Here is a 288358-nt window from a genome sequence, read left to right on the forward strand (position 1 = left end):
GATGTTTTTGGCTTTTCGCTTGGCAACACGGACTTTCAACTCCTCCAAAGGTTTTCTATAGGGTTGAGCTCTGGAGACTGGCTAGGCCACTCCAGGACCTTGAAATGCTTCTTACGAAGCCACTCCTTCGTTGCCCTGGCGGTGTGCTTTGGATCATTGTCATGTTGAAAGACCCATCCACGTTTCATCTTCAATGCCCTTGCTGATGGAAGGAGGTTTGCACTCAAAATCTCACGATACATGACCCCATTCATTCTTTCATGTACCCGGATCAGTCGTCCTGGCCCCTTTGCAGTGAAACAGCCCCAAAGCATGATGTTTCCACCACCATGCTTTACAGTAAGTATGGTGTTTGATGGATGCAACTCAGTATTCTTTTTCCTCCAAACACGACAAGTTGTGTTTCTACCAAACAGTTCCAGTTTGGTTTCATCAGACCATAGGACATTCTCCCAAAACTCCTCTGGATCATCCAAATGCTCTCTAGCAAACTTCAGACGGGCCCGGACATGTACTGGCTTAAGCAGTGGGACACGTCTGGCACTGCAGGATCTGAGTCCATGGTGGCGTAGTGTGTTACTTATGGTAGGCCTTGTTACATTGGTCCCAGCTCTCTGCAGTTCATTCACTAGGTCCCCCCGCGTGGTTCTGGGATTTTTGCTCACCGTTCTTGTGATCATTCTGACCCCATGGGGTGGGATTTTGCGTGGAGCCCCAGATCGAGGGAGATTATCAGTGGTCTTGTATGTCTTCCATTTTCTAATTATTGCTCTCACTGTTGATTTCTTCACTCCAAGCTGGTTGGCTATTGCAGATTCAGTCTTCCCAGCCTGGTGCAGGGCTACAATTTTGTTTCTGGTGTCCTTTGACAGCTCTTTGGTCTTCACCATAGTGGAGTTTGGAGTCAGACTGTTTGAGGGTGTGCACAGGTGTCTTTTTATACTGATAACAAGTTTAAACAGGTGCCATTACTACAGGTAATGAGTGGAGGAAAGAGGAGACTCTTAAAGAAGAAGTTACAGGTCTGTGAGAGCCAGAAATCTTGATTGTTTGTTTCTGACCAAATACTTATTTTCCACCATAATATGCAAATAAAATGTTAAAAAAACAGACAATGTGATTTTCTGGATTTTTTTTTCTCAGTTTGTCTCCCATAGTTGAGGTCTACCTATGATGTAAATTACAGACGCCTCTCATCTTTTTAAGTGGTGGAACTTGCACTATTGCTGACTGACTAAATACTTTTTTGCCCCACTGTATGTGCCCCCTCCAGTGATGTCTGTGCTCCCCCACTGATGTCTGTGCTCCCCCAGTGATGAATGTGCCCCCTCCAGTGATGTCTGTGCCCCCCAGTGAAGTCTGTGCTCCCCCAGTGATGTATGTGCCCCCTCCAGTGATGTCTGTGCTCCCCCAGTGATGTCTGTGCTCCCCCAGTGATGAATGTGCCCCCTCCAGTGATGTCTGTGCCCCCCAGTGAAGTCTGTGCTCCCTCCAGTGATGTCTGTGCCCCTCCAGTGATGTCTGTGCCCCTCCAGAGATGTCTGTGCCCCTCCAGTGATGTCTGTGCCCCCTCCAGTGATGTCTGTGCCCCCTCCAGTGATGTCTGTGCTCCCCCAGTGATGTCTGTGCCCCCTCCAGTGATGTCTGTGCTCCCCCAGTGATGTCTGTGCTCCCCCAGCCCCAGTGATGAATGTGCCCCCTCCAGTGAAGTCTGTGCTCCCCCAGTGATGTCTGTGCTCCCCCAGTGATGAATGTGCCCCCTCCAGTGATGTCTGTGCCCCCCAGTGAAGTCTGTGCTCCCCCAGTGATGTCTGTGCCCCCTCCAGTGATGTCTGTGCCCCTCCAGAGATGTCTGTGCCCCTCCAGTGATGTCTGTGCCCCCTCCAGTGATGTCTGTGCTCCCCCAGTGATGTCTGTGCCCCTCCAGTGATGTCTGTGCCCCTCCAGTGATGTCTGTGCCCCCTCCAGTGATGTCTGTGCTCCCCCAGTGATGTCTGTGCCCCTCCAGTGATGTCTGTGCTCCCTCCAGTGATGTCTGTGCTCCCCCAGTGATGTCTGTGCCCCCCAGTGATGTCTGTGCCCCCTCCAGTGATGTCTGTGCCCCTCCAGTGATGTCTGTGCTCCCCCAGTGATGTCTGTGCTCCCCCAGTGATGTCTGTGCCCCCTCCAGTGATGTCTGTGCTCCTCCATTGATCTCTGTGCCCCCTCCCGTGAGGTTTGTGCCCCGTCCAGTGATGCCAGTGCCCCCTCCAGTGAGGTTTGTGCCCCTTCCAGTGATGTCTGTGCCCCTTCCAGTGATATCTGTGCCCCCAGTGATGTCTGTGCCCCCTCCAATGATGTCTGTGCTCCTTCCAGTGATTTATATGCCCCCCAGTGATGTCTGTGCCCCCTCCAGTGATGTCTGTGCCCCCCAGTGATGTCTGTGCCCCCAGTGATGTCTGTGCCCCTCCAGTGGTGTCTGCACCCCCAGTGATGTCTGCACCCCCTCCAGTGATTTATGTGCCCCCTCCAGTGATGTCTGTGCCCCCCCCCCCCCCGTGATGCCTGTGCCCCCCCCCAGTGATATCTTTGCCCCTCCAGTGGTGTCTGTGCCCCTCCAGTGGTGTCTGTGCCCCCCAGTGATGCCTGTGCCCCCCAGTGATATCTTTGCCCCTCCAGTGGTGTCTGTGCCCCCTCCAGTGATGCCTGTGCCCCTCCAGTGGTGTCTGTGCCCCCCAGTGATGCCTGTGCCCCCCAGTGATGTCTGTGCCCCCCAGTGATATCTTTGCCCCTCCAGTGGTGTCTGTGCCCCCTCCAGTGGTGTCTGTGCCCCCTCCGATGATGTCTGTGCCCCCCAGTGATGCCTGTGCCCCCTCCTCCCTCTCACCATGCTGTCAGTGTTATCAGCCTCCCTCCTCCTCCCGTCTCCTCCCCCCGAGCAGCCGGGTTTGTTCTCTGCTCAGTCTGCGGGCACCGAGTACCGGGGAGCGGGAGGCGGCGGCGCTGGTGAGTACCGGGCTGGAGAATGGAGGCTGCTGGCACTGACCATTGTTCTGCTGAGCGGCGGCGGTGCCAGGAGAGGAGCGGGCACCAGAGCGGGAGCCCCGGGATGCGGCGGGTGACGGTGTGAGCAGAGCCCCGAACCCGGGGGATCAGGGCCCGGAGATGGCGGAGACTGCGGCTGCTGCAGCCCCCAATATACTGATATATTATGTCCTGTGTGTGAGGCGGGGGCATCAGATGTGGTCCTGTGTGTGAGGCGGGGGCATCAGATGTGGTCCTGTGTGTGAGGCGGGGGCATCAGATGTGATCCTGTGTGTGAGGAGGGGGCATCAGATGTGGTCCTGTGTGTGAGGAGGGGGCATCAGATGTGGTCCTGTGTGTGAGGCGGGGGGGGGCATCAGATGTGGTCCTGTGTGTGAGGAGGGGGCATCAGATGTGGTCCTGTGTGTGAGGCGGGGGCATCAGATGTGGTCCTGTGTGTGAGGAGGGGGCATCAGATGTGGTCCTGTGTGTGAGGCGGGGGCATCAGATGTGGTCCTGTGTGTGAGGAGGGGGCATTAGATGTGATCCTGTGTGTGAGGCGGGGGCATCAGATGTGGTCCTGTGTGTGAGGCGGGGGGGGGCATCAGATGTGGTCCTGTGTGTGAGGAGGGGGCATCAGATGTGGTCCTGTGTGTGAGGCGGGGGCATTAGATGTGGTCCTGTGTGTGAGGCGGGGGCATCAGATGTGGTCCTGTGTGTGAGGAGGGGGGGGGCATCAGATGTGGTCCTGTGTGTGAGGAGGGGGCATCAGATGTGGTCCTGTGTGTGAGGCGGGGGCATTAGATGTGGTCCTGTGTGTGAGGCGGGGGCATCAGATGTGGTCCTGTGTGTGAGGAGGGGGCATTAGATGTGATCCTGTGTGTGAGGCGGGGGCATCAGATGTGGTCCTGTGTGTGAGGAGGGGGCATTAGATGTGGTCCTGTGTGTGAGGAGGGGGCATTAGATGTGGTCCTGTGTGTGAGGAGGGGGCATCAGATGTGGTCCTGTGTGTGAGGCGGGGGGGGGCATCAGATGTGGTCCTGTGTGTGAGGCGGGGGGGGGCATCAGATGTGGTCCTGTGTGTGAGGAGGGGGCATCAGATGTGGTCCTGTGTGTGAGGCGGGGGCATTAGATGTGGTCCTGTGTGTGAGGCGGGGGCATCAGATGTGGTCCTGTGTGTGAGGCGGGGGGGGGCATCAGATGTGGTCCTGTGTGTGAGGAGGGGGCATCAGATGTGGTCCTGTGTGTGAGGCGGGGGCATCAGATGTGATCCTGTGTGTGAGGAGGGGGCATCAGATGTGGTCCTGTGTGTGAGGCGGGGGGGGGCATCAGATGTGGTCCTGTGTGTGAGGCGGGGGGGGGCATCAGATGTGGTCCTGTGTGTGAGGAGGGGGCATCAGATGTGGTCCTGTGTGTGAGGCGGGGGCATCAGATGTGATCCTGTGTGTGAGGAGGGGGCATCAGATGTGGTCCTGTGTGTGAGGCGGGGGGGGGCATCAGATGTGGTCCTGTGTGTGAGGCGGGGGGGGGCATCAGATGTGGTCCTGTGTGTGAGGAGGGGGCATCAGATGTGGTCCTGTGTGTGAGGCGGGGGCATTAGATGTGGTCCTGTGTGTGAGGCGGGGGCATCAGATGTGGTCCTGTGTGTGAGGAGGGGGGGGGCATCAGATGTGGTCCTGTGTGTGAGGAGGGGGCATCAGATGTGGTCCTGTGTGTGAGGCGGGGGCATTAGATGTGGTCCTGTGTGTGAGGCGGGGGCATCAGATGTGGTCCTGTGTGTGAGGAGGGGGCATTAGATGTGATCCTGTGTGTGAGGCGGGGGCATCAGATGTGGTCCTGTGTGTGAGGAGGGGGCATTAGATGTGGTCCTGTGTGTGAGGAGGGGGCATTAGATGTGGTCCTGTGTGTGAGGAGGGGGCATCAGATGTGGTCCTGTGTGTGAGGAGGGGGCATCAGATGTGGTCCTGTGTGTGAGGCGGGGGGCATTAGATGTGGTCCTTTGTGTGAGGGGGGGCATTAGATGTGGTCCTGTGTGTGAGGCGGGGGGCTTCATGTGCATTATGCCATATACAGTCAGTCAGCAATAGTGCAAGTTCCACCACTTAAAAAGATGAGAGGCGTCTGTAATTTACATCATAGGTAGACCTCAACTATGGGAGACAAACTGAGAAAAAAAAATCCAGAAAATCACATTGTCTGTTTTTTTAACATTTTATTTGCATATTATGGTGGAAAATAAGTATTTGGTCAGAAACAAAATTTCATCTCAATACTTTGTAATATATCCTTTGTTGGCAATGACAGAGGTCAAACGTTTTCTGTAAGTCTTCACAAGGTTGCCACACACTGTTGTTGGTATGTTGGCCCATTCCTCCATGCAGATCTCCTCTAGAGCAGTGATGTTTTTGGCTTTTCGCTTGGCAACACGGACTTTCAACTCCCTCCAAAGGTTTTCTATAGGGTTGAGATCTGGAGACTGGCTAGGCCACTCCAGGACCTTGAAATGCTTCTTACGAAGCCACTCCTTCGTTGCCCTGGCGGTGTGCGTTGGATCATTGTCATGTTGAAAGACCCAGCCACGTTTCATCTTCAATGCCCTTGCTGATGGAAGGAGGTTTGCACTCAAAATCTCACGATACATGGCCCCATTCATTCTTTCATGTACCCGGATCAGTCGTCCTGGCCCCTTTGCAGAGAAACAGCCCCAAAGCATGATGTTTCCACCACCATGCTTTACAGTAGGTATGGTGTTTGATGGATGCAACTCAGTATTATTTTTCCTCCAAACACGACAAGTTGTGTTTCTACCAAACAGTTCCAGTTTGGTTTCATCAGACCATAGGACATTCTCCCAAAACTCCTCTGGATCATCCAAATGCTCTCTAGCAAACTTCAGACGGGCCCGGACATGTACTGGCTTAAGCAGTGGGACACGTCTGGCACTGCAGGATCTGAGTCCATGGTGGCGTAGTGTGTTACTTATGGTAGGCCTTGTTACATTGGTCCCAGCTCTCTGCAGTTCATTCACTAGGTCCCTCCGCGTGGTTCTGGGATTTTTGCTCACCGTTCTTGTGATCATTCTGACCCCACGGGGTGGGATTTTGCGTGGAGTCCCAGATCGAGGGAGATTATCAGTGGTCTTGTATGTCTTCCATTTTCTAATTATTGCTCCCACTGTTGATTTCTTCACTCCAAGCTGGTTGGCTATTGCAGATTCAGTCTTCCCAGCCTGGTGCAGGGCTACAATTTTGTTTCTGGTGTCCTTTGACAGCTCTTTGGTCTTCACCATAGTGGAGTTTGGAGTCAGACTGTTTGAGGGTGTGCACAGGTGTCTTTTTATACTGATAACAAGTTTAAACAGGTGCCATTACTACAGGTAATGAGTGGAGGAAAGAGGAGACTCTTAAAGAAGAAGTTACAGGTCTGTGAGAGCCAGAAATCCTGATTGTTTGTTTCTGACCAAATACTTATTTTCCAGCATAATATGCAAAAAAAATGATAAAAAAACAGACAATGTGATTTTCTGGATTTTTTTTTCTCAGTTTGTCTCCCATAGTTGAGGTCTACCTATGATGTAAATTACAGACGCCTCTCATCTTTTTAAGTGGTGGAACTTGCACTATTGCTGACTGACTAAATACTTTTTGTGCCCCACTGTATATATATATATATATATATATAATATATATATATATATATATATATGTTCTGTGTACCTCTGTGCATTACGTATGCGCTATATCCTTGTATTACAGAAATTTGTGCATGATCTCTAGTTATTATCTAAGTGTATTATGTGTCTGTAGATGTATTTATCACATATGTCCGTATTTTATATGCTGTGTAATGTACATATATGTGTACTGTATTAGATGGGATGCCATGTCTCGTTTGCAGAGCCCCTGATGTGCCTAAACAGTGGAAACCCCCCAAAAGTGACACCATTTTGCAAAGTAGACCCCTAAGAAACTTATCTAGATGTGTGGTGAGCACTTTGAACCCCCAAGTGCTTCACAGAAGTTTATAATGTAGAGCCGAAAAAAAAAACAAAATCTTATTTTTATCACAAAAATGATTTTTCGCCCCCAATTTTTTATTTTCCCAAGGGTAACAGGAGAAATTGAACCTCAAACGTTGTTGTGCAACTTGTCCTGAGTCTGCTGATACCCCATATGTGGGAGAAAACTACTGTTTGGGCGCATGGTATAGCTCGGAAGTATAACTCCAACACACCCCTAACCCTAATCCCAACCCTAACCATACCCCTAACCCTGACACACCCCTAACCCAACCGTAAACGTAACCCAACCCTAACCCCAACCCTAACTTAAGCCCCAACCCTAACCCTAATGGGAAATTGGAAATAAATACATTTTTATTTTATTATTTTTCCCTAACTAAGGCGGTGATAATGGGGGGTTTGATTTACTATTTATAGCGGTTTTTATGGCGTGTTTTTATTTCAGGTTTTTATGATTGGCAGCCGTCACACACTAAAAGATGTTTTTTATTGCAAAACATATTATTTACATTACTACAGAGCTATAATTTTTCCATATTTTGGTCCACAGAGTCATGTGAGGTCTTGTTTTTTACGGGACGAGTTGACGTTTTTATTGGTACCATTTTCAGGCATGTGACATTTTTTGATCCCTTTTTATTCCGATTTTTGTTAGGCAGAATTAACAAAAACCAACAATTTGTGAATTTCTTTGGGGGGGGGGGGGAAGGCGTTTATACCGTTCCTGCAGTTTTATTCTTCGGGTCAGTGCAATTACAGCGATACCTCATTTATATCATTTTTTTACGTTTTGGCGCTTTTATACAATAAAAACTATTTTATAGAAAAAATAATTATTTTTGCATCGCTTTATTCTGAAGGCTATAACTTTTTTATTTTTTCGCTGATGATGCTGTATGGCGGCTCGTTTTTTGCGGGACAGGATGACGTTTTCAGCGGTGCAATGTTTATTTATATCCGTCTTTTTGATCGCGTGTTATTCCACTTTTTGTTTGGCGGTATGATAATAAAGCGTTGTTTTTTGCCTAGTGTTTTTTTCTTTCTTTTTTTTACGGTGTTCACTGAAGGGGTTAACTAGTGGGACAGTTTTATAGGTTGGGTCGTTATGGACGCGGCGATACTAAATATGTGTACTTTTATTGTTTTTTTTAAATTTACATAAAGGAATGTATTTATTGGAACAATATTTTTTTATTTATTTATTTAGGTTTTTTGTTTTTTTACACATGTAAAAAAATTTTTAACTTTGTCCCAGTGTGGGACATCATAGTATAGTGACAGATCGCTGACCTGACACTTTGCACAGCACTGTGTCAGATGAGCGATCTGACAGGCACTGCAGGAGGCTTGCCGGCGCCTGCTCTGAGCAGGCGCTTTCAAGCCAACTCCCTGCAGGACCTGGAAGGAGCCCCGCGGCCATCTTGGATCCGGGGCCTGCAGGAAGGAGGATGGAGGGTCTCACGGAAGCACGCATGGAGCCCCCTCCCTGCGCGATGCTTCCCTATGCCGCCGGAACGCTGCGATCATGTTTGATCGCAGTGTTCCAGGGGTTAATGTGCCAGGAGCGGTCCGTGACCACTCCTGGCACATAGTGCCAGATGTCAGCTGTGATAATCAGCTGACACCCGGCCGCGCTCCCCCTGTGAACGCGGCTGATCGCGTTAGTACCTTTTGAGCTAGTACAGCCATGAGTCTTCTTGGGAATGATGCCACAAGTTTTCACCCCTGGATTTGGGGATCCTCGGCCATTCTTCCTTGCAGATCCTCTCCAGTTCATCAGGTTGGATGGTGAACGTTGGTGGACGCCATTTTCAGGTCTCTCCAGAGATGCTCCATTGGGTTTAGGTCAGGGCTCTGGCTGGGCCGGTCAGGAATGGTCACAGAGTTGTTCTGAAGCCGCTCCTTTGTTATTTTAGCTGTGTGCTTAGGGTCATTGTCTTGTTGGAAGATGAACCTTCGGCCAAGTCTGAGGCCCAGAGCACTCTGGAAGAGGTTTTCATCCAGGATATCTCTGTACTTGGCCGCATTCATGTTTCCTTCAATGACAACCAGTCGTCCTGTCCCTGCAGCTGAAAAACAGCCCCATAGCATGATGCTGCCTCCACCATGCTTCACTGTGGGGATTGTATTGGGCAGGTGATAAGCAGTGCCTGGTTTTCTCCACACATAGCGCTTAGAATTATCACCAAAAAGTTCTATCTTCATCTCATCAGACCAGAGAATCTTATTTCTCATAGTCTGGGAGTCCTTCATGTGTTTTTAGCAAACTCTATGCGGCTTTCATATGTCTGCCACTGGGGAGATGCTTTATCACTCTGTGATAAAGGCCCGACCAGTACATGGAATATACCCATGGTATCCAAGGTAATAAGGTTATGTAGTGTAGCCATTGTTTGCAGTGTTCACTATATTCAGTGTATCTTTATACAGAACACCCAATATGTGAAGTGTATACAGTGTATCCAGAGTGCCAAATACAATGTCATGTAAAAGTTTGGGCACCCCTGGTCAAAATGACTGTTATTGTGAACAATTTAGCAAGTTGAAGATTAAGTGATCTCTAAAAGGCCTAAAGTTGCAAACGACACATTTCCTTTCTATTTTAGGTAAAAATATATATTTTCATCCTTTACATTTTAAAAATTAGAAAAAGGAAAATTAACTGATGCAAAAGTTTGGGCACCTTGCATGGTAAGTATCTATGACCATAAAGTTATCTAAAAGACATATAAACATAGTTATAGGGGTTTTCCCATCATATAAAGTTCAGTAACCAGTGGGTTCTAGAATCATATACAACCAGAGTCAGGGTACAAAGTACTCAGAGTATAAAATGTAACATTTTTATTAAGGATTAAATATAAAAAAGACATGAACCAGAGAGTAAGTGGAACACGGAAGAGGATTCAACAGGGGATACAATCACGTAGATAAACGTGGGAGGGGGTTTCACAAAAAGTAACGGGTAGCAAGGTAGTCTATATCAGACAAAGCAAGGAACACTGATGAATTCCCAGGATTCATGTAAGAATTTGCATGTAAGGCATGATACCATATAGCCTAGTACAGACTAATAGGACAGTACAGTGACACAAATCAGGCTGTCTATATGTACAGGAGCTTCTCACAACATTAGAATATCATCAAAAGTGAATCTCCTATATTATATGGAGTCATTACACACAGAGTGATCTATTTCACCTGTTTATTTCTGTTAATGATGATTATGGCTTACAGCCAATGAAAACCCAGAAGTCATTATCTCAGTAAATTATAATACTTTATAATAGCAACTTGAAAAATTAGTGTAAAATCCTACTTGGTCGCGGCTCATTTTGCTTGAATTATTGCATCAATGCGGCGTGGCATGGAGGCGATCAGCCTGTGGCGCTGCTGAGAGGTTATGGAAGCCCAGGTTGCTTTGATAGCAGCCTTCAGCTCGTCTGCATTGTTGGGTCTGGTGTCTCATCTTCCTCTTGACAATACTCCGTAGATTCTCTATGGGGTTAAGGTCAGGCGAGTTTGCTGCCAATCAAGCCCAGTGATACTGCTGTTTGTACACCAGGTATTGGTACTTTTGGCAGTGTGGACAGGGGCCAAGTCCTGCTGTAGAATGACATTTCCATCTCCAAAAAGCTTGTCGGCAGAGGGAAACATGAAGTGCTCTAAAATGTCCTGATAGACGGCTGCGCTGACTTTGGTCTTAATAAAACACAGTGGACCTACACCAGCAGATGACATGGCTCCGATATCCAGTGTGTCATGTATGTAGTGTATCCAGTGTGTCATGTATGTAGTGTATCCAGTGTGTCATGTATGTAGTGTATCCAGTGTGTCATGTATGTAGTGTATCCAGTGTGTCATGTATATAGTGTATCCAGTGTGTCATGTATGTAGTGTATCCAGTGTGTCATGTATGTAGTGTATCCAGTGTGTCATGTATATAGTGTATCCAGTGTGTCATGTATGTAGTGTATCCAGTGTGTCATGTATGTAGTGTATCCAGTGTGTCCTGTATGTAGTGTATCCGGTGTGTCCTGTGTGTCCTGTATGTAGTGTATCCAGTGTGTCCGGATACACTACATACAGGTGTGTCCTGTATGTAGTGTATCCAGTGTGTCCTGTATGTAGTGTATCCAGTGTGTCCTGTATGTAGTGTATCCGGTGTGTCCTGTATGTAGTGTATCCGGTGTGTCCTGTATGTAGTGTATCCGGTGTGTCCTGTATGTAGTGTATCCGGTGTGTCCTGTATGTAGTGTATCCGGTGTGTCCTGTATGTAGTGTATCCAGTGTGTCCTGTATGTATATCCGGTGTATCATGTATGTAGTGTATCCAGTGTGTCCTGTATGTAGTGTATCCAGTGTGTCCTGTATGTAGTGTATCCAGTGTGTCCTGTATGTAGTGTATCCAGTGTGTGTAGCCAGCTTTTCCCTCTCCTACTGTATCCTCACCCACCCCCTGCAGACTGTGAGCCCTCGCGGGCAGGGTCCTCCCTCCTTATGTACTCGTGTGCCTTGTTATCTGCTCATGTTTAATGTATTTGTCTATATTTGCCCCGTATTCACATGTAAAGCGCCATGGAATAAATGGCGCTATAAAAATGTATAATAATAATAAAATATGTAGTGTATCCAGTGTGTCCTGTATGTAGTGTATCCGGTGTGTCCTGTATGTAGTGTATCCAGTGTGTCCTGTATGTAGTGTATCCAGTGTGTCCGGATACACTACATACAGGTGTGTCCTGTATGTAGTGTATCCAGTGTGTCCTGTATGTAGTGTATCCAGTGTGTCCTGTATGTATATCCGGTGTATCATGTATGTAGTGTATCCAGTGTGTCCTGTATGTAGTGTATCCAGTGTGTCCTGTATGTAGTGTATCCAGTGTGTCCGGATACACTACATACAGGTGTGTCCTGTATGTAGTGTATCCAGTGTGTCCTGTATGTAGTGTATCCAGTGTGTCCTGTATGTAGTGTATCCAGTGTGTCCTGTATGTATATCCGGTGTATCATGTATGTAGTGTATCCAGTGTGTCCTGTATGTAGTGTATCCAGTGTGTCCTGTATGTAGTGTATCCAGTGTGTCCTGTATGTAGTGTATCCAGTGTGTCCTGTATGTAGTGTATCCGGTGTGTCCTGTATGTAGTGTATCCGGTGTGTCCTGTATGTAGTGTATCCAGTGTGTCCTGTATGTAGTGTATCCAGTGTGTCCGGATACACTACATACAGGTGTGTCCTGTATGTAGTGTATCCAGTGTGTCCTGTATGTAGTGTATCCAGTGTGTCCTGTATGTATATCCGGTGTATCATGTATGTAGTGTATCCGGTGTGTCATGTATGTAGTGTATCCAGTGTGTCCTGTATGTAGTGTATCCAGTGTGTCATGTATGTAGTGTATCCGGTGTGTCCTGTATGTAGTGTATCCAGTGTGTCCTGTATGTAGTGTATCCAGTGTGTCATGTATGTAGTGTATCCAGTGTGTCCTGTATGTAGTGTATCCAGTGTGTCATGTATGTAGTGTATCCGGTGTGTCCTGTATGTAGTGTATCCGGTGTGTCCTGTATGTAGTGTATCCGGTGTGTCATGTATGTAGTGTATCCGGTGTGTCCTGTATGTAGTGTATCCGGTGTGTCCTGTATGTAGTGTATCCGGTGTGTCCTGTATGTAGTGTATCCGGTGTGTCCTGTATGTAGTGTATCCGGTGTGTCCTGTATGTAGTGTATCCGGTACACGCATTGTATGTTGTGTAATGAAGCTTTGCTGTGTTGGACGCAGCGTAGAATGACAGCAGTAATGGTAATGGCGCCTCCACCCATCCTGTTCCTGCCAGTGACCCTGAGCTCAGATCTTCTCTTGTGGATCGCTATGAGCAGATGCAGTGCACCCTCATTCCCAGGCTCCAGATACTGGAATATTGTGGCTCTTCTGCGTCCTCGTATCATTTATGCTGAGGTCTCTTCTCTTAGATTCTTGGGGATTTCTTGAGTATTAAATCAACCATACACATCAGAGGAGTTCGCCTTTCTACGGGAATAGAGAAGGATCGGGCTGCTGGATATCAATATGCTCAATCCTTTATTCTCGATGGAGATAAACAATAACCAGGGGTATCTAAATGGGAAAAATGGGCTGAAAGGGATATCAGTGTCTAGTGGAGAACAGAAAAATATTTAGAATTGAGAGTCCTCAGTGGTTGATACCTTGTAATGGCGAACTGAAAAGATGGTAACAGATTGCAGCTTTCGAGACTACACAGGTCTCTCCATCAGGTATAGACTAATACAAATTCTGAAGAATCACATATTTATACACAACACTGCACAGAAATAATGTCATAGATAAGACAGGTGACGTGAAGCAGAGCTACCATTATGTGAGTGATAAACAGTTGTGTCCATAAATATTGGAATAGTTCATAGATAAGGAGTGTGAATGTTTTATTGTCCTCAGATTGGGGTCTGGTTCTGTGTTGTGATGCCCCCACACGGTCTGAGGAGCAAATTCTTTAATTGATGTAAAAAGACATAAAGCCATGTGACACATTCATTCCTGCACTGAGAGTGTCAAAGGTCGTCATCAGTTTATATTCCCAGACTCTTCTGGCTCTCTGAGATTTTAATACAAGTAATTTCATGTCCATAATGTTATGATCCGGGAGACAGAAATGTATTGCCACAGGTAGATCCATTCTTTTTTCTCTTATTGTGTGGCGATGAGAGTTCATCCTTGTCCTCAGTTTTTGCCCGGTCTCCCCCACATACAGATCCCCAGTTGGACATTTAGTATAAATAATTAGGTACACCACATTAGAAGTGACGCAGCTGAAAGTACCTGGGATCTTGTAGCCCTGATGTGAGTTGGGGATCTTTATCTTGTCCGTGGTCATTATAAATGGACAGGTTTTACATTTTTTCTGGTTGCAAGGAAAGGTTCCTGCAGCTGTTGGAGAGGACAGGGAGCTCCTGACAATGATGCTTCTTACATTTGGGGGCTGCCTAAAACACAGTAATGGGGGGTCGGGAAAAATGGATTGTAAGCGGCATCTTTTTGTAGTAAAGGTTGTAATTTCCGTGCAGCTCCCCTTAGCACCTCCAGATTTGAATTGTAGGTGACGACTAGAGGCAGCCGATTATTTTCTTCTTTAGCTTTGGAATGTAGCTGCGTTTATATGATACCTGTGTGTATATGATAACTGCGTGTATATGATACCTGCGTGTATATGATACCTGCGTGTATACGATACCTGCGTGTATATGATACCTGCGTGTATATGATACCTGCGTGTATACGATACCTGCGTGTATACGATACCTGCGTGTATACGATACCTGCGTGTATACGATACCTGCGTGTATACGATAACTGCGTGTATATGATACATGCGTGTATATGATACCTGCATGTATATGATACCTGCGTGTATATGATAACTGCGTGTATATGATACATGCGTGTATATAATACCTGCGTGTATATAATACCTGCGTGTATATGATAACTGCGTGTATATAATACCTGCGTGTATATGATAACTGCGTGTATATGATACCTGCGTGTATATGATACCTGCGTGTATATGATAACTGCGTGTATATAATACCTGCGTGTATATAATACCTGCGTGTATACGATACCTGCGTGTATACGATACCTGCGTGTATACGATACCTGCGTGTATACGATACCTGCGTGTATACGATACCTGCGTGTATACGATACCTGCGTGTATACGATACCTGCGTGTATACGATACCTGCGTGTATACGATACCTGCGTGTATACGATACCTGCGTGTATACGATACCTGCGTGTATACGATACCTGCGTGTATACGATACCTGCGTGTATACGATACCTGCGTGTATACGATAACTGCGTGTATACGATACCTGCGTGTATACGATACCTGCGTGTATACGATACCTGCGTGTATACGATACCTGCGTGTATATGATACCTGCGTGTATATGATACCTGCGTGTATATGATACCTGCGTGTATACGATACCTGCGTGTATATGATAACTGCGTGTATATGATAACTGCGTGTATATGATACCTGCGTGTATATGATACCTGCGTGTATATAATACCTGCGTGTATATAATACCTGCGTGTATATGATACCTGCGTGTATATGATAACTGCGTGTATACGATACCTGCGTGTATATGATACCTGCGTGTATATGATACCTGCGTGTATATGATACCTGCGTGTATATGATACCTGCGTGTATATGATAACTGCGTGTATATGATAACTGCGTGTATATGATACCTGCGTGTATATAATACCTGCGTGTATATGATACCTGCGTGTATACGATACCTGCGTGTATACGATACCTCCGTGTATTTGATACTTGGCACATGAAAGAGCCGAATCCATTTTTCGATGAGAGAAAAATAATTAGGTCCCAGCTGGAAAAGTCCTGTAGATGAATAAAGCTGCAATGAACAGGTGGACATTGGAGGAGTGTTGTGTCCTGGGATCCAGCATGGTGGGTGAGAGGTTGTCGGCTCCGTCCCTTATGATGACATCACTGATATAATGTGATCAGACCACCCCAGTGATGAGTGAGCGCACATGACATCACGCAGTCCCTGCAGGTGTTGCAGCTGTCGAACAGCCGTGAGACATGCAGCCAATGAGACTCAAATATTAGAGCGCCCCAAAGAAGCTGTATTAGCCCTCGAGCATGCTCAGATAACACCTCGCTCATCACTAGGCCACACCCTTATATGACAATGGCACATGTTTTGGGGATCACATTCACTTGTGCCCGCAGTTCCCCCTTTGTTAGCTACAAGATTTTGATGTTTGTCATGATATTTTCTTGTGGACTTTTCCGGCTTTTGAACTTTATTAACTATCAGAACAGGAAGTTTTCGCTTTCCTGGAGGAAGGAGACTATTTCGCCGCCCCTTATACAACATCTTAAGTTTCTGAGCACTCGACATTCTTCAGATATTTGTCATTTCCTGATATTACTGGAGAGGGTTTTATAACTGGGGCATTATTGTGTCTGCCGGGGCGAGGGTCTTGTTCCTGGAGCCGCATACAGGTGCAACATTGTGACTGATAAGGCTACTTTCACACTAGCGTCGGAATCTCCCCGTCGCAATGCGTTGGGCCGAGATTACGACGCGTTTAACGCACTGTGTTCTGCCTTCCTCCACGTAGGATGCTGTGTGGATTCCAACATACGGCTAAACCTTCATCCACATCCCAGTAAACAGACTGTGTTGATGCTTAAGTCTTATTTATTAGGGTGATGATAACCAAAACTATAACGTTGAACAACAATGGTGGACAGTATTCATAGTAGATGATCAAATAGTGAATGATGTTGATGTACAAGGTGGATGTTCAGTGAATAATCATAGTGAATGACTGATCATAGTGGATGACTGGTGAAAAACTGTAAAGAATAACAGCATTTCAGTATATGCACATACAGGGTGCAATCACATAAATAACTGGGACATAACAGCAAGAATTATACAGAGTGCATTTACACAGTAATTCTAACAGCACTGCCCTATTCTATAACAGAATGCATCTATCTAAATGCAGAGTACACATTAACCTAACTGCAAGCTGCAAAGCACATCTGCCTAACTATATCTGACTATAGGAGCTGCATAAGGCTTAAATACTAACACAAACATAAGATGCATTAAACCTTTATAAACGTACCGAGATCCGTTAGGACAGGGGTAAGAAAGTAAGCGAGACAGGAGCACGTGTGCCTCTCTGCAGATCTGAGGAAAAATGGCTACTGAAGCTTGTCTTCACAAGAAGAATGTGGGCAGAACTAACCCATAAGACATTGCTCTTAGGAGGGAAAGGTTGGTAAACAACATGAAAAGTAGGCAACTGATGACCTCCAGTGGCCACAACTTGAATAACATGATAATTAACTCTCTGCACATTAAGATGGGCAGAACACTCCCCGCTTGGCGTCAACAGATGCCACAATTAGGTTCTTTTGGGGAAAATAATAATACAAGCTCAGTAACGGGTCTGAGGAACAGTTTGTTTTCTCCAAGCTTGCACACTCTGACCTCTACTTTCCGCACTTTCCCATCTTTACTGGGCAGGGTCTTAATGACTAGGCCGAGTGGCCACTCGTTCCGATGTGACTGACTGTCTTTGACGAGTACAACATCGCCAGATTGAATGTTTGGGCGATCTTTCTGCCACTTTGTCCTGCTTTGCAGAGTGGAAAGATACTGTTTCCTCCATCTATTCCAGAAGACGTTGGACACGCTTTGTACCTGCCTCCATTGTCGTCTGTAGAGGTCTTTGTCATTGAATTCTCCGAGTGGAGCTTTCGGGACACAGGTTTTCTGTGTGAGTAACATTGCAGGAGTAAGGATGGATGGATCTCCGGAATCACTAGAAAGTGATGTCAGTGGCCTGGCATTCATGATGGCTGAGACCTCTGCCAAGAACGTGGATAAACTCTCTTGTGTAAGTCTGGTGTTAGCTTGCAAGAAGATAGAGTCTAATATTCTGCGTGCTATCCCTATCATCCTTTCCCACGCACCTCCCATGTGCGAAGAGTGTGGTGGATTGAAGGTCCAGGTACATCCTTGCTCACCTAGATACCTTTCCACATTATCGATGTCCAGATTGGAAGGGATTTGGAGTTCTCTTGCTGCTCCGACGAAATTCGTACCTCGGTCAGAACGAATATGCTTCACAGGTCCTCTGATTGCGATGAAGCGTCGAAGTGCGTTTATAAAACTTGATGTGTCCATCGATTCGATTACTTCGATATGGAATTGCTTACCTGAGGAGGTGGTGATGGCGAACTCAGTCGAGGGGTTCAAGAGAGGCCTGGATGTCTTCCTGGAGCAGAACAATATTGTATCATACAATTATTAGGTTCTGTAGAAGGACGTAGATCTGGGTATTTATTATGATGGAATATAGGCTGAACTGGATGGACAAATGTCTTTTTTCGGCCTTACTAACTATGTTACTATGTTACTATGATATGAACGGCTCTGACGGACAGACACGTGAATAGAACCGCCCAACACTTTGCTTCCGTAAGTATTTTTCTAGTCCGTCGTGTAGCCACAGACCAAGGACCGAATACATCTAGTCCAACGTTGGTGAAGGGAGGTTCAGAACTGAGTCTGTCGGGTGGAAGATTGGCCATCTTCGGATTTTGGAATGTGCCCCGGAGTTTGCGACACGTAACACAGTCAAAGATGAGTTTGCTCACTCTTCTCTTAGCTCCAACTATCCATAGTCCAGCTGCCCTTAGGTTTCCTTCAGTGAACAAACGGCCTTGGTGTCTCACCAAGACATGATGGTGTTGAATCAGCAGGGTCGTTACGTGATGATGTCCAGGAATTATCACCGGGTGCTTCTCTGAAACTTCTACCTCAGCTTCTTGAAGACGACCACCGACTCTCAGCAGCCCTTCTTGATCGACAATCGGATCGAGCTTCCTCAGCCCACTGACCTCAGGAATGGGTTGTCCCTTGTTAAGGTTGTCTATTTCTCTGCCATAGGTATCTCTTTGTATGGCACGAAGTATTATAACCTTGGCTCTTTCCAGGTCGGGAGCAGTAAACGCAAGCCTGCAGTGATGCCAACCTTTACAACGTCTCTGGCTATCAGGTAGTGCTGACTTGTATGACTGGGTTACATGAAATAGACAAGCTAAAGCTCGAACAAGTGACTTCCATGTGGAGAACCTGCTGAACCGGTGAGATTCGAGGTGGCAGCTTGAAATCTCTGTATGTAGAGCAGACACTTGAGGTCGGATCTCTTTGTCTGTGTCTGGACCCACTAGTTCGAAAGTTTCAGGCCTGCTGATCTGGGACATCGAACGGTACAAAGAGGTAGGACCTGTGAACCATGAAGTGTCCTTCAGATGACTGGGTGCAACGGATCTAGTCGCGTGGTCCGCAGGATTGTGATGAGTAGGTACGTAGTGCCACTGATTAGGGTCGGTGGATCTTCTTATCCGAAGTACCCGGTTGCTGACGTAGACGTAGAAGCGTCGTGTCTCGTTACAGATGTACCCCAGTACCACCTTGCTATCGGTGTAGAACTCTGCATCCCCGATCTTCAGGCCCATCGCATCCGAGACCAGCTCGGCCAACTCAACTGCGAGGACAGCAGCACAGAGTTCCAGTCTGGGTATCGTGTGTTCACGAAGTGGCGCCAATTTCGTCCGGCTCATAACGAACCCGATATGGCATTGTCCGCTTACGTCTGTGGATTTGAGGTACGCTACTGCTGCAATCGCTTTGACTGATGCATCACAGAAAATACAAAGTGTTTGCGTTTTGACCTCTGTGGATGGCACAGGAGCATACGGTCGTTTCACACGAAGGTTGGTCAGGGCTTCAAGAGACTTCCTCCACTCTGCCCACAGGTCAGCCTTTCCCGCTGGAAGTGGATCATCCCAATCAGTAGTGTCTTGGGTGAAGTCCCTGAGCATCAGCTTTCCTTGGATGGTTACTGGAGCTACGAACCCCAAGGGGTCGTATAAACTATTCACGAAGGAAAGAACTCCTCTGCGCGTGAAGGGTTTCTCATCCTTGCTGATCTGAAAGGTGAAGGTATCTGTCTTCAGGTCCCACAGCAATCCAAGGCTCCGCTGCATAGGAAGGGGGTCGATGCTGAGGTCTAAATCCTTTAGATCGCTGGAATAGTCTTCAGAGGGAAAGGCTTCCATCAACTCTCGGCTGTTGGAAGAAATCTTGTGTAACCTTAGGTTAGACTGAGCGAGCATGTCACGAGTCCTCTTTAGTAGACTGATTGCGGCCTCACTTGTCGGTGTGGACTTCAAACAGTCATCCACGTAAAAATCCTTTTCCACAAAGGACCTGATGTCCGAGCCATACTCTTCTTCACCCTTTTTGGCAGAATGTCGGAGGCCGTAGATTGCGACCGCTGGGGAAGGACTGTTCCCAAAGATGTGTACCCGCATCCGGTACTCTGCGATGTCTTCGTCTGGGTTGTTGTCACGGTACCAGAAGAACCTCAGGTAGTTTCTGTGTTCCTCTTTGACGAGAAAACAGTGGAACATCTGTTGTATGTCGGCCATAAATGCCACTGAATTTCTACGGAAACAGAGTAATACTTCCAGAAGTCTGTTGTTGAGGTCTGGGCCCGACAGTAAGACATCATTCAATGACACGTCTTCGCATTTGGCACTTGAGTCGAATACCACTCTAATTTGACCTGGCTTCTTAGGATGGTACACTCCGAAGATGGGCAGGTACCAACACTCCTCTCCGTGTTGAAGTGCAGGTGCAATCTCTGCGTGGTTGTTCTGGAATATCTTTCCCATGAAGGTAAAGAAATGTTCCTTCGTCTCAGGTGACTTCTGAAGCTTGTGTCTTAGGGAGATGAATCTGCTGTAGACCAATTCCTTGTTGTTGGGTAGGCGTCTCCTCTGAGGTCGAAATGGTAGAGGTGCGACCCAACTATTCGCCGTATCCTTGACTATTTGTTCGTCCATGATGTCCAGGAATATCTTGTCTTCTATAGACATCGCTACCTTGTTGTCTTCCTTCGTCCTGTGGAAGACTGTACATCCTATGTGGTCTTGTTCACCTTCACAGGCGTGGTCTTCGTTGATAGGAACTGAGAAAGGGCAAGGTAGGGGAGTGCTGCTCGGTAGTTCCTTTACCAACAGACTATTGTGACACGGCTGGAAGAGAGATGGACGTCCATTTTCTAGTGTGCTGGTAAGCATACTGTTGACTGAGACCGGCTTGTGTGCTCCTCCTAGACAGACATCTCCTACAATGACCCATCCAAGGTCTTGCCTCTGCGCGTATGGAGCATTCAGTGAGCCGTTGATATATTCTCTAGTCTTGTGGACTCGTAGTATATCTCTTCCCAGAAGTAAAGCTATTGGCGCTTCTGGTTCCAACTTAGGTATCAGGTGGGCTATACGCTTCAGGTAGGGGTGATACGTTGCCACCTCTGGTGAAGGTATCTCAGACCTGTTGTCAGGAATCTGGTTGCACTCCAGGATGGTCGGTAGTGACAGACAGGTCTGGCCATCCATGGACTCCACTTTGTATCCGGTTGCTTTCCTCCCCGCCGTCTCGACGGTACCTGAACATGTCCTAAGGGAGTAGGGAGAACTGGGGCCTACAATGCTGAAGTTGTCAAAGAAGATGGACCTGGCTAAAGACCTATTACTTTGGTCATCTAGGATTGCATATATCTTGAGCGCTTTGTCTCTGTGGCCTGTTGGATAGACTCGGACAAGGCAGATTTTTGAGCAGGATCTTCCTCCCTTGAGTCCCTTACAGATCTCCGTACATTGAGAGGTGACCGCAGGGGTGTCTTCATCGGTGTTCTTCTGTTTCTCATCGTGCTCCTCTGCTTGTGACAACACTCCTGGAGGTGGTCCAGGATGCAAGGCTGTATTGTGATCCGTGCTGCTGCATTCTGCACATTTCACGCTAGCTCCACAGTTCCTGGCGAAGTGAGAGGTCGTAGCACAGCATTTGAAGCAGATGTTGTTTTCCTTGAGGAAACCTTTGCGATCCTCTAAAGTCTTCTCCCTGAAGGCTCTGCACTTTAGTAGAGGATGTGGTTTCCTGTGTAGAGGACACTGCTTACTGACATCCTGAGGTTTGCTCTCTTCCGTAGGGGGCTTAGTTGTCTTGTGTGGAGGACCTGTGGAATCAATATCAGTTTTATGGACTGCCACGGGTGTCTTACTGGGTTTGACACCAGGGGTAGTGGAACATGACAGAGTGAAATCAAAACTAGGGTCATTTCTGATCTTGGCTTGCTGGGTGACAAACTCAACAAATACAGTAAAAGGAGGGAATGGTACGTTATGAATTTGTTTATACCGTGAACCATGTATAATCCACCTTTCTTGAAGATTGTAAGGAAGTTTTTGTACTATTGGATTGACACCCCTAGCAGTGTCTAAGAATGCCAATCCAGCCAAGTGACCTTCCTTCTGGGCGACCTGTAACTCTATCAATAAATCACTCAATTCTCTAAGTCTTTGATAACCCTTGGGCCCTATCTTAGGGAAATCATCAATTCTTTTGAATAAAGCATTCTCTATTACTTCTACGGACCCATAGCATTCGTCAAGTCTTTCCCACACTTTACGTAAACCTATGTGTGGGTATTCTATGTTAATGTCTCTTAGTCTTTTAGCATGCTCGACCGATTCAGTTCCAAGCCACTTTACCAGGAGATCTAACTCCTCACTACTAGAAAGGTCCAGTCCCTGAATGGCGTTCTGGAACGAAGCTCGCCATGACCTGTAGTTTTCGGCTTTGTCAGTGAACTTTACAAGTCCTTCTGTTACCAGTTCTCGGCGGGCAAAGAACTTTGCCAATTCTATGGTGGCTTGATCAGTGTTGGTACGAGCCGGTATGTTATAGCCATGTCTAGTGTGTGGTGCATCACCATACCTGTGAGACGCTCTTGGCTTCGGACAGTCTGCATAGTACCTTTCTGGTGAAGAAGATGTCTCTTTAAGGTGAGGTGGGAGCTGTACCTTCTTCTCAGTGGAACGATAGCTGTGGCCGACTCCTCTGTGTTGGACGTCTTCTTGTTTGTAGTAGCGAAGTTCGGGGTTAGATCGATGATAATCGGCGTAGGCTGATCGTTGTAGTCTGTCGAGGGTGTTGTCCATGCTGGAGTGTCGATGAATGTACTCTGCGACGCGCTGAGCTGGATCTTGCTGCTCTAGATCTGTTCCAAGAACGTTGCTGCGTCCCTCATAATCAGGATCCTTCATGGCTTCCAAGTACTCTGCCTTAGCTATTGCAGCTGCTGCCTCTTTGTCTACCATAAGTCCTTCTAGAGACACTTGCAGGCGCGCACCTTCTGCTTCTTGCTCTGCCCGCAAACGTGCATTTTCTGCTTCATGCTCTGCCCGCAAACGTGCGGTTTCGGCTTGCAGGCGTGCAGTTTGTTCTGTCTGCAAACGCACCTTTTCTGCTTCTTGCTCTGCTTGTCTCAGCTTTAGATGCATTTCTTTCTCGGCAAAGGAGGACCTCGCTTTAGCTGCTTCAGCACGAGCGACAGCAGCCAGCTCTGCTAATGATGACCTGTTAGAGCTTGCTCGTGAACTCGTCTTGAGTGAGGATGTGCTGTTTCGAGACATTGTGCGCTTAGCTGCGTACTGCTGAGTGTTTTGGCGGGAAACTGAGTCTAGGTGCGGTGAGCTTCCGCGTGGCGGGAATGATGTAGCTCCTCTTGGCGGGCTGCAGTATAGTCCCGCGGCTGTATGGCGGCTGCTGTGATACCCGAATGCGGAGCAGTGTGGGTGTTAGCGGTTCCGTACAGTCTGAACAACTACAGCCTGCGACCGGCTATCAGTTTCACTGAAGGCAGCTAATCTGATCTTACTTTACAATCACCGCCTGCGACTGGCGGTCTCGTTTTTCACTGTTCTGCCTTCCTCCACGTAGGATGCTGTGTGGATTCCAACATACGGCTAAACCTTCATCCACATCCCAGTAAACAGACTGTGTTGATGCTTAAGTCTTATTTATTAGGGTGATGATAACCAAAACTATAACGTTGAACAACAATGGTGGACAGTATTCATAGTAGATGATCAAATAGTGAATGATGTTGATGTACAAGGTGGATGTTCAGTGAATAATCATAGTGAATGACTGATCATAGTGGATGACTGGTGAAAAACTGTAAAGAATAACAGCATTTCAGTATATGCACATACAGGGTGCAATCACATAAATAACTGGGACATAACAGCAAGAATTATACAGAGTGCATTTACACAGTAATTCTAACAGCACTGCCCTATTCTATACAAGAATGCATCTATCTAAATGCAGAGTACACATTAACCTAACTGCAAGCTGCAAAGCACATCTGCCTAACTATATCTGACTATAGGAGCTGCATAAGGCTTAAATACTAACACAAACATAAGATGCATTAAACCTTTATAAACGTACCGAGATCCGTTAGGACAGGGGTAAGAAAGTAAGCGAGACAGGAGCACGTGTGCCTCTCTGCAGATCTGAGGAAAAATGGCTACTGAAGCTTGTCTTCACAAGAAGAATGTGGGCGGAACTAACCCATAAGACATTGCTCTTAGGAGGGAAAGGTTGGTAAACAACATGAAAAGTAGGCAACTGATGACCTCCAGTGGCCACAACTTGAATAACATGATAATTAACTCTCTGCACATTAAGATGGGCAGAACACACTGCACAACGGAGGCAGCGGATGCATTTTTCCGGCGCATCCGCTGCCCCATTGTGAGGTGCGGGGAGGTGGGGGCGGAAAAAGCGGTCCGTCAGAAGCAAAAACCGTTACATGTAGCGTTTTTTGCTCCCGACGGTCAGCAAAAGCACGATGCATCCGTCGCACAACGAATGTCTATGGGGAAAAAACGCATCCTGCAAGCACTTTTGCAGGATGCGTTTTTTCTGCAAAGCGATGCATTGTGACGGATTGCAGAAAACGCTAGTGTGAAAGTAGCCTTAATGGCAGTGTCTTGTTCTGTCACCTCGCAGCATTCCTCACCCTGGAAGTAACCAATTGTTCATCCTGAGCCCCCTGATTCATGAATAGCATATCAGGACGGCATGGAGGACTGACACTGTAAAGAGGGCAGTAAGCTGTATAGTGCAGATATCTGGGCCATGAGGTCGGATGGGTGACCACCCCATGGGCAGTGCAGTAACCGCCATTAGCACTCATGCACATGGACACGTATTGGCCGATATTGTACCCATGTGATGGCAGCACCCTGACCCTCCACCAGGCTGCGCTGTGTCCTGGCAGGAGCTGCCCCTTATCAGCTGCCAGTGTTTACCTGGCACATTAATAATGACGGTATAATGGCAGATATCTCCAGCGCTGCAGCCCTTATCTTCACATACAGGATGGGTTCTGTCAATATTTCAGCTTTGGGTGAGATTGATACAAAGTTTTCTCATAAATATTTATGGTTTTTACATAAAGGAATTTCAGTTATTTGTAAATAATTCTTCATTCTGTATCTTTCCAATTCATCATGGGGGGTTTGGGGTTACATAATGTTTCTTTATTGTTGTCTTGTGATATTTGTTGTTGTTCTTTGTGCTAAATTATTTGAAATGGCACACATCGTTCATGAATTTTGGGCAAAATCACCAGTGCTCTTTATTTTTCTTTTATGTTTTTTTTTTCTAGTGTTTTACAGCAGAAAGTGTCATGATCCCTTAAAGTGCTGCACAAAAGAAGAGACTGGAGTGCAAAGGCCGGAAACCGAGTCTACAGGGCTGTGGGTGCAACCGACGCAAGAAGGGGTACAGTATTCATTATTTGTCTCCATGATGTCTCTCCTGACATGACACTTGTCGCAGCTGAGGGTTTGTAACAGTGTTCTCAGTCTAGATCTTATGTCAGCTCTAGTCCCGCAGTTCAGAGTGATGCCGTTTACCATCCGCATTTTTCCATTACATAACAATTAAATCAACATTTGTGTCGGATCTGCCACGTGATGGACACCAGCCCCATAGAGCACAACGGGGCTCGCTGCGTTTGTCTCTTTTTGGCTCTATGACAGAGGGGCCTGAGAAAGAGATAACACATGATCCTGCCTGCAACCATTCTGTCTGAGGCTATGTGCACATGTAGATGGAATCTCTGCGGATTTTTCCGCACCTGTTTTGAGAAATCCACAGGTAGAAAGCACTGCATTGTACCTGCAGATTTTATACGATTTTTGTGCTGATTCCACCTGCGGTTTTACACCTGCGGATTCCTATTATGGAGCAGGTGTAAACTGCTGCGGAATCCGCACAAAGAATTGACATGCTGCGGAATAAACAACGTAGCGTTTCCGTGCATTTTTTTCCGCAGCATGTGCACTGCGGATTTTGTTTTCCATAGGTTTACATTGTACTGTAAACTCAGGGAAAACTGCTGTGAATCTGCAGCAAAATCCGCAGCGTGTGCACAGAGCCTGAAGGTGAATTTGTTCTCCTGGCAGTTTTACCTCTAGGCTGGATGCAATTATAACAAACCCTCAGCTGTGAAGAGTACTTGGTCTGTATTAGTAAGGCTACTTTCACACATCAGGTTTTTGCTGTCAGGCTCAATCCGGCTAAATTTAAAAAAAAAAAGGATCCGGCGAATGTTGCTGCCGGACCCGTTTTTTTCCCCATAGACTTGTATTAGTGCTGGATTGCGCCGGATGATATTGCATTTAGTCCGGTTTTCGCCGGATCCGGCAAATCTGCTGTTTCCAATTTCTGGAAAAAGCGTTCATAGCAACTTTTTTTTGTCTCCGGCGAAAAAGCTGGAAGTGCCCAATCCAGCGCTGTTTGCTAGAATTGGAGCCTATGGGAGCCGGAAGGTGCCAGATCTGGAAAATGACGGATTCCGGCGCCAAATTCCGTTTTTTTAAACTGAGCATGCTCCAATTTTTTTTTAATCCAATTATCTGGATATGCTAGTTGGATCCGTCGCATCAGTTTTTCACAATCTGCGCTGGATCCGTTTTTTTCCAACATTCGCCAGATTGTGCTTGATGCAAAAAACCTGATGTGTGAAAGTAGCCTAAGGACTATGAATTTGATTAGATGACAGCGCCTGCTGAGAGTTGTAGTTGTCACTGAGACGCCATCAGATGGATGATGTGGATTGTGGATCGAGTCGTTCCTGGAATTTCTGTCCATAACTTGGAATCAGTGAAGTTGACACTTTCCTCCCTCGGAGATCGTAAACAGATGATTTCGCTGTGATCCCGGCCGGTTGCTGGCCGCGGAGTCCTGATCGGCCGGGCACCACTTGTGGATCACATTGTGATTTTATTCCTTTGACGTTGGAAATTGTTGCAGCCGGAAACGTCTTTCATGCTGTATAAAAAGCGCAGTGGTGGCGGCTGATCTGCGCCTTCAGAAAGAGCTTTATTCTGGGGGGTTTTTTATATGTAGAATTTGGCTGACGTTCAGACAGAAGTTCAAAATAGACACAAAACTATCGGATACGGTAATAATGAGCGCAAATTCCTGGCAGGCGGAACAGAAAAGGAGATGACAGCGTAAACTCTGTGCCTGCACATGGCGGAGTCGGCTGGGCGTAATAAATGTTGGGGGAGAAGCACTGATAAACTGCTGGTGCCGCTTATATCTGGAGGAACTGCAGATCAGATAGGGCGACATTCAGTGTGTCTGCCCACAGTCTGAATAGCGGTTCTTTAAGTGACACTATTAGGCGACGTTCACAAGTCCAGTAATCATCAATAGAACGGATCCAGCACCAATCAGTGAGTTCCACAGACACAACTTTATTGTCTGTCTAAAAAAACTGATTTCAGCTGGATCCGTCTTGTTAACATTGAAGTCTATGGAAAACAAATCCGTTCATTAGCCATCAGTTTTCTTTTAATTTGTAAAAGATCCGTTATTTCCTAACTGGATAAGTTTCAAATGGGAGAAAAACGTATGGATAATTAACAAATCGGTTCAGTTCATGTGTAAACTTTCCACAAAAGTTGGGGTGTTGTGGAGAGACCTGTGGAGGGGCTGGGGTGGTGTGGAGTCACCTGTGGAGGGGCTGGGGTGGTGTGGAGCCATCTGTGGAGGGGCTGGGGTGGTGTGGAGCCATCTGTGGAGGGGCTGGGGTGGTGTGGAGCCATCTGTGGAGGGGCTGGGGTGGTGTGGAGCCATCTGTGGAGGGGCTGGGGTGGTGTGGAGCCATCTGTGGAGGGGCTGGGGTGGTGTGGAGTCACCTGTGGAGGGGCTGGGGTGGTGTGGAGCCATCTGTGGAGGGGCTGGGGTGGTGTGGAGTCACCTGTGGAGGGGCTGGGGTGGTGTGGAGCCATCTGTGGAGGGGCTGGGGTGGTGTGGAGTCACCTGTGGAGGGGCTGGGGTGGTGTGGAGCCATCTGTGGAGGGGCTGGGGTGGTGTGGAGACACCTGTGGAAGGGCTGGGGTGTTGTGGAGCCACCTGTGGAGGGGCTGGGGTGGTGTGGAGCCATCTGTGGAGGGGCTGGGGTGGTGTGGAGTCACCTGTGGAGGGGCTGGGGTGGTGTGGAGTCACCTGTGGAAGGGGCTGGGGTGGTGTGGAGTCACCTGTGGAGGGGCTGGGGTGGTGTGGAGCCATCTGTGGAGGGGCTGGGGTGGTGTGGAGTCACCTGTGGAGGGGCTGGGGTGGTGTGGAGTCACCTGTGGAAGGGCTGGGGTGGTGTGGAGTCACCTGTGGAGGGGCTGGGGTGGTGTGGAGCCATCTGTGGAGGGGCTGGGGTGGTGTGGAGTCACCTGTGGAGGGGCTGGGGTGGTGTGGAGCCATCTGTGGAGGGGCTGGGGTGGTGTGGAGACACCTGTGGAAGGGCTGGGGTGTTGTGGAGCCACCTGTGGAGGGGCTGGGGTGGTGTGGAGCCATCTGTGGAGGGGCTGGGGTGGTGTGGAGTCACCTGTGGAGGGGCTGGGGTGGTGTGGAGTCACCTGTGGAAGGGGCTGGGGTGGTGTGGAGTCACCTGTGGAGGGGCTGGGGTGGTGTGGAGCCATCTGTGGAGGGGCTGGGGTGGTGTGGAGTCACCTGTGGAGGGGCTGGGGTGGTGTGGAGTCACCTGTGGAAGGGCTGGGGTGGTGTGGAGTCACCTGTGGAGGGGCTGGGGTGGTGTGGAGCCATCTGTGGAGGGGCTGGGGTGGTGTGGAGTCACCTGTGGAGGGGCTGGGGTGGTGTGGAGACACCTGTGGAAGGGCTGGGGTGTTGTGGAGACACCTGTGGAAGGGCTGGGGTGGTGTGGAGTCACCTGTGGAAGGGCTGGGGTGGTGTGGAGTCACCTGTGGAGGGGCTGGGGTGGTTTGTCTCATCCTGTGGAAGGGCTGGGGTGGTGTGGAGTCACCTGTGGAGGGGCTGGGGTGGTTTGTCTCATCCTGTGGAAGGGCTGGGGTAGTGTGGAGCTACCTGTGGAGGGGCTGGGGTGGTGTGGAGTCACCTGTGGAAGGGGCTGGGGTGGTGTGGAGCCACCTGTGGAGGGTCTGGGGTGGTTTGTCTCATCCTGTGGAAGGGCTGGTGTTGTTTGTCTCCTGTGGAAGGGCTGGGGTGGTTTGGAGCTGCCTGTGGAGGGGCTGGGGTGGTTTGCTGCATCCTGTGGAGGAGTTGGGGTGGTTTGGAGCCACCTGTGGAGGGGCTGGGGTGGTTTGGAGCCGCCTGTGGAGGAGTTGGGGTGGTTTGGAGCCGCCTGTGAAGGGGCTGGGGTGGTTTGGAGCTGCCTGTGGAGGGGCTGGGGTGCTTTGCTGCCTCCTGTGGAGGAGTTGGGGTGGTTTGGAGCCACCTGTGGAGGGGCTGGGGTGGTTTGGAGCCGCCAGTGGAGGAGTTGGGGTGGTTTGGAGCCGCCTGTGGAGGGGCTGGGGTGCTTTGCTGCCTCCTGTGGAGGAGTTGGGGTGGTTTGGAGCCACCTGTGGAGGGGCTGGGGTGGTTTGTCTCCTCCTGTGTAAGGGCTGGGGTGGTTTGGAGCCGCCTGTGGAGTGACTGGGGTGGTGTGGAGCCACCTGTGGAGGGGCTGGGGTGGTTTGGTGCCACCTGTGGAGGGGCTGGGGTGGTGTGGAGCCGCCTGTGGAGGGGCTGGGGTGATGTGGAACCAGCTGTGGAAAGGGCTGGGGTGGTGTGGAGCCACATGTGGAGTGACTGGGGTGGTGTGGAGTCACGTGTGGAGGGGCTGAGGTGGTGTGGAGCGGCTGGGGTGGTGTGGAGCCACCTGTGGAGGGGCTGGGGTGGTTTGTCTCCTCCTATGGAGGGGCTGGGGTGGTTTGGAGCTGCCTGTGGAGGGGCTGGGGTGGTTTGGAGCCACCTGTGGAGGGGCTGGGGTGGTTTGGAGCCGCCTGTGGAGGGGCTGGGGTGGTTTGGATCCGCCTTTAGAGGGGCTGGGGTGGTTTGGAGCCGCCTGTGGAGGGGCTGGGGTGGTTTGTCTCCTGTGGAGGGCCTGGGGTGGTTTGTCTCCTCCTGTGGAGGGCCTGGGGTGGTTTGTCTCCTCCTGTGGAGGGGCTGGGGTGGTTTGTCTCCTCCTGTGGAGGGGCTGGGGTGGTTTGGAGCCGCCTGTGGAGGGGCTGGGGTGGTTTGGAGCCGCCTGTGGAGGGGTTGGGGTGGTTTGTCTCCTGTGGAGGGGCTGGGGTGGTTTGGAGCCGCCTGTGGAGGGGCTGGGGTGGTTTGGAGCCGCCTGTGGAGGGGCTGGGGTGGTTTGCCGCCTTCTGTGGAGGGGCTGGGGTGGTTTGCCGCCTTCTGTGGAGGGGCTGGGGTGGTTTGGAGCCGCCTGTGGAGGGGCTGGGGTGGTTTGGAGCCGCCTGTGGAGGGGCTGGGGTGGTTTGCCGCCTTCTGTGGAGGGGCTGGGGTGGTTTGCCGCCTTCTGTGGAGGGGCTGGGGTGGTTTGGAGCCGCCTGTGGAGGGGCTGGGGTGTTTTGTCTCCTGTGGAGGGCCTGGGGTGGTTTGTCTCCTCCTGTGGAGGGGCTGGGGTGGTTTGTCTCCTCCTGTGGAGGGGCTGGGGTGGTTTGGAGCCGCCTGTGGAGGGGCTGGGGTGGTTTGGAGCCGCCTGTGGAGGGCCTGGGGTGGTTTGTCTCCTCCTGTGGAGGGGCTGGGGTGGTTTGGAGCCGCCTGTGGAGGGGCTGGGGTGGTTTGGAGCCGCCTGTGGAGGGGTTGGGGTGGTTTGTCTCCTCCTGTGGAGGGGCTGGGGTGGTTTGTCTCCTGTGGAGGGGCTGGGGTGGTTTGGAGCCGCCTGTGGAGGGGCTGGGGTGTTTTGTCTCCTGTGGAGGGCCTGGGGTGGTTTGTCTCCTCCTGTGGAGGGGCTGGGGTGGTTTGTCTCCTGTGGAGGGCCTGGGGTGGTGTGGAGCCGCCTGTGGAGGGGCTGGGGTGGCACAGTCTGGGATGGCTCTGCAGATGCCTTTTTTCCATGCACACTTGTACCATTATTATAGTCTCTCTTTGCACTGGGCTCCTGACATTTGGGGTTAGCAGCAGCACATTGCAGCCGCCAGGCGATTCTTGCACGGAGCATCTGCTCTCCTTGGTTGACTCCAGCACAATGTGTGGTGGCCGCAGATCTGGAGATGACATCATGAACATCTGGATGACATGACAAAGGGAGAGGCCGGCGAGATTGCCAGCGCTGATCTGTGAGCCCTGAAGACAGGATTATAATGCACCAGGTTATGTGGGATTAAGCCTCCTGTGATTGATCGCTGCACTGATGGGGGTTATTGTTCTGTTCCACAGCTCAGAGGCAAACTAGTCACAGAGGATCCAGCATTATATCTGACTCTGGATCATTATTTTGCAGATGTGAAAATTTTTCCCATCGAACATTTATCTCATGGACCATAGGGTATGTTTCCACATTCAGGAAGCGCTGCGTTTTTGACGATGCGTTGAGCCGCAGCGTCAAAAACGCAGCGTCCAGATGTTACAGCATAGTGGAGGGGATTTCATGAAATCCCGTCTCCACTATGCATTAAAAGACACATGCGGCAGACCCGCGAAAACGGACATACATAAGAACGCAGCATGTCCTTACATTACTGAAACAATGCAAGGACAGCGCAGGTGACCCGCCAGTGACCTCAGGTGCAGATTTGGTCAGGATTTTACCTGCATAAAATCCTGACCAAATCCTGATGCAATCCTGAACGTGGACTCATACCCTTAGATAGGGTCCACGGACAATGCTCTGCCCCATCTCCACAGTACAAGTCCCCAGGGCTCATCTATGTGTACATGTGACCGGTATACAGAGAGGGTCTAGGGCCGCCCATAGACAACTACTGTATGTCCTCCACATCCTCCAGAGCCCCTGACCTCTTCCTCAGATTCCTCTGTCCTCCTCCAGATTCCTCTATCCTCTTCTTCCTCCAGACTCCTCTGTCCTCTTCTTCCTCCAGACCCCTATATCCTCCTTCTCCAGACCCCATGTCCTCCTCAGACTCCTCTGTCCTCTTCTTCCTCCAGACCCCTATATCCTCCTTCTCCAGACCCCTATGTCCTCCTCAGACTCCTCTGTCCTCATCCTCCTTCAGACTCATTAGTCCTCGTCCTTCAGACTCCTTTGTCCTGGTCCGCTAGACTCCTTTGTCCTCCTCGGACTCTTCTGTCCTTCTCCTCTTTCCAGACTCAATTGACCTCCTCCAGACTCCTCTGTCCTCCTCAGACTCCTCTATTCTTCCTCCAGACTCATTTGACCTCCTACAGACACCTCTGTCTTCCACCTCCTCCAGACGCCTCTGTCCTCCACCTCCTCCAGATTCCTCTGTCCTTCCTCCTCAGACCCGTCTGGCCTCCTCCTCCAGACTCCTCTGTCCTCCACCTCCCCTAGACTCCTCTGTTCTTTCCCCTCTTCTTTCAGACTTCTCTGGCCTCCTCCAGACTCCTTGATCTGCTCCTCCAGACTCTTATGTCTTCCTCCTCCATACCCCTCCTGCCTTTCTCCTCCAGAATGCTCTGTTTTTCTTCTAAACTCCTCTGTCTTCCTTCCACCTCCAGACTTCTCTGTTCTCCTCCTCCAGAACCCTATATCCTCCTTCCTCTTCATCCACAGTCATTTACTCATTTGACCTCCTCCTCCAGATGTCTCTGTCCTCCACCTCCTCAAAAATGTGTCTGACAGGATATCAGGACTCTTCAGAGCTTCAGATGACTACCCATTCCTGCTAATACATGTGGGGACAAATGACACTGCTAGAAATGAACTAGAAACCATCTGCAGTGACTTTGAAGACTTAGGCAAGAAAGTGAAGGAACTGGGAGTGCACATGGTCTTCTCATCTGTCCTGCCAGTGGATGGACATGGAACAAGAAGGCGGAACAAGATTCTACAGGTGAACAACTGGCTACATCGATGGAGTCGTCGGGAAAGATTTGGAGTGAATTGCCTATATGATGAACTACTTGCTAGAGATGGGCTGCACCTTAACAAGACTGGAAAACGAATTTAGAAGTCTTCTTGCTACACTCATCAGGAGAGCTCTAAACTAGAACATTGTGGGGACGGAAGCAAAAGGCTAGAGAAAGCCATAGAGCAGACAAATACTATGGAGAACTCTGCTTTTTGATGTGGAATTAAAAACAAAGAAAAAAATCTGAATAATAAAAATATTTGATAAAGTGAAACCGATCACAAACTAAGATGTGTCTAAACAAATGGGCAATAAACAAGGAGAATTTAAGTTGGTAACACAGGAAGAAATATATTATGTCATAGGCATTACTGAAACTTGGTGGGATGATACACATGATAAGAATACAAGGCTAGAATGATACAACTTGTTTATTAGAAACAGGATTAACACGAAGGTAGGAGATGTTGCATTGTATGTTAGGAAAACGTGTATCTCCACAGAGATCCAAGCTTCAGAGACTGGTAGCTCTATAGCAACTGTTTGGGTAAGAATTGAAGGAGAGAAGAACAGAAAGGAGACTATTGTAGGTGTTTACTATAGGCTACCTGGACAGACTGAAGATGTGGATGAACTATTTTTACATCAGACGTTTCTGTTCTCAAGAAAGTACAAAATAGTAATCCTAGGTGATTTTAACTCTCCAGATATTTTGTATGGCAATCTCTCTCAGGTAAAAGTACTTGGTCCAGAAAATTCTTGTCTTCCCTTGCTGACAACTTTATTTTTCAAAAAGTAGAAGAGAGAACAAGAAGATCTGCAATCTTGTATGTAATCCTTGTAAAATGGGGAAATGTCTGAGGAGGTAAGAGTTGCTGGACCCTAGGAGGCATTTACCAGGCTGTCACAGAATTTTGAATTACAGGTGGAGGAAGATTAGCGAGGACTCAGACTTCAAGTTGGATTTGAGAAAGGCAGATTTTCAGGGACTCTGAAAGAGGATCAAAGAGATCCAATGGCTGAATGTCCTTAAGGACAGAAATGTCCAAGAAGGATGGGAGATTTTGAAAAATGAGATTTTCAAAACACAGTTGTTAGCAATCCCTAAATGAGTGAAGAATATGACGCATTTAAGGAAACCAGGGTGGATGAACACAGAACTTAAACACGTTCTAAAAAGGAAGAAATATATGTATGTCAAATGGAAAGAGGGGGCATATCTAAAGAAGAATACAATGCTGACTGCAGGGAATGCAGGGGAAGAGTTAGAAGAGCTAAAGCCAGTAATGAAGGGAGGCTTATAAGTGATGTGAAAAGCAGTAAGAAAGGATTTGGGCGTATGTCGCAAGTAACAGAAAAGTCAAAAATGCTATAGGATTGTAACAGGATGAAAAGGGTGAAGTAGTAAAAGATGATGTTGCGCAGCCAAGTTTTAAATTCCTATTTTGCATCTGTGTTCTCTAAGAAAGCAAATGTAACATCAACTGATCCTGACGGTGCCATTGAAGGAATAAAACAATCTTCATTATCCATAAACAAAGAGATAGTGAGGGAACACTTAGCTAATTTACATGAATTTAAATTTCCTGGTCCTGATGAATTACATATCCTAGGGTACTGAAAGAGTTAGAGGAAATTGCAGAACCACTAGCGAGAATCTTTGAAAATCCTGGAGAACAGGATATTGGAGAAGGACAAATTTTGTCCCTATCTTCAAAAAAGGAAAGAAGATGGAGCCAGGAAACGACAGGCCAGTGAACCTTACTTCTATACCAGGAAAGATCTTTGAACAAATTATTAAACAGCATGTATGTAAGTTCTTGGATAAGAATACAGTAAGTTACCAGAGCCAGCATGGGTTTGTAGCAAACAAGTCATGCCAGATGTTATGAAAGGCAATTCAGTACCAAAATGGACATAGCGGTCAGAGCACATACAGTGATCTGACAATAACTCAAAATCATAGAACGAGCTCTGAGACGTGGGAACTCTGCAGACCGCAATCCCTAATCCTCTCCAAACAACACTAGAGGCAGCCGTGGATTGCGCCTAACTCTGCCTATGCAACTCGGCACAGCCTGAGAAACTAACTAGCCTGAAGATAGAAAATAAGCCTACCTTGCCTCAGAGAAATACCCCAAAGGAAAAGGCAGCCCCCCACATATAATGACTGTGAGTAAGATGAAAAGACAAACGTAGGGATGAAATAGATTCAGCAAAGTGAGGCCCGACTTTCTTAACAGAGCGAGGATAGGAAAGATAACTTTGCGGTCTACACAAAACCCTAAAGAATACCACGCAAAGGGGGCAAAAAGACCCTCCGTACCGAACTAACGGCACGGAGGTACACCCTTTGCGTCCCAGAGCTTCCAGCAAAACAATTAGACAAGCTGGACAGAAAAAATAGCAAACAAATAGCAAAGAAGAACTTAGCTATGCAGACCAGCAGGCCACAGGAAAGATCCAGGGAAAAACAAGTCCAACACTAGAACATTGACTGGAGGCCAGGATCAAAGCATTAGGTGGAGTTAAGTAGAGCAGTACCTAACGACCTCACCACATCACCTGAGGTAGGAAACTCAGAAGCCTCAATACCATTTTCCTCCACCAACAGAAGCTCACAGAGAGAATCAGCCGAAGTACCACTTGTGACCACAGGAGGGAGCTCTGCCACAGAATTCACAACAGTACCCCCTTCTTGAGGAGGGGTCACCGAACCCTCACCAGAGCCCCCAGGCCGACCAGGATGAGCCACATGAAAGGCACGAACAAGATCGGGAGCATGAACATCAGAGGCAAAGACCCAGGAATTATCTTCCTGAGCATAACCCTTCCACTTAACCAGATACTGGAGTTTCCGTCTTGAAACACGAGAATCCAAAATCTTCTCCACAATATACTCCAACTCCCCCTCCACCAAAACCGGGGCAGGAGGGTCAACAGATGGAACCATAGGTGCCACGTATCTCCGCAACAATGACCTATGGAATACATTATGTATGGAAAAGGAATCTGGAAGGGTCAGACGAAAAGACACAGGATTAAGAACCTCAGAAATCCTATACGGACCAATGAAACGAGGTTTAAACTTAGGAGAGGAAACCTTCATAGGAATATGACAAGAAGATAACCAAACCAGATCCCCAACACGAAGTCGGGGACCCACTCAGCGTCTGCGATTAGCAAAACGTTGAGCCCTCTCCTGGGACAAGGTCAAATTGTCCACTACATGAGTCCAAATCTGCTGCAACCTGTCCACCACAGTATCCACACCAGGACAGTCCGAAGACTCAACCTGTCCTGAAGAGAAACGAGGATGGAACCCAGAGTTGCAGAAAAATGGCGAAACCAAGGTAGCCGAGCTGGCCCGGTTATTAAGGGCGAACTCAGCCAAAGGCAAAAAGGACACCCAGTCATCCTGATCAGCAGAAACAAAACATCTCAGATATGTTTCCAAGGTCTGATTGGTTCGTTCGGTCTGGCCATTAGTCTGAGGATGGAAAGCCGAGGAAAAAGACAAGTCAATGCCCATCCTACCACAAAAGGCTCGCCAAAACCTCGAAACGAACTGGGAACCTCTGTCAGAAACGATATTCTCTGGAATACCATGTAAACGAACCACATGCTGGAAGAACAATGGCACCAAATCAGAGGAGGAAGGCAATTTAGACAAGGGTACCAGATGGACCATCTTAGAAAAGCGATCACAGACCACCCAAATGACTGACATCTTTTGAGAAACGGGAAGATCTGAAATAAAATCCATAGAGATATGTGTCCAAGGTCTCTTCGGGACCGGCAAGGGCAAAAGCAACCCACTGGCACGAGAACAGCAGGGCTTAGCCCGAGCACAAATCCCACAGGACGGCACAAAAGTACGCACATCCCGTGACAGAGATGGCCACCAAAAGGATCTAGCCACTAACTCTCTGGTACCAAAGATTCCAGGATGACCAGCCAACACCGAACAATGAACCTCAGAGATAACTTTATTCGTCCACCTATCAGGGACAAACAGTTTCTCCGCTGGACAACGATCAGGTTTATTAGCCTGAAATTTTTGCAGCACCCGCCGCAAATCAGGGGAGATGGCAGACACAATTACTCCCTCCTTGAGGATACCCGCCGGCTCAGACAAACCCGGAGAGTCGGGCACAAAACTCCTAGACAGAGCATCCGCCTTCACATTTTTAGAGCCCGGAAGGTACGAAATCACAAAGTCAAAACGCGCAAAAAACAGCGACCAACGAGCCTGTCTAGGATTCAACCGCTTGGCAGACTCGAGATAAGTCAAGTTCTTATGATCAGTCAATACCACCACGCGATGCTTAGCTCCTTCAAGCCAATGACGCCACTCCTCGAATGCCCACTTCATGGCCAGCAACTCTCGGTTGCCCACATCATAATTTCGCTCAGCAGGCGAAAACTTCCTGGAAAAAAAAGCACATGGTTTCATCACTGAGCAATCAGAACCTCTCTGCGACAAAACAGCCCCTGCTCCAATCTCAGAAGCATCAACCTCGACCTGGAACGGAAGAGAAACATCTGGTTGACACAACACAGGGGCAGAAGAAAAACGACGCTTCAACTCTTGAAAAGCTTCCACAGCAGCAGAAGACCAATTGACCACATCAGCACCCTTCTTGGTCAAATCGGTCAATGGTTTGGCAATACTAGAAAAATTGCAGATGAAGCGACGATAAAAATTAGCAAAGCCCAGGAACTTTTGCAGACTTTTCAGAGACGTCGGCTGAGTCCAATCATGGATGGCTTGGACCTTAACAGGATCCATCTCGATAGTAGAAGGGGAAAAGATGAACCCCAAAAATGAAACCTTCTGCACACCAAAGAGACACTTTGATCCCTTCACAAACAAAGAATTAGCACGCAGGACCTGAAAAACCGTTCTGACCTGCTTCACATGAGACTCCCAATCATCCGAGAAGATCAAAATGTCATCCAAGTATACAATCAGGAATTTATCCAGGTACTCTCGGAAGATGTCATGCATAAAGGACTGAAACACTGATGGAGCATTGGCAAGTCCGAATGGCATCACTAGATACTCAAAATGGCCCTCGGGCGTATTAAATGCAGTTTTCCATTCATCGCCTTGCTTAATTCGCACCAGATTATACGCACCACGAAGATCTATCTTGGTGAACCAACTAGCCCCCTTAATCCGAGCAAACAGATCAGATAACAATGGCAAGGGATACTGAAATTTAACCGTGATCTTATTAAGGCGGTAATCTATAAAAGGTCTCAGCGAACCATCCTTCTTGGCCACAAAAAAAAACCCTGCTCCCAATGGCGATGACGACGGGCGAATATGACCCTTCTCCAGGGATTCCTTCACATAACTGCGCATAGCGGTGTGCTCAGGCACGGATAAATTAAACAGTCGACCTTTTGGGAATTTACTACCAGGAATCAAATTGATAGCACAATCACAATCCCTATGCGGAGGTAGGGCATCGGACTTGGGCTCATCAAATACATCCCGGTAATCAGACAAGAACTCTGGAACCTCAGAAGGGGTGGATGACAAAATTGACAGAAATGGAACATCACCATGTACCCCCTGACAACCCCAGCTGGACACCGACATGGATTTCCAATCTAATACTGGATTATGGACTTGTAGCCATGGCAACCCCAACACGACCACATCATGCAGATTATGCAACACCAGAAAGCGAATAACCTCCTGATGTGCAGGAGCCATGCACATGGTCAGCTGGGTCCAGTACTGAGGCTTATTCTTGGCCAAAGGCGTGGCATCAATTCCTCTCAATGGAATAGGATACTGCAAGGGCTCTAAGAGAAACCCACAACGCTTAGCATAATCCAAATCCATCAAATTCAGGGCAGCGCCTGAATCCACAAATGCCATGACAGAATACGATGACAAAGAGCAGATCAAGGTAACGGACAGAAGGAATTTTGACTGTACCGTACCAATGGTGGCAGACCTAGCGAACCGCTTAGAGCGCTTAGGACAATCAGAGATAGCATGAGTGGAATCACCACAGTAGAAACACAGCCCATTCAGACGTCTGTGTTCTTGCCGTTCAACTCTGGTCAAAGTCCTATCGCACTGCATAGGCTTAGGTAATACCGCCAAATGGTGCACAGATTTACACTCACGCAAGCGTCGACCGATCTGAATGGCCAAAGACATAGATTCATTCAGACCAGCAGGCATAGGAAATCCCACCATGACATCCTTAAGGGCTTCAGAGAGACCCTTTCTGAAGATTGCTGCGAGCGCAGCTTCATTCCATTGAGTGAGTACGGACCACTTTCTAAATTTCTGACAATATAGCTCTATCTCATCCTGACCCTGACAAAGAGCCAGCAAATTTTTCTCTGCCTGATCCACTGAATTAGGCTCATCGTACAGCAATCCGAGCGCCAGGAAAAATGCATCAATATTACTTAATGCAGGATCTCCTGGCGCAAGGGAAAATGCCCAGTCTTGAGAGTCGCCACGCAAAAAAGAAATAATAATTCTCACTTGTTGAGCTGGGTCACCAGAGGAGTGAGGTTTCAAGGCCAGAAACAGTTTGCAATTATTTTTGAAATTCACAAACTTGACTCTATCACCATAAAACAAATCAGGAATAGGAATTCTTGGTTCAAATATAGGCTTCTGAACCACCAAATCTTGAATCTTTTGTACATTTATAACGAGATTATCCATTGAAGAGCACAGACCCTGAATGTCCATGTCCACACCTGTGTCCTGAACCACCCAAATGTCTAGGGGAAAAAAAGGCAAAACACAGTGCAAAGAAAAAAAATGGTCTCAGAACTTCTTTTTTCCCTCTATTGAGAATCATTAGTACTTTGGGCTTCCTGTACTGTTATGAAAGGCAATTCAGTAACACAATGTACATAGCGGTCAGAGCACATACAGTGATCTGACAATAACTCAAAATCATAGAACGAGCTCTGAGACGTGGGAACTCTGCAGACCGCAATCCCTAATCCTCTCCAAACAACACTAGAGGCAGCCGTGGATTGCGCCTAACTCTGCCTATGCAACTCGGCACAGCCTGAGAAACTAACTAGCCTGAAGATAGAAAATAAGCCTACCTTGCCTCAGAGAAATACCCCAAAGGAAAAGGCAGCCCCCCACATATAATGACTGTGAGTAAGATGAAAAGACAAACGTAGGGATGAAATAGATTCAGCAAAGTGAGGCCCGACTTTCTTAACAGAGCGAGGATAGGAAAGATAACTTTGCGGTCTACACAAAACCCTAAAGAATACCACGCAAAGGTGGCAAAAAGACCCTCCGTACCGAACTAACGGCACGGAGGTACACCCTTTGCGTCCCAGAGCTTCCAGCAAAACAATTAGACAAGCTGGACAGAAAAAATAGCAAACAAATAGCAAAGAAGAACTTAGCTATGCAGAGCAGCAGGCCACAGGAAAGATCCAGGGAAAAACAAGTCCAACACTGGAACATTGACAGGAAGCCAGGATCAAAGCATTAGGTGGAGTTAAGTAGAGCAGTACCTAACGACCTCACCACATCACCTGAGGTAGGAAACTCAGAAGCCGCAATACCACTTTCCTCCACCAACAGAAGCTCACAGAGAGAATCAGCCGAAGTACCACTTGTGACCACAGGAGGGAGCTCTGCCACAGAATTCACAACAGCCAGACTAATCTAATTTCCTCCTATGATGGAATCACTGACTGGGTGGATCAGGGAAATGCGGTAAATATAGTATATCATGACAAAGCCTTTGACAAAGTATTTCATAACATGCTTAATAATAATAATCTTTTTTTTTTATATAGCATAACATATTACGCAGCGCTTTACAGTTTGCACACATTATCATCATTGTCCCCGATGGGGCTCACAATCTAGAATCCCTATCAGTATGTTTTTGGAAAAATTAGTATGGGATTGACAAAGCTACGGTTAGGTGGATTAATAACTGGCTCTGTAATCGTACTCAAAGAGTGGTAATAAATAGTTACACATCCATTTGGAAGAATGTCTCAATTGGAGTACCACAAGACTCTGTCTTGGGCCCTGTGTTGTTCAACATCTTTATCAATGATTTGGATGAAGGAATTGAGGGTCAACTGATTACATTTGCTGATGACACAAAGCTAGGAGGGACAGCTAACAGTAGAAAAGAGAGAGATAGGATTCAAAACAATCTAAAGGAACTGTGGGCAGCAACTAACAGAATATATTTTAAAAGGGAGAAAAGTCCTACTTCTGGGCAAGAAAAATGAAAAGGCATATACAGAATGGGAGGAATAGAACTAAGCAACAGCATGTGTGAAAAAGAATTGGGTATACTAATAGATCACAAGCTGCATATGAGTAAACAGTGTGATACAGAAGCAAAAAAGGCAAACACAATTCTGGGTAGCATGAACAAAAGCATATAGTCTAGATCATGTGCAGTAATTCTCCCCCTCTACTCCTTGGCCAGGCCTCCTCTGGAATACTGTGTTCAGTTCTGGGCTCCACATTATTGAAAAGACATCAACAAACTAGAGCAAGTTCAGAGAAGATCTACCAGGATGGTGAGTGGACTGCAAAGTATGTCCTACGAGGAACGGTTAAAGGATTTGGGAATATTTCGCTTGCAAAAAAGAAGACTGAGAGGAGACTTAACAGGTGTCTACATATATCTGAAGGGCTGTCACAGTGTAGCGGGATCATCATTATTCTCATCTGCACATGGAAACACGATAAGCAATGGGATGAAGCTGAAAGGGAGAAGATACTAGATTAGATATTAGAAAATACTTTTTGACAGTGAGGGTGATCAATGAGTAGAACAGGCGGCCACGAGAGGTGGTGAGTTCTCCTTCAATGGAAGTCTTCAAACAGAGGCTGGACAGACATCTTTCTCAGATGGTTTAGTGACTCCTGCATTGAGCAGGGGGTTGGACACGAGGACCCTGGAGTTCCCTTCCGACTCTAACATTCTATGATTCCTCCAGACTCCACTGTCCGCCACCTCCTCCAGAATCCTCTATTATTCTTCCTCAGACTCCTCTGTCCTCTCTCCTCCAGACTCCTCTGTCTTCCTTTCTCCATATTCCTTTGTCCTCTTTTCTCCAGACTCATCTGTCCTTTTTCCAGACACCTCTGAACTCCTTTTTCCATACACCTCTATCCTCCTTTTTCCAGACTCCTCTGTCCTCCTTCAGATTCCTCTATCCTCCTTTCTCCAGACTCCTCTGTCCTCCTAACTCCTCTGTCCTCCTTTCTCCTGGCTCCTCTGTCCTCCTTTCTCCTGGCTCCTCTGTCCTCCTCCAGACTCCTCTGTCATCCCACCTCCAGACTCCTGTCCTCCTTTCTCCATATTCCTTTGTCTTCCTTTCTTCAGACTGCTCTGTCCTCTTTTCTCCAGACTGCTCTGTCCTCTTTTCTCCAGACTCATCTGTCTTCCTTTTTACTGACTCCTCAGTCCTCCTTTCTCCTGACTCCTCTGCCCTCCTCCAGACCCCTCTGTCCTCTTTTCTCCAGGCTCCTTTGTCCTCCTTTCTCCAGACTCCTCTGTTCTCCCTCCTCCAGACTCCTCTGTCCTCCCTCTTCCAGACTCCTATGTCCTCCTCCTCCAGACTCCTCTGACCTCCCTCCTCCAGACTCCTCTGTCCTCCCTCCTCCAGACTCCTCTGTCCTCCTTTCTCCAAACTCCTCTGTCCTCCTTTCTCCAGACTCCTCTGTGCTCCCTCCTCTAGACTCCTCTGTCCTCCCTCCTCCAGACTCCTCTGTCCTCCTTTCTCCAGACTCCTCTGTCCTCCCTCCTCCAGACTCCTCTGTCCTCCAGACTCCTCTGTCCTCCTTTCTTCAGACTCCTCTGTCCTCCCTCCTCTAGACTCCTCTGTCCTCCTTCTTCCAGACTCCTCTGTCCTCCTTCCTCCAGACTCCTCTGTCCTCCTTCCTCCAGACTTCTCTGTCCTCCTTCCTCCAGACTCCTCTGTCCTCCTTTCTCCTCTGTCCTCCTTTCTCCTAACTCCTCTGTCCTCCTTTCTCCAGACTCCTCTGTCCTCCTTTCTCCAGACTCCTCTGTCCTCCTCCAGACTCCTCTGTCCTCCTTCCTCCAGACTCCTCTGTCCTCCTTCCTCCAGACTTCTCTGTCCTCCTTCCTCCAGACTCCTCTGTCCTCCTTTCTCCTCTGTCCTCCTTTCTCCAGACTCCTCTGTCCTCCTTTCTCCAGACTCCTCTGTCCTCCTTTCTCCTGACTCCTCTGTCCTCCTTTCTCCTGACTCCTCTGTCCTCCTTTCTCCTGACTCCTCTGTCCTCTTCCTCCAGACTCCTCTGTCCTCCTCCTCCAGACTTCTCTGTCCTCCTTCCTCCAGACTCCTCTGTCCTCCTTCCTCCAGACTTCTCTGTCCTCCTTCCTCCAGACTCCTCTGTCCTCCTTTCTCCTCTGTCCTCCTTTCTCCAGACTCCTCTGTCCTCCTTTCTCCAGACTCCTCTGTCCTCCTTTCTCCTGACTCCTCTGTCCTCCTTTCTCCTGACTCCTCTGTCCTCCTTTCTCCTGACTCCTCTGTCCTCCTTCCTCCAGACTCCTCTGTCCTCCTTTCTCCTCTGTCCTCCTTCCTCCAGACTCCTCTGTCCTCCTTTCTCCTCTGTCCTCCTTCCTCCAGACTCTTCTGTCCTCCTTCCTCCAGACTTCTCTGTCCTCCTTCCTCCAGACTCCTCTGTCCTCCTTTCTCCTGACTCCTCTGTCCTCCTTTCTCCTGACTCCTCTGTCCTCCTTTCTCCTGACTCCTCTGTCCTCCTTCCTCCAGACTCCTCTGTCCTCCTTTCTCCTGACTCCTCTGTCCTCCTTTCTCCTCTGTCCTCCTTCCTCCAGACTCCTCTGTCCTCCTCCTCCAGACTCCTCTGTCCTCCTTTCTCCTGACTCCTCTGTCCTCCTCCAGACTCCTCTGTCCTCCTTTCTCCTGACTCCTCTGTCCTCCTCCAGACTCCTCTGTCCTCCTCCTCCAGACTCCTCTGTCCTCCTTTCTCCAGACTCCTCTGTCCTCCTCCTCCAGACTCCTCTGTCCTCTTCCTCCAGACTCCTCTGTCCTCCTTTCTCCAGACTCCTCTGTCCTCTTCCTCCAGACTCCTCTGTCCTCCTTTCTCCAGACTCCTCTGTCCTCTTCCTCCAGACTCCTCTGTCCTCCTGTCTCCAGACTCCTCTGTCCTCCTCCTCCAGACTCCTCTGTCCTCCTTCCTCCAGACTCCTCTGTCCTCCTCCTCCAGACTCCTCTGTCCTCCTTTCTCCTGACTCCTCTGTCCTCCTTCCTCCAGACTCCTCTGTCCTCCTTTCTCCAGACTCCTCTGTCCTCCTCCAGACTCCTCTGTCCTCCTTTCTCCAGACTCCTCTGTCCTCTTCCTCCAGGCTCCTCTGTCCTCCTTTCTCCAGACTCCTCTGTCCTCTTCCTCCAGGCTCCTCTGTCCTCCTTTCTCCAGACTCCTCTGTCCTCCTCCAGGCTCCTCTGTCCTCTTCCTCCAGGCTCCTCTGTCCTCCTTTCTCCAGACTCCTCTGTCCTCCTCCAGGCTCCTCTGTCCTCTTCCTCCAGACTCCTCTGTCCTCCTTTCTCCAGACTCCTCTGTCCTCTTCCTCCAGACTCCTCTGTCCTCCTTTCTCCAGACTCCTCTGTCCTCTTCCTCCAGACTCCTCTGTCCTCCTTTCTCCAGACTCCTCTGTCCTCCTCCAGACTCCTCTGTCCTCCTTCCTCCAGACTCCTCTGTCCTCCTCCTCCAGACTCCTCTGTCCTCCTTTCTCCTGACTCCTCTGTCCTCCTTCCTCCAGACTCCTCTGTCCTCCTTTCTCCAGACTCCTCTGTCCTCCTCCAGACTCCTCTGTCCTCCTTTCTCCAGACTCCTCTGTCCTCTTCCTCCAGACTCCTCTGTCCTCCTTTCTCCAGACTCCTCTGTCCTCTTCCTCCAGGCTCCTCTGTCCTCCTTTCTCCAGACTCCTCTGTCCTCCTCCAGGCTCCTCTGTCCTCTTCCTCCAGGCTCCTCTGTCCTCCTTTCTCCAGACTCCTCTGTCCTCCTTTCTCCAGACTCCTCTGTCCTCCTTTCTCCAGGCTCCTCTGTCCTCCTTTCTCCAGACTCCTCTGTCCTCTTCCTCCAGACTCCTGTCCTCTTCCTCCAGACTCCTCTGTCCTCCTCCTCCAGACTCCTCTGTCCTCCTTCCTCCAGACTCCTCTGTCCTCCTCCTCCAGACTCCTCTGTCCTCCTTCCTCCAGACTCCTCTGTCCTCTTCCTCCAGACTCCTCTGTCCTCCTTCCTCAGACTCCTCTGTCCTCCTCCTCCAGACTCCTCTGTCCTCCTCCTCCAGACTCCTCTGTCCTCCAGACTCCTCTGTCCTCCTTTCTCCAGACTCCTCTGTCCTCCTTTCTCCAGACTCCTCTGTCCTCCTTTCTCCAGACTCCTCTGTCCTCCTCCAGACTCCTCTGTCCTCCTCCAGACTCCTCTGTCCTCCTCCTCCAGACTCCTCTGTCCTCCAGACTCCTCTGTCCTCTTCCTCCAGACTCCTCTGTCCTCCTCCTCCAGACTCCTCTGTCCTCCTTCCTCCAGACTCCTCTGTCCTCCTCCTCCAGACTCCTCTGTCCTCCTTCCTCCAGACTCCTCTGTCCTCTTCCTCCAGACTCCTCTGTCCTCCTTCCTCAGACTCCTCTGTCCTCCTCCTCCAGACTCCTCTGTCCTCCTCCTCCAGACTCCTCTGTCCTCCAGACTCCTCTGTCCTCCTTTCTCCAGACTCCTCTGTCCTCCTTTCTCCAGACTCCTCTGTCCTCCTTTCTCCAGACTCCTCTGTCCTCCTTTCTCCAGACTCCTCTGTCCTCCTCCAGACTCCTCTGTCCTATAGACTCCTCTGTCCTCCTCCAGACTCCTCTGTCCTCCTCCTCCAGACTCCTCTGTCCTCCAGACTCCTCTGTCCTCCTCCAGACTCCTCTGTCCTCCTCCAGACTCCTCTGTCCTCCTCCTCCAGACTCCTCTGTCCTCCAGACTCCTCTGTCCTCCTTTCTCCAGACTCCTCTGTCCTCCTCCAGACTCCTCTGTCCTCCTCCAGACTCCTGTGTCCTCTCTTCCCCCCTCATCTTCTGCTAGTACACGAGGATTAGGCATTGCACTACAGCACCTGAACCTTCCATCCTCTGATATCATCTGTCAGGAGGTTCCCTGCTGGTCCTGCTGACTATAATCTGATGTTGTTTGGGCAGCTTTCATGGCCCTCAGACAGTGTTTTGCTTTCTCATTACTCTGCCATGTCTGTGTGTAAAATCCCTCTTATCTAGTCTCCAGTACAACTGAGCTGCTGATAATGAGATAATGACATTCAGTCTCACACCCGATGTCAGACCAGATACTACAATAGGTTGTTTGTTGTGCTGACCTCTGGTGGCTAAAACAGGAAATGCAATATTGCATAATAAAAAACATTAATTACAGTTACCACAAAAATGTTTTTAAATTTACTTTTTTTTATGCCAGATGTTTGTTATAGAGACATTGCAGCATTCAATTCATAGTAAAACCATTGACTGTAGGTGTATATATTATACCCATAGTTTATGTACATTGAGGCTCTACTACACAGTTTATTATTATTATTATTATTATTATAGCGCCATTTATTCCATGGCGCTTTACATGTAAGGAGGGGTATACATAATAAAAACAGGTACATAATCTTAAACAATACAAGTCACAACTGGTACAGGAGGAGAGAGGACCCTGCCCGCGAGGGCTCACAATCTACAGGGGATGGGTGAGGATACAGGAGGAGAGAGGACCCTGCCCGCGAGGACTCACAATCTACAAGGGATGGGTGAGAATACAGGAGGAGAGAGGACCCTGCCCGCGAGGACTCACAATCTACAAGGGATGGGTGAGGATACAGGAGGAGAGAGGACCCTGCCCGCGAGGGCTCACAATCTACAGGGGATGGGTGAGGATACAGGAGGAGAGAGGACCCTGCCCGCGAGGACTCACAATCTACAAGGGATGAGTGAGGATACAGGAGGAGAGAGGACCCTGCCCGCGAGGACTCACAATCTACAAGGGATGGGTGAGGATACAGGAGGAGAGAGGACCCTGCCTACGAGGGCTCACAATCTACAAGGGATGGGTGAGGATACAGGAGGAGAGAGGACCCTGCCCGCGAAGGCTCACACTCTACAAGGGATGGGTGAGGATACAGGAGGAGAGAGGACCCTGCCCGCGAGGGCTCACAATCTACAAGGGATGGGTGAGGATACAGGAGGAGAGAGGACCCTGCCCTCGAGGGCTCACAATCTACAAGGGATGGGTGAGGATACAGGAGGAGAGAGGACCCTGCCCGCGAGGGCTCACAATCTACAAGGGATGGGTGAGGATACAGGAGGAGAGAGGACCCTGCCCGCGAGGGCTCACAATCTACAAGGGATGGGTGAGGATACAGGAGGAGAGAGGACCCTGCCCTCGAGGGCTCACAATCTACAAGGGATGGGTGAGGATACAGGAGGAATGAGGACCCTGCCCGCGAGGGCTCACAATCTACAAGCGATGGTGAGGATACAGGAGGAGAGAGGACCCTGCCCGCGAAGGCTCACAATCTACAAGGGATGGGTGAGGATACAGTAGGTGAGGATAGAGCTGGTCCTGCAGCGGTTTGGTCGATCGGTGGTTACTGCAGGTTGTAGGCTTGTCGGAAGAGGTGGGTCTTCAGGTTCTTTTTGAAGGTTTCGATGGTAGGCGAGAGTCTGATGTGTTGTGGTAGAGAGTTCCAGAGTAGGGGTGATACGCGAGAGAAATCTTGTATACGATTGTGGTAAGAGGAGATAAGAGGGGAGTAGAGAAGGAGATCTTGTGAGGATCGGAGGTTGCGTGTAGGTAAGTACCGGGAGACGAGGTCACAGATGTATGGAGGAGACAGGTTGTGGATGGCTTTGTTCATCATGGTTAGGGTTTTGTAGTGGAGTCTCTGGGTAGTGGGGAGCCAGTGAAGGGATTGACAGAGGGGAGAGGCCGGGGAATAGCGGGGGGACAGGTGGATTAGTCGGGCAGCAGAATTTAGAATAGATTGGAGGGGTGCGAGAGTGTTAGCGGGGAGGCCACAGAGCAGGAGGTTACAGTAGTCGAGGCGGGAGATGATGAGGGCATGGACTAGGGTTTTTGCAGATTCTTGGTTGAGGAATGAACGGATTCGTGAAATATTTTTGAGTTGAAGGCGGCAGGAAGTGGAAAGGGCTTGGATATGTGGTTTGAAGGAGAGATCAGTGTCAAGGATTACCCCGAGGCAGCGAGCTTGTGGGACTGGGGAGAGTGGGCAGCCATTTACAGTAATGGATAGGTTCGTTGGGGGGGTCGCGTGAGATGGGGGAAAGATGATGAGTTCTGTTTTGTCCATGTTGAGTTTTAGAAATCTAGCGGAGAAGAAGGATGAAATAGTGGACAGACATTGAGGGATTCTGGTTAGTAGGGAGGTGATATCTGGTCCAGAGATGTAGATCTGTGTGTCATCAGCATAGAGGTGATACTGAAAGCCATGAGATTCTATGAGCTGTCCCAGGCCAAAGGTGTAAATGGAGAAGAGCAGGGGCCCTAGGACTGAACCTTGCGGGACTCCGACAGATAGGGGGCGAGGTGAGGAGGTGGTGTGTGAGTGGGAGATGCTGAATGTCCGGTCTGTTAGGTATGATGAGATCCAGGATAGGGCCAAGTCTGCGATGCCAAGAGATGAGAGGGTCTGTAGTAATAGGGAATGGTCCACTGTGTCAAAGGCAGAGGACAGGTCCAGGAGGAGGAGGACAGAGTAGTGTCGCTTGGTGACCTTAGTTAGGGCTGTTTCAGTGGATTGGTGTGACCGGAAGCCAGTTCATTGTATGCTTAGCTGTATATATGCTAGCTGTACAAATGTTTCCCCATAGGGGTTTTATACATAGGATGCAATTAGAAGGCATACAGAGAATCCACTTTTGTAAAGTCCAAGGACTTTTAGGATGCCTTAAATATTTAGGATTATTTAATAAAATTTTGGACTCCATGTAGACCCCATGGCAGTTCCTTGGATAGATGAGAATACTTATAGCTCATACTTGTAGATACTTTTTATCTCATTCCTCCTGCAGCCTTCTCTTTTCTCATCATCACTATATGGAGAAATGTCATCTTGGCGTACTCAGAGCCCAACATTGCCATCAGATCATAAATGAGAGATGGCTGTAGTCTATTACTGTGCAGGAATGAACTCAAAATGTGAATGTCAGAATTAGCTGGAAGCGAGTCTTGAGTGCGATTAAACACATCTTTAGGTTTTAATCAAGGTGTCTTACAGAGCTACAGAATAGAGGGGCAGGAGCTGAAAATCCCACCCAGGTTCTTACCAAGATGGTACACCTGCAGAACCCGCTGCAGACTATCCTCAGATGATGCTCAGCGCACATTTCACCCATTAGTTTTGCATGTCTCCATCTTCCTTACTGCTGATTGACAGCGCCGCCTTGTCTGAACTGAGCGCTATCTCCATAGAGCTCAGGCAAACCAGTGCTGTCAATCATCAGTGAAGGAGGCGGGCACATGCAGAACTAGTGGGCGGGGCAGTGCTCTAAGCCTCCTGGCCACGCCCCGGGTGCACTGATTAATCTTCAGTTTGTGCAGAACAGAGGCAGCGATTAGATCACTGAATGTGGGATTTATAGAGGGGCTGTAAAAGGCGGCATGCTGAGTTTATTAAGTCTAAGTTCACATTAGTGTTGCGCCGCTGTTGCGTCGGCGACGCAGCGGCGACGCAGCGGCGACGCGCCCCTATGTTTAACATAGGGGACGCGTGCGTCTTTTTGGTTGCGTTTTTCGCCACGTGCGTCGTTTCCGACGCTGACGTCGGACGCACGAAAACGCTACAAGTTGCATTTTCTGTGCGTCCGATTTTGGTCAAAAACGACGCACGCGTCGCAAAACGCGCGCGTTTGCGCGCGTTTTTCGATGCGTCGCGCGTTGCGTCGCCGACGCAGGGCGGCGCAATGCTAGTGTGAACGTACCCTAAGTCAGTTACGGCTGACACACTCCCTTTAAAGGATAATTCCCTCTATTTTATGATTACAAGATTTCCAAGACTCGGATCATGGGACGTGACTCACATCTGGGCGTCAGTATCTCATGATCCAAGAAGTGAACAAATTTCATTACTGTTCAATGTCTTGTGATTAATGATACCAGACAAGAAATCATAATGGTGGGGGCAGATAATTACCAAGTGGAGCTGGTATCCATTACTAATAAAGTCGCTGCAGCTGTGGTCACATCAGGCCTTCTACTCCACTCACATCCAGAGCTGCAGCAAGTCTGCCAGTCTCTTGTTAGCTGTCAAGCAGCAGTGCTTACTGCCCCCTGCTGGTTGACTGTGCACAGCGTTGATTTCCTTTATTGCTTTTCTATACAGGTTATTTATCCCGTAGCGCAGAGCAATATTATAGGATTTTAGCAAAGCTGATGGGGTTACGACTCTCACCTCAGTTATCACAGATTTCATCCGTGTGCAGAATTGTGAATACAGCTCCGGGTGGGGCTGTACAATTAAGATACGCGGTAACACAACATTAGGGCAGGATGACGAAGGCAAAGGGGAAGATCCCTTTAAATATCTCTTACTGAATGTGCAGAACGTGAATCTAATTATGTGTAACCAGCAGCAGATTATGGGAAGTTTATAAAGCAGATTTTTCTAAATGGAACAAAACTTGTGGTATAAAGTGAGAGAATAGTTCAATCTGCACGGAAGTCACTATTCTGCCTGTAATGTAAAAAGAAAAACATGTCGTCTTCAGAATTAGTCATTTCCATCTTGAGAAAAATAATGGTTCATAGTAATACCTCCCAGAAGAAAGAGGGAGAAACAACATAATGTCCTCAGTATAAAGAATGATAGGATACAACTACTATAAGGCTGCCGTCACACGATCAGTATGTGGTCAGTATTTTACATCAGTATTTGTAGCCAAAACCAGGAGTGGGTGATAAATGCAGAAGTGGTGCATATGTTTCTATTATACTTTTCCTCTAATTGTTCCACTCCTGGTTTTGGCTACAAATACTGATGTAAAATACTGACCAAATACTGCTAGTGTGACGGCAGCCTAATACTGCCCCTATGTACAAGAATATAACTACTATAATACTGTCTCCTATATACAAGAATATAACTACTATAATACTGCTCCTATGTACAAGAATATAACTACTATAATGCTGCTCCTATGTACAAGAATATAACTACTCTAATACTGTCCCCTATATACAAGAATATAACTAATATAATACTGCCCCCTATATACAAGAATATAACTACTATAATACTGCCCCTATGTACAAGAATATAACTAATATAATACTGCCCCCTATATACAAGAATATAACTACTATAATACTGCCCCTATGTACAAGAATATAACTACTATAATACTGTCCCCTATATACAAGAATATAACTAATATAATACTGCCCCCTATATACAAGAATATAACTACTATAATACTGCCCCTATGTACAAGAATATAACTACTATAATACTGCCCCTATGTACAAGAATATAACTACTATAATACTGCTCCTATGTACAAGAATATAACTACTATAATACTTCCCCTATGTACAAGAATATAACTACTATAATACTGCTCCTATGTACAAGAATATAACTACTATAACACTGCCCCTATGTACAAGAATATAACTACTATAATACTGCCCCTATGTACAAGAATATAACTACTATAATACTGCCCCTATGTACAAGAATATAACTACTATAATACTGCCCCTATGTACAAGAATATAACTACTATAATACTGCCCCTATGTACAAGAATATAACTACTATAATACTGCTCCTATGTACAAGAATATAACTACTATAATACTGCCCCTATGTACAAGAATATAACTACTATAATACTGTCCCTATGTACAATATAACTACTATAATACTGCCCCTATGTACAAGAATATAACTACACATCCAAAAACGCGAAAAAAAGCTATAGCCTTAAAATACAAACGTTTTATTTCAATCAATAGTTAAAATCAACATATTAAATAAGACAAAAGGATAAGAAGTTGCGAAGACACTGTGCAAACTATGTACGGACCATCCTATGGGTAAATGGCGCTATTGGGCTTATGTGAAAAAAGGAACATATAGGTATTCAGAAAAAAGGTAAATCTACGGTGTATATACTTTTCATGAGCTGCCTAAAACCTAGGCATGACATAATTCTGAAGAATACAACTACTATAATACTGCTCCTATGTACAAGAATATAACTACTATAATACTGCCCCCTATGTACAAGAATATAACTACTATAATACTGCTCCTATGTACAAGACTATAACTACTATAATACTGCTCCTATGTACAAGAATATAACTACTATAATACTGTTCCTATGTACAAGAATATAACTACTATAATACGGCTCCTATGTACAAGAATATAACTACTATAATACTGCCCCTATGTACAAGAATATAACAACTATATCAATAGTAAAAGAATAAAAACTGAAAATGTAGGCCCCTTAAAAAATAGTGAGGAAAGAATGGTTGTAGATGACGAGGAAAAAGCTAACATATTAAACACCTTCTTCTCCACGGTATTCACGGTGGAAAATGAAATGCTAGGTGAAATCCCAAGAAACAATGAAAACCCTATATTAAGGGTCACCAATCTAACCCAAGAAGAGGTGCGAAACCGGCTAAATAAGATCAAAATAGATAAATCTCCGGGTCCGGATGGCATACACCCACGAGTACTAAGAGAACTAAGTAATGTAATAGATAAACCATTATTTCTTATTTTTAGTGACTCTATAGCGACAGGGTCTGTTCCGCAGGACTGGCGCATAGCAAATGTGGTGCCAATATTCAAAAAGGGCTCTAAAAGTGAACCTGGAAATTATAGGCCAGTAAGTCTAACCTCTATTGTTGGTAAAATATTTGAAGGGTTTCTGAGGGATGTTATTCTGGATTATCTCAATGAGAATAACTGTTTAACTCCATATCAGCATGGGTTTATGAGAAATCGCTCCTGTCAAACCAATCTAATCAGTTTTTATGAAGAGGTAAGCTATAGGCTGGACCACGGTGAGTCATTGGACGTGGTATATCTCGATTTTTCCAAAGCGTTTGATACCGTGCCGCACAAGAGGTTGGTACACAAAATGAGATTGCTTGGTCTGGGGGGAAATGTGTGTAAATGGGTTAGTAACTGGCTTAGTGATAGAAAGCAGAGGGTGGTTATAAATGGTATAGTCTCTAACTGGGTCGCTGTGACCAGTGGGGTACCGCAGGGGTCAGTATTGGGACCTGTTCTCTTCAACATATTCATTAATGATCTGGTAGAAGGTTTACACAGTAAAATATCGATATTTGCAGATGATACAAAACTATGTAAAGCAGTTAATACAAGAGAAGATAGTATTCTGCTACAGATGGATCTGGATAAGTTGGAAACTTGGGCTGAAAGGTGGCAGATGAGGTTTAACAATGATAAATGTAAGGTTATACACATGGGAAGAGGGAATCAATATCACCATTACACACTGAACGGGAAACCACTGGGTAAATCTGACAGGGAGAAGGACTTGGGGATCCTAGTTAATGATAAACTTACCTGGAGCAGCCAGTGCCAGGCAGCAGCTGCCAAGGCAAACAGGATCATGGGCTGCATTAAAAGAGGTCTGGATACACATGATGAGAGCATTATACTGCCTCTGTACAAATCCCTAGTTAGACCGCACATGGAGTACTGTGTACAGTTTTGGGCACCGGTGCTCAGGAAGGATATAATGGAACTAGAGAGAGTACAAAGGAGGGCAACAAAATTAATAAAGGGGATGGGAGAACTACAATACCCAGATAGATTAGCGAAATTAGGATTATTTAGTCTAGAAAAAAGACGACTGAGGGGCGATCTAATAACCATGTATAAGTATATAAGGGGACAATACAAATATCTCGCTGAGGATCTGTTTATACCAAGGAAGGTGACGGGCACAAGGGGGCATTCTTTGCGTCTGGAGGAGAGAAGGTTTTTCCACAAACATAGAAGAGGATTCTTTACTGTTAGGGCAGTGAGAATCTGGAATTGCTTGCCTGAGGAGGTGGTGATGACGAACTCAGTCGAGGGGTTCAAGAGAGGCCTGGATGTCTTCCTGGAGCAGAACAATATTGTATCATACAATTATTAGGTTCTGTAGAAGGACGTAGATCTGGGGATTTATTATGATGGAATATAGGCTGAACTGGATGGACAAATGTCTTTTTTCGGCCTTACTAACTATGTTACTATGTTACTATAATACTGCTCCTATGTACAAGAATATAACTACTATAATACTGCTCCTATGTACAAGAATATAACTACTATAATACTGCCCCTATGTACAATAATATAACTACTATAATACTGCCCCTATGTACAAGAATATAACTACTATAATACTGCCCCTATGTACAATAATATAACTACTATAATACTGCCCCTATGTACAATAATATAACTACTATAATACTGCCCCTATGTACAATAATATAACTACTATAATACTGCCCCTATGTACAATAATATAACTACTATAATACTGCCCCTATGTGCAAGAATATAACTACTATAGTACTGCTCCTATGTACAAGAATATAACTACTATAATACTGCCCCTATGTACAAGAATATAACTACTATAATACTGCCTCTATGTACAAGAATATAACTACTATAATGCTGCTCCTATGTACAAGAATATAACTACTATAATACTGCTCCTATGTACAAGAATATAACTACTATAATACTGCCCCTATATACAAGAATATAACTACTATAATACTGCCTCTATGTGCAAGAATATAACTAGTATAATACTGCCTCTATGTACAAGAATATAACTACTATAATACTGCTCCTATATACAAGAATATAACTACTATAATACTGCCCCTATGTGCAAGAATATAACTACTATAATACTGCTCCTATATACAAGAATATAACTACTATAATACTGCCCCTATGTGCAAGAATATAACTACTATAATACTGCTCCTATGTACAAGAATATAACTACTATAATACCGCCCCTATGTACAAGAATATAACTACTATAATACTGCTCCTATATACAAGAATATAACTACTATAATACTGCCCCTATGTGCAAGAATATAACTACTATAATACTGCTCCTATGTACAAGAATATAACTACTATAATACTGCTCCATGTACAAGAATATAACTACCATAATACTGCCCCTATATACAAGAATATAACTACTATAATACTGCTCCTATATACAAGAATATAAGTACTATAATACTGCTCCTATGTACAAGAATATAACTACTATAATACTGCTCCTATATACAAGAATATAAGTACTATAATACTGCTCCTATGTACAAGAATATATCTACTATAATACTGCCCCTATGTACAAGAATATAACTACTATAATACTGCTCCTATGTACAAGAATATAACTACTATAATACCGCCCCTATGTACAAGAATATAACTACTATAATACCGCCCCTATGTACAAGAATATAACTACTATAATACTGCCCCTATATACAAGAATATAACTACTATAATACTGCTCCTATATACAAGAATATAAGTACTATAATACTGCTCCTATGTACAAGAATATAACTACTATAATACTGCTCCTATATACAAGAATGTAACTACTATAATACTGCCCCTATGTACAAGAATATAACTACTATACTACTGCTCCTATGTACAAGAATATAACTACTATAATACCGCCCCTATGTACAAGAATATAACTACTATAATACCGCCCCTATGTACAAGAATATAACTACTATAATACTGCCCCTATATACAAGAATATAACTACTATAATACTGCTCCTATGTACAAGAATATAACTACTATAATACTGCTCCTATGTACAAGAATATAACTACTATAATACCGCCCCTATGTACAAGAATATAACTACTATAATACTGCCACCCTTTGCACCCACAGACGTTATACATTATTATCCTCCACATAGAAAGAGAATGAATGGCACCAGGTGTCTGGCCAAATCAAGTGATATAGAGTTAGATCTGTATTGACCTGTAAAAATGGTTATTTTCCACTGCTGGGAATCTGGTGCTCTGCATCATTTAACAATAAATGCGTCCAAGCAATTTAGAAAAGAAGATGCGGCACTCACCCAGTGGCAGTGAAGAAAATGTCCTTTTTATTTCTCCATCCAACGGGTACAGACATTTTACTTGGAGGTGGCGGGTGTATGTGAGGGAGCGGGGAGAGAGGAGCGGACGGCGGCTGTTTTGCGTGTATAGCGATTCTCCAGGTCCGCTCCTCTCCCACCGCTCCCTCACATACACCCGCCACCTCCAAGTAAAATGTCTGTACCCGTTGGATGGAGAAATAAAAAGGACATTTTCTTCACTGCCACTGGGTGAGTGCCGCATCTTCTTTTCTACATTGCTTGGACGCATTTATTGTTCTTCCTCTGAGCGGTGTCCGGGGTCATGTCAGCCGTCCCCTCTGGGCCTTGTCAGCAGTTCTCGATGATATTTGCCGTCTCTGTGAGTATTTTGCCTTGTGTCAGTGTGGACATAATATTTACTCTCCGGCTCCTTGTGTCAGGTGAGGAGGGATGTGATGTTTGCTGGGATCTAGATTGTGAGCCCCCATCGGGGACAGTGATGATAAGGTGTGCAAACTGTAAAGTGCTGCGGAATATGTTAGCGCTATATAAAAATAAAAGATTAGATTATTATTATCTGCGGCTCTTCTATGCCCAGTAGAAATGTCGTGAATTATCAGGGTGACAACTTGCAGCGTGATTGCTCTATAGTGTTCTCTGAGATGAGGCGACTTCTTGCGCTAAGTTCTCACGGTGTATATATATATATATATATATATATATATATATATATACAGTACCGTATATATATATATATATGTGCCTATTACAGTATATATATATATATATATATATGTGCCTATTACAGTTTGTTCTCTTGCTATAGTTGTGTTTAATTTGAAGATTTTCTTGCAGATGGATGAGATTTTGAAAATCTGCAGGCAAAAAGCTCAGGAAATCATAAGTAGTGTCATCCATAGCGTTTAAAAAAAAAAGAGGAAAAATACAAACAAACATAAAAAGCGCATAAATAGTGCAAGAAAGCGAAATGAGCGACCGTAATTGATGCAGAAATGATGGTGAAAATGTGCAGCGTGAAAAACTCCCAAAGTCCGCACACTCAGGGGGGGAACAACTGGGGACATTGGCACTAAAACGCCGTGAATTTCCAAATATAAATCAGATGTAAATATCTGGATTATAACATCACGCGCCCACAGTGAAGAACAGAGCAGGAGAACAATGGACATCAAGATAGGCGCAACGTAAAGAAGAAAATGGTACAAAACAGAAAAAAAACAACAGGAAAATCTAGACAAAGAAATAATAGGTGCAGATGTAATAATGGCTGCGGCAGCACAGACCCCGATTCATTGTGTTTCTCTCCCATCAGGTAGAGCCGTGGTGGAAACATCTGTGACCTGTTCTATGTACAACTCTGAAGCCCGGAATGTTCTAGAAACCCCGGATCATTGCCACCACCATCTTGAGCTGTTGAACGATTCCTTCTTCCAGGCTGAGGATTCTTACCCATCGCTCCACCTGGGCAATGGGACAAATGTCTGCACAGTCAATAATCCAGAACCTGGAGCCATCGCAGCGTTATAACCACGGTGCTATAAAGTATCCAGCATTGTAATACTGGAGCAGGAGAGAAGGGACTGGAGAGAAGGGACTGGAGGGAAGGGACTGGAGGGAAGGGACTGGAGGGAAGGGACTGGAGAGAAGGGACTGGAGAGAGCCGCTGCTTCTTCTGGACCAGAACCTTCAGGTAAGGTGCCAATGGGGCCCGCTCTTCTCTTTGGATAAGGCCCGGTTGTTGCAATGATTCCTCCAGAATTTGGGGATCTGCGGTCTCCTAGTGCTGGGATTGCCAGCTGTAATTTGGGAAAACTTGGTGGTAAGTGGTCTGTTTACCTGCAGCGCCTCCGCTGGGGAATAGAGGTAGCACAAGGTGGCCATTGCACAGAATAGGTGTGTGATGCAGGACAGGTGGGGTCCTCTGGAGCGGGGACGCTCTTGTAGCCCCCCGTTCCCCATTTTTGATGCTCGAGCCTCGTTTTACTACTTCCATCTCCTGCACAGGATCCTGCCATAGACTGGAGATCCGTCCACATGTTGGAGGGCAGGATGTCCAGCAGATTCCTACAAGCTGCCGCCTGGGAATCACATCACAAGGTCTGCGCTGCTCATCATGCGGGACAGCGCCGCCATGATCATGTAGAAAAGAAACAAGACAATATTCCGTGATGGGACCTGTCATCATCATTACACCTGTGAGGTCACAGCCCATTGAGACAAACTTTATTTTATCTTCCATATGCAAATCAGATTGCAAGTGCAGAGTGGGCGTGTCGGTGCAGTCTATGGCTCCTCTCCGCCTCCCCAGCGCCGCTCTTTGCTAGTTGATTGACGGAGCCTCTTCTACGTCACCTCCTCCTGCACAATATGAGAGTATAGGAGCTTCTTCACGAGCAGATGATTGGAGGACGGACGATTGGCGGGATGTTCATTCCAGATGATTGTTCTGTGCAAACATAGTAACATAGTAACATAGTAACATAGTTAGTAAGGCCGAAAAAAGACATTTGTCCATCCAGTTCAGCCTATATTCCGTCATAATAAATCCCCAGATGTACGTCCTTTTACAGAACCTAATAATTGTATGATACAATATTGTTCTGCTCCAGGAAGACATCCAGGCCTCTCTTGAACCCCTCGACTGAGTTCGCCATCACCACCTCCTCAGGCAAGCAATTCCAGATTCTCACTGCCCTAACAGTAAAGAATCCTCTTCTATGTTGGTGGAAAAACCTTCTCTCCTCCAGACGCAAAGAATGCCCCCTTGTGCCCGTCACCTTCCTTGGTATAAACAGATCCTCAGCGAGATATTTGTATTGTCCCCTTATATACTTATACATGGTTATTAGATCGCCCCTCAGTCGTCTTTTTTCTAGACTAAATAATCCTAATTTCGCTAATCTATCTGGGTATTGTAGTTCTCCCATCCCCTTTATTAATTTTGTTGCCCTCCTTTGTACTCTTTCTAGTTCCATTATATCCTTCCTGAGCACCGGTGCCCAAAACTGGACACAGTACTCCATGTGCGGTCTAACTAGGGATTTGTACAGAGGCAGTATAATGCTCTCATCATGTGTATCCAGACCTCTTTTAATGCAGCCCATGATCCTGTTTGCCTTGGCAGCTGCTGCCTGGCACTGGCTGCTCCAGGTAAGTTTATCATTAACTAGGATCCCCAAGTCCTTCTCCCTGTCAGATTTACCCAGTGGTTTCCCGTTCAGTGTGTAATGGTGATATTGATTCCCTCTTCCCATGTGTATAACCTTACATTTATCATTGTTAAACCTCATCTGCCACCTTTCAGCCCAAGTTTCCAACTTATCCAGATCCATCTGTAGCAGAATACTATCTTCTCTTGTATTAACTGCTTTACATAGTTTTGTATCATCTGCAAATATCGATATTTTACTGTGTAAACCTTCTACCAGATCATTAATGAATATGTTGAAGAGAACAGGTCCCAATACTGACCCCTGCGGTACCCCACTGGTCACAGCGACCCAGTTAGAGACTATACCATTTATAACCACCCTCTGCTTTCTATTTCTAACATGGCGCAGTCATCCGGCGAACAGACCGTTTACAGGAGAAAAAAAATCACCACTATCGTCAGCGCATGGATGCGTGTGCACAGGACGCGTGCGGACGATCACATCAGTGAGTGCGCTTCTTCCCCCTACTCTGGCATCCTAAGGAAACTGGGCAGGAAACCAACCACTTGTGTGTGGCGGACCGGGGCTTGGTGATGGCGCCCCGACAGGTGGAAATCGGCACATCTGAGCGCACTACTGGTACGACACCAGCACGGCACATCATGGGGCAGAGCCCGGTTGGGCGGCACCATGGACCCTCGGCCTACAGTCGAGTGACGACACCCGGCGCAGCTCGTGCTTCATTGTCCATCGTTCCTTTCCATCCATATTGTCCTGTGGTCCCAGGGTGTCGTCACAGGAGAGTATTTAGGCAGTTTCTTTGAGGAACCCCTCCATGACGGTCACTTTTGGAGTTTGTGGGGTTGGTTTCTGGCCGGGCCCACAGGGCACTCGCCCCTATAATCCTGGGACACAAGTGCAGTCCATTATTTATGTAGATTGACATACGAAGAAGAAGGAAATATCCTGTGCCCATGTGATAGATGATGGGAGTGATCGTCCATGTGGTGCAGATGTTGGGAGTGATCGTCCATGTGGTGCAGATGTTGGGAGTGATCGTCCATGTGATAGATGATGGGAGTGATCGTCCATGTGGTGCAGATGTTGGGAGTGATCGTCCATGTGATAGATGATGGGAGTGATCGTCCATGTGGTGCAGATGTTGGGAGTGATCGTCCATGTGATAGATGATGGGAGTGATCGTCCATGTGGTGCAGATGTTGGGAGTGATCGTCCATGTGATAGATGATGGGAGTGATCATCTATGTGATAGATGATGGGAGTGATCGTCCATGTGGTGCAGATGATGGGAGTGATCGTCCATGTGGTGCAGATGTTGGGAGTGATCGTCCATGTGGTGCAGATGATGGGAGTGATCGTCCATGTGGTGCAGATGTTGGGAGTGATCGTCCATGTGATAGATGTTGGGAGTGATCGTCCATGTGGTGCAGATGATGGGAGTGATCGTCCATGTGGTGCAGATGTTGGGAGTGATCGTCCATGTGGTGCAGATGATGGGAGTGATCGTCCATGTGATAGATGTTGGGAGTGATCGTCCATGTGGTGCAGATGTTGGGAGTGATCATCCATGTGGTGCAGATGTTGGGAGTGATCGTCCATGTGGTGCAGATGTTGGGAGTGATCGTCCATGTGATAGATGATGGGAGTGATCATCTATGTGATAGATGATGGGAGTGATCGTCCATGTGATAGATGTTGGGAGTGATCGTCCATGTGGTGCAGATGTTGGGAGTGATCGTCCATGTGATAGATGTTGGGAGTGATCATCCATGTGGTGCAGATGTTGGGAGTGATCATCCATGTGGTGCAGATGTTGGGAGTGATCGTCCATGTGGTGCAGATGTTGGGAGTGATCGTCCATGTGATAGATGATGGGAGTGATCATCTATGTGATAGATGATGGGAGTGATCGTCCATGTGATAGATGTTGGGAGTGATCGTCCATGTGGTGCAGATGTTGGGAGTGATCGTCCATGTGGTGCAGATGATGGGAGTGATCGTCCATGTGGTGCAGATGTTGGGAGTGATCGTCCATGTGGTGCAGATGTTGGGAGTGATCATCCATGTGGTGCAGATGTTGGGAGTGATCATCCATGTGGTGCAGATGATGGGAGTGATCGTCCATGTGGTGCAGATGTTGGGAGTGATCGTCCATGTGGTGCAGATGTTGGGAGTGATCATCCATGTGGTGCAGATGTTGGGAGTGATCGTCCATGTGGTGCAGATGTTGGGAGTGATCGTCCATGTGGTGCAGATGTTGGGAGTGATCGTCCATGTGATAGAAGTTGGGAGTGATCGTCCATGTGGTGCAGATGTTGGGAGTGATCATCCATGTGGTGCAGATGTTGGGAGTGATCATCCATGTGGTGCAGATGATGGGAGTGATCGTCCATGTGGTGCAGATGATGGGAGTGATCGTCCATGTGGTGCAGATGTTGGGAGTGATCGTCCATGTGGTGCAGATGTTGGGAGTGATCGTCCATGTGGTGCAGATGTTGGGAGTGATCATCCATGTAATAGATGATGGGAGTGATCATCCATGTGATAGATGTTGGGAGTGATCATCCATGTGATAGATGATGGGAGTGATCATCCATGTGATAGATGTTGGGAGTGATCATCCATGTGGTGCAGATGTTGGGAGTGATCGTCCATGTGGTGCAGATGTTGGGAGTGATCGTCCATGTGGTGCAGATGATGGGAGTGATCGTCCATGTGGTGCAGATGATGGGAGTGATCGTCCATGTGGTGCAGATGTTGGGAGTGATCGTCCATGTGGTGCAGATGATGGGAGTGATCGTCCATGTGATAGATGATGGGAGTGATCGTCCATGTGGTGCAGATGATGGGAGTGATCGTCCATGTGGTGCAGATGTTGGGAGTGATCGTCCATGTGGTGCAGATGATGGGAGTGATCGTCCATGTGGTGCAGATGATGGGAGTGATCGTCCATGTGGTGCAGATGATGGGAGTGATCGTCCATGTGGTGCAGATGTTGGGAGTGATCGTCCATGTGGTGCAGATGATGGGAGTGATCGTCCATGTGGTGCAGATGTTGGGAGTGATCGTCCATGTGGTGCAGATGTTGGGAGTGATCATCCATGTGGTGCAGATGTTGGGAGTGATCGTCCATGTGGTGCAGATGTTGGGAGTGATCGTCCATGTGGTGCAGATGTTGGGAGTGATCGTCCATGTGGTGCAGATGATGGGAGTGATCGTCCATGTGGTGCAGATGTTGGGAGTGATCGTCCATGTGGTGCAGATGATGGGAGTGATCGTCCATGTGATAGATGTTGGGAGTGATCGTCCATGTGGTGCAGATGTTGGGAGTGATCGTCCATGTGATAGATGATGGGAGTGATCGTCCATGTGGTGCAGATGTTGGGAGTGATTGTCCATGTGGTGCAGATGTTGGGAGTGATCGTCCATGTGATAGATGATGGGAGTGATCGTCCATGTGGTGCAGATGTTGGGAGTGATCGTCCATGTGGTGCAGATGTTGGGAGTGATCGTCCATGTGATAGATGATGGGAGTGATCGTCCATGTGGTGCAGATGTTGGGAGTGATCGTCCATGTGGTGCAGATGATGGGAGTGATCGTCCATGTGATAGATGTTGGGAGTGATCGTCCATGTGGTGCAGATGATGGGAGTGATCGTCCATGTGGTGCAGATGATGGGAGTGATCGTCCATGTGGTGCAGATGATGGGAGTGATCGTCCATGTGGTGCAGATGATGGGAGTGATCGTCCATGTGGTGCAGATGATGGGAGTGATCGTCCATGTGGTGCAGATGTTGGGAGTGATCGTCCATGTGGTGCAGATGTTGGGAGTGATCGTCCATGTGATAGATGATGGGAGTGATCGTCCATGTGGTGCAGATGTTGGGAGTGATCGTCCATGTGGTGCAGATGTTGGTAGTGATCGTCCATGTGATAGATGTTGGGAGTGATCGTCCATGTGGTGCAGATGTTGGGAGTGATCGTCCATGTGGTGCAGATGATGGGAGTGATCGTCCATGTGATAGATGTTGGGAGTGATCGTCCATGTGGTGCAGATGATGGGAGTGATCGTCCATGTGGTGCAGATGATGGGAGTGATCGTCCATGTGGTGCAGATGATGGGAGTGATCGTCCATGTGGTGCAGATGATGGGAGTGATCGTCCATGTGGTGCAGATGATGGGAGTGATCGTCCATGTGGTGCAGATGTTGGGAGTGATCGTCCATGTGGTGCAGATGATGGGAGTGATCGTCCATGTGGTGCAGATATTGGGAGTGATCGTCCATGTGGTGCAGATGATGGGAGTGATCGTCCATGTGGTGCCGTGCAGATGTTGGGAGTGATTGTCCATGTGGTGCAGATGTTGGGAGTGATCGTCCATGTGGTGCAAATGTTGGGAGTGATTGTCCATGTGGTGCAGATGATGGGAGTGATCGTCCATGTGGTGCCGTGCAGATGTTGGGAGTGATCGTCCATGTGGTGCAGATGTTGGGAGTGATCGTCCATGTGGTGCAGATGTTGGGAGTGATCGTCCATGTGGTGCAGATGTTGGGAGTGATCGTCCATGTGGTGCAGATGATGGGAGTGATCGTCCATGTGATAGATGATGGGAGTGATCGTCCATGTGGTGCAGATGTTGGGAGTGATCGTCCATGTGATAGATGATGGGAGTGATCGTCCATGTGGTGCAGATGTTGGGAGTGATTGTCCATGTGATAGATGATGGGAGTGATCGTCCATGTGGTGCAGATGTTGGGAGTGATCGTCCATGTGATAGATGATGGGAGTGATCGTCCATGTGGTGCAGATGATGGGAGTGATCGTCCATGTGGTGCAGATGATGGGAGTGATCGTCCATGTGGTGCAGATGTTGGGAGTGATCGTCCATGTGGTGCAGATGATGGGAGTGATCGTCCATGTGGTGCAGATGATGGGAGTGATCGTCCATGTGGTGCAGATGTTGGGAGTGATCGTCCATGTGATAGATGTTGGGAGTGATCGTCCATGTGGTGCAGATGTTGGGAGTGATCGTCCATGTGGTGCAGATGTTGGGAGTGATCGTCCATGTGGTGCAGATGTTGGGAGTGATCGTCCATGTGGTGCAGATGTTGGGAGTGATCGTCCATGTGGTGCAGATGATGGGAGTGATCGTCCATGTGGTGCAGATGTTGGGAGTGATCGTCCATGTGGTGCAGATGATGGGAGTGATCGTCCATGTGGTGCAGATGTTGGGAGTGATTGTCCATGTGGTGCAGATGTTGGGAGTGATCGTCCATGTGGTGCAGATGTTGGGAGTGATCGTCCATGTGGTGCAGATGATGGGAGTGATCGTCCATGTGGTGCAGATGTTGGGAGTGATCGTCCATGTGATAGATGTTGGGAGTGATCGTCCATGTGGTGCAGATGTTGGGAGTGATCGTCCATGTGGTGCAGATGATGGGAGTGATCGTCCATGTGGTGCAGATGTTGGGAGTGATCGTCCATGTGGTGCAGATGTTGGGAGTGATCGTCCATGTGGTGCAGATGATGGGAGTGATCGTCCATGTGATAGATGATGGGAGTGATCGTCCATGTGGTGCAGATGATGGGAGTGATCGTCCATGTGGTGCAGATGATGGGAGTGATCGTCCATGTGGTGCAGATGATGGGAGTGATCGTCCATGTGGTGCAGATGATGGGAGTGATCGTCCATGTGGTGCAGATGATGGGAGTGATCGTCCATGTGGTGCAGATGTTGGGAGTGATCGTCCATGTGGTGCAGATGATGGGAGTGATCGTCCATGTGGTGCAGATGATGGGAGTGATCGTCCATGTGGTGCAGATGTTGGGAGTGATCGTCCATGTGGTGCAGATGATGGGAGTGATCGTCCATGTGGTGCAGATGTTGGGAGTGATCGTCCATGTGGTGCAGATGTTGGGAGTGATCGTCCATGTGGTGCAGATGATGGGAGTGATCGTCCATGTGATAGATGATGGGAGTGATCGTCCATGTGGTGCAGATGATGGGAGTGATCGTCCATGTGGTGCAGATGATGGGAGTGATCGTCCATGTGGTGCAGATGATGGGAGTGATTGTCCATGTGGTGCAGATGATGGGAGTGATCGTCCATGTGGTGCAGATGATGGGAGTGATCGTCCATGTGGTGCAGATGTTGGGAGTGATCGTCCATGTGGTGCAGATGTTGGGAGTGATCGTCCATGTGGTGCAGATGATGGGAGTGATCGTCCATGTGGTGCAGATGATGGGAGTGATCGTCCATGTGGTGCAGATGATGGGAGTGATCGTCCATGTGGTGCAGATGATGGGAGTGATCGTCCATGTGGTGCAGATGATGGGAGTGATCGTCCATGTGGTGCCGTGCAGATGTTGGGAGTGATCGTCCATGTGGTGCAGATTTTGGGAGTGATCGTCCATGTGGTGCAGATGTTGGGAGTGATCGTCCATGTGGTGCAGATGTTGGGAGTGATCGTCCATGTGGTGCAGATGATGGGAGTGATCGTCCATGTGGTGCAGATGATGGGAGTGATTGTCCATGTGGTGCAGATGATGGGAGTGATCGTCCATGTGGTGCCGTGCAGATGTTGGGAGTGATCGTCCATGTGGTGCAGATGTTGGGAGTGATCGTCCATGTGGTGCAGATGATGGGAGTGATCGTCCATGTGGTGCAGATGTTGGGAGTGATCGTCCATGTGGTGCAGATGTTGGGAGTGATCATCCATGTGGTGCAGATGTTGGGAGTGATCGTCCATGTGATAGATGATGGGAGTGATCGTCCATGTGGTGCAGATGTTGGGAGTGATCGTCCATGTGGTGCAGATGTTGGGAGTGATCGTCCATGTGATAGATGATGGGAGTGATCGTCCATGTGGTGCAGATGTTGGGAGTGATCGTCCATGTGGTGCAGATGTTGGGAGTGATCGTCCATGTGATAGATGATGGGAGTGATCGTCCATGTGGTGCAGATGTTGGGAGTGATCGTCCATGTGGTGCAGATGTTGGGAGTGATCGTCCATGTGATAGATGATGGGAGTGATCGTCCATGTGGTGCAGATGTTGGGAGTGATCGTCCATGTGGTGCAGATGATGGGAGTGATCGTCCATGTGATAGATGTTGGTAGTGATCGTCCATGTGGTGCAGATGATGGGAGTGATCGTCCATGTGGTGCAGATGATGGGAGTGATCGTCCATGTGGTGCAGATGATGGGAGTGATCGTCCATGTGGTGCAGATGATGGGAGTGATCGTCCATGTGGTGCAGATGATGGGAGTGATCGTCCATGTGGTGCAGATGTTGGGAGTGATCGTCCATGTGGTGCAGATGTTGGGAGTGATCGTCCATGTGATAGATAATGGGAGTGATCGTCCATGTGGTGCAGATGTTGGGAGTGATCGTCCATGTGGTGCAGATGTTGGTAGTGATCGTCCATGTGATAGATGTTGGGAGTGATCGTCCATGTGGTGCAGATGTTGGGAGTGATCGTCCATGTGGTGCAGATGATGGGAGTGATCGTCCATGTGGTGCAGATGTTGGGAGTGATCGTCCATGTGGTGCAGATGATGGGAGTGATCGTCCATGTGATAGATGATGGGAGTGATCGTCCATGTGGTGCAGATGTTGGGAGTGATCGTCCATGTGATAGATGATGGGAGTGATCGTCCATGTGGTGCAGATGTTGGGAGTGATTGTCCATGTGATAGATGATGGGAGTGATCGTCCATGTGGTGCAGATGTTGGGAGTGATCGTCCATGTGATAGATGATGGGAGTGATCGTCCATGTGGTGCAGATGATGGGAGTGATCGTCCATGTGGTGCTGATGATGGGAGTGATCGTCCATGTGGTGCAGATGTTGGGAGTGATCGTCCATGTGGTGCAGATGATGGGAGTGATCGTCCATGTGGTGCAGATGATGGGAGTGATCGTCCATGTGGTGCAGATGTTGGGAGTGATCGTCCATGTGATAGATGTTGGGAGTGATCGTCCATGTGGTGCAGATGTTGGGAGTGATCGTCCATGTGGTGCAGATGATGGGAGTGATCGTCCATGTGGTGCAGATGTTGGGAGTGATTGTCCATGTGGTGCAGATGTTGGGAGTGATCGTCCATGTGGTGCAGATGTTGGGAGTGATCGTCCATGTGGTGCAGATGATGGGAGTGATCGTCCATGTGGTGCAGATGTTGGGAGTGATCGTCCATGTGATAGATGTTGGGAGTGATCGTCCATGTGGTGCAGATGTTGGGAGTGATCGTCCATGTGGTGCAGATGATGGGAGTGATCGTCCATGTGGTGCAGATGTTGGGAGTGATCGTCCATGTGGTGCAGATGATGGGAGTGATCGTCCATGTGGTGCAGATGTTGGGAGTGATCGTCCATGTGATAGATGTTGGGAGTGATCGTCCATGTGGTGCAGATGATGGGAGTGATCGTCCATGTGGTGCAGATGATGGGAGTGATCGTCCATGTGGTGCAGATGATGGGAGTGATCGTCCATGTGGTGCAGATGATGGGAGTGATCGTCCATGTGGTGCAGATGTTGGGAGTGATCGTCCATGTGGTGCAGATGATGGGAGTGATCGTCCATGTGGTGCAGATGATGGGAGTGATCGTCCATGTGGTGCAGATGTTGGGAGTGATCGTCCATGTGGTGCAGATGATGGGAGTGATCGTCCATGTGGTGCAGATGTTGGGAGTGATCGTCCATGTGGTGCAGATGTTGGGAGTGATCGTCCATGTGGTGCAGATGATGGGAGTGATCGTCCATGTGATAGATGATGGGAGTGATCGTCCATGTGGTGCAGATGATGGGAGTGATCGTCCATGTGGTGCAGATGATGGGAGTGATCGTCCATGTGGTGCAGATGATGGGAGTGATCGTCCATGTGGTGCAGATGATGGGAGTGATCGTCCATGTGGTGCAGATGATGGGAGTGATCGTCCATGTGGTGCAGATGTTGGGAGTGATCGTCCATGTGGTGCAGATGTTGGGAGTGATCGTCCATGTGGTGCAGATGATGGGAGTGATCGTCCATGTGGTGCAGATGATGGGAGTGATCGTCCATGTGGTGCAGATGATGGGAGTGATCGTCCATGTGGTGCAGATGATGGGAGTGATCGTCCATGTGGTGCAGATGATGGGAGTGATCGTCCATGTGGTGCCGTGCAGATGTTGGGAGTGATCGTCCATGTGGTGCAGATTTTGGGAGTGATCGTCCATGTGGTGCAGATGTTGGGAGTGATCGTCCATGTGGTGCAGATGTTGGGAGTGATCGTCCATGTGGTGCAGATGATGGGAGTGATCGTCCATGTGGTGCAGATGATGGGAGTGATTGTCCATGTGGTGCAGATGATGGGAGTGATCGTCCATGTGGTGCCGTGCAGATGTTGGGAGTGATCGTCCATGTGGTGCAGATGTTGGGAGTGATCGTCCATGTGGTGCAGATGATGGGAGTGATCGTCCATGTGGTGCAGATGTTGGGAGTGATCGTCCATGTGGTGCAGATGTTGGGAGTGATCGTCCATGTGGTGCAGATGTTGGGAGTGATCGTCCATGTGGTGCAGATGATGGGAGTGATCGTCCATGTGGTGCAGATGTTGGGAGTGATCGTCCATGTGGTGCAGATGATGGGAGTGATCGTCCATGTGATAGATGTTGGGAGTGATCGTCCATGTGGTGCAGATGTTGGGAGTGATCGTCCATGTGATAGATGATGGGAGTGATCGTCCATGTGGTGCAGATGTTGGGAGTGATCGTCCATGTGGTGCAGATGTTGGGAGTGATCGTCCATGTGATAGATGATGGGAGTGATCGTCCATGTGGTGCAGATGTTGGGAGTGATCGTCCATGTGGTGCAGATGTTGGGAGTGATCGTCCATGTGATAGATGATGGGAGTGATCGTCCATGTGGTGCAGATGATGGGAGTGATCGTCCATGTGGTGCAGATGATGGGAGTGATCGTCCATGTGGTGCAGATGTTGGGAGTGATCGTCCATGTGGTGCAGATGTTGGGAGTGATCGTCCATGTGATAGATAATGGGAGTGATCGTCCATGTGGTGCAGATGTTGGGAGTGATCGTCCATGTGCAGATGTTGGTAGTGATCGTCCATGTGATAGATGTTGGGAGTGATCGTCCATGTGGTGCAGATGTTGGGAGTGATCGTCCATGTGGTGCAGATGATGGGAGTGATCGTCCATGTGATAGATGTTGGGAGTGATCGTCCATGTGGTGCAGATGATGGGAGTGATCGTCCATGTGGTGCAGATGATGGGAGTGATCGTCCATGTGGTGCAGATGTTGGGAGTGATCGTCCATGTGGTGCAGATGTTGGGAGTGATTGTCCATGTGGTGCAGATGATGGGAGTGATCGTCCATGTGGTGCCGTGCAGATGTTGGGAGTGATCGTCCATGTGGTGCAGATGTTGGGAGTGATCGTCCATGTGGTGCAGATGTTGGGAGTGATCGTCCATGTGGTGCAGATGTTGGGAGTGATCGTCCATGTGGTGCAGATGATGGGAGTGATCGTCCATGTGATAGATGATGGGAGTGATCGTCCATGTGGTGCAGATGTTGGGAGTGATCGTCCATGTGATAGATGATGGGAGTGATCGTCCATGTGGTGCAGATGTTGGGAGTGATTGTCCATGTGATAGATGATGGGAGTGATCGTCCATGTGGTGCAGATGTTGGGAGTGATCGTCCATGTGATAGATGATGGGAGTGATCGTCCATGTGGTGCAGATGATGGGAGTGATCGTCCATGTGGTGCAGATGATGGGAGTGATCGTCCATGTGGTGCAGATGTTGGGAGTGATCGTCCATGTGGTGGAGATGATGGGAGTGATCGTCCATGTGGTGCAGATGATGGGAGTGATCGTCCATGTGGTGCAGATGTTGGGAGTGATCGTCCATGTGGTGCAGATGTTGGGAGTGATCGTCCATGTGGTGCAGATGTTGGGAGTGATCGTCCATGTGGTGCAGATGATGGGAGTGATCATCCATGTGGTGCAGATGTTGGGAGTGATCGTCCATGTGATAGATGTTGGGAGTGATCGTCCATGTGGTGCAGATGATGGGAGTGATCGTCCATGTGGTGCAGATGTTGGGAGTGATCGTCCATGTGGTGCAGATGTTGGGAGTGATCGTCCATGTGGTGCAGATGATGGGAGTGATCGTCCATGTGATAGATGATGGGAGTGATCGTCCATGTGGTGCAGATGATGGGAGTGATCGTCCATGTGGTGCAGATGATGGGAGTGATCGTCCATGAGGTGCAGATGATGGGAGTGATCGTCCATGTGGTACAGATGATGGGAGTGATCGTCCATGTGGTGCAGATGATGGGAGTGATCGTCCATGTGGTGCAGATGTTGGGAGTGATCGTCCATGTGGTGCAGATGATGGGAGTGATCGTCCATGTGGTGCAGATGATGGGAGTGATCGTCCATGTGGTGCAGATGTTGGGAGTGATCGTCCATGTGGTGCAGATGATGGGAGTGATCGTCCATGTGGTGCAGATGATGGGAGTGATCGTCCATGTGGTGCAGATGTTGGTAGTGATCGTCCATGTGGTGCAGATGTTGGGAGTGATCGTCCATGTGGTGCAGATGTTGGGAGTGATCGTCCATGTGGTGCAGATGATGGGAGTGATCGTCCATGTGATAGATGATGGGAGTGATCGTCCATGTGGTGCAGATGATGGGAGTGATCGTCCATGTGGTGCAGATGATGGGAGTGATCGTCCATGTGGTGCAGATGATGGGAGTGATCGTCCATGTGGTGCAGATGATGGGAGTGATCGTCCATGTGGTGCAGATGATGGGAGTGATCGTTCATGTGGTGCAGATGTTGGGAGTGATCGTCCATGTGGTGCAGATGTTGGGAGTGATCGTCCATGTGGTGCAGATGATGGGAGTGATCGTCCATGTGGTGCAGATGATGGGAGTGATCGTCCATGTGGTGCAGATGATGGGAGTGATCGTCCATGTGGTGCAGATGATGGGAGTGATCGTCCATGTGGTGCAGATGATGGGAGTGATTGTCCATGTGGTGCAGATGATGGGAGTGATCGTCCATGTGGTGCCGTGCAGATGTTGGGAGTGATCGTCCATGTGGTGCAGATGTTGGGAGTGATCGTCCATGTGGTGCAGATGTTGGGAGTGATCGTCCATGTGGTGCAGATGTTGGGAGTGATCGTCCATGTGATAGATGTTGGGAGTGATCGTCCATGTGATAGATGATGGGAGTGATCGTCCATGTGATAGATGTTGGGAGTGATCGTCCATGTGGTGCAGATGTTGGGAGTGATCGTCCATGTGGTGCAGATGATGGGAGTGATCGTCCATGTGGTGCAGATGTTGGGAGTGATCGTCCATGTGGTGCAGATGTTGGGAGTGATCGTCCATGTGATAGATGTTGGGAGTGATCGTCCATGTGGTGCAGATGTTGGGAGTGATCGTCCATGTGGTGCAGATGATGGGAGTGATCGTCCATGTGGTGCAGATGATGGGAGTGATCGTCCATGTGGTGCAGATGATGGGAGTGATCGTCCATGTGGTGCAGATGATGGGAGTGATCGTCCATGTGGTGCAGATGATGGGAGTGATCGTCCATGTGATAGATGATGGGAGTGATCGTCCATGTGATAGATGTTGGGAGTGATCGTCCATGTGGTGCAGATGTTGGGAGTGATCGTCCATGTGGTGCAGATGATGGGAGTGATCGTCCATGTGGTGCAGATGATGGGAGTGATCGTCCATGTGGTGCAGATGATGGGAGTGATCGTCCATGTGGTGCAGATGTTGGGAGTGATCGTCCATGTGGTGCAGATGTTGGGAGTGATCGTCCATGTGGTGCAGATGTTGGGAGTGATCGTCCATGTGGTGCAGATGTTGGGAGTGATCGTCCATGTGGTGCAGATGATGGGAGTGATCGTCCATGTGGTGCAGATGATGGGAGTGATCGTCCATGTGGTGCAGATGTTGGGAGTGATCGTCCATGTGGTGCAGATGTTGGGAGTGATCGTCCATGTGGTGCAGATGATGGGAGTGATCGTCCATGTGGTGCAGATGTTGGGAGTGATCGTCCATGTGATAGATGATGGGAGTGATCGTCCATGTGGTGCAGATGTTGGGAGTGATCGTCCATGTGGTGCAGATGTTGGGAGTGATCGTCCATGTGGTGCAGATGATGGGAGTGATTGTCCATGTGGTGCAGATGATGGGAGTGATCGTCCATGTGGTGCCGTGCAGATGTTGGGAGTGATCGTCCATGTGGTGCAGATGTTGGGAGTGATCGTCCATGTGGTGCAGATGTTGGGAGTGATCGTCCATGTGGTGCAGATGTTGGGAGTGATCGTCCATGTGGTGCAGATGATGGGAGTGATCGTCCATGTGATAGATGATGGGAGTGATCGTCCATGTGGTGCAGATGATGGGAGTGATCGTCCATGTGGTGCAGATGTTGGGAGTGATCGTCCATGTGATAGATGATGGGAGTGATCGTCCATGTGGTGCAGATGATGGGAGTGATCGTCCATGTGGTGCAGATGATGGGAGTGATCGTCCATGTGGTGCAGATGATGGGAGTGATCGTCCATGTGATAGATGATGGGAGTGATCGTCCATGTGGTGCAGATGATGGGAGTGATCGTCCATGTGGTGCAGATGTTGGGAGTGATCGTCCATGTGATAGATGATGGGAGTGATCGTCCATGTGGTGCAGATGATGGGAGTGATCGTCCATGTGATAGATGATGGGAGTGATCGTCCATGTGGTGCAGATGTTGGGAGTGATCGTCCATGTGGTGCAGATGATGGGAGTGATCGTCCATGTGGTGCAGATGATGGGAGTGATCGTCCATGTGATAGATGATGGGAGTGATCGTCCATGTGGTGCAGATGTTGGGAGTGATCGTCCATGTGGTGCAGATGATGGGAGTGATCGTCCATGTGGTGCAGATGATGGGAGTGATCGTCCATGTGGTGCAGATGTTGGGAGTGATCGTCCATGTGATAGATGATGGGAGTGATCGTCCATGTGGTGCAGATGTTGGGAGTGATCGTCCATGTGGTGCAGATGATGGGAGTGATCGTCCATGTGGTGCAGATGATGGGAGTGATCGTCCATGTGGTGCAGATGATGGGAGTGATCGTCCATGTGGTGCAGATGTTGGGAGTGATCGTCTATGTGGTGCAGATGTTGGGAGTGATCGTCCATGTGGTGCAGATGATGGGAGTGATCGTCCATGTGGTGCAGATGATGGGAGTGATCGTCCATGTGGTGCAGATGATGGGAGTGATCGTCCATGTGGTGCAGATGATGGGAGTGATCGTCCATGTGGTGCAGATGATGGGAGTGATCGTCCATGTGGTGCAGATGTTGGGAGTGATCGTCTATGTGGTGCAGATGTTGGGAGTGATCGTCCATGTGGTGCAGATGATGGGAGTGATCGTCCATGTGGTGCAGATGTTGGGAGTGATCGTCCATGTGGTGCAGATGTTGGGAGTGATCGTCCATGTGGTGCAGATGTTGGGAGTGATCGTCCATGTGGTGCAGATGATGGGAGTGATCGTCCATGTGGTGCAGATGATGGGAGTGATCGTCCATGTGGTGCAGATGTTGGGAGTGATCGTCCATGTGATAGATGATGGGAGTGATCGTCCATGTGGTGCAGATGTTGGGAGTGATCGTCCATGTGGTGCAGATGATGGGAGTGATCGTCCATGTGGTGCAGATGATGGGAGTGATCGTCCATGTGGTGCAGATGATGGGAGTGATCGTCCATGTGGTGCAGATGTTGGGAGTGATCGTCCATGTGGTGCAGATGTTGGGAGTGATCGTCCATGTGGTGCAGATGATGGGAGTGATCGTCCATGTGGTGCAGATGTTGGGAGTGATCGTCCATGTGGTGCAGATGATGGGAGTGATCGTCCATGTGGTGCAGATGTTGGGAGTGATCGTCCATGTGGTGCAGATGATGGGAGTGATCGTCCATGTGGTGCAGATGTTGGGAGTGATCGTCCATGTGATAGATGATGGGAGTGATCGTCCATGTGATAGATGATGGGAGTGATCGTCCATGTGGTGCAGATGTTGGGAGTGATCGTCCATGTGGTGCAGATGATGGGAGTGATCGTCCATGTGGTGCAGATGTTGGGAGTGATCGTCCATGTGATAGATGATGGGAGTGATCGTCCATGTGGTGCAGATGATGGGAGTGATCGTCCATGTGGTGCAGATGATGGGAGTGATCGTCCATGTGGTGCAGATGTTGGGAGTGATCGTCCATGTGGTGCAGATGTTGGGAGTGATCGTCCATGTGGTGCAGATGTTGGGAGTGATCGTCCATGTGATAGATGATGGGAGTGATCGTCCATGTGGTGCAGATGATGGGAGTGATCGTCCATGTGGTGCAGATGTTGGGAGTGATCGTCCATGTGGTGCAGATGTTGGGAGTGATCGTCCATGTGATAGATGATGGGAGTGATCGTCCATGTGGTGCAGATGATGGGAGTGATCGTCCATGTGGTGCAGATGATGGGAGTGATCGTCCATGTGGTGCAGATGTTGGGAGTGATCGTCCATGTGGTGCAGATGTTGGGAGTGATCGTCCATGTGACAGATGATGGGAGTGATCGTCCATGTGGTGCAGATGATGGGAGTGATCGTCCATGTGGTGCAGATGATGGGAGTGATCGTCCATGTGGTGCAGATGTTGGGAGTGATCGTCCATGTGGTGCAGATGTTGGGAGTGATCGTCCATGTGGTGCAGATGATGGGAGTGATCGTCCATGTGGTGCAGATGTTGGGAGTGATCGTCCATGTGATAGATGATGGGAGTGATCGTCCATGTGGTGCAGATGATGGGAGTGATCGTCCATGTGGTGCAGATGTTGGGAGTGATCGTCCATGTGGTGCAGATGTTGGGAGTGATCGTCCATGTGGTGCAGATGTTGGGAGTGATCGTCCATGTGATAGATGTTGGGAGTGATCGTCCATGTGATAGATGATGGGAGTGATCGTCCATGTGGTGCAGATGTTGGGAGTGATCGTCCATGTGGTGCAGATGTTGGGAGTGATCGTCCATGTGGTGCAGATGTTGGGAGTGATCGTCCATGTGGTGCAGATGATGGGAGTGATCGTCCTTGTGGTGCAGATGTTGGGAGTGATCGTCCATGTGGTGCAGATGTTGGGAGTGATCGTCCATGTGGTGCAGATGTTGGGAGTGATCATCCATGTGGTGCAGATGATGGGAGTGATCGTCCATGTGAGAGATGATGGGAGTGATCGTCCATGTGGTGCAGATGTTGGGAGTGATCGTCCATGTGGTGCAGATGTTGGGAGTGATCGTCCATGTGGTGCAGATGTTGGGAGTGATCGTCCATGTGGTGCAGATGTTGGGAGTGATCGTCCATGTGGTGCAGATGTTGGGAGTGATCGTCCATGTGGTGCAGATGATGGGAGTGATCGTCCATGTGGTGCAGATGTTGGGAGTGATCGTCCATGTGGTGCAGATGTTGGGAGTGATCGTCCATGTGGTGCAGATGTTGGGAGTGATCGTCCATGTGGTGCAGATGATGGGAGTGATCGTCCATGTGGTGCAGATGTTGGGAGTGATCGTCCATGTGGTGCAGATGATGGGAGTGATCGTCCATGTGGTGCAGATGTTGGGAGTGATCGTCCATGTGGTGCAGATGTTGGGAGTGATCGTCCATGTGGTGCAGATGATGGGAGTGATCGTCCATGTGGTGCAGATGTTGGGAGTGATCGTCCATGTGGTGCAGATGTTGGGAGTGATCGTCCATGTGGTGCAGATGTTGGGAGTGATCATCCATGTGGTGCAGATGATGGGAGTGATCGTCCATGTGATAGATGATGGGAGTGATCGTCCATGTGATAGATGTTGGGAGTGATCGTCCATGTGGTGCAGATGTTGGGAGTGATCGTCCATGTGGTGCAGATGATGGGAGTGATCGTCCATGTGGTGCAGATGTTGGGAGTGATCGTCCATGTGGTGCAGATGTTGGGAGTGATCGTCCATGTGGTGCAGATGTTGGGAGTGATCATCCATGTGGTGCAGATGATGGGAGTGATCGTCCATGTGATAGATGATGGGAGTGATCGTCCATGTGATAGATGTTGGGAGTGATCGTCCATGTGGTGCAGATGATGGGAGTGATCGTCCATGTGGTGCAGATGATGGGAGTGATCGTCCATGTGGTGCAGATGATGGGAGTGATCGTCCATGTGATAGATGATGGGAGTGATCGTCCATGTGATAGATGATGGGAGTGATCGTCCATGTGGTGCAGATGTTGGGAGTGATCGTCCATGTGATAGATGTTGGGAGTGATCGTCCATGTGGTAGATGATGGGAGTGATCGTCCATGTGGTGCAGATGTTGGGAGTGATCGTCCATGTGGTGCAGATGTTGGGAGTGATTGTCCATGTGGTGCAGATGATGGGAGTGATCGTCCATGTGGTGCCGTGCAGATGTTGGGAGTGATCGTCCATGTGGTGCAGATGTTGGGAGTGATCGTCCATGTGGTGCAGATGTTGGGAGTGATCGTCCATGTGGTGCAGATGTTGGGAGTGATCGTCCATGTGGTGCAGATGTTGGGAGTGATCGTCCATGTGGTGCAGATGTTGGGAGTGATCGTCCATGTGGTGCAGATGTTGGGAGTGATCGTCCATGTGATAGATGATGGGAGTGATCGTCCATGTGGTGCAGATGATGGGAGTGATCGTCCATGTGGTGCAGATGTTGGGAGTGATCGTCCATGTGATAGATGATGGGAGTGATCGTCCATGTGGTGCAGATGATGGGAGTGATCGTCCATGTGATAGATGATGGGAGTGATCGTCCATGTGGTGCAGATGTTGGGAGTGATCGTCCATGTGGTGCAGATGATGGGAGTGATCGTCCATGTGGTGCAGATGATGGGAGTGATCGTCCATGTGGTGCAGATGTTGGGAGTGATCGTCCATGTGATAGATGATGGGAGTGATCGTCCATGTGGTGCAGATGTTGGGAGTGATCGTCCATGTGGTGCAGATGATGGGAGTGATCGTCCATGTGGTGCAGATGATGGGAGTGATCGTCCATGTGGTGCAGATGATGGGAGTGATCGTCCATGTGGTGCAGATGTTGGGAGTGATCGTCTATGTGGTGCAGATGTTGGGAGTGATCGTCCATGTGGTGCAGATGATGGGAGTGATCGTCCATGTGGTGCAGATGTTGGGAGTGATCGTCCATGTGGTGCAGATGATGGGAGTGATCGTCCATGTGGTGCAGATGTTGGGAGTGATCGTCCATGTGGTGCAGATGTTGGGAGTGATCGTCCATGTGGTGCAGATGTTGGGAGTGATCGTCCATGTGGTGCAGATGATGGGAGTGATCGTCCATGTGGTGCAGATGATGGGAGTGATCGTCCATGTGGTGCAGATGTTGGGAGTGATCGTCCATGTGATAGATGATGGGAGTGATCGTCCATGTGGTGCAGATGTTGGGAGTGATCGTCCATGTGGTGCAGATGATGGGAGTGATCGTCCATGTGGTGCAGATGATGGGAGTGATCGTCCATGTGGTGCAGATGATGGGAGTGATCGTCCATGTGGTGCAGATGTTGGGAGTGATCGTCCATGTGGTGCAGATGTTGGGAGTGATCGTCCATGTGGTGCAGATGATGGGAGTGATCGTCCATGTGGTGCAGATGTTGGGAGTGATCGTCCATGTGGTGCAGATGATGGGAGTGATCGTCCATGTGGTGCAGATGTTGGGAGTGATCGTCCATGTGGTGCAGATGATGGGAGTGATCGTCCATGTGGTGCAGATGTTGGGAGTGATCGTCCATGTGATAGATGATGGGAGTGATCGTCCATGTGATAGATGATGGGAGTGATCGTCCATGTGGTGCAGATGTTGGGAGTGATCGTCCATGTGGTGCAGATGATGGGAGTGATCGTCCATGTGGTGCAGATGTTGGGAGTGATCGTCCATGTGATAGATGATGGGAGTGATCGTCCATGTGGTGCAGATGATGGGAGTGATCGTCCATGTGGTGCAGATGATGGGAGTGATCGTCCATGTGGTGCAGATGTTGGGAGTGATCGTCCATGTGGTGCAGATGTTGGGAGTGATCGTCCATGTGGTGCAGATGTTGGGAGTGATCGTCCATGTGATAGATGATGGGAGTGATCGTCCATGTGGTGCAGATGATGGGAGTGATCGTCCATGTGGTGCAGATGTTGGGAGTGATCGTCCATGTGGTGCAGATGTTGGGAGTGATCGTCCATGTGATAGATGATGGGAGTGATCGTCCATGTGGTGCAGATGATGGGAGTGATCGTCCATGTGGTGCAGATGATGGGAGTGATCGTCCATGTGGTGCAGATGTTGGGAGTGATCGTCCATGTGGTGCAGATGTTGGGAGTGATCGTCCATGTGACAGATGATGGGAGTGATCGTCCATGTGGTGCAGATGATGGGAGTGATCGTCCATGTGGTGCAGATGATGGGAGTGATCGTCCATGTGGTGCAGATGTTGGGAGTGATCGTCCATGTGGTGCAGATGTTGGGAGTGATCGTCCATGTGGTGCAGATGATGGGAGTGATCGTCCATGTGGTGCAGATGTTGGGAGTGATCGTCCATGTGATAGATGATGGGAGTGATCGTCCATGTGGTGCAGATGATGGGAGTGATCGTCCATGTGGTGCAGATGTTGGGAGTGATCGTCCATGTGGTGCAGATGTTGGGAGTGATCGTCCATGTGGTGCAGATGTTGGGAGTGATCGTCCATGTGATAGATGTTGGGAGTGATCGTCCATGTGATAGATGATGGGAGTGATCGTCCATGTGGTGCAGATGTTGGGAGTGATCGTCCATGTGGTGCAGATGTTGGGAGTGATCGTCCATGTGGTGCAGATGTTGGGAGTGATCGTCCATGTGGTGCAGATGATGGGAGTGATCGTCCTTGTGGTGCAGATGTTGGGAGTGATCGTCCATGTGGTGCAGATGTTGGGAGTGATCGTCCATGTGGTGCAGATGTTGGGAGTGATCATCCATGTGGTGCAGATGATGGGAGTGATCGTCCATGTGAGAGATGATGGGAGTGATCGTCCATGTGGTGCAGATGTTGGGAGTGATCGTCCATGTGGTGCAGATGTTGGGAGTGATCGTCCATGTGGTGCAGATGTTGGGAGTGATCGTCCATGTGGTGCAGATGTTGGGAGTGATCGTCCATGTGGTGCAGATGTTGGGAGTGATCGTCCATGTGGTGCAGATGATGGGAGTGATCGTCCATGTGGTGCAGATGTTGGGAGTGATCGTCCATGTGGTGCAGATGTTGGGAGTGATCGTCCATGTGGTGCAGATGTTGGGAGTGATCGTCCATGTGGTGCAGATGATGGGAGTGATCGTCCATGTGGTGCAGATGTTGGGAGTGATCGTCCATGTGGTGCAGATGATGGGAGTGATCGTCCATGTGGTGCAGATGTTGGGAGTGATCGTCCATGTGGTGCAGATGTTGGGAGTGATCGTCCATGTGGTGCAGATGATGGGAGTGATCGTCCATGTGGTGCAGATGTTGGGAGTGATCGTCCATGTGGTGCAGATGTTGGGAGTGATCGTCCATGTGGTGCAGATGTTGGGAGTGATCATCCATGTGGTGCAGATGATGGGAGTGATCGTCCATGTGATAGATGATGGGAGTGATCGTCCATGTGGTGCAGATGTTGGGAGTGATCGTCCATGTGATAGATGATGGGAGTGATCGTCCATGTGGTGCAGATGATGGGAGTGATCGTCCATGTGGTGCAGATGATGGGAGTGATCGTCCATGTGGTGCAGATGTTGGGAGTGATCGTCCATGTGGTGCAGATGTTGGGAGTGATCGTCCATGTGGTGCAGATGTTGGGAGTGATCGTCCATGTGATAGATGATGGGAGTGATCGTCCATGTGGTGCAGATGATGGGAGTGATCGTCCATGTGGTGCAGATGTTGGGAGTGATCGTCCATGTGGTGCAGATGTTGGGAGTGATCGTCCATGTGATAGATGATGGGAGTGATCGTCCATGTGGTGCAGATGATGGGAGTGATCGTCCATGTGGTGCAGATGATGGGAGTGATCGTCCATGTGGTGCAGATGTTGGGAGTGATCGTCCATGTGGTGCAGATGTTGGGAGTGATCGTCCATGTGACAGATGATGGGAGTGATCGTCCATGTGGTGCAGATGATGGGAGTGATCGTCCATGTGGTGCAGATGATGGGAGTGATCGTCCATGTGGTGCAGATGTTGGGAGTGATCGTCCATGTGGTGCAGATGTTGGGAGTGATCGTCCATGTGGTGCAGATGATGGGAGTGATCGTCCATGTGGTGCAGATGTTGGGAGTGATCGTCCATGTGATAGATGATGGGAGTGATCGTCCATGTGGTGCAGATGATGGGAGTGATCGTCCATGTGGTGCAGATGTTGGGAGTGATCGTCCATGTGGTGCAGATGTTGGGAGTGATCGTCCATGTGGTGCAGATGTTGGGAGTGATCGTCCATGTGATAGATGTTGGGAGTGATCGTCCATGTGATAGATGATGGGAGTGATCGTCCATGTGGTGCAGATGTTGGGAGTGATCGTCCATGTGGTGCAGATGTTGGGAGTGATCGTCCATGTGGTGCAGATGTTGGGAGTGATCGTCCATGTGGTGCAGATGATGGGAGTGATCGTCCTTGTGGTGCAGATGTTGGGAGTGATCGTCCATGTGGTGCAGATGTTGGGAGTGATCGTCCATGTGGTGCAGATGTTGGGAGTGATCATCCATGTGGTGCAGATGATGGGAGTGATCGTCCATGTGAGAGATGATGGGAGTGATCGTCCATGTGGTGCAGATGTTGGGAGTGATCGTCCATGTGGTGCAGATGTTGGGAGTGATCGTCCATGTGGTGCAGATGTTGGGAGTGATCGTCCATGTGGTGCAGATGTTGGGAGTGATCGTCCATGTGGTGCAGATGTTGGGAGTGATCGTCCATGTGGTGCAGATGATGGGAGTGATCGTCCATGTGGTGCAGATGTTGGGAGTGATCGTCCATGTGGTGCAGATGTTGGGAGTGATCGTCCATGTGGTGCAGATGTTGGGAGTGATCGTCCATGTGGTGCAGATGATGGGAGTGATCGTCCATGTGGTGCAGATGTTGGGAGTGATCGTCCATGTGGTGCAGATGATGGGAGTGATCGTCCATGTGGTGCAGATGTTGGGAGTGATCGTCCATGTGGTGCAGATGTTGGGAGTGATCGTCCATGTGGTGCAGATGATGGGAGTGATCGTCCATGTGGTGCAGATGTTGGGAGTGATCGTCCATGTGGTGCAGATGTTGGGAGTGATCGTCCATGTGGTGCAGATGTTGGGAGTGATCATCCATGTGGTGCAGATGATGGGAGTGATCGTCCATGTGATAGATGATGGGAGTGATCGTCCATGTGATAGATGTTGGGAGTGATCGTCCATGTGGTGCAGATGTTGGGAGTGATCGTCCATGTGGTGCAGATGATGGGAGTGATCGTCCATGTGGTGCAGATGTTGGGAGTGATCGTCCATGTGGTGCAGATGTTGGGAGTGATCGTCCATGTGGTGCAGATGTTGGGAGTGATCATCCATGTGGTGCAGATGATGGGAGTGATCGTCCATGTGATAGATGATGGGAGTGATCGTCCATGTGATAGATGTTGGGAGTGATCGTCCATGTGGTGCAGATGATGGGAGTGATCGTCCATGTGGTGCAGATGATGGGAGTGATCGTCCATGTGGTGCAGATGATGGGAGTGATCGTCCATGTGATAGATGATGGGAGTGATCGTCCATGTGATAGATGATGGGAGTGATCGTCCATGTGGTGCAGATGTTGGGAGTGATCGTCCATGTGATAGATGTTGGGAGTGATCGTCCATGTGGTAGATGATGGGAGTGATCGTCCATGTGGTGCAGATGTTGGGAGTGATCGTCCATGTGGTGCAGATGTTGGGAGTGATTGTCCATGTGGTGCAGATGATGGGAGTGATCGTCCATGTGGTGCCGTGCAGATGTTGGGAGTGATCGTCCATGTGGTGCAGATGTTGGGAGTGATCGTCCATGTGGTGCAGATGTTGGGAGTGATCGTCCATGTGGTGCAGATGTTGGGAGTGATCGTCCATGTGGTGCAGATGTTGGGAGTGATCGTCCATGTGGTGCAGATGTTGGGAGTGATCGTCCATGTGGTGCAGATGTTGGGAGTGATCGTCCATGTGATAGATGATGGGAGTGATCGTCCATGTGGTGCAGATGATGGGAGTGATCGTCCATGTGGTGCAGATGTTGGGAGTGATCGTCCATGTGGTGCAGATGATGGGAGTGATCGTCCATGTGGTGCAGATGTTGGGAGTGATCGTCCATGTGGTGCAGATGTTGGGAGTGATCGTCCATGTGGTGCAGATGTTGGGAGTGATCGTCCATGTGACAGATGTTGGGAGTGATCGTCCATGTGGTGCAGATGTTGGGAGTGATCGTCCATGTGGTGTAGATGTTGGGAGTGATCGTCCATTTGATGGATGATGGGAGTGATCGTCCATGTGGTGCAGATGTTGGGAGTGATCGTCCATGTGATAGATGTTGGGAGTGATCGTCCATGTGGTGCAGATGTTGGGAGTGATCGTCCATGTGGTGTAGATGTTGGGAGTGATCGTCCATGTGATGGATGATGGGAGTGATCGTCCATGTGGTGTAGATGTTGGGAGTGATCGTCCATGTGATGGATGATGGGAGTGATCGTCCATGTGGTGCAGATGATGGGAGTGATCGTCCATGTGATAGATGTTGGGAGTGATCGTCCATGTGGTGCAGATGTTGGGAGTGATCGTCCATGTGGTGTAGATGTTGGGAGTGATCGTCCATGTGATGGATGATGGGAGTGATCGTCCATGTGGTGTAGATGTTGGGAGTGATCGTCCATTTGATGGATGATGGGAGTGATCGTCCATGTGGTGCAGATGTTGGGAGTGATCGTCCATGTGATAGATGTTGGGAGTGATCGTCCATGTGGTGCAGATGTTGGGAGTGATCGTCCATGTGGTGTAGATGTTGGGAGTGATCGTCCATGTGATGGATGATGGGAGTGATCGTCCATGTGGTGTAGATGTTGGGAGTGATCGTCCATGTGATAGATGTTGGGAGTGATCGTCCATGTGGTGCAGATGTTGGGAGTGATCGTCCATGTGGTGCAGATGTTGGGAGTGATCGTCCATGTGGTGCAGATGTTGGGAGTGATCGTCCATGTGATAGATGATGGGAGTGATCGTCCATGTGGTGCAGATGATGGGAGTGATCGTCCATGTGGTGCAGATGTTGGGAGTGATCGTCCATGTGGTGCAGATGTTGGGAGTGATCGTCCATGTGATAGATGATGGGAGTGATCGTCCATGTGGTGCAGATGATGGGAGTGATCGTCCATGTGGTGCAGATGATGGGAGTGATCGTCCATGTGGTGCAGATGTTGGGAGTGATCGTCCATGTGGTGCAGATGTTGGGAGTGATCGTCCATGTGACAGATGATGGGAGTGATCGTCCATGTGGTGCAGATGATGGGAGTGATCGTCCATGTGGTGCAGATGATGGGAGTGATCGTCCATGTGGTGCAGATGTTGGGAGTGATCGTCCATGTGGTGCAGATGTTGGGAGTGATCGTCCATGTGGTGCAGATGATGGGAGTGATCGTCCATGTGGTGCAGATGTTGGGAGTGATCGTCCATGTGATAGATGATGGGAGTGATCGTCCATGTGGTGCAGATGATGGGAGTGATCGTCCATGTGGTGCAGATGTTGGGAGTGATCGTCCATGTGGTGCAGATGTTGGGAGTGATCGTCCATGTGGTGCAGATGTTGGGAGTGATCGTCCATGTGATAGATGTTGGGAGTGATCGTCCATGTGATAGATGATGGGAGTGATCGTCCATGTGGTGCAGATGTTGGGAGTGATCGTCCATGTGGTGCAGATGTTGGGAGTGATCGTCCATGTGGTGCAGATGTTGGGAGTGATCGTCCATGTGGTGCAGATGATGGGAGTGATCGTCCTTGTGGTGCAGATGTTGGGAGTGATCGTCCATGTGGTGCAGATGTTGGGAGTGATCGTCCATGTGGTGCAGATGTTGGGAGTGATCATCCATGTGGTGCAGATGATGGGAGTGATCGTCCATGTGAGAGATGATGGGAGTGATCGTCCATGTGGTGCAGATGTTGGGAGTGATCGTCCATGTGGTGCAGATGTTGGGAGTGATCGTCCATGTGGTGCAGATGTTGGGAGTGATCGTCCATGTGGTGCAGATGTTGGGAGTGATCGTCCATGTGGTGCAGATGTTGGGAGTGATCGTCCATGTGGTGCAGATGATGGGAGTGATCGTCCATGTGGTGCAGATGTTGGGAGTGATCGTCCATGTGGTGCAGATGTTGGGAGTGATCGTCCATGTGGTGCAGATGTTGGGAGTGATCGTCCATGTGGTGCAGATGATGGGAGTGATCGTCCATGTGGTGCAGATGTTGGGAGTGATCGTCCATGTGGTGCAGATGATGGGAGTGATCGTCCATGTGGTGCAGATGTTGGGAGTGATCGTCCATGTGGTGCAGATGTTGGGAGTGATCGTCCATGTGGTGCAGATGATGGGAGTGATCGTCCATGTGGTGCAGATGTTGGGAGTGATCGTCCATGTGGTGCAGATGTTGGGAGTGATCGTCCATGTGGTGCAGATGTTGGGAGTGATCGTCCATGTGGTGCAGATGATGGGAGTGATCGTCCATGTGACAGATGATGGGAGTGATCATCCATGTGGTGCAGATGATGGGAGTGATCGTCCATGTGATAGATGATGGGAGTGATCGTCCATGTGATAGATGTTGGGAGTGATCGTCCATGTGGTGCAGATGTTGGGAGTGATCGTCCATGTGGTGCAGATGATGGGAGTGATCGTCCATGTGGTGCAGATGTTGGGAGTGATCGTCCATGTGGTGCAGATGTTGGGAGTGATCGTCCATGTGGTGCAGATGTTGGGAGTGATCATCCATGTGGTGCAGATGATGGGAGTGATCGTCCATGTGATAGATGATGGGAGTGATCGTCCATGTGATAGATGTTGGGAGTGATCGTCCATGTGGTGCAGATGATGGGAGTGATCGTCCATGTGGTGCAGATGATGGGAGTGATCGTCCATGTGGTGCAGATGATGGGAGTGATCGTCCATGTGATAGATGATGGGAGTGATCGTCCATGTGATAGATGATGGGAGTGATCGTCCATGTGGTGCAGATGTTGGGAGTGATCGTCCATGTGATAGATGTTGGGAGTGATCGTCCATGTGGTAGATGATGGGAGTGATCGTCCATGTGGTGCAGATGTTGGGAGTGATCGTCCATGTGGTGCAGATGTTGGGAGTGATTGTCCATGTGGTGCAGATGATGGGAGTGATCGTCCATGTGGTGCCGTGCAGATGTTGGGAGTGATCGTCCATGTGGTGCAGATGTTGGGAGTGATCGTCCATGTGGTGCAGATGTTGGGAGTGATCGTCCATGTGGTGCAGATGTTGGGAGTGATCGTCCATGTGGTGCAGATGTTGGGAGTGATCGTCCATGTGGTGCAGATGTTGGGAGTGATCGTCCATGTGGTGCAGATGTTGGGAGTGATCGTCCATGTGATAGATGATGGGAGTGATCGTCCATGTGGTGCAGATGATGGGAGTGATCGTCCATGTGGTGCAGATGTTGGGAGTGATCGTCCATGTGGTGCAGATGATGGGAGTGATCGTCCATGTGGTGCAGATGTTGGGAGTGATCGTCCATGTGGTGCAGATGTTGGGAGTGATCGTCCATGTGGTGCAGATGTTGGGAGTGATCGTCCATGTGACAGATGTTGGGAGTGATCGTCCATGTGGTGCAGATGTTGGGAGTGATCGTCCATGTGATAGATGATGGGAGTGATCGTCCATGTGGTGCAGATGTTGGGAGTGATCGTCCATGTGGTGTAGATGTTGGGAGTGATCGTCCATGTGATGGATGATGGGAGTGATCGTCCATGTGGTGCAGATGTTGGGAGTGATCGTCCATGTGATAGATGTTGGGAGTGATCGTCCATGTGGTGCAGATGTTGGGAGTGATCGTCCATGTGGTGTAGATGTTGGGAGTGATCGTCCATGTGATGGATGATGGGAGTGATCGTCCATGTGGTGTAGATGTTGGGAGTGATCGTCCATGTGATGGATGATGGGAGTGATCGTCCATGTGGTGCAGATGATGGGAGTGATCGTCCATGTGATAGATGTTGGGAGTGATCGTCCATGTGGTGCAGATGATGGGAGTGATCGTCCATGTGACAGATGATGGGAGTGATCGTCCATGTGGTGCAGATGTTGGGAGTGATCGTCCATGTGATGGATGATGGGAGTGATCGTCCATGTGGTGCAGATGATGGGAGTGATCGTCCATGTGATAGATGTTGGGAGTGATCGTCCATGTGATAGATGATGGGAGTGATCGTCCATGTGGTGCAGATGATGGGAGTGATCGTCCATGTGGTGCAGATGTTGGGAGTGATCGTCCATGTGGTGCAGATGATGGGAGTGATCGTCCATGTGATAGATGATGGGAGTGATCGTCCATGTGGTGCAGATGTTGGGAGTGATCGTCCATGTGATAGATGTTGGGAGTGATCGTCCATGTGGTGCAGATGTTGGGAGTGATCGTCCATGTGGTGCAGATGATGGGAGTTATCGTCCATGTGGTGCAGATGATGGGAGTGATCGTCCATGTGATAGATGTTGGGAGTGATCGTCCATGTGGTGCAGATGTTGGGAGTGATCGTCCATGTGGTGCAGATGTTGGGAGTGATCGTCCATGTGGTGCAGATGTTGGGAGTGATCGTCCATGTGGTGCAGATGTTGGGAGTGATCGTCCATGTGGTGCAGATGATGGGAGTGATCGTCCATGTGACAGATGTTGGGAGTGATCGTCCATGTGACAGATGTTGGGAGTGATCGTCCATGTGATAGATGATGGGAGTGATCGTCCATGTGGTGCAGATGTTGGGAGTGATCGTCCATGTGGTGCAGATGTTGGGAGTGATCGTCCATGTGATAGATGTTGGGAGTGATCGTCCATGTGGTGCAGATGTTGGGAGTGATCGTCCATGTGGTGCAGATGTTGGGAGTGATCGTCCATGTGATAGATGATGGGAGTGATCGTCCATGTGGTGCAGATGATGGGAATGATCGTCCATGTGATAGATGTTGAGAGTGATCGTCCATGTGGTGCAGATGATGGGAGTGATCGTCCATGTGGTGCAGATGATGGGAGTGATCGTCCATGTGGTGCAGATGTTGGGAGTGATCGTCCATGTGATAGATGTTGAGAGTGATCGTCCATGTGGTGCAGATGATGGCAGTGATCGTCCATGTGGTGCAGATGTTGGGAGTGATCGTCCATGTGGTGCAGATGATGGGAGTTATCGTCCATGTGATAGATGATGGGAGTTATCGTCCATGTGGTGCAGATGTTGGGAGTGATCGTCCATGTGGTGCAGATGTTGGGAGTGATCGTCCATGTGGTGCAGATGTTGGGAGTGATCGTCCATGTGGTGCAGATGATGGGAGTTATCGTCCATGTGGTGCAGATGTTGGGAGTGATCGTCCATGTGGTGCAGATGTTGGGAGTGATCGTCCATGTGATAGATGATGGGAGTGATCGTCCATGTGGTGCAGATGATGGGAATGATCGTCCATGTGATAGATGTTGAGAGTGATCGTCCATGTGGTGCAGATGATGGGAGTGATCGTCCATGTGGTGCAGATGATGGGAGTGATCGTCCATGTGGTGCAGATGTTGGGAGTGATCGTCCATGTGATAGATGATGGGAGTGATTGTCCATGTGGTGCAGATGATGGGAGTGATCGTCCATGTGGTGCAGATGATGGGAGTGATCGTCCATGTGGTGCAGATGTTGGGAGTGATCGTCCATGTGATAGATGATGGGAGTGATCGTCCATGTGGTGCAGATGATGGGAATGATCGTCCATGTGATAGATGTTGAGAGTGATCGTCCATGTGGTGCAGATGATGGGAGTGATCGTCCATGTGGTGCAGATGATGGGAGTGATCGTCCATGTGGTGCAGATGTTGGGAGTGATCGTCCATGTGATAGATGTTGGGAGTGATCGTCCATGTGGTGCAGATGTTGGGAGTGATCGTCCATGTGGTGCAGATGTTGGGAGTGATCGTCCATGTGATAGATGATGGGAGTGATCGTCCATGTGGTGCAGATGATGGGAATGATCGTCCATGTGATAGATGTTGAGAGTGATCGTCCATGTGGTGCAGATGATGGGAGTGATCGTCCATGTGGTGCAGATGATGGGAGTGATCGTCCATGTGGTGCAGATGTTGGGAGTGATCGTCCATGTGATAGATGTTGAGAGTGATCGTCCATGTGGTGCAGATGATGGCAGTGATCGTCCATGTGGTGCAGATGTTGGGAGTGATCGTCCATGTGGTGCAGATGATGGGAGTTATCGTCCATGTGATAGATGATGGGAGTGATCGTCCATGTGGTGCAGATGTTGGGAGTGATCGTCCATGTGGTGCAGATGTTGGGAGTGATCGTCCATGTGGTGCAGATGTTGGGAGTGATCGTCCATGTGGTGCAGATGATGGGAGTTATCGTCCATGTGGTGCAGATGTTGGGAGTGATCGTCCATGTGGTGCAGATGTTGGGAGTGATCGTCCATGTGGTGCAGATGATGGCAGTGATCGTCCATGTGGTGCAGATGATGGGAGTGATCGTCCATGTGATAGATGATGGGAGTGATCGTCCATGTGGTGCAGATGATGGCAGTGATCGTCCATGTGGTGCAGATGTTGGGAGTGATCGTCCATGTGATAGATGATGGGAGTGATCGTCCATGTGGTGCAGATGATGGGAGTGATCGTCCATGTGGTGCAGATGATGGCAGTGATCGTCCATGTGGTGCAGATGATGGGAGTGATCGTCCATGTGATAGATGATGGGAGTGATCGTCCATGTGGTGCAGATGATGGCAGTGATCGTCCATGTGGTGCAGATGTTGGGAGTGATCGTCCATGTGATAGATGATGGGAGTGATCGTCCATGTGGTGCAGATGTTGGGAGTGATCGTCCATGTGGTGCAGATGTTGGGAGTGATCGTCCATGTGACAGATGATGGGAGTGATCGTCCATGTGATAGATGTTGGGAGTGATCGTCCATGTGGTGCAGATGATGGCAGTGATCGTCCATGTGGTGCAGATGTTGGGAGTGATCGTCCATGTGGTGCAGATGTTGGGAGTGATCGTCCATGTGACAGATGATGGGAGTGATCGTCCATGTGATAGATGATGGGAGTGATCGTCCATGTGGTGCAGATGATGGCAGTGATCGTCCATGTGGTGCAGATGTTGGGAGTGATCGTCCATGTGATAGATGATGGGAGTGATCGTCCATGTGGTGCAGATGTTGGGAGTGATCGTCCATGTGGTGCAGATGTTGGGAGTGATCGTCCATGTGACAGATGATGGGAGTGATCGTCCATGTGATAGATGTTGGGAGTGATCGTCCATGTGGTGCAGATGTTGGGAGTGATCGTCCATGTGGTGCAGATGTTGGGAGTGATCGTCCATGTGGTGCAGATGTTGGGGTTCCTCCTGTGTACCCCCTTATGGGGCCCAGGTATAATCTGCAGTCTGGCGGCCTGTGCCAGCGCCGTCTCTCCCACGCAGCGGCTGCCATAACATTCAGCCCAAGTGAGGAAGTGACACCGACGGAAACTTTCCAAACTGTCTGCACTTTAATCGGCTGAAATACAAGTCACCGCCTAGGAGCGGCCATAACCGGCAGAATGATGCCGTCTGCAACTGGGAAATGGGATTGATACCGAGCTGTCAGGGATGGAGAACTACAAAGCCCAGGAGAGGTACCTCCAACCTCAGTGCAGTCCTCCATTCTCTGCAGTTAGCAGTGCTGCCAGCAGGTGGCGGTGCCTGATGCTCCACTGGTGGCTCCGCCGCCTCATTATGGATCCGTCCTCGTTATGTGTCTGATGCATGGATTTACAATTAATTATAGACATGACGCTCCTAGAACCTGGGCCTCTAATTAATGCAATTAACACTCGTAAAAATATTTTGTTTATGAGTAAAAGTAAAAAACAACGGTGAAAAAGTATTTATGGCAGCAATTAGGAAGGAAGGCTGCGATCATCATCTCTGATCATCAACGACCTACTGGGCTTGGTCCAGAAATTCCAGTGCTGTTCGATCCTTATTAATACAGAAACCAGATCCTGTGCGATCCTTATTAATACAGAAACCAGATCCTGTGCGATCCTTATTAATACAGAAACCAGATCCTGTGCAATCCTTATTAATACAGAAACCAGATCCTGTGCAATCCTTATTAATACAGAAACCAGATCCTGTGCGATCCTTATTAATACAGAAACCAGATCCTGTGCAATCCTTATTAATACAGAAACCAGATCCTGTGCAATCCTTATTAATACAGAAACCAGATCCTGTGCGATCCTTATTAATACAGAAACCAGATCCTGTGCAATCCTTATTAATACAGAAACCAGATCCTGTGCAATCCTTATTAATACAGAAACCAGATCCTGTGCGATCCTTATTAATACAGAAACCAGATCCTGTGCGATCCTTATTAATACAGAAACCAGATCCTGTGCAATCCTTATTAATACAGAAACCAGATCCTGTGCAATCCTTATTAATACAGAAACCAGATCCTGTGCGATCCTTATTAATACAGAAACCAGATCCAGTGCGATCCTTATTAATACAGAAACCAGATCCTGTGCAATCCTTATTAATACAGAAACCAGATCCTGTGCAATCCTTATTAATACAGAAACCAGATCCTGTGCAATCCTTATTAATACAGAAACCAGATCCTGTGCGATCCTTATTAATACAGAAACCAGATCCTGTGCGATCCTTATTAATACAGAAACCAGATCCTGTGCGATCCTTATTAATACAGAAACCAGATCCTGTGCGACCCTTATTAATACAGAAACCAGATCCTGTGTGATCCTTATTAATACAGAAACCAGATCCTGTGCAATCCTTATTAATACAGAAACCAGATCCTGTGCGATCCTTATTAATACAGAAACCAGATCCTGTGCGACCCTTATTAATACAGAAACCAGATCCTGTGTGATCCTTATTAATACAGAAACCAGATCCTGTGCAATCCTTATTAATACAGAAACCAGATCCTGTGTGATCCTTATTAATACAGAAACCAGATCCTGTGCAATCCTTATTAATACAGAAACCAGATCCTGTGCGATCCTTATTAGTACAGAAACCAGATCCTGTGCAATCCTTATTAATACAGAAACCAGATCCTGTGCAATCCTTATTAATACAGAAACCAGATCCTGTGCAATCCTTATTAATACAGAAACCAGATCCTGTGCGATCCTTATTAATACAGAAACCAGATCCTGTGCAATCCTTATTAATACAGAAACCAGATCCTGTGCGATCCTTATTAATACAGAAACCAGATCCTGTGCAATCCTTATTAATACAGAAACCAGATCCTGTGCGACCCTTATTAATACAGAAACCAGATCCTGTGCAATCCTTATTAATACAGAAACCAGATCCTGTGCGACCCTTATTAATACAGAAACCAGATCCTGTGCAATCCTTATTAATACAGAAACCAGATCCTGTGCGATCCTTATTAATACAGAAACCAGATCCTGTGCAATCCTTATTAATACAGAAACCAGATCCTGTGCGACCCTTATTAATACAGAAACCAGATCCTGTGCAATCCTTATTAATACAGAAACCAGATCCTGTGCAATCCTTATTAATACAGAAACCAGATCCTGTGCGACCCTTATTAATACAGAAACCAGATCCTGTGCAATCCTTATTAATACAGAAACCAGATCCTGTGCGATCCTTATTAATACAGAAACCAGATCCTGTGCAATCCTTATTAATACAGAAACCAGATCCTGTGCGACCCTTATTAATACAGAAACCAGATCCTGTGCAATCCTTATTAATACAGAAACCAGATCCTGTGCAATCCTTATTAATACAGAAACCAGATCCTGTGCGACCCTTATTAATACAGAAACCAGATCCTGTGCAATCCTTATTAATACAGAAACCAGATCCTGTGCGATCCTTATTAATACAGAAACCAGATCCTGTGCGATCCTTATTAATACAGAAACCAGATCCTGTGCGATCCTTATTAATACAGAAACCAGATCCTGTGCAATCCTTATTAATACAGAAACCAGATTCTGTGCGATCCTTATTAATACAGAAACCAGATCCTGTGCAACCCTTATTAATACAGAAACCAGATCCTGTGATACCCTTATTAATACAGAAACCAGATCCTGTGCGATCCTTATCAATACAGAAACCAGATCCTGTGCAATCCTTATTAATACAGAAACCAGATCCTGTGCGATCCTTATTAATACAGAAACCAGATCCTGTGCGATCCTTATTAATACAGAAACCAGATCCTGTGCGATCCTTATTAATACAGAAACCAGATCCTGTGCGATCCTTATCAATACAGAAACCAGATCCTGTGCGACCCTTATTAATACAGAAACCAGATCCTGTGCGACCCTTATTAATACAGAAACCAGATCCTGTACGATCCTTATCAATACAGAAACCAGATCCTGTGCGACCCTTATTAATACAGAAACCAGATCCTGTGCGACCCTTATTAATACAGAAACCAGATCCTGTGCGATCCTTATTAATACAGAAACCAGATCCTGTGCGACCCTTATTAATACAGAAACCAGATCCTGTGCGACCCTTATTAATACAGAAACCAGATCCTGTGCGATCCTTATCAATACAGAAACCAGATCCTGTGCGATCCTTATCAATACAGAAACCAGATCCTGTGCGATCCTTATTAATACAGAAACCAGATCCTGTGCGACCCTTATTAATACAGAAACCAGATCCTGTGCGATCCTTATCAATACAGAAACCAGATCCTGTGCGACCCTTATTAATACAGAAACCAGATCCTGTGCGACCCTTATTAATACAGAAACCAGATCCTGTGCGATCCTTATTAATACAGAAACCAGATCCTGTGCGACCCTTATTAATACAGAAACCAGATCCTGTGCGATCCTGAGCTCGAATCTGACAACTAAATGTGGGACAAGGATCTTATTGGTTGGGTTATTACAGTACAAGATAAGGGGCAACAGCCGCGCCCCTCCATGCTGAAAACATCACTGACAGGGACCACCCAACCGTGCCCCCATGTACTGTAGTGCCATCATATATTGTGCCCCCATGTACTGTAGTGCCCCCATATACTGTAGTGCCATCATATATTGTGCCCCCATGTACTGTAGTGCCATCATATATTGTGCCCCCATGTACTGTAGTGCCATCATATATTGTGCTCCCATGTACTGTAGTGCCCCCATATACTGTAGTACCATCATATATTGTGCCACCATACAGTGTTGGGCCCCCATGTACTGTAGCGCCCCCATGCATTATGCCGTCATACAGTGTAGTGCCCCATGTATTTTAGTGCCCCCATACAGTGTAGAGCCCCCATATACTGTAGTGCCATCATACATTATACCGTCATCGTCATACGGTGTAGTGCCCCATGTATTGTAGTGCCCCCATACAGTGTAGAGCCCCCATATACTGTAGTGCCATCATACATTATGCCGTCATCGTCATACGGTGTATTGCCCCATGTATTGTAGAGCCCCCATATACTGTAGTGGAATCATATATTGTGCCGCTATACAGTGTAGTGCCATCATATATTGTGCCGCCATACAGTGTAGTGCCATCATATATTGTGCCGCCATACAGTGTAGTGCCCCCATATACTGTAGTAGCATCATATATTGTGCCCCCATATAGTGTAGAGCCCCCATATACTGTAGTGCCATCATATATTGTGCCCCCATACAGTGTAGAGCCCCCATATACTGTAGTGCCATCATATATTGTGCCCTCATACAGTGTAGTGCCCCATGTATTATAGTGCCGTCATACAGTGTAGTGCCCCCATATACTGTAGCGCCACCATACATTGCGCCATTCCCAGGCTGCGCTCGTCCTCGCCCGTCTCCTTGTGGGGTCATTATGGTAATTGTGGAGCTGATTATGACATTATGATCTGGTGCTTCTTTATATTGTAATAATTGTGGGTTATAAAAATTCCTGATTATAATGAGAGCAGACGCCCTGGTCACGGGATTCGCCCGCAGTCTGAGGTCTCTGGGGCCCGAGTCCCTCGGCCAAGGGGGGCCTGGTTGGCAGATGATTCCATCATGGCGCATCCTGTTAAAGGGCCGGTGCTACAGCTTCTGTCTCCACTGTCCAGGCTGTAGAATGTCTAAAGGCGTCACCTGCTTCCCAACAGACAACAACTCTCATCACGTCTGACATCTGCCAGCTCTTTGTCTGTACATGCTGGGAGATGTAGTTTCAGAGCAGGTGTAGGGTACCGACCTGTGATCTGGAGACTCATCATTGTATCCCCTGTTATGAACAGGTAATTCAGAACCACAATGGACATAGAAGTACAGAGCACACAAAGTGACCTGACAAATACCAAAAACAAGGACGAGCTCTGAGACGTGGGAACTCTGCTGACCGCAATCTCTAATCCTAACACACCACACTAGAGGTAGCCGTGGATTGCGCCTAACGCTCCCTATGCAACTCGGCACAGCCTGAGAAACTAACTAGCCCTGAAGATAGAAAAATAAGCCTACCTTGCCTCAGAGAAATTCCCCAAAGGAAAAGGCAGCCCCCAACATATAATGACTGTGAGCAAAGATGAAAACACAAACACAGAGATGAAATAGATTTAGCAAAGTGAGGCCCGACTTACTGAATAGACCGAGGATAGGAAAGATAGCTTTGCAGTCAACACAAAAACCTACAAACAACCACGCAGAGGGGCAAAAAGACCCTCCGCACCGACTAACGGTACGGAGGTGCTCCCTCTGCGTCTCAGAGCTTCCAGCAAGCAAGAAAAACCAATAAAGCAAGCTGGACAGAAAAAATAGCAAGCAAAAAATAACACAAGCAAAACTTAGCTTATGCAGGATAGACAGGCCACAGGAACGATCCAGGAGGAAGCAAGACCAATACTAGAACATTGACTGGAGGCCAGGATCAAAGCACCAGGTGGAGTTAAATAGAGCAGCACCTAACGACTTAACCTCATCACCTGAGGAAGGAAACTCAGAAGCCGCAGTACCACTCTCGACCACAGGAGGGAGCTTGGCCACAGAATTCACAACAGTACCCCTCCCCCTTGAGGAGGGGTCACCGAACCCTCACCAGAGCCCCCAGGCCGACCAGGATGAGCCACATGAAAAGCACGAACCAGATCGGCAGCATGGACATCAGAGGCAAAGACCCAGGAATTATCCTCCTGACCATAACCCTTCCACTTAACCAGATACTGGAGTTTCCGTCTCGAAACACGAGAATCCAAAATCTTCTCCACTATATACTCCAATTCCCGTTCAACCAAAGCCGGAGCAGGAGGATCAATAGATGGAACCACAGGTGCCACGTATCTCCGCAACAATGACCTATGGAACACGTTATGGATGGAAAAAGAAGCTGGAAGAGTCAAACGAAAAGACACAGGATTAAGAACCTCAGAAATCCTATATGGACCAATGAAACGAGGCTTAAATTTAGGAGAGGAAACCTTCATAGGAATATAACGAGATGACAACCAAACCAAATCCCCAACACGAAGACGGGGACCCAAACACCGCGGGCGGTTAGCAAAACGTTGAGCCTTCTCCTGGGACAAAGTCAGATTGTCCACTACATGAGTCCAAATCTGCTGCAACCTGTCCACCACAGTATCCACACCAGGACAGTCCGAAGACTCAACCTGCCCTGAAGAGAAATGAGGGTGGAACCCAGAATTGCAGAAAAACGGCGAAACCAAAGTAGCCGAGTGTTACGACCGCCGCACATACTTACCTGGCTTCTCTCATCCCTCGGCGCACTAGCGATCCTGTCCCGCGCCGCTCTGCTTCCTCCTTCGCCGACTCACGGCGTCCGGTCTCACTGCGCATGCGCGGTCGCGTCTCCTCCATCGCAGAGCCTTCTGGGAGGTTGCGACCCGGTGGCTCCGCCCCAACATGGCGGCGCCCATCGGGTATTTCTTCCCGGCGTCTTCCTAGGTAAGACGCCTTTGCTTTGTAGGTGCACTGTCTGCCGTCAGTGTCCCTATGTCCTAGGCTCCCTTATTCCGATATCTTTTCCCTGCTCAGTGTTCGCTTTGTTTCAGTTCCGTGTTCCTGCAGTGTCCTGCCAAGTTCCGTGTTCCTGCTGTGTCCTGCCAAGTTCCGTGTTCCTGCTGTGTCCTGCCAAGTTCCGTGTTCCTGCTGTGTCCTGCCTAGTTCCGTGTTCCTGCTGTGTCCTGCCAAGTTCCGTCTTCCTGCTGTGTGTCCTATCCAGTTCCGTGTTCCTGCCGTCTCCTGCCAAGTCCTGTGGTCCTGCCGTGTTCTACATCGTCTGTGTTCCTGTCATCTTCAGTTAAGTCCTGTTTTCCTTTTATGCCCCGCCACTCTAATAGCTCTGTAGTCTCCATCTATCTTGGGTCGTCCCTTTGGCTCTAGCTGTTGTGTCTCCATTCCCCCGAGGTCCTGCTCCTAACGCTCCCTGTATAGGGGGTGGTTCCATCTGGTCCGCTCGACCCCGGGGGCTCTAGAGTCACGACCCAGAGGGTCCACTCTCGGATTTCTGTCCGAATCCCTACAGTAAGCAAAGGCCATGGACCCCGCTGGGGCCTCTGCTGCACAAAAAGAGCTACTCTTTTTGCGGGAGAATCAGTCCCGTATAATGTCCTTTTTGAAATCTATGGATTCTCGCTTGTCTTCGCTCCTGCCCTCTGATCCTGGCAACGCTGCTCTACTCGTTGGCGTACAGCAAGAGTTAGCTCAGCAGCGTGACACCCAGGCCCATATTCTTAGTTATTTGTCTTCAATAGACGATCGGCTGCTTTCTATCCAGACAGCCACTTCTACATCTGCTCCTGCTTCCCACCCTCCACCCCGCTTGGCTAAACCGCCTCGATACAATGGGGATCCTAAATCCTGCCGTGGATTTTTAAACCAATGCCGTCTTCACTTTGAGCTTCTGCCCCAGCATTACCCAACGGATCGGTCCAAGGTTGCTTTTTTGATTTCCCATCTGGAGGGTGACGCCTTGGCATGGGTTAATCCACTCTGGGAGCGAGACGATCCCCTAGTCTCCCGGTTGTCTGAATTTTTGGAGACTTTCCGTCTTGTTTTTGACGAACCTGGACGTCTGGCCTCTACTACTGAAGCTCTATTTTCTCTCCATCAGGGATCGCTATCCGTAGGCCAGTACGCTATTCAGTTCCGCACCCTCTCCTCTGATTTGGGCTGGAACAATGAGGCGTTGGTGGGTGCTTTCTGGCGGGGCCTCTCTGGGCGCATAAAAGATGAGTTAGCTGGTCGGGACACCCCTACAGTTTTGGAGGAATTAATTTCCTTAGCTACCCGTATTGACCTTCGGTTCCAGGAACGCACCCGCGAGCGGAGATCTCTTCGTCCTTCTCCTGCCACCCGAAAGCCACTCAGCCCACAGCCCAGAATTTCTTCTCAGGCGTCCGCACCAGAACCTATGCAGGTGGACCGTCTTAAGATGTCCGAACAACGTCGTAAAGAGAGGCGCACTCAGGGGTTATGTTTTTACTGCGGGAGTGCTGCTCATTTATTGCGCTCTTGCCCTGAACGTCCGGAAAACTCCTCCGCCTAGGTCAGGTAAGAGAGGCCTCCCTAGGTGTGTGTGATCCCTCTCAACCCCTTACTTTGTCCGTTCTTTTGCATGTTGCGGGCAAGGGCATTTCTTTGGATGCGTATGTGGATTCGGGCGCAGCAGGGAATTTTATCAGGTTGGAAGAGGTTTTGAAATTCTCCGTTCCAGTCAAAACCTTAGAGGCTCCTGTGATTCTTGCATCTGTGGATGGTAAACCTTTACAGGAGACTATTACTCAAGTAACACTTGAGGTCGAACTTCAAGTTGGGGCTCTGCACAAGGAGAGAATTGCATTTTATGTTTTAGCAGGCCTGTCTCATCCTATGCTCTTAGGTCTTCCTTGGTTACGGAACCACGAGCCCATTTTAGATTGGCGCAATGGCAATATCTTGCGCTGGGGTGAGTTTTGTCGGGAACGTTGTCTGCTGCCGGTGCGTCCTGTGGGGTTTTCCTCTAATTCTTCTCCTTCCTCTTCTCTTCCCGCCTTACCCTGTGTCTACAGCGCTTTTTCTGATGTCTTCAACAAAAAGGAGGCTGAGGGTCTTCCGCCTCACCGTCTCTATGATTGTCCCATAGATCTCGTGCCTGGAACTAACCCGCCCAGGGGCAGAATCTATCCTCTCTCTCCTGCTGAGACTCAAGCTATGTCTGAGTACATTCAAGAAAATCTTGCTAAAGGATTCATTCGCAAGTCTTCTTCTCCGGCCGGAGCAGGGGTTTTTTTCGTGAAGAAGAAAGACGGTTCTCTCCGTCCCTGCATTGATTATCGAGGCCTAAACAACATCACGGTGAAGAACAAATATCCTCTGCCACTCATTCCGGAACTCTTTGATCGTCTTCGGGGTGCGCAAATTTTTACCAAATTAGATTTACGTGGCGCATACAATTTGGTTCGTATTCGTGCAGGCGATGAGTGGAAGACTGCCTTCAATACTCGTGACGGTCACTACGAATACTTGGTTATGCCGTTTGGTCTCTGTAACGCCCCCGCGGTTTTCCAGGAATTTGTGAACGATGTATTTCGGGATCTTCTCTACTCCTCAGTCGTAGTTTACCTTGACGACATTCTCATCTTTTCTCCGGATCTCTCCACTCACAGGCGAGATGTCCGTCGTGTTCTGCAAAGGCTAAGAGAGAATCATCTGTTCGCTAAGATTGAGAAGTGCGTCTTTGAACAATCTTCCCTTCCCTTCCTTGGATATATTGTCTCAAGATCTGGCTTAGAGATGGATCCAGAGAAGGTTTCTGCTGTCCTGAATTGGCCTCGTCCTCTTGGAACAAAAGCCATCCAACGTTTTCTTGGCTTTGCCAATTACTATAGACAATTTATTCCTCATTTTTCTTCCTTGACCAAGCCTATCTCTGCCCTAGTTCGCAAGGGAGTCAACTCCAGTCTTTGGACCCCTGAGGCTGAAGAGTCCTTTCTGTCCCTTAAACAAAGTTTCGCCACGGCCCCTGTGCTTCATCGTCCTGATGCTAATAGATCGTTTGTCCTTGAGGTCGACGCATCCTCTATTGGAGCTGGAGCTGTACTTCTGCAAAAATCTTCGTCCGGACGTTTGGTGACCTGTGTTTTTTTTTCTAAAACCTTTTCCGCCCCTGAGCGTAACTACTCTATAGGGGACAAAGAACTATTGGCTATCAAGCTAGCCTTGGAAGAATGGCGTTATCTTCTTGAGGGGTCTCTTCATCCATTCACCATTTACACAGACCACAAGAATCTGGCCTATATTCACTCTGCCCAAAGACTAAATCCACGACAAGCCAGATGGTCTTTATTCTTCGGACGATTTGAATTTGAACTTCATTTCCGACCCGGAAATAAGAATGTCAAAGCAGATGCTCTTTCGAGATCCTTTCAGCCTCAGGACATTGAGGATTCTCCAGCTCACATCATTGATCCTGCGAAGATCATCACTCTTGCTCCGCTTAGAGTGATTTCAACTCCTCCTGGCAAGACTCTTGTGGCTAATCAAGACAAGGAGAGAGTATTACGTTGGGGTCACTCCTCCAAAATTGCAGGACACGTGGGAGTCAAGAAGACACTTTCTCTAATCTCTCGGCACTACTGGTGGCCATCTCTCCGACAAGACGTCACCAAATTCATCGCCTCTTGCCCTTCTTGTGCCAAGAACAAAGTCCCTAGGCAGCTTCCTTCCGGTCTCCTGCATCCTCTGCCGGTGCCTTCCGTCCCTTGGAGTCATATAGCTATGGACTTCATCACTGATCTACCGTGTTCCTCGAATTGCTCTGTCATCTTAGTTGTTGTAGATCGGTTCTCTAAGATGTCTCACTTCATCCCATTGCCTGGTCTGCCTTCCGCTCCAGAGTTGGCAAAGATCTTTTTCCACCAAGTCTTCCGTCTTCATGGTTTTCCACATCATATCGTCTCAGACCGTGGAGTACAATTTACCTCACGTTTTTGGAGGGCTCTCTGCAGTCTGTTAAAGGTTAACTTGGATTTCTCTTCCGCCTATCACCCTCAGTCCAACGGACAAGTGGAGCGAGTTAATCAAGTTCTAACTACATATCTGCGACATTTCTCCAACGCACACCAAGATGACTGGGTCTCTCTTCTCCCCTGGGCTGAATTCTCATATAACAATCTTCCCAGCGAGTCTTCCTCCAAAACTCCTTTTTTTGTAGTCTTTGGTCAACATCCGAACATTCCTCTTCCTGTTTCTCTTTCCTCGGGGGTACCGGCAGCGGATTTCTTGTCCCGGGAATTCTCTACGATTTGGAATGAGACCAAAGTGGCTCTTGAGAGAGCTAGCCTCAATATGAAAAAGTTTGCTGACAAGAAGCGTTTGGATGCTCCGTCATATTCTCCGGGTGATAAAGTTTGGCTCTCCTCTCGCTATATCAAGCTTAAAATTCCCTCTTGCAAACTGGGTCCTCGCTATATTGGTCTTTTTCCTATCTTGAGTCGCATTAATGATGTCTCTTATAAGTTGAAGCTACCTGCCTCTTTGCGCATTCCTAATGCCTTCCATGTGTCTCTTCTCAAACCCGCAGTCTTTAATCATTTTCACTCCGCTACCTCTCCCTCTCCTCAGCTCTGTACTTCTGATGGAATCTTTAATGTTAAAGATATTCTGGCTAAAAAGGTAGTTAGGGGTAAGACTTATTTTTTGATTGATTGGGAGGGATTTGGTCCTGAGGAGAGGTCCTGGGAGCCTCGAGGGAACATCAATGCTCCCCTTATCATGAAGAGATTCCTTTCTAGCCTTAAAAAGAGGGGGACTAAGGAGGGGGGTACTGTTACGTCCGCCGCACATACTTACCCGGCTTCTCTCATCCCTCGGCGCACTAGCGATCCTGTCCCGCGCCGCTCTGCTTCCTCCTTCGCCGGCTCACGGCGTCCGGTCTCACTGCGCATGCGCGGTCGCGTCTCCTCCATCGCAGAGCCTTCTGGGAGGTCGCGACCCGGTGGCTCCGCCCCAACATGGCGGCGCCCATCGGGTATTTCTTCCCGGCGTCTTCCTAGGTAAGACGCCTTTGCTTTGTAGGTGCACTGTCTGCCGTCAGTGTCCCTATGTCCTAGGCTCCCTTATTCCGATATCTTTTCCCTGCTCAGTGTTCGCTTTGTTTCAGTTCCGTGTTCCTGCTGTGTCCTGCCAAGTTCCGTGTTCCTGCTGTGTCCTGCCAAGTTCCGTGTTCCTGCTGTGTCCTGCCAAGTTCCGTGTTCCTGCTGTGTCCTGCCTAGTTCCGTGTTCCTGCTGTGTCCTGCCAAGTTCCGTGTTCCTGCTGTGTCCTGCCTAGTTCCGTGTTCCTGCTGTGTCCTGCCAAGTTCCGTGTTCCTGCTGTGTCCTGCCTAGTTCCGTGTTCCTGCTGTGTCCTGCCAAGTTCCGTCTTCCTGCTGTGTGTCCTATCCAGTTCCGTGTTCCTGCCATCTCCTGCCAAGTCCTGTGGTCCTGCCGTGTTCTACATCGTCTGTGTTCCTGTCATCTTCAGTTAAGTCCTGTTTTCCTTTTATGCCCCGCCACTCTAATAGCTCTGTAGTCTCCATCTATCTTGGGTCGTCCCTTTGGCTCTAGCTGTTGTGTCTCCATTCCCCCGAGGTCCTGCTCCTAACGCTCCCTGTATAGGGGGTGGTTCCATCTGGTCCGCTCGACCCCGGGGGCTCTAGAGTCACGACCCAGAGGGTCCACTCTCGGATTTCTGTCCGAATCCCTACACCGAGCTGGCCCGATTATTAAGGGCGAACTCAGCCAAAGGCAAAAAGGACACACAATCATCCTGATCAGCAGAAACAAAACATCTCAGATATGTTTCCAAGGTCTGATTGGTTCGTTCAGTCTGGCCATTTGTCTGAGGATGGAAAGCCGAGGAAAAAGACAAATCAATGCCCATCCTAGCACAAAAGGCTCGCCAAAACCTCGAAACAAACTGGGAACCTCTGTCAGAAACGATGTTCTCTGGAATGCCATGTAAACGAACCACATGCTGGAAAAACAACGGTACCAAATCAGAGGAGGAAGGCAATTTAGACAAGGGCACCAAATGGACCATCTTAGAGAAGCGATCACAAACCACCCAAATGACCGACATTCTTTGAGAGACGGGGAGATCCGAAATAAAATCCATAGAGATATGTGTCCAAGGCCTCTTCGGGACCGGCAAGGGCAAGAGCAACCCACTGGCACGAGAACAGCAGGGCTTAGCTCGAGCACAAATCCCACAGGACTGCACAAAAGAACGCACATCCCGCGACAGAGACGGCCACCAAAAGGATCTAGCCACCAAATCTCTGGCACCAAAGATTCCAGGATGACCAGCCAACACCGAACAATGAACCTCAGAGATAACTTTATTCGTCCACCTATCAGGAACAAACAGTTTCTCCGCTGGGCAACGGTCAGGTTTATTAGCCTGAAATTTTTGCAGCATCCGCCGCAAATCAGGGGAGATGGCAGACAAAATTACCCCCTCTTTGAGAATACCCGCCGGCTCAGGCAAACCCGGAGAATCGGGCACAAAACTCCTAGACAGGGCATCCGCCTTCACATTTTTAGAGCCCGGAAGGTACGAAACCACAAAGTCAAAACGGGAGAAAAACAGCGACCAACGAGCCTGTCTAGGATTCAACCGTTTGGCAGACTCGAGATAAGTCAAGTTTTTGTGATCAGTCAAGACCAACACGCGATGCTTAGCTCCTTCAAGCCAATGACGCCACTCCTCGAATGCCCACTTCATGGCTAGCAACTCTCGATTGCCAACATCATAATTTCGCTCAGCAGGCGAAAATTTCCTGGAAAAGAAGGCGCATGGTTTCATCACCGAGCAATCAGAACTTCTCTGCGACAAAACAGCCCCTGCTCCAATTTCGGAAGCATCAACCTCGACCTGGAACGGAAGCGAAACATCTGGTTGGCACAACACAGGGGCAGAAGAAAAACGACGCTTCAACTCCTGAAAAGCTTCCACAGCAGCAGAAGACCAATTGACCACATCAGCACCCTTCTTGGTTAAATCAGTCAACGGTTTAGCAATGCTAGAAAAATTAGCGATGAAGCGACGATAAAAATTAGCAAAGCCCAGGAACTTCTGCAGACTCTTCAGAGATGTTGGCTGAGTCCAATCATGGATGGCTTGGACCTTAACAGGGTCCATCTCGATAGTAGAAGGAGAAAAATGAACCCCAAAAATGAAATCTTCTGAACACCAAAGAGACACTTTGACCCCTTCACAAACAAAGAACTAGCACGCAGGACCTGGAACACCGTTCTGACCTGCTTCACATGAGACTCCCAATCATCCGAGAAGACCAAAATATCATCCAAGTATACAATCAGGAATTTATCTAGGTACTCTCGGAAGATGTCATGCATAAAGGACTGAAACACTAATGGAGCATTAGAAAGTCCGAATGGCATAACCAAGTACTCAAAATGGCCCTCGGGCGTATTAAATGCAGTTTTCCATTCATCGCCCCGTTTAATACGCACAAGATTATACGCACCACGAAGATCTATCTTGGTGAACCAACTAGCCCCCTTAATCCGAGCAAACAAATCAGACAGCAGCGGCAAGGGGTACTGAAATTTGACCGTAATTTTATTTAGAAGGCGGTAATCAATACAAGGTCTCAGCGAACCATCCTTCTTGGCCACAAAAAAGAACCCCGCTCCTAATGGCGATGATGACGGGCGAATATGACCCTTCTCCAAGGATTCCTTCACGTAACTCCGCATAGCGGCGTGCTCAGGTACAGATAAATTAAACAGTCGACCCTTAGGAAACTTACTACCAGGAATCAAATTGATAGCACAATCACAATCCCTATGCGGAAGTAGGGCATTGGACTTGGGCTCATCGAATACATCCCGGTAATCAGACAAGAACTCTGGGACCTCAGAAGGGGTGGATGATGAGATAGACAGAAATGGAACATCACCATGTACCCCCTGACAACCCCAGCTGGACACAGACATTGATTTCCAATCTAATACTGGGTTATGGACTTGTAGCCATGGCAACCCCAACACGACCACATCATGCAGATTATGCAAAACCAGAAAGCGAATATCCTCCTGGTGCGCAGGAGCCATGCACATTCGTTCCATTGAGTGAGTACGGACCACTTTCTAAACTTCTGACAATAAATCTCTATCTCATCCTGACCCTGACACAGAGCCAGCAAATTTTTCTCTGCCTGATCCACTGAATTGGGTTCGTCGTACAGCAATCCGAGCGCCAGAAAAAACGCATCAATATTACATAATGCAGGATCTCCTGGCGCAAGGGAAAATGCCCAGTCTTGAGGGTCGCCACGTAATAAAGAAATAATGATCTTAACTTGTTGAACTGGGTCACCAGAGGAGCGGGGTTTCAGAGCCAGAAATAGTTTACAATTATTTTTAAAATTCAAAAACTTTGCTCTATCGCCAGAAAATAACTCAGGAATAGGAATCTTAGGTTCTAACATAGGATTCTGAACCACTAAATCGTGAATATTCTGTACATTTATAGCGAGATTATCCATCAAAGAGAACAGACCTTGAATGTCCATGTCCACACCTGTGTTCTGAACCACCCTGATGTAAAGCGGAAAAGAAAGACAGAACACAGTGCAAAGAAAAAAAAAATGGTCTCAGAACTTCTCTTTTCCCTCTATTGAGAAGCATTAGTACTTTGGGCCTCCAGTACTGTTATGAACAGGTAATTCAGAACCACAATGTACATAGAAGTACAGAGCACACAAAGTGACCTGACAATTACCAAAAACAAGGACGAGCTCTGAGACGTGGGAACTCTGCTGACCGCAATCCCTAATCCTAACACACCACACTAGAGGTAGCCGTGGATTGCGCCTAACGCTCCCTATGCAACTCGGCACAGCCTGAGAAACTAACTAGCCCTGAAGATAGAAAAATAAGCCTACCTTGCCTCAGAGAAATTCCCCAAAGGAAAAGGCAGCCCCCCACATATAATGACTGTGAGTAAAGATGAAATACAAACACAGAGATGAAATAGATTTAGCAAAGTGAGGCCCGACTTACTGAATAGACCGAGGATATGAAAGATAGCTTTGCAGTCAACACAAAAACCTACAAACAACCACGCAGAGGGGCAAAAAGACCCTCCGCACCGACTAACGGTACGGAGGTGCTCCCTCTGCGTCTCAGAGCTTCCAGCAAGCAAGAAAAAACAATAAAGCAAGCTGGACAGAAAAAATAGCAAGCAAAAAATAACACAAGCAAAACTTAGCTTATGCAGGATAGACAGGCCACAGAAACGATCCAGGAGGAAGCAAGACCAATACTAGAACATTGACTGGAGGCCAGGATCAAAGCACCAGGTGGAGTTAAATAGAGCAGCACCTAACGACTTAACCTCATCACCTGAGGATGGAAACTCAAGCCGCAGTACCACTCTCGACCACAGGAGGAAGCTTGGCCACAGAATTCACAACAATCCCCCTCCTCTCCCTACAGTGAGGCAGAACTATAGAGTCAGAGCTGTGCTCCTCCCTGTCCAGGAGCTGAGGTCAGACATCACCCCCATCATGCTCTCATCAGCATCCACAGACTGGGGGTGATTGTAGTGGATCGCCCCCACGTCAGGGCAATGGGGTACTCGGCACCAGGTCCTTCGGTTCTCAGTGGGGATGTCACGGTGGCCTGACCCGGTCCGTGGCCCTTTGAGGGGCGTCCAATAAAAGGACAAAAGTTTATAGGATAATGTTCGTGACGCCACCTGTGGTGTTCGGTCAGGGTGACCGACGCTGCTTAGGGGTCCGCTGGGGTGATGTAATGGCAGCTAGATGGTATACCTTCCCACAGGTGAAGTATGTCCCCAGGGCTTCCCAGAGTGTAGATGATGATGGTGGAGGATGTAAGGCGCGGTGAATAACGAGGACACAATGGGTGCAGTCTCTTTACCTTTACTGAAGGCTTCAGCATCCACAGTCCAGAGCACCGGATCACAGGGCAGGCTGAGTCCGGCCGGTCTGAAGGCAAATCCAGAGTCCCCTTATCCAGGTGGAATTCAATAGCCTTCCTCTAGCGCCTGGGTGTTGTAGTCCCTCCCTGCTGAGCAACTCAGTAAGGTCCTCACAACTATTGTAGATGTTAAGTCTCTTCTCTCTGTCCCCCTGACGGATAGGAAAAACCCGTATGACTGGTGGCCTGAGGCTTTTTATAGGGACCCTAGAGACGCCCCGGCCCCCACAATTTGCCACCCTGCCTCCTGGGTATATGGTCGGGCAACCAACGTGAAATCAACTGTCCTGCCAGTCTCTGAAGTAAAGCATAGAGATCCTTACTCCCTCGGTGTTCTGGCTACCGGTAGTGCGCTTCAGAAGGAGGCAGCCTGCTTCTAGCTGGTCTCCCACTGATGTTCCTCTCCTTTTGCTATGACTACGTTTCTCACTCACTGCAACACAATTCCTTTCAATGTCTCTTCCTTGGGATGCTGCCGCATGGGATGCATGCGCAGCTCCGTGTACCTTCCTCTTCCACAGGCCGCAGTCTGGAGCTGGCTGGAACTCACTCCAAACAGCCTCTGCCAAACTCGGTCGGGACTCACTGACTATCTCCTTCTCCCTCCAGTCAGCTTCTGTCTGACTTCCTAACCAACCCACCAGTTTTACCTAAGTGTGTGGAGTGCCCTAATAGATAGAAGCATGGCTCCCCCTGGCGGACTGAAGTGTGAAGTGTGTTTTGTGGTTGTGACACCTGGACAGAACATCTCCTTCATCGCCTTCAGACGTAACATCACTCCCCCTGGTGGAAGAATAACGTTACTGCAATGACCAGGACTCTGGGGCACTGCAGTAGCTGGTACAGGTTCTTCCATACAAACGTTGTGTCCGTCCTCTAATGGCCGATGGAGAGTAATGTGGTGGCGGTGGAGCTGGATGGGCGGTCATGTCAGCAGGGTGCGGCACCAGCACTGATCGAGATTTTATTTGGTATAACACTAATCTGGGATGGAGCTGAAGAACACTTTCATCACCAGCTATTAATCTTTATTACGGTAATTAATTAATTTAAGAAAATAATCCCTGTGCCAAGTGAGCAGCAACCACGGTGTTAACGCAGCAACATCATTCTGAGCGCAAGACAACCCAATGAACGGCCAATGAACTCACTTCACCTTTCTGACATCAGCGTGAGCGCCGTGGGAAATTTTCCCACGGCGCTCGCACTGATGTGACATATGTGAAGTGAGTTCATTGGCCGTGAACTCCCAAGACCTGTCTGACGGCACTGTGAACAGAGCTTTCTCACTCTCGCGGTGCCCTCAGACAAGGAATAGGAGTTCACAGGGAGACACTGAGCACACGCTGCTCAGTGACTGCTGGATGACAGGCTGTATGGTCGCATTATGCATCCATGCAGCATGCCATCTAGATGTAGCAGTGCTGAACCCGTCGTGGGACAAATGGATTAACAGCATCTCTGCGGAAAGGTGAGAAATAATGTTGTTTTTTTTTATTTTTAACTCTTTTGCAGGTGACAAGGGTATCGAGGGAATTGGCGAGATCATATGTATGGTTTAATAAAGATTTATTAAAGGAGTCTGTGTCATTCTTTCAATTAAAGGGAACCTGTCACCCCGTTTTTTCAGATTGAGCTATAAATACTGTTAAATAGGGCCTGCGCTGTGTGTTACTATAGTGTATGTAGTGTACCCTGATTCCCCATGTATGCTGAGAAATACATTACCAAAGTCGCCGTTTTCGCCTGTCAATCAGGCTGGTCTGGTCAGGTGGGCGTGTTCACAGCGCTCTTTTCTTCCCCAGCTTTCCGTTGGTGGCGTAGTGGTGTGCGCATGTCCAAGGTCCGAATTCCCTGCGCCCACGTGAAGACACAGCGCGCGATCTGCGCTGTCATCCCTTTCATCGGTGGGGGCGGCCATCTTCCTGGGGCCGCGTGTGCGCAGATGGAGTGCTCTGCTGCACGGGGCTTCAGGAAAATGGCCGCGGGATGCCGCGCGTGCGCACAAGAGATCGCGGCGGCCATTTTCCCAAAGCCGAGATGCCCCAGGAAGATGGCCGCCCCCACCGATGAAAGGGATGACAGCGCAGATCGCGCGCTGTGTCTTCACGTGGGCGCAGGGAATTCGGACCTTGGACATGCGCACACCACTACGCCACCAACGGAAAGCTGGGGAAGAAAAGAGCGCTGTGAACACGCCCACCTGACCAGACCAGCCTGATTGACAGGCGAAAACGGCGACTTTGGTAATGTATTTCTCAGCATACATGGGGAATCAGGGTACACTACATACACTATAGTAACACACAGCGCAGGCCCTATTTAACAGTATTTATAGCTCAATCTGAAAAAACGGGGTGACAGGTTCCCTTTAAAGGACTTTATTCTGGCTGTCTGTGTTTTCATACAATGTGACTATGGGGTTAGTAGTCTAATTGACGCCTCTCCATTACTAACCTTGGGGCTTGATGTCACCTGACAATACAAAGGTGACATTAACACCCCCAACTATCACCCCACTTGCCACCGCTACAGGGCAAATGGTAAAAGCAAGGCTAAGTGCTAGAGTTGGCACATCTTAAAGATGCGCCTTTTCTGGGGCGGCTGAAAGCTGATGTTTTTAGCTTGGGGGGGGGCAGTATCCATGACACCTCCCTGGGCTATTAAGATCAGCCCGCAGCTGTCTGCATAGCCTTTGCTGGTTATTAATTATAGGGGGACCCCACGTCTTTTTTTGTGGTCCCCCATTTTAATAGCCAGCAAAGGAATATAAGTACTGTAAGGATACAGCTATGAGCTGATATTAATAGTCTGGGGAAACTCCATGGGTATTACCCCCTTCCCAGGCTATAAACATCAGCCCCAGCCATCAGCTTTCCCTCTGCTGGTTAGCAAAATTACGTGGGAGCCCACGCCATTTTTTTTCAGAAAAATAATCTTTTTATTAAATACATGTCCAGTAATTTGCACACACACTGTACTAATTGTATCTGACATCTATATATCTACCTATTTTATATGTACAGTTGTGCTCAAAAGTTTACATACCCTGGTAGAAATGTTGCTTTCTTGGCCTTTTTTCGGAGAATATGAATGATAACACCAAAACTATTTCTCCACTCATGGTCAGTGGTTGGGTGAAGCCATTTATTGTCAAACTACTGTGTTTTCTCTTTTTAAATCATAATGACAACCCAAAACATCCAGATGACCCTGAGAGATCTTCCACCCTTTACTGTGGTGTCATAGGTGGGTGACCCCCGAAGACAATATTACAGCATTGGGAGAGGTGACAGCCGCCCGGACACAGTGGCAGAGAACGTATGTTCCCGGCGAGACGCCATAAACGCCTCTGTGATAGCAGCAGCCATGTAACGTGCGCTCATCCGGCTTTCCTTACGGATTTACACAGTATGGATTAGTAACAAGACATTGATGTGAACTCTGGATCCACACAGTAATACTTCTGTTTGCTGAATTACATAATATGATATAATGCCATATAATTACGGTATATAATGGCCTATAAATAAGTCACAGATCATTTATTGCTTTATATAAGGAGGAATGTGGCAATTCCGGATAGTAACATTGTATCCACCTGTAATATGATAAAAGAGGATAACTGGATGGGAATTATAAAGCGAGAGTGGGCTCGTAAACCAGGGAGCGGCATTTGAGTGCTGATTAGGCCACGTTCACACGGTCAGTAATCGGTCAGTATTTTACATCAGTATTTGTAGCCAGGAGCGGTGATAATACAGAAGTGGTGACCTGTTTCTATTACACTTTTCCTCTGATTGTTCCTCTGGTTTTGGCTACAAATACTAATGTGAAATACTGAAGGTGTGAACGTGGCCTTAAGGAGGAACTCTGCCAAGAACTTGGAGTGTCACCGATATCCCAAATTAAAGAAAAATACACTCCAGCAATTGCAAAAGCATAACTCCCAACTTATCCCAAAAGCCCGAGACTGCTGTATGTATTATTATTATTATACATTTTTATAGCGCCATTTATTCCATGGCGCTTTACATGTGAACGGGGCAAATATAGACAAGTACAATAAACAGGAGTAAAACAAGGCACACACAAGTACAGAAGGAGAGAGGACCCTGCCCGCGAGGGCTCACAGTCTGCAGGGGATGGGTAAGGATACAGAAGGAGAGGACCCTGCCCGCGAGGGCTCACAGTCTGCAGGGGATGGGTAAGGATACAGGAGGAGAGGACCCTGCCCGCGAGGGCTCACAGTCTGCAGGGGATGGGTAAGGATACAGGAGGAGAGAGGACCCTGCCCGCGAGGGCTCACAATCTGCAGGAGATGGGTGAGTATACAGGAGGAGAGGACCCTGCCCGCGAGGGCTCACAGTCTGCAGGGGATGGGTGAGTATACAGGAGGAGAGGACCCTGCCCGCGAGGGCTCACAGTCTGCAGGGGATGGGTAAGGATACAGGAGGAGAGAGGACCCTGCCCGCGAGGGCTCACAATCTGCAGGGGATGGGTGAGTATACAGGAGGAGAGGACCCTGCACGCGAGGGCTCACAGTCTGCAGGGGATGGGTGAGTATACAGGAGGAGAGGACCCTGCCCGCGAGGGCTCACAGTCTGCAGGGGATGGGTGAGGATACAGGAGGAGAGGACCCTGCCCGCGAGGGCTCACAGTCTGCAGGGGATGGGTGAGTATACAGGAGGAGAGGACCCCGCCCGCGAGGGCTCACAGTCTGCAGGGGATGGGTGAGGATACAGGAGGAGAGAGGACCCTGCCCGCGAGGACTCACAGTCTGCAGGGGATGGGTGAGGATACAGGAGGAGAGAGGACCCTGCCCGCGAGGGCTCACAGTCTGCAGGGGATGGGTAAGGATACAGGAGGAGAGAGGACCCTGCCCGCGAGGGCTCACAGTCTGCAGAGGATGGGTAAGGATACAGGAGGAGAGAGGACCCTGCCCGCGAGGGCTCACAGTCTGCAGGGGATGGGTAAGGATACAGGAGGAGAGAGGACCCTGCCCGCGAGGGCTCACAGTCTGCAGGGGATGGGTAAGGATACAGGATGAGAGAGGACCCTGCCCGCGAGGGCTCACAGTCTGCAGGGGATGGGTAAGGATACAGGAGGAGAGAGGACCCTGCCCGCGAGGGCTCACAATCTACAGGGGATGGGTAAGGATACAGGAGGAGAGAGGACCCTGCCCGCGAGGGCTCACAGTCTGCAGGGGATGGGTAAGGATACAGGAGGAGAGAGGACCCTGCCCGCGAGGGCTCACAGTCTGCAGGGGATGGGTGAGTATACAGGAGGAGAGGACCCTGCCCGCGAGGGCTCACAGTCTGCAGGGGATGGGTAAGGATACAGGAGGAGAGAGGACCCTGCCCGCGAGGGCTCACAATCTACAGGGGATGGGTAAGGATACAGGAGGAGAGAGGACCCTGCCCGCGAGGGCTCACAGTCTGCAGTGGATGGGTAAGGATACAGGAGGAGAGAGGACCCTGCCCGCGAGGGCTCACAGTCTGCAGGGGATGGGTGAGGATACAGGAGGAGAGAGGACCCTGCCCGCGAGGGCTCACAGTCTGCAGGGGATGGGTGAGGATACAGGAGGAGAGAGGACCCTGCCCGCGAGGGCTCACAGTCTGCAGGGGATGGGTGAGGATACAGGAGGAGAGAGGACCCTGCCCGCGAGGGCTCACAGTCTGCAGGGGATGGGTGAGGATACAGGAGGAGAGAGGACCCTGCCCACGAGGGCTCACAGTCTGCTGGGGATGGGTGAGGATACACTAGGAGAGGGTAGAGCTGGTCATGCGGCGGGTCAGTAGACTGGGAATCACTGCAGGTTGTAGGCTTGTCGGAAGAGGTGGGTCTTCAGGTTTCTTTTGAAGGTTCCCGTGGTAGGCGAGAGTCTGATGTGTTGGGGTAGAGAGTTCCAGAGTATCCGGGAAGCACGGGAGAAGTCTTGGGTGCGGTTGTGGGAGGAAGAGATGAGAGGGGAGTAGAGCAGAAGATCATGAAATGATCGAAGGTTGCGTGTGGGTAGGTAACAGGAGACCATATCACAGATGTATGGAGGAGTCAGGTTGTGAATGGCTTCGTATGTCATTGTTAGTGTTTTGAACTGTAGCCTCTGGGCAATAGGAAGCCAGTGAAGGGCCTGGCAGAGAGGAGAGGCTGGGGAGTAATGGGGAGACAGATAGGTTAGTTGGGCAGCAGAGTGTAGGATGGATTGGAGTGGTGCCAGAATGCTAGAAGGGAGGCTAGAGAGTAGGAGGTTGCTGTAGTCGAGGCGGGAGATGATAAGGGCATGTACTAGTGTTTTTGTGGTTTCATGGTCAAGGAATGTACGGATCCGGGAAATGTTTTTGTGTTTGCTGTAGTCGAGAAACCCCGGCCCCCTGGAATAATAATAATTTTTCATACTCTGCTCATAACCTGTGACTCCGGAGCTGCGCTCTCGTCTGGCTGTGATCCCTTGGCGCTGCCCAGACGCTCAGTCCTCCTGTCCTCCATGATCTCATGTTATAGGTAGATGATTACCTTACACGTTCTCTGCACTTGGGATGTTCATGATGTTGACCTGACTCTGCATTCATACTTTCCTTAGTCTACACAGTAAAGCTGACATTAATATTTCTTCCACCCTTGTCAGATGTGACAGGAGAATACAAAGTGATCAACTCGTCACTTGAATAAACTGGCTCATCTGCCATTGCTTGTGCGGGTGATCGATTCATCCACAAGTTACATTTCACTTCATAAACGGGGAGGAATGGACGAACCTCCACTGTGGCCCCCAGGCAGGTGGTGAACGACCCTCGGGGCCCAGGAAGGATGTTGTGTGGGGAAAATGCATCTGAAATGTTAACGTCAAACATCCTTCTGATTGCTCCTGTCCTGGGGAGGAGACCATGGAGCATTGGGTGCCTGACGGCCCACCTACCAGGTAGGTCTGGCAGACGGTGTGCCGGGTATCACAGCTGCTGCATGTCAGCGCAGACATACGCCGAGGTGGTGCACAGCCAGGTCCGTGTGTGTCCGTCCTCAGTGTGTGTCCGTCCTCAGTGTCTGTCCATCCTCAGTGTGTGTCCGTCCTCAGTGTGTGTCCGTCCTCAGTGTGTGTCCGTCCTCAGTGTGTGTCCGTCCTCAGTGTGTGTGTCCGTCCTCAGTGTGTGTCCGTCCTCAGTGTGTGTGTCCGTCCTCAGTGTGTGTCCGTCCTCAGTGTGTGTGTCCGTCCTCAGTGTGTGTCCGTCCTCAGTGTGTGTCTGTCCTCAGTGTGTGTGTCCGTCCTCAGTGTGTGTCCGTCCTCAGTGTGTGTCTGTCCTCAGTGTGTGTGTCCGTCCTCAGTGTGTGTCCGTCCTCAGTATGTGTGTCCGTCCTCAGTGTGTGTCCGTCCTCAGTGTGTGTCCGTCCTCAGTGTGTGTGTCCGTCCTCAGTGTGTGTGTCCGTCCTCAGTGTGTGTCCGTCCTCAGTGTGTGTCTGTCCTCAGTGTGTGTGTCCGTCCTCAGTGTGTGTCCGTCCTCAGTGTGTGTCTGTCCTCAGTGTGTGTGTCCGTCCTCAGTGTGTGTCCGTCCTCAGTGTGTGTGTCCGTCCTCAGTGTGTCTACCATCTCTGGGGGGTGAGATGCCGCCTGGCGGTGAATATAGTGGCGCTGTCATTAAGTGACAGCGAATACAATAACTCTGTAACGAGCTTCTATAATAACGATGTAAACCCAGGACATCCCGATATCTGCACCGGAGCCGTGCGAAAAGGAGATGATTTCTGGTCATTGTTTATTGTGAATATTATCTGCTGATTCCAAATAATAAAGTGACGGATCTTGTGCTCCACCCCCGAGGATCTCCCGAATCCCTGTCACCCGCCAGAAGTCGCTGCATTTTCTTTGTTCTTACAGCCGCTACATTATCATCTCATTTCTCTTATTTCCTTTCTTCCAGGACGGTGAACCTGCACGATGCGATAGAGACGCTCCTACGACCATCAAGAAACAGTGAGTATAGTGGATTAGGTGAAGGCTGGTGCATGTAGTCCGCCTTCGATAGGTGATACGTCGTTATAGTGATTAAACCCCATGTGCCGGGGTCACACCAGCATACGGCATCTGATGCGATCTGCTAATGACCCTCGGCTCCGGCACTGCTGTGACCTGATCCGAGTGTCCATGCGCTGTGCTCCGTTATCTGACATGGGAGAATCACAGCACAGCTGCAGAGGAGACAAAGTAATCGCTCCATCTCCTCCATGGCCTGTCTCAGTGTATCTCTGTGGCACTGTGATGACATCCGAGCGCAGTCCGATGTGTCACACGCACCCATAGACTGGTGTAGGAGCACGGTCCGATGTGTCACACGCACCCATAGACTGGTGTAGGAGCACGGTCCGATGTGTCACACGCACCCATAGACTGGTGTAGGAGCACGATCCGATGTGTCACACGCACCCATAGACTGGTGTAGGAGCACGATCCGATGTGTCACACGCACCCATAGACTGGTGTAGGTGTACGGTCCGATGTGTCACACGCATCCATAGACTGGTGTAGGAGCACGGTCCGATGTGTCACACGCACCCATAGACTGGTGTAGGAGCACGATCCGATGTGTCACACGCACCCATAGACTGGTGTAGGTGCACGGTCCGATGTGTCACACGCACCCATAGACTGGTGTAGGAGCACGGTCCGATGTGTCACACGCACCCATAGACTGGTGTAGGAGCACGGTCCGATGTGTCACACGCACCCATAGACTGGTGTAGGAGCACGGTCCGATGTGTCACACGCACCCATAGACTGGTGTAGGTGCACGGTCCGATGTGTCACACGCACCCATAGACTGGTGTAGGAGCACGATCCGATGTGTCACACGCACCCATAGACTGGTGTAGGAGCACGGTCCGATGTGTCACACGCACCCATAGACTGGTGTAGGAGCACGGTCCGATGTGTCACACGCACCCATAGACTGGTGTAAGAGCACGGTACGATGTGTCACACGCACCCATAGACTGGTGTAGGAGCACGGTCCGATGTGTCACACGCACCCATAGACTGGTGTAGGAGCACGGTCCGATGTGTCACACGCACCCATAGACTGGTGTAGGAGCACGGACCGATGTGTCACACGCACCCATAGACTGGTGTAGGAGCACGGTCCGATGTGTCACACGCACCCATAGACTGGTGTAGGAGCACGGTCCGATGTGTCACACGCACCCATAGACTGGTGTAGGAGCACGGTCCGATGTGTCACACACACCCATAGACTGGTGTAGGTGCACGGTCCGATGTATCACACGCACCCATAGACTGGTGAAGGTGCACGGTCCGATGTGTCACACGCATCCATAGACTGGTGTAGGAGCACGGTCCGATGTGTCACACGCGCCCATAGACTGGTGTAGGTGCACGGTCCGATGTGTCACACACACCCATAGACTGGTGTAGGTGCACGGTCCGATGTGTCACACGCACCCATAGACTGGTGTAGGTGCACGGTCCGATGTGTCACACGCACCCATAGACTGGTGTAGGAGCACGGTCCGATGTGTCACACGCACCCATAGACTGGTGTAGGTGCACGATCCGATGTGTCACACGCACCCATAGACTGGTGTAGGTGCACGGTCCGATGTGTCACACGCACCCATAGACTGGTGTAGGTGCACGGTCCGATGTGTCACACGCACCCATAGACTGATGTAGGAGCACGGTCCGATGTGTTACACGCACCCATAGACTGGTGTAGGTGCACGATCCGATGTGTCACACGCACCCATAGACTGGTGTAGGTGCACGGTCCGATGTGTCACACGCACCCATAGACTGGTGTAGGTGCACGGTCCGATGTGTCACACGCACCCATAGACTGGTGTAGGTGCACGGTCCGATGTGTCACACGCACCCATAGACTGGTGTAGGTGCACGGTCCGATGTGTCACACTCACCCATAGACTGGTGTAGGAGCACGGTCCGATGTGTCACACGCACCCATAGACTGGTGTAGGTGCACGGTCCGATGTGTCACACGCACCCATAGACTGGTGTAGGAGCACGGTCCGATGTGTCACACGCACCCATAGACTGGTGTAGGAGCACGGTCCGATGTGTCACACGCACCCATAGACTGGTGTAGGTGCACGGTCCGATGTGTCACACGCACCCATAGACTGGTGTAGGAGCACGGTCCGATGTGTCACACGCACCCATAGACTGGTGTAGGAGCACGGTCCGATGTGTCACACGCACCCATAGACTGGTGTAGGTGCACGGTCCGATGTGTCACACGCACCCATAGACTGGTGTAGGAGCACGGTCCGATGTGTCACACGCACCCATAGACTGGTGTAGGAGCACGATCCGATGTATCACACGCACCCATAGACTGGTGTAGGTGCACGATCCGATGTGTCACACGCACCCATAGACTGGTGTAGGTGCACGGTCCGATGTGTCACACGCACCCATAGACTGGTGTAGGAGCACGGTCCGATGTGTCACACGCACCCAAGACTGGTGTAGGAGCACGGTCCGATGTGTCACACGCACCCATAGACTGGTGTAGGAGCACGGTCCGATGTGTCACACGCACCCATAGACTGGTGTAGGAGCACGGTCCGATGTGTCACACGCACCCATAGACTGGTGTAGGAGCACGATCCGATGTGTCACACGCATCCATAGACTGGTGTAGGAGCACGGTCCGATGTGTCACACGCACTCATAGACTGGTGTAGGAGCACGGTCCGATGTGTCACACGCACCCATAGACTGGTGTAGGAGCACGGTCCGATGTGTCACACGCACCCATAGATTGGTGTAGGAGCACGGTCCGATGTGTCACACGCACCCATAGACTGGTGTAGGAGCACGGTCCGATGTGTCACACGCACCCATAGACTGGTGTAGGTGCACGGTCCGATGTGTCACACGCACCCATAGACTGGTGTAGGTGCACGGTCCGATGTGTCACACGCACCCATAGATTGGTGTAGGAGCACGGTCCGATGTGTCACACGCACCCATAGACTGGTGTAGGAGCACGGTCCGATGTGTCACACGCACCCATAGACTGGTGTAGGAGCACGGTCCGATGTGTCACACGCACCCATAGACTGGTGTAGGTGCACGGTCCGATGTGTCACACGCACCCATAGACTGGTGTAGGAGCACGGTCCAATGTGTCACACGCACCCATAGACTGGTGTAGGAGCACGGTCCGATGTGTCACACGCACCCATAGACTGGTGTAGGAGCACGGTCCGATGTGTCACACGCATCCATAGACTGGTGTAGGTGTACGGTCCGATGTGTCACACGCACCCATAGACGGGTGTAGGAGCACGGTCCGATGTGTCACACGCACCCATAGACTGGTGTAGGAGCACGGTCCAATGTGTCACACGCACCCATAGACTGGTGTAGGAGCACGGTCCGATGTGTCACACGCACCCATAGACTGGTGTAGGAGCACGGTCTGATGCGTCACACGCACCTATAGACTGGTGTAGGAGCACGGTCCGATGTGTCACACGCACCCATAGACTGGTGTAGGAGCACGGTCCGATGTGTCACACGCACCCATAGACTGGTGTAAGAGCACGGCCCGATGTGTCACACGCACCCATAGACTGGTGTAGGAGCACGGTCCGATGTGTCACACGCACCCATAGACTGGTGTAGGAGCACGGTCCGATGTGTCACACGCACCCATAGACTGGTGTAGGAGCACGGTCCGATGTGTCACACGCACCCATAGACTGGTGTAGGAGCACGGTCCGATGTGTCACACGCACCCATAGACTGGTGTAGGAGCACGGTCCGATGTGTCACACGCACCCATAGACTGGTGTAGGAGCACGGTCCGATGTGTCACACGCACCCATAGACTGGTGTAGGTGCACGGTCCGATGTGTCACACGCACCCATAGACTGGTGTAGGAGCACGGTCCGATGTGTCACACGCACCCACAGACTGGTGTAGGAGCACGGTCTGATGTATCACACGCACCCATAGACTGGTGTAGGTGCACGGTCCGATGTGTCACACGCACCCATAGACTGGTGTAGGAGCACGGTCCGATGTGTCACACCCACCCATAGACTGGTGTAGGAGCACGATCCGATGTGTCACACGCACCCATAGACTGGTGTAGGAGCACGGTCCGATGTGTTACACGCACCCATAGACTGGTGTAGGAGAACGGTCCGATGTGTCACACGCACCCATAGACTGGTGTAGGAGCACGGTCCGATGTGTCACACGCACCCATAGACTGATGTAGGAGCACGGTCCGATGTGTCACACGCACCCATAGACTGGTGTAGGTGCACGGTCCGATGTGTCACACGCACCCATAGACTGGTGTAGGAGCACGGTCCGATGTGTCACACGCACCCATAGACTGGTGTAGGAGCACGGTCCGATGTGTCACACGCACCCATAGACTGGTGTAGGAGCACGGTCCGATGTGTCACACGCACCCATAGACTGGTGTAGGTGCACGGTCCGATGTGTTACACGCACCCATAGACTGGTGTAGGTGCACGATCCGATGTGTCACACGCACCCATAGACTGGTGTAGGTGCACGGTCCGATGTGTTACACGCACCCATAGACTGGTGTAGGTGCACGATCCGATGTCTCACACGCACCCATAGACTGGTGTAGGTGCACGATCCGATGTGTCACACGCACCCATAGACTGGTGTAGGAGCACGGTCCGATGTGTCACACGCACCCATAGACTGGTGTAGGAGCACGGTCCGATGTGTCACACGCACCCATAGACTGGTGTAGGTGCACGGTCCGATGTGTCACACGCACCCATAGACTGGTGTAGGTGCACGGTCCGATGTGTCACACGCACCCATAGACTGGTGTAGGTGCACGGTCCGATGTGTCACACGCACCCATAGACTGGTGTAGGAGCACGGTCCGATGTGTCACACGCACCCATAGACTGGTGTAGGTGCACGGTCCGATGTGTCACACGCACCTATAGACTGGTGTAGGAGCACGGTCCGATGTGTCACACGCACCCATAGACTGGTGTAGGAGCACGGTCCGATGTGTCACACGCACCCATAGACTGGTGTAGGACCACGGTCCGATGTGTCACACGCACCCATAGACTGGTGTAGGAGCACGGTCCGATGTGTCACACGCACCCATAGACTGGTGTAGGTGCACGGTCCGATGTGTCACACGCACCCATAGACTGGTGTAGGAGCACGGTCCGATGTGTCACACGCACCCATAGACTGGTGTAGGACCACGGTCCGATGTGTCACACGCACCCATAGACTGGTGTAGGTGCACGGTCCGATGTGTCACACGCACCCATAGACTGATGTAGGACCACGGTCCGATGTGTCACACGCACCCATAGACTGGTGTAGGACCACGGTCCGATGTGTCACACGCACCTATAGACTGGTGTAGGAGCACGGTCCGATGTGTCACACGCACCCATAGACTGGTGTAGGAGCACGGTCCGATGTGTCACACGCACCCATAGACTGATGTAGGACCACGGTCCGATGTGTCACACGCACCCATAGACTGGTGTAGGAGCACGGTCCGATGTGTCACACGCACCCATAGACTGGTGTAGGTGCACGGTCAGATGTGTCACACGCACCCATAGACTGATGTAGGAGCACGGTCCGATGTGTCACACGCACCCATAGACTAGTGTAGGAGCACGGTCCGATGTGTCACACGCACCCATAGACTGGTGTAGGAGCACGGTCCGATGTGTCACACGCACCCATAGACTGATGTAGGACCACGGTCCGATGTGTCACACGCACCCATAGACTGGTGTAGGAGCACGGTCCGATGTGTCACACGCACCCATAGACTGGTGTAGGTGCACGGTCAGATGTGTCACACGCACCCATAGACTGATGTAGGAGCACGGTCCGATGTGTCACACGCACCCATAGACTAGTGTAGGAGCACGGTCCGATGTGTCACACGCATCCATAGACGGGTGTAGGAGCACGGTCCGATGTGTCACACGCACCCATAGACTGATGGAGGAGCACGGTCCGATGTGTCACACGCACCCATAGACTGGTGTAGGAGCACGGTCCGATGTGTCACACGCACCCATAGACTGGTGTAGGAGCACGGTCCGATGTGTCACACGCATCCATAGACTGGTGTAGGAGCACGGTCCGATGTGTCACACGCACCCATAGACTGGTGTAGGAGCACGGTCCGATGTGTCACACGCACCCATAGACTGGTGTAGGAGCACGGTCCGATGTGTCACACGCACCCATAGACTGGTGTAGGAGCACGGTCCGATGTGTCACACGCACCCATAGACTAGTGTAGGAGCACGGTCCGATGTGTCACACGCACCCATAGACTGGTGTAGGAGCACGGTCCAATGTGTCACACGCACCCATAGACTGATGTAGGAGCACGGTCCGATGTGTCACACGCACCCATAGACTGATGGAGGAGCACGGTCCGATGTGTTACACGCACCCATAGACTGGTGTAGGTGTACGGTCCGATGTGTCACACGCACCCATAGACTGGTGTAGGAGCACGGTCCGATGTGTCACACGCATCCATAAACTGGTGTAGGTGCACGGTCCGATGTGTCACACGCACCCATAGACTGGTGTAGGAGCACGGTCCGATGTGTCACACGCACCCATAGACTAGTGTAGGTGCACGATCCGATGTGTCACACGCATCCATAGACTGGTGTAGGAGCACGGTCCGATGTGTCACACGCACCCATAAACTGGTGTAGGTGCACGGTCCGATGTGTCACACGCACCCATAGACTGGTGTAGGAGCACGGTCCGATGTGTCACACGCACCCATAGACTGATGTAGGAGCACGGTCCGATGTGTCACACGCATCCATAGACTGGTGTAGGAGCACGGTCCGATGTGTCACACGCACCCATAGACTGGTGTAGGTGCACGGTCCGATGTGTCACACGCACCCATAGACTGATGTAGGACCACGGTCCGATGTGTCACACGCACCCATAGACTAGTGTAGGAGCACGGTCCGATGTGTCACACGCACCCATAGACTGGTGTAGGAGCACGGTCCGATGTGTCACACGCACCCATAGACTGGTGTAGGAGCACGGTCCGATGTGTCACACGCACCCATAGACTGATGTAGGAGCACGGTCCGATGTGTCACACGCACCCATAGACTAGTGTAGGAGCACGGTCCGATGTGTCACACGCACCCATAGACTGGTGTAGGAGCACGGTCCGATGTGTCACACGCACCCATAGACTGGTGTAGGAGCACGGTCCGATGTGTCACACGCACCCATAGACTGGTGTAGGTGTACGGTCCGATGTGTCACACGCACCCATAGACTGATGTAGGAGCACGGTCCGATGTGTCACACGCACCCATAGACTAGTGTAGGAGCACGGTCCGATGTGTCACACTCACCCATAGACTGGTGTAGGAGCACGGTCCGATGTGTCACACGCACCCATAGACTGGTGTAGGAGCACGGTCCGATGTGTCACACGCACCCATAGACTGGTGTAGGTGTACGGTCCGATGTGTCACATGCACCCATAGACTGGTGTAGGAGCAGGGTCCAATGTGTCACACGCACCCATAGACTGGTGTAGGAGCACGGTCCGATGTGTCACACGCACCCATAGACTGGTGTAGGAGCACGGTCCGATGTGTCACACGCACCCATAGACTGGTGTAGGTGCACGGTCCGATGTGTCACACGCACCCATAGACTGGTGTAGGAGCACGGTCCGATGTGTCACACGCACCCATAGACTGATGTAGGAGCACGGTCCGATGTGTCACACGCACCCATAAACTGGTGTAGGAGCACGATCCGATGTGTCACACGCACCCATAGACTGGTGTAGGAGCACGGTCCGATGTGTCACACGCACCCATAGACTGATGTAGGAGCACGGTCCGATGTGTCACACGCACCCATAGACTGGTGTAGGAGCACGGTCCGATGTGTCACACGCACCCATAGACTGGTGTAGGAGCACGGTCCGATGTGTCACACGCACCCATAGACTGGTGTAGGTGCACGGTCCGATGTGTCACACGCACCCATAGACTAGTGTAGGAGCACGGTCCGATGTGTCACACGCACCCATAGACTGGCGTGGGAGCACGGTCCGATGTGTCACACGCACCCATAGACTAGTGTAGGAGCACGGTCCGATGTGTCACACGCACCCATAGACTGGCGTGGGAGCACGGTCCGATGTGTCACACGCACCCATAGACTAGTGTAGGAGCACGGTCCGATGTGTCACACGCACCCATAGACTGGCGTGGGAGCACGGTCCGATGTGTCACACGCACCCATAGACTAGTGTAGGAGCACGGTCCGATGTGTCACACGCACCCATAGACTGGTGTAGGTGCACGATCCGATGTGTCACACGCACCCATAGACTGATGTAGGAGCACGGTCCGATGTGTCACACGCACCCATAGACTGGTGTAGGAGCACGGTCCGATGTGTCACACGCACCCATAGACTGGTGTAGGAGCACGGTCCGATGTGTCACACGCACCCATAGACTGGTGTAGGTGCACGGTCCGATGTGTCACACGCACCCATAGACTGGTGTAGGAGCACGGTCCGATGTGTCACACGCACCCATAGACTGGTGTAGGAGCACGGTCCGATGTGTCACACGTACCCATAGACTGGTGTAGGAGCACGGTCCGATGTGTCACACGCACCCATAGACTGGTGTAGGAGCACGGTCCGATGTGTCACACGCACCCATAGACTGGTGTAGGAGCACGGTCCGATGTGTCACACGCACCCATAGACTGGTGTAGGACCACGGTCCGATGTGTCACACGCACCCATAGACTAGTGTAGGAGCACGGTCCGATGTGTCACACGCACCCATAGACTGGTGTAGGAGCACGGTCCGATGTGTCACACGCACCCATAGACTGGTGTAGGAGCACGGTCCGATGTGTCACACGCACCCATAGACTGGTGTAGGAGCACGGTCCGATGTGTCACACGCACCCATAGACTGGTGTAGGTGCACGGTCCGATGTGTCACACGCACCCATAGACTGGTGTAGGAGCACGGTCCGATGTGTCACACGCACCCATAGACTGGTGTAGGACCACGGTCCGATGTGTCACACGCACCCATAGACTGGCGTAGGAGCACGGTCCGATGTGTCACACGCACCCATAGACTGGTGTAGGAGCACGGTCCGATGTGTCACACGCACCCATAGACTGATGTAGGAGCACGGTCCGATGTGTCACACGCACCCATAGACTGGTGTAGGTGCACGGTCCGATGTGTCACACGCACCCATAGACTGGTGTAGGTGCACGGTCCGATGTGTCACACGCACCCATAGACTGGTGTAGGTGCACGGTCCGATGTGTCACACGCACCCATAGACTGGTGTAGGAGCACGGTCCGATGTGTCACACGCACCCATAGACTGGTGTAGGAGCACGGTCCGATGTGTCACACGCACCCATAGACTGGTGTAGGACCACGGTCCGATGTGTCACACGCACCCATAGACTGGCGTAGGAGCACGGTCCGATGTGTCACACGCACCCATAGACTGGTGTAGGTGCACGGTCCGATGTGTCACACGCACCCATAGACTGGCGTAGGAGCACGGTCCGATGCGTCACACGCACCCATAGACTGGTGTAGGTGCACGGTCCGATGTGTCACACGTACCCATAGACTGGTGTAGGACCACGGTCCGATGTGTCACACGCACCCATAGACTGGCGTAGGAGCACGGTCCGATGTGTCACACGCACCCATAGACTGGTGTAGGTGCACGGTCCGATGTGTCACACGCACCCATAGACTGGTGTAGGAGCACGATCCGATGTGTCACACGCACCCATAGACTGGTGTAGGTGTACGGTCCGATGTGTCACACGCACCCATAGACTGGTGTAGGAGCACGGTCCGATGTGTCACACGCACCCATAGACTGGTGTAGGAGCACGGTCCGATGTGTCACACGCACCCATAGACTGGTGTAGGTGCACGGTCCGATGTGTCACACGCACCCATAGACTAGTGTAGGAGCACGGTCCGATGTGTCACACGCACCCATAGACTGGTGTAGGTGTACGGTCCGATGTGTCACACGCACCCATAGACTGGTGTAGGAGCACGGTCCGATGTGTCACACGCACCCATAGACTGGTGTAGGTGCACGGTCCGATGTGTCACACGCACCCATAGACTGGTGTAGGAGCACGGTCCGATGTGTCACACGCACCCATAGACTGGTGTAGGTGCACGGTCCGATGTGTCACACGCACCCATAGACTGGTGTAGGTGCACGGTCCGATGTGTCACACGCACCCATAGACTGGTGTAGGTGCACGGTCCGATGTGTCACACGCACCCATAGACTGGTGTAGGTGCACGGTCCGATGTGTCACACGCACCCATAGACTAGTGTAGGAGCACGGTCCGATGTGTCACACGCACCCATAGACTGGTGTAGGTGCACGGTCCGATCTGTCACACGCACCCATAGACTGGTGTAGGAGCACGGTCCGATGTGTCACACGCACCCATAGACTGGTGTAGGTGCACGGTCCGATGTGTCACACGTACCCATAGACTGGTGTAGGACCACGGTCCGATGTGTCACACGCACCCATAGACTGGCGTAGGAGCACGGTCCGATGTGTCACACGCACCCATAGACTGGTGTAGGAGCACGGTCCGATGTGTCACACGCACCCATAGACTGGTGTAGGAGCACGATCCGATGTGTCACACGCACCCATAGACTGGTGTAGGTGTACGGTCCGATGTGTCACACGCACCCATAGACTGGTGTAGGAGCACGGTCCGATGTGTCACACGCACCCATAGACTGGTGTAGGTGCACGGTCCGATGTGTCACACGCACCCATAGACTAGTGTAGGAGCACGGTCCGATGTGTCACACGCACCCATAGACTGGTGTAGGAGCACGGTCCGATGTGTCACACGCACCCATAGACTGGTGTAGGTGCACGGTCCGATGTGTCACACGCACCCATAGACTAGTGTAGGAGCACGGTCCGATGTGTCACACGCACCCATAGACTGGTGTAGGTGCACGGTCCGATGTGTCACACGCACCCATAGACTGGTGTAGGAGCACGGTCCGATGTGTCACACGCACCCATAGACTGGTGTAGGTGCACGGTCCGATGTGTCACACGCACCCATAGACTAGTGTAGGAGCACGGTCCGATGTGTCACACGCACCCATAGACTGGCGTGGGAGCACGGTCCGATGTGTCACACGCACCCATAGACTGGTGTAGGACCACGGTCCGATGTGTCACACGCACCCATAGACTGGTGTAGGAGCACGGTCCGATGTGTCACACGCACCCATAGACTGGTGTAGGAGCACGGTCCGATGTGTCACACGCACCCATAGACTGGTGTAGGACCACGGTCCGATGTGTCACACGCACCCATAGACTGGTGTAGGAGCACGGTCCGATGTGTCACACGCATCCATAGACTGGTGTAGGAGCACGGTCCGATGTGTCACACGTACCCATAGACTGGTGTAGGAGCACGGTCCGATGTGTCACACGCACCCATAGACTGGTGTAGGAGCACGGTCCGATGTGTCACACGCACCCATAGACTGATGTAGGAGCACGGTCCGATGTGTCACACGCACCCATAGACTGGTGTAGGACCACGGTCCGATGTGTCACACGCGCCCATAGACTGGTGTAGGTGCACGATCCGATGTGTTACACGCACCCATAGACTGGTGTAGGAGCACGGTCCGATGTGTCACACGCACCCATAGACTGGTGTAGGAGCACGGTCCGATGTGTCACACGCACCCATAGATTGGTGTAGGAGCACGGTCCGATGTGTCACACGCACCCATAGACTGGTGTAGGTGCACGATCCGATGTGTTACACGCACCCATAGACTGGTGTAGGAGCACGGTCCGATGTGTCACACGCACCCATAGACTGGTGTAGGAGCACGGTCCGATGTGTCACACGCACCCATAGATTGGTGTAGGAGCACGGTCCGATGTGTCACACGCACCCATAGACTGGTGTAGGAGCACGGTCCGATGTGTCACACGCACCCATAGACTGATGGAGGAGCACGGTCCGATGTGTCACACGCACCCATAGACTGATGTAGGAGCACGGTCCGATGTGTCACACGCACCCATAGACTGGTGTAGGAGCACGGTCCGATGTGTCACACGCACCCATAGACTGATGTAGGAGCACGGTCCAATGTGTCACACGCACCCATAGACTGATGTAGGAGCACGGTCTGATGTGTCACACGCACCCATAGACTGGTGTAGGAGCACGGTCCAATGTGTCACACGCACCCATAGACTGGTGTAGGAGCACGGTCCGATGTGTCACACGCACCCATAGACTGGTGTAGGAGCACGGTCCGATGTGTCACACGCACCCATAGACTGATGTAGGAGCACGGTCCGATGTGTCACACGCACCCATAGACTGATGTAGGAGCACGGTCCGATGTGTCACACGCACCCATAGACTGATGTAGGAGCACGGTCCGATGTGTCACACGCACCCATAGACTGGTGTAGGAGCACGGTCCGATGTGTCACACGCACCCATAGACTGATGTAGGAGCACGGTCCGATGTGTCACACGCACCCATAGACTGGCGTAGGAGCACGGTCCGATGTGTCACACGCATCCATAGACTGATGTAGGAGCACGGTCCGATGTGTCACACGCACCCATAGACTGGTGTAGGAGCACGGTCCGATGTGTCACACGCACCCATAGACTGATGTAGGAGCACGGTCCGATGTGTCACACGCACCCATAGACTGGTGTAGGAGCACGGTCCGATGTGTCACACGCACCCATAGACTGGTGTAGGAGCACGGTCCGATGTGTCACACGCACCCATAGACTGATGTAGGAGCACGGTCCGATGTGTCACACGCACCCATAGACTGGTGTAGGAGCACGGTCCGATGTGTCACACGCACCCATAGACTGGTGTAGGAGCACGGTCCGATGTGTCACACGCACCCATAGACTGATGTAGGAGCACGGTCCGATGTGTCACACGCATCCATAGACTGATGTAGGAGCACGGTCCGATGTGTCACACGCACCCATAGACTGGTGTAGGAGCACGGTCCGATGTGTCACACGCACCCATAGACTGATGTAGGAGCACGGTCCGATGTGTCACACGCACCCATAGACTGGTGTAGGAGCACGGTCCGATGTGTCACACGCATCCATAGACTGATGTAGGAGCACGGTCCGATGTGTCACACGCACCCATAGACTGGTGTAGGAGCACGGTCCGATGTGTCACACGCATCCATAGACTGATGTAGGAGCACGGTCCGATGTGTCACACGCACCCATAGACTGATGTAGGTGCACGGTCCGATGTGTCACACGCACCCATAAACTGGTGTAGGAGCACGGTCCGATGTGTCACACGCATCCATAGACTGGTGTAGGAGCACGGTCCGATGTGTCACACGCACCCATAGACTGGTGTAGGAGCACGGTCCGATGTGTCACACGCACCCATAGACTGATGTAGGAGCACGGTCCGATGTGTCACACGCACCCATAGACTGATGTAGGTGCACGGTCCGATGTGTCACACGCACCCATAGACTGATGTAGGAGCACGGTCCGATGTGTCACACGCACCCATAGACTGGTGTAGGAGCACGGTCCGATGTGTCACACGCACCCATAGACTGGCGTAGGAGCACGGTCCGATGTGTCACACGCACCCATAGACTGATGTAGGTGCACGGTCCGATGTGTCACACGCACCCATAGACTGATGTAGGAGCACGGTCCGATGTGTCACACGCATCCATAGACTGGTGTAGGAGCACGGTCCGATGTGTCACACGCATCCATAGACTGATGTAGGAGCACGGTCCGATGTGTCACACGCACCCATAGACTGATGTAGGAGCACGGTCCGATGTGTCACACGCACCCATAGACTGATGTAGGAGCACGGTCCGATGTGTCACACGCACCCATAGACTGATGTAGGTGCACGGTCCGATGTGTCACACGCACCCATAGACTGATGTAGGAGCACGGTCCGATGTGTCACACGCACCCATAGACTGGCGTAGGAGCACGGTCCGATGTGTCACACGCACCCATAGACTGGTGTAGGAGCACGGTCCGATGTGTCACACGCACCCATAGACTGGCGTAGGAGCACGGTCCGATGTGTCACACGCACCCATAGACTGATGTAGGTGCACGGTCCGATGTGTCACACGCACCCATAGACTGGTGTAGGAGCACGGTCCGATGTGTCACACGCACCCATAGACTGGTGTAGGAGCACGGTCCGATGTGTCACACGCATCCATAGACTGGTGTAGGAGCACGGTCCGATGTGTCACACGCACCCATAGACTGGTGTAGGAGCACGGTCCGATGTGTCACACGCACCCATAGACTGGTGTAGGAGCACGGTCCGATGTGTCACACGCATCCATAGACTGGTGTAGGAGCACGGTCCGATGTGTCACACGCACCCATAGACTGGTGTAGGAGCACGGTCCGATGTGTCACACGCACCCATAGACTGGTGTAGGAGCACGGTCCGATGTGTCACACGCATCCATAGACTGGTGTAGGAGCACGGTCCGATGTGTCACACGTACCCATAGACTGGTGTAGGAGCACGGTCCGATGTGTCACACGCACCCATAGACTGGTGTAGGAGCACGGTCCGATGTGTCACACGCACCCATAGACTGATGTAGGAGCACGGTCCGATGTGTCACACGCACCCATAGACTGATGTAGGAGCACGGTCCGATGTGTCACACGCACCCATAGACTGGTGTAGGTGCACGATCCGATGTGTTACACGCACCCATAGACTGGTGTAGGTGCACGGTCCGATGTGTCACACGCACCCATAGACTGGTGTAGGAGCACGGTCCGATGTGTCACACGCACCCATAGATTGGTGTAGGAGCACGGTCCGATGTGTCACACGCACCCATAGACTGGTGTAGGAGCACGGTCCGATGTGTCACACGCACCCATAGACTGATGGAGGAGCACGGTCCGATGTGTCACACGCACCCATAGACTGATGTAGGAGCACGGTCCGATGTGTCACACGCACCCATAGACTGGTGTAGGAGCACGGTCCGATGTGTCACACGCACCCATAGACTGATGTAGGAGCACGGTCCAATGTGTCACACGCACCCATAGACTGATGTAGGAGCACGGTCTGATGTGTCACACGCACCCATAGACTGGTGTAGGAGCACGGTCCAATGTGTCACACGCACCCATAGACTGGTGTAGGAGCACGGTCCGATGTGTCACACGCACCCATAGACTGGTGTAGGAGCACGGTCCGATGTGTCACACGCACCCATAGACTGATGTAGGAGCACGGTCCGATGTGTCACACGCACCCATAGACTGATGTAGGAGCACGGTCCGATGTGTCACACGCACCCATAGACTGATGTAGGAGCACGGTCCGATGTGTCACACGCACCCATAGACTGGTGTAGGAGCACGGTCCGATGTGTCACACGCACCCATAGACTGATGTAGGAGCACGGTCCGATGTGTCACACGCACCCATAGACTGGCGTAGGAGCACGGTCCGATGTGTCACACGCATCCATAGACTGATGTAGGAGCACGGTCCGATGTGTCACACGCACCCATAGACTGGTGTAGGAGCACGGTCCGATGTGTCACACGCACCCATAGACTGATGTAGGAGCACGGTCCGATGTGTCACACGCACCCATAGACTGGTGTAGGAGCACGGTCCGATGTGTCACACGCATCCATAGACTGATGTAGGAGCACGGTCCGATGTGTCACACGCACCCATAGACTGGTGTAGGAGCACGGTCCGATGTGTCACACGCACCCATAGACTGATGTAGGAGCACGGTCCGATGTGTCACACGCACCCATAGACTGGTGTAGGAGCACGGTCCGATGTGTCACACGCATCCATAGACTGATGTAGGAGCACGGTCCGATGTGTCACACGCACCCATAGACTGGTGTAGGAGCACGGTCCGATGTGTCACACGCATCCATAGACTGATGTAGGAGCACGGTCCGATGTGTCACACGCACCCATAGACTGATGTAGGTGCACGGTCCGATGTGTCACACGCACCCATAAACTGGTGTAGGAGCACGGTCCGATGTGTCACACGCATCCATAGACTGGTGTAGGAGCACGGTCCGATGTGTCACACGCACCCATAGACTGGTGTAGGAGCACGGTCCGATGTGTCACACGCACCCATAGACTGATGTAGGAGCACGGTCCGATGTGTCACACGCACCCATAGACTGATGTAGGTGCACGGTCCGATGTGTCACACGCACCCATAGACTGATGTAGGAGCACGGTCCGATGTGTCACACGCACCCATAGACTGGTGTAGGAGCACGGTCCGATGTGTCACACGCACCCATAGACTGGCGTAGGAGCACGGTCCGATGTGTCACACGCACCCATAGACTGATGTAGGTGCACGGTCCGATGTGTCACACGCACCCATAGACTGATGTAGGAGCACGGTCCGATGTGTCACACGCATCCATAGACTGGTGTAGGAGCACGGTCCGATGTGTCACACGCATCCATAGACTGATGTAGGAGCACGGTCCGATGTGTCACACGCACCCATAGACTGATGTAGGAGCACGGTCCGATGTGTCACACGCACCCATAGACTGATGTAGGAGCACGGTCCGATGTGTCACACGCACCCATAGACTGATGTAGGTGCACGGTCCGATGTGTCACACGCACCCATAGACTGATGTAGGAGCACGGTCCGATGTGTCACACGCACCCATAGACTGGCGTAGGAGCACGGTCCGATGTGTCACACGCACCCATAGACTGGTGTAGGAGCACGGTCCGATGTGTCACACGCACCCATAGACTGGCGTAGGAGCACGGTCCGATGTGTCACACGCACCCATAGACTGATGTAGGTGCACGGTCCGATGTGTCACACGCACCCATAGACTGGTGTAGGAGCACGGTCCGATGTGTCACACGCACCCATAGACTGGTGTAGGAGCACGGTCCGATGTGTCACACGCACCCATAGACTGATGTAGGAGCACGGTCCGATGTGTCACACGCACCCATAGACTGGTGTAGGAGCACGGTCCGATGTGTCACACGCACCCATAGACTGGTGTAGGAGCACGGTCCGATGTGTCACACGCACCCATAGACTGATGTAGGTGCACGGTCCGATGTGTCACACGCACCCATAGACTGGTGTAGGAGCACGGTCCGATGTGTCACACGCACCCATAGACTGGTGTAGGAGCACGGTCCGATGTGTCACACGCACCCATAGACTGGTGTAGGAGCACGGTCCGATGTGTCACACGCACCCATAGACTGGTGTAGGAGCACGGTCCGATGTGTCACACGCACCCATAGACTGATGTAGGAGCACGGTCTGATTCTCTGATGCACTCACAGAATGCTGCCGAATTGGCATGAGAAAGTAATGGCGGATCTGAGCTGCTCCATAGAATAACACTGGGCCGAGTGCTGTGCGATAAACAATTCGACATTACTCGGCCGTATTATACGCTCACATGACCCCGGCCATAAAGGGATTCTGTTAGGCTACTTTCACACTTGCGTCGGTACGGGGCCGTCGCTATGCGTCGGGGCGACCTACCGACGCACGTTGTGAAATAAATGAATAACGGGGGCAGCGGATGCAGTTTTTCAACGCATCCGCTGCCCCATTGTAATGTCCGGTGGGGAGGGGGCAGAGTTTCGGTTGAAAATTGCAGACTCGACGCACAAAAAAAGTTACATGTAACTTTTTTTGTGCCGACGGTCCGCCAAAACACGACGCATCCGTTGCACGACGGATGCGATGTGTGGCCATACGTCATAATGTGTCGCTAATGCAAGTCTATGGAGAAAAAACGCATCCTGCGGGCAACTTTGCAGGATGCGTTTTTTCCCCCAAACCACGCATTGCGACGTCCGTCACACAACGCTAGTGTGAAAGTCGCCTTAAAGTCACACTTGCAGTACATGGTTCCTGCGCTCACTGAATCCATCCATTTCTCCGCTGAGGTCTACACCGGTTAACTAGAACCACAATGTAAGTTTAGCAACAAAGATTGTGCGGGGCGAAGTCCTTACAGAACCGTCACTGGTTACATTTGTTTACAAATATTGTTATTGATTCATATTATAATAAGAAAAGATGAGAATGGGGCAACATAGGAGGAAAAACTGGGAATTAGGGGGAAAATGAACATATGGGGAAATAATCCAGAAAGCAGGATACATACAAGTGGAATCAATCAGCAGAAGAAACAATCTGATGATATAATTAACAGTGAACCAGTTTAATCAACGGACTCATTAATACTTAGTCTTGGAGTAAAGTGATTATTCCATAAGTTCCACCGAAACAAATATCTCAGTTTGTTTGTTGCAAAATTGTATTCAGACATGTGTTACATTAGTGTGGGACTGACAGAGGGGCGCACAGTTCTGCAGAATATTACCACACTTTCCTGCTACAGGACCATAGTCATATGGCGGTGCAGTTATATGGCGGTCCCTCCTGTATATGGCGGTGCAGTTATATGGCGGTCCCTCCTGTATATGGCGGTGCAGTTATATGGCGGTCCCTCCTGTATATGGCGGTGCAGTTATATGGCGGTCCCTCCTGTATACAGTGGTCACTCCTGTATATGGCGGTCCCTCCTGTATATGGCGGTGCAGTTATATGGCGGTCCCTCCTGTATATGGCAGTGCAGTTATATGGCGGTCCCTCCTGTATACAGTGGTCACTCTTGTATATGGCGGTCCCTCCCGTATATGGCGGTGCAGTTATATGGCGGTCACTCCTGTATATGGCGGTGCAGTTATATGGCGGTCCCTCCTGTATATGGCGGTGCAGTTATATGGCGGTCCCTCCTGTATATGGCGGTGCAGTGATACGGCAGTTCCTCCTGTAGAAGGTGGTGCAGTTAAACAGAGGTCCCTCCTGTATATGTTGGTACCTCCTGTTTATGGCGGTGCAGTTATACGGCGGTCCATCCTGTAGATGGCGGTCCCTCCTGTAGAAGGCGGTCCCTCCTGTAGACGACGGTCCCTCCTGTATACGGCGGTGCAGTGATATGGCAGTTCCTCCTGTAGAAGGCGGTGCAGTTATATGGCGGTCCCTCCTGTATATGGCGGTGCAGTTATACGGCGGTCCCTCCTGTAGATGGCGGTCCCTCCTGTAGAAGGCGGTGCAGCTATACGGCGGTCCCTCCTGTAGATGGCGGTCCCTCCTGTAGACGGCGGTCCCTCCTGTAGAAGGCGGTCTCTCCTGTAGATGGCGGTGCAGTGATATGGCAGTTCCTCCTGTAGAAGGCGGTGCAGTTATACGGCGGTCCCTCCTGTAGATGGCGGTCCCTCCTGTAGACGACTGTCCCTCCTGTATATGGCGGTGCAGTGATACGGCGGTCCCTCCTGTAGATGGCGGTGCAGTTATACGGCGGTCCATCCTGTAGACGGCGGTCCCTCCTGTAGAAGGCGGTCCCTCCTGTATATGGCGGTGCAGTTATACGGCGGTCCATCCTGTAGACGGCGGTGCCTCCTGTAGACGACAGTCCCTCCTGTATATGGCGGTGCAGTTATACGGCGGTCCATCCTGTAGACGTTGGTCCCTCCTGTAGATGGCGGTCCCTCCTGTATATGGCGGTGCAGTTATACGGCGGTCCCTCCTGTAGATGGCGGTCCCTCCTGTAGATGGCGGTGCAGTTATACGGTGGTCCATCCTGTAGACGGTGGTCCCTCCTGTAGAAGGCGGTGCCTCCTGTAGACGACAGTCCCTCCTGTATATGGCGGTGCAGTTATACGGCGGTCCATCCTGTAGACGTTGGTCCCTCCTGTAGATGGCGGTCCCTCCTGTATATGGCGGTGCAGTTATACGGCGGTCCCTCCTGTAGATGGCGGTCCCTCCTGTAGATGGCGGTGCAGTTATACGGTGGTCCATCCTGTAGACGGTGGTCCCTCCTGTAGAAGGCGGTGCCTCCTGTAGACGACAGTCCCTCCTGTATATGGCGGTGCAGTTATACGGCGGTCCATCCTGTAGACGTTGGTCCCTCCTGTAGATGGCGGTCCCTCCTGTATATGGCGGTGCAGTTATATGGCAGTCCCTCCTGTAGATGGCGGTGCCTCCTGTAGACGACGGTCCCTCCTGTATATGGCGGTGCAGTTATACGGCGGTCCCTCCTGTAGAAGGCGGTCCCTCCTGTAGATGGCGGTCCCTCCTGTATATGGCGGTGCAGTTATACGGCGGTCCCTCCTGTAGATGGCGGTCCCTCCTGTATATGGCGGTCCCTCCTGTATATGGCGGTGCAGTTATACGGCGGTCCCTCCTGTAGATGGCGGTCCCTCCTGTATATGGCGGTCCCTCCTGTATATGGCGGTCCCTCCTGTATATGGCGGTGCAGTTATACGGCGGTCCCTCCTGTAGATGGCGGTCCCTCCTGTAGACGATGGTCCCTCCTGTAGACGACGGTCCCTCCTGTATATGGCAGTGCAGTTATACGGCGGTCCCTCCTGTATATGTCAGTGCAGTTATACGGCGGTCCCTCCTGTAGATGGCGGTCCCTCCTGTATATGGCGGTCCCTCCTGTATATGGCGGTCCCTCCTGTATATGGCGGTGCAGTTATACGGCGGTCCCTCCTGTAGATGGCGGTCCCTCCTGTATAGCCTGAAATTTTTGCAGCACCCACCGCAAATCAGGGGAGATGGCAGACACAATTACTCCCTCTTTGAGGATACCCGCCGGCTCAGATAAACCCGGAGAGTCGGGCACAAAACTCCTAGACAGAGCATCCGCCTTCACATTTTTAGAGCCTGGAAGGTACGAAATCACAAAGTCAAAACGGGCAAAAAACAGCGACCAACGAGCCTGTCTAGGATTCAACCGCTTGGCAGACTCGAGATAAGTCAAGTTCTTATGATCAGTCAAGACCACCACGCGATGCTTAGCTCCTTCAAGCCAATGACGCCACTCCTCGAATGCCCACTTCATGGCCAGCAACTCTCGATTGCCCACATCATAATTTCGCTCAGCAGGCGAAAACTTCCTGGAAAAGAAGGCGCATGGTTTCATCACCGAGCAATCAGAACTTCTCTGCGAGAAAACAGCCCCTGCTCCAATCTCAGAAGCATCAACCTCGACCTGGAATGGAAGCGAAACATCTGGTTGACACAACACAGGGGCAGAAGAAAAACGACGCTTCAACTCTTGAAAAGATTCCACAGCAGCAGAAGACCAATTGACCACATCAGCACCCTTCTTGGTCAAATCGGTCAATGGTTTAGCAATACTAGAAAAATTGCAGATGAAGCGACGATAAAAATGAGCAAAGCCCAGGAACTTTTGCAGACTTTTCAGAGATGTCGGCTGAGTCCAATCATGGATGGCTTGGACCTTAACAGGGTCCATCTCGATAGTAGAAGGGGAAAAGATGAACCCCAAAAATTAAACCTTCTGAACACCAAAGAGACACTTTGATCCCTTCACAAACAAAGAATTAGCACGCAGGACCTGAAACACCGTTCTGACCTGCTTCACATGAGACTCCCAATCATCCGAGAAGATCAAAATGTCATCCAAGTACACAATCAGGAATTTGTCCAGGTACTCTCGGAAGATGTCATGCATAAAGGACTGAAACACTGATGGAGCATTGGCAAGTCCGAACGGCATTACTAGATACTCAAAATGGCCCTCGGGCGTATTAAATGCAGTTTTCCATTCATCGCCTCGCTTAATACGCACAAGATTATACGCACCGCGAAGATCTATCTTGGTGAACCAACTAGCCCCCTTAATCCGAGCAAACAAATCAGATAACAACGGCAAGGGGTACTGAAATTTAACCGTGATCTTATTTAGAAGGCGGTAATCTATACAAGGTCTCAGCGAACCATCCTTCTTGGCTACAAAAAAGAACCCTGCTCCTAATGGCGACGATGATGGGCGAATATGCCCCTTCTCCAAGGACTCCTTCACATAACTCCGCATAGCGGCGTGCTCAGGCACAGACAAATTAAACAGTCGACCTTTTGGGAATTTACTACCAGGAATCAAATCGATAGCACAATCACAATCCCTATGCGGAGGTAGGGTATCGGACTTGGGCTCATCAAATACATCCCGGTAATCAGACAAGAACTCTGGAACCTCAGAAGGGGTGGATGACGAAATAGTCAGAAATGGGACATCACCATGTACCCCCTTACAACCCCAGCTGGACACAGACATGGATTTCCAATCTAATACTGGATTATGGACTTGTAGCCATGGCAACCCCAACACGACCACATCATGCAGATTATGCAACACCAGAAAGCGAATAACCTCCTGATGTGCAGGAGCCATGCACATGGTCAGCTGGGTCCAGTACTGAGGCTTATTCTTGGCCAAAGGCGTAGCATCAATTCCTCTCAATGGAATAGGACACTGCAAGGGCTCCAAGAGAAACCCACAACGCCTAGCATACTCCAAGTCCATCAAATTCAGGGCAGCGCCTGAATCCACAAATGCCATGACAGAATACGATGACAAAGAGCAGATCAAGGTAACGGACAAAAGAAATTTTGACTGTACCGTACCAATGGTGGCAGACCTAGCGAACCGCTTAGTGCGCTTAGGACAATCAGAGATAGCATGAGTGGAATCACCACAGTAGAAACACAGCCCATTCAGACGTCTGTGTTCTTGCCGTTCAACTCTGGTCAAAGTCCTATCGCACTGCATAGGCTCAGGTTTAAGCTCAGGTAATACCGCCAAATGGTGCACAGATTTACGCTTACGCAAGCGTCGACCGATCTGAATAGCCAAAGACATAGACTCATTCAGACCAGCAGGCATAGGAAATCCCACCATGACATCCTTAAGGGCTTCAGAGAGACCCTTTCTGAAAATAGCTGCGAGCGCAGATTCATTCCACTGAGTGAGTACGGACCACTTTCTAAATTTCTGACAATATACCTCTATATCATCCTGAGCCTGACACAGAGCCAGCAAATTCTTCTCTGCCTGATCCACTGAATTAGGTTCATCGTACAGCAATCCGAGCGCCAGGAAAAACACATCAATATTACTTAATGCTGGATCTCCTGGCGCAAGAGAAAATGCCCAGTCCTGAGGGTCGCCACGTAAAAAAGAAATAATGATCAAAACTTGTTGAACTGGGTCACCAGAGGAGCGAGGTTTCAAGGCCAGAAATAGTTTACAATTATATTTGAAACTCTGAAATTTAGTTCTATCTCCAAAAAACAAATCAGGAATAGGAATTCTCGGTTCCAACATAGATTTCTGATCAATAGTGTCTTGAATCTTTTGTACTCTTGCCGAGAGCTGATCCACACATGAAGACAGACCTTTAATGTCCATCGCTACACCTGTGTACTGAACCACCCAAATGTCTAGGGGAAAAAAAAGGCAAAACACAGTGCAGAGAAAAAAAAATGGTCTCAGAAATTCTTTTTTCCCTCTATTGAGAATCATAGATTAGCGAAATTAGGATTATTTAGTCTAGAAAAAAGACGACTGAGGGGCGATCTAATAACCGTGTATAAGTATATAAGGGGACAATACAAATATCTCGCTGAGGATCTGTTTATACCAAAGAAGGTGACGGGCACAAGGGGGCATTCTTTGCGTCTGGAGGAGAGAAGGTTTTTCCACCAACATAGAAGAGGATTCTTTACTGTTAGGGCAGTGAGAATCTGGAATTGCTTGCCTGAGGAGGTGGTGATGGCGAACTCAGTCGAGGGGTTCAAGAGAGGCCTGGATGTCTTCCTGGAGCAGAACAATATTGTATCATACAATTAGGTTCTGTAGAAGGACGTAGATCTGGGGATTTATTATGATGGAATATAGGCTGAACTGGATGAACAAATGTCTTTTTTCGGCCTTACTAACTATGTTACTATGTTACTATGTTACTATTAGTACTGGGGGCCTCCAGTACTGTTATGCTGAGGTAATTCAGTACCACAATGGACATAGAAGTCAGAGCACATACAGTGATCTGACAATAACCCAAAAACATAGAACGAGCTCTGAGACGTGGGAACTCTGCTGACCGCAATCCCTAATCCTCTCCAACCACACTAGAGGCAGTCGTGGATTGCGCCTAACGCTCCCTATGCAACTCGGCACAGCCTGAGAAACTAGCTAGCCTGGAGATAGAAAATAAGCCTACCTTGCCTCAGAGAAATACCCCAAAGGAAAAGGCAGCCCCCACATATAATGACTGTGAGTTAAGATGAAAAGACAAACGTAGAGATGAAATAGATTTAGCAAAGTGAGGCCCGACTTACTAAACAGAGCGAGGATAGGAAAGGTAACTTTGCGGTCAACACAAAACCCTACAAACAACCACGCAAAGGGGGCAAAAAGACCCTCCGTACCGAACTAACGGCACAGAGGTACACCCTCTGCGTCCCAGAGCTTCCAGCAAGCAAGAAAAAACAAATAGACAAGCTGGACAGAAAAAAACAGCAAACAAAATAGCAAAGCAGAACTTAGCTATGCAGAGCAGCAGGCCATAGGAACGATCCAGGAGGAAACAGGTCCAATACTAGAACATTGACTGGAGGCCAGGATCAAAGCACTAGGTGGAGTTAAATAGAGCAGCACCTAACGACTTCACCACATCACCTGAGGAAGGAAACTCAGAAGCCGCAGTACCACTCTCCTCCACCAACGGAAGCTCACAGAGAGAATCAGCCGAAGTACCACTTGTGACCACAGGAGGGAGCTCTGCCACAGAATTCACAACAGCCGCCATTGCATGTAATGGCGAACGCATCGCTAGCGCACGCCCACATTGGGCGTGTGCTAGCGATGTGCCGTCATTTGGGTGACGGACCTCGAACGCTGCTTGCAGTGTTCGCGGTCCGTTCCTCGCTAGCGCAGATCGGGCATCTGTGCTAGCGGGATCGACAACCGCGATCCCTTTTGGGACATTGCGTTAGTGCAGTCTGTAGCTCTATGCGCTAAACGGACTGCCCTAACGCAATGTGAACCTAGCCTTAGCATGTACAGCCAGCCTCAGTGGAGGAGCAGTCTCTGCCCCCGCTGGGGAGGAGGTGGTACTGCAGCATCTTACAGGGACTGCTCCTGACTAGGGTTGAGCGAAACGGATTGTTCATTTTCAAAAGTCGCCGACTTTTGGCAAAGTCGGGTTTCATGAAACCCGACCCGATCCCTGTGTGGGGTCGACCATGTGGTACGCGACTTTCGCGCCAAAGTCGCGTTTCATATGACGCGCTTGGCGCCATTTTTTCAGCCAATGAAGGAGCGTGGGCAGAGTGATGACATAGGTCTTAGGGGCGTGGACGCCTATCGCCATCTTGTCGCTTGTGCGCTGTAGCGATTTGCAATGTGTAACACCAGCTTTTCTGTTCAGGGACGGAGGGGGGGGAGGGGAGAGAGAGAGAGAAAAAATAAAAAAAATAATAAAAAAAAAATATTCCCATTGACTTTGCATTGGGTTTCGTGTTTCAGTCGATCCCCGACTTTTCGCTATAATCGGCCGATCTCACTCGACTCGACTTTTGAGATAGTCGGGTTTCGCGAAACCCGACTCGACCCTAAAAAAGTAAAAGTCGCTCAACCCTACTCCTGACTGGCGTGCCTCCTTGTGCAGCAGCTGTGCTCTCAGGTTTGTCATGTCCGCCCTTTCCGGAGCCGACACCTCTGTTACTCCTGCACTGTGCCCATTAATCATGTCAGGCGGCACCCCTGGATCTGTCAGCCCAAATAAATTAATCTAAACTGATCCTATTGCCAGAGAATAAAACTGTGACAAACTAAAAAGTACGAGCCAAAAAGTCAGGACAAACCCAACCCGGGAGCGGAACGATCTCTTAGGCTGCCGTCACACTATCAGTATTTGGTCAGTATTTTACATCAGTATTTGTAGCCAAAACCAGGAGTGGAACAATTAGAGGAAAAGTATAATAGAAACATCTGCACCACTTCTGCATTTATCACCCACTCCTGGTTTTGGCTACAAATACTGATGTAAAATCCTGACCAAATACTGATAGTGTGACGGCAGCCTTAGAAGGTGATCCTGCCGGCCCTATGAGAAGGGGAACAATCTGGAAAAAAACTGCATTACTGACCAGAGTTATCAGAAGGTCATTGTCAGCGATCCTATGACAACACTTCTTGCTACTCTCTTCTAGAAGTGTTGTCATAGGAGCTCTGAGCTTCATAGCATGAAATCTTAAATCTGTTTTTAATTCCGGATTGCTAGGAAAGGATTGAAGGCACTGATCCGATTGGCCGCTGTAAGCGCCAGTGGCGCCGCTCTCCTGCACAGTTATCTCCCTGGGTGGTCCGCACACTGACAAATGGCTGATACAGACCCCAAACATTTGTGCTTGTGTTTTTGGATTGAGACTTTACATTAAAAAAAACTTTAACTTTCCTCAATTCTCAGAGCTGAGTTTCTAATACTGCAAATTATGGGACAGGATCCTGCTTGGTCACCAACCACCCAGAAGTGCTGGGGTTACTTTCTGTAGTGGCCCTATAATAACACTGTGTTTCCAGGGACACAGGAAGTGTTGTCATGGGGTCATGAGCCAAGAAGCTTCTGTCTCAGGACTTCAGGATAATTATCAAGAATAATTACAATGATAAAAAAAATTAAATTCCCGGAACAGAGTAGTACAGTATACAGTATTCATCGCACATAGTGATATATCCCCGTATACAGTATTCATTGCACATAGTGATATATCCCTGTATACAGTATTCATCGCACATAGTGATATATCCCCGTATACAGTATTCATCGCACATAGTGATATATCCCCGTATACAGTATTCATCGCACATAGTGATATATCCCCGTATACAGTATTCATTGCACATAGTGATATATCCCTGTATACAGTATTCATCGCACATAGTGATATATCCCTGTATACAGTATTCATCGCACATAGTGATATATCCCCGTATACAGTATTCATCGCACATAGTGATATATCCCCGTATACAGTATTCATCGCACATAGTGATATATCCCCGTATACAGTATTCATCGCACATAGTGATATATCCCCGTATACAGTATATATGACACATAGGGATATATCCCCGTATACAGTATTCATCGCACATAGTGATATATCCCCGCATACAGTATTCATTGCACATAGTGATATATCCCCGTATACAGTATTCATCGCACATAGTGATATATCCCCGTATACAGTATTCATTGCACATAGTGATATATCCCCGTATACAGTATTCATCGCACATAGTGATATATCCCCGTATACAGTATTCATCGCACATAGTGATATATCCCCGTATACAGTATTCATCGCACATAGTGATATATCCCCGTATACAGTATTCATCGCACATAGTGATATATCCCCGTATACAGTATTCATCGCACATAGTGATATATCCCCGTATACAGTATTCATCGCACATAGTGATATATCCCCGTATACAGTATTCATCGCACATAGTGTTATATCCCCGTATACAGTATTCATCGCACATAGTGATATATCCCCGTATACAGTATTCATCGCACATAGTGATATATCCCCGTATACAGTATTCATCGCACATAGTGATATATCCCCGTATACAGTATTCATCGCACATAGTGATATATCCCCTTATACAGTATTCATCGCACATAGTGATATATCCCCGTATACAGTATTCATCGCACATAGTCATATATCCCCGTATACAGTATTCATCGCACATAGTGATATATCCCCGTATACAGTATTCATCACACATAGTGATATATCCCCGTATACAGTATTCATCGCACATAGTGATATATTCCCGTATACAGTATATATGACACATAGGGATATATCCCCGTATACAGTATTCATCGCACATAGTGATATATCCCCGTATACAGTATTCATCGCACATAGTGATATATCCCCATATACAGTATTCATTGTACATAGTGATATATTCCCGTATACAGTATATATGACACATAGTGATATATCCCCGTATACAGTATTCATTGCACATAGTGATATATCCCCGTATACAATATTCATCGCACATAGTGATATATCCCCGTATACAATATTCATCGCACATAGTGATATATCCCCGTATACAATATTCATCGCACATAGTGATATATCCCTATATACAGTATTCATCACACATAGTGATATATCCCCGTATACAATATTCATCGCACATAGTGATATATCCCCGTATACAGTATTCATCACACATAGTGATATATCCCCGTATACAATATTCATCGCACATAGTGATATATCCCCGTATACAATATTCATCGCACATAGTGATATATCCCTGTATACAGTATTCATCGCACATAGTGATATATCCCCGTATACAATATTCATCGCACATATATACATAGGCAGTGTAAGCGGTTTATACCTTGTGGGAATAAAAGGACTAGAAATAGGAAAAACCCAATGTGGCTAAACAAAGAAGTAAGACAGGCAATTAACAGTAAAAAGAAAGCATTTGCACTACTAAAGCAGGATGGCACCATTGAAGCTCTAAAAAACTATAGGGAGAAAAATACTTTATCTAAAAAACTTTTTAAAGCTGCCAAAAAGGAAACAGAGAAGCACATTGCTAAGGAGAGTAAAACTAATCCCAAACTGTTCTTCAACTATATCAATAGTAAAAGAATAAAAACTGAAAATGTAGGCCCCTTAAAAAATAGTGAGGAAAGAATGGTTGTAGATGACGAGGAAAAAGCTAACATATTAAACACCTTCTTCTCCACGGTATTCACGGTGGAAAATGAAATGCTAGGTGAAATCCCAAGAAACAATGAAAACCCTATATTAAGGGTCACCAATCTAACCCAAGAAGAGGTGCGAAACCGGCTAAATAAGATTAAAATAGATAAATCTCCGGGTCCGGATGGCATACACCCACGAGTACTAAGAGAACTAAGTAATGTAATAGATAAACCATTATTTCTGATATTTAGTGACTCTATAGCGACAGGGTCTGTTCCGCAGGATTGGCGCATAGCAAATGTGGTGCCAATATTCAAAAAGGGCTCTAAAAGTGAACCTGGAAATTATAGGCCAGTAAGTCTAACCTCTATTGTTGGTAAAACATTTGAAGGGTTTCTGAGGGATGTTATTATGGATTATCTCAATGAGAATAACTGTTTAACTCCATATCAGCATGGGTTTATGAGAAATCGCTCCTGTCAAACCAATCTAATCAGTTTTTATGAAGAGGTAAGCTATAGGCTGGACCACGGTGAGTCATTGGACGTGGTATATCTCGATTTTTCCAAAGCGTTTGATACCGTGCCGCACAAGAGGTTGGTACACAAAATGAGAATGCTTGGTCTGGGGGAAATTGTGTGTAAATGGGTTAGTAACTGGCTTAGTGATAGAAAGCAGAGGGTGGTTATAAATGGTATAGTCTCTAACTGGGTCGCTGTGACCAGTGGGGTACCGCAGGGGTCAGTATTGGGACCTGTTCTCTTCAACATATTCATTAATGATCTGGTAGAAGGTTTACACAGTAAAATATCGATATTTGCAGATGATACAAAACTATGTAAAGCAGTTAATACAAGAGAAGATAGTATTCTGCTACAGATGGATCTGGATAAATTGGAAACTTGGGCTGAAAGGTGGCAGATGAGGTTTAACAATGATAAATGTAAGGTTATACACATGGGAAGAAGGAATCAATATCACCATTACACACTGAATGGGAAACCACTGGGTAAATCTGACAGGGAGAAGGACTTGGGGATCCTAGTTAATGATAAACTTACCTGGAGCAGCCAGTGCCAGGCAGCAGCTGCCAAGGCAAACAGGATCATGGGGTGCATTAAAAGAGGTCTGGATACACATGATGAGAGCATTATACTGCCTCTGTACAAATCCCTAGTTAGACCGCACATGGAGTACTGTGTCCAGTTTTGGGCACCGGTGCTCAGGAAGGATATAATGGAACTAGAGAGAGTACAAAGGAGGGCAACAAAATTAATAAAGGGGATGGGAGAACTACAATACCCAGATAGATTAGCGAAATTAGGATTATTTAGTCTAGAAAAAAGACGACTGATGGGCGATCTAATAACCATGTATAAGTATATAAGGGGACAATACAAATATCTCGCTGAGGATCTGTTTATACCAAGGAAGGTGACGGGCACAAGGGGGCATTCTTTGCGTCTGGAGGAGAGAAGGTTTTTCCACCAACATAGAAGAGGATTCTTTACTGTTAGGGCAGTGAGAATCTGGAATTGCTTGCCTGAGGAGGTGGTGATGGCGAACTCAGTCGAGGGGTTCAAGAGAGGCCTGGATGTCTTCCTGGAGCAGAACAATATTGTATCATACAATTAGGTTCTGTAGAAGGACGTAGATCTGGGGATTTATTATGATGGAATATAGGCTGAACTGGATGGACAAATGTCTTTTTTCGGCCTTACTAACTATGTTACTATGTTACTATGTTACTATGATATATCCCCGTATACAATATTCATCGCACATAGTGATATATCCCTATATACAGTATTCATCACACATAGTGATATATCCCCGTATACAATATTCATCGCACATAGTGATTTATCCCTGTATACAGTATTCATCGCACATAGTGATATCCCCGTATACAGTATATATGACACATAGTGATATATCCCCGTATACAGTATTCATTGCACATAGTGATATATCCCTGTATAAAGTATTCATCGCACATAGTGATATATCCCCGTATACAGTATTGATTGCACATAGTGATATATCCCCGTAAACAGTATATATGACACATAGTGATATATCCCCGTATACAGTATATATGACACATAGTGATATATCCCCGTATACAGTACTGATTGCACATAGTGATATATCCCCGTATACAGTATTGATTGCACATAGTGATATATCCCCTTATACTGTATTCATCGCACATAGTGATATATCCCCGTATACAGTACTGATTGTCTTTAGAAATACCCTGGTTTAGGGAAAGAGGGGAGAAAAAAAAAGAGACAAGTGCGGCGCTTCCTCTGAGCGTAATACGTTTTTACCAACAAGTTAAAAACATTTCTTTTATTTGTAGTTATGCTCACCTTCTATCGGTAAGAAATGCACGTTGAGATTCTCAAGGAATCAATTCTTTAGGCAACTCTTCTTCGTATGTTGTATAATCCAATAAGGTGTGCAGCTCACTTTGGAGAACTATGTGTTGATCCTGCTTCAGATCCACATAGGTGGCAATTTCAAAGAGAAAAAAAAAAAAAAACTCCCAAGTAAATGTGGCGCTAAGCACCTACGGATTTTTTGAATTCATCCACTTCAAGTGAAAAATGTTAAAAAATTCATTTATTTTCTCAAAATAAAAAAATAAAATATATTTGTAAATTTTTTTAAAAAACAGTACAACGCGTTTCGGCTGCTATTTTTACAGTGCAGCCTTCATCAGGTAGTAAAAAAACAAAAAGAACAAACAATACAATAAGCACTATAAAAACAAAAAAGTGCTTATTGTATTGTTTGTTCTTTTTGTTTTTTTACTACCTGATGAAGGCTGCACTGTAAAAATAGCAGCCGAAACGCGTTGTACTGTTTTTTAAAAAAATTTACAAATATATTTTATTTTTTTATTTTGAGAAAATAAATGAATTTTTTAACATTTTTCACTTGAAGTGGATTAATTCAAAAAATCCGTAGGTGCTTAGCGCCACATTTACTTGGAGTTTTTTTTTTTTTTCTCTTTGAAATTACAGTACTGATTGCACATAGTGATATATCCCCGTATACAATATTCATCGCACATAGTGATATATCCCCGTATACAATATTCATCGCACATAGTGATATATCCCTATATACAGTATTCATCACACATAGTGATATATCCCCGTATACAATATTCATCGCACATAGTGATATATCCCTGTATACAGTATTCATCGCACATAGTGATATCCCCGTATACAGTATATATGACACATAGTGATATATCCCCATATACAGTATTCATCACACATAGTGATATATCCCCGTATACAGTATTCATCACACATAGTGATATATCCCCGTATACAGTATTCATCGCACATAGTGATATATCCCCGTATACAGTATATAATACACATAGGGATATATCCCCGTATACAGTATTCATTGCACATAGTGATATATCCCCGTATACAGTATTCATCGCACATATTGATATATCCCCGTATACAGTATTCATTGCACATAGTGATATATCCCCGTATACAGTATTCATCGCACATAGTGATATATCCCCGTATACAGTATTCATTGCACATAGTGATATATCCCCGTATACTGTATTCATCGCACATAGTGATATATCCCCGTATACAGTATTCATTGCACATATTGATATATCCCCGTATACAGTATTCATTGCACATAGTGATATATCCCCGTATACAGTATTCATCGCACATAGTGATATATCCCCGTATACAGTATTCATCGCACATACTGATATATCCCCGTATACAGTATTCATCGCACATAGTGATATATCCCCGTATACAGTATATAAGACACATAGTGATATATCCCCGTATACAGTATTCATCGCACATTGTGATATATCCCCGTATACAGTATTCATCGCACATAGTGATATATCCCCGTATACAGTATTCATCGCACATAGTGATATATCCCTGTATACAGTATTCATCGCACATAGTGATATATCCCCGTATACAGTATTCATCGCACATAGTGATATATCCCCGTATACAGTTTTCATCGCACATAGTGATATATCCCCGTATACAGTATTCATTGCACATAGTGATATATCCCCGTATACAGTATTGATTGCACATAGTGATATATCCCCGTATACAGTATTCATCGCACATAGTGATATATCCCCGTATACAGTATTCATCGCACATAGTGATATATCCCCGTATACAGTATTCATCGCACATAGTGATATATCCCCGTATACAGTATTCATCGCACATAGTGATATATCCCCGTATACAGTATTCATCGCACATAGTGATATATCCCCGTATACAGTATTCATCGCACATAGTGATATATCCCCGTATACAGTATTCATCGCACATAGTGATATATCCCCGTATACAGTATTCATCGCACATAGTGATATATCCCCGTATACAGTATTCATTGCACATAGTGATATATCCCCATATACAGTATTGATTGCACATAGTGATATATCCCCGTATACAGTATTCATCGCACATAGTGATATATCCCCGTATACAGTATTCATCGCACATAGTGATATATCCCCGTATACAGTATTCATCGCACATAGTGATATATCCCCGTATACAGTATTCATCGCACATAGTGATATATCCCCGTATACAGTATTCATCGCACATAGTGATATATCCCCGTATACAGTATTCATTGCACATAGTGATATATCCCCATATACAGTATTGATGGCACATAGTGATATATCCCCGTATACAGTATTCATCGCACATAGTGATATATCCCCGTATACAGTATTCATCGCACATAGTGATATATCCCCGTATACAGTATTCATCGCACATAGTGATATATCCCCGTATACAGTATTCATCGCACATAGTGATATATCCCCGTATACAGTATTCATCACACAGTGATATATTCCCGTATACAGTATTCATCGCACATAGTGATATATCCCCGTATACAGTATTCATCGCACATAGTGATATATCCCCGTATACAGTATTCATCGCACATAGTGATATATCCCCGTATACAGTATTCATTGCACATAGTGATATATCCCCATATACAGTATTGATTGCACATAGTGATATATCCCCGTATACAGTATTCATCGCACATAGTGATATATCCCCGTATACAGTATTCATCGCACATAGTGATATATCCCCGTATACAGTACTGATTGCACATAGTGATATATCCCCGTATACAGTATTCATCGCACATAGTGATATATCCCCGTATACAGTATATATGACACATAGGGATATATCCCCGTATATAGGACACATAGTGACACCCCTCATATACAGTATATATCACACATTCCCGTATACAGAGGGGTAAATAAGGATTTGATCCGCTGCCGATTTTGCCAGTTTTCCCCCTACACAGAATGCAGAGGTCTGTAATATTTATCGGACGTACACTTCACCTGTGAGAGAAAGAAGCTAAAAAGAAAACCCAGAAAATCACATTGTAGGATCGTGACACCATTAGATTGCATCCGCCACCACAATGCGTCCATTTCTGCACAGGAGGCGACATATACAGTAGAGATGAAGAGACGACATCGTGCTGTAGATATTCGTATTAACCCCTTCATCCCCAGCTGATGAGAACCGGGCAGGGCACTGCTGCGAGTTTGCAATGTCACGACGTTGCTCGGAGCCCCGGCCTGCGGCACATTCTGGGCGCAGCTCATTTTCGGAGATGGGTACAATAAATATTTGCTCTATACACCTGGTTGCTGCCATCTGTATAAGACAATGAGGCCTTTGTGGCAGAATCCCGTTGTCTCCGCTGCATTATTAGTCCAGACAAACTCCTAAAAGTGTAGTATGGAATAATAAGTATAATAGACCTGGCCGCCGCCTGCAGTTATTACATGGCCCCGGGGGATCGGGACCAGGACTGTGGATTCAGGCCTCAGTTTTGTCGCTTCCTAAGTTTATTTGCGCTAAAGTAAAATACACAAAAAGATTCAGTGATAAAAAACAAAACTACTTAACATACATAATCCCCCCTCCCCCCAAAAAAGCAGCTCTATCTATCCCGCACATTTCAGGGTGAGCTCTTTATCAAGGCAAATGTTCATTTAATGCTGATTGTGCACGGTCCGGGACGTCGGCCCAGTATCCCGCTGTCACCCCTCGCAGTGACGGCCGCCGCCGGGCTTTATCTACGCTGTCAACCCTCGCAGTGATGGCCGCCGCCGGGCTTTATCTACGCTGTCACCCCTCGCAGTGACGGCCGCCGCCGGGCTTTATCTACGCTGTCACCCCTCGCAGTGATGGCCGCCGCTGGGCTTTATCTACGCTGTCACCCCTCGCAGTGACGGCCGCCGCCGGGCTTTATCTACGCTGTCACCCCTCGCAGTGACGGCCGCCGCCGGGCTTTATCTACGCTGTCACCCCTCGCAGTGACGGCCGCCGCCGGGCTTTATCTACGCTGTCACCCCTCGCAGTGACGGCCGCCGCCGGGCTTTATCTACGCTGTCACCCCTCGCAGTGACGGCCGCCGCCGGGCTTTATCTACGCTGTCACCCCTCGCAGTGTCGGCCGCCGCCGGGCTTTATCTACGCTGTCACCCCTCGCAGTGACGGCCGCCGCCGGGCTTTATCTACGCTGTCACCCCTCGCAGTGACGGCCGCCACCGGGCTTTATCTACGCTGTCACCCCTCGCAGTGTCGGCCGCCGCCGGGCTTTATCTACGCTGTCATCCCTCGCAGTGACGGCCGCCGCCGGGCTTTATCTACGCTGTCACCCCTCGCAGTGACGGCCGCCGCCGGGCTTTATCTACGCTGTCACCCCTCGCAGTGTCGGCCGCCGCCGGGCTTTATCTACGCTGTCACCCCTCGCAGTGTCGGCCGCCGCCGGGCTTTATCTACGCTGCCACCCCTCGCAGTGACGGCCGCCGCCGGGCTTTATCTACGCTGTCACCCCTCGCAGTGTCGGCCGCCGCCGGGCTTTATCTACGCTGTCACCCCTCGCAGTGACGGCCGCCGCTGGGCTTTATCTACGCTGTCACCCCTCGTAGTGTCGGCCGCCGCCGGGCTTTATCTACGCTGTCACCCCTCGCATTGACGGCCGCCGCCGGGCTTTATCTACGCTGTCACCCCTCGCAGTGACGGCCGCCGCCGGGCTTTATCTACGCTGTCACCCTTCATTCTCAGAGGTCACAAATGGGAAACAATTAGTATACCAACTTTTAAACACATTATGCAAATTACTGGGACCACGATGAATGCATTATGCAGATTAGCTTATCGCAAGCCGTAATACTGACCTATATACCATAGCGGGGAATGCACCCCAATAGAAATACTATACAAACATCCCAAGGGCCTGGAGGGATAGAGACAGTAAAAACCCTCTGAATCTTAAAACGTCATTTATTAGGGTTTGTGCACACGTTGCGGATTAGGCTTAGGAATTTTTGGTGCAGATTCTGCCTTGACGCGTTATTTGTGCGTTTTTGCTGCAGAGTTTTTTTTGCGGATTTACTGTGTTTTTTACCCCTGTGGATTTCTATAATGGAATAGGTACAAGAACGCTGCAGATCCGCAAAAAAGAAGTGACATGCTCCTTCTTTTAATCCGCAGCGTTTCCGCATGGAATTTTCCGCACCATTTACACAGCATTTTTTTACATTGATTTACATTGTACTGTAAATGACTTGCGGATCTGCAGCGTTTCTGCACGGAAAATAAAGCTGCAGATCCGCAGGAAATCCGTAACGTGTGCACATACCCTTAAACATATTTTTTTTTTTAAATTCAATAATTTAAAGGCAATGTTACCACACAGTGTCATAAATAAGGACAGGCAGTAGAGACACTCTTATATGGCATAACAATTTCATGTATAATAATACGTTACTAAGGGTGGTTACCTGTATTGGTAAAATGCATCATTAGGCTATACTTATGATGCCAAGTATCAGGGATATAACCTATAAATGTCAATTATAGAATATACAATAGTGCGAAGGATATGTAAATAAGCAACGTGGAAATATAGCGTTTAAAATATACTGAAGTTTGTAGACACTGTAATCTCAAACCTTATTCAAGTAGATAGGAAAATCTAGTATCTATAAACATGGTATGCAAATGACAACAATGCATAAAGTAAGAATAATCAGGACAAACCTATAGAAAGATGGCCTGGCTGATATTGCCCCACGCTTCGACGCGCGTTTCACTCTTTTTCCTCAGGGAAGGACAATCCTCATTTTGATGCCTGCCCCCCCTCAAACATCCGTGTTCTAAGAATCGCAAATACGGACACATGCACGTCCATTGTATTCAATGGTGATGTGCACATGTCAGGTTTTCACATGAGCCCTGTGTATGCGTGTGAAAAACCCGCAGACATGTCAGTTTTTTTCGTGCAGCGCAAACAAATTGCGTGCCACAGACGTGCACACTGATGACACATGGATGACATCCATGTGACACATACCGGTGCTTGGGAAAAAGCGGTACAGTTCGTGCTGATCCCAGGGACCGGCTGCTGAAGGCAGATCTCATCATTGTCGTCTGTCTCCCTGAGATTAGCGCAACAATGATGGGAATTGTAAAAAAAATAATATTGTTCCTGATCAGCGGAGGGAAAGCCCACAGCTGGGGTCTGATGTTAATAATCTGGGACAAAACCCCATAAGGTCCTCAAGCTATTAATAACAGTTCACAGCTGTTTGCTTAGCCTTTCCTGGTGAATTTATGGGGGATCCCAGGGAAAAAAAATTCCATTTAGTCCCACTCTAAATTCAAACCAGCAAAAGCTAAACAGATAGCTGTGGGTTGATATTAATACCCTTGTACTGTCAGTTGACATCAAGCCCAGGGATTAGTAATGGAGAGGTGTCCATAAGACATCACCATCACTAACCCCATAGTAAATGTTGAAATAAACACAGCAAGAATAAAATCCTTTATTTGAATTAAAACTCAACACCCTGTGTTACTCATTAAAAAATTAAAACCAAAGTTATACTCACCTGTACACCCATCATCCATTCGATGCCCATGTCCCCTGTAAAACACAAAAAAATAGCAACTATGTTCCTCACTTGTCGGAAGAGAAGATAATCCATTTGTCCCATGCTGTAATCCATCTCTGCTTCATCTGGATTTCAAGCTGCATGAGGCAACCTTGCCGGTTTCCAGGAAACACTGAGCTGCTTATTCATTATTCAGTGACGTTATAAAGGTTACCGCCAGTCACTGAAACTGCGGTTCCCACGCTCAGTTCACCGTGAGCAACCCGATAAACTGTGGTTACCTCAGTGAGATCAACGCTGGCACCGTGAGAAAATTCTCACCGTGCTAGCTGTGATCTCACAATGAGCTGACCGTGGGAACCGCAGCTTCAGTGTCTCCTGGATTTCAGCCTGAACGGTCGCATCCTGACGCTGTACAGCTTGAAATCCAGATGAAGCAGAGATGGATTACAGCATGGGACAAATGGATTATCTTCTCTTTGGACAAGTGAGGAATATTGTTGTTTATTATTGTTTTCATATTTTACAGGGGAAATGGGCATCGATGGATGGTAGTTGTAAAAGTGGGTATAACTGTGTCTTATTTTTTAATAAATGTGTAAAACAGGGTGTTGTGCACATTTATTTCAAATAAAGGATTTTATTCTTGCGGTGTGTTTAGTTCAATACTTACTATGGGGTTAGTAATGGCGGTGTTTTCTAGACGCCTCTCCTGTACTAATCCCTGGGCTTGATGTCACCTGACAATACAAAGCTGACATCAACCCCAACTCTATGACCGCACTTGCCATCACCACAGGGCAAGTCGGAAGAACGAGGCTAAGCTCCAGCTTTGGTGCATCTTATAGATGGTCCAATTCTGGGATGGCTGAGAGTTAGATTTGGTAGCCTCTGGGTGGCAATATCTCTGACCCCTTCCCAGGCTATTAATATCAGCCCATAGCTGTGTGTTCAGACCTTACTGGTGAATTTACAGGGACCCCAGAAAAAAAATGACGTTGGGTCCCCCTATAAATTCAAACCAGCAAACAGCTGTGAGCTGCCATTAATAGCCTGGGAACATGCCCCATCATTGTCTCGCGCTGATTACATGGAGACAATGATGAGAGCAGAAAACAGTACTGCTTCTTCCCAGGCGTCGGTGCGTGTCACATGGACACACGGATGTGACACACGGATCTCACCAGGACGTGTGACGGAGGCCTGAGGGAAAGACTGAATAAGCACGGATATCACAGACATCGCGGCTCTATGAAATGATCCTGATTTCCTGAAGACGACTCGTTGAGCAAAAGAATAAATCATTCTTCAAGTATATAAGAAGCTACTTTGTAGAATGGACGGGTTCTGGATTTTTCAGGTAAATAGTGTAGTGCCAACTTGTAGAAGGAGGCGCCAGAAAGTGACGTAGGCGGTGACTGAAGATTCGCTTGGACTTGTAGAACAATGGGAAATATTAGAAAAGCTCCATTACAGGCGCAGGAGTTCATCTGCATACACAGTGGTCCCCGCAATCCGCATCATGTATTCCCAAGGGTTTTAATTTAGTGCTTTACCCTTGTGAGTTATGAGAGGATAAAGGTTACGACAGGTGGAATGAAGTCGTTGCTGTATTGCAGGGTGGCAGCGGTCCGAAAGCCTGGCCGCTGCGAGGTGTGGCAGGGGACGGGGCAAAAATGCACAACTTGTGTCAATGGAATTTCTCCTTGATAAAGAGGTCACCCTGAAACGTGTTAGATGTCATTTTTTTAAATAAATTATATATTTTAAGTTTTTGTTAATTAAATTACAGTTTTTTGGAATATTGGTCGTGTATGAAGTCTGCGGTGGAGGGAGTGATAAGTGACGCTTCAGGACACATCGGGGCCTTTGGACTCGTGTATCTTTTTTTTGCACCTTTTTAGTTGTTTGTCGAGCGCTTTTTGTGATGTCATTAATCACCGGCTTTCACTTTCTTACTTGAACAAAACTAGTGAGCGGCTCCAAGCAAAAACCCCTGAAGAACGATCCGGTCACTTCTGTTCTCCCATCAGGTGTCTTTGGAATCCTGGAGCGGTTATAAGGAGCTCAGAAGACTGGATGTATGAACAGCTGTTAGGACTCGTTCACATGTTGCATTTTTTATGTTGTTTTGCGAATGAAAAACGCAGCATTTTACAGTCCCAGGAAAGTGAATGAGATTTCTGAGATCTCATGAACAGGCGGCTTATTTCCATCTTGTGGATTGGAGGCAGTTTCAGATCTGAAGAATGAGAATTCTTTCAGCATTTTTCACCCAAATGTTTCAGAAAAAAAAGAGGAAAAACAAGAAGGTTTTATACAGTCCTATCCTGTCAGTGGGCAGGCTCGTTATGCCAAAATCCATGTAACAAACAATTAGCGTGTGCGCATACCCCACGATAGAGAAGTGTCTGTCTCTCTCCTCTCTCTCTCCTCCTGTCTCTCCTCTCTCTCTCTGCAGTATATCTCTCTCCTCTCTCTCCCTGCAGTATGTCTCTTCTCTCTCCCTGCAGTATGTCTCTCTCCTCTCTCTCCCTGCAGTATGTCTCTCTCCTCTCTCTCCCTGCAGTATGTCTCTCCTCTCTCTCTCCCTGCAGTATGTCTCTCTCCTCTCTCTCCCTGCAGTATGTCTCTCTCCTCTCTCTCCTCCTGTCTCTCCTCTCTCTCCCTGCAGTATGTCTCTCTCCTCTCTCTCCCTGCAGTATCTCTCTCCTCTCTCTACCTGCAGTATGTCTCTCTCCTCTCTCTCCCTGCAGTATGTCTCTCTCCTCTCTCTCCTCCTGTCTCTCCTCTCTCTCCCTGCAGTATGTCTCTCTCCTCTCTCTCCCTGCAGTATGTCTCTCTCCCCTGCAGTATGTCTCTCTCTCCTCTCTCTCCCTGCAGTATGTCTCTCTCCTCTCTCTCCCTGCAGTATGTCTCTCTCTTCTCTCTCCCTGCAGTATGTCTCTCTCCTCTCTCTCCTCTCTCTCCTCCTGTCTCTCCTCTCTCTCCCTGCAGTATGTCTCTCTCCCTGCAGTATGTCTCTCTCCCCTGCAGTATGTCTCTCTCTCCTCTCTCTCCCTGCAGTATGTCTCTCTCCTCTCTCTCTGCAGTATGTCTCTCTCCTCTCTCTCCCTGCAGTATGTCTCTCTCCTCTCTCCCTGCAGTATATCTCTCCTCTCTCTCCCTGCAGTATGTCTCTCTCCTCTCTCTCCCTGCAGTATGTCTCTCTCCTCTCTCTCCCTGCAGTATGTCTCTCTCCTCTCTCCCTGCAGTATGTCTCTCTCCTCTCTCCCCTGCAGTATGTCTCTCCTCTCTCTCTCCCTGCAGTATGTCTCTCTCCTCTCTCTCCCTGCAGTATGTCTCTCTCTCCTCCTGTCTCTCCTCTCTCTCTCCCTGCAGTATCTCTCTCCTCTCTCTCCCTGCAGTATGTCTCTCTCCTCTCTCTCCCTGCGTATGTCTCTCTCCTCTCTCTCTCCCCTGCAGTATGTCTCTCCTCTCTCTCTCCCTGCAGTATATCTCTCTCCTCTCTATCCCTGCAGTATGTCTCTCCTCTCTCTCTCTGCAGTATGTCTCTCTCCTCTCTCTCCCTGCAGTATGTCTCTCCTCTCTCTCTCTCTGCAGTATATCTCTCTCCTCTCTCTCCCTGCAGTATGTCTCTCCTCTCTCTCTCTCTGCAGTATGTCTCTCTCCTCTCTCCCTGCAGTATGTCTCCTCTCTCTCCCTGCAGTATGTCTCTCTCCTCTCTCTCCCTGCAGTATGTCTCTCTCCTCTCTCCCTGCAGTATGTCTCTCTCCTCTCTCTCCCTGCAGTATGTCTCTCTCCTCTCTCTCCCTGCAGTATGTCTCTCTCCTCTCTCTCCCTGCAGTATGTCTCTCTCCTCTCTCTCCCTGCAGTGTCTCTCTCCTCTCTCCCTGCAGTATATCTCTCCTCTCTCTCCCTGCAGTATGTCTCTCTCCTCTCTCTCCCTGCAGTATGTCTCTCTCCTCTCTCTCCCTGCAGTATGTCTCTCTCCTCTCTCTCCCTGCAGTATGTCTCTCTCCTCTCTCTCCCTGCAGTATGTCTCCTCTCTCTCTCCCCTGCAGTATGTCTCTCCTCCTGTCTCTCTCCTCTCTCTCCCTGCAGTATGTCTCTCTTCTCTCTCTCCCTGCAGTATGTCTCTCTTCTCTCTCTCCCTGCAGTATGTCTCTCTCCTCTCTCACCCTGCAGTATGTCTCTCTCTCCTCCTGTCTCTCTCCTCTCTCTCCTCCTGTCAATTCAATTCAATTCAAATGAGCTTTATTGGCAGGACTAAGTACATGTTAGCATTGCCAAAGCATATGGTAAAAATACCAGGGTGGGGGAGGGGCGCATATAGAGGTCCAGGGAATATCAAATTCCTTTTAGAGGATAGGGGATGTTTCCAGGGTGGGGTATAGGAGTCCATGACATATCAGGCTCTTTAGTCGGGGGATAGGGATTTGTCCAGTGTTGGGGTACGGGAGTCCATGACATATCAGGCTCCTCTTAGTCTGTGGCAGGCACTGACATATTCCGCTGCTATGGCCACTGCACTTTCCTCTTCCCCCAGTATTATCAGCAGTTTCTCTTCCTCCTCCTTGGAGGTGAAGTCTGGGAGGAGATCAGACAGCCTGTCTCTCCCTTCTCTCTCTCTCTCTCCCTGCAGTATGTCTCTCTCCTCTCTCTCTCTGCAGTATCTCTCTCCTCTCTCTCCCTGCAGTATCTCTCTCCTCTCTCTCCCTGCATTATGTCTCTCTCTCCTCCTGTCTCTCCTCTCTCCCTGCAGTATGTCTCTTCTCTCTCTCCCTGCAGTATGTCTCTCTCCTCTCTCTCCCTGCAGTATCTCTCTCCTCTTTCTCTCCCTGCAGTATGTCTCTCTCCTCTCTCTCTCCCCTGCAGTATGTCTCTCTCCTCTCTCTCTCCCCTGCAGTATGTCTCTCTCCTCTCTCTCTCCCTGCAGTATGTCTCTCTCCTCTCTCTCCCTGCAGTATGTCTCTCTCCTCTCTCTCCCTGCAGTATGTCTCTCTCCTCTCTCACCCTGCAGTATGTCTCTCTCTCCTCCTGTCTCTCTCCTCTCTCTCCCTGCAGTACGTCTCTCTCCTCTCTCTCTGCAGTATGTCTCTCTCCTCTCTCTCTCCCCTGCAGTATGTCTCTCTCCTCTCTCTCTCCCCTGCAGTATGTCTCTCTCCTCTCTCTCTCCCTGCAGTATGTCTCTCTCCTCTTTCTCTCCCTGCAGTATGTCTCTCTCCTCTCTCTCTCCCCTGCAGTATGTCTCTCTCCTCTCTCTCTCCCCTGCAGTATGTCTCTCTCCTCTCTCTCTCCCTGCAGTATGTCTCTCTCCTCTCTCTCTCCCTGCAGTATGTCTCTCTCTTCTCTCTCTCTGCAGTATGTTTCTCTCCTCTCCCTGCAGTATGTCTCTCTCTCCCTGCAGTATGTCTCTCTCCTCTCTCTCCCTGCAGTATGTCTCCTCTCTCTCTCCCTGCAGTATGTCTCCTCTCTCTCCCTGCAGTATGTCTCTCCTCTTTCTCTCCCTGCAGTATGTCTCTCTCCTCTCTCTCTCCCCTGCAGTATGTCTCTCTCCTCTCTCTCTCCCCTGCAGTATGTCTCTCTCCTCTCTCTCTCCCTGCAGTATGTCTCTCTCCTCTCTCTCTGCAGTATGTTTTTCTCCTCTCCCTGCAGTATGTCTCTCTCTCCCTGCAGTATGTCTCTCTCCTCTCTCTCTCCCTGCAGTATGTCTCTCTCCTCTCTCTCCCTGCAGTATATCTCTCTCCTCTCTCTCCCTGCAGTATGTCTCTCCTCTCTCTCGCCCTGCAGAATGTCTCTCTCCTCTCTCGCCCTGCAGTATGTCTCTCTCCTCTCTCTCCCTGCAGTATGTCTCTCTCCTCTCTATCCCTGCAGTATATCTCTCTCCTCTCTCTCCCTGCAGTATGTCTCTCCTCTCTCTCTCCCTGCAGTATATCTCTCCTCTCTCTCTCCCTGCAGTATGTCTCTCCTCTCTCTCTCCCTGCAGTATATCTCTCCTCTCTCTCTCCCTGCAGTGTCTCTCCTCTCTCTCTCTCTGCAGTATGTCTCTCTCCTCTCTCTCCCTGCAGTATATCTCTCCTCTCTCTCTCCCTGCAGTATGTCTCTCTCCTCTCTCTCCCTGCAGTATGTCTCTCTCCTCTCTCTCCCTGCAGTATGTCTCTCTCCTCTCTCTCCCTGCAGTATGTCTCTCTCCTCTCTCTCCCTGCAGTATATCTCTCTCCTCTCTCTCCCTGCAGTATGTCTCTCCTCTCTCTCTCTCTGCAGTATGTCTCTCTCCTCTCTCCCTGCAGTATGTCTCTCCTCTCTCTCTCCCTGCAGTATATCTCTCCTCTCTCTCTCCCTGCAGTATGTCTCTCTCCTCTCTCTCCCTGCAGTATGTCTCTCTCCTCTCACTCCCTGCAGTATGTCTCTCTCCTCTCTCTCCCTGCAGTATGTCTCTCTCCTCTCTCTCCCTGCAGTATGTCTCTCTCCTCTCTCTCCCTGCAGTATGTCTCTCTCCTCTCTCTCCCTGCAGTATGTCTCTCTCCTCTCTCTCCCTGCAGTATGTCTTTCTTCTCTCTCTCCCTGCAGTATGTCTCTCTCCTCTCTCTCCCTGCAGTATGTCTCTCTCCTCTCTCTCCCTGCAGTATGTCTCTCCTCTCTCTCTCTCTCTGCAGTATATCTCCCTCCTCTCTCTCCCTGCAGTTTATCTCTCCTCTCTCTCCCTGCAGTATGTCTCTCCTCTCTCTCTCCCTGCAGTATGTCTCTCTCCTCTCTCTCCCTGCAGTACGTCTCTCCCCTCTCTCTCTCTGCAGTATATCTCTCTCCTCTCTCTCCCTGCAGTATGTCTCTCCTCTCTCTCTGCAGTATGTCTCTCTCCTCTCTCCCTGCAGTATGTCTCTCTCCTCTCTCTCTCTGCAGTATGTCTCTCTCCTCTATCTCTCCCTGCAGTATATCTCTCTCCTCTCTCTCCCTGCAGTATGTCTCTCCTCTCTCTCCCCCTGCAGTATGTCTCTCTCCTCTCTCTCCCTGCAGTATGTCTCTCTCCTCTCTCCCCTGCAGTATGTCTCTCTCTCCTCTCTCTCTCCCTGCAGTATGTCTCTCTCCTCTCTCCCTGCAGTATGTCTCTCTCCTCTCTCCCTGCAGTATGTCTCTCTCCTCTCTCCCTGCAGTATGTCTCTCTCCTCTCTCTCCCTGCAGTATGTCTCTCTCCTCTCTCCCTGCAGTATGTCTCTCTCTCCTCTCTCTCTCCCTGCAGTATGTCTCTCTCCTCTCTCCCTGCAGTATGTCTCTCTCCTCTCTCTCCCTGCAGTATGTCTCTCTCCTCTCTCTCTCCCTGCAGTATGTCTCTCTCCTCTCTCTCCCTGCAGTATGTCTCTCTCCTCTCTCTCTCCCTGCAGTATGTCTCTCTCCTCTCTCTCCCTGCAGTATGTCTCTCTCCTCTCTCTCTCCCTGCAGTATGTCTCTCTCCTCTCTCCCTGCAGTATGTCTCTCTCCTCTCTCTCTCCCTGCAGTATGTCTCTCTCCTCTCTCCCTGCAGTATGTCTCTCTCCTCTCTCCCTGCAGTATATCTCTCCTCTCTCTCCCTGCAGTATGTCTCTCTCCTCTCTCTCCCTGCAGTATGTCTCTCTCCTCTCTCTCTCCCTGCAGTATGTCTCTCTCTCCTCCTGTCTCTCTCCTCTCTCTCCCTGCAGTATGTCTCTCTCCTCTCTCTCTCTCTGCAGTATGTCTCTCTCCTCTCTCTCCCTGCAGTATGTGTCTCTCTCCTCTCTCTCTGCAGTATGTCTCTCTCCTCTCTCTCCCTGCAGTATGTCTCTCTCCTCTCTCTCCCTGCAGTATGTCTCTCTCCTCTCTCCCTGCAGTATGTCTCTCCTCTCTCTCTCCCCTGCAGTATGTCTCTCTCTCCTCCTGTCTCTCTCCTCTCTCTCCCTGCAGTATGTCTCTCTCCTCTCTCTCTGCAGTATGTCTCTCTCCTCTCTCTCCCTGCAGTATATCTCTCCTCTCTCTCCCTGCAGTATGTCTCTCTCCTCTCTCTCTCCCCTGCAGTATGTCTCTCTCCTCTCTCTCTCCCCTGCAGTATGTCTCTCTTTCCTCCTGTCTCTCTCCTCTCTCTCCCTGCAGTATGTCTCTCTCCTCTCTCTCTCTCTGCAGTATGTCTCTCTCCTCTCTCTCCCTGCAGTATGTGTCTCTCTCCTCTCTCTCTGCAGTATGTCTCTCTCCTCTCTCTCCCTGCAGTATGTCTCTCTCCTCTCTCTCCCTGCAGTATGTCTCTCTCCTCTCTCTCCCTGCAGTATGTCTCTCTCCTCTCTCTCTCCCCTGCAGTATGTCTCTCTCTCCTCCTGTCTCTCTCCTCTCTCTCCCTGCAGTATGTCTCTCTCCTCTCTCTCTGCAGTATGTCTCTCTCCTCTCTCTCCCTGCAGTATATCTCTCCTCTCTCTCCCTGCAGTATGTCTCTCTCCTCTCTCTCTCCCCTGCAGTATGTCTCTCTCCTCTCTCTCTCCCCTGCAGTATGTCTCTCTTTCCTCCTGTCTCTCTCCTCTCTCTCCCTGCAGTATGTCTCTCTCCTCTCTCTGCAGTATGTCTCTCTCCTCTCTCTCCCTGCAGTATATCTCTCCTCTCTCCCTGCAGTATGTCTCTCTCCTCTCTCTCTCCCCTGCAGTATGTCTCTCTCCTCTCTCTCTCCCCTGCAGTATGTCTCTCTCTCCTCCTGTCTCTCTCCTCTCTCTCCCTGCAGTATGTCTCTCTCCTCTCTCTGCAGTATGTCTCTCTCCTCTCTCTCCCTGCAGTATATCTCTCCTCTCTCTCCCTGCAGTATGTCTCTCTCCTCTCTCTCTCCCCTGCAGTATGTCTCTCTCCTCTCTCTCCCTGCAGTATGTCTCTCTCCTCTCTCTCTCCCCTGCAGTATGTCTCTCTCCTCTCTCTCCCTGCAGTATGTCTCTCTCCTCTCTCTCCTCCTGTCTCTCTCCTCTCTCTGCAGTATGTCTCTCTCCTCTCTCTCCCTGCAGTATATCTCTCCTCTCTCTCCCTGCAGTATGTCTCTCTCCTCTCTCTCCCTGCAGTATGTCTCTCTCCTCTCTCTCCCTGCAGTATATCTCTCCTCTCTCTCCCTGCAGTATGTCTCTCTCCTCTCTCTCCCTGCAGTATGTCTCTCTCCTCTCTCTCCCTGCAGTATGTCTCTCTCCTCTCTCTCCCTGCAGTATATCTCTCCTCTCTCTCCCTGCAGTATGTCTCTCTCCTCTCTCTCTCTCCCTGCAGTATGTCTCTCTCCTCTCTCTCCTCCTGTCTCTCTCCTCTCTCTCCCCTGCAGTATGTCTCTCTCCTCTCTCCCTCCCTGCAGTATGTCTCTCTCCTCTCTCCCTGTAGTATGTCTCTCCTGTCGTCTGTCTCCCTCCATTGTCTCTTGGGCCATCATGGCCACCTTAGTCAGTGGTAAACTCCTGGTGTGACTGCAGACATCTCCGCTGTGCCGCTCTCACGTGGTCATTCAGTAATGATTGCAATGTGTTTTATTTGGTGAGAAGCTTCTGGTAATAAAGGATTCTCCATCTGTCAAGGACATGACAGCAGTGTGAGCGCCATCCATGTGTATGACGGCCGTCACATCTCCACCAGGGGACCAGGGATACCACGTGTGATGGCCCCGATCACAACGGCTCTCATTTGTCACATTGTGACCGTCTGACGCTCACGGAGAATTGTCCACACTGGAGACAAATGGAACAATCATCATTCATTTATTTCTTTATATATATATATATATATATATATATATATATATATATATATACAGGTCCTTCTCAAAAAATTAGCATATAGTGTTAAATTTCATTATTTACCATAATGTAATGATTACAATTAAACTTTCATATATTATAGATTCATTATCCACCAACTGAAATTTGTCAGGTCTTTTAATACTGATGATTTTGGCATACAACTCCTGATAACCCAAAAAACCTGTCTCAATAAATTAGCATATCAAGAAAAGGTTCTCTAAACGACCTTTTACCCTAATCTTCTGAATCAACTAATTAACTCTAAACACATGCAAAAGATACCTGAGGCTTTTATAAACTCCCTGCCGGGTTCATTACTCAAAACCCCCATCATGGGTAAAGGCCCCTTCACACTTAGCGACGCTGCAGCGATACCGACAACGATCCGGATCGCTGCAGCGTCGCTGTTTGGTCGCTGGAGAGCTGTCACACAGACCGCTCTCCAGCGACCAACGATGCCGGTAACCAGGGTAAACATCGGGTAACTAAGCGCAGGGCCGCGCTTAGTAACCCGATGTTTACCCTGGTTACCATCCTAAAAGTAAAAAAAAACAAACAGTACATACTTACCTACCGCTGTCTGTCCTCCAGCGCTGCGCTCTGCTTCTCTGCTCTCCTCCTGTACTGGCTGGGAGCCGGAAAGCAGAGCGGTGACGTCACCGCTCTGCTTTCCGGCTCATAGCCAGTACAGGAGGAGTGCAGAGCACAGCGCTGGAGGACAGACAGCGGTAGGTAAGTATGTACTGTTTGTTTTTTTTTACTTTTAGCATGGTAACCAGGGTAAACATCGGGTTACTAAGCGCGGCCCTGCGCTTAGTTACCCGATGTTTACCCTGGTTACCAGTGAAGACCGCTGGATCGGTGTCACACACGCCGATCCAGCGATGTCAGCAGGAGTCCAGCGACTAAATAAAGTTCTGGACTTTCTTCAGCGACCAACGATCTCCCAGCAGGGGCCTGATCGTTGGTCGCTGTCACACAACGATTTCATTAACGATATCGTTGCTACGTCACAAATAGCAACGATATCGTTAACAATATCGTTATGTGTGAAGGTACCTTAAGACTAGCGACCTGACAGATGTCAAGAAGGCCATCATTGACACCCTCAAGCAAGAGGGTAAGACCCAGAAAGAAATTTCTCAACAAATAGGCTCTTCCCAGAGTGCTGTATCAAGGCACCTCAATGGTAAGTCTGTTGGAAGGAAACAATGTGGCAGAAAACGCTGTACAACGAGAAGAGGAGACCGGACCCTGAGGAAGATTGTGGAGAAGGACCGATTCCAGACCTTGGGGAACCTGAGGAAGCAGTGGACTGAGTCTGGTGTGGAAACATCCAGAGCCACCGTGCACAGGCGTGTGCAGGAAATGGGCTACAGGTGCCGCATTCCCCAGGTAAAGCCACTTTTGAACCATAAACAGCGGCAGAGGCGCCTGACCTGGGCTACAGAGAAGCAGCACTGGACTGTTGCTAAGTGGTCCCAAGTACTTTTTTCTGATGAAAGCAAATTTTGTATGTCATTCGGAAATCAAGGTGCCAGAGTCTGGAGGAAGACTGGGGAGAAGGAAATGCCAAAATGCCTGAAGTCCAGTGTCAAGTACCCACAGTCAGTGATGGTGTGGGGTGCCATGTCAGCTGCTGGTGTTGGTCCACTGTGTTTCATCAAGGGCAGGGTCAATGCAGCTAGCTATCAGGAGATTTTGGAGCACTTCATGCTTCCATCGGCTGAAATGCTTTATGGAGATGAAGATTTCATTTTTCAGCACGACCTGGCACCTGCTCACAGTGCCAAAACCACTGGTAAATGGTTTACTGACCATGGTATTACTGTGCTCAATTGGCCTGCCAACTCTCCTGACCTGAACCCCATAGAGAATCTGTGGGATATTGTGAAGAGAAAGTTGAGAGATGCAAGACCCAACACTCTGGATGAGCTTAAGGCCGCTATTGAAGCATCCTGGGCCTCCATAACATCTCAGCAGTGTCACAGGCTGATTGCCTCCATGCCACGCCGCATTGAAGCAGTCATTTCTGCCAAAGGATTCCCGACCAAGTATTGAGTGCATAACTGAACATTATTATTTGATGGTTTTTTTGTTTGTTATTAAAAAACACTTTTATTTGATTGGATGGGTGAAATATGCTAATTTATTGAGACAGGTTTTTTGGGTTATCAGGAGTTGTATGCCAAAATCATCAGTATTAAAACAATAAAAGACCTGACAAATTTCAGTTGGTGGATAATGAATCTATAATATATGAAAGTTTAATTGTAATCATTACATTATGGTAAATAATGAAATTTAATACTATATGCTAATTTTTTGAGAAGGACCTGTATATATATATATACAGTATATATAGTTCAGTGTTTCATCCAGAAAAGTTGTACAATTTCTTTCTCACTTGTCCTCCATGTACGATCCTTTTTTTTTTTTTACAGCAGCTGTTAATCATTTCTCCAATGTTACAGAACTGCAATGTCTCCGTAATAATCGGATGTTACACTGTGGCTCCGTACCACATCCACATTTTTTTTGCGCACTCCTAGATCTGAATGAGACAGGCTCCTCAGATTAGTGAGGGCTGGAAATAAAATAAAATCTGCACTGCCCCATTAAATAACATTGGTCGAAGTGCAGTCTGCTTTTTTTACAGACTGCGCTCGGATTAATAATACAGTCACGTGAACAAAAGGTCGTGCCAGACATACTAATCAGATGTCGGATGGCGCGGATGGCGACAGATTGGAGAGTGCCTGTCTGGCATCCACTGACCGGACGGGTTCTTCGCAGCGATCCGCTCATCTATGGACACTGCTGCCAGACGTACTAATCAGAAGAGGAGCCGCGGATGGCGACAGATTGGAGAGTGCCTGCCTGGCATCCACTGACCGGACGGGTTCTTCGCAGCGATCCGCTCATCTATGGACACTGCTGCCAGACGTACTAATCAGAAGAGGAGCCGCGGATGGCGACAGATTGGAGAGTGCCTGCCTGGCATCCACTGACCGGACGGGTCCTCCGCAGCGATCCGCTCATCTATGGACATTGGTGCCAGACGTACTAATCAGAAGAGGAGCCGCGGATGGCGACAGATTGGAGAGTGCCTGCCTGGCATCCACTGTCCGGACGGGTCCTCCGCAGCGATCCGCTCATCTATGGACATTGGTGCCAGACGTACTAATCAGAAGAGGAGCCGCGGATGGCGACAGATTGGAGAGTGCCTGTCTGACATCCACTGACCGGACGGGTCCTCCGCAGCGATTCGCTCATCTATGGACATTGGTGCCAGACGTACTAATCAGAAGAGGAGCCGCGGATGGCGACAGATTGGAGAGTGCCTGCCTGGCATCCACTGACCAGACGGGTCCTCCGCAGCGATCCGCTCATCTATGGACACTGCTGCCAGACGTACTAATCAGAAGAGGAGCCGCGGATGGCGACAGATTGGAGAGTGCCTGTCTGGCATCCACTGACCGGACGGGTTCTTCGCAGCGATCCGCTCATCTATGGACACTGCTGCCAGACGTACTAATCAGAAGAGGAGCCGCAGATGGTGACAGATTGGAGAGTGCCTGTCTGGCATCCACTGACCGGACCGGTCCTCCGCAGCGATCCGCTCATCTATGGACACTGGTGCCAGACGTACTAATCAGAAGAGGAGCCGCGGATGGCGACAGATTGGAGAGTGCCTATCTGACATCCACTGACCGGATGGGTCCTCCGCAGCGATCCGCTCATCTATGGACACTGCTGCCAAACGTACTAATCAGAAGAGGAGCCGCGGATGGCGACAGATTGGAGAGTGCCTGCCTGGCATCCACTGAGCGGACCGGTCCTCCGCAGCGATCCGCTCATCTATGGACACTGCTGCCAGACACACTAATCAGAAGAGGAGCCGCGGATGACGACAGATTGGAGAGTGCCTGCCTGGCATCCACTGAGCGAACCGGTCCTCCGCAGCGATCCGCTCATCTATGGACACTGCTGCCAGACACACTAATCAGAAGAGGAGCCGCAGATGGTGACAGATTGGAGAGTGCTTGCCTGGCATCCACTGACCGGACGGGTCCTCCGCAGCGATCCGCTCATCTATGGACACTGCTGCCAGACACACTAATCAGAAGAGGAGCCGCAGATGGTGACAGATTGGAGAGTGCTTGCCTGGCATCCACTGACCGGACGGGTCCTCCGCAGCGATCCGCTCATCTATGGACACTGCTGCCAGACGTACTAATCAGAAGAGGAGCCGCAGATGGTGACAGATTGGAGAGTGCCTGCCTGGCATCCACTGACCGGACGGGTCCTCCGCAGCGATCCGCTCATCTATGGACATTGGTGCCAAACACAGTAATCAGAAGAGGAGCCGCAGATGGTGACAGATTGGAGAGTGCTTGCCTGGCATCCACTGAGCGGACCGGTCCTCCGCAGCGATCCACTCATCTATGGACACTGCTGCCAGACACACTAATCAGAAGAGGAGCCGCAGATGGTGACAGATTGGAGAGTGCTTGCCTGGCATCCACTGACCGGACGGGTCCTCCGCAGCGATCCGCTCATCTATGGACACTGCTGCCAGACGTACTAATCAGAAGAGGAGCCGCAGATGGTGACAGATTGGAGAGTGCCTGCCTGGCATCCACTGACCGGACGGGTCCTCCGCAGCGATCCGCTCATCTATGGACATTGGTGCCAGACGTACTAATCAGAAGAGGAGCCGCGGATGGCGACAGATAGGAGAGTGCCTGCCTGGCATCCACTGAGCGGACGGGTCCTCCGAAGCGATCCGCTCATCTATGGACACTGGTGCCAGACGTACTAATCAGAAGAGGAGCCGCGGATGGCGACAGATTGGAGAGTGCCTTTCTGGCATCACTGACCGGACCGGTCCTCCGTAGCGATCCGCTCATCTATGGACACTGCTGCCAGACGTACTAATCAGAAGAGGAGCCACGGATGGCGACAGATTGGAGAGTGCCTGTCTGACATCCACTGACCGGACGGGTCCTCCGCAGCGATCCGCTCATCTATGGACACTGGTGCCAGACATACTAATCAGAAGAGGAGCTGCGGATGGCGACAGATTGGAGAGTGCCTGTCTGGCATCCACTGACCGGACGGGTCCTCCGCAGCGATCCGCTCATCTATGGACACTGGTGCCAGACGTACTAATCAGAAGAGGAGCCGCGGATGGCGACAGATTGGAGAGTGCCTGTCTGGCATCCACTGACCGGACGGGTCCTCCGCAGCGATCCGCTCATCTATGGACACTGGTGCCAGACGTACTAATCAGAAGAGGAGCCGCGGATGGCGACAGATTGGAGAGTGCCTTTCTGGCATCACTGACCGGACCGGACCGGTCCTCCGCAGCGATCCGCTCATCTATGGACACTGCTGCCAGACGTACTAATCAGAAGAGGAGCCGTGGATGGCGACAGATTGGAGAGTGCCTGCCTGGCATCCACTGACCGGACGGGTCCTCTGCAGCGATCCGCTCATCTATGGACATTGGTGCCAGACGTACTAATCAGAAGAGGAGCCGCGGATGGCGACAGATAGGAGAGTGCCTGCCTGGCATCCACTGAGCGGACGGGTCCTCCGCAGCGATCCGCTCATCTATGGACATTGGTGCCAGACGTATTAATCAGAAGAGGAGCTACGGATGGCGACAGATTGGAGAGTGCCTGCCTGGCATCCACTGACCGGACGGGTTCTTCGCAGCGATCCGCTCATCTATGGACACTGCTGCCAGACGTACTAATCAGAAGAGGAGCCGCGGATGGCGACAGATTGGAGAGTGCCTGCCTGGCATCCACTGACCGGAGCGGTCCTCTGCAGCGATCCGCTCATCTATGGACATTGGTGCCAGACGTACTAATCAGAAGAGGAGCTACGGATGGCGACAGATTGGAGAGTGCCTGCCTGGCATCCACTGAGCGGACGGGTCCTCCGCAGCGATAAGCCGGTGAAAACATTGCCTTTAATTAACTTTTCATTACACAGAGATTTATTTTTGTCTGTGTTCACATGTTGCAGCCAGTAGGTTTTTTTTTCTTTTGTGATATGATTTAGATTAAACCGCCTATTTTTGGCCTCCATTTTTAAGTAAAATAATGCACGAAATGGCAGCAACATGTGAACACAGCCTTATGTTAATCATTTTGCAGGCAATCATCCTCCAGACAGGGCTCGGATTAACCCCTTCTGTACCAAATGCGCTAATAAAAAAAGATAAGGTGGGTCACAAGAATATATTAAAAATATATGCCCTACTGAGATGCTTTAATATATTCTTGTGACCCACCTTATCTTTTTTTATTAGCGCATTTGCTGCTACGGTAACATTGTCATACTAACCGCTCAGCACTGTTTGCACTTTATATTTTACTTCATCTGATTACAGCTTTTTGCTGCACTTTATGTGTTTTAGGATTCGCACTTTTTTGCACATAATTTTAGCATATATTTTTGCACACTTATATTATATATTATTTTAATTAGCTGTCACAGTAATTTATTTTCACTGGTTTCTTTGACATATGTTGTATTTTTAAGGTGCCATAATGTTTTTCATATATATTATATATTGATCAATTTTGGGCATTATGCAATACTTTATAAACCTACCAGGGGCATAGTGATATTTTTAATATATTCATTATTATATGTGTTACGTGCTCCAATACCCGACTCAGCTTTTAATAACTTTTGTTTTATTATTCAATATTAAATAAAATTCTGTTTTATTGACTATATTTATCATATTGGTCTTTATTCCACCTTTTTTTTTATGATCCCTATCCTAGAGATCGTAGCACAGAAATAAATGTCGCCAAAATCTAAATGCTTTAAATGCACCTTACCTACTGATCAGAGCAGAAGTGGGTCGGGAGGTGACGGGCATGGGAGGGTCGGGAGGTGACGGGCATGGGAGGGTCGGGAGGTGACGGGCATGGGAGGGTTGGGATGACTGGTGAAAATAATGTGCAGGCAGCAGGTGCAGGGATCACAGGACAGGATGACTGCACAGGTGAGGAGCTGCTCTCAGCCATCAATCGCGCACTCACTTTTCGGGCAGGTGCAGACAACCGTATAAGTTAAACAAGTGTTATCCATGATTTTAACTAAATAGCACTTGTGCCCGTGGGGTTGTGCACATGCATGATTTGCCTACAAGAACTGGATTGTAAATGGGACTCTGTGAGTCCGTGGAAAAAATGGGACCGTGGCCGGATAATGTGAGTGCAGTCCAATTTTTCACAGACTGACATATTGGAGAATTTTTTTTCTCTTCACCTCCAGGAAAATCAGATGCCAATCTGCTCAGAGTCTGATTAGCATAGTTGGGCCAATTTTATTGGATGGAGAGAAAATTTTTCTGAAATGTTTCGCTCTTATCCCATCGCTCGCACTTTTCCTGCAATGTTTCGCTCTTATCCCATCGCTTGTGCTCTTCCTGCGATTCCCGCTCTTATCCCATCGCCTGCGCTCTTCCTGCAATTCTCACTTTTATCCCATCGTTCACGCTTTTCCTGCAATGTTTGGCTCTTATCCCATCGCTCGCACTCTACAGGCGATTCTCGCTCTTATCCCATCGCTCACGCTTTTTCTGCAATGTTTGGCTCTTATCCCATCGCTCGCACTCTACAGGCGATTCTCGCTCTTATCCCATCGCTCACGCTTTTCCTGCAATGTTTGGCTCTTATCCCATCGCTGGCACCCTTCAGGCGATTCTCGCTCTTATCCCATCGCTCACGCTTTTCCTGCAATGTTTGGCTCTTATCCCATCGCTCGTGCTCTTCCTGCGATTCTCGCTCTTATCCCATCACTCGCGCTCTTCAGGTGATTCCCGCTCTTATCCAATCGCCTGCGCTCTTCCTGCGATTCTCGCTCTTATCCCATCAATCACGCTTTTCCTCCAATGTTTCGCTCTTATCCCATCACTCATGATCTTGTGATTCTCGCTATTAGGCCGGGATCACACACAGCGAGATATGGCCGAGTCTCGCAGGTTAAAACCAAGCTCTGGCACCGGTACTCCAGAGCGGAGCATGCGGCTGCATAGCAATACATGGAGCTGCACGCTCTGCTCCGGAGTGCCAGTGCCAGAGCTTGTTTTTAACCTGCGAGACTCGGCCGTATCTCGCTGTAGTGTGACTTCGGCCTTATCCCATCTCTCGTGCTCTTCAGGCGACTCTCACTTTTATTCCATCGCTCACACTTTTCCTGCAATGTTTCGCTGTTATCCCATCGCTCACGCTCTTCCTGTTATTCTCGCTCTTATCCCATCGATAGTGCTCTTTCTGCGACTCTCGCTCTCATCCCATCGCTCGCGCTCTTCCTGCAACTCTCGCTCTTATCCCATCGCTCGCGCTCTTCCTGCGAATCTCGCTCTTATCCCATCGCTCGCGCTCTTCCTGCAACTCTCGCTCTTATCCCATCGCTCGCGCTCTTCCTGCAACTCTCACTCTTATCCCATTGCTCACACTCTTCCTGCGACTCTCGCTCTTAACCTATCGCTCGTGCTCTTCCTGCATTGTTTCGCTCTTATCCCATCGCTCGTGCTCTTCCTGCGACTCTTGCTCTTATCCCATTGCTTGCGCTCTTCCTGCGACTCTCGCTCTTATTCCATCACTTGCGCTCTTCAGGCGACTGTCGCTCTTATCCCATCACTCGTGCTCTTCCTGCTACTCTCGCTCCTATCCCATCGCTCGTGCTCTTCCTGCGACGTTTCGCTCTTATCCCATCGCTCATGCTCTTCCTGCAACTCTTGCGCTTATCCCATCGTTTGCGCTCTTCCTGCGACTCCCCCTCTTATCCCATCGCTCACACTCTTCCTGCGACGTTTCGCTCTTATCCCATCGCTCATGCTCTTCCTGCGACTCTTGCTCTTATCCCATCGCTCACGCTCTTCCTGCAACTCTCGCTCTTATCCCATTGCTCGTGCTCTTCCTGCGACGTTTCGCTCTTATCCCATCGCTCGTGCTCTTCCTGCGACGTTTCGCTCTTATCCCATCGCTCATGCTCTTCCTGCAACTCTTGCGCTTATCCCATCGTTTGCGCTCTTCCTGCAACTCCCCCTCTTATCCCATCGCTCACACTCTTCCTGCGACGTTTCGCTCTTATCCCATCGCTCTTGCTCTTCCTGCGACTCTTGCTCTTATCCCATCGCTCACGCTCTTCCTGCGACTCTCGCTATTATCCCATTGCTCGTGCTCTTCCTGCGACGTTTCGCTCTTATCCCATCGCTCGCGTTCTTCCTGCGACTCTCGCTCTTATTCCATCGCTCGCGTTCTTCCTGCGACTCTCGCTCTTATCCCATCGCTCGCGTTCTTCCTGCGACTCTCGCTCTTATCCCATTGCTCGTGCTCTTCCTGCGACTCTCGCTCTTATTCCATCACTCGCGCTCTTCCTGTGACTCTCTCTCTTATTCCATTGCTCATGCTCTTCAGGCGATTCTCGCTCTTATCCCATCGCTCAAACTTTTCCTTGAATGTTTTGCTCTTATCCTATTGCTTGCACTTTTCCTTCAATGTTCCGCTCTTATCCTATTGCTCTTGCTCTTCCTTCGACTCTCGCTCTTATCTTATCGCTAATGCTCTTCCTCAAATGCTTAGCCTATATTCCATCGCTTGTGCTCTTTCTGCTCCGTTTCGCTCTTGTCCCATCGCTCGTGCTCTTTCTGCTCCATTTTGCTCTTGTCCCATCGCTCGTGCTCTTCCTGCTCCATTTCGCTCTTGTCCCATCGCTCGTGCTCTTCCTGCTCCATTTCTCTCTTGTCCCATCGCTCGTGCTCTTCCTGCTCCATTTCGCTCTTGTCCCATCGCTCGTGCTCTTCCTGCTCCGTTTCGCTCTTGTCCCATCGCTCGTGCTCTTCCTGCTCCGTTTCGCTCTTGTCCCATTGCTCGTGCTCTTCCTGCGCTGTTTTTCTCTTATCCCGTTGCTCACACTCTCCCGGCAATGCTTTGCTCTTGTGTTAAAATGACAGATAGCACTCGTCTGAGTATATGGTCGTTTGCTCTTAGAGTTGCATTCTAGGCTTTGTGCCCAGCAGTACAGAGTATTTTATCAGAGAAGAGTGATGATCTTGTGAGAGTTCACGGACTGACCATTGTATATTGGAAAGAGCAGGGTCCCCCAGCAGCACAGAGCATTTCAGGAGCAAAGTGGTGTTCTGGTCTTATTCAAGGTTACAGAACTGTGGTCCCAGCAACGCAGAGAATTTCAGGATATGACTGAGTGTATTCACAGAGACAGTTCTCAGCAGGACACAGTATGTGGGGCTTCGAAGGAGGGTGCTGATCATATGTGGGGTAATAGAGAGGTGCATAGTAGTAGGAGCAGGACCTCCAGCAGCACAGAGTGTTTCAGGAGAAGTCTGCTGATCTTGTGCTAGGTCACAGAGCGAGAGTTCTGTAGTGGAAGAAGCAGTGTCCCCCATCAGCACAGAGGATTTCAGGACAGGTGTGTGCTGATGAGGGACACACACCTGCCTTACTGACGCCTCCCTGAAAGTCATGAGTCCTGTCTCCTTTTCCAGATTGTGACTTTGATACATTGTTGCTTTTCTTGCGACAGTGAATTTGGTGCCACTTTCACTTTAACTTTCATGATATCGTTGGGGTTTAGATCTCAGATTTATTCCGAGCAGCAGATTACAACTCTGATCAGAGGCAAACAACAACTCCCACTGGACCCGTCCTCTTGGCGCTGGAGTTTGCAGATATTCACCTCCTCATTACTATTTCCATTAGCGCAGAGGCAGCAATCAGGTAAGAGGGGGGAGACAGGGTGGTCTCGGGGCAACACTGGGGGCATCACTGATTCACAGGGTCAGTCGTCAGGTAAGAGGGGGAAAACAGGGTGGTCTGAGGGGGGCAACACTGGGGGCATCACTGATTCACAGGGTCAGTCGTCAGGTAAGAGGGGGAAAACAGGGTGGTCTGAGGGGGGCAACACTGGGGGCATCACTGATTCACAGGGTCAGTCGTCAGGTAAGAGGGGGGAGACGGTGGTCTCGGGGCAACACTGGGGGCATCAGTGATTCACAGGGTCAGTCGTCAGGTAAGAGGGGGGAGACAGGGTGGTCTCGGGGTAACACTGGGGGCATCACTGATTCACAGGGTCAGTAGTCAGGTAAGAGGGGGGAGACAGGGTGGTCTGAGGGGGCAACACTGGGGGCATCACTGATTCACAGGGTCAGTAGTTAGGTAAGAGGGGGGAGACAGGGTGGTCTGAGGGGGGCAACACTGGGGGCATCAGTGATTCACAGGGTCAGTAGTCAGGTAAGAGGGGAGAGACAGGGTGGTCTGAGGGGGCAACACTGGGGGCATCACTGATTCACAGGGTCAGTAGTCAGGTAAGAGGGGGGAGACAGGGTGGTCTGAGGGGGCAACACTGGGGGCATCACTGATTCACAGGGTCAGTAGTCAGGTAAGAGGGGGGAGACAGGGTGGTCTGAGGGGGGCAACACTGGGGGCATCAGTGATTCACAGGGTCAGTAGTCAGGTAAGAGGGGAGAGACAGGGTGGTCTGAGGGGGCAACACTGGGGGCATCACTGATTCACAGGGTCAGTAGTCAGGTAAGAGGGGGGAGACAGGGTGGTCTGAGGGGGCAACACTGGGGGCATCAGTGATTCACAGGGTCAGTAGTTAGGTAAGAGGGGGGAGACAGGGTGGTCTCGGGGTAACACTGGGGGCATCACTGATTCACTGGGTCAGTAGGTAAGAGGGGGGAGACGGTGGTCTGAGGGAGGCAACACTGGGGGCATCACTGATTCACAGGGTCAGTAGTCAGGTAAGAGGGGAGGAGACAGGGTGGTCTGAGGGGGCAACACTGGGGGCATCAGTGATTCACAGGGTCAGTAGTCAGGTAAGAGGGGAGGAGACAGGGTGGTCTGAGGGGGCATCACTGATTCACTGGGTCAGTAGGTAAGAGGGGGGGAGACAGGGTGGTCTGAGGGAGGCAACACTGGGGGCATCACTGATTCATTGCTGAACAAAAGAGGAATATGTAAACTTCCAATATACAGGACATGTAGGGCATACAGTATATGGGGCAGAGGTAGCACTTACACCCGGGCCCTGGTGATTGAGGAGCCGCCACTTACAAAAACTCAAATATATTATGACAATCACTGTTGCGTGGACTTGACAAGATGGGTGAGAACTGGAGGTTCCCTTCTCATGTAGTGTGAAGCCCAATTTTAGAATGAAGGGCGCCCTGTGATGTGCCAAATAATACCAGCGTGCACGGCCAGACACCCGCCTATAAGACACTGCCCAATCATTAGACATCAGCCGACCTAACAGTGTTGTCACCAAGTGTATGGCGGTGAGTGCACCCCCTTATACTGTACGTCCTGACATAGCAGAGCTGGCTGCGTTGTATCACTAAGCGAGATCTCTGGGTTCATGCACTGTATTAACAGCTCCATTACTAATACATAATCCGGTGCCAGCCCCAAATAATTAGGATTACTAGCTACCTGGGCTCATTATTAAATTGTGTCCTTGGTTCATTTTATAATAAGAAAAGAATGGCGAACGTCACCGGGCGGAGCAGCGTGTACTAAAACCCTATGCGCGTGATGTGGGATCTGAGCTGTCAGATGTTTTATATCTTGTCCCCTAAAGGGTTAATTCAGAAATGAAATAGTGATACATTCACACCATAGCGTTACATCATGTCTTGTAATAACTGCGCAGCGGACGAAGCGAAGGATCCCCCCGAGGACGTGTAATGTTGCCATGTAACAGATGTCATCTGAGGACTGCGAATGGCTCCCATTTTTGCTTGTAATCTTAACCAGAATGAAAAACTGCAAAACCCATTTTATATAAATGAAATGTTCTCTTTTTTTATTTATTATTAATTTTTTTTTTTACAGAAGAAAAAAATTATTTTCATGAAAGGTCATCAATTTCACCTTCTCAGCGCATCCACCTTATTCATCAGATCATTCCTTAGACTGGTAAGATGACAGCTGCTGTGCAACAATATGTAGTGCCATACATTACCAAAATATACATTAATTAATAGCAATAATACTGCCCCTAGGTACAAGAATATAACTACTATAATACTGCCCCTAGGTACAAGAATATAACTACTATAATACTGCTCCTATGTACAAGAATATAACTACTATAATACTGCCCCTATGTACAAGAATATAACTACTATAATACTGCCCCTATGTACAAGAATATAACTACTATAATACTGCCCCCTAAGTACAAGAATATAACTACTATAATACTGCTCGTATGTACAAGAATATAAGTACTATAATACTGCCCCCTATGTACAAGAATATAACTACTATAATACTGTCCCTATGTACAAGAATATAAGTACTATAATACTGCCCCCTATGTACAAGAATATAACTACTATAATACTGCCCCCTATGTACAAGAATATAACTACTATAATACTGTCCCTATGTACAAGAATATAAGTACTATAATACTGCCCCTATGTACAAGAATATAACTACTATAATACTGCTCCTATGTACAGGAATATAACTACTATAATACTGCCCCCTATGTACAAGAATATAACTACTATAATACTGTCCCTATGTACAAGAATATAAGTACTATAATACTGCCCCTATGTACAAGAATATAACTACTATAATACTGCTCCTATGTACAGGAATATAACTACTATAATACTGCTCCTATGTACAAGAATATAACTACTATAATACTGTCCCCTATATACAAGAATATAACTACTATAATACTGTGCCCTATATACAAGAATATAACTACTATAATACTGCCCCTATGTACAAGAATATAACTACTATAATACTGTCCCCTATATACAAGAATATAACTACTATAATACTGCCCCTATGTACAAGAATATAACTACTATAATGCTGCTCCTATGTACAAGAATATAACTACTATAATACTGCCCCCTATGTACAAGAATATAACTACTATAATACTGCTCCTATGTACAAGAATATAACTACTATAATACTGCTCCTATATACAAGAATATAACTACTATAATACTGCTCCTATGTACAAGAATATAACTACTATAATACTGCTCCTATATACAAGAATATAACTACTATAATACTGCCCCCTATGTACAAGAATATAACTACTATAATACTGCTCCTATGTACAAGAATATAACTACTATAATACTGCACCTATGTACAAGAATATAACTACTATAATACTGCACCTATGTACAAGAATATAACTACTATAATACTGCACCTATGTACAAGAATATAACTACTATAATACTGCACCTATATACAAGAATATAACTACTATAATACTGCTCCTATGTACAGGAATATAACTACTATAATACTGCTCCTATATACAAGAATATAACTACTATAATACTGCTCCTATGTACAAGAATATAACTACTATAATACTGCTCCTATATACAAGAATATAACTACTATAATACTGCTCCTATGTACAAGAATATAACTACTATAATACTGCTCCTATGTACAAGAATATAACTACTATAATACTGCTCCTATGTACAAGAATATAACTACTATAATACTGCTCCTATATACAAGAATATAACTACTATAATACTGCTCCTATATACAAGAATATAACTACTATAATACTGCCCCCTATGTACAAGAATATAACTACTATAATACTGCTCCTATGTACAAGAATATAACTACTATAATACTGCACCTATGTACAAGAATATAACTACTATAATACTGCCCCTATGTACAAGAATATAAATACTATAATACTGCTCCTATGCACAAGAATATACCTACTATAATACTGCTACTATGTACAAGAATATAACTACTATAATACTGCCCCCTATGTACAAGAATATAACTACTATAATGCTGCTCCTATGTACAAGAATATAACTACTATAATACTGCCCCCTATGTACAAGAATATAACTACTATAATACTGCTCCTATGTACAAGAATATAACTACTATAATACTGCTCCTATATACAAGAATATAACTACTATAATACTGCTTCTATATACAAGAATATAACTACTATAATACTGCTCCTATGTACAAGAATATAACTACTATAATACTGCTCCTATGTACAAGAATATAACTACTATAATACTGCCCCCTATCTACAAGAATATAACTACTATAATACTGCTCCTATGTACAAGAATATAACTACTATAATACTGCACCTATGTACAAGAATATAACTACTATAATACTGCCCCTATGTACAAGAATATAAATACTATAATACTGCTCCTATGTACAAGAATATACCTACTATAATACTGCTCCTATGTACAAGAATATAACTACTATAATACTGCTCCTATGTACAAGAATATAACTACTATAATACTGCACCTATGTACATGAATATAACTACTATAATACTGCTCCTATGTACAAGAATATAACTACTATAATACTGCCCCTATGTACAAGAATATAACTACTATAATACTGTCCCCTATGTACAAGAATATACCTACTATAATACTGCCCCTATGTACAAGAATATAACTACTATAATACTGCTCCTATGTACAAGAATATACCTACTATAATACTGCTACTATGTACACGAATATAACTACTATAATACTGCCCCCTATGTACAAGAATATACCTACTATAATACTGCTCCTATGTACAAGAATATAACTACTATAATACTGCTCCTATGTACAAGAATATAACTACTATAATATTGCCCCTATGTACAAGAATATAACTACTATAATACTGTCCCCTATGTACAAGAATATACCTACTATAATACTGCTCCTATGTACATGAATATAACTACTATAATACTGCCCTATGTACAAGAATATAACTACTATAATACTGCCCTATGTACAAGAATATAACTACTATATATAATACTGCCCCTATGTACAAGAATATAACTATTATATATAATACTGCCCCTATGTACAAGAATATAAGTACTATAATACTGCCCCTATGTACAAGAATATAACTACTATAATACTGCCCTATGTACAAGAATATCACTACTATAATACTGCTCCTATGTACAAGAATGTAACTACTATAATACTGCTCCTATGTACAACAATGTAACTACTATAATACTGCCCCTATGCACAAGAATATAACTACTATAATACTGCTCCTATATACAAGAATATAACTACTATAATACTGCCCCTATGTACAAGAATATAACTACTATAATACTGCTCCTATATACAAGAATATAACTACTATAATACTGCTCCTATATACAAGAATAGAACTACTATAATACTGTCCCTATGTACAAGAATATAACTACTATAATACTGCTCCTATATACAAGAATATAACTAATAATAATAAATAATCTTTATTTTTATATAGCGCTAACATATTCCGCAGCGCTTTACAGGTTGCACACATTATCATCACTGTCCCCGACGGGGCTCACAATCTAGAATTCCTATCAGTATGTCTTTGGAACTACTATAATACTGCTCCTATGTACAAGAATATAACTACTATAATACTGCTCCTAGTTATATTCTTGTACATACTATAAAACTTCTCTGTACATGAATATAACTACTATAATACTACTCCTTTGTCCCTGTATTTCGTTTCTTTGGTTCATATTGATTATTTTACCTATATATAAATTGTTTTTGGCATTTGACTTTTAACTTTTTTTTTTTATATACAAAGTAGTTTTCTTTAGCATTTTCTGTAGAATTTCCAGATTTGTGTTGTGTTAGGCCGGCGTCACACTCAGCGTATGAAAATACGGTCCGTTATTTACGGCCATAATACGCAGAAAAGTCCCCAAAATAGTGGTCCGTATGTCATCCGTAGGCAGGGTGTGTGTCAGCGTATTTTGCGCATGGCATCCTCCGTATGGTATCCGCACTGCGAGATTTTCTCGCGGGCTTGCAAAACTGACATATGGACATACAATGGATCCATGGGCTCAAATAATCGTAAAAACGTATATACTGTCTATATACTGTCTGTGAGACACACACATATATATATATATATATATATATATATATATATATACATATATATATTAATATATCATACAGCACTAGATAGCTTAAAAGCCAGTAATTCAATTACCGGCTTTTCCTATCTCCTTCTCAAACCCGACATGATATGAGACATGGTTACATACAGTAAACCATCTCATATCCATTTTTTTTTGCATATTCCACACTACTAATGTCAGTAGTGTGTATGTGCAAAATTTGGGCGCTCTAGCTATTAAATTAAAGGGTTAAATCGAGGAAAAAATTGGCGTGGGCTCCCGCGCAATTTTCTCCGCCAGAGTGGTAAAGCCAGTGACTGAGGGCAGATATTAATAGCCTGGAGAGGGTCCATCGTTATTGCCCCCCCATCCCCCCCCCTCACAATCTACAAGGGATGGGTGAGGATACAGTAGGTGAGGATAGAGCTGGTCATGCAGCGGTTTGGTCGATCGGTGGTTACTGCAGGTTGTAGGCTTGTCGGAAGAGGTGGGTCTTCAGGTTCTTTTTGAAGGTTTCGACGGTAGGCGAGAGTCTGATGTGTTGGGGTAGCGGGTTCCAGAGTAGGGGGGATGCACGAGAGAAATCTTGTATGCGATTGTGGGAAGAGGAGATAAGAGGGGAGTAGAGAAGGAGATCTTGTGAGGATCAGAGGTTGTGTGCAGGAAAGTACCGGGAGACGAGGTCACAGATGTATGGAGGAGACAGGTTGTGGATGGCTTTGTACGTCATGGTTAGGGTTTTGTACTGGAGTCTCTGGGCAATGGGGAGCCAGTGAAGGGATTGACAGAGGGGAAAGGCCAGGGAATAGCGAGTGGACAGGTGGATTAATCGGGCAGCAGAGTTTAGAATAGATTGGAGGGGTGCAAGAGTGTTAGCGGGGAGGCCACAGAGCAGGAGGTTGCAGTAGTCAAGGCAGGAGATGATGAGGGCATGGACTAGGGGTTTTTGCAGATTCTTCGTTGAGGAATGAACGGATTTCTGAAATATTTTTGAGTTGAAGGCGGCAGGAAGTGGAAAGGGCTTGGATATGTGGTTTGAAGGAGAGATCAGTGTCAAGGATTACCCCGAGGCAGCGAGCTTGTGGGACTGGGAAGAGGGGGCAGCCATTTACTGTAATGGATAGGTTCATTGGGGGGGTCGCGTGAGATGGGGGGAAGATGATGAATTCTGTTTTGTCCATGTTAAGTTTTAGAAATCTAGTAGAGAAGAAGGATGAAATAGTGGATAGACATTGAGGGATTCTGGTTAGTAGGGAGGTGATATCTGGTCCAGAGATGTAGATCTGTGTGTCGTCAGCATAGAGGTGATACTGAAAGCCATGAGATTCTATGAGCTGTCCCAGGCCAAAGGTGTAAATGGAGAAGAGCAAGGGCCCAAGGACCGAACCTTGTGGGACTCCGACAGATAGAGGGCGAGGTGAGGAGGTGGTGTGTGAGTGGGAGACGCTGAATGTCCGGTCTGTTAGGTATGATGAGATCCAGGATAGGGCCAAGTCTGTGATGCCAAGGGATGAGAGGGTCTGTAGTAATAGGGAATGGTCCACTGTGTCAAAGGCAGCCGACAGGTCCAGGAGGACAGAGTAGTGTTGCTTGCTCTTGGCGGTTAAGAGGTCATTGGTGACCTTAGTTAGGGCAGTTTCAGTGGAATGGTGTGACCGGAAGCCAGATTGTAGGCGGTCAAAGAGGGAGCAGGAAGAGAGATGGGAGGACAGTTCAAGGTAGACGTGTTGTTCCAGTAGTTTGGAGGCATAGGGGAGAAGTGATATAGGGCGATAGCTAGATACAGAGGATGGGTCAAGAGAGGGCTTTTTGAGGATAGGTGTGATGGAGGCATGTTTAAAGCTTGAGGGGAAAACACCAGTTGTTAGTGATAGATTGAAGAGATGGGTCAGGGTTGGGATGAAGACTGCGGTGAGGTTTGGGATGAGGTGGGATGGGAGCGGGTCAAGTGCACAGGTGGTGAGATGCGATCTTTAGAGTAGAGTGGAAAGTTGATCTTCTGTAATGGTGGAGAAGTTGGTTTTGGAGGTGGAGGGCTGGGAAGTCGGGAGGAAGGGCTCTGGGGGTTGTTGACCAAAACTGTCTCTGATGCTATCAATCTTCTGCTTGAAAAATGAGGCAAAGTCTTCAGCGGAGATAAGTGGGGAGGGAGGAGAGAATTGAAGGTGTTGAATAACTGTTTAGGGTTGTTAGACAGGGAGGATATGAGAGATGAGAAGTAGGTTTATTTAGCTGTGGCGAGTGTGATCTTGAAAGTAGTGAGGGACTGTTTGAATGCGATGAAGTGCTCGTTGGAGTGGGATCTTTTCCATCTTCGCTCAGCAGCCCTGGAAGCTCGCCTCATTTCTTTGGTCATGCTGGTGTGCCAGGGCTGTCTGTTTATTTTGCGAGCTTTGGTATGTGTAAGTGGGGCAGCAGATTCCAAAGCTACAGCTATTGTGGTGTTATATAGAGCGGCAGCGTCATCCGCATTATGTATGGAACTTATGTGTCTGTGAGAGGGAGGAGAGATTCAAAGAATGAATGTAGGTCAAGATGTTTAAGATTTCTGCAAGGGTGTGAAAGTTTGTGGGGTGAGGATTGTAGACATGGAGTGGAGAGAGATGAGAATGTGAGAAGGTTGTGGTCAGAGAGTGGAAGATGTGAGTTAGAGAGGTTAGATAGGGAGCAGAGGCGGGTGAAGATGAGGTCCAGTGTGTGACCATCTTTGTGAGTGGCTGCTGAAGACCATTGAGTGAGGCCGAAGGAGGAAGTGAGAGATAGAAGTTTAGTGGCAGCTGAGAGGGAAGTGTCAATGGGGATGTTGAAGTCGCCCATGATGATAGTGGGGATGTCCGCGGAAAGGAAATGAAGTAGCCAGGTGGTGAAGTGGTCAAAGAAGGTGGTGGCTGGCCCTGGGGGGCGGTAAATGACAGCCGGTTGGAGGGGGAGTAGATGCGCACAGAGTGCACCTCAAAGGAAGGGACGGTAACAGAGGGTGGCAGTGGGATTGGGGTGAAGGAGCAGTTATCTGACAGGAGAAAACCAACTCCTCCACCATGTCTGCTGCTGGGGCGGGTTGTGTGAGAAAGGTGGAAGCCACCGTAAGAGAGTGCAGCAGGGGAGGCTGTGTCAGAAGGGGTGAGCCAGGTTTCGGTGATGGCGAGGAAGGAAAGTTTGGTAGTAACAAAAAGATCATGGATGTAGGAAAGCTTGTTGCAGACAGAGCGAGCGTTCCACAGAGCTCCCGTTAGTGGGACTGGGGAAGCGGGGGCTGGGTGAATGGGTATAAGGTTAGAGAGGTTACGGAAGGTTGTGATAGAGCGTGGATGGGAGGTAGAAATGACTGTGGGAATATGGTGAGGAGGACCAGGATTTGGAGAGATATCACCAGCAGTGAGGAGGAGCAGAGAAAGTGTTAGCAGCAGGTGGGAGCAGGAGAGGGCATGAGGGGGCTGTCTGTTCTTTGAGACAGAGGATTGTATGTTAAGGAACAGTTCTGAGGAGGAGGTGAGATGGATGGGGAGGATTGAAGCAGAGATAAACAGTTCCTTGCTTGGTGTGGGGATTGGGGGAGATAGCAGAAAGTGAAGGATTATAGGGGTGAAAGTGAAAACAAGCAGACACATTGTTTACAGTGACTGTATCCAGTTACCTTCAGTTCCCTTCAGGGTCAATTCAGGTTTTAATTCTACTGTAATCCACACTTTTAGGAAGATGCGCCTATTCTGGCACTTGGCCACTCTCTTCTCATTCCCGTGTAGCAGTGGGATATGGGGTAATGAAGGGTTAATGTCACCTTGCTATTGTAAGGTGACATTAAGCCAGATTAATAATGGAGAGGCGTCAATTATGACACCTATCTATTATTAATCCAATAGTGTGAAATGGTTAATAAAACACATACACATTATTACAAAGTATTTTAATGAAATAAATACACAGGTTGTTGTAATATTTTATTATACTGGTAATATAATGGAATGTAGGTGAATGACCTGTAGTTACCTCGAGTTGCGGTGATGCGCCCTCTGCTGGATGTCCTCATATGAACTCGAGCCTGGGAACTTTTCAGAATATTACATTCCATTAATTCGCCGGGTTTTTACAGGCAGGGGCGGCTGCATTAGCAGGCTTCTGCTTGTAAAATTAGTTAACCCTTTCAGATGGATTTACAGCGTGGGACGAGACTGATCGTCGGAAGGTATGGAATATTGTTGTTTGTTATGTTTATATTTGTTCCAGGTGACAAGGGTCTTCAGGTGGATTACTAGTATAATAAAATATTACAAAACCTGTGCATTTATTTCATTAAAATACTTTGTAATAATGTGTGTGTGTTTTATTAACCATTTCACACTATTGGATTAATAATAGATAGGTGTCATAATTGACGCCTCTCCATTATTAATCTGGCTTAATGTCACCTTACAATAGCAAGGTGGCATTAACCCTTCATTACCCCATATCCCACCGCTACACGGGAGTGGGAAGAGAGTGACCAAGTGCCAGAATAGGCGCATCTTCCAGATGTGCCTTTTCTGGGGTGGCTGGGGGCAGATGTTTTTAGCCAGGGGGGGGACAATAACCATGGACCCTCTCCAGGCTATTAATATCTGCCCTCAGTCACTGGCTTTACCACTCTGGCGGAGAAAATTGCGCGGGAGCCCACACCAATTTTTTCTGGGATTTAACCCTTTAATTTAATAGCTAGAACGGCCAAATTTTGCACATACGCACTACTAACATTAGTAGTGTGGAATATGCAAAAAAACATGTAACAGGTCTCATATCATGTCGGGTTTGTGAAGGAGATAGGAAAAGCCGGCAATTGAATTACCGGCTTTTAAGCTATCTGGTGCTGTATGAAATATTAATATATATATATATATGTGTCTTATACTGACATATATATATATATATATATATATATATATATATATATATACCTATTCTATGTGTACACACTTATTCTACCTATTCTATTGTAACCTGTCAGTGTGATTTTACTGTACACCGCACTGAATTGCCGACTTTTCTATAGAACACTGCTGCGTATTTCTCGCAAGTCACACTGTTGGTCCGTGTGTGATCCGTATTTTTCTCGCCCCCATAGACTTTTATTGGCGTATTTTTTGCGCAACACGGTGACAAACGCAGCATGCTGCGATTTTCTACGGCCGTAGAAGACCATACGGATCAGTAAAATACGGCAGATAGGAGCAGGGGCATAGAGAATCATTGGGCCGTGTGCAATCCGTATTTTCTGCGCCTCTCATACTTCTGTAAAACTCGCTAGTGTGATGCCGGCCATAGAGACGCTTCTATACAAATGTATCATCCTATGTGTAGATGTCTATTTGTTGCGGTCTATAGAAGTCTTATGTTATGTTTACACGCTGCGCTTTTGCAACATTTTCCCTTGGTGCATAAACATGTTTTCTTGGCAGTTAAATCACTAAGTTCAAAACACTATTTTTGTTGCTGTTTTTGTTTTTTTATGTTTTTTTCGGTAGCGTTTTCGCAGCATTTTATTTTTTTTTTTTTTTGGGGGGGGGGGGAGCTACGAATTACATTTGTGATTTGTCTAGAGTACATGTTTAATAAAGTTAGGTTTATTCATCAAAAAAATTGCAAAACCTATTTACCGCATTTTCTGCGCCTTCTTTATTGCTTTTTGTGAGTGAAAAAATGCTTCCCAAACCTTGAATTGATGTTGCAGATTCCAAATTCAGTGAGTGAAAAAAATAAAGCGTGTGCCGAGATTTCTAGTCTTGTAGGTTTTGTATTGATCACTGATCAATGCTGCGTGTGAAGACGTGCTCGGTGTTATGCTGCGCACTGTGGGGTGTAATTATTCGAGGACTGGGGATGAGATTACTTGTGAGACGCTGGACTGTGCTCATACCGAGGATAGAAGACGAGAACACTGGGAATCTGAGGTGACACTGAGCAAATCACTTAGATTGGGTGGATTTGACTAATGACATTAATTATGCTGAGTAGTAGAAGTGATTACACAGGAGGTGCCCAGATTAAAAGTTACAAAGTGCAAAGACCGAGAAGTTCGGTGGGGGTAGTACTGTGTAATCCCTGCGATCATTGGGAGTAGTACTGTGTAATCCCTGTGGTCGGTGGGAGTCGCACTGTGTAATCCCTATGGTCGGTGAGAGTAGCACTGTGTAATCCCTGTGGTCGGTGGGAGTAGCGCTGTGTAATCCCTGTGGTCGGTGGGAGTAGCGCTGTGTAATCCCTATGGTCGGTGGGAGTAGCTCTGTGTAATCCCTGTGGTCGGTGGGAGTAGCGCTGTGTAATCCCTGTGGTCGGTGGGAGTAGCGCTGTGTAATCCCTATGGTCGGTGGGAGTAGCGCTGTGTAATCCCTATGGTCGGTGGGAGTAGCGCTGTGTAATCCCTGTGGTCGGTGGGAGTAGCACTGTGTAATCCCTATGGTCGGTGGGAGTAGCGCTGTGTAATCCCTGTGGTCGGTGGGAGTAGCGCTGTGTAATCCCTGTGGTCGGTGGGAGTAGCACTGTGTAATCCCTATGGTCGGTGGGAGTAGCGCTGTGTAATCCCTGTGGTCGGTGGGAGTAGCGCTGTGTAATATTGCAGATATCTTTCCTGGAGGCTGCAGATATTTTTAGTTTCTTTCTTCGCTGATTCTGTCACTCAGGAATGTCTGACACATTGTGACGATGATGTGCCGTGTTCCAGCGCAGTGAGTGGACCTGGTATCGTTCGTCGTCTTTCCTGATTGTCACGGTGTCCTGTACTGATCGCGGAGGAACGAGCTCCCGGAAATGGTTTGTAATGAAATCATTTTATTGTTTTAAATGTTATAATAAAAACGATAATTATAAAAAAAATAAGATGAAGTCATAAAATTCTCACAATAGAAAAGGAAAATTACGTCAGTTATAGGGTCACACAGGAGAGGAGCGATCGGTAAGGTCTCATCTCATTGATCACTACAGTCACTCCCTGATAGCTGGCTGATAACAGGGAGTAATAGATTGTAGTCTCCTCCCCAGTAATGGCTGATAACAGGGAGTAATAGATTGTAGTCTCCTCCCCAGTAATGGCTGATAACAGGGAGTAATAGATTGTAGTCTCCTCCCCCAGTAATGGCTGATAACAGGGAGTAATAGATTGTAGTCTCCTCCCCAGTAATGGCTGATAACAGGGAGTAATAGATTGTAGTCTCCTCCCCAGTAATGGCTGATAACAGAGAGTAATAGATTGTAGTCTCCTCCCCAGTAATGGCTGATAACAGGGAGTAATAGATTGTAGTCTCCTCCCCAGTAATGGCTGATAACAGGGAGTAATAGATTGTAGTCTCCTCCCCAGTAATGGCTGATAACAGGGATTAATAGATTGTAGTCTCCTCCCCAGTAATGGCTGATACCAGGGAGTAATAGACTGTAGTCTCCTCCCCCAGTAATGGCTGATAACAGGGAGTAATAGATTGTAGTCTCCTCCCCCAGTAATGGCTGATAACAGGGAGTAATAGATTGTAGTCTCCTCCCCCAGTAATGGCTGATAACAGGGAGTAATAGATTGTAGTCTCCTCCCCAGTAATGGCTGATAACAGGGAGTAATAGATTGCAGTCTCCTCCCCCAGTAATGGCTGATAACAGGGAGTAATAGACTGTAGTCTCCTCCCCAGTAATGGCTGATAACAGGGAGTAATAGCTTGTAGTCTCCTCCCCAGTAATGGCTGATAACAGGGAGTAATAGCTTGTAGTCTCCTCCCCCAGTAATGGCTGATAACAGGGAGTAATAGATTGCAGTCTCCTCCCCCAGTAATGGCTGATAACAGGGAGTAATAGACTGTAGTCTCCTCCCCAGTAATGGCTGATAACAGGGAGTAATAGATTGTAGTCTCCTCCCCAGTAATGGCTGATAACAGGGAGTAATAGATTGTAGTCTCCTCCCCAGTAATGGCTGATAACAGGGAGTAATAGATTGCAGTCTCCTCCCCCAGTAATGGCTGATAACAGGGAGTAATAGACTGTAGTCTCCTCCCCCAGTAATGGCTGATACCAAGGAGTAATAGATTGTAGTCTCCTCCCCAGTAATGGCTGATAACAGGGAGTAATAGATTGTAGTCTCCTCCCCAGTAATGGCTGATAACAGGGAGTAATAGATTGTAGTCTCCTCCCCCAGTAATGGCTGATAACAGGGAGTAATAGATTGTAGTCTCCTTCCTACAGACCAGTGGTGTTGAGCTTCTCTCTGATACAGTCTCTCTGCACTGTTGCGTCGGTCTCTCTACACTGTTGCTTCGGTCTCCCCGCGCTGTTGTGCCGGTCTCCCCGCACTGTTTCGTCGGTCTCTCTGCACTGTTGCGCCGGTCTCCCCGCACTGTTGCGTCGGTCTCTCTGCATTGTTGCCCCAGTCTCCCCGTGCTGTTGCGTCGGTCTCTCTGCACTGTTGCATCGGTCTCTCTGCATTGTTGCATCAGTCTCCCCGTACTGTTGCGCCGGTCTCCCCACGATGTTGCGTCAGTCTCTCTGCACTGTTGGTTGCGTTGGTCTCTCTGCACTGTTGCGTCGGTCTCTCTGCACTGTTGCGTCAGTCTCTCTGCATTGTTGCGTCAGTCTCCCCGTGCTGTTGCGCCAGTCTCCCCGCGCTGTTGCGTCAGTCTCTCTGCACTGTTGCGTCGGTCTCTCTGCATTGTTGCATCAGTCTCCCCTTGCTGTTGCGCCGGTCTCCCCTCGCTGTTACGTCAGTCTCTCTGCACTGTTGGTTGCGTCGGTCTCTCTGCACTGTTGGCTGCGTCGGTCTCTCTGCACTGTTGCATCAGTCTCCCTGCGCTGTTGCATCGGTCTCCCAGCGCTGTTGCGTCAGTCTCCCCGCGCTGTTGCGTCGGTCTCCCCGCGCTGTTGCGTCGGTCTCTCCACGCTTTTGCGTCGGTCTCTCCACGCTGTTGCGTCGGTCTCTCCGCACAGTTTTAGGTGAGTCCTGGCGATTGACCTGCTGTTTCTTCCTCTTTTTTGCTCTCGTCATGAAGGGGCTATGGTGCAATGCAGGTGATTAGTCACAGTCTCTGCCGTCATCTCCACAGCACAATGGATGACTTCAGTCCATAACCGCGCAGTTGAGCAATGCGGGAAGAGTTTTCAGAGAAATTAATATTTGGTGCAGAATAATCTGTAAAGCTGTGGACTGTGCTGCAGGTTTATCCTGGATTTCACCCCGTTCACTAGAAAAGGAGAAATCCGCCATGAAATCAACTCAAAGAATATTCACATCTCAGACTTCACACACTTCATGGCAATCTCTGCTCAGCAATTTTCAACAACTTGTAGATGAGATCTGTTGATGCTTCTGTTCATATGTACTGCTGAGGCTCTGGCCAGAAGCTGACAAGCATGTCCTCTGTGTGTCTTCCAGCCCTCGGCTCATTAGGTGGAGGGACTGAGCATGTGTGTCTTCCAGCCCTCGGCTCATTAGGTGGAGGGACTGAGCGTGTGTGTCCTCCAGCACTCGGCTCATTAGGTGGAGGGACTGAGCGTGTGTGTCCTCCAGCACTCGGCTCATTAGGTGGAGGGACTGAGCGTGTGTGTCCTCCAGCACTCGGCTCATTAGGTGGAGGGACTGAGCGTGTGTGTCCTCCAGCACTCGGCTCATTAGGTGGAGGGACTGAGCGTGTGTGTCCTTCAGCCCTCGGCTCATTAGGTGGAGGGACTGAGCGTGTGTGTCCTCCAGCACTCGGCTCATTAGGTGGAGGGACTGAGCGTGTGTGTCCTCCAGCACTCGGCTCATTAGGTGGAGGGACTGAGCGTGTGTGTCTTCCAGCCCTCGGCTCATTAGGTGGAGGGACTGAGCATGTGTGTCTTCCAGCCCTCGGCTCATTAGGTGGAGGGACTGAGCGTGTGTGTCCTCCAGCACTCGGCTTATTAGGTGGAGGGACTGAGCGTGTGTGTCTTCCAACCCTCGGCTCATTAGGTGGAGGGACTGAGCATGTGTGTCTTCCAGCCCTCGGCTCATTAGGTGGAGGGACTGAGCGTGTGTGTCCTCCAGCACTCGGCTCATTAGGTGGAGGGACTGAGCGTGTGTGTCCTCCAGCACTCGGCTCATTAGGTGGAGGGACTGAGCGTGTGTGTCCTCCAGCACTCGGCTCATTAGGTGGAGGGACGGAGCGTGTGTGTCCTCCAGCACTCGGCTCATTAGGTGGAGGGACTGAGCGTGTGTGTCCTCCAGCACTCGGCTCATTAGGTGGAGGGACTGAGCGTGTGTGTCCTCCAGCACTCAGCTCATTAGATGGAGGGGACTGAGCGTGTGTGTCCTCCAGCACTCGGCTCATTAGGTGGAGGGGACTGAGCGTGTGTGTCCTCCAGCATTCAGCTCATTAGATGGAGGGGACTGAGCGTGTGTGTCCTCCAGCACTCAGCTCATTAGATGGAGGGGACTGAGCGTGTGTGTCCTCCAGCACTCAGCTCATTAGATGGAGGGACTGAGCGTGTGTGTCCTCCAGCACTCGGCTCATTAGGTGGAGGGGACTGAGCGTGTGTGTCCTCCAGCACTCGGCTCATTAGGTGGAGGGGACTGAGCGTGTGTGTCCTCCAGCACTCGGCTCATTAGGTGGAGGGGACTGAGCGTGTGTGTCCTCCAGCACTCAGCTCATTAGATGGCGCTGACAGTCAGTGCAGGGAAGCTGACGGCGGGGGACGTGACAGACATCGGAATGTGAGTATGTAGTGTTTTTTGTTTTTTTTTACTTTTACAATGGCAACCAGGGTAAATATCGGGTTACTAAGCGCGGCCCTGCACTTAGTATCCCGATATTTACCCTGGTTACAGGTGAACACATCGCTGGAACGGCGTCACACACGCCGATCTAGCGATGACAGCGGGTGATCAGCGACCAAAAAAAAAGGTCCTAATCATTCCCCAACGATCTCCCAGCAGGGGCCTGATCGTTGGTCGTTGTCACACAAAGATATCGTTAGCGGGATCGTAGCTACGTCACAAAAAGCGTGACGTTGCAACGATATCCTTAACGAAATTGTTATGTGTGAAGGTACCTTAATGCATTATGTAATGCTGTAGATAAGCCCCCGATGTATCCTGAAAGATAAGAAAGACAAGTTAGATTATATTCACCCAGGGGTGGTCCCGCTGCGGTCCGGTCTGATGGGCGTCGTTGTCCGGGTCCAGCGCCTCCTATCTTCATGCGATGTCGTCATCCTCCTTGCTTCTGTCGCGGCTCCGGCGCAGGCGCACTTTATCTCCATGTTGAGGGCAGAGCAAAGTACTGCAGTGCGCAGGTGCTCGGTCTCTCTGACCTTTCCGGCGCCTGCGCACTGCAGTACTTTCTCTGCCCTCAACAGGACAGATCAGTACGCCTGCGCAGGAGTCACGACAGAAAAAAATTTCACAACCATCAAAAGATCAGAACATTTCATCACAAGGGCAGCAACAGTGTTTCCTTATCAGATTTGTCATTGTTCCCAGATAATTTTATTGTAATTGTTCACAGGAACTAGAGATGAAAGTCTGCATAATATTATCTTCTATATGTGGCGATATATCCAACGCAATGGATCTAATGTCTGAGACAGTCAAATATCGCAGACAAAATATTATAGTTTTATTGCCATTTTATTCCCTTTATTATATTAGTTATATTCTTGTACATAGGGGCAGTATTATAGTAGTTATATTCTTGTACATAGGAGCAGTATTATAGTAGTTATATTCTTGTACATAGGGGCAGTATTATAGTAGTTATATTCTTGTACATAGGAGCAGTATTATAGCAGTTATATTCTTGTACATAGGGGCAGTATTATAGTAGATATATTCTTGTACATAGGGGGCAGTATTATAGTAGTTACATTCTTGTACATAGGGGCAGTATTATAGTAGTTATATTCTTGTACATAGGGGCAGTATTATAGTAGTTATATTCTTGTACATAGGAGCAGTATTATAGTAGTTATATTCTTGTACATAGGAGCAGTATTATAGTAGTTATATTCTTGTACATACGAGCAGTATTATAGTAGTTATATTCTTGTACATAGGGGCAGTATTATAGTAGTTATATTCTTGTACATACGAGCAGTATTATAGTAGTTATATTCTTGTACATACGAGCAGTATTATAGTAGTTATATTCTTGTACATAGGGGCAGTATTATAGTAGTTATATTCTTGTACATAGGAGCAGTATTATAGTAGTTATATTCTTGTACATAGGGGCAGTATTATAGTAGTTATATTCTTGTACATACGAGCAGTATTATAGTAGTTATATTCTTGTACATACGAGCAGTATTATAGTAGTTATATTCTTGTACATAGGGGCAGTATTATAGTAGTTATATTCTTGTACATAGGAGCAGTATTATAGTAGTTATATTCTTGTACATAGGGGCAGTATTATAGTAGTTATATTCTTGTACATAGGAGCAGTATTATAGTAGTTATATTCTTGTACATAGGGGCAGTATTATAGTAGTTATATTCTTGTATATAGCGGCAGTATTATAGTAGTTATATTCTTGTACATAGGAGCAGTATTATAGTAGTTATATTCTTGTATATAGGAGCAGTATTATAGTAGTTATATTCTTGTACATAGGGGCAGTATTATAGTAGTTATATTCTTGTACATAGGGGCAGTATTATAGTACTTATATTCTTGTACATAGGAGCAGTATTATAGTAGTTATATTCTTGTATATAGGAGCAGTATTATAGTAGTTATATTCTTGTACATAGGGGCAGTATTATAGTAGTTATATTCTTGTACATAGGAGCAGTATTATAGTAGTTATATTCTTGTACATAGGGGCAGTATTATAGTAGTTATATTCTTGTATATAGCGGCAGTATTATAGTAGTTATATTCTTGTACATAGGAGCAGTATTATAGTAGTTATATTCTTGTATATAGCGGCAGTATTATAGTAGTTATATTCTTGTACACAGGAGCAGTATTATAGTAGTTATATTCTTGTATATAGCGGCAGTATTATAGTAGTTATATTCTTGTACATAGGAGCAGTATTATCGTAGTTATATTCTTGTACATAGGGGCAGTATTATAGTAGTTATATTCTTGTACATAGGGGCGGTATTATAGTAGTTATATTCTTGTACATAGGGGCAGTATTATAGTAGTTATATTCTTGTACATAGGGGCAGTATTATAGTAGTTATATTCTTGTACATAGGGGCAGTATTATAGTAGTTATATTCTTGTATATAGCGGCAGTATTATAGTAGTTATATTCTTGTATATAGCGGCAGTATTATAGTAGTTATATTCTTGTACATAGGAGCAGTATTATAGCAGTTATATTCTTGTACATAGGGGCAGTATTATGGTAGTTGTATTCTTGTACATAGGGGCAGTATTATGGTAGTTATCTGATTATTGTGTATGTTTTATCGTTTGTGACTGAGCTGTGACCTTGGAATAATTGATTTCCTTGTCAGTCATTATGAGGTGGATAGTGTGATTGTTCTTGTGAGTTCAGTATCTCTGCGGTTTGTCCGCCCGCTCTTTGTGTGTGATGGGGTCACATCCACTCCCAGAACACAAATACTGGTGACATTTTGCCGGTAGGCTTCTGTTGCCCTCGTGGTTCTCTGTGTAGATTCCACATTGCAGGAGGACATTTCCCTTTATGTCCTTGAGCTTTACAAGACGACTTATGTTGTCATCAGTGCGATATCTTAGAATTTAAAGGGCCGGTCATGACTTTTGTAAATAAAGCTGATGTCAAAAGTTTTGCAACTTTCTATTACATTTAGTTTCAGTTACTCACCTTTTTAAGAGCTACTTCCTTCTAGAGAATTGGGAGCTTCTTTAGACTGGAGGTCAGAGCATTGGTCCTGATCACACAGCAGAGAGTTTGTTACAGTGTATTCAGCATGAACAGTCCATATAAACTAAGTCCCTCAGCTGCCTCCATCCCTCCTGTCCTGGATCCTGGTTATTTGCACTGATACATTGTAACGAAATGTACCAAGAATTCTGTATATTGGGCCACAACCATGTTTCGCACTGTGGATTACATGTCAGTCCTGAGCGATTTGTCCTCTCCCGCTTTGTTCTAAGGTTTAATATGTCACAAATTAATTTAAAATGTGTCAAATTAAGCCACAGCCCCTAACAGTGACGAGGACACAATGGCGCACACCTCACTGCAGTTTGTCTTGTAATTCCGCTCCCCATTTTATAAATGTCTCCAAAATGTATGTATTCTGGGAGGAATCCGACTAGGATATCCTGTAATGTCACAGGGGCGTCTGTGTCCACCGCCACATTGTATACTGTATCTCTTTTTGCATTGCATTATTTGGCTCTTGTATCTGTTGTTTCTTTTTGCATTGCATTATTTGGCTCTTGTATCTGTTGTTTCTTTTTGCATTGCTTTATTTGGCTCTTGTATCTCTTGTTTCTTTTTGCATTGCATTATTTGGCTCTTGTATCCGTTGTTTCTTTTTGCATTGCTTTACTTGGCTCTTGTATCCGTTGTTTCTTTTTGCATTGCATTATTTGGCTCTTGTTTCTTTTTGCATTGCATTATTTGGCTCTTGTATCTGTTGTTTCTTTTTGCATTGCATTATTTGGCTCTTGTTTCTTTTTGCATTGCATTATTTGGCTCTTGTATCTGTTGTTTCTTTTTGCATTGCATTATTTGGCTCTTGTATCTCATGTTTCTTTTTGCATTGCATTATTTGTGCCTTGTATCTCGTGTTTCTTTTTGCATTGCATTATTTGGCTCTTGTATCTGTTGTTTCTTTTTGCATTGCATTATTTGGCTCTTGTATCTGTTGTTTCTTTTGGCACTGCATTATTTGGCTCTTGTATCTGTTGTTTTTGCATTGCATTTTGTCATGTTTCTTTTTGCCTCCTTCCTCTGGCCTCTGTATAGTAATAGCTGGTACTACAGGGGGCACGTCCAGCCAGAGGCCTGCGCAGCTCGGGGTGTGGCTGCTGGTAGGTGCCCCCCTAGTTTTGGATGTCAGTACTTTGTGAGTGGTTCTTTTCCTTCCTGTTCATTCATGCCTGTGCCCTCTGTGGGTGCGGCTCCTCGTGCTGTGGACTTCTCTTAATGACAGGAGACAATATTAGGCTTCTTGACAGCTGCTTTAAGTAAACCTCAGGTGGGTGGACTCCTGTCACGCGCGGCTCCGTCACTTGCTGCCACTCGTGTCTCGCGCTGCACTCCTGCTGCTGAGTGAAGTCAATGGTAAGATGAGCCCTGGTGCCGTCCACTGTGGGTGCCAGGACTCCGGGATGCTCCCTGGGCCGGTGCCACCCGTGGGTGTTTCTCAGCAGGGTGTTGTGCCCACAATATTATGTTTTTGGCTGATCAGAGTGTCCCGGGTGCTCCGCCGCCGCCTCTCTCATTGATGGAAACCACTAATCGCATTCTGCTTCGGAGCTCAGGGGTCATTTATTTTAGGCAGAGGCGGGTGCGGGCGACCCTCGCAGGAGTGATGAAAGGGTATTTGTGTGTTGTGGCCTCCTTTCATTATATTCTGCGCTTTATTGTTTTTTAGATTTGTATTTCTTGTTATTTCTACTTTTTGTATTTCAGAATTTATTTTAGGATTCCTTAATTCTGTGTTGATGATGGTGATAATTAGATAATTTGTTCTGTACAGTTTGTGTAGTGTCTTGTTTTGGTTTTCAGTCTTTTGGAGTTTTTTTTTAGTTTGATTTCTACATTTGCGATTTTCATATATAGAGGGAGATTTGTATAATGTAACCTTTAGCAGACTGGACTGTTTTTGATGATGTGGATTTTTGTTGTGTACCTTCCTATTCTCATCTGATGGGGACTTGTTGAATATTAATAGCTTAAAAGTCATCCCCCTACATTTAGGATGGGGAATAACTCGTCGATCACAGAGAGACCAAACTTTGGGACCACAGCAATTCCAAAACTGGGGCTGCAGACCCCTGTACAGTGGATGGAGCAGACCCCAAGCTTGGGTTCCCCTGCTCCATTAAGGATGGGCTGCAGACCCCTGTACAATGGATGGAGCAGACCCCAAGCTTGTGTTCCTCTGCTCCATTTAGGATGGTCTGCAGACCCCCGTACAATGCATAGAGCAGACCCCAAGCTTGGGTTCCCCTGCTCCATTTAGGATAGGCTGCAGACCCCCGTACCATGGATAGAGCAGACTCCAACCTTGTACTCCTCTGCTCCATTTATGATGGGCTGCAGACCCCCGTACAATGGATGGAGCGAACTCCAACCTTGTACTCCTCTGCTCCATTTATGATGGGCTGCAGACCCCCGTACAATGGATGGAGCGGACTCCAGGCCTGTGTTCCCCTGCTCCATTTATGATGGGCTGCAGACCCCCGTACAATGGATGGAGCGGACTCCAGGCCTGTGTTCCCCTGCTCCATTTATGATGGGCTGCAGACCCCCGTACAATGGATGGAGCGAACTCCAACCTTGTGTTCCTCTGCTCCATTTATGATGGGCTGCAGACCCCCGTACAATGGATGGAGCGGACTCCAGGCCTGTGTTCCCCTGCTCCATTTATGATGGGCTGCAGACCCCCGTACAATGGATGGAGTTGACTCCAGCCTTGTGTTCCTCTGCTCCGTTTATGATGGGCTGCAGACCCCCGTACAATGGATGGAGCGGACTCCAAGCTTGTGTTCCTCTGCTCCATTTAGGATGGACTGCAGACCCTCGTACAATGGATGGAGCGGACTCCAGGCCTGTGTTCCCCTGCTCCATTTATGATGGGCTGCAGACCCCTGAACAATGGATGGAGTTGACTCCAAGCCTGTGTTCCTCTGCTCCGTTTATGATGGGCTGCAGACCCCCGTACTATGGATGGAGCAGACTCCAGCCTGTGTTCCTCTGCTCCGTTTATGATGGGCTGCAGACCCCTGAACAATGGATGGAGTTGACTCCAAGCCTGTGTTCCTCTGCTCCTTTTAGGATGGGCTGCAGACCCCCGAACAATGGATGGAATTGACTCCAACCTTGTGTTCCTCTGCTCCGTTTATGATGGGCTGCAGACCCCCGTACTATGGATGGAGCGGACTCCAACCTTGTGTTCCTCTGCTCCGTTTATGATGGGCTGCAGACCCCCGTACTATGGATGGAGCGGACTCCAACCTTGTGTTCCTCTGCTCCGTTTATGATGGGCTGCAGACCCCCGTACTATGGATGGAGCGGACTCCAACCTTGTGTTCCTCTGCTCCGTTTATGATGGGCTGCAGACCCCCGTACAATGGATGGAGCAGACTCCAAGCTTGTGTTCCTCTGCTCCATTTAGGATGGGCTGCAGACCCCTGAACAATGGATGGAGTTGACTCCAACCTTGTGTTCCTCTGCTCAGTTTATGATGGGCTGCAGACCCCCGTACAATGGATGGAGCGGACTCCAACCTTGTGTTCCTCTGCTCCATTTAGGATGGGCTGCAGACCCCTGAAGATGGATGGAGTTGACTCCAAGCCTGTGTTCCTCTGCTCCGTTTATGATGGGCTGCAGACCCCCGTACAATGGATGGAGCGGACTCCAGGCCTGTGTTCCCCTGCTCCATTTATGATGGGCTGCAGACCCCTGAACAATGGATGGAGTTGACTCCAAGCCTGTGTTCCTCTGCTCCTTTTAGGATGGGCTGCAGACCCCCGAACAATGGATGGAATTGACTCCAACCTTGTGTTCCTCTGCTCCGTTTATGATGGGCTGCAGACCCCCGTACTATGGATGGAGCGGACTCCAACCTTGTGTTCCTCTGCTCCGTTTATGATGGGCTGCAGACCCCCGTACTATGGATGGAGCGGACTCCAACCTTGTGTTCCTCTGCTCCGTTTATGATGGGCTGCAGACCCCCGTACTATGGATGGAGCGGACTCCAACCTTGTGTTCCTCTGCTCCGTTTATGATGGGCTGCAGACCCCCGTACAATGGATGGAGCAGACTCCAAGCTTGTGTTCCTCTGCTCCATTTAGGATGGGCTGCAGACCCCTGAACAATGGATGGAGTTGACTCCAACCTTGTGTTCCTCTGCTCAGTTTATGATGGGCTGCAGACCCCCGTACAATGGATGGAGCGGACTCCAACCTTGTGTTCCTCTGCTCCATTTAGGATGGGCTGCAGACCCCTGAAGATGGATGGAGTTGACTCCAGCCTTGTGTTCCTCTGCTCCGTTTATGATGGGCTGCAGACCCCCGTACAATAGATGGAGCAGACTCCAAGCTTGTGTTCCTCTGCTCCGTTTATGATGGGCTGCAGACCCCCGTACAATGGATGGAGCAGACTCCAGCCTTCTGCTCCTCTGCTCCGTTTAGGATGGGCTGCAGACCCCTGAACAATGGATGGAGTTGACTCCAACCTTGTGTTCCTCTGCTCCGTTTATGATGGGCTGCAGACCCCCGTACAATGGATGGAGCGGACTCCAACCTTGTGTTCCTCTGCTCCGTTTATGATGGGCTGCAGACCCCTGAACAATGGATGGAGTTGACTCCAACCTTGTGTTCCTCTGCTCCGTTTATGATGGGCTGCAGACCCCCCGTACAATGGATGGAGCAGACTCCAACCTTGTGTTCCTCTGCTCCTTTTAGGATGGGCTGCAGACCCCCATACTATGGATGGAGCGGACTCCAGCCTTGTGTTCCTCTGCTCCGTTTATGATGGGCTGCAGACCCCTGAACAATGGATGGAGCAGACTCCAACCTTGTGTTCCTCTGCTCCTTTTAGGATGGGCTGCAGACCCCCGTACTATGGATGGAGCGGACTCCAGCCTTGTGTTCCTCTGCTCCGTTTATGATGGGCTGCAGACCCCTGTACTATGGATGGAGCGGACTCCAGCCTTGTGTTCCTCTGCTCCATTTATGATGGGCTGCAGACCCCCGTACTATGGATGGAGCGGACTCCAGCCTTGTGTTCCTCTGCTCCGTTTATGATGGGCTGCAGACCCCCGTACAATGGATGGAGCGGACTCCAGCCTTGTGTTCCTCTGCTCCGTTTATGATGGGCTGCAGACCCCCGTACTATGGATGGAGCAGACTCCAGCCTTGTGTTCCTCTGCTCCGTTTATGATGGACTGCAGACCCCCGTACAATGGATGGAGCGGACTCCAGCCTTGTGTTCCCCTGCTCCGTTTATGATGGGCTGCAGACCCCCGTACAATGGATGGAGCGGACTCCAGCTTTGTGTTCCTCTGCTCCGTTTATGATGGGCTGCAGACCCCCGTACTATGGATGGAGCGGACTCCAGCCTTGTGTTCCTCTGCTCCATTTATGATGGGCTGCAGACCCCCGTACTATGGATGGAGCGGACTCCAGCCTTGTGTTCCTCTGCTCCATTTATGATGGGCTGCAGACCCCCGTACTATGGATGGAGCAGACTCCAGCCTTGTGTTCCTCTGCTCCATTTATGATGGGCTGCAGACCCCCGTACTATGGATGGAGCGGACTCCAGGCCTGTGTTCCTCTGCTCCGTTTATGATGGGCTGCAGACCCCCGTACTATGGATGGAGCAGACTCCAGCCTTGTGTTCCTCTGCTCCGTTTATGATGGGCTGCAGACCCCCGTACTATGGATGGAGCAGACTCCAGCCTTGTGTTCCTCTGCTCCGTTTATGATGGGCTGCAGACCCCCGTACTATGGATGGAGCGGACTCCAGGCCTGTGTTCCTCTGCTCCGTTTATGATGGGCTGCAGACCCCCGTACTATGGATGGAGCAGACTCCAGCCTTGTGTTCCTCTGCTCCGTTTATGATGGGCTGCAGACCCCCGTACTATGGATGGAGCGGACTCCAGGCCTGTGTTCCTCTGCTCCGTTTATGATGGGCTGCAGACCCCCGTACTATGGATGGAGCGGACTCCAGCCTTGTGTTCCTCTGCTCCGTTTATGATGGGCTGCAGACCCCCGTACTATGGATGGAGCGGACTCCAGCCTTGTGTTCCTCTGCTCCGTTTATGATGGGCTGCAGACCCCCGTACTATGGATGGAGCGGACTCCAGCCTTGTGTTCCTCTGCTCCATTTATGATGGGCTGCAGACCTCCGTACTATGGATGGAGCGGACTCCAGGCCTGTGTTCCTCTGCTCCGTTTATGATGGGCTGCAGACCCCCGTACTATGGATGGAGCAGACTCCAGCCTTGTGTTCCTCTGCTCCATTTATGATGGGCTGCAGACCCCCGTACTATGGATGGAGCGGACTCCAGGCCTGTGTTCCTCTGCTCCGTTTATGATGGGCTGCAGACCCCCGTACTATGGATGGAGCAGACTCCAGCCTTGTGTTCCTCTGCTCTGTTTATGATGGGCTGCAGACCCCCGTACTATGGATGGAGCGGACTCCAACCTTGTGTTCCTCTGCTCCTTTTAGGATGGGCTGCAGACCCCCGTACTATGGATGGAGCGGACTCCAGCCTTGTGTTCTTCCTCTCCGTTTATGATGGGCTGCAGACCCCCGTACTATGGATGGAGCGGACTCCAACCTTGTGTTCCTCTGCTCCGTTTATGATGGGCTGCAGACCCCCGTACTATGGATGGAGCAGACTCCAGCCTTGTGTTCCTCTGCTCCGTTTATGATGGGCTGCAGACCCCCGTACTATGGATGGAGCAGACTCCAGCCTTGTGTTCCTCTGCTCCGTTTATGATGGGCTGCAGACCCCCGTACAATGGATGGAGCGGACTCCAGCCTTGTGTTCCTCTGCTCCGTTTAGGATGGGCTGCAGACCCCCGTACTATGGAAGGAGCGGACTCCAGGCCTGTGTTCCTCTGCTCCGTTTATGATGGGCTGCAGACCCCCGTACTATGGATGGAGCAGACTCCAGCCTTGTGTTCCTCTGCTCCGTTTATGATGGGCTGCAGACCCCCGTACAATGGATGGAGCGGACTCCAGCCTTGTGTTCCTCTGCTCCGTTTAGGATGGGCTGCAGACCCCCGTACTATGGAAGGAGCGGACTCCAGCCTTGTGTTCCTCTGCTCCGTTTAGGATGGGCTGCAGACCCCTGTACTATGGATGGAGCGGACTCCAGCCTTGTGTTCCTCTGCTCCGTTTATGATGGGCTGCAGACCCCCGTACTATGGATGGAGCAGACTCCAGCCTTGTGTTCCTCTGCTCCGTTTATGATGGGCTGCAGACCCCTGTACTATGGATGGAGCAGACTCCAGCCTTGTGCTCCTCTGCTCCGTTTATGATGGGCTGCAGACCCCCGTACTATGGATGGAGCAGACTCCAGCCTTGTGTTCCTCTGCTCCGTTTATGATGGGCTGCAGACCCCCGTACTATGGATGGAGCAGACTCCAGCCTTGTGTTCCTCTGCTCCGTTTATGATGGGCTGCAGACCCCCGTACTATGGATGGAGCGGACTCCAGCCTTGTGTTCCTCTGCTCCATTTATGATGGGCTGCAGACCTCCGTACTATGGATGGAGCGGACTCCAGGCCTGTGTTCCTCTGCTCCGTTTATGATGGGCTGCAGACCCCCGTACTATGGATGGAGCAGACTCCAGCCTTGTGTTCCTCTGCTCCATTTATGATGGGCTGCAGACCCCCGTACTATGGATGGAGCGGACTCCAGGCCTGTGTTCCTCTGCTCCGTTTATGATGGGCTGCAGACCCCCGTACTATGGATGGAGCAGACTCCAGCCTTGTGTTCCTCTGCTCTGTTTATGATGGGCTGCAGACCCCCGTACTATGGATGGAGCGGACTCCAACCTTGTGTTCCTCTGCTCCTTTTAGGATGGGCTGCAGACCCCCGTACTATGGATGGAGCGGACTCCAGCCTTGTGTTCTTCCTCTCCGTTTATGATGGGCTGCAGACCCCCGTACTATGGATGGAGCGGACTCCAACCTTGTGTTCCTCTGCTCCGTTTATGATGGGCTGCAGACCCCCTTACTATGGATGGAGCAGACTCCAGCCTTGTGTTCCTCTGCTCCGTTTATGATGGGCTGCAGACCCCCGTACTATGGATGGAGCAGACTCCAGCCTTGTGTTCCTCTGCTCCGTTTATGATGGGCTGCAGACCCCCGTACAATGGATGGAGCGGACTCCAGCCTTGTGTTCCTCTGCTCCGTTTAGGATGGGCTGCAGACCCCCGTACTATGGATGGAGCGGACTCCAGGCCTGTGTTCCTCTGCTCCGTTTATGATGGGCTGCAGACCCCCGTACTATGGATGGAGCAGACTCCAGCCTTGTGTTCCTCTGCTCCGTTTATGATGGGCTGCAGACCCCCGTACAATGGATGGAGCGGACTCCAGCCTTGTGTTCCTCTGCTCCGTTTAGGATGGGCTGCAGACCCCTGTACTATGGATGGAGCAGACTCCAGCCTTGTGCTCCTCTGCTCCGTTTATGATGGGCTGCAGACCCCCGTACTATGGATGGAGCAGACTCCAGCCTTGTGTTCCTCTGCTCCGTTTATGATGGGCTGCAGACCCCCGTACTATGGATGGAGCAGACTCCAGCCTTGTGTTCCTCTGCTCCGTTTATGATGGGCTGCAGACCCCCGTACTATGGATGGAGCAGACTCCAGCCTTGTGTTCCTCTGCTCCGTTTATGATGGGCTGCAGACCCCCGTACTATGGATGGAGCAGACTCCAGCCTTGTGTTCCTCTGCTCCGTTTATGATGGGCTGCAGACCCCCGTACTATGGATGGAGCAGACTCCAGCCTTGTGTTCCTCTGCTCCGTTTATGATGGGCTGCAGACCCCCGTACTATGGATGGAGCAGACTCCAGCCTTGTGTTCCTCTGCTCCGTTTATGATGGGCTGCAGACCCCCGTACTATGGATGGAGCGGACTCCAGCCTTGTGTTCCTCTGCTCCGTTTATGATGGGCTGCAGACCCCCGTACTATGGATGGAGCGGACTCCAGCCTTGTGTTCCTCTGCTCCGTTTATGATGGGCTGCAGACCCCCGTACTATGGATGGAGCGGACTCCAGCCTTGTGCTCCTCTGCTCCGTTTATGATGGGCTGCAGACCCCCGTACTATGGATGGAGCGGACTCCAGCCTTGTGTTCCTCTGCTCCGTTTATGATGGGCTGCAGACCCCCGTACTATGGATGGAGCGGACTCCAGCCTTGTGTTCCTCTGCTCCGTTTATGATGGGCTGCAGACCCCCGTACTATGGATGGAGCGGACTCCAGCCTTGTGTTCCTCTGCTCCGTTTATGATGGGCTGCAGACCCCCGTACTATGGATGGAGCGGACTCCAGCCTTGTGTTCCTCTGCTCCGTTTATGATGGGCTGCAGACCCCCGTACTATGGATGGAGCGGACTCCAGGCCTGTGTTCCTCTGCTCCGTTTATGATGGGCTGCAGACCCCCGTACTATGGATGGAGCAGACTCCAGCCTTGTGCTCCTCTGCTCCGTTTATGATGGGCTGCAGACCCCCGTACTATGGATGGAGCGGACTCCAGCCTTGTGTTCCTCTGCTCCGTTTATGATGGGCTGCAGACCCCCGTACTATGGATGGAGCGGACTCCAGCCTTGTGTTCCTCTGCTCCGTTTATGATGGGCTGCAGACCCCCGTACTATGGATGGAGCAGACTCCAGCCTTGTGTTCCTCTGCTCCGTTTATGATGGGCTGCAGACCCCCGTACTATGGATGGAGCAGACTCCAGCTTTGTGTTCCTCTGCTCCGTTTATGATGGGCTGCAGACCCCCGTACTATGGATGGAGCAGACTCCAGCCTTGTGTTCCTCTGCTCCGTTTATGATGGGCTGCAGACCCCCGTACTATGGATGGAGCGGACTCCAGCCTTGTGCTCCTCTGCTCCGTTTATGATGGGCTGCAGACCCCCGTACTATGGATGGAGCGGACTCCAGCCTTGTGTTCCTCTGCTCCGTTTATGATGGGCTGCAGACCCCCGTACTATGGATGGAGCAGACTCCAGCCTTGTGTTCCTCTGCTCCGTTTATGATGGGCTGCAGACCCCCGTACTATGGATGGAGCAGACTCCAGCCTTGTGTTCCTCTGCTCCGTTTATGATGGGCTGCAGACCCCCGTACTATGGATGGAGCAGACTCCAGCCTTGTGCTCCTCTGCTCCGTTTATGATGGGCTGCAGACCCCCGTACTATGGATGGAGCAGACTCCAGCCTTGTGTTCCTCTGCTCCGTTTATGATGGGCTGCAGACCCCCGTACTATGGATGGAGCGGACTCCAGCCTTGTGCTCCTCTGCTCCGTTTATGATGGGCCGCAGACCCCCGTACTATGGATGGAGCGGACTCCAGCCTTGTGTTCCTCTGCTCCGTTTATGATGGGCCGCAGACCCCCGTACTATGGATGGAGCGGACTCCAGCCTTGTGTTCCTCTGCTCCGTTTATGATGGGCTGCAGACCCCCGTACTATGGATGGAGCAGACTCCAGCCTTGTGCTCCTCTGCTCCGTTTATGATGGGCTGCAGACCCCCGTACTATGGATGGAGCGAACTCCAGCCTTGTGCTCCTCTGCTCCGTTTATGATGGGCCGCAGACCCCTGTACTATGGATGGACCGGACTCCAGCCTTGTGTTCCTCTGCTCCGTTTATGATGGGCCGCAGACCCCCGTACTATGGATGGAGCGGACTCCAGCCTTGTGCTCCTCTGCTCCGTTTATGATGGGCTGCAGACCCCCGTACTATGGATGGAGCGGACTCCAGCCTTGTGTTCCTCTGCTCCATTTATGATGGGCTGCAGACCCCCGTACTATGGATGGAGCAGACTCCAACCTTGTGTTCCTCTGCTCCTTTTAGGATGGGCTGCAGACCCCCGTACTATGGATGGAGCAGACTCCAGCCTTGTGTTCCTCTGCTCCGTTTATGATGGGCTGCAGACCCCCGTACTATGGATGGAGCGGACTCCAGCCTTGTGTTCCTCTGCTCCGTTTATGATGGGCTGCAGACCCCCGTACTATGGATGGAGCAGACTCCAGCCTTGTGTTCCTCTGCTCCGTTTATGATGGGCTGCAGACCCCCGTACTATGGATGGAGCGGACTCCAGCCTTGTGTTCCTCTGCTCCGTTTATGATGGGCTGCAGACCCCCGTACTATGGATGGAGCGGACTCCAGCCTTGTGCTCCTCTGCTCCGTTTATGATGGGCTGCAGACCCCCGTACTATGGATGGAGCAGACTCCAGCCTTGTGTTCCTCTGCTCCGTTTATGATGGGCTGCAGACCCCCGTACTATGGATGGAGCGGACTCCAGCCTTGTGTTCCTCTGCTCCGTTTATGATGGGCTGCAGACCCCCGTACTATGGATGGAGCGGACTCCAGCCTTGTGTTCCTCTGCTCCGTTTATGATGGGCTGCAGACCCCCGTACTATGGATGGAGCGGACTCCAGGCCTGTGTTCCTCTGCTCCGTTTATGATGGGCTGCAGACCCCCGTACTATGGATGGAGCGGACTCCAGCCTTGTGCTCCTCTGCTCCGTTTATGATGGGCTGCAGACCCCCGTACTATGGATGGAGCGGACTCCAGCCTTGTGTTCCTCTGCTCCGTTTATGATGGGCTGCAGACCCCCGTACTATGGATGGAGCGGACTCCAGCCTTGTGTTCCTCTGCTCCGTTTATGATGGGCTGCAGACCCCCGTACTATGGATGGAGCGGACTCCAGCCTTGTGCTCCTCTGCTCCGTTTATGATGGGCTGCAGACCCCCGTACTATGGATGGAGCGGACTCCAGCCTTGTGTTCCTCTGCTCCGTTTATGATGGGCTGCAGACCCCCGTACTATGGATGGAGCGGACTCCAGCCTTGTGTTCCTCTGCTCCGTTTATGATGGGCTGCAGACCCCCGTACTATGGATGGAGCGGACTCCAGCCTTGTGTTCCTCTGCTCCGTTTATGATGGGCTGCAGACCCCCGTACTATGGATGGAGCGGACTCCAGCCTTGTGCTCCTCTGCTCCGTTTATGATGGGCTGCAGACCCCCGTACTATGGATGGAGCGGACTCCAGCCTTGTGTTCCTCTGCTCCGTTTATGATGGGCTGCAGACCCCCGTACTATGGATGGAGCGGACTCCAGCCTTGTGTTCCTCTGCTCCGTTTATGATGGGCTGCAGACCCCCGTACTATGGATGGAGCGGACTCCAGGCCTGTGTTCCTCTGCTCCGTTTATGATGGGCTGCAGACCCCCGTACTATGGATGGAGCGGACTCCAGCCTTGTGTTCCTCTGCTCCGTTTATGATGGGCTGCAGACCCCCGTACTATGGATGGAGCGGACTCCAGCCTTGTGCTCCTCTGCTCCGTTTATGATGGGCTGCAGACCCCCGTACTATGGATGGAGCGGACTCCAGCCTTGTGCTCCTCTGCTCCGTTTATGATGGGCTGCAGACCCCCGTACTATGGATGGAGCGGACTCCAGCCTTGTGTTCCTCTGCTCCATTTATGATGGGCTGCAGACCCCTGTACTATGGATGGAGCGGACTCCAGCCTTGTGTTCCTCTGCTCCGTTTATGATGGGCTGCAGACCCCCGTACTATGGATGGAGCGGACTCCAGCCTTGTGCTCCTCTGCTCCGTTTATGATGGGCTGCAGACCCCCGTACTATGGATGGAGCGGACTCCAGCCTTGTGTTCCTCTGCTCCGTTTATGATGGGCTGCAGACCCCCGTACTATGGATGGAGCGGACTCCAGCCTTGTGTTCCTCTGCTCCGTTTATGATGGGCTGCAGACCCCCGTACTATGGATGGAGCGGACTCCAGCCTTGTGCTCCTCTGCTCCGTTTAGTAAGGGCCGCAGACCCCATTGGTGTCCAGGTCTCTGGTCCTCAGGATCAGTGAAGGTCCCAGCGATTCTCCCTCCAGTGATTAACCAGTTGTCAGCCATACTACAAATAGAGGATAACGTGCTCTCCTGGAAATAACCCTTTACTGCCCAATTCTGCTTTCAGTGAAGAAAAGCTGCTACTGTGGGGTCAGAGGGATCTGTTCAATTCCCAATTACTTGTGAGAACACATTCACCCTCCATCATATTGAGCATGCACGTGTGTGCGGGGGGCGTCGAAAGAAAGAAAGTGCTGTTGGCTGACAAGTCATGTGACTGCGCCCCTCAGTCAGCGCTGCTCTCCATATTATAGGTTATATACGGCCGGGCGACATTATTCCGCCTCCTAAAAATACAACGAATTCATTTGGATGGGCAGGATCCTGTTCCGATAGATTTAGGCAGTGGAGGGGCTTCATACGGGGGCACATCCCCCTGGTGATGGTCATCTGTTCAGATCTGTGCACTTTACCACCATTATCATGAACTGACCATTCTCTTGCTGCCTAATATGTATCCACAGCCCGCACTTATATTTATAGATCACATTGTATATACGCTATTAATATCCGCTCACAGCTGTATACTTGGCCTTTACTGGCTATTAGAATGGGGGAACCCAAAAAATGCAAAGGTTCCCGTCGAGTTAACACCCAGCAAAGGCTAAGCAGTCCGCTGTAGACAACGATACGTCAGCCTGACCCCGGCCGATGTGTTGGGTGTCGTCAGACTGTGATCTAAATGTACAGAGTAATTGTGTCGTCCGATCCCACTAATTACAGGCTGATCGGGGATGCAGAAGAAGATGAACAGTAACTTAATGCACCTGTGAAATCCTAATAATCCGGGGGTTACTACAGTCCCCTAAACTCAGACACCAAGTCACAGTTTTGTCCCTTTTTGCCTTTTAGATTGCTGACCATGAAATCTGTCGGAGAAGCAGAAGTTTTCCAACGACGAATATGAACAGCAAACAAGGTGAGTACAAATGTCATTATATGTTGTCCGTGACTGGAGGAGCTCGCTGCATGTGTTATATGTCTGCCTGTAGGCGTGATTCTCTGCGTGTAGCTCCATATGTCCACCAGTAGGGGGAGCTCACTGAGTATAGATTTATATGGTCACCAGTAGGGGGAGCTCACTGAATATAGATTTATATGGTCACCAGTAGGGGGAGCTCACTGAATATAGATTTATATGGTCACCAGTAGGGGGAGCTCACTGAGTATAGATTTATATGGTCACCAGTAGGGGGAGCTCACTGAATATAGATTTATATGGTCACCAGTAGGGGGAGCTCACTGAGTATAGATTTATATGGTCACCAGTAGGGGGAGCTCACTGAATATAGATTTATATGGTCACCAGTAGGGGGAGCTCACTGAGTATAGATTTATATGGTCACCAGTAGAGGGAGCTCACTGAGTATAGATTTATATGGTCACCAGTAGGGGGAGCTCACTGAATATAGATTTATATGTCCACCAGTAGGGGGAGCTCACTGAGTGTAGATTTATATGGTCACCAGTAGGGGGAGCTCACTGAGTATAGATTTATATGGTCACCAGTAGGGGGAGCTCACTGAATATAGATTTATATGGTCACCAGTAGGGGGAGCTCACTGAATATAGATTTATATGGCCACCAGTAGGGGGAGCTCACTGAATATAGATTTATATGTCCACCAGTAGGGGGAGCTCACTGAGTGTAGATTTATATGGTCACCAGTAGGGGGAGCTCACTGAGTATAGATTTATATGGTCACCAGTAGGGGGAGCTCACTGAGTGTAGATTTATATGGTCACCAGTAGGGGGAGCTCACTGAGTATAGATTTATATGGTCACCAGTAGGGGGAGCTCACTGAATATAGATTTATATGGTCACCAGTAGGGGGAGCTCACTGAGTATAGATTTATATGGTCACCAGTAGGGGGAGCTCACTGAGTATAGATTTATATGGTCACCAGTAGGGGGAGCTCACTGAATATAGATTTATATGGTCACCAGTAGGGGGAGCTCACTGAGTATAGATTTATATGGTCACCAGTAGGGGGAGCTCACTGAGTGTAGATTTATATGGTCACCAGTAGGGGGAGCTCACTGAGTATAGATTTATATGGTCACCAGTAGGGGGAGCTCACTGAATATAGATTTATATGGTCACCAGTAGGGGGAGCTCACTGAGTATAGATTTATATGGTCACCAGTAGAGGGAGCTCACTGAGTATAGATTTATATGGTCACCAGTAGGGGGAGCTCACTGAATATAGATTTATATGTCCACCAGTAGGGGGAGCTCACTGAGTGTAGATTTATATGGTCACCAGTAGGGGGAGCTCACTGAGTATAGATTTATATGGTCACCAGTAGGGGGAGCTCACTGAATATAGATATATATGGTCACCAGTAGGGGGAGCTCACTGAATATAGAGTTATATGGCCACCAGTAGGGGGAGCTCACTGAATATAGATTTATATGTCCACCAGTAGGGGGAGCTCACTGAGTGTAGATTTATATGGTCACCAGTAGGGGGAGCTCACTGAGTATAGATTTATATGGTCACCAGTAGGGGGAGCTCACTGAGTGTAGATTTATATGGTCACCAGTAGGGGGAGCTCACTGAGTATAGATTTATATGGTCACCAGTAGGGGGAGCTCACTGAATATAGATTTATATGGTCACCAGTAGGGGGAGCTCACTGAATATAGATTTATATGGTCACCAGTAGGGGGAGCTCACTGAGTATAGATTTATATGGTCACCAGTAGGGGGAGCTCACTGAGTATAGATTTATATGGTCACCAGTAGGGGGAGCTCACTGAATATAGATTTATATGGTCACCAGTAGGGGGAGCTCACTGAGTATAGATTTATATGGTCACCAGTAGAGGGAGCTCACTGAGTATAGATTTATATGGTCACCAGTAGGGGGAGCTCACTGAATATAGATTTATATGGTCACCAGTAGGGGGAGCTCACTGAATATAGATTTATATGGTCACCAGTAGGGGGAGCTCACTGAATATGGATTTATATGGTCACCAGTAGAGGGAGCTCACTGAATATAGATTTATATGGTCACCAGTAGGGGGAGCTCACTGAATATAGATTTATATGGTCACCAGTAGGGGGAGCTCACTGAGTATAGATTTATATGGTCTCCAGTAGGGGGAGCTCACTGAATATAGATTTATATGGTCACCAGTAGGGGGAGCTCACTGAATATAGATTTATATGGTCACCAGTAGGGGGAGCTCACTGAGTATAGATTTATATGGTCACCAGTAGGGGGAGCTCACTGAATATAGATTTATATGGTCACCAGTAGGGGGAGCTCACTGAGTGTAGATTTATATGGTCACCAGTAGGGGGAGCTCACTGAGTATAGATTTATATGGTCACCAGTAGGGGGAGCTCACTGAATATAGATTTATATGGTCACCAGTAGGGGGAGCTCACTGAGTATAGATTTATATGGTCTCCAGTAGGGGGAGCTCACTGAATATAGATTTATATGGTCACCAGTAGGGGGAGCTCACTGAATATAGATTTATATGGTCACCAGTAGGGGGAGCTCACTGAGTATAGATTTATATGGTCACCAGTAGGGGGAGCTCACTGAATATAGATTTATATGGTCACCAGTAGGGGGAGCTCACTGAGTGTAGATTTATATGGTCACCAGTAGGGGGAGCTCACTGAGTATAGATTTATATGGTCACCAGTAGGGGGAGCTCACTGAATATAGATTTATATGTCCACCAGTAGGGGGAGCTCACTGAATATAGATTTATATGTCCACCAGTAGGGGGAGCTCACTGAATATAGATTTATATGGTCACCAGTAGGGGGAGCTCACTGAGTGTAGATTTATATGGTCACCAGTAGGGGGAGCTCACTGAATATAGATTTATATGGTCACCAGTAGGGGGAGCTCACTGAGTGTAGATTTATATGGCCACCAGTAGGGGGAGCTCACTGAGTGTAGATTTATATGGTCACCAGTAGGGGGAGCTCACTGAGTATAGATTTATATGGTCACCAGTAGGGGGAGCTCACTGAATATAGATTTATATGTCCACCAGTAGGGGGAGCTCACTGAATATAGATTTATATGGTCACCAGTAGGGGGAGCTCACTGAGTATAGATTTATATGGTCACCAGTAGGGGGAGCTCACTGAGTGTAGATTTATATGGTCACCAGTAGGGGGAGCTCACTGAATATAGATTTATATGGTCACCAGTAGGGGGAGCTCACTGAATATAGATTTATATGGTCACCAGTAGGGGGAGCTCACTGAATATAGATTTATATGTCCACCAGTAGGGGGAGCTCACTGAATATAGATTTATATGGTCACCAGTAGGGGGAGCTCACTGAATATAGATTTATATGGTCACCAGTAGGGGGAGCTCACTGAATATGGATTTATATGGTCACCAGTAGGGGGAGCTCACTGAATATGGATTTATATGGTCACCAGTAGGGGGAGCTCACTGAATATAGATTTATATGGCCACCAGTAGGGGGAGCTCACTGAGTGTAGATTTATATGGTCACCAGTAGGGGGAGCTCACTGAATATAAATTTATATGGTCACCAGTAGGAGGAGCTCACTGAATATAGATTTATATGGTCACCAGTAGAGGGAGCTCACTGAATATAGATTTATATGGTCACCAGTAGGGGGAGCTCACTGAATATAGATTTATATGGTCACCAGTAGGGGGAGCTCACTGAATATAGATTTATATGGCCATCAGTAGGGGGAGCTCACTGAGTGTAGATTTATATGGCCACCAGTAGGGGGAGCTCACTGAATATAGATTTATATGGTCACCAGTAGGGGGAGCTCACTGAATATAGATTTATATGGTCACCAGTAGGGGGAGCTCACTGAGTATAGATTTATATGGTCACCAGTAGGGGGAGCTCACTGAGTGTAGATTTATATGGTCACCAGTAGGGGGAGCTCACTGAGTGTAGATTTATATGGTCACCAGTAGCGGGAGCTCACTGAATATAGATTTATATGGTCACCAGTAGGGGGAGCTCACTGAATATAGATTTATATGTCCACCAGTAGGGGGAGCTCACTGAATATAGATTTATATGGTCACCAGTAGGGGGAGCTCACTGAATATAGATTTATATGGTCACCAGTAGGGGGAGCTCACTGAATATGGATTTATATGGTCACCAGTAGGGGGAGCTCACTGAATATAGATTTATATGGTCACCAGTAGGGGGAGCTCACTGAATATAGATTTATATGGTCACCAGTAGGGGGAGCTCACTGAATATGGATTTATATGGTCACCAGTAGGGGGAGCTCACTGAATATAGATTTATATGGTCACCAGTAGGGGGAGCTCACTGAGTGTAGATTTATATGGCCACCAGTAGGGGGAGCTCACTGAATATAGATTTATATGGTCACCAGTAGGGGGAGCTCACTGAGTATAGATTTATATGGTCACCAGTAGGGGGAGCTCACTGAATATAGATTTATATGGTCATCAGTAGGGGGAGCTCATTGAATATAGATTTATATGGTCACCAGTAGGGGGAGCTCACTGAATATAGATTTATATGGTCACCAGTAGAGGGAGCTCACTGAGTGTAGATTTATATGGTCACCAGTAGGGGGAGCTCACTGAATATAGATTTATATGGTCACCAGTAGGGGGAGCTCACTGAATATAGATTTATATGGTCACCAGTAGGGGGAGCTCACTGAATATGGATTTATATGGTCACCAGTAGGGGGAGCTCACTGAATATAGATTTATATGGTCACCAGTAGGGGGAGCTCACTGAGTGTAGATTTATATGGCCACCAGTAGGGGGAGCTCACTGAATATAGATTTATATGGTCACCAGTAGGGGGAGCTCACTGAGTATAGATTTATATGGTCACCAGTAGGGGGAGCTCACTGAATATAGATTTATATGGTCATCAGTAGGGGGAGCTCATTGAATATAGATTTATATGGTCACCAGTAGGGGGAGCTCACTGAATATAGATTTATATGGTCACCAGTAGAGGGAGCTCACTGAGTGTAGATTTATATGGTCACCAGTAGGGGGAGCTCACTGAGTATAGATTTATATGGTCACTAGTAGGGGGAGCTCACTGAGTGTAGATTTATATGGTCACCAGTAGAGGGAGCTCACTGAATATAGATTTATATGGTCACCAGTAGGGGGAGCTCACTGAATATAGATTTATATGGTCACCAGTAGGGGGAGCTCATTGAGTATAGATTTATATGGTCACCAGTAGGGGGAGCTCACTGAATATAGATTTATATGGTCACCAGTAGGGGGAGCTCACAGTATAGATTTATAGATTTATATGGCCACCAGTACGGGGAGCTCACTGAATATAGATTTATATGGTCACCAGTAGAGGGAGCTCACTGAGTATAGATTTATATGGTCACCAGTAGGGGGAGCTCACTGAATATAGATTTATATGGTCACCAGTAGAGGGAGCTCACTGAGTATAGATTTATATGGTCACCAGTAGGGGGAGCTCACTGAATATGGATTTATATGGTCACCAGTAGGGGGAGCTCACTGAGTATAGATTTATATGGTCACCAGTAGGGGGAGCTCACTGAATATAAATTTATATGGTCACCAGTAGGAGGAGCTCACTGAATATAGATTTATATGGTCACCAGTAGAGGGAGCTCACTGAATATAGATTTATATGGTCACCAGTAGGGGGAGCTCACTGAGTATAGATTTATATGGTCACCAGTAGGGGGAGCTCACTGAGTGTAGATTTATATGGTCACCAGTAGAGGGAGCTCACTGAGTGTAGATTTATATGGCCACCAGTAGGGGGAGCTCACTGAATATAGATTTATATGGTCACCAGTAGGGGGAGCTCACTGAATATAGATTTATATGGTCACCAGTAGGGGGAGCTCACTGAATATAGATTTATATGGCCACCAGTAGGGGGAGCTCACTGAGTATAGATTTATATGGTCACCAGTAGGGGGAGCTCACTGAGTATAGATTTATATGGTCACCAGTAGGGGGAGCTCACTGAATATAGATTTATATGGTCACCAGTAGGGGGAGCTCACTGAGTGTAGATTTATATGGTCACCAGTAGGGGGAGCTCACTGAGTATAGATTTATATGGTCACCAGTAGGGGGAGCTCACTGAGTGTAGATTTATATGGTCACCAGTAGGGGGAGCTCACTGAGTGTAGATTTATATGGTCACCAGTAGGGGGAGCTCACTGAGTGTAGATTTATATGGTCACCAGTAGGGGGAGCTCACTGAGTGTAGATTTATATGGTCACCAGTAGGGGGAGCTCACTGAATATAGATTTATATGGCCACCAGTAGGGGGAGCTCACTGAGTGTAGATTTATATGGTCACCAGTAGGGGGAGCTCACTGAGTGTAGATTTATATGGTCACCAGTAGGGGGAGCTCATTGAATATAGATTTATATGGCCACCAGTAGGGGGAGCTCACTGAATATAGATTTATATGGTCACCAGTAGGGGGAGCTCACTGAATATAGATTTATATGGCCACCAGTAGGGGGAGCTCACTGAGTGTAGATTTATATGGTCACCAGTAGGGGGAGCTCACTGAGTGTAGATTTATATGGTCACCAGTAGGGGGAGCTCATTGAATATAGATTTATATGGCCACCAGTAGGGGGAGCTCACTGAATATAGATTTATATGGCCACCAGTAGGGGGAGCTCACTGAGTATAGATTTATATGGTCACCAGTAGGGGGAGCTCACTGAATATAGATTTATATGGTCACCAGTAGGGGGAGCTCACTGAGTATAGATTTATATGGCCACCAGTAGGGGGAGCTCACTGAGTGTAGCTTTATATGGTCACCAGTAGGGGGAGCTCACTGAGTGTAGATTTATATGGTCACCAGTAGGGGGAGCTCACTGAGTATAGATTTATATGGCCACCAGTAGGGGGAGCTCACTGAGTGTAGATTTATATGGTCACCAGTAGGGGGAGCTCACTGACTATAGATTTATATGGTCACCAGTAGGGGGAGCTCACTGAATATAGATATACAGTGCCTTGCGAAAGTGTTCGGCCCCCTGGAACTTTTCAACCTTTTCCCACATATCATGCTTCAAACATAAAGATACAAATGTAAATTTTTGGTGAAGAATCAACAACAAGTAGAACACAATTGTGAAGTTGAACGAAATTTATTGGTTATTTTACATTTTTGTGGAAATTCAAAAACTGAAAAGTGGGGCGTGCAAGATTATTCAGCCCCTTTACTTTCAGTGCAGAAGTTCATTGTGGATCTCTGAATGATCCAATGTTGTCCTAAATGCCTAATGATGATAAATATGATCCACCTGTGTGTAATCAAGTCTCCGTATAAAGGCTCCTGCCCTGTGATAGTCTCAGGTTCTGTGTGAAGCACAGAGAGCATCATGAAGACCAAGGAACACAACAGGCAGGTCCGTGATACTGTTGTGGAGAAGTTTAAAGACGGATTTGGATACAAAATGATTTCCAAAACTTTACCAAGGAGCAGTGTGCAAGCGATCATATTGAAATGGAAGGAGCATCATACCACTGCGAATCTACCAAGACCCGGCCGTCCCTCTAAACTTTCATCTCACATAAGGAGAAGACTGAGGAGAGATGGAGCCAAGAGGCCGATGATCACTGTGGATGAACTGCAGAGATCTACAGCTGAGGTGGGACAGTGTGTCCATAGGACAACAATCAGTCATACACTGCACAAATCTGGCCTTTATGGAAGAGTGGCAAGAAGAAAGCCATTTCTCAAAGATATCCATAAAAAATGTCGTTTAACGTTTGCAACAAGGCACCTGGGAGACACCAAACATGTGGAAGAAGGTGCTCTGGTCAGATGAAACCAAAATCAAACTTTTTGGCAACAGTGGTAAACGATATGTTTGGCGTAAAGGCAACACAGCTCATCACCCTGAACACACCATCCCCACTGTCAAACATGGTGGTGGCAGCATCATGGTTTGGGCCTGCTTTACTTCAGCAGGGACAGGGAAGATGGATAAAATTGATGGGAAGATGGATGGAGCCAAATACAGGACCATTCTTGAAGAAAACCTGTTGGAGTCTGCAAAAGACCTGAGACTGGGACGGAGATTTGTCTTCCAACAAGACAATGATCCCAAACAAAGCAAAATCTACAATGGAATGGTTCACAAATAAACGTATCCAGGTGTTAGAATGGCCAAGTCACAGTCCAGACCTCAATCCAATGGAGAATCTGTGGAAAGAGCTGAAAACTGCTGTTCACAAACGATCTCCATCAAACCTCACTGAGCTCGAGCTGTTTGCCAAGGAAGAACGGGCGAGAATTTCAGTCTCTCCATGTACGAAACTGATAGAGACAGAACCCAAGAGACTTGTAATCGCAACAAAAGGTGGCGCAACAAAGTATTAAGTTACAGGGGCGAATAATATTGCACGCCACACTTTTCAGTTTATGAATTTCCACAAAAATGTAAAATAACCAATAAATTTCGTTCAACTTCACAATTGTGTTCCACTTGTTGTTGATTCTTCACCAAAAATTTACATTTGGTATCTTTATGTTTGAAGCCTGATATGTGAGAAAAGGTTGAAAAGCTCCAGGGGGCTGAATACTTTCGCAAGGCACTGTATGTGGTCACCTTTAGTGGCAGATCACTGAATCTGGATTTGATCCGGAGACTTGGAGCTTTGTTTCAGGAACGGTTCTGTCCACAGTGATGGTTTATTGCAGCTTCTAGTCTGAGCCCCATTTCTTGGTTTGGGTGAAGCAGATGTTTTGTTGTGTCGGCATCAGATCTCTATCCCTGATCTCCTTAGGCTAGGTTCCCATTGCGTTAGGGAAATCCGGTAAGCGCATAGCGCTAGCGGATTGCGCTAACGCAATGTTTATTTTGTGGCCGCGTTCGCCGTCCCCGCTAGCGCAGATCCCCAATCCGTCACAAAAGAACGGCACATCGCTAGCGATGCGCTACAGGCAGAAATAACATTCAATTATAACTGTCAATGGGTTAACGCTAACGGAACCGTTGCACGGCGTTGAGACATTTTCGCCATGTAACACTGTCCGTTAGCGTTAACCCATTAACGCAATGGGAACCTAGCCTTATAATGGGCCTGACACTCGCTGCTGGTGGAGTGGCCACATATAACAGCTGTCAGGTGCGGTGAGATCATATCTTATTACAGTACAGGATGATATAAGAGGAGCGGTGATATCACATCTTATTACAGTACAGCGGTGATATAAGAGGAGCGGTGATATCACATCTTATTACAGTACAGGGTGATATAAGAGGAGCGGTGATATCACATCTTATTACAGTACAGCGGTGATATAAGAGGAGCGGTGATATCACATCTTATTACAGTACAGGGTGATAGAAGAGGAGCGGTGATATCACATCTTATCACAGTACAGGGTGATATAAGAGGAGCGGTGATATCACATCTTATTACAGTACAGGGGGATAGAAGAGGAGCGGTGATATCACATCTTATTACAGTACAGCGGTGATATAAGAGGAGCGGTGATATCACATCTTATTACAGTACAGGGTGATAGAAGAGGAGCGGTGATATCACATCTTATCACAGTACAGGGTGATATAAGAGGAGCGGTGATATCACATCTTATTACAGTACAGGGGGATAGAAGAGGAGCGGTGATATCACATCTTATTACAGTACAGCGGTGATATAAGAGGAGCGGTGATATCACATCTTATTACAGTACAGTCTGATATAAGAGGAGCGGTGATATCACATCTTATCACAGTACAGGGTGATATAAGAGGAGCGGTGATATCACATCTTATTACAGTACATGGTGATATAAGAGGAGCGGTGATATCACATCTTATTATAGTACAGGGGATATAAGGGGAGCGGTGATATCACATCTTATTATAGTACAGGGTGATATAAGAGGAGCGGTGATATCACATCTTATTACAGTACATGGTGATATAAGAGGAGCGGTGATATCACATCTTATTATAGTACAGGGGATATAAGGGGAGCGGTGATATCACATCTTATTATAGTACAGGGTGATATAAGAGGAGCGGTGATATCACATCTTATTACAGTACAGGGTGATATAAGAGGAGCGGTGATATCACATCTTATTACAGTACAGCGGTGATATAAGAGGAGCGGTGATATCACATCTTATTACAGTACAGTCTGATATAAGAGGAGCGGTGATATCACATCTTATCACAGTACAGGGTGATATAAGAGGAGCGGTGATATCACATCTTATTACAGTACATGGTGATATAAGAGGAGCGGTGATATCACATCTTATTATAGTACAGGGGATATAAGGGGAGCGGTGATATCACATCTTATCACAGTACAGGGTGATATAAGAGGAGCGGTGATATCACATCTTATTACAGTACATGGTGATATAAGAGGAGCGGTGATATCACATCTTATTATAGTACAGGGGATATAAGGGGAGCGGTGATATCACATCTTATTATAGTACAGGGTGATATAAGAGGAGCGGTGATATCACATCTTATTACAGTACATGGTGATATAAGAGGAGCGGTGATATCACATCTTATTATAGTACAGGGGATATAAGGGGAGCGGTGATATCACATCTTATTATAGTACAGGGTGATATAAGAGGAGCGGTGATATCACATCTTATTATAGTACAGGGGATATAAGGGGAGCGGTGATATCACATCTTATTACAGTACAGGGTGATATAAGAGGAGCGGTGATATCACATCTTATTACAGTACTGGGGGATATAAGGGGAGCGGTGATATCACATCTTATTACAGTACAGGGTGATAGAAGAGGAGCGGTGATATCACATCTTATTACAGTACAGGGGGATATAAGGGGAGCGGTGATATCACATCTTATTACAGTACAGGGTGATATAAGAGGAGCGGTGATATCACATCTTATCACAGTACAGGGTGATATAAGAGGAGCGGTGATATCACATCTTATTACAGTACAGGGGATATAAGAGGAGTGGTGATATCACATCTTATCACAGTACAGGGTGATATAAGAGGAGCGGTGATATCACATCTTATCACAGTACAGGGTGATATAAGAGGGGCGGTGATATCACATCTTATTACAGTACGGGAAACCACTGGGTAAATCTGACAGGGAGAAGGACTTGGGGATCCTAGTTAATGATAAACTTACCTGGAGCAGCCAGTGCCAGGCAGCAGCTGCCAAGGCAAACAGGATCATGGGGTGCATTAAAAGAGGTCTGGATACACATGATGAGAGCATTATACTGCCTCTGTACAAATCCCTAGTTAGACCGCACATGGAGTACTGTGTCCAGTTTTGGGCACCGGTGCTCAGGAAGGATATAATGGAACTAGAGAGAGTACAAAGGAGGGCAACAAAATTAATAAAGGGGATGGGAGAACTACAATACCCAGATAGATTAGCGAAATTAGGATTATTTAGTCTAGAAAAAAGACGACTGAGGGGCGATCTAATAACCATGTATAAGTATATAAGGGGACAATACAAATATCTCGCTGAGGATCTGTTTATACCAAGGAAGGTGACGGGCACAAGGGGGCATTCTTTGCGTCTGGAGGAGAGAAGGTTTTTCCACCAACATAGAAGAGGATTCTTTACTGTTAGGGCAGTGAGAATCTGGAATTGCTTGCCTGAGGAGGTGGTGATGGCGAACTCAGTCGAGGGGTTCAAGAGAGGCCTGGATGTCTTCCTGGAGCAGAACAATATTGTATCATACAATTATTAGGTTCTGTAGAAGGACGTAGATCTGGGTATTTATTATGATGGAATATAGGCTGAACTGGATGGACAAATGTCTTTTTTTGGCCTTACTAACTATGTTACTATGTTACAGGGGATATAAGAGGAGCGGTGATATCACATCTTATTACAGTACAGGGGGATATAAGAGGAGCGGTGATATCACATCTTATTACAGTACAGGGTGATATGAGGAGCGGTGATATCACATCTTATTACAGTACAGGGTGATATGAGGAGCGATGATATCACATCTTATTACAGTACAGGGTGATATGAGGAGCGATGATATCACATCTTATTACAGTACAGGGGATATAAGAGGAGCGCTGATATCACATCTTATTACAGTACAGGGGATATAAGAGGAGCGGTGATATCACATCTTATTATAGTACAGGGGGATATAAGAGGAGCGGTGATATCACATCTTATTACAGTACAGGGTGATATGAGGAGCGATGATATCACATCTTATCACAGTACAGGGTGATATAAGAGGGGCGGTGATATCACATCTTATTACAGTACAGGGTGATATGAGGAGCGATGATATCACATCTTATTACAGTACAGGGTGATATAAGGGGATAGAGATGTCCGGCAGTGGCTCTTGCAGATCTTGTCCTTCTCCACCGTCCTATTCCTTACAATGGAGGTGATTTCAGGCCTCTGTTCACACACTGCAGTCTTCAGTTCTCTGGCAGATGAGTTGGTTCCAGTGGCCGGTTACACACACGAGGTCCGGTCTGATTGTACGGAGATTGCTCATGTGTGTGGCTGATCTGCCATCTGATGTGTAATTGTCACCATGTATCAGTCGTGTCTGTGTCCCTCCTACAGGATGGAGAGCCGGCGCTGCCTTTCTGACCGTCACGTTCTGCTTCGGGATGTTGTGGTATCTACACGTGGACACTTACATACCGAGGTGGGTACAAGTCCAGGTTCGTGGCCGGGATGGACTTAGTTCAGCATTGGAATAATTTTCTGCGTGGTCCCTGCAACCACCCGGACTGTCCCCAGAAATCACTGGGTTAAGATAACCTGCAACATTAATGATGAAGTCGGAAGATTGTAGATGGCGGATTAATAACTGCAGATTCTGTGTCGCCAGGCCCTATGAAAACATCAGACCCATGTGCCTGGCGGGTGACGTCGCCTCCAAGGCAGGTTCTGTGATCAGCAAGTAAGTGCGCCTCCCTGCTGTATCCGGACCTCGCTCATCCTCCTGTATAGCATTCACAGGCCATCTTCTTGTAACGTGTGCGTAGCCATCCAGCTGTACACCGGCATGTAAAAGTTTGGGCGCCCCTGGTCAAAACTATTGTTGTTCTAAACAGTTAAGCAAGTTGAAGATGAAATTATCGCTAAAAGGCCTAAAGTTACAGATGACACATTTTTCTTTGTATTTTAGGAAAAAATTTTTTTACGTATGCTAAAGTTTAGGCACCGTGCATGATTAGTACCTAGTATCACCCCGTTTTGCAAGTATCACCGCTTGTAAACGGTTTTTTGTAACCAGACAAGAGTCTTCCTATTGTTGTTTGAGGGATTTTCCTGCATTCTTCCCTGGAGAATTCCTCCAGTTCCGTGAGATTCTTGGGGCGTTTTGCATCCTCTGTAATTCTGTGGCTAGACCTCAAAATAGCAATGATGTTCAGATCAGGGGACTGTGAGGGCCATTGTAAACCCCTCATCTTGCACCTTTTGAGGTCATCTATTGTGGATAGTGACATGTGTTTAGGATCATTTTCCATGTGTAGCAGCCATCCTCTTCCTCTTTGCACCTTTAACTTTTTACAGATGGTGTTTTGTTTGCATCAATAATTTGTTGAAATTTAATTGAATCTATTCTTCCCTCTACCCTTGTAATGTTCCCCTTGCCATTGGTTGCAACACAATCCCAAAGCATGATGAATCACCCCGATGCTTAATGGTTGGCAAGATGTTCTTTTCCTGAAATTCTCCACACATACCTCTGATCATTGTGGCCATAGAGATCTATTTTAGCCTCATTGGTCCACAGGACTTGTTTCCGAAATGCATCAGGCCTGTTTAGATTTTCTTTTGCATACTTCTGATGTTGAATTTTATGGTGAGGACGCAGGAGAGGTTTTCTTCTGATGATTCTTCCATAAAGGCCATATTTGTGCAGGGGTCTCTGAACAGTAGAGCAATGTACCACAACTCCAGAGTCTGCTAAATCTTTCTGAAGGTCCTTTGCAGTCAAGTGGGGGTTCTGATTTGCCTCTCTAGCAATCTTGCGAGCAGCTTACTGAAATTTTGATTGGTCTCCCAGAACTTATCTTGACCTCCACTGTTCCTGGTAACTGACATATCATAATTACATTTTGAACTAAGGAAATGGCAACTTGAAAAAGCTCTGCTGTCTTCTTCTAGCTTCTCCTGCTTTGTGGGTGTCCACCATTTTCATTTTAAGACTGCTAGGAGCTACTTAGAAGAACCCATGGCTGCTGTTTTTTTTTTGCACAAGAATAGAAGAGGCTGGGTTTTTCTAAACCTGGGAAATTAACTAACAATTATCGTGAGCAACCCCTAACAGGCTAATTAAGGTCTGAAACCTTGGTAAAAGTTATCTGACCACACAAATTTCCAAGGGTGCCCAAACTTTTGCATCTGTTCTAAGCTGTTCACAGTAGTAGTAATTTTGAGCAGGGATGCCCAATCTTTTACATATCACTGTATAGTGCTCTTGACCGTCCTCCCTGCGTTGTGCTCTCGGCCGTCCTCCCGTGTCATGCTCCCCCGTGGTGCTCTCGGCCGTCCTCGCGTGCGGTGCTCTCGGCCGTCCTCCTGCGCGGTGCTCTCGGCCGTCCTCCCACGTTGTGCTCCCGCGTGGTGCTCTCGGCCGTCCTCCCGCGCGGTGCTCTCGGCCGTCCTCCCGCGCGGTGCTCTCGGCCGTCCTCCCGCGCGGTGCTCTCGGCCGTCCTCCCGCGCGGTGCTCTCGGCCGTCCTCCCGCGCGGTGCTCTCGGCCGTCCTCCCGCGCGGTGCTCTCGGCCGTCCTCCCGCGCGGTGCTCTCGGCCGGCAGTATGCAATGACCAGCCAGATCTCATTTTCTGGCTTGTAATCTCTTTTCCTCTGGTTTCCAGTTACTCCCGGAATCACCCCGTCTTCCTGCAGCTCAGCGACTATTTCTGGGTGAAGAACGAGTCCGTCTATCCTTTACCCTATGGCACTAAGGGAAGCGGTAAGAACGGTGCGGGGCTGAGCAGACACACCAGGGCAGGTTTATAAGTGGCAGCTCTAGTGATGGAGACCCTCCGTAGCACACAAAGCACCGAGTCCTCACCTGGCAGCGATCACTGAAGATCTGGCCACTCGCTCCCCTCATCTTTAGCTGCAGCCTTAAAAACACGGGCCTGTTAGAGATCGTATGAGAGGGGCATCTGGGGGTCCACAGGGTCAGGTGACGTGGTCAGTGTGAAAATGGGTTGGGTGTGTGATCCCCATATAGTGCTCTAACGGACGGCCAACTCTTTCTTCTCCAGAGGATCTACTCATGAAGTTTCTGGCACTGTCAAACCAATACCACGTCCCACAAGATATAGAGAGGTAAGACCCCGATCTATCAGTTCTGACCCACCCACGTGGTGCACACATTTATGCCACTTTTATTTTTGGTGACGGAGATGCACGAGATGTGACGGCGTGCGACAGACGTCTGCAGTGAGAGCAGGAGACAGACCGAGAATGATCGAGGCGCCATTGTAATATGGTCCTAAGTGACGGTTTCTACATCGGGTCAGTGCCGGCTTTTCTGGCCTCAATCCTGGTTGTCTCTGTAGTGATCACCTCCCACAAGTCGGCTGTGGAAATGTGTACGAGGTCATTACTATAGAGTCCAAAGACGAGCACAGCAGACAGAGGAGCCATTGTAAGCTCCTGGGGGAGGATGACGACTCGACCACGTTAGAGCACTGGCAGGCAGGTAAAAAGCACTGCAAACGTGGGCCGCTTACACTGGAGGTCTGCTGCCACGAGCAAGTTATATCTGCGGAGGAAGTGAGACTCCAGAGAAAAGGATACACATGAATGCAACGATGAGAGCAGTGGGTGAGGCTATAAAAGACGGCCATAATTAATGCACCCGAGACACAGCCTGAGACCCACTGGGCACCAGAATGTGTAAAGACCTCATAGATGGACTCTGGAAAGGAACCTGTGCAGAGAATGGCTCTATACATGGTGACGGAAGAAGGAAACTCGCGCGCTGTGCAGATGCGACAAACGGGGACTCCGAGAGGAAGAGTTAGACTCTATGGCCACATTCACACGTTCAGTATTTGTAACCGGGAGGAACAATCAGAGGAGACGTATAACAGGAACCCGTCACCTCTTCTGCCTGATCACCACTGGCCGCAGATACTGATGGAATCTACTGACCGTGTGCACCAGGCCTAGGGCTGTGTTCACACATGGCCTTTTTACTGTGTCTGCAAATCCTGCTCTATTGCCAGTAAAGAAGCGTTTTACAAAAATTATTTTTGTGTTTTTTTGGTGTCTTTTGTCTACAGTACATGTTTAATAAACTTAGTTTTATTCACCAAAACCACAAGATTTTGCACTTTCTCGTTGCTTTCTAGGTTGCAAAATCACAGCACAAATGCTGAAAGAATTGATTGACATGCTGCAGATATAAAAAAGCAATTGTGTGCATGAGATCTCTGACGACTTAGAGCTTTTGCCGCCACTGTAAAAAGCAGCTTTTAATTTGCATAAAAAAGCAGCAAAAATACAACATGTGTGAACATCGCCTTATGTGTCTTAGAGTATGGAAAGGAAAACGGCAGAAATAGTTTCCAAAAGGGAAAGGAACCGCGTATTTTATCCTGCAGGTGGCGCTGTGCGCACTATTTCTACATTCTGCCCCTTTGCACTTGTTCTCTGCTGTATAATTCCACAATGTCTGATGATTGCAGTAAAGGATGGAATATGCCACAAATCCCCCCCAACCCCCCTCCTTCCCCCCCGTAGGTGCAGCTATTGCTCTCTGTTGGCAGCTGCGGAGAGCTGCATTTAGTGATTTCCCTGCATATTCCTGAGATACAATCACTGGAATGTTTGGATGCAATAATAACCGTGATCTGCCATCTTGTGTTCAGGCTGCAGTGCAGACGGTGCGTGGTGGTCGGAAATGGGCATCGGCTAAGAAACAGCTCCCTGGGGGAAATCATTAATAAATACGACGTTGTGATCAGGTAAGATCCGTGTGATTGTACACCAGAGATCAGGGGCTCGCCGCGCACACCAGAGATCAGGGGCCCGCCGCGCACACCAGAGATCAGGGGCCCGCCGCGCACACCAGAGATCAGGGGCCCACCGCTCATGCCAGAGATCAGGGGCTCTCCGCGCACACCAGAGATCAGGGGCCCGCCGCACACACCAGAGATCAGGGGCCCGCCGCACACGTCAGAGATCAGGGGCTCGCCGCACACACCAGAGATCAGGGGCCTGCCGCACACGTCAGAGATCAGGGGCCCGCCGCTCATGCCAGAGATCAGGGGCCCGCCGCTCACACCAGAGATCAGGGGCCCGCCGCTCACACCAGAGATCAGGGGCCCGCCGCGCACGTCAGAGATCAGGGGCTCGCCGCACACACCAGAGATCAGGGGCCCGCCGCACACACCAGAGATCAGGGGCCCGCCGCACACACCAGAGATCAGGGGCCCGCCGCACACACCAGAGATCAGGGGCCCGCCGCTCACGCCAGAGATCAGGGGCCCGCCGCTCACGCCAGAGATCAGGGGCCCGCCGCTCACACCAGAGATCAGGGGCTCGCCGCACACACCAGAGATCAGGGGCCCGCCGCACACATCAGAGATCAGGGGCCCGCCGCTCACGCCAGAGATCAGGGGCCCGCCGCTCACACCAGAGATCAGGGGCCCGCCGCTCACGCCAGAGATCAGGGGCCCGCCGCTCACACCAGAGATCAGGGGCCCGCCGCGCACACCAGAGATCAGGGGCCCGCCGCTCACACCAGAGATCAGGGGCCCGCCGCTCACACCAGAGATCAGGGGCCCGCCGCGCACGTCAGAGATCAGGGGCCCGCCGCTCACTCTAGAGATCAGGGGCCCGCCGCTCACGCCAGAGATCAGGGGCCCGCCGCTCACACCAGAGATCAGGGGCCTGCCGCTCACACCAGAGATCAGGGGCCCGCCGCGCACGCCAGAGATCAGGGGCCTGCCGCGCACACCAGAGATCAGGGGCCCGCCACTCACACCAGAGATCAGGGGCCCGCCGCTCACGCCAGAGATCAGGGGCCCGCCGCGCACGCCAGAGATCAGGGGCCTGCCGCGCACACCAGAGATCAGGGGCCCGCCACTCACACCAGAGATCAGGGGCCCGCCGCTCACACCAGAGATCAGGGGCCCGCCGCACATGTCAGAGATCAGGGGCCCGCCGCTCACACCAGAGATCAGGGGCCCACCGCTCACACCAGAGATCAGGGGCCCGCCGCGCACGTCAGAGATCAGGGGCCCGCCGCTCACACCAGAGATCAGGGGCCCGCCGCTCACGCCAGAGATCAGGGTCCTGCACATAAACTAGAACTCCCAGGTTCTGCGCGCACACTACAGATGGCGGGTCCTATGCACGCACTAGAGATTGGGTTACTACGCACGTTATAGAGATTGGGGTTCCTACACATGCGCTAGAGATTGGGGGTCCTGCGCATGCGCTAGAGATTGGGGGTCCTACTCACGCGCTAGAGATTGGGGTTCCTGCGCACACTCTAGAGATTGGGGTTCCTACGCATGTGCTAGAGATTTGGGTTCCTGCGCACGCGCTAGAGATTGGGGTTCCTGCGCACACTCTAGAGATTGGGGTTCCTACACACGCACTAGAGATTGGGGTTCCTACGCACGCTCTAGAGATTGGGGTTCCTACGCACGCTCTAGAGATTGGGGTTCCTACGCATGCGCTAGAGATTGGGGTTCCTTCACACGCGCTAGAGATTGGGGTTCCTTCACACGCGCTAGAGATTGGGGTTCCTACGCAGGCGCTAGAGATTGGGGTTCCTACGCACCGTAAAGATGGCGGATTTTGCATTTACACGTGTACTTCCACATATTTGATCTAACACTTTCTTCACCAGACTGAACAACGCTCCGGTCCACAATTACGAGAAGGATGTGGGCAGTAAGACTACCATGCGCTTCTTCTACCCAGAATCTGCTGACTTCGACCCCCAGACGGACAACAACCCGGATACATTGTTGGTTCTTGTGCCGTTTAAGCCTCTGGACATTCAATGGATGAAGATTATCCTGAATAATGAGAAAAGGGTGCGCTGTAGTCTGACAACACTGCGCTCTGCCCCTCATTAGTAGTCGTCTATGACATCACTACGCTCCGCCCCTCATTAGTAGTCATCTATGACATCACATCTCACAACTACCACGTCAGTTAGTAAACGAGGGGTCCGTAGCGTAGTGTAATCCTCGTCCACGCTTTCCCACCCATATGAAGGCTGTGCGTGTCGGGTCAAGCCCACAAAGTCCTCACTCCTGTTTTCTTCTTTTTCCAGGTTCATAAAGGATTTTGGAAAATGCCTCCTATAATTTGGGAGGTGACCCCTCAGAACACGCGGATCCTAAACCCATATTATATGGAGGTGACCGCCACCAAAATCCTGGGCGCCATCGCCAGTGAGCAAAAGACCGCCAAGAAAACAAAAGCGGTAAGAGGTGCAAAGGCGGGATGACGTAGGGGGGTGTGGGCGACGGGGACCCTCACACCGTGGACCCCCTGTAGGATTCTGCTGTTTTCTGCAGATTAGATGTCAGTTATAATAAATGCCCCTGAAGTTATAAATCTATAATATTTTCACTTTTAAGCAGTTTTCCTAGAATGTATCGAAGATGTTTGTGCAACAAAAGCTACAAGAAAATCCACACGAGCTGCTTGCTTTCATTAAATATAATCATTGCTGTTTGTACAGGAAGCTAAAGATCAGACCTTCTACTCACAGGGGAGGTTTAGCTACAATTGTATCCAACCAGCCTGAACTATGCAGTACCTGCACTGATACATTGTGTGTGTTGTACTTTACAGAGATTGTTTGGACTGGATCCTTTATAACAGACCTCCCTCTGTGAGGAGTGTTTGGGCTGATCAGCCTTTTAGTTATTCAATGACAGCAAGCAGAGATCTTTGACATTCTAATTGTTTTTTCTAAGGGTACCGTCACACAGTGGCATTTTGATCGCTGCGACGGCACGATCCGTGACGCTCCAGCATCGTAACAATATCGCTCCAGCGTCGTAGACTGCTGTCACACTTTGCAATGTACGACGCTGGAGCGATAATTTCATGACGTATGTGCGATGTAGAAGCCGTTGGTTACTATGCGCACATCGTATACAATATCGTGCACACCTTTGTTACACCATGCGATCATGCCGCCACAGCGGGACACTAGACGACGAAAGAATGTTCCAAACGATCTGCTACGACGTACGATTCTCAGCGGGGTCCCTGATCGCAGGAGCGTGTCACACAGCGAGATCGTAAGGATATCGCTGGAACGTCACGAATCGTACCGTCGTAGCGACCAAAATGCCACTGTGTGACGGTACCCTAAGTGAAAAACAAAGTTTATAAGTAGCCACAGAACTTTCCAGTGTGCAGTAATGAACATGTATTTACTTATTCATAGTAAAGTCAGAATTTACCAAAATACCAGCAGTGTGTGCTGTGTCCTGCAGGGAAGGTGCGCTGTGCTGCAGGGAGGGCGCTGTGCTGTAGGGAGGGCGCTGTGCTGCAGGGAGGGTACTGCGCTTCAGGGAGGGTGCTGCGCTGCACGGATGGTGCTCGGATGCTGGGAGGGAGCTGTGCTGCAGGGAGGGAGCTGTGCTGCAGGGAGGGCGCTGTGCTGCAGGGAGGGCGCTGTGTCCTGCAGGGAGGGCGCTGTCCTGCAGGGAGGGTGCTCTGCTGCAGGGAGAATGCTGTGCTGCAGGGAGGGTGCTGTGCTGCAGGAAGGGTGCTGTGCTGCAGGAAGGGTGATGTGCTGCAGGGAGGGCGCTGTGCTGCAGGGAGGGCGCTGTCCTGCAGGGAGGGTGCTGTGCTGCAGGGAGGGTGCTGTCCTGCAAGGAAGGTGCTGTCCTGCAGGGAGAGTGCTGTGCTGCAGGGAGGGCGCTGTGCTGCAGGGAGGGTGCTGTGCTGCAGGGAGGGTGCTGTCCTGCAGGGAGGGTGCTGTCCTGCAGGGAGGGTGCTGTCCTGCAGGGAGGGTGCTGTCCTGCAGGGAGGGCGCTGTCCTGCAGGGAGGGCGCTGTCCTGCAGGGAGGGCGCTGTGCTGCAGGGAGGGCGCTGTCCTGCAGGGAGGGCGCTGTCCTGCAGGGAGGGCGCTGTGCTGCAGGGAGGGCGCTGTCCTGCAGGGAGGGTGCTGTCCTGCAGGGAGGGTGCTGTGCTGCAGGGAGGGTGCTGTCCTGCAGGGAGGGTGCTGTCCTGCAGGGAGGGCGCTGTGCTGCAGGGAGGGCGCTGTCCTGCAGGGAGGGCGCTGTCCTGCAGTGAGGGCGCTGTCCTGCAGTGAGGGCGCTGTGCTGCAGGGAGGGCGCTGTGCTGCAGGGAGGGCGCTGTCCTGCAGGGAGGGCGCTGTCCTGCAGGGAGGGCGCTGTCCTGCAGGGAGGGGGCTGTCCTGCAGGGAGGGCGCTGTGCTGCAGGGAGGGGGCTGTCCTGCAGGGAGGGCGCTGTCCTGCAGGGAGGGCGCTGTGCTGCAGGGAGGGCGCTGTCCTGCAGGGAGGGCGCTGTCCTGCAGGGAGGGCGCTGTGCTGCAGGGAGGGTGCTGTCCTGCAGGGAGGGTGCTGTGCTGCAGGGAGGGTGCTGTGCTGCAGGGAGGGTGCTGTCCTGCAGGGAGGGTGCTGTGCTGCAGGGAGGGTGCTGTCCTGCAGGGAGGGTGCTGTCCTGCAGGGAGGGTGCTGTGCTGCAGGGAGGGTGCTGTCCTGCAGGGAGGGTGCTGTCCTGCAGGGAGGGTGCTGTGCTGCAGGGAGGGTGCTGTCCTGCAGGGAGGGTGCTGTCCTGCAGGGAGGGTGCTGTCCTGCAGGGAGGGTGCTGTCCTGCAGGGAGGGTGCTGTGCTGCAGGGAGGGTGCTGTCCTGCAGGGAGGGTGCTGTGCTGCAGGGAGGGTGCTGTCCTGCAGGGAGGGTGCTGTCCTGCAGGGAGGGTGCTGTCCTGCAGGGAGGGTGCTGTGCTGCAGGGAGGGTGCTGTCCTGCAGGGAGGGCGCTGTGCTGCAGGGAGGGCGCTGTCCTGCAGGGAGGGCGCTGTCCTGCAGGGAGGGCGCTGTGCTGCAGGGAGGGCGCTGTGCTGCAGGGAGGGCGCTGTGCTGCAGGGAGGGCGCTGTGCTGCAGGGAGGGCGCTGTGCTGCAGGGAGGGCGCTGTCCTGCAGGGAGGGCGCTGTCCTGCAGGGAGGGCGCTGTGCTGCAGGGAGGGTGCTGTCCTGCAGGGAGGGCGCTGTCCTGCAGGGAGGGCGCTGTGCTGCAGGGAGGGCGCTGTGCTGCAGGGAGGGCGCTGTCCTGCAGGGAGGGTGCTGTCCTGCAGGGAGGGTGCTGTGCTGCAGGGAGGGTGCTGTCCTGCAGGGAGGGCGCTGTCCTGCAGGGAGGGCGCTGTCCTGCAGGGAGGGCGCTGTGCTGCAGGGAGGGCGCTGTGCTGCAGGGAGGGTGCTGTCCTGCAGGGAGGGTGCTGTCCTGCAGGGAGGGCGCTGTGCTGCAGGGAGGGCGCTGTGCTGCAGGGAGGGCGCTGTGCTGCAGGGAGGGCGCTGTCCTGCAGGGAGGGCGCTGTCCTGCAGGGAGGGCGCTGTCCTGCAGGGAGGGCGCTGTGCTGCAGGGAGGGCGCTGTCCTGCAGGGAGGGTGCTGTCCTGCAGGGAGGGTGCTGTCCTGCAGGGAGGGCGCTGTGCTGCAGGGAGGGCGCACAGGGAGCCAGTAAAACTTACCAGTAGTTGGCTTCCTATTAGCTGCAGATCCCCAGACCTGGAATAATGCTGCACAGCCAGATGACTGACTTTCATGCAGGTGCCTCTTGCAGTTGGCATGACTCATATTAAACTAATGATAATTTAAAGGGAATGGTCCAGTGCGACGTACCGACGTTCCTATGTGATGTCTTATCAGAACCAAACTTGTAGGTGCAGTCGCATCGTGTAAATGTCTCCTCCACCAGCAGAATCACTGTGTTACGGGAAAATGTCATGTGACTACTTCCGCCCCAGCGGATAGGCTGATGCCGCTCCCGCGACTTTGAGGACAGGGTCTTACATCATCTTCTCTCCTCCAGAAACCCACCACGGGCATGCTGGCCATCACCTTCGCCCTCCACTTCTGTGACCTGGTGGACATTGCCGGATTTGGTTATCCCGCCTTGTCCAATAAGAAGCAGCCGATTCATTACTACGAGAAGGCGACGCTGAAATCCATGGCGGTAAGTGAGGGTGCGCCACGGATCAGGGGCGTAACGGGAGGCACCAGGTCTCAGGGGCCACGACCTCCTCCATAGCAGGTGGAGTTGTGCAGTGTGATGATGGACTGCACGGGCCGTACACTCAGCTTCACAATTTCTGATTGCTGTCAGTGAACGGACACCTCCATGGTCTCATCCTAATCGGCTGCAGGACATGGAGCGGAGACAAGGTAGAGACGCCCGCACGTGTCCGGATGGGATCAGGGCCGGATATTAGCCCCTGGGAAAGCAAGCAGAGGTATTGAAAATGGCGGATAATTGAAACATGGAGCACTTGATACAGCAGCGATCGCCATGTGTGCAGGAACCTGGAGACCGTATCACACAGAATTAGATACAGCAGACAGTATCACACAGGATTAGATACAGCAGACAGTATCACACAGGATTAGATACAGCAGACAGTATCACACAGGATTAGATACAGCAGACAGTATCACACAGGATTAGATACAGCAGACAGTATCACACAGGATTAGATACAGCAGACAGTATCACACAGGATTAGATACAGCAGACAGTATCACACAGGATTAGATACAGCAGACAGTATCACACAGGATTAGATACAGCAGACAGTATCACACAGGATTAGATACAGCAGACAGTATCACACAGGATTAGATACAGCAGACAGTATCACACAGGAGAGGATTAGATACAGCAGACAGTATCACACAGGATTAGATACAGCAGACAGTATCACACAGGAGAGGATTAGATACACAGCTCAGCAGACAGTATCACACAGGATTAGATACAGCAGACAGTATCACACAGGATTAGATACAGCAGACAGTATCACACAGGAGAGGATTAGATACAGCAGACAGTATCACACAGGAGAGGATTAGATACACAGCTCAGCAGACAGTATCACACAGGATTAGATACCGCAGACGGTATCACACAGGATAGGATCGGATACACAGCTGAGCAGACAGTATCACACAGGATTAAATACAGCAGACAGTATCACACAGGATTAGATACAGCAGACAGTATCACACAGGAGAGGATTAGATACAGCAGACAGTATCACACAGGAGAGGATTAGATACACAGCTCAGCAGACAGTATCACACAGGAGAGGATTAGATACACAGCTCAGCAGTCAGTATCACACAGGATAGGATTAGATACAGCAGTATCACACAGTATAGGATTAGATACATGGCTCAGCAGACTGTATGGTACATGGTAGGATTAGATACATTGCTCAACAGATGGTAGGGTACATGGTAGGATTAGATACACGGCTCAGCAGATGGTAAGGTACATGGTAGGATTAGACACAGGGCTCAGCAGACTATGGTACATGGTAGGATTAGATACTTGGCTCAGCAGATGGTAGGGTACATGGTAGGATTAGATACTTGGCTCAGCAGATGGTAGGGTACATGGTAGGATTAGATACTTGGCTCAGCAGATGGTAGGGTACATGGTAGGATTAGACACAGGGCTCAGCAGACTATGGTACATGGTAGGATTAGATACTTGGCTCAGCAGATGGTAGGGTACATGGTAGGATTAGATACTTGGCTCAGCAGATGGTAGGGTACATGGTAGGATTAGATACTTGGCTCAGCAGATGGTAGGGTACATGGTAGGATTAGATACGGTGACCTCCAGCATGTTGTCACATCCCGTTCTTCTTCCCCAGGTTTCCGGACATAACATCACAATAGAAGCGATTGCAATAAGGAACCTCCTGCAGCAGCAGCTCATTCACAACCTGACCTACTTCTGAGGGTCCTGGATACGTCTGAGCCCCCTGTGCTGGGCGGACAATGTGCTGGACATGTGCACCTGGCAGACGCTGTACGGACTGTGCTTGTACCGAGCTTCCCCTGCAGTGGATGGATGGAGGGAGCGGCTGGCGCACTGCAGAGGGGCTGGCTCACTGCGGGGGGGCTGGCGCACTGCGGGGGGGCTGGCTCACTGCGGAGGGGCTGGCTCACTGCGGAGGGGCTGGCGCACTGCGGAGGGGCTGGCTCACTCTGGAGGGGCTGGCGCACTGCGGAGGGGCTGGCGCACTGCGGAGGGGCTGGCTCACTGCGGAGCGGCTGGCGCACTGCGGAGGGGCTGGCTCACTGCGGAGCGGCTGGCGCACTGCGGAGGGGCTGGCTCACTGCGGAGGGGCTGGCGCACTGCGTGGGGGGCTAGCACACTGCGGGGGGGCTGGCACAATATGGCATGCTCTGCAGCGGATCAGGTGATGGACTTGTGATACTCACTGAAGTGTTGACTAAACTCTTAATTTAATTTTTTATAGATTTTTTTATCTTAAAAGGACAGAATCGTATAATATTTATTTTAGACTTTGGCGCCATTCGTGCCATGACATGAAGAACCAGGATGATGGTGGATTATTTCTTCCCCCCTCTGGGATTTTGGGGCTTCTTTGCCATCTTGGATCCTTTTTTCTTTTTTTTGATGCAGTTTTCACCTTTCATGTTTAATATTTGTAAAATATGTGACTTTCCCTGATTGGACGAGCCGGAGGACGGGGCAGGACCCCGAGCTATGTGCCAATGTTCTCCAATCCTTGGGTACAAATATTAGGATGTGGGAGACGTTGGCCTTCATCGCACCGAACACGGGGGTCCTTGACGTCTCCCTCAATAATATGCTGCTGCTTCTATGTTTAACCCTTTGTCTGTCTCCTTTTGGTAGAATTGGAAGAGAATTCCATATTGGCAGCCCCACAATCTTTTCAGGGGCCCCTGTACGCCCAGTGCCTTGATTTATTAGTCATTTTCATGTGTAGAATGATGATAAGATGCAGCGATGTATGTAATAAGCCCATGGCCGTGTGCGGCCCCCACTGCTGCGCTCATCACCTGATTGGCTATAAAGCTGCTCCTGGCCGGCTCTGGGGGACTCGACCCGACCCCAGCCAGTATTCTGTGCAGTGGAGAGATCTGGGGGCTCCGATCTCCCCAATAAAGAGAAGCAAAGTTTACCCCCTTTAAGGAGACATTTTGCCTCCCATATTTAGTGCCCCCTGCTGGTCTGAAGCAAAGATCCCACATCCACTGCAGGTGCATTTCGCACATTGACATCATGTTTTGGGGGCGACTTCTCTTTCTTTTCTACCAAACTTATGTCTTTTTTTTAACTCCATAATGAAAAAAGGCAAAAAATTAAAATATAAAAACAAATACAAAGCTTGTTCCGGTGTTTGAGTCATCCGATACCAGCTGCGCTCTGCGCCACACGGCTCCTCCGGCCGGGATCATTGCATGAGAGGTATTTTGCTTTTTGTGTCCCTTCACTCCCCGTCCATGTTTTACCCACGAGGCTGCGTCCACTCACTTTGGCCAGAAAAACTGCATCAGCGCTGAGATACCGGATTCTTCACTGCTGCGTGATTGTGCCGAAGAGCCGGGAACTGTCTGCAGCGACTCGGGAGTGTTGTGGGTTTTAGCTGCAGCCTCGAGGCAACATGGAGGCCAAACATTTCAGTGCACCTTCCCACCTGCTCATTTTCCATTCAGGTCCATCCTTCTCTGCCCTATGGAACCAGAGCTGTCAATCAAAGAATAGAGGCGGTAGAACATAGAGGGAAACCGAGCAGGTGGGTACGGAGAGCCTGGGCTTTGTGGTAGGAGATAGAGGGAAACCGAGCAGGTGGGTATGGAGAGCCTGGGCTTTGTGGTAGGAGATAGAGGGAAACCGAGCAGGTGGGTACGGAGAGCCTGGGCTTTGTGGTAGGAGATAGAGGGAAACCGAGCAGGTGGGTATGGAGAGCCCGGGCTTTGTGGTAGGAGATAGAGGGAAACCGAGCAGGTGGGTACGGAGAGCCTGGGCTTTGTGGTAGGAGATAGAGGGAAACCGAGCAGGTGGGTACGGAGAGCCCGGGCTTTGTGGTAGGAGATAAGCAGGTGGGTACGGAGAGCCCGGGCTTTGTGGTAGGAGATAAGCAGGTGGGTACGGAGAGCCCGGGCTTTGTGGTAGGAGATAGAGGGAAACCGAGCAGGTGGGTACGGAGAGCCTGGGCTTTGTGGTAGGAGATAGAGGGAAACCGAGCAGGTGGGTACGAAAAGCCCGGGCTATGTGGTAGGAGATGGGGGGAAACCGAGCAGGTGGGTATGGGGAGCCCGGGCTTTGTGGTAGGAGATGGAGGGAAACCGAGCAGGTGGGTACGGAGAGCCCGGGCTTTGTGGTAGGAGATGGAGGGAAACCGAGCAGGTGGGTACGAAAAGCCCGGGCTATGTGGTAGGAGATGGGGGGAAACCGAGCAGGTGGGTATGGGGAGCCTGGGCTTTGTGGTAGGAGATGGAGGGAAACCGAGCAGGTGGGTACGAAAAGCCCGGGCTATGTGGTAGGAGATAGAGGGAAACCGAGCAGGTGGGTACGGAGAGCCTGGGCTTTGTGGTAGGAGATGGAGGGAAACCGAGCAGGTGGGTACGAAAAGCCCGGGCTATGTGGTAGGAGATGGGGGGAAACCGAGCAGGTGGGTACGGAGAGCCTGGGCTTTGTGGTAGGAGATAGAGGGAAACCGAGCAGGTGGGTACGGAGAGCCTGGGCTTTGTGGTAGGAGATGGAGGGAAACCGAGCAGGTGGGTACGGAGAGCCTGGGCTTTGTGGTAGGAGATAGAGGGAAACCGAGCAGGTGGGTACGGAGAGCCTGGGCTTTGTGGTAGGAGATGGAGGGAAACCGAGCAGGTGGGTACGGAGAGCCTGGGCTTTGTGGTAGGAGATAGAGGGAAACCGAGCAGGTGGGTACGGAGAGCCTGGGCTTTGTGGTAGGAGATAGAGGGAAACCGAGCAGGTGGGTATGGAGAGCCCGGGCTTTGTGGTAGGAGATAGAGGGAAACCGAGCAGGTGGGTACGGAGAGCCTGGGCTTTGTGGTAGGAGATGGAGGGAAACCGAGCAGGTGGGTACGGAGAGCCTGGGCTTTGTGGTAGGAGATAGAGGGAAACCGAGCAGGTGGGTACGGAGAGCCCGGGCTTTGTGGTAGGAGATAGAGGGAAACCGAGCAGGTGGGTATGGAGAGCCTGGGCTTTGTGGTAGGATATGGAGGGAAACCGAGCAGGTGGGTACGGAGAGCCCGGGCTTTGTGGTAGGAGATAGAGGGAAACCGAGCAGGTGGGTATGGAGAGCCCGGGCTTTGTGGTAGGATATGGAGGGAAACCGAGCAGGTGGGTACGGAGAGCCTGGGCTTTGTGGTAGGATATGGAGGGAAACCGAGCAGGTGGGTACGGAGAGCCTGGGCTTTGTGGTAGGATATGGAGGGAAACCGAGCAGGTGGGTACGGAGAGCCTGGGCTTTGTGGTAGGAGATAGAGGGAAACCGAGCAGGTGGGTACGGAGAGCCCGGGCTTTGTGGTAGGAGATAGAGGGAAACCGAGCAGGTGGGTATGGAGAGCCTGGGCTTTGTGGTAGGATATGGAGGGAAACCGAGCAGGTGGGTACGGAGAGCCCGGGCTTTGTGGTAGGAGATAGAGGGAAACCGAGCAGGTGGGTATGGAGAGCCCGGGCTTTGTGGTAGGATATGGAGGGAAACCGAGCAGGTGGGTACGGAGAGCCTGGGCTTTGTGGTAGGATATGGAGGGAAACCGAGCAGGTGGGTACGGAGAGCCTGGGCTTTGTGGTAGGATATGGAGGGAAACCGAGCAGGTGGGTATGGGGAGCCCGGGCTTTGTGGTAGGAGATAAGCAGGTGGGTACGGAGAGCCCGGGCTTTGTGGTAGGAGATAAGCAGGTGGGTATGGGGAGCACGGGCTTTGTGGTAGGAGATGGAGGGAAACCGAGCAGGTGGGTACGGAGAGCCTGGGCTTTGTGGTAGGAGATGGAGGGAAACCGAGCAGGTGGGTACGGAGAGCCCGGGCTTTGTGGTAGGAGATGAGCAGGTGGGTACGGAGAGCCCGGGCTTTGTGGTAGGAGATGAGCAGGTGGGTACGGAGAGCCCGGGCTTTGTGGTAGGAGATAAGCAGGTGGGTATGGAGAGCCCGGGCTTTGTGGTAGGAGATAAGCAGGTGGGTATGGGGAGCACGGGCTTTGTGGTAGGAGATGGAGGGAAACCGAGCAGGTGGGTACGGAGAGCCCGGGCTTTGTGGTAGGAGATAAGCAGGTGGGTACGGAGAGCCCGGGCTTTGTGGTAGGAGATAAGCAGGTGGGTACGGAGAGCCCGGGCTTTGTGGTAGGAGATAAGCAGGTGGGTACGGAGAGCCCGGGCTTTGTGGTAGGAGATGAGCAGGTGGGTACGGAGAGCCCGGGCTTTGTGGTAGGAGATAAGCAGGTTGGTATGGAGAGCCCGGGCTTTGTGGTAGGAGATGAGCAGGTGGGTACGGAGAGCCCGGGCTTTGTGGTAGGAGATAAGCAGGTTGGTATGGAGAGCCCGGGCTTTGTGGTAGGAGATGAGCAGGTGGGTACGGAGAGCCCGGGCTTTGTGGTAGGAGATAAGCAGGTGGGTATGGAGAGCCCGGGCTTTGTGGTAGGAGATAAGCAGGTGGGTATGGAGAGCCCGGGCTTTGTGGTAGGAGATAAGCAGGTGGGTATGGAGAGCCCGGGCTTTGTGGTAGGAGATGAGCAGGTGGGTACGGAGAGCCCGGGCTTTGTGGTAGGAGATAAGCAGGTGGGTACGGAGAGCCCGGGCTTTGTGGTAGGAGATAAGCAGGTGGGTACGGAGAGCCCAGGCTTTGTGGTAGGAGATAAGCAGGTGGGTACGGAGAGCCCGGGCTTTGTGGTAGGAGATAAGCAGGTGGGTACGGAGAGCCCGGGCTTTGTGGTAGGAGATAAGCAGGTGGGTACGGAGAGCCCGGGCTTTGTGGTAGGAGATAAGCAGGTGGGTACGGAGAGCCCGGGCTTTGTGGTAGGAGATAAGCAGGTGGGTATGTAGAGCCCGGGATTTGTCAGCACAGAATGACTGTTCAATCTGAGTGTCTACAAAAAACAATTAAATAGCAGCCTGTGCGCCCAGACCGATCTATTACTGATTGTTGTGTATACATCTGAGGCGCGGCCGCCGCTCTTAACAGGTGATTAAATGACGCTGAACCGCTCGCACATCGCCAATCACTGACGGTCTAACTGGTCTGAATGCAGCTATGATCTCATTCATCGTCCCCTTTTTTTGCTCACATTTGTTTTGTCTTTGGGGGTGTGGCTGCTGGATGATTGCGCTGATTCACCCAATTGTGTTTTTGTCGGCCTCGTGTTGTTTCTGATTCAGAGTTATCTCACTATAATAATGGTAATTGCAGCCGGATTCTGAAGCTGCGGGTGGTTACTATGTTGTCGTTCTGACTCTGCAATGTTACACAACCAGCTACAATGTAACAATAAGAGTTCCCAGTAGATGACTGGGAACTCTGCACATTCTGGATATACGGGAACTACTAAGAAAGAGTCTTAGATTAAAGGTTGTGCAGGATTAGAGAAACATGGCTGCTCACTGTGGAAACAGCACCACCGTGTTCTGCTGACTCCATGATGGCAGCGCAGTAGTCAGGACTCGCATGACTGCGCTGCGCCCCACAAGGATATTCGCCCCATCACCTGCCCCAGCTCCAGACTCACCAGCCATATGGTACAAGACTTATTGTTGTATACTAGATGGTGGCCCGATTCTGTATAGTATATAGGAGCCATGTAGTATATAGCACACAAATACTACGTGGCCTGTGCTATATACTATGTGGCTGCTATATACATACATATTGTAGAATACCTGATGCATTAATACAGGCCACACAATATATAACAGTGGTCACACAGTATATAACACAGCCCACGCAGTATATAGCAGCCACGCAGTATATAACACAGCCACGTACTATATAACACTATATGCATACACATCATCAATAGTAAAAATTTGGTCACACAGGGTTAATAGCTGCGTTAATGGAGTGCGTTACACCGTGGTCCATTAACTCTGACATTAACCCTGTGTGATTGCTGACTGGAGGGGAGTATGGAGCGGGCACTGACTGCAGGGAGGAAGGAGCGGCCATTTTTCCGCCGGTCGCTGATTGGTCGTGGCTGTTATGCCGCGACCAATCAGCGACTTGGATTTCCATGACAGACAGAGGCTGCGACCAATGAATATCCGTGACAGAAAGACAGACAGACAGAAGTGACCCTTAGACAATTATATAGTAGATAATGGCTGATAATTACAGCTTCATTCACAAGTCCTCTGGTTATTTTCATTTTTGGAATCCTAAAAATACAACGTTCCAGTGCAGGAATGGAAGAGTTAAAAATGCCTCCTTCCTACCGACTCTCCATCGTTGGCCGTATAGGGTTGTGTTCACACGTCCAGCTCTCGGCTGTTTGTAATGAAACCGGCAGTTCAGATAAATGAATTGTTCTGTTTGTAACAGATCCTCTTTCCCTTTCTGAAAATGGATCCAAAACTGGAAATGACGACTGGATACAGGAACATAACCAGGGTCGGACTGACCCACCAGGAAACCGGATAATCCTCCGGTGGGCCCGTCCCTGGCCAGCACCACAACTCCTGCCTCCGTCATTTGGCTGCTCTGCCCTGTATTCTGATCGGGTGCACAGAGCAGTGACTGCCTTATTCCATACACGATGCCTGGGCGTCTGCACTGATGTGAGGTGAGCGCTTCCTCATCACCTGCTGCTGCGTCTACTGATCTCATTGCGCTCACCGCTCTCTCAGCTGCTCGATGAGATCAATAGAAACCGCAGCAGCAGGTGATGAGAAAGCGCTCACCTCACATCACTTGTGCTGAGCAGTGTAGACGGCGGCACTGGGTATAGAACAACACACTCACAGCACAGCCAGCGCCATCACACACTGTGAGACTGCGCACAGCACGGGGCTCTAGATTAGAGTTGATTTTTGGAGGGAATGATGTCAGCGGAAGGGGCGGGGCCATATCAGGAAGCAGCGTTGTGCTCACTCACTGCTCAGGATGCTGGAGAGGAGGGAAATAAGAGGCTGCACCATGGAGCTGTGAGAGGAGAGGACTGAGGGGCTGCACCATGGAGCTGTGAGAGGAGGAGAGGATTGAGGTGCTGCACCATGGAGCTGTGTGACGAGAGGACTGAGGGGCTGCACCATGGAGCTGTGTGAGGAGAGGACTGAGGGGCTGCACCATGGAGCTGTGTGAGGAGGAGAGGACTGAGGGGCTGCACCATGGAGCTGTGTGAGGAGAGGACTGAGGAGCTGCACCATGGAGCTGTGTGAGGAGAGGACTGAGGGGCTGCACCATGGAGCTGTGTGAGAAGAGGACTGAGGGGCTACACCATGGAGCTGTGTGAGGAGAGGACTGAGGAGCTGCACCATGGAGCTGTGTGAGGAGAGGACTGAGGGGCTGCACCATGGAGCTGTGTGAGAAGAGGACTGAGGGGCTACACCATGGAGCTGTGAGAGGAGGAGAGGACTGAGGGGCTGCACCATGGAGCTGTGAGAGGAGGAGAGGATTGAGGTGCTGCAACATGGAGCTGTGTGAGGAGAGGACTGAGGGGCTGCACCATGGAGCTGTGAGAGGAGGAGAGGATTGAGGTGCTGTAACATGGAGCTGTGTGAGGAGAGGACTGAGGGGCTGCACCATGGAGCTGTGTGAGGAGAGGACTGAGGGGCTGCACCATGGAGCTGCGTGAGGAGGAGAGGACTGAGGGGCTGCACCATGGAGCTGTGAGAGGAGGAGAGGATTGAGGTGCTGCACCATGGAGCTGTGTGAGTAGGAGAGGACTGAGGGGCTGCACCATGGAGCTGTGAGAGGAGGAGAGGATTGAGGTGCTGCAACATGGAGCTGTGTGAGGAGAGGACTGAGGGGCTGCACCTTGTAGCTGTGTGAGGAGGAGAGGATTGAGGTGCTGCAACATGGAGCTGTGTGAGGAGAGGACTGATTGGCTGCACCATGGAGCTGTGAGAGGAGGAGAGGATTGAGGTGCTGTAACATGGAGCTGTGTGAGGAGAGGACTGAGGGGCTGCACCATGGAGCTGTGTGAGGAGAGGACTGAGGGGCTGCACCATGGAGCTGTGTGAGGAGGAGAGGACTGAGGGGCTGCACCATGGAGCTGTGTGAGGAGGAGAGGACTGAGGGGCTGCACCATGGAGCTGTGTGAGGAGAGGACTAAGGAGCTGCACCATGGAGCTGTGTGATGAGAGGACTAAGGAGCTGCACCATGGAGCTGTGTGAGGAGAGGACTGAGGAGCTGCACCATGGAGCTGTGTGAGGAGAGGACTGAGGGGCTGCACCATGGAGCTGTGTGAGGAGAGGACTGAAGGGCCGCACCATGGAGCTGTGAGAGGAGGAGAGGATTGAGGTGCTGCAACATGGAGCTGTGTGAGGAGGAGAGGACTGAGGGGCTGCACCATGGAGCTGTGAGAGGAGAGGATTGAGGTGCTGCAACATGGAGCTGTGTGAGGAGAGGACTGAGGGGCTGCACCATGTAGCTGTGTGAGGAGGAGAGGATTGAGGTGCTGCAACATGGAGCTGTGTGAGGAGAGGACTGAGGGGCTGCACCATGGAGCTGTGAGAGGAGGAGAGGATTGAGGTGCTGTAACATGGAGCTGTGTGAGGAGAGGACTGAGGGGCTGCACCATGGAGCTGTGTGAGGAGAGGACTGAGGGGCTGCACCATGGAGCTGTGTGAGGAGGAGAGGACTGAGGGGCTGCACCATGGAGCTGTGTGAGGAGGAGAGGACTGAGGGGCTGCACCATGGAGCTGTGTGAGGAGAGGACTAAGGAGCTGCACCATGGAGCTGTGTGAGGAGAGGACTGAGGAGCTGCACCATGGAGCTGTGTGAGGAGAGGACTGAAGGGCCGCACCATGGAGCTGTGAGAGGAGGAGAGGATTGAGGTGCTGCAACATGGAGCTGTGTGAGGAGAGGACTGAGGGGCTGCACCATGTAGCTGTGTGAGGAGGAGAGGATTGAGGTGCTGCAACATGGAGCTGTGTGAGGAGAGGACTGAGGGGCTGCACCATGTAGCTGTGTGAGGAGGAGAGGATTGAGGTGCTGCAACATGGAGCTGTGTGAGGAGAGGACTGAGGGGCTGCACCATGGAGCTGTGTGAGGAGAGGACTGAAGGGCCGCACCATGGAGCTGTGTGTATGGATTACGGCGTAGGACAAAATGACGGAGAGGTGAAGGATGTTGTGTTTTATTTTTGTTTTATTACAGGAGACGAGGGCTTCTATGAAATGGGCAATGACGTGAGTATGGTTTAATTTAGCTTAATTAAAGGAGTCTGTGTCATTCTTTCAATTTAAGGACTTTATTCTGGCTGTTTCTTTATTTACCATGTAACTAGGATTAGTAATGGATAGGTGTCTTATAGACGCCTCTCCATTACTAAGCCGTGGGTTTGATGTTACCAGACAATACAAAGGTGACATCAACCCCACAAATATTACCTCACTTGCCACTGCTACAGGGCAAGAGGGAAGGGCCAGGCAAAGGGCCAGAAATGGCAGAACTAATATTTGCACCTTTTCTAGGCGGCTGTTGTCTGCTGTTTTTAGGCTGGGGGGCAATATCAATGGCCCCTTACCAGCCTGAGAATACCAGCCCCCAGCTGTGAGCTTTAGCAAGGCTGGTTGTCAAAATTGGAGGGGAACCTCGTCGTTTTTTACAATTATTTATTTAAAAAATTAACAAAAAGTGTGAGGACCCCTCTATTCTTGATAACCAGCCTTGCTAACAGCTGAGGGTTGCAACCCCAGCTGTCCGTTTTGCCTGGCTGGTTATCAAAAATACAGAGGAACTGACTACGTTTTGTTTTCTAATTGTTTATTTAGAGTGCAGGCTCATGGTTTAATTTTGGTATTCACCATATATTTATTATATATTTGTGTATTGCACTTCACACAAATTAGTTTTCATATTTTTTCCTCATCAATTTTTATTGGGTTGATTACACTTCATTTGTGTACACTTTATTTTATTATTAAATTTTGTCTTCACTTTGCCATTATCACTTTTTATATTACTTCTTAATACGTGGTGATGCTCTATAATATATAGCTATATATAGGTTGCTGGTATGTGTGTATAACTCCCTCCTCCGCCTCCCACTGCCCCCTCCAACCTCCCTCATCTCTGCTGAGGACTTTGCCACACACTGTAAAAATAAGATCGACCAAACAAGGCAAGTCTTCATTGTTCAACCACCACAACCCCTTTGTATACCAGACCAATGCCCAAACCCCATAAGTTCCCGCTCCAAGATCACTGAAGGGGGGCTTAATTGTTTCCTCTACAAATTGCACCTCACCACCTGTGTGCTCGACCCCATCCCACCTCCTCCCCAACCTCACCACCACACTTATCCGATCCCTAACCAACCTCTTCAACCTATCACTAACTTCTGGCACCTTCCCTTCTGCTTTCAAACATGCCACAATCACGCCTATCCTTAAAAAGCCAACCCTCGATCTAACAGCTATGTCCAGCTATCGCCCAATATCGCTGCTTCTATTCACTTCCAAACTCCTGGAGCAGCACGTCCACGCTGAACTTTCCTCCCACCTCTCATCTAACTTGCTCTTTGACAATCTACAATCTGGTTTCCGCCCCATCACTCAACTGAGACTGCCCTGCCAAAATCACTAACGACCTACTTACCGCCAAAGCTAACGGACAATACTCTGTACTCCTCCTTCTAGACCTGTCCTCTGCTTTCGACACGGTTGACCACTGCCTCCTACTACAGATCCTCTCCTCCTTTGGCATCAAAGACCTCACCCTATCCTGGATCTCCTCATACCTTTCCAACCGCACATTCAGCGTCTCCCACTCCCACACTACCTCCTCATCCCACCCTCTCTCTGTTGGAGTCCCCCAAGGCTCTGTTCTAGGACCCCTACTCTTCTCAATCTATACACTTGGCCTGGGACAACTCATAAAGTCCCATGGATTCCAGTACCACCTCTATGCTGACGACACTCATCTCTACCTCTCTGGCCCAGACGTCACCACTCTGCTGTCCAGAATCCCGGAGTGTCTATCAGCCATATCCTCCTTCTCCTCTCGCTTCCTCAAACTCAATGTGGACAAATATGAACTCATCATCTTTCCTCCATCTCATAGATCTTCGTTACCTGACCTATCTATCGCAATTAACAACATCATGCTTTCCCCCTTACCGGAAGTCCGCTGCCTCGGAGTAACCTTCGACTCTGCCCTGTCCTTCAAACCGCACATCCAAGCTCTGTCCACCTCCTGTCGCCTCCAGCTCAAAAATATCTCCAGATTCCGTCCTTTACCTCAACCATCAATCTACTAAAATGCTTGTGCATGCCCTCATCATCTCCCGCCTCAACTACTGCAACATCCTTTTCTGCGGCCTCTCTGCTAACACCCTTGCACCTCTCCAGTCCATCCTTAACTCTGCTGCCCGACTAATTCATCTCTCTCCTCGCTACTCCTCCGTCTCCCCCCTCTGCAAATCTCTTCACTGGCTCCCATTCCCTCAGCGTATCCAGTTCACATTACTAATACTGACCTACAAAGCCATCCACAACCTGTCTCCTCCATATATCTCTGAACTAATCTCCCGATATCTTCCCTCACGTGATCTCTGGTCCTCCCAAGACCTCCTTCTCTCCTCCACACTTATTTGCTCCTCACCCAACCGCCTCCAAGACTTCTCCCGAATATCCCCCATCCTCTGGAACTCTCTGCCCCAACACGTCCGACTATCAATCACATTCGGATCCTTCAGACGGAACCTGAAAACCCATCTCTTCAGGAAAGCCTACAGCCTGCACTGACCCCGCTGCCTGCTCACCACTACTGAAGCTGCCACCTCACCAACACCGAAGCTACCACCTCACCACCACCGGAGCTACCGCCTCACCACCACCGGAGCTACCGCCTCACCAACACCGGAGCTACCGCCTCACCAACACCGGAGCTACCGCCTCACCAACACCGGAGCTACCGCCTCACCACCACCGGAGCTACCGCCTCACCACCACCAGAGCTACCGCCTCACCAACACCGGAGCTACCGCCTCACCAACACCGGAGCTACCGCCTCACCAACACCGGAGCTACCGCCTCACCAACACCGGAGCTACCGCCTCACCATCACCGGAGCTCCTACAACCCTCAATCTACTGTCTCCTTCCCCACCGTCCTGTAGAATGTAAGCCCGCGGGGGCCGGGTCCTCGCCCCTCTGTATCAGTCTGTCATTGTTAGTTTACTGTAAGTGATATCTGTAATTTGTATGTAATCCCTCCTCATGTACAGACCATGGAATCAATGGTGCTATATAAATAATAATAATAATATTCATACATATTTTTATTTAAAAATTCTTACTATACAGTCTGTTGTTCCTTGTCCTCTGCTACACATTTCATAAATGCTTATAGTTGATTTTAATTGTCATTATTTTTATTAATTTTAATTCTTTTGTATCATCATTTTTTTCATGTATGTGTATGTTATTATTATAAAAAAATATATATTTTTGATTTTTTTTGTGTAACTTTATTTTACTAATAAAAGTGAATTTATTATCTATTTAGTTTTTTTTTTAATACTTTTTGGGGTAATATACTTAACATTAGATGGCTGATAGCCGAGCTATTTTTTTTCTGTTCCATAAATTCGGATTACGCTTCATAGGACAGCGATCTCCCCTGAGCCCCCCGTACACGGAGCACTCGCTCGGCTCTGACACGTTTGGATGTTCGCCCGCACGCGCTCCCTGCATCGTTCTGCAATTGTACAGTGGATTTATAGCTTTATTACGTTATTGCCTGGGCGCACTCCCTAGAATCGCTGGCTGCAGATGGAGCTGTGCACATTTATGAGCCGGGGCTTTACTGAGCTGCTTGTTTGTGAGTCATTGCAGGTGATTACGGCCCCCGTCTTTTTAGATGCAGGTGGCTGTTTTTGTTGCATTTAGGAGACATTGTGCTGCCGATACAGGGAACGTATATCACAGGATTGCGCTCTTAACTGTCTGGATTTTTTAGACTTTGTGCACAAGGAGGGTTTTTTAAGCAGTCGCAACCTACATGTTTCCTAGTGGAAAAGTGAGATTCTTTGCTCGCCCTGTTGGCCTCGTTTTTTTACGGCCATTTTGTGGTTTTCATGGATGACACTCGTACCTGTGATTGTCTTTGGGGCCGTTCATGTTCGTCACTTCTCACAGACTTATCAGTTCATGCAAAATTGCACAGACACATTCAATTGTGATCCAAGTGTCAGACGATGGGTACAAAGAGTGGACCCACTAGACCGTGGAACCGAACCTCCCCTGAGCGAGCACTCCAGAGTGGGACCAACCCCTACACAGGGATTGTTAGGAGGCAAACACAGGGATATCAAGTACCACGGAGGCCAGGACCAGGGATCGGCTCAAAGCAAGGGAAACAGGGAGAACCGGGGAGCAGAACTAAGAGGGATGGAACGAAGGGAAGCCAGGCAAGGAAAAAACAGGAAGGAAGAGACGGAGGAAAACCTGGGTGAGGAGTGGTGAAGCTGAGGACAAGGAGAGCCAGAAAACTGAAGCAAAAGACTGATGAGGAGACGAGAACCCGACTGAGGAAAGAGAACACTGGAACGGTGGAACACGGCAGCAGGTACTGAAATAGAGAAGGAAAACAAGGGGTTAATCAGCAACTAGACTGGCGAAGCACAGGGTAACAGCGCGGCCTAACTATGGCAAGGAAAAACGATAATCAGGCGCCTCCACTAAGGGAGGAGGGCCTGAAATACCTGACGCCAGACACCGATTGGCCAGGATGTACTGCCGGGTCAGGTCACGCAGGAAGAAAAAAGCAAAGGGAGCACGCACGGTCAGCACCTACTGCGCCTGCGCAACCCATAGGAGCGTGCAACTGAGTGCAGGGAGGACGTGCGCTGGGATGTCAGCACCGAGCCCTGGAGCGAGGAGGACGCAGCGGGGAGAGCTACCGACCAGGACCCGGCGGCAGCAGGCGGAGCGCCAGGAGCCGAGGTAACACACATCAGGGGTGGGCATACAGCATGGACAGGGGTCCGTCCCGTAGGATAAGGAGTCACTGCCACCACTGCCGACTCCCATCCATTAGACTCAGCTAATACGATATGACCGAAAATGACTAATTGATGGATGGAGACACATAAAGGGGTTCTCTGCGCTGAGTTATGGGGCCCCCTACTAATGATCAGACACATTTGTACAGACCACATGTGAACAGACAGCAGTACAGAAAGTGACACATTGCATGACTGGAATAATGGCTACACGCTACATCATTGTTATGGTCCAGGAGCGGATACATTGTGACATTTACTGAGGGAGGACATGATATTCTGCAGCTCTATAAATGACTCCAGGCTGGCGCAGAAGGGTGCGGCCAGTGCCTCCGGCGGCCATCACACTCCACCTCTGTCCTGCTGGCTCTTCCAAACATGATGCACAAAAGCCAAGTTCACACGTCACATATTGTGCTGTAAATCACAATGAAAATCTAAGGGTATGTGCACATGGTGCAGATTTGCCTGCACAATTTTCTGCGCAGATTCTGCATCTCTTGGCAGAAAACACAGGTAAAAATCCACGCGTTTTGGATGATTTTCATGCATTTTTGATGATTTTCATGCAGATTTGGCGTTTTTGCAAGCTAAATAAAGATCTATTATTTAACAAAAAAAAGAATTGTGATGTAATTTCTTGTCAACCTCTTCTACATACTCCATTGAACAATAATGTTGACACACAGATGGATAGATAGATAGATAGAGGATAGATAGAGGATAGATAGAGGATAGATCTATCATCTATCTATCCCATATCTATCTATATTTCTATATATCTAACAGTAAGAAAAAGGAACAGCACAACTACTTATCTTTGGGTGCAAGGACCCCAGGCAAATTGTTCAATCATTGCCCCAAATACATACAAATTCAAAAATGAAGGCAGCACTCCATATCCTCAGTGAAAAACGTGCAGGATTTATTCAACCCACATGTCTGGGAAACATTTCGGCTCTATAGTGAAAATTGCAGCCTGCCCTGCTATAAACTGCAATGAGAAAAGAGAAAAATTAAGGGGTAGAGATGAAAGTCAAACCTTTAAAACACCTGTAGTTTCAGATGACTGCTCAGAATAAGGCCCCTTTCAAACATCAGTTTTTTGCCATCAGTCGTAATCCGTTGAATTTTGAAAAAAAAACAACGATCCGGTGACTGATGCTGCCGGATCCGTTTTTTTCCTCATAGACTTGTATTAGCGACGGATGGCCTCATGTTTCATCCATTGAAAATTGATTGTCAGGCGGCCAGAGAAGCTCATTTCAGTAGGACAATATTTCAGATTTGACAATTTTTTAAGCTCATTTGACGGATTCGTCGCCGTCCGTCGTTTGCTAGAATGGAAGCCTATGGGCGCCGGATCCGTCAAATGAGCTTGAAAAATTGTAAAATCTGAAATGTCCTACTGAAATATATGTTCAGTAAATGCACTCAGTACTTGGTCGCGGCTACTTTTGCATCAATTACTGCATTAATGCGGCGTGGCATGGAGGAGATCAGCCTGTGGTGCTGCTGAGGGGTTATGGAAGCCCAGGTTGCTTTGATAGCAGCCTTCAGCTCGTCTGCATTGTTGGGTCTGGTGTCTCATCTTCCTCTTGACAATACTCCGTAGATTCTCTATGGGGTTAAGGTCAGGTGAGTTTGCTGCCAATCACGCACAGTGATACTGCTGTTTTTACACCAGGTATTGGTACTTTTGGCAGTGTGGACAGGGGCCAAATCCAGCTGGAGAATGACATTTCCAAAGCTTGTCGGCAGAGGGAAGCATGAAGTGCGCTACAATGTCCTGATAGACGGCTGCGCTGACAAACACAGTGGACCTACACCGCAGATGACACGGCTCCCCAAACCATCACTGAATGTGGAGACTTCACACTAGACCTCCAGCAGCTTGGATTGTGGCCTCTCCACTCTTCCTCCAGACTCTGGGACCTTGATTTCCAATTGAAATGCACAATTTACTTTCATCTGAAAACACCTTCGACCACTGACAACAGTCCAGTTCTTCTTCTCCTTGGCCCAGGTAAGACGCTTCTGCCGTTGTCTATGGGTCGTGAGTGGCCGGACACAAGGAATGTGACACTTGTAGCCCATGTCCTGGATACGTCTGTGGGTGGTGAAGCAATGACTCCAGCAGCAGTCCGCTCCTTGTGAATCTCCCCCACATTTTTTAATGACCTTTTAATAACAATCCTTTCAAGGCTGCGGTTATCCCGATTGCTTGTGCACCTTTTTCTACCACACTTTTTCCTTCCACTCCACTTTCCATTAATATGCTTGGATACAGCACTGTATGAACAGCCGGCTTCTTTAGCAATGACCTTTTGTGGCTTCCCCTCCTTGTGGAGTGTGTCAGTGACGCCTTCTGGACATCTGTCAGTCAGCAGTCTTCTCCATGATTGTGGAGCTACTGAAACAGACTAAGGGACCTTTATAAATGCATAGGAGCCTTTACAGGTGTTTATTGTTGCTTATTCTAATTTACTGAGATAATGACTTTTGGATTTTCATTGGCTGTAAGGCTGGTTTCACATTTGCAGTTGTGTCCACAGTGTTTCTGGCGCATACATCCGCATGCTTCTTGATTTCCTATCTTTAACATTGTGAACGCAAGTGCTTGCGCTTGAATGCGTTCGCATGCGTTTTTTGCAGCGGAGCACGGCTGACGCACCAAGTTAGAATTTTTGAGGCGGCAAATTTCTGTCAAATATGTGCAGGCATGTGGATGAGTACGTTAAAAAAACCACATTACTGTCTATGGGAAAGCATGTGTACGCATATCTTTGCGTATCTTTGCGTACGCATGTGTACTTCAGACTGCGCATGTCCAGGAACTGATTGAGACACACCCACTGAGACACGCCCTCCTGGAAATATCAAACACATGCGCATAAAAAACGCGAATGCGTGAAAACGTTGCATTTTTTAACCATCATACGTAAGTTGATGCGGATAAAAAAAACCGCAGCGTTAGCATGCGTTTGCAATGCCCTTGGGGTTGTGGACGAGACGCTGCGGACTCAACTGCAAAAAAAATTGGCCATTTTTATGCGCTAAACGCTCTCATTTTTCATATTTCTAGTGCAGTAATGCAGTTCAATTTTCGTGTTTCATATTTGCATGTTTCAGCGCTACAGTGTGCTGCCTTATTTACTTAACTATATACGAGTTGGCGACTCTAGGTTCAGCACCTGTTCACACTGAGTCTATGTTTGGATGTGCAGGTCAGGTTTTTGAAATGTATTCTCTAGCCTTCTGATCGTGCACTCCGCCTTCTAGCCACAGGTGTTTTAATTACAGCAGGTCCAATACCCCTCCACAGAGAGAGAGAATTTTAGTCTAGGAAGAGGTTTCACATGTACCCATTCAGATGGAGACGTTTATTCTCAGCGAGGTAAGGCAAGCGTAGGACCTGGTATAAGAGAGATGCCGTAAAGGGGCTACCAGGTACACATAAAATTGGCCAGTTTTATGCGCTAAACGCTCTAATTTTTCATATTTCTTGTGCAGTAATGCAGTTCAATTTTCGTGTTTCATATTTGCATGTTTCAGCGCTACAGTGTGCTGCCCTATTTACTTAACTATATACGAGTTGGCGACTCTGGGTTCAGCACCTGTTCACACTGAGTCTATGTTTGGATGTGCAGGTCAGGTTTTTGAAATGATCAACTGCAAATGTGAACCTAGCCTATGCCATAATCATCAACATTAACAGAAATAAACACATGAAATAGATCACTCCGTGTGTAATGACTCTATAGAATATGAGCTTTCTTTTTTTTGTATTGAAGAACTGAAATAAATTAACATTTTGATGATTTTCTAATTTTGTGAGAAGCTCCTGTATGTCACATAGTTGTAAGAAGTAGCACTGAAGACATTATGCAGCCGTGCATCCATTGCTGGGGGCAATAAAAGCGCTAACTAGAAATCTGCAGCTTCTCCATTCACTCTAGTAAGACACTTGAGGCTGGAAACTTGCAGGACGCCGGGCGGCAAACAGGATGCCACCCTTATCCGGCATTACTCGGCGGGGGCACGGTATTGTGGTAGAGGAACAGTTTGGGCTGTATGGAGCAAGCACTGTGTGAGGAGAGGACTGAGGGGCTGCACCATGGAGCTGCGTGAGGAGAGGACTGAGGGGCTGCACCATGGAGCTGTGAGAGGAGGAGAGGATTGAGGTGCTGCACCATGGAGCTGTGTGAGTAGGAGAGGACTGAGGGGCTGCACCATGGAGCTGTGAGAGGAGGAGAGGATTGAGGTGCTGCAACATGGAGCTGTGTGAGGAGAGGACTGAGGGGCTGCACCTTGTAGCTGTGTGAGGAGGAGAGGATTGAGGTGCTGCAACATGGAGCTGTGTGAGGAGAGGACTGAGGGGCTGCACCATGGAGCTGTGAGAGGAGGAGAGGATTGAGGTGCTGTAACATGGAGCTGTGTGAGGAGAGGACTGAGGGGCTGCACCATGGAGCTGTGTGAGGAGAGGACTGAGGGGCTGCACCATGGAGCTGTGTGAGGAGGAGAGGACTGAGGGGCTGCACCATGGAGCTGTGTGAGGAGGAGAGGACTGAGGGGCTGCACCATGGAGCTGTGTGAGGAGAGGACTAAGGAGCTGCACCATGGAGCTGTGTGATGAGAGGACTAAGGAGCTGCACCATGGAGCTGTGTGAGGAGAGGACTGAGGAGCTGCACCATGGAGCTGTGTGAGGAGAGGACTGAGGGGCTGCACCATGGAGCTGTGTGAGGAGAGGACTGAAGGGCCGCACCATGGAGCTGTGAGAGGAGGAGAGGATTGAGGTGCTGCAACATGGAGCTGTGTGAGGAGGAGAGGACTGAGGGGCTGCACCATGGAGCTGTGAGAGGAGAGGATTGAGGTGCTGCAACATGGAGCTGTGTGAGGAGAGGACTGAGGGGCTGCACCATGTAGCTGTGTGAGGAGGAGAGGATTGAGGTGCTGCAACATGGAGCTGTGTGAGGAGAGGACTGAGGGGCTGCACCATGGAGCTGTGAGAGGAGGAGAGGATTGAGGTGCTGTAACATGGAGCTGTGTGAGGAGAGGACTGAGGGGCTGCACCATGGAGCTGTGTGAGGAGAGGACTGAGGGGCTGCACCATGGAGCTGTGTGAGGAGGAGAGGACTGAGGGGCTGCACCATGGAGCTGTGTGAGGAGGAGAGGACTGAGGGGCTGCACCATGGAGCTGTGTGAGGAGAGGACTAAGGAGCTGCACCATGGAGCTGTGTGAGGAGAGGACTGAGGAGCTGCACCATGGAGCTGTGTGAGGAGAGGACTGAAGGGCCGCACCATGGAGCTGTGAGAGGAGGAGAGGATTGAGGTGCTGCAACATGGAGCTGTGTGAGGAGAGGACTGAGGGGCTGCACCATGTAGCTGTGTGAGGAGGAGAGGATTGAGGTGCTGCAACATGGAGCTGTGTGAGGAGAGGACTGAGGGGCTGCACCATGTAGCTGTGTGAGGAGGAGAGGATTGAGGTGCTGCAACATGGAGCTCTGTGAGGAGAGGACTGAGGGGCTGCACCATGGAGCTGTGTGAGGAGAGGACTGAAGGGCCGCACCATGGAGCTGTGTGTATGGATTACGGCGTAGGACAAAATGACGGAGAGGTGAAGGATGTTGCGTTTTATTTTTGTTTTATTACAGGAGACGAGGGCTTCTATGAAATGGGCAATGACGTGAGTATGGTTTAATTTAGCTTAATTAAAGGAGTCTGTGTCATTCTTTCAATTTAAGGACTTTATTCTGGCTGTTTCTTTATTTACCATGTAACTAGGATTAGTAATGGATAGGTGTCTTATAGACGCCTCTCCATTACTAAGCCGTGGGTTTGATGTTACCAGACAATACAAAGGTGACATCAACCCCACAAATATTACCTCACTTGCCACTGCTACAGGGCAAGAGGGAAGGGCCAGGCAAAGGGCCAGAAATGGCAGAACTAATATTTGCACCTTTTCTAGGCGGCTGTTGTCTGCTGTTTTTAGGCTGGGGGGCAATATCAATGGCCCCTTACCAGCCTGAGAATACCAGCCCCCAGCTGTGAGCTTTAGCAAGGCTGGTTGTCAAAATTGGAGGGGAACCTCGTCGTTTTTTACAATTATTTATTTAAAAAATTAACAAAAAGTGTGAGGACCCCTCTATTCTTGATAACCAGCCTTGCTAACAGCTGAGGGTTGCAACCCCAGCTGTCCGTTTTGCCTGGCTGGTTATCAAAAATACAGAGGAACTGACTACGTTTTGTTTTCTAATTGTTTATTTAGAGTGCAGGCTCATGGTTTAATTTTGGTATTCACCATATATTTATTATATATTTGTGTATTGCACTTCACACAAATTAGTTTTCATATTTTTTCCTCATCAATTTTTATTGGGTTGATTACACTTCATTTGTGTACACTTTATTTTATTATTAAATTTTGTCTTCACTTTGCCATTATCACTTTTTATATTACTTCTTAATACGTGGTGATGCTCTATAATATATAGCTATATATAGGTTGCTGGTATGTGTGTATAACTCCCTCCTCCGCCTCCCACTGCCCCCTCCAACCTCCCTCATCTCTGCTGAGGACTTTGCCACACACTGTAAAAATAAGATCGACCAAACAAGGCAAGTCTTCATTGTTCAACCACCACAACCCCTTTGTATACCAGACCAATGCCCAAACCCCATAAGTTCCCGCTCCAAGATCACTGAAGGGGGGCTTAATTGTTTCCTCTACAAATTGCACCTCACCACCTGTGTGCTCGACCCCATCCCACCTCCTCCCCAACCTCACCACCACACTTATCCGATCCCTAACCAACCTCTTCAACCTATCACTAACTTCTGGCACCTTCCCTTCTGCTTTCAAACATGCCACAATCACGCCTATCCTTAAAAAGCCAACCCTCGATCTAACAGCTATGTCCAGCTATCGCCCAATATCGCTGCTTCTATTCACTTCCAAACTCCTGGAGCAGCACGTCCACGCTGAACTTTCCTCCCACCTCTCATCTAACTTGCTCTTTGACAATCTACAATCTGGTTTCCGCCCCATCACTCAACTGAGACTGCCCTGCCAAAATCACTAACGACCTACTTACCGCCAAAGCTAACGGACAATACTCTGTACTCCTCCTTCTAGACCTGTCCTCTGCTTTCGACACGGTTGACCACTGCCTCCTACTACAGATCCTCTCCTCCTTTGGCATCAAAGACCTCACCCTATCCTGGATCTCCTCATACCTTTCCAACCGCACATTCAGCGTCTCCCACTCCCACACTACCTCCTCATCCCACCCTCTCTCTGTTGGAGTCCCCCAAGGCTCTGTTCTAGGACCCCTACTCTTCTCAATCTATACACTTGGCCTGGGACAACTCATAAAGTCCCATGGATTCCAGTACCACCTCTATGCTGACGACACTCATCTCTACCTCTCTGGCCCAGACGTCACCACTCTGCTGTCCAGAATCCCGGAGTGTCTATCAGCCATATCCTCCTTCTCCTCTCGCTTCCTCAAACTCAATGTGGACAAATATGAACTCATCATCTTTCCTCCATCTCATAGATCTTCGTTACCTGACCTATCTATCGCAATTAACAACATCATGCTTTCCCCCTTACCGGAAGTCCGCTGCCTCGGAGTAACCTTCGACTCTGCCCTGTCCTTCAAACCGCACATCCAAGCTCTGTCCACCTCCTGTCGCCTCCAGCTCAAAAATATCTCCAGATTCCGTCCTTTACCTCAACCATCAATCTACTAAAATGCTTGTGCATGCCCTCATCATCTCCCGCCTCAACTACTGCAACATCCTTTTCTGCGGCCTCTCTGCTAACACCCTTGCACCTCTCCAGTCCATCCTTAACTCTGCTGCCCGACTAATTCATCTCTCTCCTCGCTACTCCTCCGTCTCCCCCCTCTGCAAATCTCTTCACTGGCTCCCATTCCCTCAGCGTATCCAGTTCACATTACTAATACTGACCTACAAAGCCATCCACAACCTGTCTCCTCCATATATCTCTGAACTAATCTCCCGATATCTTCCCTCACGTGATCTCTGGTCCTCCCAAGACCTCCTTCTCTCCTCCACACTTATTTGCTCCTCACCCAACCGCCTCCAAGACTTCTCCCGAATATCCCCCATCCTCTGGAACTCTCTGCCCCAACACGTCCGACTATCAATCACATTCGGATCCTTCAGACGGAACCTGAAAACCCATCTCTTCAGGAAAGCCTACAGCCTGCACTGACCCCGCTGCCTGCTCACCACTACTGAAGCTGCCACCTCACCAACACCGAAGCTACCACCTCACCACCACCGGAGCTACCGCCTCACCACCACCGGAGCTACCGCTTCACCAACACCGGAGCTACCGCCTCACCAACACCGGAGCTACCGCCTCACCAACACCGGAGCTACCGCCTCACCACCACCGGAGCTACCGCCTCACCACCACCAGAGCTACCGCCTCACCAACACCGGAGCTACCGCCTCACCAACACCGGAGCTACCGCCTCACCAACACCGGAGCTACCGCCTCACCAACACCGGAGCTACCGCCTCACCATCACCGGAGCTCCTACAACCCTCAATCTACTGTCTCCTTCCCCACCGTCCTGTAGAATGTAAGCCCGCGGGGGCCGGGTCCTCGCCCCTCTGTATCAGTCTGTCATTGTTAGTTTACTGTAAGTGATATCTGTAATTTGTATGTAATCCCTCCTCATGTACAGACCATGGAATCAATGGTGCTATATAAATAATAATAATAATATTCATACATATTTTTATTTAAAAATTCTTACTATACAGTCTGTTGTTCCTTGTCCTCTGCTACACATTTCATAAATGCTTATAGTTGATTTTAATTGTCATTATTTTTATTAATTTTAATTCTTTTGTATCATCATTTTTTTCATGTATGTGTATGTTATTATTATAAAAAAATATATATTTTTGATTTTTTTTGTGTAACTTTATTTTACTAATAAAAGTGAATTTATTATCTATTTTGTTTTTTTTTTAATACTTTTTGGGGTAATATACTTAACATTAGATGGCTGATAGCCGAGCTATTTTTTTTCTGTTCCATAAATTCGGATTACGCTTCATAGGACAGCGATCTCCCCTGAGCCCCCCGTACACGGAGCACTCGCTCGGCTCTGACACGTTTGGATGTTCGCCCGCACGCGCTCCCTGCATCGTTCTGCAATTGTACAGTGGATTTATAGCTTTATTACGTTATTGCCTGGGCGCACTCCCTAGAATCGCTGGCTGCAGATGGAGCTGTGCACATTTATGAGCCGGGGCTTTACTGAGCTGCTTGTTTGTGAGTCATTGCAGGTGATTACGGCCCCCGTCTTTTTAGATGCAGGTGGCTGTTTTTGTTGCATTTAGGAGACATTGTGCTGCCGATACAGGGAACGTATATCACAGGATTGCGCTCTTAACTGTCTGGATTTTTTAGACTTTGTGCACAAGGAGGGTTTTTTAAGCAGTCGCAACCTACATGTTTCCTAGTGGAAAAGTGAGATTCTTTGCTCGCCCTGTTGGCCTCGTTTTTTTACGGCCATTTTGTGGTTTTCATGGATGACACTCGTACCTGTGATTGTCTTTGGGGCCGTTCATGTCCGTCACTTCTCACAGACTTATCAGTTCATGCAAAATTGCACAGACACATTCAATTGTGATCCAAGTGTCAGACGATGGGTACAAAGAGTGGACCCACTAGACCGTGGAACCGAACCTCCCCTGAGCGAGCACTCCAGAGTGGGACCAACCCCTACACAGGGATTGTTAGGAGGCAAACACAGGGATATCAAGTACCACGGAGGCCAGGACCAGGGATCGGCTCAAAGCAAGGGAAACAGGGAGAACCGGGGAGCAGAACTAAGAGGGATGGAACGAAGGGAAGCCAGGCAAGGAAAAAACAGGAAGGAAGAGACGGAGGAAAACCTGGGTGAGGAGTCGTGAAGCTGAGGACAAGGAGAGCCAGAAAACTGAAGCAAAAGACTGATGAGGAGACGAGAACCCGACTGAGGAAAGAGAACACTGGAACGGTGGAACACGGCAGCAGGTACTGAAATAGAGAAGGAAAACAAGGGGTTAATCAGCAACTAGACTGGCGAAGCACAGGGTAACAGCGCGGCCTAACTATGGCAAGGAAAAACGATAATCAGGCGCCTCCACTAAGGGAGGAGGGCCTGAAATACCTGACGCCAGACACCGATTGGCCAGGATGTACTGCCGGGTCAGGTCACGCAGGAAGAAAAAAGCAAAGGGAGCACGCACGGTCAGCACCTACTGCGCCTGCGCAACCCATAGGAGCGTGCAACTGAGTGCAGGGAGGACGCGCGCTGGGATGTCAGCACCGAGCCCTGGAGCGAGGAGGACGCAGCGGGGAGAGCTACCGACCAGGACCCGGCGGCAGCAGGCGGAGCGCCAGGAGCCGAGGTAACACACATCAGGGGTGGGCATACAGCATGGACAGGGGTCCGTCCCGTAGGATAAGGAGTCACTGCCACCACTGCCGACTCCCATCCATTAGACTCAGCTAATACGATATGACCGAAAATGACTAATTGATGGATGGAGACACATAAGGGGGTTCTCTGCGCTGAGTTATGGGGCCCCCTACTAATGATTAGACACATTTGTACAGACCACATGTGAACAGACAGCAGTACAGAAAGTGACACATTGCATGACTGGAATAATGGCTACACGCTACATCATTGTTATGGTCCAGGAGCGGATACATTGTGACATTTACTGAGGGAGGACATGATATTCTGCAGCTCTATAAATGACTCCAGGCTGGCGCAGAAGGGTGCGGCCAGTGCCTCCGGCGGCCATCACACTCCACCTCTGTCCTGCTGGCTCTTCCAAACATGATGCACAAAAGCCAAGTTCACACGTCACATATTGTGCTGTAAATCACAATGAAAATCTAAGGGTATGTGCACATGGTGCAGATTTGCCTGCACAATTTTCTGCGCAGATTCTGCATCTCTTGGCAGAAAACACAGGTAAAAATCCACGCGTTTTGGATGATTTTCATGCATTTTTGATGATTTTCATGCAGATTTGGCGTTTTTGCAAGCTAAATAAAGATCTATTATTTAACAAAAAAAAGAATTGTGATGTAATTTCTTGTCAACCTCTTCTACATACTCCATTGAACAATAATGTTGACACACAGATGGATAGATAGATAGATAGAGGATAGATAGAGGATAGATAGAGGATAGATCTATCATCTATCTATCCCATATCTATCTATATTTCTATATATCTAACAGTAAGAAAAAGTAACAGCACAACTACTTATCTTTGGGTGCAAGGACCCCAGGCAAATTGTTCAATCATTGCCCCAAATACATACAAATTCAAAAATGAAGGCAGCACTCCATATCCTCAGTGAAAAACGTGCAGGATTTATTCAACCCACATGTCTGGGAAACATTTCGGCTCTATAGTGAAAATTGCAGCCTGCCCTGCTATAAACTGCAATGAGAAAAGAGAAAAATTAAGGGGTAGAGATGAAAGTCAAACCTTTAAAACACCTGTAGTTTCAGATGACTGCTCAGAATAAGGCCCCTTTCAAACATCAGTTTTTTGCCATCAGTCGTAATCCGTTGAATTTTGAAAAAAAAAACAACGATCCGGTGACTGATGCTGCCGGATCCGTTTTTTTCCTCATAGACTTGTATTAGCGACGGATGGCCTCATGTTTCATCCATTGAAAATTGATTGTCAGGCGGCCAGAGAAGCTCATTTCAGTAGGACAATATTTCAGATTTGACAATTTTTTAAGCTCATTTGACGGATTCGTCGCCGTCCGTCGTTTGCTAGAATGGAAGCCTATGGGCGCCGGATCCGTCAAATGAGCTTGAAAAATTGTAAAATCTGAAATGTCCTACTGAAATATATGTTCAGTAAATGCACTCAGTACTTGGTCGCGGCTACTTTTGCATCAATTACTGCATTAATGCGGCGTGGCATGGAGGAGATCAGCCTGTGGTGCTGCTGAGGGGTTATGGAAGCCCAGGTTGCTTTGATAGCAGCCTTCAGCTCGTCTGCATTGTTGGGTCTGGTGTCTCATCTTCCTCTTGACAATACTCCGTAGATTCTCTATGGGGTTAAGGTCAGGTGAGTTTGCTGCCAATCACGCACAGTGATACTGCTGTTTTTACACCAGGTATTGGTACTTTTGGCAGTGTGGACAGGGGCCAAATCCAGCTGGAGAATGACATTTCCAAAGCTTGTCGGCAGAGGGAAGCATGAAGTGCTCTACAATGTCCTGATAGACGGCTGCGCTGACAAACACAGTGGACCTACACCGCAGATGACACGGCTCCCCAAACCATCACTGAATGTGGAGACTTCACACTAGACCTCCAGCAGCTTGGATTGTGGCCTCTCCACTCTTCCTCCAGACTCTGGGACCTTGATTTCCAAATGAAATGCACAATTTACTTTCATCTGAACACAACACCTTCGACCACTGACAACAGTCCAGTTCTTCTTCTCCTTGGCCCAGGTAAGACGCTTCTGCCGTTGTCTATGGGTCGTGAGTGGCCGGACACAAGGAATGTGACACTTGTAGTCCATGTCCTGGATACGTCTGTGGGTGGTGAAGCAATGACTCCAGCAGCAGTCCGCTCCTTGTGAATCTCCACCACATTTTTTAATGACCTTTTAATAACAATCCTTTCAAGGCTGCGGTTATCCCGGTTGCTTGTGCTCCTTTTTCTACCACACTTTTTCCTTCCACTCCACTTTCCATTAATATGCTTGGATACAGCACTGTGTGAACAGCCGGCTTCTTTAGCAATGACCTTTTGTGGCTTCCCCTCCTTGTGGAGTGTGTCAGTGACGCCTTCTGGACATCTGTCAGTCAGCAGTCTTCTCCATGATTGTGGAGCTACTGAAACAGACTAAGGGACCTTTATAAATGCATAGGAGCCTTTACAGGTGTTTATTGTTGCTTATTCTAATTTACTGAGATAATGACTTTTGGATTTTCATTGGCTGTAAGGCTGGTTTCACATTTGCAGTTGTGTCCACAGTGTTTCTGGCGCATACATCCGCATGCTTCTTGATTTCCTATCTTTAACATTGTGAACGCAAGTGCTTGCGCTTGAATGCGTTCGCATGCGTTTTTTGCAGCGGAGCACGGCTGACGCACCATGTTAGAATTTTTGAGGCGGCAAATTTCTGTCAAATATGTGCAGGCATGTGGATGAGTACGTTAAAAAAACCACATTACTGTCTATGGGAAAGCATGTGTACGCATATCTTTGCGTACGCATGTGTACTTCAGACTGCGCATGTCCAGGAACTGATTGAGACACACCCACTGAGACACGCCCTCCTGGAAATATCAAACACATGCGCATAAAAAACGCGAATGCGTGAAAACGTTGCATTTTTTAACCATCATACGTAAGTTGATGCGGATAAAAAAAAACCGCAGCGTTAGCATGCGTTTGCAATGCCCTTGGGGTTGTGGACGAGACGCTGCGGACTCAACTGCAAAAAAAATTGGCCATTTTTATGCGCTAAACGCTCTCATTTTTCATATTTCTAGTGCAGTAATGCAGTTCAATTTTCGTGTTTCATATTTGCATGTTTCAGCGCTACAGTGTGCTGCCTTATTTACTTAACTATATACGAGTTGGCGACTCTAGGTTCAGCACCTGTTCACACTGAGTCTATGTTTGGATGTGCAGGTCAGGTTTTTGAAATGTATTCTCTAGCCTTCTGATCGTGCACTCCGCCTTCTAGCCACAGGTGTTTTAATTACAGCAGGTCCAATACCCCTCCACAGAGAGAGAGAATTTTAGTCTAGGAAGAGGTTTCACATGTACCCATTCAGATGGAGACGTTTATTCTCAGCGAGGTAAGGCAAGCGTAGGACCTGGTATAAGAGAGATGCCGTAAAGGGGCTACCAGGTACACATAAAATTGGCCAGTTTTATGCGCTAAACGCTCTAATTTTTCATATTTCTTGTGCAGTAATGCAGTTCAATTTTCGTGTTTCATATTTGCATGTTTCAGCGCTACAGTGTGCTGCCCTATTTACTTAACTATATACGAGTTGGCGACTCTAGGTTCAGCACCTGTTCACACTGAGTCTATGTTTGGATGTGCAGGTCAGGTTTTTGAAATGTATTCTCTAGCCTTCTGATCGTGCACTCCGCCTTCTAGCCACAGGTGTTTTAATTACAGCAGGTCCAATACCCCTCCACAGAGAGAGAGAATTTTAGTCTAGGAAGAGGTTTCACATGTACCCATTCAGATGGAGACGTTTATTCTCAGCGAGGTAAGGCAAGCGTAGGACCTGGTATAAGAGAGATGCCGTAAAGGGGCTACCAGGTACACATAAAATTGGCCAGTTTTATGCGCTAAACGCTCTAATTTTTCATATTTCTTGTGCAGTAATGCAGTTCAATTTTCGTGTTTCATATTTGCATGTTTCAGCGCTACAGTGTGCTGCCCTATTTACTTAACTATATACGAGTTGGCGACTCTGGGTTCAGCACCTGTTCACACTGAGTCTATGTTTGGATGTGCAGGTCAGGTTTTTGAAATGATCAACTGCAAATGTGAACCTAGCCTATGCCATAATCATCAACATTAACAGAAATAAACACATGAAATAGATCACTCCGTGTGTAATGACTCTATAGAATATGAGCTTTCTTTTTTTTGTATTGAAGAACTGAAATAAATTAACATTTTGATGATTTTCTAATTTTGTGAGAAGCTCCTGTATGTCACATAGTTGTAAGAAGTAGCACTGAAGACATTATGCAGCCGTGCATCCATTGCTGGGGGCAATAAAAGCGCTAACTAGAAATCTGCAGCTTCTCCATTCACTCTAGTAAGACACTTGAGGCTGGGAACTTGCAGGACGCCGGGCGGCAAACAGGATGCCACCCTTATCCGGCATTACTCGGCGGGGGCACGGTATTGTGGTGGAGGAACAGTTTGGGCTGTATGGAGCAAGCACTGTGATTTAATGGGGGCACTATCATATTATTTGGGGTGCATAGAGGAGGCGCTGTGTGAAGACACGGGGGGCGCTGACCATTACACTGCGGTATAATCGGGCTAATATTACTGTGTAGTGGCAGCAAGAAGGGAACTGATGGAGACTCTGATGCCGTGTGGGGCACAAAGGGGCACCGTATCATTACTGTACATTTGGCTTTGGGGGAGCAGCCGGGTGGCAACTTTTGTCTGGCGGCCAATTGTGGCTGGACAAAGTCATCATGGTGGACAAGCGGAAGATGTCACCATCCTGTCCTTGCATTAGTAGACGGCATGTCACACAGCGTCCTGCCATGATGTATCCAATCTGTTAAGACGCCAGCAATGCCAGGACAGTATCCGGGCAGGAATGGCGCCATTCACCAGGAGCAGATAACGCAGCTGTGCGGGTGGCGCTGCTACAGTCGGGTGTCATATTGCTGCAGACTGATGGCGCTTGTTCTGTGCCTTTAATGCTGTTTTAATCACTTGTCATAAAATACCTAAATCCGGTGAGATCAGGTTGCAGAGTGTCTCCTTGTTACACGTCTGCACACTGCGGCCTTTGAGGTTTTATCTTGTTGATAGTTAAAAAGTAACTAAACTTTAATTTTTCGACTCTGCAAAAACTCTTACTGTTTCACTTATTCATTCTCGTCTGGACTATTGTAACTCTCTACTAATCGGCCTCCCTCTTACCAAACTCTCCCCGCTCCAATCTGTCCTGAATGCTGCTGCCAGGATCATATTCCTCACCAACCGTTACACCGATGCCTCTACCTTGTGCCAGTCATTACACTGGCTACCCATCCACTCCAGAATCCAGTACAAAACTACTACCCTCATCCACAAAGCGCTCCATGGCTCAGCACCACCCTACATCTCCTCCCTGGTATCAGTCTACCACCCTACCCGTGCCCTCCGCTCCGCTAATGACCTCAGGTTAGCATCCTCAATAATCAGAACCTCCCACTCCCGTCTCCAAGACTTTACACGTGCTGCGCCGATTCTTTGGAATGCACTACCTAGGTTAATACGATTAATCCCCAATCCCCACAGTTTTAAGCGTACCCTAAAAACGCATTTGTTCAGACTGGCCTACCGCCTCAATGCATTAACGTAACAATCCCCGTGTGGCCTATTTATATATAAAAAAAAATAAAATGAATGTTCTCATTCACTTTATGCAGTTATTAGCCCTCTGTGTCTGTACTGCTACATACTTAGGCAGGTAACTGGTTCATGCAGCTTTACATGAACACCTGAGCCTTACACTATAGCTGGTCCGAATAACTAAAGCAATTGTTACCATCCACCTCTCGTGTCTCCCCTTTTCCCCATAGTTTGTAGCTTGCGAGCAGCAGGGTCCTCACTCCTCCTGGTATCTGTTTTGAACTGTGATTTCTGTTATGCTGTAATGTCTATTGTCTGTACAAGTCCCCTCTATAATTTGTAAAGCGCTGCGGAATATGTTGGCGCTATATAAATAAAAATTATTATTATTATATTATATTATTTTTTTATATTTATTTATTTATCAACTTGAAATGTCATTTGGATCCATTTTTATTACAGTTAATTACCCTGTTTTGCTGCCTTCCTGCAGAAAATAGATATAGGTGCAGTGTGAGAGCGGACACGTCACAGTGCACTCGCTCTTTCCATATAGCAGCCACAGTGAGAGGAGCGGAGTACAGGAGAAAACTCGCTACATGTAAACTTCTCACCAAGGACACAAATTGTCTGTTCTCCAACCCCGCAGGACCCCCGCTGCTCCATGGCGCTCTCAAAAATCGCCCTAATATCCGAAACATGGAGGACTGTGAGGCAAACAGAAAACTATGTAGAGAGACAAAGGTCCTCCAAGAATTAACGGCAAAGCAACATGATTTTTGCTAAATCAAACAATTAAAAAAAAAAAAAAAATCCATTGAAGGACAGTTGGAGATGAGAGCAGACCATGCAGAAATTGGAAACTGCAAAACACTGAACAAGAGAAATAGATTACATAAATGTCCAGAAAATAAATGCATAATAAATCACATCCAACATTGCACATATCTCTAAAGTAAATATACTATTAGAAGTATATAAAAAAATAGATAGCACTAATTCTGCTAGATTAAGTGCAAAAACTATGCTATACAGGAAGATGCAGCACACATGGGTAAGGCCGGAGTCACACTAGATCGTAAGGCTACTTTCACACTAGCGTCGGCCCGTCGCAGTGCGTCGGGCCGACGTACCTACGCATCCTGTGACAACGCAGCACAACGGTGGCAGCGGATGCAGTTTTACAACACATCCGCTGCCCCATTGTGAGTTGCGGGGAGGAGAGGGCGGAGTTTCGGCCACACATACGCGGTCGGAAATGGCGAACACGACGCACAAAAAATCGTTACATGGAACGTTTTTTTGTTCCGACGGTCCGCCACAACACGACGCAACCGTCGCATGACGGTTGCGACGTGTAGCAATGCGTCACAATGTGTCGCTAATGTTAGCCTATGGGGAAAAAACGCATCCAGCAGACAACTTTGCAGAATGCATTTTTTCTCCAAAATGACGCATTGCGACGTGCGTCATACGACGCTAGTGTGAAAGTAGCCTAATACACATAGCTCTTGGAGTGGACCAATGTTAATCTATGGGGCAGCTCCTATCATCTGTTGTTTTCTCGGCCGTATTATACGTGCAAGGGAAATTGCAGCATGCTGCGATAGTCCGCGTATCTCAGCCGAGAAATGCCAATGAAAGTCTATGGGGGCGAGAAAAACTCGCACACCACACAGAACATCAGTGTGACTTGCGAGAAATACGCGCCTGTGTCTTATAGAAAAGCCGGCAATTCAGTGCGGTGTACAGTAAAATCACACTGACAGGTTAGAATAGGATAGATAAAATAAATGTCTGCACATAGATATATATATATATATATATATATATATATATATACGGTATATGTCAGTGAGACACATATATTTATATTTAACACAGAGCTAGATAGCAGGTGCTTTCTCCTCGCCAAACCCAACAGGATAGGAGACATGATTTACATACAGTAAACCACTGCATATCCCTTTTTTTTTTACATATCTTTCACTAATGTTAGTAGTGAGTGTGTGTAAAATTTGGGAGCTGTAAGTGTTAAAGGGTTAATTCACGGGAAAAACTGACGTGGGCTCCCGTTCAATTTTCTCTGCCAGAGAAGGAAAGCTAGTGACTGAGGGCAGATATTAATAACCTAGAGAGGGTCCATGGTTATTGCCTCTCCAGCTAAAAACATCTGCCCCCAGCCACCCCAGAAAAGGCACATATGTAAAATGCACCTATTCTGGCACTTAACCTCTCTTCCCACTGCCCTGTGGCATTGGCATATGGGGTAATAAGGGGTTAATGTCACCTTGCTATTATGAGGTGACATTAAGCCTGGTTAATAATGGAGAGGTGTCAATAAGACACCTATCCATTATTAATCCAATAGTAGGAAAGGGTTAAACATACACACACACACACATTAATAAAAAAGTCTTTTAATGAAAGAATGAAACACACAGGTTTTACCATCTTTATTGTATGCTCATTCCAAAGCGAAGCCCTCATTCTTCAGAAAAATAAAGCAAAATAAAAAAAGCAACAATTTCCGATACCTGTCCACCGGTAAGTCATGTCCCATGCTGTAAATCCATCTCAAGGGGTTAAATACATTTACAACCGGGAGCGCTGCTAATGCGACCGCACCCGGCTGTAAACAACTGGGGTATGAATGAAATGCAGGGAACAGAGCTTCGGTGACTAGCGGTGCCGTCACCGAAGCTGCGCCCCCTGGAGGCATGAACTAATATGAACTATAGCATGGGAAAGTTTCTGAATATTTTCACACGCTACAGTTCATATGAGTTCATTACTCCAGGGAGTGGAGCTTTGGTGACGGCACCGCTAGTCACCGAAGCTCTGTTCCCTGCATTTCATTCATTCACCAGTCTTTTACAGCCGGGAGCGGTCGCATTAGCAGCGCTCCCGGTTGTAAATGTATTTAACCCCTTCAGATGGATTTACAGCATGGGACTTGGATGTACGGTGGACAGGTATGTGATATTGTTACTTTTTTATTTTGCTTTTTTTTTTAGAAGAACGAGGGCGTTGCTTTGGATTGAGCGTGCAATAAAGATGTTAAAACCTGTGTGTTTCTTTCATTAAAAGACTTTATTCATAATGTGTGTATTTTTAACCCTTTCCTACCATTTGATTAATAATGAATAGGTGTCTTATTGACACCTCTCCATTATTAGCCAGGCTTAATGTCACCTTACAATAGCAAGGTGACATTAACCCCTTATTACCCCATATGCCAATGCCACAGGGCAGTGGGAAGAGAGGGGCTAAGTGACAGAATAGGTGCCTCTTACAGATGCGCCCTTTCTGGGGTGGCTGGGGTAGATGTTTTTAGCTGGGGGGGCAATAACCATGGTCCCTCTCTAGGCTATTAATATCTGCCTTCAGTCACTGGCTTTCCCTCTCTGGCAAAGAAAATTGCCAGAAAATTTAGCACCTACAGCTCCCTAATTTTACACACACACACTACTAACATTATTAGTGAGGGACATATAAAAATCTTATGGATATGCCATGGTTTACTGTATGTAAACCATGTCTCCAATCCTGTCGGGTTCGGTAAGGATTTAGCAAAAGCCGGCAAATGAATGCTACATGTTCACAGATTGCTACATGTTCACAGATCGACCAGAAGAAGAATCCAATTTCACCTGTCAGAAGTGTAGACTAGTGGCCCTTTTAGAAGAAAAGGTGCGGGGTCTGGAAGAAAGAATAGCAACTTTGAAACTCATCAAAGAGAATGAAGACTTCCTACACAGAACAGAAGTATCTCTACTGGTCACAGAAGGTGAAAAAAGAGTCAGAGAACCTCCAAAAGCAGATGAGTGGAAGCATGTGACCAAAAGAAGCAAGACGACCATGGAGAAATCACCAACCAGGGATTCAAGCTTGAGGAAGCTAATTTGCATATTCCAGGTGCCTTCTGGGAAAAGCGAAGTCTCCCTAAGCTAGAAGATCGTTGGGTACAGCCGGGACCAGCTGCTTGGAAAGCATCGCCAAACCAGGGATTCAAGCTTGAGGAGGCTAATTTGCATATTCCAGGTGCCTTCTGGGAAAAGCGAAGTCTCCCTAAGCTAGAAGATCGTTGGGTACAGCCGAGACCAGCTGCTTGGAAAGCATCGCCAAACCAGGGATTCAAGCTTGAGGAGGCTAATTTGCATATTCCAGGTGCCTTCTGGGAAAAGCGAAGTCTCCCTAAGCTAGAAGATCGTTGGGTACAGCCGGGACCAGCTGCTTGGAAAGCATCGCCAAACCAGGGATTCAAGCTTGAGGAGGCTAATTTGCATATTCCAGGTGCCTTCTGGGAAAAGCGAAGTCTCCCTAAGCTAGAAGATCGTTTGGTACAGCCGGGACCAGCTGCTTGGAAAGCATCGCCAAACCAGGGATTCAAGCTTGAGGAGGCTAATTTGCATATTCCAGGTGCCTTCTGGGAAAAGCGAAGTCTCCCTAAGCTAGAAGATCGTTGGGTACAGCCGGGACCAGCTGCTTGGAAAGCATCGCCAAACCAGGGATTCAAGCTTGAGGAGGCTAATTTGCATATTCCAGGTGCCTTCTGGGAAAAGCGAAATCTCCCTAAGCTAGAAGATCGTTGGGTACAGCCGGGACCAGCTGCTTGGAAAGCATCGCCAAACCTTTTTTGCCTGTAGGATATTATTGCAAGAGAGCTTGGCTGAGTAGATTACACAAGAAGGAAAACACACAGCAAGTCAGCAGGATCTAGGAGCAACATGGCAGATGTGACAACCTACATGGTGAGCTGCAGCATGTGCTACATGTTCACAGATCGACCAGAAGAAGAATTAAATTTCACCTGTCAGAAGTGTAGACTAGTGGCCCTTTTAGAAGAAAAGGTGCGGGGTCTGGAAGAAAGAATAGCAACTTTGAAACTCATCAAAGAGAATGAAGACTTTCTAGACAGAACAGAAGCATCTCTACTGGTCACAGAAGGTGAAAAAAGTGTCAAAGAACCTCCAAAAGCAGATGAGTGGAAGCATGTGACCAAAAGAAGCAAGAAGACCATGGAGAAATCACCAACCACACAACTGAAGAACCGATATCAAATCTTTGTAGAGGATGAAGATGGCACACCTAAGGATGAAGCAATACCAGCAAGCAAAAAAGAAAAGGTCACACAGCAAAAAGTGACAGCAAAAAGTACAGCCAAGAAGCAACGAAGAGTGGTGGTGGTGGGAGACTCACTACTGAGAGGCACAGAAGCAGCCATCTGCAGACCGGACATAACTGCAAGAGAAGTATGCTGCCTTCCAGGTGCGATGATCAAGGATGTGACCGATAGGATACCAAAGCTCTTCAGCTCCAAGGACGTCCACCCAATTCTTCTGATACATGTTGGCACCAATGACACGGCAAGGAAAGACCTACCGACAATCTGCAAAGACTTTGAAGAGTTGGGGAAGAAAGTAAAGGAACTGGATGCACAGGTAGTTTTTTCTTCTATCCTTCCAGTAGACGGGCATGGCACCAGGAGATGGAACAGGATCCTTGATGCAAACAACTGGCTAAGACGATGGTGCAGACAACAAGGATTCGGATTCCTGGACCACGGTGTGAATTACTGGTATGATGGACTCCTCGCCAGAGATGGACTACACCTCAACAAACCTGGGAAACACACATTCGCCAGAAGACTCGCTACACTCATCAGGAGGGCGTTAAACTAGAAGAAGAGGGGACGGGAAGAAAAACATTAGACTTGAACAAAGAAGTCCCAGGAAAACATACTCAGATGGGAGGTAAGAACATTTCTAAAACAATCCACAGCGAGGAGATTGGAACAAAACAAAATCCTCTAAACTGCATGCTCGCAAACGCCAGAAGCCTGACAAACAAGATGGAAGAACTAGAAGCAGAAATATCTACAGGTAACTTTGACATAGTGGGAATAACCGAGACATGGTTAGATAAAAGCTATGACTGGGCAGTTAACTTACAGGGTTACAGTCTGTTTAGAAAGGATCGTAAAAATCGGAGAGGAGGAGGGGTTTGTCTCTATGTAAAGTCTTGTCTAAAGTCCACTTTAAGGGAGGATATTAGCGAAGGAAATGAGCATGTCGAGTCCATATGGGTCGAAATTCATGGAGGGAAAAATGGTAACAAAATTCTCATTGGGGTCTGTTACAAACCCCCAAATATAACAGAAACCATGGAAAGTCTACTTCTAAAGCAGATAGATGAAGCTGCAACCCATAATGAGGTCCTGGTTATGGGGGACTTTAACTACCCGGATATTAACTGGGAAAGTGAAACCTGTGAAACCCATAAAGGCAACAGGTTTCTGCTAATAACCAAGAAAAATTATCTTTCACAATTGGTGCAGAATCCAACCAGAGGAGCAGCACTTTTAGACCTAATACTATCTAATAGACCTGACAGAATAACAAATCTGCAGGTGGTTGGGCATCTAGGAAATAGCGACCACAATATTGTACAGTTTCACCTGTCTTTCACTAGGGGGACTTGTCAGGGAGTCACAAAAACACTGAACTTTAGGAAGGCAAAGTTTGACCAGCTTAGAGATGCCCTTAATCTGGTAGACTGGGACAATATCCTCAGAAATAAGAATACAGATAATAAATGGGAAATGTTTAAGAACATCCTAAATAGGCAGTGTAAGCGGTTTATACCTTGTGGGAATAAAAGGACTAGAAATAGGAAAAACCCAATGTGGCTAAACAAAGAAGTAAGACAGGCAATTAACAGTAAAAAGAAAGCATTTGCACTACTAAAGCAGGATGGCACCATTGAAGCTCTAAAAAACTATAGGGAGAAAAATACTTTATCTAAAAAACTAATTAAAGCTGCCAAAAAGGAAACAGAGAAGCAGATTGCTAAGGAGAGTAAAACTAATCCCAAACTGTTCTTCAACTATATCAATAGTAAAAGAATAAAAACTGAAAATGTAGGCCCCTTAAAAAATAGTGAGGAAAGAATGGTTGTAGATGACGAGGAAAAAGCTAACATATTAAACACCTTCTTCTCCACGGTATTCATGGTGGAAAATGAAATGCTAGGTGAAATCCCAAGAAACAATGAAAACCCTATATTAAGGGTCACCAATCTAACCCAAGAAGAGGTGCGAAATCGGCTAAATAAGATTAAAATAGATAAATCTCCGGGTCCGGATGGCATACACCCACGAGTACTAAGGGAACTAAGTAATGTAATAGATAAACCATTATTTCTTATTTTTAGGGACTCTATAGCGATGGGGGTCTGTTCCGCAGGACTGGCGCATAGCAAATGTGGTGCCAATATTCAAAAAGGGCTCTAAAAGTGAACCTGGAAATTATAGGCCAGTAAGTCTAACCTCTATTGTTGGTAAAATATTTGAAGGGTTTCTGAGGGACGTTATTCTGGATTATCTCAATGAGAATAACTGTTTAACTCCATATCAGCATGGGTTTATGAGAAATCGCTCCTGTCAAACCAATCTAATCAGTTTTTATGAAGAGGTAAGCTATAGGCTGGACCACGGTGAGTCATTGGATGTGGTATATCTCGATTTTTCCAAAGCGTTTGATACCGTGCCGCACAAGAGGTTGGTACACAAAATGAGAATGCTTGGTCTGGGGGAAAATGTGCGTAAATGGGTTAGTAACTGGCTTAGTGATAGAAAGCAGAGGGTGGTTATAAATGGTATAGTCTCTTACTGGGTCGCTGTGACCAGTGGGGACCGCAGGGGTCAGTATTGGGACCTGTTCTCTTCAACATATTCATTAATGATCTGGTAGAAGGTTTACACAGTAAAATATCGATATTTGCAGATGATACAAAACTATGTAAAGCAGTTAATACAAGAGAAGATAGTATTCTGCTACAGATGGATCTGGATAAGTTGGAAACTTGGGCTGAAAGGTGGCAGATGAGGTTTAACAATGATAAATGTAAGGTTATACATATGGGAAGAAGGAATCAATATCACCATTACACACTGAACGGGAAACCACTGGGTAAATCTGACAGGGAGAAGGACTTGGGGATCCTAGTTAATGATTAACTTACCTGGAGCAGCCAGTGCCAGGCAGCAGCTGCCAAGGCAAACAGGATCATGGGGTGCATTAAAAGAGGTCTGGATACACATGATGAGAGCATTATACTGCCTCTGTACAAATCCCTAGTTAGACCGCACATGGAGTACTGTGTCCAGTTTTGGGCACCGGTGCTCAGGAAGGATATAATGGAACTAGAGAGAGTACAAAGGAGGGCAACAAAATTAATAAAGGGGATGGGAGATCTACAATACCCAGATAGATTAGCGAAATTAGGATTATTTAGTCTAGAAAAAAGACGACTGAGGGGCGATCTAATAACCATGTATAAGTATATAAGGGGACAATACAAATATCTCGCTGAGGATCTGTTTATACCAAGGAAGGTGACGGGCACAAGGGGGCATTCTTTGCGTCTGGAGGAGAGAAGGTTTTTCCACCAACATAGAAGAGGATTCTTTACTGTTAGGGCAGTGAGAATCTGGAATTGCTTGCCTGAGGAGGTGGTGATGGCGAACTCAGTCGATGGGTTCAAGAGAGGCCTGGATGTCCTCCTGGAGCAGAACAATATTATATCATACAATTATTAGGTTCTGTAGAAGGACGTAGATCTGGGGATTTATTATGATGGAATATAGGCTGAACTGGATGGGCAAATGTCTTTTTTTCGGCCTTACTATGTTACTATGAATAACCGGCTTTTATGCTATCTAGCTCTGTATTAAATAAAATATATTTATATACTGTATATATGTTTTCACAAATATTTCAGCCCATGAATCCATTATATGTCCATTTTGTAAGCTAGCGAGAAAATCTCGCAATACGGATGACACACGGATATTTTTGGGAGAAAAAAAATCACATCCTCGCACTGCACACGGAACACTGTTCATGAAACATATGTGCGATTCTTGTCCGTGAAAAACTGACCGATTTTTTTTTTATACGTTGTGTGTGACTCCAGCCTAAATCATAGGACCGGACACTGCTGGGGTTTGTCTCTGATCGCCTCTACTGAAACAAGTAATCATAAATAAGATTTAAGTAGATTTATGTAAGCATAACTCAGAAGGGGGGATCAGAAACAAATAGCGCACACCATAGCTCAAGGTATATTTAAGCTCTATACAGAGATATCACTGCAAAATGTATTGGTAGTGGGTATAATCACTAAACTTCCACAATGTGGCCTTATGGCCAAAAAATGATCATAAAGTGCATAAGAGCATGTCAGCTTTACATAGTAATTCACAATGTGTTAGCTTGGCAGACCATAAGCATCATATAAAATAGACCTTAAACATCATGAAAGAAGGAAAATATGGGAAAGTTTAGTTACCAGATGCAAGTACCCAGTGACTGCACCTGTGAGAGGTGTAGTTTCCAAAATCAGGTCACGTGTGGGGGGGTTTCCACTGTTTAGGCACATCAGGGGCTCCCCAAACGCAACATGGTGTCCGCTCTTGATTCCAGCAATTTTTGCGTTCAAAAATTCAAACTCTGCTGCTTCTCTTCCAAGCCCTGCTGTGCGCCCAAATAGTAGTTTTTCCCAACATACGGGGTACTGGTGTACTCATGAGAAATCGCACAACAAATGTGGGGGGTCATTTTCTTTTAACCTTGTGAAAGTAAAAAAAAATGGAACTAAAGTTACTAAAAAAAAACTAAACTAACAAAAGTAAAAAAAATTGGAGCTAAAGTAAAATACTTTTGAAAAAAAAAGGAAAAAATAAATTTTTTTCCTTCCACATTCCATTAATTCCAGTGAAGCACCTGAAGGGGACACACGATTCGGAAGGGGACACGCGAGTCGGAAGGGGACACACAAGACACTTTCTGCTTCTTATTGGCCACAATTATAATATTTTGCTTGACATTTCAGATTTGGCAGCTCGTTCTTTGGGGGTTTCTTATAATCTTGCAGGGTATTTCTTGGGTTTAGCCGTGGCCTCTGTGATGGTGGGATATGTTATGTGGGTATCATTTTGTGTATATTTATATTTTACTGATTATCATGGTGTTCTCTTGTAGGATGAGTTATTTGCCAATTGTTGAATTGCTGTTATTTGCCATCTGATATTGGCCCCCATAGTCCTGTACTGTTATCTCTCCACAGGGTCAGTGAATGTTGTTTGCTAATATGCTAATGACATATTGAATTAGCTTGTTGAAACAATGAGCCCCTGCGACCCACCCCCCTAACCTGTGAATGGGGAGAGGGACTTGTAAATATCAGGGAGGTGACACACAGATGAGTCCTGTGTGGAATGATGTGTTCATTGCACATCAGAGAGAAAGAATCGTATATGGACTATGCTATCCTCTATCTGCTGGATTGTTGGACTTTTATCCTGTTACTGAACTGCATTCGTGTTCAGGACTATTTTATCCTTTGTGTGGTGGATCGTATATGGACCTTTCGTATTTTTGCCTAAATAAAGGTCTTGGGATTGTTCACTCTTCGCTGGCTCTGTTGATTGTGTGGTACCGGAGAAGGACTCCGTGACAGCCTCATTGACAACCATACCGCTTTGCCAATGGAGCCCACTAAATATCGGAGGATGGATCATGGTTCTTTGCAGGTTTCTTCAGGCTCCTTATAGGTGACGCTTATCTGCCGCCTACATTCTGTATGATCCTAACTACAAAAGTATTCTGATGTCACCTGAGTGCGGGTTATGTGTACTTGGCCGGGGTTCACCTACTTCATGTTCCACATGAACAATTTCTGAATGTTTTTCTTTTGTGAATTGCTCATGTGTTTTCGAGCTTTCCTTCTTCTGAAGAGGAGACCTTAGATATGAAGTGTCTCTTCATTCAATGTAAGGTTCTTTATAACAATGATAAATGTAAGGTTATACACATGGGAAGAAGGAATCAATATCACCATTACACACTGAACGGGAAACCTCTGGGTAAATCTGACAGGGAGAAGGGCTTGGGGATCCTAGTTAATGATTAACTTACCTGGAGCAGCCAGTGCCAGGCAGCGGCTGCCAAGGCAAACAGGATCATAGGGTGCATTAAAAGAGGTCTGGATACACATGATGAGAGCATTATACTGCCTCTGTACAAATCCCTAGTTAGACCGCACATGGAGTACTGTGTACAGTGTTGGGCACCAGTGCTCAGGAAGCATATAATGGAACTAGAGCGAGTACAAAGGCGGGCAACAAAATTAATAAAGGGGATGGGGGAACTACAATACCCAGAGAGCTTAGCAAAATTAGGATTTAGTCTAGAAAAAAGACGACTGAGGGGCGATCTAATAACCATGTATAAGTATAAGGGGACAATACAAATAACTCGCTGAGGATCTGTTTATACCAAGGAAGGTGACGGTCACAGGTTGCATTCTCTGCGTCTGGAGGAGAGAAAGTTTTTTCACCAACATAAAAGAGGATTCTTTACTGTTAGGGCAGTGAGAATCTGGAATTCCTTGAGGAGGTGTCAGTCGAAGGGGTTCAAGAGAGGCCTGGATGTCTTCCTGGAGCAGAACAATATGGTATCTTACATTTATTAGGTTCTTTAGAAGGACGTAGATCTGGGGATTTATTCTGATGGAATATAGGCTGAACTGGTTTGACAAATGTATTTCTTCCACCTTGCTAAGTATGTTACTATGTTCATTATATTGGGAGCATCAATGTAGAAGAGGAATGTGTCCTGTCCTGCACCATAGCCACGAATACAAGGGACTACATGAATAATCTATGTACTGTATACATCGGTGTTACCTATGAAATATGCATGCATTGTACTACAGCACAGCTCATCATCTATCACTACTATAATACTGCTCCTATGTACAAGAATATAACTACTATAATACTGCTCCTATGTACAAGAATATAACTACTATAATACTGCTCCTATGTACAAGAATATAACTACTATAATACTGCTCCCTATGATCAAGAATATAACTACTATAATACTGCTCTCTATGTACAAGAATATGACTACTATAATACTGCTACAATATACAAGAATATAACTACTATAATAGTGTTCCTATGTCCAATAATATAACTACTATAATACTGCCTCTATGTACAAGAATATAACTACTATAATACTGCCCTATATACAAGAATATAACTACTATAATACTGCTCCTATGTACAAGAATATAACTACTATAATACTGCCCCTATGTACAAGAATATAACTACTATAATACTGCCCTATATACAAGAATATAACTACTATAATACTGCCCCTATGTACAAGAATATAACTACTATAATACTGCTCCTATGTACAAGTGCACAAGAATACAACTAATACTGCTCCTATGTACAAGAATATAACTACTATAATACTGCTCCTATATACAATATAACTACTATAATGCTGCTCCTATGTACAAGAATATAACTACTATAATACTGCTCCTATGTACAAGAATATAACTACTATAATACTGCTCCCTATGATCAAGAATATAACTACTATAATACTGCTCTCTATGTACAAGAATATGACTACTATAATACTGCTCCAATAATACAAGAATATAACTACTATAATAGTGTTCCTATGTCCAAGAATATAACTACTATAATACTGCCCCTATGTACAAGAATATAACTACTATAATATTGCCCCTATGTACAAGAATATAACTACTATAATACTACTCCTATGTACAAGAATATAACTACTATAATACTGCTCCTATGTACAAGAATATAACTACTATAATACTGCCCCTATGTACAAGAATATAACTACTATAATACTGCCCCTATGTACAAGAATATAACTACTATAATACTGCCCCTATGTACAAGAATATAACTACTATAATACTGCCCCTATATACAAGAATATAACTACTATAATACTGCTCCTATGTACAAGAATATAACTACTATAATATTGCCCCTATGTACAAGAATATAACTACTATAATACTGCCCCTATATACAAGAATATAACTACTATAATACTGCCCCTATATACAAGAATATAACTACTATAATACTGCCCCTATATACAAGAATATAACTACTATAATACTGCCCCTATATACAAGAATATAACTACTATAATATTGCCCCTATGTACAAGAATATAACTACTATAATACTACTCCTATGTACAAGAATATAACTACTATAATACTGCTCCTATGTACAAGAATATAACTACTATAATACTGCCCCTATGTACAAGAATATAACTACTATAATACTGCCCCTATGTACAAGAATATAACTACTATAATACTGCCCCTATATACAAGAATATAACTACTATAATACTGCCCTATATACAAGAATATAACTACTATAATACTGCTCCCTATGTACATCTATAATATGCAATAATACTTCACTACAAATTACATATTTTGTGCAGGTCTCATTTAACACCTTTAACGTTGTATGAGTCTCCTGTATTGCAATGATCATTCTGTGTCTCAGCTTTGCTTCTAGGTTGTAGTATATTTATGGGAGGAGCGGAGTCAGACAATAGAAAGGCGCTTTAATGAGCAGAGAACTCGCTGTGTGCTTGGTGTTTCTGGAGACAAGAGGCAGCTTGTGACCGCAGGTAATTCCTGACATTATTGTTAGGGTGATAAATAATCACTAATAATTATTGATATTGGCACAATAATGATTGACTGGGGTGGAGACAGATAATATCACAGGTGGTTACAATGTTTCTTCTTTCTATTCTTCTGGATTGCAGCAGATGGATAATGCAGGATCATCTTTTCACAATTAAGTTCTACATTGCTTCAGAAATTCTACAAATGGATCATTCTGGGGATGGATCTTGGGAGTTGTGATGTTCTAAATCTTTGATAAGAGTTTACTAATAATAATCTAATCGATTCACTAGAAATGTAGTGAATGTGACTTTTACCAGAAGACGTTATTCTATAATGAAACATTGATGGAGATGTTCCTGTTCCTCTATGGCTGGAGAGATTTTGCAGAGAAGTTTAAGCTCCTCAATCCATTTTGGTGGATATCACAGGGACTTCTTTATTTCAGTGACTGATGAAGTCCAGTTGCTCCTGACACTGCGTGGAGCCAGAGCTTATTTTTGAATTGTTCAATTTTTTTTCTTTTAATCTTTATTGGTTTATTTTAATATAATTACAATGGATGCAAATATTCTCCGGTAACAAAGAAACATTATAGTTAACAGACGTCACTGATACATTACTGTATAGTGACATAACTCAGGAGAAAAGACATATGTCCAACAAGTTCATCCAGGACAATGTGGATCAAGAGGTCTGGGCAAATTTTAGAATGAACTTTGTGGCTGGTGTTGACATGTTGTCCATGATGGTGTCATAAAACTTGTTTGTCAAGTGGAAACTCCCAAGCAAATGTTACCTTGCAGTCCTATGTAACGCCATATATAACACAGTGATAACTGTCTAAGTACAGATAATATAGTAGACAGTACTTTCCCCTATGTACAATAATATAACTACTATAATACTGCCCCCTATGTACAATAATATAACTACTATAATACTGCCCCTTTTACAAGAATATAACTACTATAATACTGCCCCTATGTACAAGAATATAACTACTATAATACTGCCCCTTTTACAAGAATATAACTACTATAATACTGCCCCTATATACAAGAATATAACTACTATAATACTGCCCCTATATACAAGAATATAACTACTATAATGCTGCTCCTATGTACAAGACTATAACTACTATAATACTGCTCCTATGTACAAGAATATAACTACTCAAAGTCCATCTAAGTAGAAAATAAAAGGCAGCACTCACCGATCCTTCCACGAAAGGTAACTTTATTAGCTTACATAAAACTCTTCACGGCCGAGGGTGCAGATGTACAGAGTGCGGCAAGGTCAGGCTTGCCGCACTCTGTACATCTGCACCCCCGGCCGTGAAGAGTTTTATGTAAGCTAATAAAGTTACCTTTCGTGGAAGGATCGGTGAGTGCTGCCTTTTCTTTTCTACTTGGATGGACTTTGAGACGTGTTTTGGCTGAAGCACCCAAGATCCGGCGGTCACACTCCCATCGCAGGTGAGCAGGAGTGATTTTCCCTCTGAGCGGTGGTGCGGTCAGCTGTGTTTTCTCATCGATCGACAAGAATATAACTACTATAATACTGACCCTATGTACAAGAATATAACTACTATAATACTGACCCTATGTACAAGAATATAACTACTATAGTACTGCCCCCTATATACAAGAATATAACTACTATAATACTGCCCCCTATGTACAAGAATATAACTACTATAGTACTGCCCCCTATATACAAGAATATAAATACTATAATACTGCCCCTATATACAAGAATATAACTACTATAATACTGCTCCTATGTACAAGAATATAACTACTATAATACTGCCCCCTATGTACAAAAATATAACTACTATAATACTGCCCCCAATTTACAAGAATGTAACTACTATAATACTGTCCCCTATGTACAAGAATATAACTACTATAATACTGCCTCCTATGTACGAGAATATAACTACTCTAATATAGCCCCCTATGTACAAGAATATAACTACTATAATACTGCCCCCCTATGTACAAGAATATAACTACTATAATACTGATCCTATGTACAAGAATATAACTACTATAATACCGCTCCCTATGTACAGGAATATAACTACTATAATACTGCTCCTATGTACAGGAATATAACTACTATAATACTGCTCCTATATACAAGAATATAACTACTATAATACTGTCCGCTATGTACAAGAATATAACTACTATAATACTGCCTCCTATGTACAAGAATATAACTACTATAATACTGCTCCTATGTACAAGAATAGAACTACTATAATACTGCCCCTATGTACAAGAATATAACTACTATAATACTGCCCCCCTATGTACAAGAATATAACTACTATAATACTGACCCTATGTACAAGAATATAGCTACTATAATACTGCCCCTATGTACAAGAATACAACTACTATAATACTGACCCTATGTACAAGAATATAACTACTATAGTACTGCCCCCTATATACAAGAATATAACTACTATAATACTGCCCCCTATGTACAAGAATATAACTACTATAATACTGCCCCTATATACAAGAATATAACTACTATAATACTGCCCCTATGTACAAGAATATAACTACTATAATACTGCCCCCTATGTACAAAAATATAACTACTATAATACTGCCCCCTATTTACAAGAATATAACTACTATAATACTGTCCCCTATATACAAGAATATAACTACTATAATACCGCTCCCTATGTACAGGAATATAACTACTATAATACTGCTCCTATGTACAGGAATATACCGTATATACTCGAGTATAAGCCGAGATTTTCAGCCCAAATTTTAGGGCTGAAAGTGCCCCCCTCGGCTTATACTCGAGTCACGGTAGCGGTGGGGTCGGCAGGTGAGGGGCTGAGGGCGCTGGGGTATACTTACCTAGTCCCAGCGATCCTCGCGCTGTCCCTGCAGTCCCACGGGCTTCGGCGCTGCAGCTTCTTCCTCTCTTCAGCGGTCACGTGGGACCGCTCATTACAGAAATGAATAAGCGGCTCCACCTCCCATAGGGGCGGAGCCGCTTATTCATTTCTCTAATCAGCGGTGCCGGTGACCGCTGATAGAGAAAGAAGCTGCAGCGCCGAAGACAGGAGGGGACAGCGCGAGGATCGCCAGGACTAGGTGAGTATGTTATATTCACCTGTCCTCGTTCCAGCCGCCGGGCGCCGATCCATCTTCCCGGCCGGCGCCTCCATCTTCCCGGCGTCTGCGCTCTCTGACTGATCAGGCAGAGGGCGCGATGACGCATACAGTGTGCGCGGCGCCCTCTGCCTGATCAGTCAGAGCAGAGACGCCGGGAAGATGGAGGCGCCGGAACGAGACGCTGGGAGCTGCAATCAAGGGAGGTGAGTATGTGTTTTTTTTTTTTATTGCAGCAGTAGCAGCGGCAGCACAGATTAATGTGGAGCATCTATGGGGCACAGTGAACGGTGCAGAGCACCGTATAAGGCACATCTATGGGGCACAGTGAACGGTGCAGAGCACCGTATAAGGCACATCTATGGGGCACAGTGAACGGTGCAGAGCACCGTATAAGGCACAGCTAGGGGGCACAATGAACGGTGCAGAGCACCGTATATGGCACATCTATGGGGCACAGTGAACGGTGCAGAGCACCGTATAAGGCACATCTATGGGGCACAGTGAACGGTGCAGAGCACCGTATAAGGCACAGCTAGGGGGCACAATGAACGGTGCAGAGCACTGTATATGGAGCACATCTATGGGGCACAGTGAACGGTGCAGAGCACTGTATATGGCACATCTATGGGGCACAGTGAACGGTGCAGAGCACCGTATATGGCACATCTATGGGGCACAGTGAACGGTGCAGAGCACCGTATATGGCACATCTATGGGGCACAGTGAACGGTGCAGGGCACCGTATATGGCACATCTAGGGGGCACAATGAACGGTGCAGGGCACCGTATATGGCACATCTATGGGGCACAGTGAACGGTGCAGAGCACCGTATATGGCACAGCTAGGGGGCACAGTGAACGGTGCAGAGCACCGTATATGGCACAGCTAGGGGGCACAGTGAACGGTGCAGAGCACCGTATAAGGCACAGCTAGGGGGCACAATGAACGGTGCAGAGCACCGTATAAGGCACAGCTAGGGGGCACAATGAACGGTGCAGAGCACCGTATAAGGCACAGCAATGGGGCACAGTGAACGGTGCAGAGCACCGTATATGGCACAGCTAGGGGGCACAATGAACGGTGCAAAGCACCGTATAAGGCACATCTATGGGGCACAGTGAACGGTGCAGAGCACCGTATATGGCACATCTATGGGGCACAGTGAACGGTGCAGGGCACCGTATATGGCACATCTAGGGGGCACAATGAACGGTGCAGGGCACCGTATATGGCACATCTATGGGGCACAGTGAACGGTGCAGAGCACCGTATATGGCACAGCTAGGGGGCACAGTGAACGGTGCAGAGCACCGTATATGGCACAGCTAGGGGGCACAGTGAACGGTGCAGAACACCGTATAAGGCACAGCTAGGGGGCACAATGAACGGTGCAGAGCACCGTATAAGGCACAGCTAGGGGGCACAATGAACGGTGCAGAGCACCGTATAAGGCACAGCTAGGGGGCACAGTGAACGGTGCAGAGCACCGTATAAGGCACAGCAATGGGGCACAGTGAACGGTGCAGAGCACCGTATATGGCACAGCTAGGGGGCACAATGAACGGTGCAGAGCACCGTATATGGCACAGCTAGGGGGCACAATGAACGGTGCAGCGCACCGTATATGGCACAGCTATGGGGCACAGTGAACGGTGCAGAGCACTGTATATGGCACAGCTAGGGGGCACAGTGAACGGTGCAGAGCACTATATGGGGCACAGCTATGGGGAAATATGAATGGTGTAGAGCACTATATGGCACAGCTATGGGGAAATAATGATCTATTTTTATTTTTGAAATTCACCGGTAAATGCTGCATTTCCACCCTAGGCTTATACTCGAGTCAATAAGTTTTCCCAGTTTTTTGTGGCAAAATTAGGGGGGTCGGCTTATACTCGGGTCGGCTTATACTCGAATATATACGGTAACTACTATAATAATATAACTACTACTAGATGGTGGCCCGATTCTAACGCATCGGGTATTCTAGAATATAGCCTACAGCCTGCAGTGATCCTCAACCTACTGAACAGCCGCACAGCCAGCTCTTCCCTCTCCTAGTGTATCCTCACCCACCCCCTGCAGACTGTGAGCCCTCGCGGGCAGGGTCCTCCCTCCTTATGTACTCGTGTGCCTTGTTATCTGCTCATGTTTAATGTAATTGTCTATATTTGCCCCGTATTCACATGTAAAGCGCCATGGAATAAATGGCGCTATAAAAATGTATAATAATAATAATAATAATATGCATGCCCACGTAGTATATTGCACAGCCCACGTATTATATTGCCCAGACACGTAGTATATTGCCCAGTGATGTAGTATATTGCGCAGCCACGTAGTATATTGCCCAGTGACGTAGTATATCGCACAGCAACGTAGTATACAGCACAGGGCCACGTAGTATATTGGCCAGTAACGTAGTATTTTGCCCAGTGACGTAGTATATCGCCCAGCCACGTAGTATTCAGCACAAAGCCACGTAGTATATTGCCCAGTTACATAGTATATTGCCCAGTGACGTAGTATACAGCACAGAGCTACGTAGTATATTGCCCAGCCAGGTTTGTCACAGGTGAAAAAATAAACATATACTCACCTTTCTGAAGGCCCCTTGTAGTCCACGGCAGCTTCCGGTCCCAGCGTCGGTATGGGCGCAGGACCTGTGATGACGTCGCGGTCACATGACCGTGACGTCATGGCAGGTCCTTCTGCCATACCATCTTTGCCACTGGAAACTGCAGCGGAAGATGGCGGCCGGCGGGAGCGGCACAGCGGACTACAGAGGGTGAGTATAGCAGGTTTATTTTTTTAAAAATATTTTTAACATTATATTTTTTATTATTGATGCCACATAGGCAGCGTCAATAGTAAAAAGTTGGGGACACACAGGGTTAATAGCAGCAGTAACGCGGTCCGTTATCGCCGGCATTAACCCTGTGTTATCGGTGACCGAAGTGGAGTATGCAGGCGACAGGCACTGACTGCAGGGAGTAGGGGGCGGCCATTTTTTTCTGGACTGTGCCCGTCGCTGATTGGTCCCGGCAGCCATGACAGGCAGCTGGCGAGACCAATCAGGGAATGAATAACCGTGACAGAAAGAAGGACAGACGGAAGTGACCCTTAGACAATTATATAGTAGATAATACTGCCCCTACGTACAAGATTATATCTACTATAATGCTGCCCCTATGTAAAAGAATATAACTACTATAATACTGCTCCTATGTACAAGAATATAACAACTATAATACTGCCCCTATGTACAAGAATATAACTACTATAATACTGCCCCCTATATAAAAGAATATAACTACTATAATACAGCTCCTATGTACAAGAATATAACTACTATAATACTGCTCCTATGTACAAGAATATAACAACTATAATACTGCCCCTATGTACAAGAATATAACTACTATAATACTGCCCCTATGTACAACAATATAACTACTATAATACTGCCCCTATGTACAAGAATATATCTAGTATAATACTGCCCCTACGTACAAGATTATATCTACTATAATACTGCCCCTATGTACAAGAATGTAACTACTATAATACTGCCCCTATGTACAAGAATGTAACTACTATAATACTGCCCCTATGTACAAGAATATAACTACTATAATACTGCCCCTATGTACAAGAATATAACTACTATAATACTGCTCCTATGTACAAGAATATAACTACTATAATACTGCTCCTATGTACAAGAATATAACTACTATAATACTGCTCCTATGTACAAGAATATAACTACTATAATACTGCCCTCTATGTACAAGAATATAACTACTATAATACTGCTCCTATGTACAAGAATATAACTACTATAATACTGCCCTCTATGTACAAGAATATAACTACTATAATACTGCTCCTATGTACAAGAATATAACTACTATAATACTGCCCCTACGTACAAGATTATATCTACTATAATACTGCCCCTATGTACAAGAATGTAACTACTATAATACTGCCCCTATTGTGATGCAGTGACCCCGGTGACAGCTAGGGGGCGCTGTGAGTGTTCCTTAGGATGTGCATGGAGGCATATCTATTGTGATAATCGTGGTGAAACAGTGACTGGCTGTGTTGTGAATGGCCGACATGTGTCGCAGAGGGAGTCTGCGTAGTAAGTCTGATGCAATGTTGTTGTTCTGGGACCTGTAGTCCCTCAAGTGTGTATATGTATGGTGTAGCTGTAAGGGAGACTTACTAGGCTAGTTGTGTGAGATGGGTGGGAAAAACTAGCCACACATCCACACTCCCACCCAGGGGAGTGGTTAAGGATATATAATGTGACCACGGTGTGGGTCACATGGTTCCCTCTGTATGGTTCCTGTGTGGTTCCAGTGGAAGGTCCTGGAGAGCCTGTGTGTTGGGAGGTCCTGGGAGTAGGACCGGATCCCTGAATAGCACACTGAACCACCTGTGTTGGATCTCCTGGGAGTAGGAGTCCTGAATAGCACATGGTGGGGTTTGGACCTGGTGAGCCGGGTGTGTTGGATTTCCTGGGAGTAGGAGTTCTGAAGAGCACATGGTGGGGCTTTGGACTTGCGGGTGGCCTGGGGTGTTGGATGAGGTCCTGAATAGCACCTGGACAGGTCACTTGTGCGGTTCATGTGGGGAAGCTACCATCCTTCGGTGGGTCTGGACTAAGATATGCCACCAAGGCAAGTTGGTGATCCCTGTGAGGCATCTTTCCCAGAGGAGTGGACTGGCAAGGAGTCAGCAGGTGGAGCAGGAGCTCCCGTCAGGTACCTATACAGACTGTTGGTGCTTGTAATGTTCTATGAACTGTGTGGTCTCCCACGGTGACTGAACGGAGTGAGGTTCGGCGTGTTTAGAGACCGCGACCCAGTGTCATATGCGCTGTATGTGACTTGGGACATTGGTGAAGTGTACGGCGTACGGACACCCATGGTAACTGGGCGAAGTGAGAGGTCCAGCATGTTTAGTGTCCGTGAGTCAAAGCCGTAAATGAAGTGTTAAGATAAAGTTGCAAGTTAATATCACCAGTTGGTACCTGTTGTGTTCAATGGAACGTATAACATGAACTGTGCATAACCCGGTTTATGACAATTTAATAAACCGTATGGACTGTTTGTTTGGAAAAATCGTGCCTGACTACGTTAATCCCGTGCTAAGCGAGTGTCCCCCAATACACTTAGTGAGAGCAATCTTACATATGGCGTTCAAATGCGGGCAATGTTCCAGGTGGCACGTTCAGTGATAATTGCTGTGGCTCGGCGGGCCACGAATATTGCGTCTGGCTGTAACTCGGCGGGGTTACAAAGCTGACAAGCATCTTGCTGTGGATCGGCGGGTCCACGAAGTTTGCGGTAGAGCCGTGCAGAGCCTTGTGGATCATAGCTGCAATTGCAGCAAGAGGTTGAGCAGTAGCCGGAGCTGCAGTGGCTTGTCGTCAGCCGGAGGTGCCGGTTTTATGTGTTTGCAGTGGGAGCTGTGGCAGTAGCAGCAGGAGCTGGTGAAGTGACATATAAAAAAGAAAAAATATATATATATTTTTTTTCCTTTCCCAGATCGTGCAGACTCTTAAAGGGCCAGTACAAGCCCAGAGACATAGTGGTGTACTGTGCGAACTGGGGCCTGAGTGCAGTGGCGAAGTCCACGGGGTGTACCCCAGGGAAGGGGGTGTCCCTAAAAGTGGGCAGGGACCCTAACGGGGATGGTTGCCCAAAAGGGGGCAGAGTCCCAAAAAGGGGCGGTAACCCGAAGAGGGGTAGGAGCCCAAAAAGAGGTTTAATCTCGGGAAATGGTGGTTTCCCAAAAGGGGGCGGAGCGTCCCAAAGAGGTACCGCAGGCAAATTGGTGCCCAGGGCGAGTAAGTTATGTGTGTCCGGTATGCTGTGTGAACTATCCACCTGGTGAAAGTTTACGGGGGTGTGCCCTGCGGATGCATGAGATGGAAATGTGCGGACTGGTCGATTCTAGGAGCCCCGTGACTCTAGTGAGGGTTGCACCCGAGTGCTTTGAAATGCCTGATAGGAGAGTCAGTGTAACCTGCATCCATGGGCACACTGAGGGTTATCCAGTAGCCAGGGTGGTCGAGGCGGCCAAGGACAGTGCAATCCATGATGTGGCCGTAGTCTCAACCTTACCCTGCCCAGTGATAATTGGCCGGGACTCTAGGTTGTTCACAGACTTGTGGGAGAAGGGAGCTTCTTTACAACAAGAGAATGGAGGGCTCTCAGCTGGTGGGGTTGCATACCTTAAAGCATTTATTTCTCCCAAAGTAGTTGGGTCAGATGGCGGATTGACCAGTGGGGAAGGTGCATCTGCCCAACTTACGGACATGTCACCTGATGAGTACCCCAATTTGACTTTAGGTGATGTGGTTACTAAAGCCTATGAAGCTGAAACATGGTTAAAGAGTGACTTGAGGGGTCACCGTGTTGTGGGGTGTGAGACAGACTATTGTGGTGACTCTCATTCAGATGATGACGCCAGTGGTAAAGAGTGCAGTAAAGCTGACTCGGGTACAAATAGCAAGTCTACCTCCCGTCGCCGGAGACGTAGAAAAGGCAAAGGGGCTGTACCAGTTGCACCTTGTGAAGATGTGACGGAAGATGGTGAAGGCTCCAGAAAACCTGGTGCTGAGGACTTGGAAGTGTCTGGAGTACTTTAAAGTCCCAGGAAAAAGGGACGAACCTGAGGATATCACCGCTGAGATCCAAGAGAGGGCTGACGCTGACAGTGCTGAGTCTGAGGGTGCAGAAGTGGAGGAGGCCACCAAAGGAGTGGGGCCTGAAGTGGATACCCGGTTGAAGCAAGAGGAGCTTCGGAGACGGGCTGCTGAGCGCCGTGTGGGGGCCTTAGAGAAAGAGGTAGCGGACCTCAGAGATCGCCTGGCCGAAAGCCAGGCAATGAACAAAGCAGCCTGGGAGAAGATGGAGCGGCAGGTGTCTGTCCTGGCCAAACATCTGAAAGCTGGTGACATTCAGAAGAAGTTACCTCTGGAAGCGGAACAAGATGGGTGTCTGACAGCAGAAGAGAAGGAGACTTCCTTCCTCAAGTGCATGATAGACGTACCTGAAAACCTGAGAGAGGCATGTGCCAGTTGGTGCCTGTTGTGTTCTATGGAACGTATAACATGAACTGTGCATAACCCGGTTTATGACAATTTAATAAACCGTATGGACTGTTTGGAAAAATCGTGCCTGACTACGTTAATCCCGTGCCAAGCGAGTGTCCCCCAATACACTTAGCGAGAGCAATCTTACACTATGTACAAGAATATAACTACTATAATACTGCCCCTATGTACAAGAATATAACTACTATAACACTGCCTACTATATACAAGAATAACCTACTATATATAATACTGCTCCTATGTACAAGAATATAACTACTATAATACTTCCTCCTATGTACAAGAATATAACTACTATAATACTGCTCCTATGTACAAGAATATAACTACTATAATACTGCCCCTATGTACAAGAATATAACTACTATAATACTGCCCCTATGTACAAGAATATAACTACTATAATACTGCTCCTATATACAAGAATATAACTACTATAATACTGCCCCTATGTACAAGAATATAACTATTATAATGTGGATAAGAACAGAAAATGCGGCAGCACTCACCCATCTGTGGTCCAATTCTTTATTCAAAACATGAAAAAATACAGCCTTGCGGTCCGAGGGAGTGCAGATGGACGGGAGGTGAGCAGGTGAACGACGACGGCCGTTTCGCGCTGATCTGAGCGCTTCTACGTAGAAGCGCTCAGATCAGCGTGAAACGGCCGTCGTCGTTCACCTGCTCACCTCCCGTCCATCTGCACTCCCTCGGACCGCAAGGCTGTATTTTTTCATGTTTTGAATAAAGAATTGGACCACAGATGGGTGAGTGCTGCCGCATTTTCTGTTCTTATCCACATGTTTGCATCTATTTTCTATGCGAGCACCCCCTGCACTGAAGTCAGTCTGTCACCACTCACTGCTGCTGATCTGCCGGAAGAAGGAAGGCTGTGCAGCTCACTTTTTTCTTTTGCTTTATAACTATTATAATACTGCCCCTATGTACAAGAATATAACTACTATAATACTGCTCCTATATACAAGAATATAACTACTATAATACTGCTCATTTAATTTCTCTCAACCCCCGCCCCCGTGATGTCCCGCGGGCCGCCGGAATCTGCTTCCGGGAAGGAGATCTGCCGCCTTGCATCCGGCAACAATATGAAATTTTTCCTATTGGTTGATTTTGATCACTGTGGTAGACCTTATCACAGTGATCAAAAAAAAATAAATAAAAAAAATAATAAATATATATATATATATATATATATATATATATATAGTTAATAAACCACCCTTTATCACCCCCCTTAGTTAGGGAAAAGTATTCAAATAAAAAATATATATTTATTTCCATTAGGGTTAGAGTTGGCTAAAGCGAGTTGGGCTAAAGCTAGGGTTAGGGTTGGGCTAGGGATAGGGATATGGTTGGGATTAGGGTTAGGGGTGTGTTGGCGCCCGCCATTGATTCCAGCCATTTTTACATTCAAAAAGTCAAACGGTTCTCTCTCCCTTCTGAGCCCTGCCATGCACCCAAACAGTGGTTTTTCCCCACAGATAGGGTATCGGCGTACTCAGGAGAAATTGCACAACAAATTTTCTCGTCCATTTTCTCCTGATACCGCCGTGAAAATGGAAAAAATTGGTTCCAGATATTTTGTGAAAAAAGTATAATGTTCATTTTTTCCTTCCACATTGCTTTAGTTCTCGAGAAGCACCTGAAGGGTTAATAAACTTCTTGAATGTGATTTTGAGCACCTTGAGTGGTGCAGCTTTTAGAATGGTGTCACTTTTGGGTATTTTCTGTTATATTGACCCCCCCAAACTCTCTTCAAATGTAAGGTGATCCCTAAAAAAATGGTTTTGTAAATTTTGTTGGAAAAATAAGAAATTGCTGGTCAACTAGTAACCCTTATAACTTCCTAACAGAAAAAAAATTATGTTAACAAATGCAGATTTTTCTGCGGTTTCTTCCATTTTTATGCCTGTGATAGATTGTCCCGATGCCAAACCCCACCTGGCAATGTGTACAAGGAAATAACGATGAGCACACAAAGGCAAAATCAGCGAGCTGCCCCGAGCCAAGATCAATATATTCCCAAGCGGATCGTTACTATGACAGGTCGTTATCAGATCGCCCACTGCTGATCACACACGATGGCGACATATATACAAGAATGGGGTCAGCACC

The 288358-nt window shown here is 48.5% G+C and overlaps 2 protein-coding genes across 15 annotated transcripts in view; both read left to right on the forward strand.

Annotated features, from left to right (window-relative positions):
- The first annotated feature begins 2911 nt into the window (after window positions 1-2911).
- On the forward strand, window positions 2912-233416 carry LOC138651732 (CMP-N-acetylneuraminate-beta-galactosamide-alpha-2,3-sialyltransferase 4-like). Of its 12 annotated transcripts, XM_069742161.1 has the most exons (16): window positions 2935-2985; window positions 9631-9715; window positions 25205-25320; window positions 57400-57777; window positions 114525-114577; window positions 175132-175215; window positions 206852-206918; window positions 219613-219697; window positions 219884-219955; window positions 221882-221979; window positions 222281-222344; window positions 223895-223990; window positions 225886-226075; window positions 226318-226470; window positions 230059-230202; window positions 231905-233416. In XM_069742161.1, exons 6-16 carry the CDS (start codon window positions 175150-175152, stop codon window positions 231989-231991), a joined length of 1122 nt encoding a protein of 373 aa, XP_069598262.1. In that variant the 5' UTR covers window positions 2935-2985; window positions 9631-9715; window positions 25205-25320; window positions 57400-57777; window positions 114525-114577; window positions 175132-175149; the 3' UTR covers window positions 231992-233416. The 12 variants fall into 12 exon arrangements, 11 of the variants coding, with proteins under 11 accessions (XP_069598261.1, XP_069598269.1, XP_069598263.1 ...); XM_069742160.1 differs by lacking the exon at window positions 9631-9715 and having other exon boundaries at window positions 2912-2985; XM_069742164.1 differs by lacking the exon at window positions 57400-57777.
- Window positions 233417-275792: 42376 nt separating this feature from the next.
- Window positions 275793-288358, forward strand: part of LOC138652032 (CMP-N-acetylneuraminate-beta-galactosamide-alpha-2,3-sialyltransferase 4-like) — a 175280-nt gene continuing 162714 nt past the window's right edge. For all 3 annotated transcript variants that reach the window (XM_069742738.1, XM_069742739.1, XM_069742737.1), the window contains exon 1: window positions 275793-275924. The gene's annotated coding sequence lies outside the window, so the exon portion shown is untranslated. The remainder of the gene's footprint in view (window positions 275925-288358) is intronic.

Source organism: Ranitomeya imitator, chromosome 10, assembly GCF_032444005.1.
Source record: "Ranitomeya imitator isolate aRanImi1 chromosome 10, aRanImi1.pri, whole genome shotgun sequence".
NCBI classification, from domain to species: domain Eukaryota; kingdom Metazoa; phylum Chordata; class Amphibia; order Anura; family Dendrobatidae; genus Ranitomeya; species Ranitomeya imitator.

Bases quoted from the DNA above. Each gene is read 5' to 3' on its own strand.
- LOC138651732 (XM_069742159.1), top strand. The intron at 206,919-219,612 runs GTGAGTACAAAT...TCCCTCCTACAG, and splicing joins GAATATGAACAGCAAACAAG to GATGGAGAGCCGGCGCTGCC. The intron at 226,471-230,058 runs GTAAGAGGTGCA...TCTCTCCTCCAG, and splicing joins CCGCCAAGAAAACAAAAGCG to AAACCCACCACGGGCATGCT.